The 288,358-nt window shown below is 45.8% G+C and overlaps 2 protein-coding genes across 4 annotated transcripts; one reads left to right on the top strand and one right to left on the bottom strand.

The window, feature by feature from the left end:
- Positions 1-84,542: 84,542 nt before the first annotated feature.
- SEPSECS (Sep (O-phosphoserine) tRNA:Sec (selenocysteine) tRNA synthase) lies at positions 84,543-151,045 on the bottom strand. The gene is made up of 10 exons (XM_069744654.1): positions 150,855-151,045; positions 140,373-140,527; positions 139,376-139,494; positions 139,144-139,302; positions 137,818-137,971; positions 137,606-137,708; positions 135,841-136,062; positions 120,059-120,152; positions 96,604-96,694; positions 84,543-85,167 (listed from the first exon to the last, which is right to left on the bottom strand). The coding sequence occupies exons 1-10, from the start codon at positions 150,966-150,968 to the stop codon at positions 84,879-84,881; spliced, it is 1,500 nt and encodes a 499-aa protein (XP_069600755.1). The 5' UTR covers positions 150,969-151,045; the 3' UTR covers positions 84,543-84,878.
- Positions 151,046-155,969: 4,924 nt separating this feature from the next.
- Positions 155,970-206,350, top strand: ZCCHC4 (zinc finger CCHC-type containing 4). 3 transcript variants are annotated; one of them, XM_069744651.1, is made up of 14 exons: positions 156,011-156,123; positions 156,637-156,719; positions 157,233-157,351; positions 159,555-159,637; positions 159,723-159,998; positions 160,450-160,530; positions 166,018-166,090; positions 168,270-168,420; positions 175,875-175,972; positions 181,689-181,810; positions 188,700-188,775; positions 190,608-190,659; positions 201,836-201,980; positions 206,116-206,350. In XM_069744651.1, the coding sequence occupies exons 4-14, from the start codon at positions 159,612-159,614 to the stop codon at positions 206,225-206,227; spliced, it is 1,212 nt and encodes a 403-aa protein (XP_069600752.1). In that variant the 5' UTR covers positions 156,011-156,123; positions 156,637-156,719; positions 157,233-157,351; positions 159,555-159,611; the 3' UTR covers positions 206,228-206,350. The 3 variants fall into 3 exon arrangements, with proteins under 3 accessions (XP_069600751.1, XP_069600750.1, XP_069600752.1); XM_069744649.1 differs by lacking the exon at positions 156,637-156,719 and having other exon boundaries at positions 155,971-156,123; XM_069744650.1 differs by lacking the exons at positions 156,637-156,719; positions 190,608-190,659 and having other exon boundaries at positions 155,970-156,123.
- Positions 206,351-288,358: the final 82,008 nt, after the last annotated feature.

The following is a 288,358-nucleotide window of genomic DNA, read 5'->3' as shown; positions in this document are numbered from 1 at the left end:
ACTATGAGAATCATTATACTATATTGAAGACTATGGGGGTGAATTATATTATATGGAGGACTATGAGGGGTGCAATGTATGATATGGAGAACAATAAGGGTGCATTATACTATACGAAGGACTATGGGGGTGTATTATACTATATGGAGGGCTATGGGGGTGTATTATACTATATCAAGGACTATGGGGGTGCATTATAGTATAGGGAGGACTCTGGGCTGTGCATTATACTGTATGTAGAACTATGAGGAGTGCGTTATACTTCTGCTGTTGGGCCCCATGACTTCTATGTACCTCCCTGGTGAGCAGTGGCATAGGAAGGGGGGTGCGGGGGGGGCGGGCCGACCCGGGCGGCACAATGCGGGGGGCGGGTATCAGCGCGGCTGCGCGCACTCATTCTCTGCTCCTTCCTCTCTGCATACTGAGGACTGGAGCAGAGTGCTGGCAGTGCGCGCGGCCGTGCAGAGTTGCTGGCTGCAGTGTAGCAGGGGCACACAGTCACACACGCTGTGACTCACCCCCGCACCTGCAGTCAGCAGCAGAAGCTCCGATCCCTCCCCTCCAGCAGCGTCACAGCTCTCACACTGTGAAGAGCCATGGAGGGGCGGGGCTAAATGTCGGGGGCGGAGCCACGGACAAGCAGGAAGAAGAGGCAGAAGGAAATATAAAAATCAGAGCGGGAGACAGAAAAGATGTAAGAAGAGAGACAGAAAACACAACAGAGAGAGAGGCAAGACACAGGTGAGAAGTATATATATATATTTATATATATATATATATATATATATATATATATATATATATTACATCATTGTCTAAGGGTCACACTTCCGTCTTTCTGTCTGTCCTTCTGTCTTTCTTTCTTTCACGGATATTCATTGGTCGCAGCCTCTGTCTGTCGTCGCTGATTGGTCTCGGCAGCTGCCTGTCATGGCTGCCGCGACCAATCAGCGACGGGCACAGTCCGATTAGTCCCTCCGCTGCAGTCAGTGCCCGGCGCCCGCTCCTTCCTCCCCACAATCAGTGCCCGCTCCATAATCCCCTCCAGTCACCACTCACACAGGGTTAATAGCAGCAGTAACGGGCCGCGGTGTAACGCACTCCGTTACCGCTGCTATTAACCTTGTGTGTCCCCAACTATTTACTATTGATGCTGCCTATGCAGCATCAATAGTAAAAATATGTCATGTTAAAAATAATAAAAAAACAAAAAACCTGCTATACTCACCCTCCATCGCCTTTCCCGCTCCTCGCCACGCTCCAGTGCCCGCACAATGCAAGCGGCAGCTTCCGGTGCCAAGGATGGTATGTGAGAAGGACCTGCCATGACGTCACGGTCATGTGACCTCAACATCATCACGGGTCCTGCGCTCATACCAACCCTGGGTCCGGAAGCTGCCTCGTGCGGTACAGGGCCAGAACTTCATCGGAGGGTGAGTATATGTTTATTTTTTATTTTAAGTCTGTATACTACGTGACTCTGTGCTGTATACTCCGTCACTGGGCAATATACTACATCACTGGGCAATATACTACGTGGCTGGGCAATATACTACGTGGCTGGGCAATATACTACGTGGCTGGGCAATATGCTACGTGGGCTGTGCAATATACTACATGGCTGTGTTATATACTACGTGGCTGTGTTATATGCTATGTGGGCTGTGCAATATACTACGTGGCTGTGTTATATACTACGTGGCTGTGCTATACGCTATGTGGGCTGTGTTATATACTGCGTGGGCTGTGTTATACACTACGTGGCTATGCTATATGCTACGTGGGCTGTGTTATGTGCTACGTGGGCTGTGTTATATGCTATGTGGCTATGCTATATTTCTCTGCTGTATCTGCATCGTGAATCGTGCTATGTGTTAAAGGGGGGGCCCACTGAGACTCTTTCACCCGGGGCCCTCTAAAACCGCGGCCGGCGCTGCAGCTGTTTAATGCTATTGATGTGCAGGCCCGCGCCCGCACGTCAATAGTTAACAACAGCCACCAGCCATTTGGAGGCTGGCAGCTGAAGTCGGCCGCAGCGCACACGTCGCCGGCTTCTGACGTCATTGTCAGTCGCCGGCGAGTGTGCGCTGCTGGAGGGAGCTCGCCGCATGGAGCGCTGGTCAGGTGAGGAGACTCTGTTTGTTTGGTTTTTTTTTGATAAGCTAACGGTGGACACACTGGGGCAATGCTGGAGACACTGGGGCAATGCTGGAGACACTGGGGCAGATTGCTGGACACACTGGGGGCAATGCTGGAGGACACACTGGGGCAATACTGGACACACTGGGGCAGATTGCTGGACACTCTGTCTGGGGGCAATGCTGAAGACACTGGGGCAGATTGCTGGAGACACTGGGGCAGATTGCTGGAGACACTGGGGCAATGCTGGAGACACTGGGGCAGATTGCTGGACACACTGGGGGCAATGCTGGAGGACACACTGGGGCAGATGATTGCTGGAGACACTGGGGCAATGCGGACATCATTGTCAGTCGCCGGCGAGTGCACGCTTCAGCTGCGTGGAGAGAGCAGGAGCGCGGTCAGGTCAGCAGAACTTGTTTTTTTTTTGCAGTCCCGATCATGCGTGTTGTCCTATTTTTGGTAACCCTTGTGTGTATTGAGCCGAGGGGGGGGGGCGCCAAACTCGGGAGCAGCCCCGGGCGGCAAAAGCTCTAGCTACGCCCCTGCTGGTGAGTATAATGGTTTATGGTTTTCTATACATTAAAGAACAGCATCAGAACTGGGCATATACCAGGATGGGGCCCAGGATAAGGGACAGATACCAGAATGGGGGATATATATCAGGATGGGGCTCAGAACAAAGAACATATAACAGGATGGGTGATATATTGTATAAATACCAAGATGGAACCAGGATGTTTATTGTTTATTGTCACTGTCTCGTCATTCTCTAAGCTGTTTAATCCGCGTAATTATTAACAGTATTACAAATTTGCAATGGATCCCAAACTTTTACTTATCAGTAGCAAACCAGGTTTCCTGTTATGGAGTAATTGATCCCCCAACCTCTGCATCCCATTATACTGTAGCTAAGCTCACTGCTATTAGTGCCATTAATTTTGCTACTGCACTGCACTTTCCCTTGAATGTGCTGCTGGAACTAATCTAAATGTTGGTGATGACTAGTAGCAATTTATCCTTCATTGGTTCCAGCAGTACAGAACTTTGTCCCTGGTGATCTGAGGAGCAGGAAGATGCGATGGAGCAAGAGGATGCATATGTGACAAACAGTGGCGTAACTAAAGTCTGATGGGCCCCGGTGCAAGATAGCCCCTACATCCTCATATATATGTCCCCCATCCTCGTGTATCTATATATATATAATTGTCTAAGGGTTTTTCCGTCTGTCTGTCTGTCTGTCCTGGAAATCCCGCGTCTCTGATTGGTTGAGGCCGCCAGGCCTCGTCCAATCAGCAACGGGCACAGCGACGATGATGTCATACAGGACGTAGACATCCCGCGTCTCTGATTGGTCGAGGCCACCAGGCCTCGACCAATCAGCGACGGGCACAGTATCGACGTAGGTGTCATAATGGTTGCCATGGCGACGATGATGTCATAAAGGTTGCCTCGACCAATCAGCGACGGGCACAGTCTGCCGCGAATTCTGGAATCATCATTGTCCATATACTACGGGGACATGCATATTCTAGAATACCCGATGCGTTAGAATCGGGCCACAATCTAGTAGTGTATATATATACAGTATATATATATACAGTGGGGCAAAAAAGTATTTAGTCAGTCAGCAATAGTGCAAGTTCCACCACTTAAAAAGATGAGAGGCGTCTGTAATTTACATCATAGGTAGACCTCAACTATGGTAGACAAACTGAGAAAAAAAATCCAGAAAATCACATTGTCTGTTTTTTTAACATTTTATTTGCATATTATGGTGGAAAATAAGTATTTGGTCAGAAACAACATTTCATCTCAATACTTTGTAATATATCCTTTGTTGGCAATGACAGAGGTCAAACGTTTTCTGTAAGTCTTCACAAGGTTGCCACACACTGTTGTTGGTATGTTGGCCCATTCCTCCATGCAGATCTCCTCTAGAGCAGTGATGTTTTTGGCTTTTCGCTTGGCAACACGGACTTTCAACTCCCTCCAAAGGTTTTCTATAGGGTTAAGCTCTGGAGACTGGCTAGGCCACTCCAGGACCTTGAAATGCTTCTTACGAAGCCACTCCTTCGTTGCCCTGGCGGTGTGCTTTGGATCATTGTCATGTTGAAAGACCCAGCCACGTTTCATCTTCAATGCCCTTGCTGATGGAAGGAGGTTTGCACTCAAAATCTCACGATACATGGCCCCATTCATTCTTTCATGTACCCGGATCAGTCGTCCTGGCCCCTTTGCAGAGAAACAGCCCCAAAGCATGATGTTTCCACCACCATGCTTTACAGTAGGTATGGTGTTTGATGGATGCAACTCAGTATTCTTTTTCCTCCAAACACGACAAGTTGTGTTTCTACCAAACAGTTCCAGTTTGGTTTCATCAGACCATAGGACATTCTCCCAAAACTCCTCTGGATCATCCAAATGCTCTCTAGCAAACTTCAGACGGGCCCGGACATGTACTGGCTTAAGCAGTGGGACACGTCTGGCACTGCAGGATCTGAGTCCATGGTGGCGTAGTGTGTTACTTATGGTAGGCCTTGTTACATTGGTCCCAGCTCTCTGCAGTTCATTCACTAGGTCCCCCCGCGTGGTTCTGGGATTTTTGCTCACCGTTCTTGTGATCATTCTGACCCCACGGGGTGGGATTTTGCGTGGAGCCCCAGATCGAGGGAGATTATCAGTGGTCTTGTATGTCTTCCATTTTCTAATTATTGCTCCCACTGTTGATTTCTTTACTCCAAGCTGGTTGGCTATTGCAGATTCAGTCTTCCCAGCCTGGTGCAGGGCTACAATTTTGTTTCTGGTGTCCTTTGACAGCTCTTTGGTCTTCACCATAGTGGAGTTTGGAGTCAGACTGTTTGAGGGTGTGCACAGGTGTCTTTTTATACTGATAACAAGTTTAAACAGGTGCCATTACTACAGGTAATGAGTGGAGGAAAGAGGAGACTCTTAAAGAAGAAGTTACAGGTCTGTGAGAGCCAAAAATCTTGATTGTTTGTTTCTGACCAAATACTTATTTTCCACCATAAAATGCAAAAAAAATGATAAAAAAACAGACAATGTGATTTTCTGGATTTTTTTTTCTCAGTTTGTCTCCCATAGTTGAGGTCTACCTATGATGTAAATTACAGACGCCTCTCATCTTTTTAAGTGGTGGAACTTGCACTATTGCTGACTGACTAAATACTTTTTTGCCCCACTGTATATATATATATATATATATATACACATAGTATGCCTTCCAATATATATACAGTATATGTTCCTCATCCTGGTACATATACCCCCATCCTGATTTATATCCCCCATCCTGGTATGTATGTCCCTTATCCTGGGCCCCATCCTGATATATATCCACCATCCTGCTATGTATGTCCCTTATCCTGGGCCCCATCCTGATATATATCCACCATCCTGCTATGTACAGTTAGGTCCATATATATTTGGACAGAGACAACATTTTTCTAATTTTGGTTATAGACATTACCACAATGAATTTTAAACAAAACAATTCAGATGCAGTTGAAGTTCAGACTTTCAGCTTTCATTTGAGGGTATCCACATTAAAATTGGATGAAGGGTTTAGGAGTTTCAGCTCCTTAACATGTGCCACCCTGTTTTTAAAGGGACCAAAAGTAATTGGACAATTGACTCCAAGGCTATTTCATGGACAGGTGTGGGCAATCCCTTCATTACGTCATTCTCAATTAAGCAGATAAAAGGCCTGGAGTTGATTTGAGGTGTGGTGCTTGCATTTGGAAGGTTTTGCTGTGAAGTAAACATGCGGTCAAAGGAGCTCTCCATGCAGGTGAAACAAGCCATCCTAAAGCTGCGAAAACAGAAAAAACCCATTCGAGAAATTGCTACAATATTAGGAGTGGCAAAATCTACAGTTTGGTACATCCTGAGAAAGAAAGAAAGCCTGGTGAACTCATCAATGCAAAAAGACCTGGGTGCCCACGGAAGACAACAGTGGTGGATAGAGTTGAGCGACCTTGACCTTTTTAGAGTCGAGCCGGGTTTCGCGAAACCCGACTATCTCAAAAGTCGGGTCGAGTGAAATCGGCCGATTATGACGTAAAGTCGGGATCGACCGAAACACGAAACCCAATGCAAGTCAATGGGGCAGCATAGTCGGCAGTGAGTGGGGGCCAGGAAAACACCTAGAGTGCCAATTTTAATGTCAAAACCATCCATTCTTCTTAATGAAGCTTGTCAAGCGTAATTTACCTTATAATAATTGGAAGGCATTTGAAATTGGGGGTCATTTGGCTAAAGTTGTGGTGGGTAGGGCTGGTTCAAGTAATTAGTGGGCCCAGGAAATCTGGACCACGTCACGGCAGTGGAGCAGGGAGAGGTAAGTATTTCAACTTTGCAAGTGCTGTGAACCTGAGCAAGCAGGGGGGGCCCACTCGTTGGCATTGGCACTGGCACAGGGCCCCTCAAAGTACAGCGGTGTGTTTGCACGGCGGGGGCGCCTCCCACCGGCAGCAACACTTTTGCGTACCATGAGAGGCCCTGTGCCAGTGACGTCGCCAACTAGTATTCCTCCCCCCACCTGATGAAGGAACCTGCACTTTCATCTGCACCTTCCTGTTTGTCCCCGTGTAAGGTGGTATGGTATGCGGGAAGGGGGACCTGACTTTCAGCAGGGTCACAATCTTGCAGTGTAGCGTGCACGGGAAATGTTGCGTTATGGGTCAATGTACCAGCAGACTCTTCTATCACTGGCTGGGCAATGGGCAGGATGAGGAGGAAACACAGATATAGGCCCAAAGAATAAAGTGGGCTAAATGCAGTTCAAAATTGGTAACACAGGACTAATCAGGGGGCATTGCAGTGGAGGACAACTGGAATGAGAGGCTGACACAGAGAGTAGGCCCAAATCAGTAAGTAGTCGAAATGCAGTTCAAAATTGGCAACAGTAGTAAACAGGCGGCACAGCTTTGTTCAGTGGAGGGGAACAGCAAGGAGTGGCAGACACCGATAGTAGGCCCCAACCCAACTAGTAGGCCAAATGCAGTCTAACATTAACAACTACTTAACGAGCGCCTGAAAACGGAATTTCAGGACAGGAAACCAGGAGAACAGCAAGGAGCGGCAGACACCGATAGTAGGCCCCAAACCAACTAGTACGCCAAATGCAGTTGTTCCGTTTAACCACAATTTAATGAGAGCCTGAAGATAGAAGTTCAGGAAAGGCAACCTGGAGAACACCTTGGAGTGGAACACACCATCTCTCTACACCCCATACCCAATTTGTAGGTCTAATGCAGCGTAGTTTCCAACAACTACTAAACGAGAGCATGATGATCGAAGCATTGGCGAGGAAACCTGGGGAACACCTTGGAGTGGAACACACCATCTCTCTACACCCCATACCCAATTTGTAGGCCTAATGCAGCGTAGTTTCCAACAACTACTAAACGAGAGCGTGATGATCGAAGCATTGGCGAGGAAACCTGGGGAACACCTTGGAGTGGAACACACCATCTCTCTACAGTGGAACACACCATCTCTCTACACCCCATACCCAATTTGTAGGCCTAATGCAGCGTAGTTTCCAACAACTACTAAACGAGAGCCGGAAGATCGAAGCTCAGGAAAGGCAACCTGGAGAACACCTTGGAGTGGAACACACCATCTCTCTACACCCCATACCCAATTTGTAGGCCCAATGCAGCGTAGTTTCCAACAACTACTAAATGAGAGCCGGAAGATCGAAGCAATGGAGAGGAAACCTGGGGAACACCTTGGAGTGTAACACACCATCTCTCTACACCCCATACCCAATTTGTAGGCCTAATGCAGCGTAGTTTCCAACAACTACTAAACGCGAGCCGGAAGATCGAAGCAATGGAGAGGAAACCTGGGGAACACCTTGGAGTGGAACACACCATCTCTCTACACCCCATACCCAATTTGTAGGCCTAATGCAGCGTAGTTTCCAACAACTACTAAACGAGAGCCGGAAGATCGTAGCAATGGAGAGGAAACCTGGGGAACACCTTGGAGTGTAACACACCATGTCTCTACACCCCATACCCAATTTGTAGGCCTAATGCAGCGTAGTTTCCAACAACTACTAAACGAGAGCATGAAGATCGAAGCAATGGAGAGGAAACCTGGGGAACACCTTGGAGTGGAACACACCATCTCTCTACACCCCATACCCAATTTGTAGGCCTAATGCAGCGTAGTTTCCAACAACTACTAAACGAGAGCCGGAAGATCGAAGCAATGGAGAGGAAACCTGGGGAACACCTTGGAGTGTAACACACCATCTCTCTACACCCCATACCCAATTTGTAGGCCTAATGCAGCGTAGTTTCCAACAACTACTAAACGCGAGCCGGAAGATCGAAGCAATGGAGAGGAAACCTGGGGAACACCTTGGAGTGGAACACACCATCTCTCTACACCCCATACCCAATTTGTAGGCCTAATGCAGCGTAGTTTCCAACAACTACTAAACGAGAGCATGATGATCGAAGCATTGGCGAGGAAACCTGGGGAACACCTTGGAGTGGAACACACCATCTCTCTACAGTGGAACACACCATCTCTCTACACCCCATATCCAATTTGTAGGCCTAATGCAGCGTAGTTTCCAACAACTACTAAACGAGAGCCGGAAGATCGAAGCTCAGGAAAGGCAACCTGGGGAACACCTTGGAGTGGAACACACCATCTCTCTACACCCCATACCCAATTTGTAGGCCTAATGCAGCGTAGTTTCCAACAACTACTAAACGAGAGCCGGAAGATCGAAGCTCAGGAAAGGCAACCTGGGGAACACCTTGGAGTGGAACACACCATCTCTCTACACCCCATACCCAATTTGTAGGCCTAATGCAGCGTAGTTTCCAACAACTACTAAACGAGAGCCGGAAGATCGAAGCAATGGAGAGGAAACCTGGGGAACACCTTGGAGTGTAACACACCATCTCTCTACACCCCATACCCAATTTGTAGGCCTAATGCAGCGTAGTTTCCAACAACTACTAAACGCGAGACGGAAGATCGAAGCAATGGAGAGGAAACCTGGGGAACACCTTGGAGTGGAACACACCATCTCTCTACACCCCATACCCAATTTGTAGGCCCAATGCAGCGTAGTTTCCAACAACTACTAAACGAGAGCCGGAAGATCGAAGCAATGGAGAGGAAACCTGGGGAACACCTTGGAGTGTAACACACCATCTCTCTACACCCCATACCAAATTTGTAGGCCTAATGCAGCGTAGTTTCCAACAACTACTAAACGCGAGCCGGAAGATCGAAGCAATGGAGAGGAAACCTGGGGAACACCTTGGAGTGTAACACACCATCTCTCTACACCCCATACCCAATTTGTAGGCCTAATGCAGCGTAGTTTCCAACAACTACTAAACGAGAGCATGATGATCGAAGCATTGGCGAGGAAACCTGGGGAACACCTTGGAGTGGAACACACCATCTCTCTACAGTGGAACACACCATCTCTCTACACCCCATACCCAATTTGTAGGCCTAATGCAGCGTAGTTTCCAACAACTACTAAACGAGAGCCGGAAGATCGAAGCTCAGGAAAGGCAACCTGGGGAACACCTTGGAGTGGAACACACCATCTCTCAACACCCCATACCCAATTTGTAGGCCCAATGCAGCGTAGTTTCCAACAACTACTAAACGAGAGCCGGAAGATCGAAGCTCAGGAAAGGCAACCTGGGGAACACCTTGGAGTGTAACAAACCCTCTCTCTACACCACGGAAGGGCTGATTCTTAGGAAGGAAGGCTGTCGGAAAAAAGCAGGGCGCGTCCGAGGGTGATTACATTCTTATTAGGTATATACTCACCCTCGGACGCGCCCTGCTTCTTTATTTGTAATGAATGTTTATTTGCAATGTGGTTTTGACTTACTCTATTTTTTTGGTAAATAATGATTTTATTATTTTCATTGTTTAGCATCTTCTTGGCAATAATATAAAGAAGACGCGACAGGACAACACTCGGTGGATGCCATATCTGTGTTTAAAATTGAAAAAACCTTTCAGTTAACTACTTGCAGGAGAAAGTTATTGTAGCTGGTGGCCATTTTTAGTACTGTACCAGATTTTTGTTGTATGTGTTTGTTTTTAATGTTAAAATGTCTGCATTTGATATCTCTCCAGTATTTTCTTTTTTATAAGCAAAATACTTATTTTTATATTTTCTGATGTTGGTTCCAGGGTTACACGGGCAGCAGTGGTGTGGTCAGTGGAGGCCTAGTGGAAGGAGTGACCGCAGACAGGCATCGAAGGCCTAAAATAATAACACATGGCTGTAGGCAATTTTAAATTGGTTCCAGGGGTACACGGGCAGCAGTGGTGTGGTCAGTGGAGGCCTAGTGGAAGGAGTGACCGCAGACAGGCATCGAAGGCCTAAAATAATAACACATGGCTGTAGGCAATTTTAAATTGGTTCCAGGGGTACACGGGCAGCAGTGGTGTGGTCAGTGGAGGCCTAGTGGAAGGAGTGACCGCAGACAGGCATCGAAGGCCTAAAATAATAACACATGGCTGTAGGCAATTTTAAATTGGTTCCAGGGGTACACGGGCAGCAGTGGTGTGGTCAGTGGAGGCCTAGTGGAAGGAGTGACCGCAGACAGGCATCGAAGGCCTAAAATAATAACACATGGCTGTAGGCAATTTTAAATTGGTTCCAGGGGTACACGGGCAGCAGTGGTGTGGTCAGTGGAGGCCTAGTGGAAGGAGTGACCGCAGACAGGCATCGAAGGCCTAAAATAATAACACATGGCTGTAGGCAATTTTAAATTGGTTCCAGGGGTACACGGGCAGCAGTGGTGTGGTCAGTGGAGGCCTAGTGGAAGGAGTGACCGCAGACAGGCATCGAAGGCCTAAAATAATAACACATGGCTGTAGGCAATTTTAAATTGGTTCCAGGGGTACACGGGCAGCAGTGGTGTGGTCTGTGGAGGCCTAGTGGAAGGAGTCACCGCAGACAGGCATCGAAGGCCTAAAATAATAACACATGGCTGTAGGCAATTTTAAATTGGTTCCAGGGGTACACGGGCAGCAGTGGTGTGGTCAGTGGAGGCCTAGTGGAAGGAGTGACCGCAGACAGGCATCGAAGGCCTAAAATAATAACAAATGGCTGTAGGCAATTTTAAATTGGTTCCAGGGGTACACGGGCAGCAGTGGTGTGGTCAGTGGAGGCCTAGTGGAAGGAGTGACCGCAGACAGGCATCGAAGGCCTAAAATAATAACACATGGCTGTAGGCAATTTTAAATTGGTTCCAGGGGTACACGGGCAGCAGTGGTGTGGTCAGTAGAGGCCTAGTGGAAGGAGTGACCGCAGACAGGCATCGAAGGCCTAAAATAATAACACATGGCTGTAGGCAATTTTAAATTGGTTCCAGGGGTACACGGGCAGCAGTGGTGTGGTCAGTGGAGGCCTAGTGGAAGGAGTGACCGCAGACAGGCATCGAAGGCCTAAAATAATAACACATGGCTGTAGGCAATTTTAAATTGGTTCCAGGGGTACACGGGCAGCAGTGGTGTGGTCTGTGGAGGCCTAGTGGAAGGAGTCACCGCAGACAGGCATCGAAGGCCTAAAATAATAACACATTACTGTAGGCAATTTTAAATTGGTTCCAGGGGTACACGGGCAGCAGTGGTGTGGTCAGTGGAGGCCTAGTGGAAGGAGTGACCGCAGACAGGCATCGAAGGCCTAAAATAATAACACATGGCTGTAGGCAATTTTAAATTGGTTACAGGGGTACACGGGCAGCAGTGGTGTGGTCAGTGGAGGCCTAGTGGAAGGAGTGACCGCAGACAGGCATCGAAGGCCTAAAATAATAACACATGGCTGTAGGCAATTTTAAATTGGTTCCAGGGGTACACGGGCAGCAGTGGTGTGGTCAGTGGAGGCCTAGTGGAAGGAGTGACCGCAGACAGGCATCGAAGGCCTAAAATAATTACACATGGCTGTAGGCAATTTTAAATTGGTTCCAAGGGTACACGGTGTTGTGAATTCTGTGGCTGAGTTCACTTCTGTGGTCACAAGTGGTATTGCAGTCTCTGGGCTTCCTCCCTCAGGTGTTTTGGTGAGCTCGTTGGCTGCCTTGCTATTTAGCTCCACCTGAGTCTGTCTTCCTTGCTCCTTGTCAATGTTCCAGTGTTGGATCTGAGCTACTGCATCTTTCCTTGGGCCTGCTGCTCTGCTAGATAAGTGCTTCTAGTTTGTTTTCTGTTTTTTCTGTCCAGCTTGCTATTAACTTTTGCTGGAAGCTCTGAGAAGCAAAGGGGTGCACCGCCGTGCTGTTAGTTCGGCACGGTGGGTCTTTTTGCCCCATTGCGTGGTTTTCGTTTTAGGGTTTTTTGTAGACTGCATAGTTCTCTTTGCTATCCTCGCTCTGTCTAGAATATCGGGCCTCACTTTGCTGAATCTATTTCATTCCTACGTTTGTCTTTTCATCTTGCTAACAGTCATTATATGTGGGGGGCTGCCTATTCCTTTGGGGTATTTCTCTGAGGTAAGTCAGGCTTGTATTTCTATCTTCAGGCTAGTCAGCTCCTCAGGCAGTGCCGAGTTGCATAGGTAGTTGTTAGGCGCAATCCACTGCTGCTTATAGTTGTGTGAGGATAGATCAGGTACTGCAGTCTACAGAGATTCCACGTCTCAGAGCTCGTCCTATTGTTTTTGGTTATTGCCAGATCTCTGTATGTGCGCTGATTACTGCACGCTGTGTTGCCTGATTGCCAGCCATAACAGTACAAGGAGCCCTTCAATGATTTCCAATAGAGGGAAAAAAGAAATCCTGACATCATTTTTTTTTCTTAGCTCTGTCTTCAGTCTTTTTTTTCCCCTAGACATTAGAGTGCTTCAGGACACAGCTGTGGACATGGATATTCAGGCTCTGTGCTCCTCAATGGATAATCTCGTTGTAAATGTACAAAAGATTCAAGATACTATTGATCAGAAATCGATGCTAGAACCAAGAATTCCGATTCCTGATTTGTTTTTTGGTGACAGAACTAAGTTCCTGAGCTTCAGAAATAATTGTAAGCTATTTTTGGCCTTGAAACCTCATTCTTCTGGTAATCCTATTCAACAGGTTTTGATTATTATTTCTTTTTTGCGCGGCGACCCACAGGACTGGGCGTTTTCTCTTGCACCAGGAGATTCTGCATTGAGTAATGTTGATGCATTTTTCCAGGCGCTGGGATTGCTTTACGATGAGCCTAATTCAGTGGATCAAGCTGAGAAAAATCTGCTGGCTTTATGCCAGGGTCAGGATGATGTAGAAGTATATTGTCAGAAATTTAGGAAATGGTCAGTACTCACTCTGTGGAATGAATCTGCACTAGCGGCTTTGTTCAGAAAGGGTCTCTCTGAAGCTCTTAAGGATGTAATGGTGGGATTTCCTATGCCTGCTGGTTTGAATGAGTCTATGTCCTTGGCCATTCAGATCGGTCGTCGCTTGCGCGAGCGTAAATCTGTGCACCATCTGGCGGTACTGCCTGAGAGTAAACCTGAGCCTATGCAGTGCGACAGGACTATGACTAAAGTAGAACGGCACGAACACAGACGTCTGAACAGACTGTGTTTCTATTGTGGTGATTCTACTCATGCTATTTCTTATTGTCCTAAACGCACTAGGCGGTTCGATAGCTCTGCCGTTATTGGTACTGTACAGTCCAAATTCCTTTTGTCCATTACCTTAATGTGCTCTTTGTCATCATATTCTGTCATGGCGTTTGTGGATTCAGGCGCTGCCCTGAATCTGATGGATTTGGATTATGCTAAACGTTGTGGATTTTTCTTGGAGCCTTTGCGGTGTCCTATTCCGTTGAGAGGAATTGATGCTACACCTTTGGCCAAGAATAAGCCTCAGTACTGGGCCCAGCTGACCATGTGCATGGCTCCTGCACATCAGGAAGTTATTCGCTTTTTGGTACTGCATAATTTGCATGATGTGGTCGTGTTGGGGTTGCCATGGCTACAAACCCATAATCCAGTATTGGATTGGAACTCTATGTCGGTAACCAGCTGGGGTTGTCAGGGAGTACATGGTGATGTTCCATTTTTGTCTATTTCGTCATCCATTCCTTCTGACATCCCAGAGTTCTTGTCGGACTTTCAGGATGTATTTGAAGAGTCCAAGTCTGATGCCCTACCTCCGCATAGGAATTGTGATTGTGCTATCGATTTGATTCCTGGTAGTAAATTCCCTAAGGGTCGTTTATTTAATTTGTCCGTACCTGAACACACCGCTATGCGCAGTTATGTGAAGGAGTCCCTGGAGAAGGGACATATTCGCCCATCGTCGTCACCATTGGGAGCAGGGTTCTTTTTTGTAGCCAAGAAGGATGGTTCGCTAAGACCGTGTATTGATTACCGCCTTCTTAATAAGATCACTGTTAAGTTTCAGTATCCCTTGCCATTCATTTCTGACTTGTTTGCTCGGATTAAGGGGGCTAGTTGGTTTACTAAGATTGATCTTCATGGTGCGTATAATCTGGTGAGAATCAGGCAGGGAGATGAATGGAAAACGGCATTTAAAACGCCCGAGGGTCATTTTGAGTATCTGGTGATGCCGTTCGGACTTGCCAATGCTCCATCTGTTTTTCAGTCTTTTATGCATGACATTTTCCGTGAGTATCTGGATAAATTCTTGATTGTTTACTTGGATGACATTTTGATCTTCTCAGATGATTGGGAGTCTCATGTGAAGCAAGTCAGAATGGTTTTCCAGGTACTGCGTGCTAATTCCTTGTTCGTGAAGGGATCAAAGTGTCTCTTCGGTGTGCAGAAAGTTTCATTTTTGGGGTTCATCTTTTCCCCTTCTACTATCGAGATGGATCCGGTTAAGGTTCAGGCCATCCAGGATTGGACTCAGCCGACATCTCTAAAAAGTCTGCAGAAATTCCTGGGCTTTGCTAATTTTTATCGTCGCTTCATCTGTAATTTTTCTAGCATTGCCAGACCATTGACCGATTTGACCAAGAAGGGTGCTGATTTGGTTAATTGGTCTTCTGCTGCCGTGGAAGCTTTTCAGGAGTTGAAGCGTCGTTTTTGCTGTGCCCCTGTGTTGTGTCAACCTGATGTTTCTCTTCCGTTCCAGGTCGAGGTTGATGCTTCTGAGATTGGTGCAGGGGCGGTTTTGTCACAGAGAGGTTCTGGTTGCTCAGTGTTCAAACCATGTGCTTTCTTTTCCAGGAAATTTTCTGCTGCTGAGCGTAATTATGATGTGGGCAACCGAGAGTTGCTGGCCATGAAGTGGGCATTCGAGGAGTGGCGTCATTGGCTTGAGGGTGCTAAGCATCGCGTGGTGGTTTTGACTGATCATAAGAACCTTACTTATCTTGAGTCTGCCAAGCGCTTGAATCCTAGACAGGCCCGTTGGTCGTTATTTTTTGCTCGTTTTGATTTTGTGATTTCATACCTTCCGGGCTCTAAAAATGTGAAGGCGGATGCTCTGTCTAGGAGTTTTGTGCCCGACTTTCCGGGGTTATCTGAGCCGGCGAGTATCCTCAAGGAAGGAGTCATTGTGTCTGCCATCTCCCCTGATTTGCGGAGAGTGTTGCAGAAATTTCAGGCTAATAAACCTGATCGTTGTCCGGCCGAGAAACTGTTCGTCCCTGATAGGTGGACTAGTAAAGTTATCTCTGAACTTCATTGTTCGGTGCTGGCCGGTCATCCAGGAATCTTTGGTACCAGGGAGTTGGTTGCTAGATCCTTCTGGTGGCCATCTCTGTCACGGGATGTGCGTGCTTTTGTGCAGTCCTGTGGAATTTGTGCTAGGGCTAAGCCCTGCTGTTCACGTGCCAGTGGGTTGCTTTTGCCCTTGCCGGTCCCGAAGAGGCCTTGGACACATATTTCGATGGATTTCATTTCTGACCTTCCCGTTTCTCAAAAAATGTCGGTCATTTGGGTGGTCTGTGATCGCTTTTCTAAAATGGTCCATCTGGTGCCCTTGGTTAAATTGCCTTCCTCCTCTGATTTGGTGCCTTTGTTCTTCCAGCATGTGGTTCGTTTACATGGCATTCCTGAGAATATTGTTTCTGACAGAGGTTCCCAGTTTGTCTCGAGGTTCTGGCGAGCCTTTTGTGGTAGGATGGGCATTGACCTATCTTTTTCCTCGGCCTTCCATCCTCAGACTAATGGCCAGACCGAACGAACCAATCAGACCTTGGAAACATATCTGAGATGTTTTGTTTCCGCTGACCAGGATGATTGGGTGTCATTTTTGCCGTTGGCTGAGTTCGCCCTTAATAATCGGGCCAGCTCGGCTACCTTGGTCTCTCCATTTTTCTGCAATTCTGGGTTCCATCCTCGTTTCTCTTCAGGACAGGTTGAGTCTTCGGACTGTCCTGGTGTGGATTATGTGGTGGACAGGTTGCAGCAGATCTGGACTCAGGTAGTGGACAATTTGACCTTGTCCCAGGAGAAGGCTCAGCTTTTCGCTAATCGCAGACGCCGTGTGGGACCCCGACTTCGTGTTGGGGATCTGGTTTGGTTATCTTCTCGTCATATACCTATGAAGGTTTCCTCTCCTAAATTTAAACCTCGTTTTATTGGTCCGTATAGGATTTCTGAGATTCTCAATCCGGTGTCTTTTCGTCTGACCCTCCCAGACTCCTTTTCCATACATAATGTATTCCATAGGTCGTTGTTGAGGAGATACGTGGCACCTATGGTTCCATCTGTGGAGCCTCCTTCCCCTGTTTTGGTGGAGGGGGAATTGGAGTATATTGTGGAGAAGATTTTGGATTCTCGTGTCTCTAGACGGAAACTCCAGTATCTGGTCAAATGGAAGGGTTATGCTCAGGAAGATAATTCCTGGGTTTTTGCCTCTGATGTCCATGCCCCAGATCTTGTTCGTGCCTTTCATGTGGCTCATCCTGGTCGGCCTGGGGGTTCTGGTGAGGGTTCGGTGACCCCTCCTCAAGGGGGGGGTACTGTTGTGAATTCTGTGGCTGAGTTCACTTCTGTGGTCACAAGTGGTATTGCAGTCTCTGGGCTTCCTCCCTCAGGTGTTTTGGTGAGCTCGTTGGCTGCCTTGCTATTTAGCTCCACCTGAGTCTGTCTTCCTTGCTCCTTGTCAATGTTCCAGTGTTGGATCTGAGCTACTGCATCTTTCCTTGGGCCTGCTGCTCTGCTAGATAAGTGCTTCTAGTTTGTTTTCTGTTTTTTCTGTCCAGCTTGCTATTAACTTTTGCTGGAAGCTCTGAGAAGCAAAGGGGTGCACCGCCGTGCTGTTAGTTCGGCACGGTGGGTCTTTTTGCCCCTTTGCGTGGTTTTCGTTTTAGGGTTTTTTGTAGACTGCATAGTTCTCTTTGCTATCCTCGCTCTGTCTAGAATATCGGGCCTCACTTTGCTGAATCTATTTCATTCCTACGTTTGTCTTTTCATCTTGCTAACAGTCATTATATGTGGGGGGCTGCCTATTCCTTTGGGGTATTTCTCTGAGGTAAGTCAGGCTTGTATTTCTATCTTCAGGCTAGTCAGCTCCTCAGGCAGTGCCGAGTTGCATAGGTAGTTGTTAGGCGCAATCCACTGCTGCTTATAGTTGTGTGAGGATAGATCAGGTACTGCAGTCTACAGAGATTCCACGTCTCAGAGCTCGTCCTATTGTTTTTGGTTATTGCCAGATCTCTGTATGTGCGCTGATTACTGCACGCTGTGTTGCCTGATTGCCAGCCATAACAACACGGGCAGCAGTGGTGTGGTCAGTGGAGGCCTAGTGGAAGGAGTGACCGCAGACAGGCATCGAAGGCCTAAAATAATAACACATGGCTGTAGGCAATTTTAAATTGGTTCCAGGGGTACACGGGCAGCAGTGGTGTGGTCTGTGGAGGCCTAGTGGAAGGAGTCACCGCAGACAGGCATCGAAGGCCTAAAATAATAACACATGGCTGTAGGCAATTTTAAATTGGTTCCAGGGGTACACGGGCAGCAGTGGTGTGGTCAGTGGAGGCCTAGTGGAAGGAGTGACCGCAGACAGGCATCGAAGGCCTAAAATAATAACACATGGCTGTAGGCAATTTTAAATTGGTTCCAGGGGTACACGGGCAGCAGTGGTGTGGTCAGTGGAGGCCTAGTGGAAGGAGTGACCGCAGACAGGCATCGAAGGCCTAAAATAATAACACATGGCTGTAGGCAATTTTAAATTGGTTCCAGGGGTACACGGGCAGCAGTGGTGTGGTCAGTGGAGGCCTAGTGGAAGGAGTGACCGCAGACAGGCATCGAAGGCCTAAAATAATAACACATGGCTGTAGGCAATTTTAAATTGGTTCCAGGGGTACACGGGCAGCAGTGGTGTGGTCTGTGGAGGCCTAGTGGAAGGAGTCACCGCAGACAGGCATCGAAGGCCTAAAATAATAACACATGGCTGTAGGCAATTTTAAATTGGTTCCAGGGGTACACGGGCAGCAGTGGTGTGGTCAGTGGAGGCCTAGTGGAAGGAGTGACCGCAGACAGGCATCGAAGGCCTAAAATAATAACACATGGCTGTAGGCAATTTTAAATTGGTTCCAGGGGTACACGGGCAGCAGTGGTGTGGTCAGTGGAGGCCTAGTGGAAGGAGTGACCGCAGACAGGCATCGAAGGCCTAAAATAATAACACATGGCTGTAGGCAATTTTAAATTGGTTACAGGGGTACACGGGCAGCAGTGGTGTGGTCAGTGGAGGCCTAGTGGAAGGAGTGACCGCAGAAAGGCATCGAAGGCCTAAAATAATAACACATGGCTGTAGGCAATTTTAAATTGGTTCCAGGGGTACACGGGCAGCAGTGGTGTAGTCAGTGGAGGCCTAGTGGAAGGAGTGACCGCAGACAGGCATCGAAGGCCTAAAATAATAACACATGGCTGTAGGCAATTTTAAATTGGTTACAGGGGTACATGGGCAGCAGTGGTGTGGTCAGTGGAGGCCTAGTGGAAGGAGTTACCGCAGACAGGCATCGAAGGCCTAAAATAATAACACATGGCTGTAGGCAATTTTAAATTGGTTCCAGGGGTACACGGGCAGCAGTGGTGTGGTCAGTGGAGGCCTAGTGGAAGGAGTGACCGCAGACAGGCATCGAAGGCCTAAAATAATAACACATGGCTGTAGGCAATTTTAAATTGGTTACAGGGGTACACGGGCAGCAGTGGTGTGGTCAGTGGAGGCCTAGTGGAAGGAGTGACCGCAGACAGGCATCGAAGGCCTAAAATAATAACACATGGCTGTAGGCAATTTTAAATTGGTTACAGGGGTACACGGGCAGCAGTGGAGTGGTCAGTGGAGGCCTAGTGGAAGGAGTGACCACAGACAGGCATCGAAGGCCTAACATAACAAAAATGTCAATACAATGGTATTGTCAGTGGCAGGCATTCAAGGATGTCAGCGCATAGACTAAACATTGGTGGAGCTGTGAGATAATTTTGCAAGTGGTAGAGCACTGTTTGAGGTGGGGTGGGGGGAAACTGTCTTGTGGCCGGCGGTACAGGCCCAGGGCCCCTCATATTACAACGGTGTGTCTGACGTTGGGTGCGCACCACCACCGCCAGAGACACTTTATTGTACTAGGAGGGACCCAGTGGCAGTGCCGTCGACCAAAAGCGGGCTCACCCACCTCTTCAGACAAACTGCACTCTCACGGGTGCTGTCGCCAAGTGTCGATACCACTGCCCCGTGTGGGGAGTTTGGCCATTTAGTGAGGTGTAAACATGTCGTATGCTGGACAATCAGGTGCAGAAAATTACAAGATTGGAAAAGGCATAAAGAATAGTCCACAGGCAAGACCTTTTCATAGGAAAGCTAGGTGTCAGCCGGGCAAGGTGGGGCAAAAGATTTCGAAATCCAGTTGTGGTTCATTTTAATGAAGGTTAGATCATCTACATTTTGGGTAGCCAGACGAGTCCTTTTTTCTGTTAGTATTGAACCTGCAGCACTGAATACTCTTTCTGATAGGACACTAGCTGCCGGGCAAGCAAGCTCCTGCAATGCATATTCTGCCAATTCTGGCCAGGTGTCTAATTTTGATGCCCAGTAATCAAATGGGAATGACGGTTGAGGGAGAACATCGATAAGGGATGAAAAATAGTTTGTAACCATACTGGACAAATGTTGTCTCCTGTCACTTTGAATTGATGCTGCAGTACCTGTCCTGTCTGCGGTCATAGCAAAATCACTCCACAACCTGGTCAGAAAACCCCTCTGGCCAACGCCACTTCTGATTTCTGCCCATCTAACTCCTCTGGTCTGCTGGCCCCTGCAGCTCGTGTGAGAACGATCACGGGCGCTGTGTGCAGGGAATGCCAGAAGCAAACGGTCAACAAGAGTTGATTGTTTGGTTGCTAATATTAGTTCAAAGTTCTCATGTGGCATTATATTTTGCAATTTGCCTTCATAGCGAGGATCAAGGAGGCAGGCCAACCAGTAATCATCATCATTCATCATTTTAGTTATGCGTGTGTCCCTTTTGAGGATACGTAAGGCATAATCCGCCATGTGGGCCAAAGTTCCAGTTCTCAAATCTGCGCTTGTGCTTGGTTGAGGGGCAGTTTCAGGCAAATCCACGTCACTTGTGTCCCTCAAAAAACCAGAACCCGGCCTTGCCGCGCCACCAATTTCCAGTGGCCCCGGAAAAGCTTCCTCATTAAAAATATAATCATCCCCATCATCCTCCTCGTCCTCCTCCTCCTCTTCGCCCGCTACCTCGTCCTGTACACTGCCCTGGCCAGACAATGGCTGACTGTCATCAAGGCTTTCCTCTTCCTCAGCTGCAGACGCCTGATCCTTTATGTGCGTCAAACTTTGCATCAGCAGACGCATTAGGGGGATGCTCATGCTTATTATGGCGTTGTCTGCACTAACCAGCCGTGTGCATTCCTCAAAACACTGAAGGACTTGACACATGTCTTGAATCTTCGACCACTGCACACCTGATAACTCCATGTCTGCCATCCTACTGCCTGCCCGTGTATGTGTATCCTCCCACAAAAACATAACAGCCCGCCTCTGTTCACACAGTCTCTGAAGCATGTGCAGTGTTGAGTTCCACCTTGTTGCAACGTCTATGATTAGGCGATGCTGGGGAAGGTTCAAAGAACGCTGATAGGTCTGCATACGGCTGGAGTGTACGGGCGAACGGCGGATATGTGAGCAAAGTCCACGCACTTTGAGGAGCAGGTCGGATAACCCCGGATAACTTTTCAGGAAGCACTGCACCACCAGGTTTAAGGTGTGAGCCAGGCAAGGAATGTGTTTCAGTTGGGAAAGGGAGATGGCAGCCATGAAATTCCTTCCGTTATCACTCACTACCTTGCCTGCCTCAAGATCTACAGTGCCCAGCCACGACTGCGTTTCTTTCTGCAAGAACTCGGACAGAACTTCCGCGGTGTGTCTGTTGTCGCCCAAACACTTCATAGCCAATACAGCCTGCTGACGTTTGCCAGTAGCTGCCCCATAATGGGAGACCTGGTGTGCAACAGTGGCAGCTGCGGATGGAGTGGTTGTGCGACTGCGGTCTGTGGACGAGCTCTCGCTTCTGCAGGAGGACGAAGAGGAGGAGGAGGGGGTGCGAACGGCTACAGCCAATTGTTTCCTAGACCGTGGGCTAGGCAGAACTGTCCCAAACATGCTGTCCCCTGTGGACCCTGCATCCACCACATTTACCCAGTGTGCCGTGATGGACACGTAACGTCCCTGGCCATGCCTACTGGTCCATGCATCTGTTGTCAGGTGCACCTTTGTGCTCACAGATTGCCTGAGTGCATGGACGATGCGCTCTTTAACATGCTGGTGGAGGGCTGGGATGGCTTTTCTGGAAAAAAAGTGTCGACTGGGTAGCTCGTAGCGTGGTACAGCGTAGTCCATCAGGGCTTTGAAAGCTTCGCTTTCAACTAACCGGTAGGGCATCATCTCTAACGAGATTAGTCTAGCTATGTGTGCGTTCAAACCCTGTGTACGCGGATGCGAGGCTAAGTACTTCCTTTTTCTAACCATAGTCTCATGTAGGGTGAGCTGGACTGGAGAGCTGGAGATCGTGGAACTAGCGGGGGTGCCGGTGGACATGGCAGACTGAGAGACGGTGGGAGATGGTATTGTTGCCACCGGTGCCCTAGATGCAGTGTTTCCTACTACGAAACTGGTGATTCCCTGACCCTGACTGCTTTGGCCTGGCAAAGAAACCTGCACAGATACTGCAGGTGGTGCGGAAAATGGTGGCCCTACACTGCCGGAAGGGATGTTGCGTTGCTGACTAGCTTCATTGGCCGAAGGTGCTACAACCTTAAGGGACGTTTGGTAGTTAGTCCAGGCTTGCAAATGCATGGTGGTTAAATGTCTATGCATGCAACTTGTATTGAGACTTTTCAGATTCTGTCCTCTGCTTAAGGTAGTTGAACATTTTTGACAGATGACTTTGCGCTGATCAATTGGATGTTGTTTAAAAAAATGCCAGACTGCACTCTTTCTAGCATCGGATACCTTTTCAGGCATTGCAGACTGAGCTTTAACCGGATGGCCACGCTGTCCTCCAACAGGTTTTGGCTTTGCCACACGTTTTGGGCAAGATACGGGCCCGGCAGATGGAACCTGTTGCGATGTTGATGCCTGCTGCGGCCCCTCCTCCTCCGCTTCAGAACTGCTGCCGCCTGCACCCTGTTCCCCCAATGGCTGCCAATCGGGGTCAAGAACTGGGTCATCTATTACCTCTTCTTGTAGCTCGTGTGCAACTTCGTCTGTGTCACCGTGTCGGTCGGTGGTATAGCGTTCGTGATGGGGCAACATAGTCTCATCAGGGTCTGATTCTTGATCAGCACCCTGCGAGGGCAATGTTGTGGTCTGAGTCAAAGGACCAGCATAGTAGTCTGGCTATGGCTGTGCATCAGTGCACTCCATGTCAGATTCAACTTGTAATGGGCATGGACTGTTAACTGCTTCACTTTCTAAGCCAGGGACGGTATGTGTAAAGAGCTCCATGGAGTAACCCGTTGTGTCGCCTGCTGCATTCTTCTCTGTTGTTGTTTTTGCTGAAGAGGACAAGGAAGCGACTTGTCCCTGACCGTGAACATCCACTAACGACGCGCTGCTTTGACATTTACCAGTTTCACGAGAGGAGGCAAAAGAGCTAGAGGCTGAGTCAGCAAGATAAGCCAAAACTTGCTCTTGCTGCTCCGGCTTTAAAAGCGGTTTTCCTACTCCCAGAAAAGGGAGCGTTCGAGGCCTTGTGTAGCCAGACGACGAACCTGGCTCCACAGCTCCAGACTTAGGTGCAATATTTTTTTTCCCACGACCAGCTGATGCTCCACCACTACCACTACCCTCATTACCAGCTGACAATGAACGCCCCCGGCCACGACCTCTTCCACCATACTTCCTCATTGTTTTAAAAACGTAAACAAACTAACGGTATTTGTTGCTGTCACACAAATTACACGGTGAGCTATAACTTCAGTATGATTTAGCTACCCCTTTACAGGTGAGTGAGACCACAACGAAAATCAGGCACAATGTTACACACTCTGTTGTTGGTGGCAACAAATGAGAGAGATGCCACACACGCAGGACTGTCACTGAAGCACAAATGTAAATATTAATCTCCCACTGATTTGATTTTTTTTTTTTTTTAAGGGAGACTTTAGGAAAAAAAAATAATAGAATAAAATGATTTTTTCAGGAAGAATTTAGAAACCAAATAAAATAAAATGATTTTTTCAGGGAGAATTTAGAAAACAAATAAAACAAAAAAAGGCTTTCTATGGCCCACTGAGTGAGAGATGACGCACACAGGAGTCAGGAGTGGCACACAAGCCCAGAGGCCAATATTTATCTCCCACTGATTGATGTAGTGATTTTTTCAGGTAGATTTTGGAACCCAAATCAAGCTAAAAAAATAATAGGCTTTCTATGGCCCACAATTGGAGAGAGAGAGAGATGGCACACCCAGGAGTCAAGACTGGCACACAAGCAGAAAGGGCAATATTAATCTCCCACTGATTTGTTTTTTTTTTTGTTTTTTTTCAGGGAGACTTTAGGAAAAAAAAATAGAATAAAATGATTTTTTCAGGAAGAATTTAGAAACCAAAGAAAATAAAATGATTTTTTTCAGGGAGAATTTAGAAAACAAATAAAACAAAAAAAGGCTTTCTATGGCCCACTGAGTGAGAGATGACGCACACAGGAGTCAGGAGTGGCACACAAGCCCAGAGGCCAATATTTATCTCCCACTTTTTTTTTTTTGTTCCAGGGAAAATTTATAAACCCAATAAAAAAAATAATAAATAGGCTTTCTATGGCCCACTATCTGAGAGACAGAGAGAGATGGCACGCTTAGGACTGGCACACAAGTCCAAAGGCCAATATTAATCTCCCTTTTTTTTTTTAAGGGAGAATTTATAAAACCAAAAAAAAAAAAAATAAATAGGCTTTCTATGGCCCACTATTTGTGAGAGAGATGGCACGCTCAGGACTGGCACACAAGCCCAGAGGCCAATATTAATCTCCCACTTTTTTTTTTTTTTTCCAGGGAAAATTTATAAACCCAATAAAAAAAAATAAAAATAAATAGGCTTTCTATGGCCCACTATCTGAGAGAGAGAGATGGCACGCTTAGGACTGGCACACAAGCCCAAAGGCCAATATTACTCTCCCACTGATTGATTTATTGATTTTTTCAGGTAGAATTTAGAACCCAAATAAAGCAAAAAAAAAAAAAAATGGGCTTTCTATGGCCCACTGAGTGAGTGATGATGCACACAGGAGTCAGGAGTGGCACACAAGCCCTGAGGCCAATATTTTTCTCCCACTGATTGATGTAGTGATTTTTTCAGGTAGATTTTAGAACCAAAATCAAGCAAAAAAATAAATAGGCTTTCTATGGCCTATTTATCATGGGAACATAAAGGTCCGATATCAGCTGGCAGTGCGAAAAAACATCAAATTTCACATCACCTGGTCATTTGGCAGATCAGACCACATATGCTCTTTATATATGCATCTATTATTAGCAATGACCGCTCAAAATGGTGTGTGAAAGGAAAAAAAAAAGTGAACAGTTTCACCCTATAGCGAATTAATGACCGTTTTTATCTGGTGTAAAGACTGGGGAGATGGCACATCATTATCCATACAAATACCCCATCATAGAATATCACCAGTTTTTATATAGTGACCCCCAATGCAAAGTAACGAAAAGGTATACTTCCCTACGCGTTTTGTTTTTCTCTACTCATCAGGGGAAGATTCCTGTAATTCTCCATTGAGATAGGAGGAGCAAGACGGGGTGCTGTGACCTTTATGTTCCCATGATAGATTTATTCATAGGGATTTTGGGATATTGAGGTCTGAGGCAGTTCGATTTATTTGTGATATTGGCATTTCTTCTTTTGAAATGTGACGTACTGTGAGTCCTTTATGTGTTTTGATTATTTGGGTCTACCATTTTTTAACGAGTTTATTAAAAGTTAATTTTTAATCTAGAATCACACCCTGCTTTTTATACTATATTATTGATTGGTGGTCACAGCTTTTTCAGACAATATCCAAATCTACCATAAAGAGAAGACTGCATGAAAGTAAATACAGAGGGTTCACTGCACGGTGCAAGCCACTCATAAGCATCAAGAATAAAAAGGCTAGACTGGACTTTGCTGAAAAACATCTAAACAAGCCAGCAAAGTTCTGGAAGAACATTTTTTGGACAGATGAAGCCAAGATCAACCTCTACCAGAATGATGGAAAGAAAAAAGTATGGCGAAGGCGTGGTACACCTCATGATCACAAAGCATACCACATCATCTGTAAAACACGGCGGAGGCAGTGTGATGGCTTGGGCATGCATGGCTGCCAGTGGCACTGGGTCACTAGTGTTTATTGATGATGTGACACAGGACAGAAGCAGCCAAATGAATTCTGAGGTATTCAGAGACATACTGTGTGCTCAGATCCAGCCAAATGCAGCCAAACTGATTGGTCGTCGTTTCATACTACAGATGTACCATGACCCAAAACATAAAGTCAAAGCAACCCAGGAGTTTATTAAAGCAAAGAAGTGGAATATTCTTGAATGGCCAAGTCAGTCACTGGATCTTAACCCAATTGAGCATGCATTTCACTTGTTAAAGACTAAACTTCAGACAGAAAGGCCCACAAACAAACAGCAACTGAAAACCACAGCATTGAAGGCCTGGCAGAGCATCAAAAAGGAGGAAACACAGCGTCTGGTGATGTCCATGAGTCCAAGACTTCAGGCAGTCATTGCCCACAAAGGGTTTTCAACGAAGTACTAAAAATGAACATTTTATTTAAAATTATTGAATCTGTCCAATTACTTTTGGTCCCTTTAAAAACAGGGTGGCACATGTTAAGGAGCTGAAACTCCTAAACCCTTCATCCAATTTTAATGTGGATACCCTCAAATGAAAGCTGAAAGTCTGAACTTCAACTACATCTGAATTGTTTTGCTTAAAATTCATTGTGGTAATGTCTATAACCAAAATTAGAAAAATGTTGTCTCTGTCCAAATATATATGGACCTAACTGTATGTCCCTTATCCTGCAGGCTTCTGACGGTACACTGAGCCTGCATCCGAGACTGCAGGTTCAGTGTCTACTATTGCCTTGCGGGCCCTTCCGGGCCTCAAGGCAACAATTAAAGCCGCCAGCCAATTGGAGGCTGGCAGCTGATGTCAGCGCACACGTCACTGGCGTATGACGTCATTGTCATTCACCGGCGAGTCCGCGCTGAAATGCCTGGGATGGACGTCGGAGCTGGACAGCGGCCAGCTAAGAAAGGTGTTTTTTTTTTTTTTTTACAGAATGAGGCAAGCCCGGGGCAGGAATGAAATCACAGGGGGCAGGAATGAAAACACAGGGGCAGGAATGAAAACACAGGGGGCAGGAAAGAAAACACAGGGGCAGGAATGAAAACACAGGGGGCAGGAAAGAAAACACAGGGGCAGGAATGAAAACACAGGGGGCAGGAAAGAAAACACAGGGGCAGGAATGAAAACACAGGGGGCAGGAAAGAAAACACAGGGGCAGGAAAGAGAACACGGTGCAGGAATTTAAACATGGGGCAAAAAAGAACACAAAGGGGCAGGAATGAAACCGGGGCAAGAATGAAAACACAGGGCAGGAATGGAAACAAGGGGGGGAAGGAATGAAAACACGGGGGGCAGGAATGAAAACACGGGGGCAGGAATGAAAACACTGGGGGCAGGAATGGAAACACAGGGGGCAGGAATGAAAGCAACTCGGGGCAGGAATGAAAACTACACGGGCAGGATGTGTGACACGGGGCAGAATGTGAGACAGGGCAGAATGTGAGACATGGGGGCAGAATGTGTGACACGGGGCAGAATGTGTGACACGGGGCAGAATGTGAGACAGGGCAGAATGTGAGACATGGGGGCAGGATGTGAGACACAGGATGGAGACAGATGGGGCAGGATCATAATGCAGGGTGCAGACACATGGTGCAGGATGGATACGATGGAGACAGATGGGTCAGAATCAAGGGACAGATGGGGCAGGATGGGGGAAATCATATGGGGCAGAATGGATACTAGTCATGAGGGCAGGATGTGAGGACATATGGCTGGAGCCAGGAATGAGATACACGGGGCCAGGATGGGGGAGGTTATTGCCATAGGGGCTAATTAAGGGATATTATTACTGCAGTGATGTACAGTACAGACCAAAAGTTTGGACACACCTTCTCATTTAAAGATTTTTCTGTATTTTCATGACTATGAAAATTGTAAATTCACACTGAAGGCATCAAAACTATGAAGTAACACATGTGGAATTATATACTTAACAAAAAAGTGTGAAACAACTGAAATTATGTCTTATATTCTAGGTTCTTCAAAGTAGCCACCTTTTGCTTTGATGACTGCTTTGCACGCTCTTGGCATTCTCTTGATGGTCTGTACTGTATTTATTTTATTTTTTGAGAATACTGTTTTAAATGGGGGCGGTCCTTTTACTATGCAGAGCGACACTAGGTTGCCTTTTTTTCTTCATCTGGTGCAGTGTAGAAGTCGGGAATAAATTAAGCAATGTGTTCTGCAAGAGGAGCTCTAGATACAGTTATATGAAAAAGTTTTGGCACCCCTATTAATCTTAAACTTAATGTTTTATAAAAATTGTTTTTTGCAACAGCTATTTCAGTTTCATATATCTAATAACTGTTGGACACAGTAATGTTTCTGCCTTGAAATGAGGTTTATTGTACTAACAGAAAATGTGCAATCTGTATTCAAACAAAACTTGACAGGTGCATAAGTATGGGCACCCTTATCGTTTTCTTGTTTTAAATACTCCTACCTACTTTTTACTGACTTACTAAAGCACTTTTTTTTGGTTTTCTAACCTCATTGAGCTTTGAACTTCATAGCCAGGTGTATGCAATCATGAGAAAAGCTACTTAAAGTGGCCACTTGCAAGTTGTTCTCCTGTTTGAATCTCCTCTGAAGAGTGGCATCATGGGCTCCCCAAAACAACTGTCTAATGATCTGAAAACAAAGATTATTCAACATAGTTGTTCAGGGCAAGGATTCAAAAAGCTGTCTCAGAGATTTAACCTGTCAATTTCCACTGTGAGGAACATAGTAAGGAAATGGAGGAACACAGGTACAGTTTTTGTTAAGGCCAGAAGTGGCAGGCCAAGAAAAACATCAGAAAGGCAGAGAAGAAGAATGGTGAGATCAGTCAAGGACAATCCTCAGACCACCTCCAGAGAGCTGCAGCATCAACTTGCTGCAGATGGTGTCACTGTGCATCAGTCAACTATACAACGCACTTTGCACAAGGAGAAGCTGTATGGGAGAGTGATGCGAAAGAAGCTGTTTCTGCAGGCATGCCACAAACAGAGACGGCTGAGGTATGCAATAGCACATTTGGAGAAGCAAATTTCTTTTTGGAAGAAGGTCCTGTGGACTGATGAAACCAAGATTGATTTGTTTGGTCATATAAAAAGGCGTTATGCATGGCGGCCAAAAAACACAGCATTCAAAGAAAAAAAACACTTGCTACCCACAGTAAAATTTGGTGGCGGTTCCATCATGCTTTGGGGCTGTGTGGCCAATGCCAGCACCGGGAGTCTTGTTAAAGTTGAGGGACGCATGGATTCCTCTCAGTATCAGCAGATTCTTGACAATAATTTTCATGAATCAGTGAGAAAGTTGAAGTTACGCAGGGGATGGATCTTTCAGCAAGACAATGATCCAAAACACCGCTCCAAATCTACTCAGGCATTCATGCAGAGGAACAATTACACTGTTCTAGAATGGCCATCCCAGTCCCCAGACCTGAATATCATTGAACATCTGTGGGATCATTTGAAGAGGGCTGTCCATGCTCGGCGACCATCAAACTTAACTGAACTGGAATTGTTTTGTAAAGAGGAATGGTCAAAAATACCTTCATCCAGGATCCAGGAACTCATTAATAGCTACAGGAAACGACTAGAGGCTGTTATTTTTGCAAAAGGAGGATCTACTAAATAGTAATGTCACTTTTCTGGTGGGGTGCCCATACTTATGCACCTGTCAAATTTTGTTTGAATGCAGATTGCACATTTTCTGTTAGTATAATAAACCTCATTTCAAGGCAGAAATATTACTGTGTCCAACAGTTACTATATATATATGAAACTGAAATAGCTGTTGCAAAAAAACAATTTTTATAAAACATTAAGCTTAAGATTAACAGGGGTGCCCAAACTTTTTCATATAACTGTAACTATGTTATTTCCTGCAGAAATGAGTCCTGGCTAGAAGACGTGATGGTGGTCTGTGCTGGATGAAGATGGAAAGCAAGGCTGAAGGACTTCACCTAGAGACGTCACTGGTGAGTTAGTATGTTACCTGTACACAGATACTGCATACTAAGTACAGATCTCCTGTGTATAATGGCACTTATGGTGATAGTATTGTGTTTTTTTAATTAATGACCAGTATTGCAGTATTCAGTCACTATGTGGTGGTAATATGTGATCTGGACATGGTATGGTGGAATTTGTTCCTTGTATGTGGTATTATAGGTCACTATGTGGTAGTAATATGGTGTCTGACCATGGTGTGGCGGTATTTTTCCTTGTTTATGATATTATTGGTCATTTTAAAAATTGAAAAATAAATAAAAATATACCTAAATTGTATTGGATATTTTAACAAATTTTTAGTAAGTTACAGTAGGGTAGAGTCCTGCCAGAAGAGTCTACTTTGTCTTGATTGTGGATTAAAAAATCTTTTGGCGAAAACAAAAGCTGCTGGCTATGTATGTGGTGATGGGAACTGTAAGGCTATGTGCACAAGTTTGCGTTTTTGCCCCATTTTTTCACTGCGAAAACGCATACACAAAACAACCCATTGAATTCAATGGATTCCGCAATGCTGTGCTAATGCATACACAGCATGCTCATTCTTTGTGCGATTCCGCACAAATAGGAATGCATTGATCCGCTTACTTCATATGAGGCTATGCCTACCATGCGCAAAGTAAGCGGATCATGTGCGGATGGTACCCAGTGTTTGGAGGAGAGGAGACTCTTCTCCAGGAACAGGGCACTATATCCTGTGTAAAAAAAAAGAATTAAAATAAAAAATAGTGATATACTTACCTTCCGATGGCACTCGGAGTCCTCCCGCCTCTCAGCGGTGCACGCGGTGCCTTCCGTTCCCAGGGATGCATTGCATGAAAGAGCTGGGATGATGTTGCGGTCACATGACCATGACGTCACAAAGGTCCTTCGCACAAAGCATCCATGGGAACGGAAGCCGCCGGCAGCGCTGCTGAGGAGATCGGGGGCCATCGGAAGGTGAGAATAACCATTTTTTCAATTATTTTTAACATAGGCAGCATCAATAGTAAAAAGTTGGTCACACTTGTCAAACGCTATGTTTGACAAGTGTGACCAACCTGTCAATAAGTTTTCCAAGCGATGCTAGAGATCGCTTGGAAAACGCTAGCATTCTGCAAGCTAAATACGCTAGTAAAATGCTAGTGTTTAGCAATAATATGCATGCCAATTCCGCATGCGATATACCCGCGGCAGGGAGTTCCAGAATTGCAGCGGAAATTTCCGCGGCTATTCAACAACGTGTGCACATAGCCTAAATCTGTGATTGGTGAGGATGTGGTGCAGAAGTGGAGTTTTTCCAAGAGAGGGCAGTGGGACTGTGGATGGTACGAGGGGTGGAGCCTGGGCGGAGTCTCAAGGGGGGCCCTGAAAATTTCGCCAGTATGGGGCCCCGAAATTCCTAGTGGCAGCCCTGTATATGTCTCTTATACTGGGCCCCATCCTGGTATATAAATCCCCCCTCCAGTTATATGTACCCCATCATGACGCTGTTCTTTTATGTGTAGAAAAAAATAAACCACTGTACTCACCTTCTCTTTGCTCACTCGCCATGCGATCTTCTTTTTTGAAGCCAGTACCTGACTTCAGTGCGCAAGTGACAGGAGAACATAACATCGCGGCCATACGCCGAAATGAGCTGCTGGCCTCCGATTGGCCGGCTCCGTGTATTGCCGTGCATAAACTGGATGGGTCCATGGGCCGCAATACGCTTCAGTTGAATGTGCGTCCATCACGTTGATGATGGTTTGGTATGCTGGGGGGAATCTGTTCAATTGGGGTAACTTGGCGCTATACACAAGGGAAACATTACCCTCTAGACTACCATTTTACTGTGGATTCACGGTGAAAGTAATCCATAGAAAACTTGAACCCTTGAGTTTATGCATCACACCAGGGTCACATGTCTAATTTCCATAAAGGGAACCTTAAATCATGAAATATAACTCTAATAAAGTGACCATTCCTTGCATATTGCTAGTAAAAATTGTACTTTTAACTCCGCCATGTATAAATCCAGAGAGGATGTAATCAGCTAAAAAATATCAACTTACTACAAGATTGACTCAACCTATACTATTACACCAACACACTCAATTGAGAATTCATCCGTTCAATAGTCATGAATGATATATTGCTACATGACTAAGTGATTTCTTGGTCTTTATCCCTAAGGATACAACAGACACTTCCTTATGTCCCTGCTGAGGACATGGTTTAGGCGTAATTCACAGTTGTACTGTCTCTTTAGTAAGCTCAGCTGTACTGTGATTATATGTATTATTTGTATTGTTTGATTAGCAGTAGCTGAAAATATAAAAATCTGAGGTTTTTGTTCAATTATTTGCTGACATTTTCCAAAAATATACCTTACATTGATTGTTTTTTTTCCAACAGAACATCAATGTTTGATCAGATCTGAATGGGGTGAGCTGCAGAACCAGAGACAGCCGCACATCCAATGTACAGTGGGGAAAATAAGTATTTGCTGCACTGCCAATTTTGCAAGTTTTCCCACCTACAAAAAATGGAGAGGTCTGTAATTATTACAGTAGGTGCACTTCAACTGTGTGAGACACAATTTAAAAAAAAATGCAGAATTTACCAAATTAATTTGCATTTTATTGCATGAATAAGTATTTGATACAATAGAAAAACAGAACTTAATATTTTGTACAGAAACCATTGTTTGCAATTACAGATGGCAGACGTTTCCTGTAGTTCTTGACCAAGTTTGCATACACTGCAGCAGGGATTTTGGCCCATTACTCCATACAGATCTTCTCCAGATCTTTCAGCTTTCGTGGCTGTCGCTGAGCAACATTGGGTTTCAGCTCCCTCCAAAGATTTTTTTATTGGGTTCAGGTCAGGAGACTGGCTAGGCCACTCCAGGACCTTGAAATGCTTCTTAAGGAGCCACTCCTTAGTTTCCTTGGCTGTGTGATTCGGGTCATTGTCATGCTGAAAGACCCAGCCATAACCCATCCTCAATGCTTTTACTGAAGGAAGGAGGTTGTTGTCCAAAATGTTGCAATACATGACCCCATCCATTCTCCTTCCAATATGGTGCAGTCCTCCTATCCCCTTTGCAGAAAAGCACCCCCAAAGCGTGATGTTTCCCCCACCATGCTTCACTTTTGGCACGGTGTTCTTGGGGTTGTACTCATTATTCCTCCAAACATGGCGAGTGGAGTTGATAAGAAAGTTCTATTATGGTCTCATCTGACCACATGACCTTCTCCCATGCATCTCCTGGATAAACCAGATGGTCATTGGCAAACTTGAAATGGACCTGGACATGTGCTGATGTGAGCAGGGGGACCTTGTGTGCTCTCCAGGATTTTAATTCATGACAGCGTAGTGTTTTACTAATGGTAATGTTTGAGACTGTGGTCTCAGCTCTCTTCAGGTCAATGACCAGGTCCTCCTGTGTAGTTCTAGGCTAATTCCTGACCTTTCTCAGAATCCTCATTACCCATCAAAGCAGGATCTTGCATGAAGCCCAAGAATGAGGAAGATTAACAGTCATCTTGTGTTTCTTCCATTTTCTAATAATTGTGCCAACAGTTGTTGCCTTCTCAACAGCTGCTTTGCTCTTTGGTATTGGCCATGGTGGAGAGGTTAGAAGACACAAAAGAGAATGGTAAAACCAAAAACACTCAGTTTGAAAAAATGTTTGCAGTAATCCGCAAGTGCTAGTAAAAGATGTAAATAACAGGGTATTTGGTTGATACGTTTTTTGCAAAAAATGTATACTAAGCTGCTCTACCAATCTTCACGGTATACCCATATCAGAGCAGTCCTAACTAATGTATGCAATCCCTATCTGATGTATTTAAAAACCTGATCATCTGTATATTACCTGTGTGAACAGGGTTCAGAGAGGAAAAATCCATGTGTGCATACAGGACAGAACAGCTTTTGTGCAGCTAGCCCAAGAGGAGTGGTGGAACTCCCCAGTCTTGTAGACACAAGAGAACAATCATGGAAACAGGAACACATGGGCTACTTGCACAGTGAACAAGTCTGTAAGAACATGTTCACACACCACCAAGAAACCTGAAGACACAAAAGAGAATGGTAAAACCAAAAACACTCAGTTTGAAAAAATGTTTGCAGTAATCCGCAAGTGCTAGTAAAAGATGTAAATAACAGGGTATTTGGTTGATACGTTTTTTGCAAAAAATGTATACTAAGCTGCTCTACCAATCTTCACGGTATACCCATATCAGAGCAGTCCTAACTAATGTATGCAATCCCTATCTGATGTATTTAAAAACCTGATCATCTGTATATTACCTGTGTGAACAGGGTTCAGAGAGGAAAAATCCATGTGTGCATACAGGACAGAACAGCTTTTGTGCAGCTAGCCCAAGAGGAGTGGTGGAACTCCCCAGTCTTGTAGACACAAGAGAACAATCATGGAAACAGGAACACATGGGCTACTTGCACAGTGAACAAGTCTGTAAGAACATGTTCACACACCACCAAGAAACCTGAAGACACAAAAGAGAATGGTAAAACCAAAAACACTCAGTTTGAAAAAATGTTTGCAGTAATCCGCAAGTGCTAGTAAAAGATGTAAATAACAGGGTATTTGGTTGATACGTTTTTTGCAAAAAATGTATACTAAGCTGCTCTACCAATCTTCACGGTATACCCATATCAGAGCAGTCCTAACTAATGTATGCAATCCCTATCTGATGTATTTAAAAACCTGATCATCTGTATATTACCTGTGTGAACAGGGTTCAGAGAGGAAAAATCCATGTGTGCATACAGGACAGAACAGCTTTTGTGCAGCTAGCCCAAGAGGAGTGGTGGAACTCCCCAGTCTTGTAGACACAAGAGAACAATCATGGAAACAGGAACACATGGGCTACTTGCACAGTGAACAAGTCTGTAAGAACATGTTCACACACCACCAAGAAACCTGAAGACACAAAAGAGAATGGTAAAACCAAAAACACTCAGTTTGAAAAAATGTTTGCAGTAATCCGCAAGTGCTAGTAAAAGATGTAAATAACAGGGTATTTGGTTGATACGTTTTTTGCAAAAAATGTATACTAAGCTACTCTACCAATCTTCACGGTATACCCATATCAGAGCAGTCCTAACTAATGTATGCAATCCCTATCTGATGTATTTAAAAACCTGATCATCTGTATATTACCTGTGTGAACAGGGTTCAGAGAGGAAAAATCCATGTGTGCATACAGGACAGAACAGCTTTTGTGCAGCTAGCCCAAGAGGAGTGGTGGAACTCCCCAGTCTTGTAGACACAAGAGAACAATCATGGAAACAGGAACACATGGGCTACTTGCACAGTGAACAAGTCTGTAAGAACATGTTCACACACCACCAAGAAACCTGAAGACACAAAAGAGAATGGTAAAACCAAAAACACTCAGTTTGAAAAAATGTTTGCAGTAATCCGCAAGTGCTAGTAAAAGATGTAAATAACAGGGTATTTGGTTGATACGTTTTTTGCAAAAAATGTGAACAGGGTTCAGAGAGGAAAAATCCATGTGTGCATACAGGACAGAACAGCTCTCTGAACCCTGTTCACACAGGTAATATACAGATGATCAGGTTTTTAAATACATCAGATAGGGATTGCATACATTAGTTAGGACTGCTCTGATATGGGTATACCGTGAAGATTGGTAGAGCAGCTTAGTATACATTTTTTGCAAAAAACGTATCAACCAAATACCCTGTTATTTACATCTTTTACTAGCACTTGCGGATTACTGCAAACATTTTTTCAAACTGAGTGTTTTTGGTTTTACCATTCTCTTTTGTGTCTTCAGGTTTCTTGGTGGTGTGTGAACATGTTCTTACAGACTTGTTCACTGTGCAAGTAGCCCATGTGTTCCTGTTTCCATGATTGTTCTCTTGTGTCTACAAGACTGGGGAGTTCCACCACTCCTCTTGGGCTAGCTGCACAAAAGCTGTTCTGTCCTGTATGCACACATGGATTTTTCCTCTCTGAACCCTGTTCACACAGGTTATATACAGATGATCAGGTTTTTAAATACATCAGATAGGGATTGCATACATTAGTTAGGACTGCTCTGATATGGGTATACCGTGAAGATTGGTAGAGCAGCTTAGTATACATTTTTTGCAAAAAACGTATCAACCAAATACCCTGTTATTTACATCTTTTACTAGCACTTGCGGATTACTGCAAACATTTTTTCAAACTGAGTGTTTTTGGTTTTACCATTCTCTTTTGTGTCTTCAGGTTTCTTGGTGGTGTGTGAACATGTTCTTACAGACTTGTTCACTGTGCAAGTAGCCCATGTGTTCCTGTTTCCATGATTGTTCTCTTGTGTCTACAAGACTGGGGAGTTCCACCACTCCTCTTGGGCTAGCTGCACAAAAGCTGTTCTGTCCTGTATGCACACATGGATTTTTCCTCTCTGAACCCTGTTCACACAGGTAATATACAGATGATCAGGTTTTTAAATACATCAGATAGGGATTGCATACATTAGTTAGGACTGCTCTGATATGGGTATACCGTGAAGATTGGTAGAGCAGCTTAGTATACATTTTTTGCAAAAAACGTATCAACCAAATACCCTGTTATTTACATCTTTTACTAGCACTTGCGGATTACTGCAAACATTTTTTCAAACTGAGTGTTTTTGGTTTTACCATTCTCTTTTGTGTCTTCAGGTTTCTTGGTGGTGTGTGAACATGTTCTTACAGACTTGTTCACTGTGCAAGTAGCCCATGTATTCCTGTTTCCATGGTGGAGAGGTTGTAGTGTAATTGAGTGTGTGGACAGGTGTCTTTTATACAGGTCGCAAGGTCAAACAGGTACAATTAATACAGGTAATGAATGCAGAATAGGAGGGCTTCTTAAAGAAAAATCAACAGGTCTGTGAGAGCTCGAATTCTTGCTGGTTGGTAGGTGATCAAAAAACTTATTTCACGCAATAAAATGCAATTTAATTATTTAAAAATCATACAATGTGATTTTCTGGTTTTTATTTTTAGATTCTGTCTCTCACAGTTGAAGTGTACTATGATAAAAATTACAGACCTCTCCATTCTTTGTAGGTGGGAAAACTTGCAAAATTGGCATTGTATCAAATACTTATTTTCCCTACTATAAATATAAAAAGAAAGTCCAGCTCACCCACATAAATAGCTGCACCAAGCAGAGCAAGAAATCGTCTGTGCCAGGACGTAGTCAAACAGGAAAAGGAGAAAATTCTCAGCTCCACGATGGTGCAGAATAGTTTATTCAGTGGAAGAATACAAAAAAATAGCCATGTGCAAAATACAATTAAAATGTGCAGGGTAAAAATAAAATTACCGTAATAACATGTTGGGGGTGTTGGACCATATAAGATCTCATATTTATGACTTATGATACGAATAGTTCAGTGTTAAAGTTTTGTAAAGGACAGAGTAGAAGTATTCGTGGCAAACTATTCTTTTGTCTCTTATCTGCACTTCGGAAGACTCTTCGGTATAATAGATTCCCTCGTTTCAAGATTTGGAAGTAGTAGAAGATAGAAAATGGCCAGTCTCCATGACAAGTTCCTTTTAACAACTCATTTCTGCGTATAGGAACGTCTTTACTCAAACTAAAGAAAGAACAAAAAAATCATATGACACCTAATTGAATTGAACCTTTTTGGACGCCTTGGACGTGTCATTACGATTAGACCCGCCAGTCACACAAGACAGCAGTCGAGCGGCGGTGATTTATTGCCAGTTGCACTTTGTGCCTCATTTCGCAGGGTATGCTGCCCCTTCCGCCCAGTCTTGAGTTCTCACCTGGTATAAGTCATTATGCCCCAAAATAGCCACCTGCTGACTTGTAAGGTCTTGGGTGTTTTGTTCTACTTGTATGACTTGAGCGCTATTGTCTCCGGTGTTCCTTACTCAGACAGTAGACTGAAAGACACAGAGTTCTGCAAAATGTTGTCTGCACTGCACTGATGCTTGAAATCAGGTGCATCCAGGGAAGCCGCCGTGAAAAATTTAATACACCTTCACTAATTATAGTTTGTGCTCCATTGTGTAAAGTTAGATTGCACATTCCTTCCAATAATCGCTCAGGCTCAGAAGAATGGCGAGCAGTCACCAGTGTTCTCGCCCAGGATTCTTGGGTGCAATGCTCAACAGTCTCATTTGTATTCAGCTCTCTGAAAAACAGCGATAAGAAGCCAAAAACTCCCAGGAAACGGCACCAATGAAACCCGGCACTCCAAAGGCAAGCTAAATATAGAAACAAAATATCAGCATTTTCCACATTTACACACAGCAATTTCGCGTCTTTGTACTCTGTGAAAAGAGCAGTGGTGGCATGAATTCATTTACATCAAGCCTTATATTCCAGTCCGGAACACACTGTCTATGGGAAGCTCTGAGTTTAGTCAAAATGACAGATTAACTAACCCCACTCCGAAATCCATACTGAACATGGTGAGCAAAGACAATGAGCGGGGACAGAGAGGTTAATGAAGCGAGGGTTTCTGGCTTCTTTAACAAGGCTCGAGCCAATGACCAAAGGATGTTTGCGGGAGCCGAGGAAGTGTTGGCTATGCTTTATTTTTGGTTATTCTCATTTTAAAAAGAAGAATTTATCAAAGAATGCAGTATATATCTAAAAAAAAAGATTCATAGGAAATAATGTCACCTCTTCTCATGAGGGCCCAGAGTTGAGGTGTAAACATAGAAGCAAACAGAACATTAGCGATGGAAATCAAAAGAATTTGGTTCTTTCCTTATCTACATATCATATACATTTTTATTTTATTTTACGTTATCATCTAGCGCCATTAATTCCACAGAACTTAACAGACATTATCATCACTGTCCCCATTGTGGCTCATAATCTAAATTCCCTATCACTATGTCTTTGGAGTGTGGGGAGAACCCGGAGACAACCCACGCAAACACGGGGAGAACATACAAACTCTTTGCAGATGTTGTTCTTGTTATTTATGAGCTTCGAATGCCACTATCAATGAAATCCACTAAAAAATAATAAGAGATTATCAGGGAAGAAAGAAAAATCGAGTTAGCCCCAGGAAACCTCCTTTGTGCATAAGTGGTGAGACACGAGATGTATCGATTATTATCACTAATGTTTTAGGTTTAAAATCTTGAAAATGATCATTCACTCTCTAGACACAAAAGGTGCAATAACTTGTAAGGAATCGCATACAAATACCTAAATTAGGAGTATGAAGGAGCATATAACCAATAAGGCTATACAATTAGCCTTACAATTGTATCCGAGGAACTGTAGTTCATGACCCTCAAAGAAACATTATCCATAAAGATGGTTTTGTCGCATTCTCTTCAGAACAAATCAAATGTGAGGGAGCTGAGAGTCTAGGTTCCCAGAGAGGATTAGGATATCATCTACATCATTGGTGGGGATGCATTTTTTATTGCCAAGGGCCATTTATACTGTCACGCCCGCACATACTTACCCGGCTTCTCCCATCCCTCGGCGCGCTCACGATCCTGTCCCGCGCCGCTCTGCCTCCTCCTTCGCCGGCTCTCGGCGTCTGGTCTCTTCGCGCATGCGCGGTCGCGTCTCCCCCGTCGCTGAACCTTCTGGGAGGTCGTGACCCGGTGGCTCCGCCCCAACATGGCGGCGCCCATCGGGTATTTCTTCCCGGCGTCTTCCTAGGTAAGACGCCTTTGCTTTGTAGGTGCACTGTCTGCCGTCAGTGTCCCTATGCCCTAGGCTCCCCTGTACCAGTGTCTTTTCTCAGCCCAGTCCTTGCTTTGTCTCTGTATCCTGCCTGTCCGTGTTCCTGCTGTATCCCGCCAGTCCGTGTTCCTGTTGTATCCTGCCGGTCCGTGTTCCTGCTGAGTCCTGCCGTTCCGTGTTCCAGACATTCTTTCAGTTAAGTCTTGTTTTCCTATTATTCCCTGCCATCCTTATAGCCTGTGGTTTCCTTCTTTATTTTGGATCGTCCCTTTGGCTCTAGCTGTTGTGTCTCCATTCCCCCGAGGTCCTGCTCCTAACACTCCCTGTATAGGGGGTGATTCCATCTGGTCCGCTCGACCCCGGGGGCTCTAGAGTCACGACCCAGAGGGTCCACTCTCGGATTTCTGTACGAATACTTACAGGAAGCAAAGGCCATGGACCCCGCTGGGGCCTCTGCTACGCAAAAAGAGCTACTCTTTTTGCGGGAGAATCAGTCCCGTATGATGTCCTTTATGAAGGCTATGGATTCTCGTTTGTCCACGCTCCAGTCCTCCGATCCTGGCAACGCCGCTCTACTCATTGGCTTACAGCAAGAGTTAGCTCAGCAGCGTGACACCCAGGCCCATATACTTAGTTATATGTCTTCTACATCTGCTCCTGCTTCCCACCCTCCACCCCGCTTGGCTAAACCGCCTCGGTACAATGGGGATCCTAAGTCCTGCCGAGGATTTCTAAACCTATGCCGTCTTCACTTTGAGCTTCTGCCCCAGCATTACCCGACGGATCGGTCCAAAGTTGCGTTTTTGATTTCCCATCTAGAGGGTGACGCCTTGGCATGGGTTAATCCACTCTGGGAGCGAGACGATCCCCTAGTCTCCCGGTTGTCTGAATTTTTGGAGACTTTCCGTCTTGTCTTTGACGAACCTGGACGACTGGCCTCTACAACTGAAGCCCTATTCTCTCTCCATCAGGGATCGTTATCCGTAGGCCAGTACGCTATTCAGTTCCGCACCCTCTCCTCTGACTTGGGCTGGAACAATGAGGCGTTGGTGGGTGCTTTCTGGCGGGGTCTCTCTGGGCGCATAAAGGATGAGTTAGCTGGTCGGGACACCCCTACGGTTTTGGAGGAATTAATTTCCTTAGCGACCCGTTTTGACCTTCGGTTCCAAGAACGCGCTCGCGAGCGGAGGTCTCTTCGTCCTTCTTCTGCCACCCGTAAGCCACTCAGTCCACAGCCTAGAACCTCCTCTCAGGCGTCCGCACCGGAACCTATGCAAGTGGACCGACTTAAAATGTCCGAACAACGTCGTAAAGAGAGGCGCACTCAGGGGTTATGTTTTTACTGCGGAAGTGCTGATCATTTATTGCGCTCTTGCCCTGAACGTCCGGAAAACTCCTCCGCCTAGGTCAGGTAAGAGAGGCCTCCCTAGGTGTGTGTGATTCCTCTCAACCCCTTACTTTGTCCGTTCTTTTGCATATTGCGGGCAAAGGCATTTCTCTGGATGCGTATGTGGATTCGGGCGCTGCAGGGAATTTTATTAGGTTGGAAGAGGTTTTGAAATTCTCCGTTCCAGTCAGAACCTTAGGGGCTCCTGTGATTCTAGCATCTGTGGATGGTAAACCTTTACAGGAGACCATTACTCAAGTGACACTTGAGGTGGAACTTCAGGTTGGGGCTCTGCACAAGGAGAGAATTGCATTTTATGTTTTAGCGGGTCTGTCTCATCCTATGCTCTTAGGTCTTCCTTGGTTACGGAGCCACGAGCCCATTTTAGATTGGCGCAATGGTAATATCTTGCGCTGGGGTGAGCTTTGTCGGGAACGTTGTCTGCTGCCGGTGCGTCCTGTGGGATATTCCTCTAATTCTTCTCCTTCTTCTTCCTTTCCCGCCTTACCCTCTGTCTACAGCGCTTTTTCTGATGTCTTCAACAAGAAGGAGGCTGAGGAGCTTCCGCCTCACCGTCTCTATGATTGTCCCATAGATCTCGTGCCTGGAACTAACCCGCCCAGGGGCAGAATCTATCCTCTCTCTCCTGCTGAGACTCAAGCTATGTCTGAGTACATTCAAGAAAATCTTGCTAAAGGTTTCATCCGCAAGTCTTCTTCTCCGGCCGGAGCAGGGTTTTTTTCGTGAAGAAGAAAGACGGTTCCCTCCGTCCCTGCATTGATTATCGAGGCCTAAACAACATCACGGTGAAGAACAAATATCCTCTGCCACTCATTCCGGAACTCTTCGACCGTCTTCGGGGTGCGCAAATCTTTACCAAATTAGATCTATGTGGCGCATACAATCTGGTTCGTATTCGTGCAGGCGATGAGTGGAAGACCGCCTTCAATACTCGTGACGGTCACTACGAATACTTGGTTATGCCGTTTGGTCTCTGCAACGCCCCCGCGGTTTTCCAGGAATTTGTGAACGATGTATTTCGGGATCTTCTCTACTCCTCAGTCGTGGTTTACCTTGACGACATCCTCATCTTCTCTCCGGATCTCTCCACTCACAGGCGAGATGTCCGCCGAGTCCTGCAAAGGCTAAGAGAGAATCATCTGTTCGCTAAGATTGAAAAGTGCGTCTTTGAACAGTCCTCTCTTCCCTTCCTTGGGTATATTGTCTCAAGATCTGGCTTAGAGATGGATCCAGAGAAGGTTTCTGCTGTCCTGAATTGGCCTCGTCCTCTTGGAACAAAAGCAATCCAACGTTTTCTTGGCTTTGCCAACTACTATAGACAATTTATTCCTCATTTTTCTTCCATGACCAAGCCTATCTCTGCCCTAGTTCGCAAGGGAGTCAATTCCAGCCTTTGGACCCCTGAGGCTGAAGAGTCTTTTTTGTCCCTTAAACAAAGTTTCGCTACGGCCCCTGTGCTTCATCGTCCTGATGCTAATAGACCGTTTGTCCTTGAGGTCGACGCATCTTCTATTGGAGCTGGAGCAGTACTTTTGCAAAGATCTTCGTCCGGACGTTTGGTGACCTGTGGTTTCTTTTCTAAAACTTTTTCCGCTCCTGAGCGTAACTACTCTATAGGGGATAAGGAGCTATTGGCTATCAAGCTAGCCTTGGAAGAATGGCGTTATCTTCTTGAAGGGTCTCTTCATCCATTCATCATTTACACTGACCACAAGAATCTGGCCTATATTCAGTCTGCCCAAAGACTAAATCCACGACAAGCCAGATGGTCTTTATTCTTCGGACGATTTGAGTTTGAACTTCATTTCCGACCTGGAAATAAGAATGTCAAAGCAGATGCTCTTTCGAGATCCTTTCAACCTCAGGACATGGAGGATTCTCCGGCTCACATCATTGATCCTGCGAGGATCGTCACTCTTGCTCCTCTAAGAGTGATTCCTACTCCTCCTGGCAAGACTCTTGTGGCTAATCAAGACAAGGAGAGAGTTTTACGTTGGGGTCACTCCTCCAAAATTGCAGGACATGTAGGAGTCAAGAAGACACTGTCTCTTATCTCTCGGCACTACTGGTGGCCATCTCTCCGTCAAGACGTCACCAAATTCATCGCTTCTTGTCCTTCTTGTGCTAAAAATAAAGTCCCTAGGCAGCTTCCCTCCGGTCTCCTGCATCCTCTGCCTGTGCCTTCCGTTCCATGGAGTCATATCGCTATGGACTTCATCACTGATCTACCTTCTTCCTTGAATTGCTCTGTCATCTTGGTTGTTGTAGATCGGTTCTCTAAAATGGCTCACTTCATCGCTTTGCCTGGTCTGCCTTCCGCTCCTGAGTTGGCAAAGATCTTTTTACACCAAGTCTTCCGTCTTCATGGTTTTCCACATCATATTGTCTCAGACCGTGGAGTACAATTTACCTCACGTTTTTGGAGAGCTCTCTGCAGTCTATTAAAGGTTAACTTGGACTTCTCTTCCGCCTATCACCCTCAGTCCAACGGACAAGTGGAGCGAGTTAATCAAGTTCTGACTACATATCTGCGACACTTCACCAATGCACACCAAGATGACTGGGTCTCTCTTCTCCCTTGGGCTGAATTCTCTTACAACAATCTTCCCAGCGAGTCTTCCTCCAAATCTCCCTTTTTCGTAGTCTATGGTCAACATCCGAACATTCCTCTTCCTGTTTCTCTTTCCTCGGGGGTACCGGCAGCGGATTTCTTGTCCCGGGAATTCTCTACGATTTGGAATGAGACCAAAGTGGCTCTTGAGAAAGCTAGCCTTAATATGAAAAGGTTTGCTGACAAGAAGCGTTTGGATACTCCGCCATATTCTCCGGGTGATAAAGTTTGGCTCTCCTCTCGCTATATCAAGCTTAAAATTCCCTCTTACAAACTGGGTCCTCGCTACATTAGTCCTTTTCCTATCTTGAGTCGCATTAATGATGTCTCTTATAAGTTGAAGCTACCTGCCTCTTTGCGCATCCCCAATGCCTTCCATGTGTCTCTTCTTAAACCCGCAGTCTTTAATTGTTTTCACTCCGCTACCTCTTCCTCTCCTCAGCTCTGTACTTCTGATGGAATCTTTAATGTTAAAGATATTCTTGCCAAAAAAGTAGTTAGGGGTAAAACTTATTTTTTGATTGATTGGGAGGGATTTGGCCCTGAGGAGAGGTCCTGGGAGCCCCGAGAGAACATCAACGCTCCCCTTATCATGAAAAGATTCCTTTCTAGCCTTAAAAGGAGGGGGACTAAGGAGGGGGGTACTGTCACGCCCGCACATACTTACCCGGCTTCTCCCATCCCTCGGCGCGCTCACGATCCTGTCCCGCGCCGCTCTGCCTCCTCCTTCGCCGGCTCTCGGCGTCTGGTCTCTTTGCGCATGCGCGGTCGCGTCTCCCCCGTCGCTGAGCCTTCTGGGAGGTCGCGACCCGGTGGCTCCACCCCAACATGGCGGCGCCCATCGGGTATTTCTTCCCGGCGTCTTCCTAGGTAAGACGCCTTTGCTTTGTAGGTGCACTGTCTGCCGTCAGTGTCCCTATGCCCTAGGCTCCCCTGTACCAGTGTCTTTTCTCAGCCCAGTCCTTGCTTTGTCTCTGTATCCTGCCTGTCCGTGTTCCTGCTGTATCCCGCCAGTCCGTGTTCCTGTTGTATCCTGCCAGTCCGTGTTCCTGCTGAGTCCTGCCGTTCCGTGTTCCAGACATTCTTTCAGTTAAGTCTTGTTTTCCTATTATTCCCTGCCATCCTTATAGCCTGTGGTTTCCTTCTTTATTTTGGGTCGTCCCTTTGGCTCTAGCTGTTGTGTCTCCATTCCCCCGAGGTCCTGCTCCTAACACTCCCTGTATAGGGGGTGATTCCATCTGGTCCGCTCGACCCCGGGGGCTCTAGAGTCACGACCCAGAGGGTCCACTCTCGGATTTCTGTCCGAATACTTACATATACCATCCCTTGGGGGCAATTGATAAGATTCTTCTAGGACCCAGTGGCAGCCTTCCTGTTATGATCAGGTGGCCTTGGAGCAGCATGAAAAGACTTTCGCTGGAGCAGTGGTAACTTTACTGACCGCAAACCTTGATCCTTTCACCGCAACTAGAAGTTGCTGTGGGGTGTGCCTAACCAGACCTAGACACCTTGACACAGCCTAAGGACTAAATATCCCTAAAGATGGAAATAGGAAAACTCTCTTGCCTCAGAGTAGATCCCCAAAGGATAGGTAGCCCCCCACAAATAATGACTGTGAGTAGGAGAGGAAAAGACACACGCAGACAGAAAACAGGGACAAGCAAAGGAGGCACTTCTACCTAGATAGGAAAGGATAGTACAGGATACTATGCCGTCAGCATAAAACACTACAAAATATCCACAGCAGAAAAATACAAAAACTCCACCACCTAACTAAAGATGTGGAGAGTATATCTACGACTCCAGCGAGTCCAACTAGACTGAGAAAAACATCAGGCACAGTCTAGCAGGAACAAAATAGAAACAAGATAAGCCCAGAAAATAAACACACAGCAGTGTGTCTAAAAAAAATGAAGCAAACACTTATCTTAGCTGAATTGGCAGCAAGCAGGAGAGGCCAGGCAGAGGACCAACACTTCCAAAGGAACATTGACTACTGGCAAGGACTAATGAGTCCTGCACAGCTAAATACCCCAGTCAGAATTGCAATTAGCAAAAACACCTGTCCAAGACTGCTGCTCAGGAATAACTGCATTACCATCAACAACCACCGGAGGGAGCCCAAGAGCAGAATTCACAACACCTTCCCCAGCTCTAGTTGACACACCTGGACCTGGGTGTTTATAACTCCCTGCTTGCAGCTGGGAGTTGCTAGTAATGTTTCCATTTCCCTGTTGAGGCTTGAAGCTCTAGCAGTCGGCTACCTTACCCTTTGGTGCTGCTGGAGGATGTCTGTGTTTCTCTCTGAATCTAATGAAGCTAAGTGTTCCCCTTTGTCTATCCTCATCTGTCTTTAGTTGTAGTGGGGAATGACTAGCGCTTATCCTGTCCTTCCCTATGCAGGTCTTACTGCTAGCGTCAGTTACTGATTAGGTATCCTGCTCGGTGAGGATGACTCCTGCCTTGTACTGCTGCGACCCTCCTCATCTCGGAGAATCGCACCGCTCCTGCTGCCAACTATCTGAAGCGGCAATCCTGCTTCCTATGATCCCACTCTACCGCCTACCCCCCCAGTAAGCTACATTCGAACTTTAAGATACACCCCCATTTTCCTCCCAAATTTTTTTGGGAAAAAGTGTGTCTGAAAAATACGGTATGTGTATTTTTTATTATTTTTTAAATTGCTTTATTTTTAATAGGTCAAAAGGGGGGTGGTTTGAACTTGTGTTTTTTCATATTTTTAAAAAGATTTTTTTAACTCTTTACTGTAATTCACATTCCCCTTAGTGTACTTGAAGCAACGATTGTCTGATCACCTGTGCTATACAGTGGGTACGGAAAGTATTCAGACCCCTTTACATTTTTCACTCTTTGTTTCATTGCAGCCATTTGGTAAACATAAAAAAAGGTTCATTTTTTCTCATTAATGTACACTCTGCACCCCATCTTGACTGAAAAAAAAACAAAAAAACAGAAATGTAGACATTTTTGCAAATTTATATAAAAAGAAAAACTGAAATATCACAAGGTCATAAGTATTCAGACCCTTTGCTCATACACTCATATTTAAGTCACATGCTGTTTATTTCCTTGTGATCCTCTTTGAGATGGTTCTACTCCATCATTGGAGTCCAGCTGTGTTTAATTAAACTGATAGGACTTGATTTGGAAAGGCACACACCTGTCTATATAAGACCCCACAGCTCACAGTGCATGTCAAAGGTCAAATGAACTGGCCAAGGAGCTCAGAGACAGAATTGTGGCAAAGCACAGATCTGGCCAAGGTTACAAAAGAATTTCTGCAGTACTCAAGGTTCCGAAAAGCACAGTGGTCTCCATAATCCTTAAATGGAAGAAGCTTGGGACCACCAGAAGTCTTCCTAGACCTGGCTGTCCATCCAAACTGAGCAATCATGGGAGAAGAGCCTTGGTAAGAGAGGTAATAAAGAACCCCAAGATCACTGTGGCTGAGCTCCAGAGATGCAGTAGAGAGATGGGAGAAAGTTCCACAAAGTCAACTATCACTGCATCCCTCCACCAGTCAGGCCTTTATGGCAGCGTGGCTCGACGGAAGCCTCTCCTCAGTGTAAGACATATGAAAACCTGCATAGATTTTGCTAAAAAAAAACACATGAAGGAGTCCCATTATGAGAAATAAGATTCCCTGGTCTGATGAGCCAAATACCAATACAATCCCAACAGTGAAACATGGTGGTGCCAGCATCATGCTATGGGGGGTGTTTTTGAGCTGCAGAGACAGGACGACTGGTTGCCATTGAAGGAAACATGAATGCGGCCAAGTACAGAGATATCCTGGATGAAAAACTCTTCCAGAGTGCTCGGGACCTCAGACTTGGCCGAAGATTCACCTCCCAACAAGACAATGACCCTAAGCACACAGATAAAATAACAAAGGAGTGGCTTCAGAACAACTCTGTGACCAACCTTGATTGGCCAAGCCAGAGCCCTGACCTAAACCCAATTTAGCATCTCTGGAGAGACCTCAAAATAGCTGTCCACCAATGTTCACCATCCAACCTGATGGAACTGGAGAGGATCTGCAAGGAAGAATGGCAGAGGATCCAAAAATCCAGGTGTGAAAAACTTGTTGCATCATTCCCAAGAAGACGCATGGCTGTTCTAGCTCAAAAGGCGCTTCTACTCAATACTGAGCAAAGGGTCTGAAAACTTATGACTATGTGATATTTCAATTTTTCTTTTTTAATTAATTTGCAAAAATTGCTACATTTCAGTTTTTTTTCAGTCAAGATGGGGTGCAGAGTGTGCATTGATGAGAAAAAAATCAACTTTTTTTGAATTTACCAAATGGCTGTGAGTCCCCTGCCAGGGCCGTGGGGTACCCGATACCGGGCCCGGTGTTCACAGGGGGATGTCACGGTGGTGACCCGGTCCGTGGCCCTGGGCGCCCATGTAAAAGGGGAGATTTGAATAAAGTTTATGTTGGTGACGCCACCTGTGGTATTCGGTCAGTGGGGACCGACGCTGCTTTAAGGGGTCCTCTGGGGTGATGTTATGACAGCTAGCTGGTATAACTTCCCACAGGTGTAGTATATCCTCAGGGCTCCCTTTCTGTAGATGGAAGATGATGGTGAAAGGTGCAGTAAAGAACGAGTACACAGGTTTGCAGTCTCTTTACCTGGTTTACTGAAGACTTCAGGCAGCCAGGGCACCAGATCACAGGGCAGGCAGGGTCCGGCTGGCTTGGAAGCAAATCGAGAGTCCCGTTTACCAGGTGGAGTTAAAAGCCTTCCTCTAGCGCGGTGGTATTGTAGTCCCTTACTGCCTATGGCTTCAGATAAATTCCTCACAGTTCTTCTCTCTGTCCCCCATATAGGATAGTACAATACCTGTATGGCAGGTAACTCAAGCCTTTTTACAGGTACTCTATCACACCCCGGGCTCTATGTTTTACTGTGTCTTCAGGTGTGTGTGGGGACAGGTAATTTGCAGTTCAGCTGTCCTGCTGGTCTCTACTATGTGTCTTAGAGTCCCACAAATGCCTTGGTGTTCCGGCTACCAGTCATCTGCGCTTCAGAGAGAGGGATCTCCTTCGCAGCTGGTCTCCCCCGATATCACTCTCCTGTGGTTCGCTCTCCTGCATGCTCACTGAACGATGTTGTGTCCTTCTGTATGTCTCTTTCTCCAGGGCTGTAGTTCTTTGGACTACAGGACCCCTTCAGACCTTCTGACACTCTATGTCGGTCTGCTCTCTTCTATGTCTCTCACTTTCTGAAGCCTTTCCCTCCAGATCAGAATGTATTTATAGGGGAGTTCATCCTAAACCAGGCTTAGAGCTCCCCCTTATGGCCTGGAGTGTGAACATGTTGTGTGCATTGTGATTACCTGATAAAGAAGATCTTTCATCGCTTCCAAACGTAACATCACGCTTCCCGTGAGGAAAGCAATGTCACTGTGACGAACAGGACCCTGGGGCGTCACAGCTGCAATAAAGCAAAGAGTGAAATATTTAAAGGGGTCTGAATACTTTCCATACCCACTGTACATAGCAGTGCTCATGAGCACTGCTATATAGAGAAAAAATCACAATCTCCTATAAACATCGGCTAATAGCTGACGTTCACAGGAGAATCATCATGACAGGCATGGGGGTCATCAGTAGATCCCCGGCTTTCATGGCAACCCATCGATGCCTCGTGATCACGTCATGAGTGCCCCAATGGGCGGGTGGAATGACATACCCCTCTCCCGGTGGGTGCCAAATGCCGCTGTCAGAGATTCCATGGGCTGAGCTCGATTCCATCCTCGGCTGTTAGAGGCACATGATGGCTGATTAAATCAGCCGTCATGTGCAAGGAAAAATACGAGCTGAGCATGCGAGCTCACATAAAAGGCAGGGACATAACATATGATGTAAATATACATCAAAGGTCGTGAAGGGGGTAAGTTTAGTAACTGAACAACATCCACAGATATCCATGGGCTGCAGTGAGGACCTACCAGGAGACCATACCTACTAGGCTCAACCACACACACAGTGCGAAACACAGACACGCACACAACACCGACTTAACATCATTCTCTCTTCTCTTCAGTCCCTCATACTACTGTAGAGTAAATGGCTTATGGTGTCATCACGGTCACATGACTCGTCACATGATCGTGATGTCACCAAAGGTCCTGAAGTCTCTCATAATGCAGGACCTGTGGAGACATCATGGTCACATGATCATGATGTCCCAAAGGTCCAGAAACAGTCTCCACATCGGAAGCTTCATTGATAATGCAATCATCAGGGAAGCTCCTGTTGCAGATGCTTAGGGGAGGCCATGGGCAATTTCCTACTTTTATCCCTAACGCTTCCCCTCCATGTATTAGACACTTATGGCACATGCTTCTCTCCCTCCTCTGATTTATCTCTGATAAGTAGGGGTGATTGTTAACTTCACAACTCTTCTTCTTTTTCCTGCAGGTACCATGCCTAGTTGTCATATTGATCATTGGGTGATTGGGATCTAATCAGGTGCTCATGATATCACTAATAGTAAATATTATAAGATCAGGATCTGGGTGTTGGGGGAACACAATCACCAGCAGAATAATGGACACAAACATGTCAGATCGCGAAACATCAAACAACTGCATAACATGCAGGCGGAATTCACATAAAATGCTATAAAATAAAAAGATGGAACCCAAACACTAAAACAAGAACTATATAAAAATCCCAGTATTGTTTTCAGCTTTAAGCATCAATAAATGATATTCACATTTTTTTGTTTGACTTTTTTTTACATAAAGCTTTTTAATTAATTAAGTGAAGAAAGCTTGTCAGTTTCGTCTAATTATAATCCACATGAAATGATTAGTTTTTCATATTGGTACATTTTTATCATCACTGCTGCAGAAATATTCCGAGTTCCTTTGTCTCCATTGACGTAGGAGACTGAAATCTTTAACATGAATGGCGCCAAGTATGACTGAAGTCGCTATCTGGAATAAATCACTATTCCTTATGACGTGGTTGAGTAACCTTCAGGTGCAAGAAACCCAGCTATTTATATTTGTAGTGAAACCTAAAACCTTGTCATGTCTTTTTTTCCCTAACACAGTCTTATGTCAGCAAATGTCCAGGTGGCCGAGATCTATAAAGGAGTGGAGAGTTACCCATGCCAGCTGTTAGGGGACTTTCTCAATTTTTGCTCTTGTTGAAAACTGTTATATCTTTAGAAAAGCAGCAGGAGCAGGTGTCTGGCTGGCTGGCGGAGAGAGCGGACGCTACATTGTGATCGCTGCTGACTCCAAACTGCACCTGGAGAGCAGAAAAGCATGCATGGAATTAAAAACGGGGTCGAGTAGGGTCTGTATTGTAAAATATACCTGCGACTATTGGAAAGAATTAATATTTCAGTAAAGGGAATATAACAAGTTGCACATTTGGTGCGGCTTTTTCCCACGAAGTGCAACGTGTCGACAGAAAAATCCATACCAAAACTTGCATCTGTTACATGCTGATTTTGTTTCCGATTTCTCTCAAATTTGGACCTTTCAATTAGGACTCATTCAGACATCCGTTTTTTTCAGGCGAGCTCAGAATACGAAACTTCATAGACTGGGGTAGCAGCCAATGCCAGTTTTCAAGCTGCGTTCCGCGAGAACGAACGGTGTCGACAGTAAGGTTACTGCAGTTTACAGCTACCAGGTCACAGAGGGCAGCACAGGAGACAGAATGCTGAGCGGTAATGTTAGCACTTATTCCGGCTCTCGTGCTACGCAGCGTGAGACCCGGCAACTGTGAACCTTACTGACCGGTCATCACAGAAGTCGAGTTCTCGCAGAGTGCAGCGTGAAAACCAGAATTGGCTGCTGTTCCAATCTATGGATCTGCGTTCTCTGAATGGGGTTCCATACACTGGATGAAGAAGACGGTTATCAGAGTCAGACCTCCCGTATGATTTTTTTTTTAAATAAATGGGTGCAAGAGTGAAATTCACAGGGAGTGATTTTTACAAATAAAGGACTTTTCTGTGTGTAAATTTATTTCTTTTTACTATGCGGTTAGTAATGGGGGTGTCTGACAGACACCTCTCCATTACTAACCCCAGGGCTTAATGTTAGAGACAGCAGCTGACATCAACCCCACAAACCCATTACCCCGATTGCCAATGCACCAGGGCAATCAAGGAGAGCCGAGGCTAAGAGCAAAAATTGTTGCGTCTAATGGATGCACATTTCTGGGGCAGGAAGGGGCCAATATCCATGGACCTTCTCAACCTATTAATATCAGCCCACAGCTGTCTGCTTAGCCTTTGCTGGTTATTAAAAATAAGAGGGATCCCCTGTCATTTTTGTTTAGGGTCCCCCTTTGTAATAACCAGTAAAAGCAAAGCAAACAGTTGTGAGCTGATATTAGTAGGCTGGGAAGGTCCATGGTTATTGAGTCCTTCCCAGCAAAATAAGATTGGCTTTACCCTTGGCTGGTTATTTAAAAAAAAGGGGGGACCCCATGCCATTTTTTTTCTTTTCTTTAAATAGGTAATTACATATACAGTAAACTACACACACACACTAATATCTCACGGATATCTTTCTATCTATCTATTGTATGTATCTATTCTATCGATATATTTATTGTATTTTTCTGTTCTATATATTGTTTATCTATTCTATTTATTTGTATATAATATTGCTTTATTAGTTTGAAAACTAGTATTAAATTACATAGAGAATTACAGTATGTAAAACATGATGTTAAAACCGCATTGCATACAGATGTCATATGGATGTTAGTTGAGAAAAATTGCATTGTAATCGCATGTCACCGGTCCTACTTTTCTGGACCAACATCGGACCGATTTTTTGGACACTAGTGTGATTCCAGCCTTATAGTTATTATTGATATATTCTCTAATTACTGTTATGCACTTTATAGAGATGATTGGAAAGTTTGAAAGTCAACTTTGCCAAATTTTGCAAAAAAATATAATTTTTCACAAATCTCAGTCCAAAATAGTGTTCAAAATCACAATTTTCTGGAAATTTTACTCAAACTCGATCCTTTGTGGATCGATCAACTCATCTATATATTTATGAGCTCTAGCACCTTTTTTAAATGTAAGGATTCATTAATCAGTGTTGTCAAGGTCTACATTGTAATAGATATGACATACCGTGTTATTGAGTAGATACACATTTTTGGGTCTTTTTTACGTTTTTGTAGTTTTGTAATGGTTTTGTAATTTGTCATTAAATAAACTTTATCTTTTATCCCATCTTCTCCTATTTGCTGAATACACAACATACAGGTCCCATTTTATCAAACAGGCTTCACCATAATTATTGCATAAAATAGTTTGAAATGTTTCAAAATGTCACAACATTTATCATTTTCTTTGTGCCAGTCCAGCTCTGTCATTTTTTGAAAAGTGAGCTTGATGATGTCATCAAAAGGGGCAAAGCTGAGCGTGTGACAAATTCATCATAATTTGAACCTCAAAAGAGGCATAAATTATGACAGAAATATGCTATAAAGAAATCTATGTTCTATAGTCTCTGGATCCAAGATTGGTGTATTTTCAGTTCTGAAGAAGGGCTGCAACAACTTAAAGGGAAGGTGCCACCAGTTTTTTTGTAGTTTGTTTTTTTGTGAAATTAAGCTTAAAATAGTAAATAAAATATATTAATGCAATGTTTGCACTGTTTGCAAACATTTCTATATGAAAAATATTATATATTTTCTTACAAATATATATATTGACCACTAGGAGGAGCATTTTCCGTTTTAGACCTCAAGCAGCTATAGTAGCTTTACTGTTAGCTGGAAAATTGGGGCAGTAACTGCTGACATCACCATTTCCCTCCCCTTTTGGGTGGTTTAATATCCTTGGGGCAGAATGAAGAGCAGCATCACAGGGCAGAGCCATTTTGTGTGTGACTGCCCTGTGATCTGCTATCACCAGCAGTTACTGCATCAGAAACACAGCTACAGAGTTTACAAAAACGCAGAACACAGTGGGCTCAGCAGCATGGTGGACTGGAGGAAAAGTGAAGACATGTGGTGTTTATGTATGGAGCAGCATTATCTGAGCAGAGCTGTCTGTGACTCATCCCTCAGTAAGATAAGAAGGAGGAGATCCAGGTCTGCAGAGAATGGCCAGGCATTGTGGAGGGAGGGGAGAGATACATTGTATGGCAGAGAGAGAGGCAGGCTGTGAATGCAGCTTACCAGAGATCACAGGGTCTGTGTGTGAGGAGGCGGAGACAGAGCAGGAGAAGCACACAGGGAGGGCAGCTGTGAGAGCAGAGGATGTGTGCCCAGGACGTGCAGTGCAGTGCAGTGTCTGGAGTACAGAGGAGCATGGAGATAAATCACCCGCACTCCCCAACCTCCGGTTCCAGTGAGTGCTTCTCTCCTGCGATAGAAAGTAAGTGGAGCTCGGCAGATAGCACTGGGCTATAATAAAATGGCAGCCAGTCACACCTACAGCAGTGAGTTGTGCAGCCCACAGAGGCGTGCCCAGCTCACTGCTAAAGCAGCTACAATGTTACAGATAGGGTCAGCGCCGGTCTATTATCTCCTATGTCCATGGGGTGCCGTAAAATGACACTGATAGTGTCGTGAACTGCTGTGAAACCAAGATGTCAGCCCCCAGTGCCTTCTTTAAACTCATATTACACACGTAATCTTTTTCACATGCATTTAAAACTTGGTTATAGCAGAATGTTATGCTACATTACTCTTGACACATATAAATGTACCCATTGTGACATGGTCACTTGTAAAATGCTGGAGGGTTGATATGTTTCATTACACCTAATGGCGTCAGTGATATAAAACCCAAAGTTTTTTTCTCCAACACAGTAAGTGTTTTGAAGAGTTAAGATAATTTGCATAATAGGCTGGCTTTAATGTGGACATCCATAGAGTGGGTGGGAGGATGTCCACCTTATATCCTACCCAGAGTGTGGTCTGGGGCTTAATTAGCTGGCCTCCAAAGGCAGCACTGCTCAGTGCCTGGAGTGGAACACTTCAGAGAAGTGTTTTTCTTATGCCTGAACCATGGGTCTTGCTGACCGTGAGTGGGCTAATCCCCACTAATACGACTGTACCTAGTGCTACCCTTTTGTTTGCCCAGAAGACCATGTACATTTTGTGCTTCAGCTTGGTTTATGCCTATCTAATGAACCAAGTGCATTCCTAAAGCCTCAGTGCTCCTGTGTCTACCTCCGTGTGCAGCCGAATGAGCCGATCAACCACACCATAGACATGGACCTTGTGGATGTCAAAAGCCAGGTTGTGATGCTCTGGTCAACTGGCCTTGTACCTCATTGGAACAGGAAAAAAAAACCCAGCTTCCAAAAATAGTCCAATTTATTGAGAGTAAAATGCAAAGTCCAAAAACATGGTGAACAAGAGAGTGAGTAGCAGCAGGCCTGCTGCTACTCACTCTCTTGTTCACCATGTTTTTGGACTTTGCATTTTACTCTCAATAAATTGGACTATTTTTGGAAGCTGGATTTTTTTTCCTGTTCTGTTCTACTATTTACGTGATGACTGCACGGTATCCGAGCTTCCCCACAGCACATGCCTAGCAGGTGAGCTGGTTTTACCTTTTTTTTCTCTCTTGTACCTCAATGGACTGTAATCTTCCTACGGTTGTTGTTACCTTCTCTCTGTGCGTGCCACAGGTGGGGTAGTCGGCTCTGGAAGATGAATCCAGGTTGTGAACCTTCTGTCAACTGACTCATGTAGCTGAATAGACTGTCCTCTTCCTACGCTTGTCATTACCTCCTCTTAGTGTGCATGACACAAATGGGGGAGTCGATCCTGGAAGCTCTGAAGTAACAGCTGCTGTTATCCCGGAGGGTCAGCGGAATGGTGAGATTCTGTAATGTGCACCATATTGGGGTATTTGGCTGGGACTGTTCTATGTGCTATCTGCCTGTTTTGTGGTTTAATAAAGCAATGCCACACTGTTTTATCATCACATTTTGTTGTCTGAGTAGTGTTATACCCACGTTAAAAGGAGAGCAGTCTATGCTGTTTCGGCAAGCAGACTGGGGCATCCGCCGACCCCCCGTGTCTCCACAACGCCCCATTCTCATCATAGATAAGTGGGCTCACATTGAATGCACATAACCATCATGTTAGAGCCTGGAGATGTTGTTATGAACATGATACTACCTGCAATATCATCCAGCATGATCGGTCTGTCAGCAGTTTAGTGATGGTCTGGGCAGTCATATCCTTGGATGATCACACAAAGGCCACTTGAACGCCAGCAGTACCCTGACAAATATTGAGTACTGGGATGAAATCATCAGGGCTATTGTAAGATCTTACACTGGTACAGTGGACCCTAGGTTCCTCATGGTGCAGGCTGATACCCACCACACATGGCCAGAGTGTGTATGCAGTCCCTAGATGATAAAGCCATGGATGTATTGACGCAACCTAACTTCTTCTAGACTTGAATCCAGGTGAGAACCTCTGAGACATTACATATTAGTGCATATGACTGGGCCAAATTTGAAACAACGTGTCCTGGAGCTCACTGGTATCTTGATCCAGGTCATAGAGGACACTCTCCAGGACACCATCTGCGTTCTCATCAGGAGCATGGCTAGAAGTTGTCTTGAGGGGCTTGACTGTGGCATCCATACACAGTACTGAGTCACAATATGAGTTGCCTTGATGAAATTAACACAGATTGGGTCCACCTTTGATTTCAATTTTTTACTTTGATTTTCAGGGTGATTTGGAATCCAGCCTTGTGGGTTGATGATTTTGGTTTCCATTGATTGTTGATACACCATTTTGTTCTCAATATTTTATACAGTTGATATCACACAGATCTTTTCTTCATCAAAATCCAATGTGTGGTCTACCTGTTCCCTTAGTTTTGTGAGCAGTGTGGTTGCAGACTGTTTGTCAGAGGCAGGTGTTGTAGGTTTATGTCAGGAGTATTTCTTGGATGTCAAAGGGATGTTTTCTAATGGATTTTGTTCAAGGAATTTTTTACAAATGGATATGTTTAATGTGAATTGATTAATAATTTATTAAGTGGATGAATAAATGGACTAATGTTGCACTAATGGCCTGGGGACCTGCAAATTTACATCACTGATTGTTGGGGTAACAGAAGTATACGCTGCGCCTATAACAATCCTTGTGTATATCAAGGGCGCTATAGCAATATTTAGCATCAGGATCAGTTCGCCAAGACACAGTAGCTTGTTTGTATCACCCTCAAGTACTTAGAACGGGCCTTTTCGGACCCTGCTAGGCACATTGGACTACATATAAAAAAAACACAGAAAGAAGATGACCTATTCCATTATGTTCCAGTCTGATACTGGCGGTTTAGTTCAACCTTGTTGGGTAGCATTTTCAATATTTTGCAATTGAATTTGAGGAGGACAATTTTAGAACAAAGCGTTTGATCTTTTGACCTTTGGGATTTAGGATAGACCTTGCATCTACAGAAATGACAGAGACGTGATAATTTGCTTCTATTCATGGTGGGCTTCATAGGGTCACTTTGATCTAGCTAAAAATAACAAAAAGTAAACTGCTTAATTAATCTCATTAATTAGAATTATATGATGAAAGCACAATTTTAATTTGCACAGCATTTTACCTTTAATGAGAGGATCTATTTTGTTTTATGCCATCAGATGCTGAGAGTCATAGCATTTTTGGGAATTTTTCTGTTTGTGTAACTGGACGAGAGATTGTATTTTGCAGAAACAGTTTTAGCTTTTAGTGGTATTATTTTAAATTGCTTAGGACTTATTGAATATTTATTATTCAATTTTAGGAGCGAAATATGGGGTGGTATGAGGAACAACAACCCTGGCTAACAGACTCAAAGACATGGCAGACTGGAGATTTTTGCAAGTGCAATTGCAATCAATCAGCTGGTGAGGTGATAGAGAAATCCCACTTCCACGGTCAATCTTATTGCCAACGATAGGGAACTGCAATCCCAGTCATTGAAGCAATACTTTGTCTGATTGCTTGGTGCCCTGGCACAATGTGGAAAGGGGTTAATTCCAGGTCATAATTCCAGAATTTTTCCATTGGGTAAGGCTTCTTTCACACTTCCGTCTTCAAAATCTGCACAGGATCCGTCAAGACGTTGAAATGACGGATCCTGTGCAGATTGTGGAAAACGTGTGCACTGGGCCCGTCTTTCTGACGGACCCGTCGAGCCCCTGTGCACCTGTTGTGTATGCGCCTTCGCAGCGGTTTGAGAATATTGCGGGTTTTTTTTGTTTGTTTTTTAATTATTTTTAACATTATATCTTGTTACTATTGATGCTGCATAGGCAGCATCATAGTAAAAAGAGAAAGAGAGTGAGCGAGAGAGAATTTCCCTGTCAGGAAATTCTTCCACGCATGGTCTCTTTGAAAAGGCGGGACCCGTCGCTGGATTCCTGCTTTTCACAGGCAGCGACTATTGTAGCCAGTGACGGGCAGTGCAGGATGCGTCACTGACCGATTTTCCGACGTGCAGAAAAAATGTTCCTCTGAACGTTTTCTCTGCCCGACGGACCGTTTTTTTTATGCAGGATCCAGTGGAAGACGGATGAAACGGATGGCCATCCGTCCTAATCCGTCGCTAATAAAAGTCTATGAGAAAATGCAGGATCCTGCATTCTCAAAAAACGGAGGGTTGTGACGGGAGCTGAAAGACGGAAGTGTGAAAGAGGCCTAAGCATGAGAAAAAGGGCATCCATCATCGTTGGGCTTCACATAGTTTCAGGAGCAATGAATGTGAGTTCAATACCCAAGGCCCGTGAAGTATTTGCTGTTTTGTAGAAACATTATTGTGCTCATATTTCATCTAATTTTCTCCTGTAGGGCTGGGTCAAACTTTAGAAAAATTGTCTCCCAGGAAAATCCTAGATTTGACTTTGCTGACATACTGTAAAATACACCAGATCTCAAGAATGAAGTTGTCGCTTCTGTACCTATTGTTAAGTCCCACAAACACATTAGATGGCTGTCGGCAGAACATAGCTGCCGGCCAAACACACAACAACATCTATCTCAGCCCTCCCTGCCATGCACGGGAAAGCATGCTTGGCCAAGGACTCCTGTATTCTGTATGAGGAAACTGCCGGCATACATCTCTTGTCTCAGGCAGAACAAAAGGATTAAAAGGTAGTCTGAAATCGGATATGCGGGATCCTTATCTCCTTCAACAATCGTTTGGAGACCCATACACGTTAGATTGTCGGACGAGCCCATCACTATTGGCGGGTTCAACCAACATTAATCTAATACACATGGGGGGGCTTTATCCATTGTTATTTTAGAGAAGAATTTTATAAAAAGACGATATTACTTGGTGTCGGGCAGATATACTCTGGTAATGAGAGGGTTACAAATAAGTCACTTAAAATAGCATCTGTAGCACATGAATTGGTGCCGAGACCCACAATATTGTGGACTAATGATATGTGTACAGGCACCTGCTGCCAATAGCATCCCTTCATTTCATGCTCAGGAAGCTCGCAAACAGCAGGAATGAAAACATAAGCATTTCTGGCCAATTGAGCTGGCTGGGAAAAACATTCAGGTAGCAAAAAAGGAAATGGAATACAAACAATGCGCAAATCACTTGGACAGTATTGTAATGTGCGGTGAAGACGTTCAGCTGAGGAAACTTGAAAGATTCTTCTATAATCCTCTCGCTCCGAGAACTGCTGTCTCTTGTTTGGCTGAAAGTTTAATAAACTTGAAGTTAGTTTGGATTCTTTCTAGACACACTACTCCAAATGTTCAAGTGGAATCAAATAATTTTAGGTCATATTTTAACTGCGGCAAATTAATCCTAAATTTTATGAAGATAAATATTGAAAATTATTATTTTTTGCTAAATATGTTTATCAAAGATATCAGAACAACACGAGCTAACACAGGGCAAGCTTTAGGCTTGTGTCAGACTCGATAATCACCCAGAGGGCACGGGAAGGTTCTGGAAATGTCCTGCAACCACTCAGCCAGGATATACAGGGACTTTTCAGTGGTAAATGGGTAATCAAGACCTTTGGGCCTGCCAGCAAAGTTTTTCAGGCACTCAAAAAATAACTATATTTTTATCCTTTTCAGGAAATTCTACTTTTCTGGAGATTTTTTTGTAGAGTTTTCTTTTTTAGATGCTGTTTTGAGAAGTTTTGGAAAAGATTGTATTACAATCTTTTGATTTGTATGGGCACAAGAGTGGCTCAGTGGGTAGCACTGTTACCTTGCCATGTTGTGGTCCTGGGTTCAAATCCAACCAAGGACAACATCTACAAGGAGTATGTATGTTCTCCTGTGTTTGGTGGGTTTCCTCCAGGCTCTTCCCACAATACAAAGACGTACTGATAGGGAATGTAGATTGGATCAATATGATTGAAACCTTAATTGAACCCCACAATAAGTCGATGAGGTTTGGCAGGCATTGTGTAGGCCTTTTGTACAGCAGCAACTGTGCAGGATTTATGTGTGTTAAAATCATGTTTCTATACAATATAAAAGGCATGTATAAGAGGGGTGTTCAATAAGTTATCTATGAAGGGATGATTGTTGTATATGGTGATGATGTATTATCTTCCTACTACCAAGTAAAGTTTTGGGTCAGGCAGTTTTATTTAGGGAATAAATTGAATATGACCTTGAAATCTATGCTGAAGGTTGTGGAGAAGGATGGCCGAGACTGGGATTGCCTGCTACCGTACCAATTGTTCTCCATTAGAGAAATCCTACATGCCTCTATGGGGTCCTGTTCTAGCTGCTATAGAGACGGCAACCTTGGGGACTTCTGGACATTGCAAAGGAGACCTGGGAAGCAGAGGTAACACCCAACCAAAGCATTATCGAACGTGTGGCCCAGAAGCAGGACAGGATCGCGAGGGTGATTCCGACTGTGAGGGAGAGCCTCCTTCAAGCCCAAGAAGCTCAGGCAAGGGTCTACAATCGGTCCCCGAGACAGAAATTTTAGCCTTGGAGACTGGGTGTTGGTGTTTATCCCCACAGTAGACAGTAAGTTCCTGGACAACTGGCAAGAGCCATATAAGGTGGTCAAAAAATTGAGTGACGTCAAATACAAGGTCCACCAGCCAGGAAGAAGATAGCAATATCAGGTGCACCACATTAACCTGCTCAAACCATGGCAAGACAGGGAACCAGTGGAAGCTATGTTCCTAGGGGCCAATCCTGAAAGCAGGGTTGAGGATGTCATGGTGGCAGAGACACTATCACCAGCCCAGAAGCAACAGTGCCGAATGCGGCTTTAGCAGAACCATTACCTGTTTTCAGAAACATATAGTTTAAACCTGGCCTATATAAATGACTCTTCCAAAGATCATAAATAAACCAAAAAAAGTATGTAGCGGAAGCAAATGTCATAGGTACACAAACAACAAAACTTTATTTAAATCATGATTAAGAAACACTTTCACTAAAAAAGTATAGATTTACCGTCCACAATGGAAATACACATGCAAATTAAACTGCAGATGTGCAGATCATGCATCCCAACCATTAAGGTATACACAAAAACCAGTATGCAGAGGGGTTAAATAACCATTAACAGTGGATTGATAGCTAGAGTAGTGCATATTGTCATTGAAGATCAATCCATATTAAATAGTACAGATATCAACTTTAAAAGAGAAAAAATATATATATCTTTCCTTGAAAGGGTTACCGTACCCAGTATCTGGTGAATATGGGCTGATACAAAAAATGAACAATAAATAAAGTGCTTAGTGCTGTATAAACCAATCTCCATAGCTGCCACTGAACGGTTGATAATAGTCAAAATATGCCTGTGCATAGAAGGCTTACCAAAAAGCCATGCCCCACGCTAAATGCATGTTAAATATAGAGAGAATGGAGGTAATAAATAACCTGCACGTGCAGTCCTAAAGGCCCCAACGCGCGTTTCGCGTCTTGCTTCTTCCGGGGGAACTGTATGTGTGTCAGTGTTGGAGCTATTTATAGCCCTGTCTTTCATAGGTGGCAGCGGTGTTGTAATGGCGCTCGCATCGCTGAGCCGGGCCCCAGCGCACGCACAGGTCAGCGTCCCACGTCACTGTTTCGCTTCCCCGTGAAACGCGTCAATGACAATATGCACTACTCTATCTATCCACTGTTAATGGTTATTTAACCCCTCTGCATACTGGTTTTTGTGTATATCTTAATGGTTGGGATGCATGATCTGCACATCTGCAGTTTAATTTGCATGTGTATTTCCATTGTGGACGGTAAATCTATACTTTTTCAGTGAAAGTGTTTTTTAATCATGATTTAAATAAAGTTTTGTTGTTTGTGTACCTATGACATTTGCTTCCGCTACATTACCTGTTTTTGTAGTTGCCAGGTTGTACGCAGGCTGTGAAAACTTTAGGGAACTGCCTGTGAGGGTGAACCAAAAGCCGTATCAGATTCCCGAAGCCTGCCGCGAGGTGACCACCAAGGAGGTGAGGAGAAAGTAGAGCCTGGGTATTATCGAGGAATCAAAGAGCGGCTGATCCAGCCCCATTGTCCTTGTGCCAAAGCCGGATAGAGTGGCGTTTCTGTAATGACTACAGAAAGCTGAACGAGGTGTCCAAGTTCGACGTGTATCCAATGCCCCGGGTCGATGAGCTCATTGAGAGGCTAGGGTCAGCCAGATATATCACCATCCTCTACCTAACCAAAGTGTTCTGGCAAATTCTGTCTCCTAGTGCCAAGGAGAAGACGGCCTTTTCTACACCTGATGGGTGCTTCCAGTATACCAGGATGCGGTTTGGTCTGCAGGGAGCCCCAGCTACCTTCCAGAGGGCCATGGACTGGATCCTAGCCTCTCTCAAAAAGTACACCGCAGCTTACCTGGACAATATTGTGATCTTAAGCCTAGATTGGGGAAGTCATATACAGAAAGTCCAGATGGTACTGGATGCGCTAAGGAAGGCAGTTCTTTACCATAACCCCAAAGATGTGGGCCATGGGGAAAGAAGAAGAGGCAAAATACTTGAACTATAGAGTTGGAAGGGGGAAATCAAGCCCTAAGTAAATAAGCTAGTCAATCCAGAATTGGCCACAACCAGTCTCCAAAAAGCAGCTTAGGGCATTTCTGGGAATAGATGGATACTATCAGCAATTTATTCTGAATTTCTCCATGATGGCCACCCCGCTGACTGATCTTCTTAAAGGCACAAAGACTTCAATAGCAAATGGTTCTCTAAAGTGGAGATGGCGTTTCAGGAGATGAAGCTCGCCTTATGCAAACAGCCGGTCTTGATCGCACCGGACTTCACTAAGAAGTTCATGGTCCAGATGGATGCTTCAGAGGTCGAGTTGGGGGGGGGGGGGGGAGAGGGGCTGGTTTGTCCCAGGAAGTAAATGGAAAAGGACATCCCATCCTATACTTTAGGAGAAAGCCTTCTCCCGGTTCCCGGTGAGAAAAATTACACCATCGTTGAAAAAGAGTGCTTAGCCATCAAATGGGCAATTGACATGCTGAGGTAGTACCTGTTAAGCCAGAAGTTTAGGTTAGTGTCAAACCATACGCCCCTGAGATGGATGAGGGAAAGGAAGGGGAAGAGTACTCAGGTGACTAGGTGGTTTCTGGCTTTCAAGGACTTTAACTTACAGGTGGAGTATATGCCAAGGAAACCACATGGTAACACAGATGCCCTGTCCAAACATCCCTGCTTAGTGAGTATAGGTGTCAAAACCCCAGGGTTTGGGTACAGGGAGGGGGGTGTGACAAAGTCAATGGTAAAGTGATGGAGGGAAGATAAGCCTTACTGAGGCTATTAGCTTCAGTGATTTGAAACACAGAAGTTTGCTCCAGCTCACTATGTGCTGAGAGGGGTTAATCGGCTATATTAGGGGCTAGGTTTTTGAGGACAACCATACAGCAGGTGGAAGGTTACCTTATCTCCACCCCAAAGTATAGTATGAGGTTTAAATAGTCAGCCTCCTAAGGCATTCAGTGTTTAGTGTGTATGGAGAGACAAACTCCAGAGAAGTGTTCGCTCTTGGGCTAACCTAAACCGTGTTTTTGCTAAACCCTGAAAGGGTGGATCCCCGCTACCACAAGGACTGTGCTTTATGTTACCACTTTGTTTTATTTTGCTGTTTTTGCCCAAAAGGGCCATATTTATTTTGACTTTACTATGTTTAATGTTGCATATAAAATAAACCAGTGAAGATCTTAAAGAGGCAGTGGTCCCGTGTCTACCTCCATGTACAGCGGAGTGAGTCGATCTATCTACAAGTGCTTCTCACTAAATTTGAATATCATCAAAAAGTTAATTTATTTCAGTTCTTCAATATAAAAAAAATGAATCTCATATTATATAGAGTCATTACAAACAGAGTGATCTATTTCGAGGGTTTATTTCTGCTAATGTTGATGATTATGGCTTACAGCCAATGAAAACGCAAAAGTCATCTCAGTAAATTAGAATTAACAAAAAAACACCTGCAAAGGCTTCTTAAGCATTTAAAAAGGTCCCTTAGTCTGTTTCAGTAGCTTCACAATCATGGGCAAGACTGCTGACTTGGCAGATGTCCAGAAGGCAGTCATTGACAAAGTCCACAAGGAGGGTAAGCCACAAAAGGTCATTGCTAAAGAAGCTGGCTGTTCACAGAGTGTTGTATCCAAACATATTAATGAAAAGTTGAATGGAAAGAAAAAGTGTGGTAGAAAAAGGTGAACAAGCAACCAGGATAACCGCAGACTTGAAAGGATTGTTAAGAAAAGGTGATTCAAAAATTTGGGGGAGATTCACAAGGAGTGGACTGCTGCTGCAGTCATTGCTTCAAAAGCCACTACACACAGTCGTATCCAGTACATGGGCTACAAGTGTCGCATTTCTTGTGTCAAGCCACTCATGACCAATAGACAATGCCAGAAGAGTCTTACCTGGGCCAAGGAGCAAAAGAACTGGACTGTTGCTCAGTCTTCCAAGGTGTTGTTTTTAGATGAAAGTAAATTTTGCATTTCATTTGGAAATCAAGGTCCCAGAGTCTGGAGGAAGAGTGGAGAGGCCACAATCCAAGCTGCTTGAGGTCTAGTGTGAAGTTTCCACAATCAGTGATGGTTTGGGGAGGCATGTCATCTGCTGGTGTAGTTTCACTGTGTGTTACACCGCTATCTCATACTTACGTGTCCGGCCGGCGTGCTCCCGATGTTCCTTCCTGCTCTCCGTCTTCCAGCTTCTCTGGCGCTCATCCATTCTGCGGTCCGCGCATGCGCAGATGCACTCCTTTCATCGCTGGGTCTTCTGGCAAGCCGTGACCCGGTGGCTCCGCCTCCAATATGGCGGCGCCCATCGGGTACTTCTTCCCAGTGCCTGCCCTGCTCAGACGCCTTTGCGTCTATTGCGTTCGCTGGCTTTTTGCCAGCATCTCTGTAGGTTCTTTGGTCCGGTCTCTGCATCCTTGCTGTGACTCTTCTTTATCTCCGTTTCTCGCTCCTGTCAGTCCTGCCATTCCTGCTGTGTCTTCCAGTCCTGTGTTCCTGCCAGTCCTGTTTCCTGCCATTCCAGCTAGTCCTGTGTTTCCTTTTGTGCCTTCCAGTCCTGTGTTCCTGCCGTGCCTTCCAGTCCTGTGTTCCTGCCGTTCCAGCCAGTCCTGTTTCCTGCCGTCTTCCAGTCCTGTGTGCCTGTTGTTCCTGCCAGTCCTGCGTTTCCAGTCGTACCAACCAGTCCTGTGTTCCTGCCAGTCCTGTTGCCTGCCGTACTTACCAGACCTGTGTTCCTGCCGTACCTACCAAGTCCTGTGTTCCAGTCGTGTCCCGTCAAACATGTCTTTTCATGTTACCGGTCATTACTTTGTCTTTGCTGCCTCGGTCCATCTTGTGCCTCAGCCAGACTGGTCTCCTCTGTAGCTCTGACCTTCCCCATCTTCTGTTCTCCCTTAGTTCTTCTCTCAGTCGTTCCTTTTGGCTCTGGCAGTTGCGGCTTCGCCCTCCTTGGGCCTGTCCCTAACGCTCCCTGTACAGGGGGTGGCACCATCTAGTCCGCTCGCCCTCGGGCGCTCTGAAGCCCTGACCCAGAGGGTCCACTTCTCTAGTCCTCATACTGTGTTTTATCAAAACCAAAGTCAGCGCAGCCATCTACCAGGAAACTTTAGAGCACTTCAAGATTACCTCTGCCAACAAGCTTTTTGGAGATGTAAATTTCATTCTCCAGCAGGACTTGGCACCTGTCCACACTGCCAAAAGTACCAATTCCTGGTTTAAAAACAACAGTATCACTGTGCTTGATTGGCCATCAAATTCGCATGATTTTAATTCCATAGAGAATCTATGTGGTATTGTCAAGAGGAAGATGAGAGACACCAGACCCAACAATGCAGATGAGCTGAAGGCTGCAATCAAAGCAGCCAGGGCTTCCATAACACCTCAGCAGTGCCACAGGCTGATCACCTCCATGCCACGCCGCATTGATGCAGTAATTGATGCAAAAGTTGCCCCAACTAAGTTTTGAGTGCATTTACTGAACATAAAGCTCTGGCAAAAATTAAAAGACCACTGCAAAATTTTCGCTTTTTCTGATTTTTCTCTTTATAGATATATTTTTGAGTAAAATGTAAATCGTTCTTTTATTCTATAAACTTCTGACAACATGTCTCTGAGTTTCCAAGCAATACATTTTGTATTTTCTTTCTGAAAAGAATTGGCCAAAATTTAAAAAAAACAAAACAGTGCTTTCAGACCTCAAATAATGCAAAGGTAACAAGTTCATAATCATATAGAAACAATAATGCTAATGTTTTATCTCAGGAAGAGTTCAGAAATCAATATTTTGTTGAACCACCATGATTTTTAATCACAGCTTGGCATGCTTTCCACCAGTCTTTCACACTGCTTCTGGTGCAAAAATGTAAGCAGTTCTTCTTTGCTTGATGGCTTGTGACTATCCATCATCCTCTTGATTACATTCCAGAGGTTTTCAATGGGGTTCAGGTCTGGAGATTGGGCTGCCCATGACAGGGTTTTGATGTGGTGGTCTCTTAAATTTTGCCAGAGCTGTACATTCAGTAGGCCAATATTTCAGATTTTAAAATAATTTGTCAAGCTGGTGTTATACAGTGTTCTAATCTACTGAGATAATGACTTTGGGGTTTTCATTGACTGTAAGCCATAATCATCAACATTAACAGAAATTAACACTTGAAATAGATCACTCTGTAATGACTCTATATAATATATGAGTTTCACTATTTGTATTGAAGAACTGAAAATGAATTACGGTAACCTTTTGATGATATTCTAATTTAGTGAGAAGCACTTGTATGTATATATACATATACACACACAGAATCTTATATTACAACTCAATTTATTGCATTGTTGCACAATTGTATTTATTACCTTTTGACGTTACTGGGAGGTCTGAGTAGACATTTTTCAGTGTAGTTAAAATTTAATTATTCTTTAACAATCCCGATAATGCACTAAAATGCCCTTATTTGTGATTACTGAAGCAGGAATGTAATTTCAGCCTTGCAAATTATATATAAATTAATGCCTCTGGTAACTTACAGGCGCATTTCCATCTTAGTAAATGATGGCGTATCGCTAACGTACGTTATCCATTAACCCCTTCCCACCGTCATCAATTTCCATTTTGCGCTTTTGCTTTTTCTACTCTTTCCAATAGTCTTAACTTTTTTGTCGGTCAACATAGCTATATAATGGCTTTTTTTCTTGCAGGACAAGAAGTAGTTTTAAATAATACGATTAATTTTAACATGAAATTAATCATAAAATAGAAAGTTCTGCGGTGAAATCGCATCAAAAACAAACTGTGCAATTGTTCTCTTGAGTTTTGTTTTTTATAGCAGCATAATTCTTCACGTGAGTCTGATTATGGAGATTGCAAATGTGTATGCCTATTTATTTTTTTTTTTTTGCGGTGAAATAAATTCAGAATTTTGGAAAAGAAAAAAAAGCTATTTGATTTGTGTCGCCATTTTCTGACACCCATATCTTTATCTTCCCATCGATGCACCTCTGTAAGGGATTGTATTTTGGGAGACGAGTTAATGCTTTAATTGGTAACATACTGGGGTACATATGATGATTTGACAACTGAGAATGAAGGGGACGCAGTACTGCCCTCCATGTTACCCACCACTTTACCACTAAAGAAATGTCTACATGGGACAATTGTTCAACGGGAGGAGAAAACAGAGTTTTTAGGTTAAAAAAAAATATATATTTCTTGACAGCACATAATAGTAACCCATTTCCTATATCATAGAAAAAAGGCAGACAGACTGGTACAAAGGTATCACAGCAATATATTTACATAGTAACATAGTAACATAGTTAGTAAGGCCGAAAAAAGACATTTGTCCATCCAGTTCAGCCTATATTCCATCATAATAAATCCCCAGATCTACGTCCTTCTACAGAACCTAATAATTGTATGATACAATATTGTTCTGCTCCAGGAAGACATCCAGGCCTCTCTTGAACCCCTCGACTGAGTTCGCCATCACCACCTCCTCAGGCAAGCAATTCCAGATTCTCACTGCCCTAACAGTAAAGAATCCTCTTCTATGTTGGTGGAAAAACCTTCTCTCCTCCAGACGCAAAGAATGCCCCCTTGTGCCCGTCACCTTCCTTGGTATAAACAGATCCTCAGCGAGATATTTGTATTGTCCCCTTATATACTTATACATGGTTATTAGATCGCCCCTCAGTCGTCTTTTTTCTAGACTAAATAATCCTAATTTCGCTAATCTATCTGGGTATTGTAGTTCTCCCATCCCCTTTATTAATTTTGTTGCCCTCCTTTGTACTCTCTCTAGTTCCATTATATCCTTCCTGAGCACCGGTGCCCAAAACTGGACACAGTACTCCATGTGCGGTCTAACTAGGGATTTGTACAGAGGCAGTATAATGCTCTCATCATGTGTATCCAGACCTCTTTTAATGCACCCCATGATCCTGTTTGCCTTGGCAGCTGCTGCATGGCACTGGCTGCTCCAGGTAAGTTTATCATTAACTAGGATCCCCAAGTCCTTCTCCCTGTCAGATTTACCCAGTGGTTTCCCATTCAGTGTGTAATGGTGATATTGATTCCTTCTTCCCATGTGTATAACCTTACATTTATCATTGTTAAACCTCATCTGCCACCTTTCAGCCCAAGTTTCCAACTTATCCAGATCCATCTGTAGCAGAATACTATCTTCTCTTGTATTAACTGCTTTACATAGTTTTGTATCATCTGCAAATATCGATATTTTACTGTGTAAACCTTCTACCAGATCATTAATGAATATGTTGAAGAGAACAGGTCCCAATACTGACCCCTGCGGTACCCCACTGGTCACAGCGACCCAGTTAGAGACTAAACCATTTATAACCACCCTCTGCTTTCTATCACTAAGCCAGTTACTAACCCATTTACACACATTTTCCCCCAGACCAAGCATTCTCATTTTGTGTACCAACCTCTTGTGCGGCACAGTATCAAACGCTTTGGAAAAATCGAGATATACCACGTCCAATGACTCACTGTGGTCCAGCCTATAGCTTACCTCTTCATAAAAACTGATTAGATTGGTTTGACAGGAGCGATTTCTCATAAACCCATGCTGATATGGAGTTAAACAGTTATTCTCATTGAGATAATCCAGAATAACATCCCTCAGAAACCCTTCAAATATTTTACCAACAATAGAGGTTAGACTTACTGGCCTATAATTTCCAGGTTCACTTTTAGAGCCCTTTTTGAATATTGGCACCACATTTGCTATGCGCCAATCCTGCGGAACAGACCCTGTCGCCATAGAGTCCCTAAAAATAAGAAATAATGGTTTATCTATTACATTACTTAGTTCTCTTTAGTACTCGTGGGTGTATGCCATCCGGACCCGGAGATTTATCTATTTTAATCTTATTTAGCCGGTTTCGCACCTCTTCTTGGGTTAGATTGGTGACCCTTAATATAGGGTTTTCATTGTTTCTTGGGATTTCACCTAGCATTTCATTTTCCACCGTGAATACCGTGGAGAAGAAGGTGTTTAATATGTTAGCTTTTTCCTCGTCATCTACAACCATTCTTTCCTCACTATTTTTTAAGGGGCCTACATTTTCAGTTTTTATTCTTTTACTATTGATATAGTTGAAGAACAGTTTGGGATTAGTTTTACTCTCCTTAGCAATGTGCTTCTCTGTTTCCTTTTTGGCAGCTTTAATTAGTTTTTTAGATAAAGTATTTTTCTCCCTATAGTTTTTTAGAGCTTCAATGGTGCCATCCTGCTTTAGTAGTGCAAATGCTTTATTTTTACTGTTAATTGCCTGTCTTACTTCTTTGTTTAGCCACATTGGGTTTTTCCTATTTCTAGTCCTTTTATTCCCACAAGATATAAACCGCTTACACTGCCTATTTAGGATGTTCTTAAACATTTCCCAATTATAATCTGTATTCTTATTTCTGAGGAGATTGTCCCAGTCTACCAGATTAAGGGCATATCTAAGCTGGTCAAACTTTGCCTTCCTAAAGTTCAGTGTTTTTGTGACTCCCTGACAAGTCCCCCTAGTGAAAGACAGGTGAAACTGTACAATATTGTGGTCGCTATTTCCTAGATGCCCGACCACCTGCAGATTTGTTATGCTGTCAGGTCTATTAGATAGTATTAGGTCTAAAAGTGCTGCTCCTCTGGTTGGATTCTGCACCAATTGTGAAAGATAATTTTTCTTGGTTATTAGCAGAAACCTGTTGCCTTTATGGGTTTCACAGGTTTCTGTTTCCCAGTTAATATCCGGGTAGTTAAAGTCCCCCATAACCAGGACCTCATTATGGGTTGCAGCTTCATCTATCTGCTTTAGAAGTAGACTTTCCATGGTTTCTTTTATATTTGGGGGTTTGTAACAGACCCCAATGAGAATTTTGTTACCATTTTTCCCTCCATGAATTTCGACCCATATGGACTCGACATCCTCATTTCCTTTGCTAATATCCTCCCTTAAAGTGGACTTTAGACAAGACTTTACATAGAGACAAACCCCTCCTCCTCTCCGATTTTTACGATCCTTTCTAAACAGACTGTAACCCTGTAAGTTAACTGCCCAGTCATAGCTTTCATCTAACCATGTCTCGGTTATTCCCACTATGTCAAAGTTACCTGTAGATATTTCTGCTTCTAGTTCTTCCATCTTGTTTGTCAGGCTTCTGGCGTTTGCGAGCATGCAGTTTAGAGGATTTTGCTTTGTTCCAATCTCCTCGCTGTGGATTGTTTTAGAAATGTTCTTACCTCCCTTCTGAGTATGTTTTCCTGGATCTTCTTTGTTCAAGTCTAATGTTTTTCTTCCCGTCCCCTCTTCTTCTAGTTTAACGCCCTCCTGATGAGTGTAGCGAGTCTTCTGGCGAATGTGTGTTTCCCAGGTTTGTTGAGGTGTAGTCCGTCTCTGGCGAGGAGTCCATCGTACAAGTAATTCACATCGTGGTCCACGAATCCGAATCCTTGTTGTCTGCACCATCGTCTTAGCCAGTTGTTTGCATCAAGGATCCTGTTCCATCTACTGGTGCCATGCCCGTCTACTGGAAGGATAGAAGAAAAAACTACCTGTGCATCCAGTTCCTTTACTTTCTTCCCCAACTCTTCAAAGTCTTTGCAGATTGTCGGTAGGTCCTTCCTTGCCGTGTCATTGGTGCCAACATGTATCAGAAGAAATGGGTGGACGTCCTTGGAGCTGAAGAGCTTTGGTATCCTATCGGTCACATCCTTGATCATCGCACCTGGAAGGCAGCATACTTCTCTTGCAGTTATGTCCGGTCTGCAGATGGCTGCTTCTGTGCCTCTCAGTAGTGAGTCTCCCACCACCACCACTCTTCGTTGCTTCTTGGCTGTACTTTTTGCTGTCACTTGTTGCTGTGTGCCCTTTTCTTTTTTGCTTGCTGGTATTGCTTCATCCTTAGGTGTGCCATCTTCATCCTCTACAAAGATTTGATATCGGTTCTTCAGTTGTGTGGTTGATGATTTCTCCATGGTCTTCTTGCTTCTTTTGGTCACATGCTTCCACTCATCTGCTTTTGGAGGTTCTCTGACACTTTTTTCACCTTCTGTGACCAGTAGAGATGCTTCTGTTCTGTCTAGAAAGTCTTCATTCTCTTTGATGAGTTTCAAAGTTGCTATTCTTTCTTCCAGACCCCGCACCTTTTCTTCTAAAAGGGCCACTAGTCTACACTTCTGACAGGTGAAATTTGATTCTTCTTCTGGTCGATCTGTGAACATGTAGCACATGCTGCAGCTCACCATGTAGGTTGTCACATCTGCCATGTTGCTCCTAGATCCTGCTGACTTGCTGTGTGTTATCCTTCTTGTGTAATCTACTCAGCCAAGCTCTCTTGCAATAATGTCCTTACGGCGCGCGGTTTGGTGATACTTTCCAAGCAGCTGGTCCCGGCTGTACCCAACAATCTTCTAGCTTAGGGAGACTCTTCGCTCTTCCCAGAAGGCACCTGGAATATGCAAATTAGCCTCTTCAAGCTTGAATCCCTGGTTTGGTGATGCTTTCCAAGCAGCTGGTCCCGGCTGTACCCAACGATCTTCTAGCTTAGGGAGACTCTTCGCTCTTCCCAGAAGGCACCTGGAATATGCAAATTAGCCTCTTCAAGCTTGAATCCCTGGTTTGGTGATGCTTTCCAAGCAGCTGGTCCCGGCTGTACCCAACGATCTTCTAGCTTAGGGAGACTCTTCGCTCTTCCCAGAAGGCACCTGGAATATGCAAATTAGCCTCTTCAAGCTTGAATCCCTGGTTTGGTGATGCTTTCCAAGCAGCTGGTCCCGGCTGTACCCAACGATCTTCTAGCTTAGGGAACCTCTACCTCTAGCAGCAATGAATTAAACAGACGTGCAAGGGTGAATACCCAAGTTACATATAACAGACACAGAAGTCATAAACCCAAATGCAAACATCCAATTCACATATAGCATAGATTGACAATGAAGTATTCCTATCCATAGTGCTAGTGGCTACTGCAAGCGTTACCACAGAAAACTGAAGTCCCCAACGCGCGTTTCACATGTTATTGTATAATGCCTCCTCAAGGGGGTCCGTTAATGTTCATTAAATGTCACAGAGGACAAGTGCTGTCTGTTAAATTATATTTCCCATTCTCTCATTTATTTGGTAGTTTATTTTTGTCACATTTGTGCATGTACAGTACATGCTCGACCCACGCAGCACTTTTAAAGGTCTAAAATGGGCATGTATTCATCTTAAAATTGTACTCACAGGGGTTTTCTAGCAATAGAAATAAAAGTAAAGAACATATCATTATGAATATATTCCTAAATAAGTTTAATAAGCAAATCGCATTTGTTTTGTCTAGGGTGGGTAATCACTAGAGATGACAGAAGGCTTATTACACTGACAGAAAGTTAATAGGACCGATGTCTGTGAGCACGAGCAGTAGGAAGCTCTACCACCGCCCTTCAAGTGGGGGAAGATCTGCTGATGTAATACTGGAGATACCAGGGTGCTGAGATAAGGAGAACCTGCTCTCCACAATGTCGGTCTGATCCAATACTGGAATGACCCGGAGTACTGAGGTAAAGAAGAGGCTGCTCTCACTGCTATCCAGCATGTCTTCGATGTAATACTGAAGATACTAAAGGGGCTGAGGTAGGAAGACACTGCTCACACTGCTGTCCATCTGATCTAATACTGTAGATACCAGGGAAGATGAGGTAATAAGGGGCCCCTCAGACTGGCGTCCACCTTGTGTCTGATTTAATCCAGGAGATACCAGGGGTGCTAAGGTAGGAAGAGGCTGCTCACACTGACATCCACATTGTATATCTGATCTAATACAGGAGATATCAAGGGTGCTAAGGTAAGAAAAGACTGCTCACACCACTGTCCACCCTATCTGATCTATTACAGTAGACACCAGGGTTTTGAGAGGAGAGGTTGTTCACACCACAGTCCACCCTATCTAATCTAATACTGGAGGTAGCAGTGTGTGGGGGGTAAGAAGAGACTGTTCACACTGCTGTTCACAGTGTGTCTGATTTAATACTACAGGAGACACCAGGGTGTGGAGGTAAAAAGGCTGCTCACACTGCTTTCTACCCTATCTGATCCAATACTGGAGATACCAAGGCTGCTGAAGTAAGAAGAGACTGCACATTGCAATCCACCCTGTATTTCTAATCTCATGCTGGCGATACCAAGGGGTTGAGGTAAGATGAGGCCGCTCATTCTTCTATCCAGCCTGTCTTTCAAAATGCTAAGTGACTGCTGTGACCTGAAGCAAGCTCGACAGTATATGGGAAAGAATATCTCCTGGTCAAAGAAGCAGAGCTTCCTACTGTACATACTCACAGGCATGCGTCCTACTACAAATCTGGGGAAGGTTTCTGTCAGTGTAACAAGATGTCAGCCATTTAAATTCTAATGTGAGTACTTCACTAAAAAACAAGTGTGATTTGATGATTAAGAGGTATTTAGGAGTTTCTTAATTATGTAACTTTCTTTTTTTTTCCCCCGATTCCCAGAGAAATCTCTTTAAAGTAAACCTGTCACCAGGTTTGGCCTATATGAAGTAAGGCCACCACCTTTCGAGGTTGATATACTGTGGAGACCTGGACTGTGGAGACCTGGGTGTCGTAACCAGTGCCTTCCCCCCTCCCATCAATCCCGTAATGAAACACACACAGTCCTAGGTGGATTGAACAGGTCGGTCACAGTTTATTAATTAATAAGCAGAGAAAGGGCAATTACATATCGTAACGAGCGGCTCGCGCCGAGCTCCTGTCCGTGATCGACAGGGGAATTGGCCCAACGAGCGGTTACGACCTTTGCCCTCCCCCGCTTCTTCCGCTGTGACTTAATAAAGGTTACCAGGGGTTAGTTATATCACATACGTATGCAAAAACACACATTTTTTTTTTCTAATATTACAACATAATTTACACATTTACATTCTCCTGTGGGTTAGTATCATAATTAGCCTTTAAAAGGGAGGGTGGGTGGGACAAAAGCTTCCAGGTGTCCGCCGAGAGTGAAAGAGAAAGTTCTCGGCCGGACACCTGGATTTAACCCCTGTAGGAGTGGCCGTAGGACCCCTCCCCTCTAGTGCCCACTGGCCGGCTGGGGGTCTTCTAATTAGTGCATCACTAAGGGGGGAGTGATGCTAGGGGGGGAACTGGCACAGACCACCTTTACGTGCAGCTCTCTCTGTTTGCTCCCCAGTCAGAGACGCGCACCTTATTCAGTACCGCGTCTGCCAGACTGTGGAGACCTGGGTGTCGTAACCAGTGCCTTCCCCCCTCCCATCAATCCCGTAATGAAACACACACAGTCCTAGGTGGGTTGAACAGGTCGGTCACAGTTTATTAATTAATAAGCAGAGAAAGGGCAATTACATATCGTAACGAGCGGCTCGCGCCGAGCTCCTGTCCGTGATCGACAGGGGAATTGGCCCAACGAGCGGTTACGACCTTTGCCCTCCCCCGCTTCTTCCGCCACGGAGGATCCCGTGTATTACCTACACGGGACTCCGACCCCACCCCTCGATGTTAGGGCCTGTTCAACCCCATCCTGTAAACCAGACAGAAAAATATTGAGGCCAATGTCCGTTAGGTGAACTCCGTCCGGTCTTAGTTGTGGGGTGTTATCCCCTTGTAGCTGGCGATGACGAATCACGATACCGCCTCTTCCTCTCACATATTTTCCAATCCGCGCGTTGAATTTACCCCTTGTCCGCTCTATGGCTTTTTTAACTCTTGCTCCTCGCCAAACGGCCCGTGGTGTTATATCCGACCACACCAGGATCATGTTCCTGAATAGACAGCTGAACCTTTCCATATCAGTTGTCACCCATTTGTACAATTCGGCCACCTTTTGTTTGCCAAGGTCATTGCCACACGCGTCTACCACCATTATTACCGGGTGTTCCGCCATCCTTGCAATGCCAACCATTGAACACCTGTTTCCACTGGAGGCCTCTGATACCTCTCCAGTTCACTTTTATGCCCGGGAAGTAAAGATTTGTTCCTCCTGGCCGCAGTTTGGCCCTCTTTTCAGCCCAGTAAACGTAGGAATCTCCTACCGCCCAAACTTCCACCCCTGTAAGAGACAACACATGTCAATTAAGCAAGTCGGGTCTTATGTATCTGGCGAAGTATGCGGACTTCCAATGACCCATTCTCTGCACCTCGGCCTCTGACACTCCTGCCCTGGCTGCTTCTGTGGCCTCCCCTATCCGGAACGAATGTGTTCCGTACTCCTTTGGATTAGCGCCAGTTTTTTCCAAGCATAGCTTGAACATCGCCTGGAATTGGTACTTGGTCAGAGGGGACCCGTCTGTATGAGTGAAGAAAAATCTACCAGCGTGTCTTATCACGGCGTATCTTCTAACCATTTTTAGCGGGCAAGCTGGGCCCTCTGTGGAGTTAACCAGGACCCATGTACCCCTAATGGTGGGATCGCATTTGGATTTTCTAACCCTGATGCGCAGGGCGTCGCTGCATATTACCATGTCCTCATTAATTAGGCCTCCTTCCGACGCGTTTTTTGACCGCGGTAGCAATTCACTGATACGCAGTGCTCTGAAAAAGATGGTCGCAAAAGCTGCCGATAAGAGGGCTGCCTCATATTGCGATGAGCAGACCGACGGGGATATCGCAATCAGGTCCTGCAATAGTCTCAGAGAAATGGGGCGGCGACATTCTTGGCTTGGCTGAAGCCTTTTCTAACCTTTTATGGCTTGTCTTATGCAGAAGGACTTAGTTACGTCTACCCATCCCAATAATTGAAAGAAAAATGCTAGCCTCGATAATTTCCGTTGTGCTGAGGTGCCCGACGCCCCATCTTCTCTCATCCGCACTAGAAAATCAGTCGTCACCGCGCTTCGTGCTTGATCGCATTTATCGACTGGCCTACCCCGAATTAGTGAGCACCACTCCTCCCAAGCCTTACCATACACCTGCCAGGTAGCTGGCGAAACGGAGGCCCGGATTAAGGGCATCAATGATTGGCCACTGTATCCCACAGGGACAGTGGACACAGGATACCCAGGGGTTGCGCGTTGGGCTGCTGGATTCTGAAAGCCTGCCAATTGGAAAATAACAATGGGTTAATGATATTCTCGTCAACCTCCGCCACCACGGTGGCTCAACACCAAATATTGTTTTCTAGGCATAACAGCGCAAGCCGTCGCAAAAGAGCAAGTATGGGCAAGGATGAAGAAGACATGTGATTTAAACTCTTCGCTGTTTTTGTATTTTTAGTTTGGAAACGAATGTTCATGTTCCTCAACTGATCGGCCCATATCTCCAACGCTGCTACTACCGCAAACAATTCCCATAGGGCTGGGTCTTGCCCCCACTTTGTTGTCGTCCATCTCTCTGGCCAACCAGATTTGCACCATTGGTTTTTATAGATTGCTGCGAAACCCTCTTTTTTGTTCCACCCTAATGTCAGCCCTAATTCCTTGCTTGTGGTCTCTCTAGCCATGACGCACGTGTGACCGTTGTACGATTGTAGGAACGTCTGCCATACCAGCAGATCTGCTTTTAGCGAACGAGTGAGCCTAATTCTATGGCCGGGCTGAGAAGTGCCTTTTGTTGCCAGAGATAGTCTGCGCGAGAATGCTCTGCCAGCCGGCATTACGCGGCAGGCGAAGGTCAGTAGACCCAATAACGCCTGCATTTGCTGTAGGGTTACCTTTTTAACTTCGCGGCAGCCTTTCAACATTTGCAGGGTTTTTTGTATTTTATCCTCTGGTAAGCGGAACACCATCATGTTGGTATCTATTTCAATGCCCAGAACGGGCTATACATTAGATTAGAATTTTTCTAGTAGATCGAAGCAGAGTTTAGAATTTCTGGGGCCGACGAACAGGAAATCGTCGAGGTAGTGAATTAGGGATTTACTGCCCGTCTCGTACCAAACTACCCAATCTAGGAAGGTGCTGAACAGCTCGAAATAGTGACATGAGATGGAACATCCCATCGGGAGGCACGTCGAAGTAATAGTATTGGTCCACTTTGCAGCCCAGAAGGTGGAAACATTCGGGGTGCACGGGTAGTAAACGGAATGCCGATTCAATGTCGGATTTGGCTAGCAGGGCACCGGTCCCGGCTGCCCGCACTAATTCAACCGCCTTATCAAAAGACGCGTATGAGACAGAAGCTTCTTCTGGGGTAATTGCGTCGTTAACCGAATCGCCCTTTGGGTGGGATAAATGATGGATTAGGCGGTATTTACCGGGTTCCTTTTTTGGTATAATGCCGAACGTTGATATTTTAATGTTTTTGAAGGGGAGCGACGTAAAGGGGCCTGCTACCCTACCCAATTCTACCTCCTTTCCAATTTTTTGCCTAAGAATTTTGGGGAATTCGCGAGCTGATTTAAGGTTATCGGATAGGGTTGGCGTTCTTGTTAGCCTAAAGGGTATAAAGAACCCGTCGGTGAATCCCGCCTGCAGCTGCTGAGCCGCTTTCTTATTGGGGTAGAGCTTTAGCCAGGGGGCCATCGCGGTTACGCTCACTGGGGTTCTGCCTTGTAGGCCCTTTGTATGCCTGACGAGTGCACCTTGATGCTTGGTGTCCCCCACCGCAAGCGGAGCATTCGTGTCTGAATTTGCATAGCGCGTGGAAACGGCAGTTTCCCTCGTTATATAGCCAGCAGGCCCCGGGTTTTCGCACGACCACTGAGTTCTGACCTGCGGCTCCGGAGTAATTAGTGGTCGTGGCTGAAAAGGGGGGCTGCTTTTGAGACATCATACGCAACCACACGTCTGTCGCTTTTACCCCCCAGCCTAGATCGGGCTGTAGGGCCAGACGCCTGCGGAACTCCTCGTCGTACCGTCGCCAGGCTGAACCGCCGTGCGACTTGTACGAACTATATATCATGTCCTGATATATAAACAATTCCGAGCAGCGTTCCGGATGTTTCTGGCCCATAATACAGCCCAATACTGCGAAGGCCTGGATCCAATTATTCATGGTTAGAGCAATTTTCGATCTCCCCCTATCAAAACCCCTATCGTTAGCTCTATCCACCGTTTGCTGGTCTGCTGATAACAGCGACCATATATCTATGTAATCATTGCTCCATATCTTCAGTCTAGTTTCCTGATCTATATGAGCGCCTAGCGGACTGATCCCGCAGAAGGCGTCTTTGTGTAGGTTAGCGGATTGTGGTGTTGTGTTGTTCACATTTCCCCTTGCCTGAGATAATTGTAGGATTATCTCCTTTAACGCTGAAGTTAGCTCCATTTCCTTTACATTAAACCCATAGCGTAACGTTTCCTCGCTATCCTTGGTACACTCACCGCTGTGTGACTCTGGACGAGTGTACATCGATCCTGGAGGAACCCCCGCAGATGTTGACGGGGGGATGTCGCAGGACGGGGAAACTCTGGCTCCCGCTACAGCGTGGGACTGGCCGATGTGCTGGCCGATGTCCTGAATATCGTGCGTTGGAGCCCGATTACTACCACATAGTGGCGGATTGATGGCTCCGTCTTCAGCGACTGCGTGGTGGTTGTTGTGGCTGGAAGCCGCGGGGGATTGTTCTCCCCGGCTGAAAGCCCTAGAGGGTGCCTCCAGGTGTCCGCCGAGAGTGAAAGAGAAAGTTCTCGGCCGGACACCTGGATTTAACCCCTGTAGGAGTGGCCGTAGGACCCCTCCCCTCTAGTGCCCACTGGCCGGCTGGGGGTCTTCTAATTAGTGCATCACTAAGGGGGGAGTGATGCTAGGGGGGGGGGAACTGGCACAGACCACCTTTACGTGCAGCTCTCTCTGTTTGCTCCCCAGTCAGAGACGCGCACCTTATTCAGTACCGCGTCTGCCATTCTATAATGCTGTATATTTTCCACCAACCCCACCCGTCCTGTAAGAGAAGAAAAATAACTTATTATACTTACCTGTGGTACCGTCCGGTCTGATGGGTGTCGCAGGTCTTGGTCTGGTCCCATTTTCTTATGATCACCGTCCTCCTGCTTGCTTTGTGTGTAGGACACGTCCTTGCATCATCTACACAATCTTCTCAGCGTCATGCTCCTGCACAGGCGTACTTCTCTGTCCTGTTGAGGGCAGAGCAAAGTACTGCAGTGCGCAGGCGCTGGGAAAGGTCAAAGAACCCCAGCGCCTGCGCACTGCAGTACCTTGTACTTATCTGACCTGCTGAGGGCAGAACATCTGTGCAGGAGCATGATGCTGAGCAGACTGTGTGGATGATGCAGGGATGTGTCATCTACATTGAGCAAGGTAGAGAACGGCGATCGTAAGATGGGAGGCGCCAGACCAAGAAGAACGACACCCCTCAGACCGGACCGCGCCGCTGGTGAGAATAATAAGTTATTTTTCTTCTCTTACAGATCGGGTTGGGGGCTGATATACAGCATTCTAGAATGCTGTATGTCAGCCCTGAAAGGTGGGCGCCTTACTTCATGTAGGCCAAAACTGGTAACAGGTTCCCTTTAAAGAAGTCCTCCTCCTCCCATCTAAGTTTTTATCTTAATATATTGCAGTCATCATATTATATAGCACTGTGTACTTACAATTCCTCATTTCGCCTTTCTACTCAGTTAATTCTCCGCTTTTCTATTAGGTTTATGACCTCATGTGATTAATAACTGACTAGCTGAATCCTTCTAAGTGCTGTGTAGAAACAGGAGAACAATTTTCTTTGCACAAGTCATGTACCACTGCAAAAGTCTATTGGAGAGAGGAGGAGAAAGCAGCTGGATCAGGAGATAAAGAAGAGAATGTGTTATAGAGGGACAAGAGACTTCCTGTTTCTACATAGAGCAGAGAAAAGAGAAGTAGTATCTGGGTAGAAAGGCAAAATGAGCAATTGTAAGTACATGGCGCTATATAATATGATGACTGCAATATATTAACAGGATAAAAACTTTGAAGGGAGGAGGGCTTCAATAAGTATATGACATTTTAAAACATCCTTGTTCAGCCTGGAAAGGCCAAAAAAAAAAAAAAATCTTAGGAACAGCCCTCTTGGAGAAAGAAAAATATGCATAAACTCTTTTTCCAGGCTAATAACGGTTGGCCATTATTCTTTCAGCTTTCCCAATAATGGATACAGCTAATAAAGGGCAACGCAGAATCATTATTCACCTGACAGAAGCCGACAAGTGAGAGATATTAACCAGTGACTTATTTTTACATTGAAGCAAAGTGATTTTAAGGTAATTTCCCTGGTAAAGAAGCGAATAATCTTGTTATAAACCTACAAGTTTAAAATGTGTCATTTTACATCCAAACGATCAGGAAAAACAACTATCGCGCCCGCTTCATCACCACGACAGTCTTCAAGTACCCGTCTGAATAAACTCTCTATTTAAGTCACGCAGTCAGCCAATCTTAAGACTTTCCAAAGCGGTGCCCAATGCACTTTGCCATTTTTTCCTTAGTTCTACCATGTGCAATGATCCGTTTCATTGGATGGTATCTGGAGGGAGAAGACCCTTAAGCGTGTTAACTTTAATCTGGGTAAAGAGCATTCTGAAGATCATCATGGTCCCGTCCCCATCTGTTTAGAAAGTGTTATGTTCGCGGCGGCGGCCATTAGTCATAAAAGTTGGCCATGCAATTAATCTTTCAATTAATCTTCAATTAGGTCTATCATTCCTTTTGCGATGAAAAATAGAAAAATTGCTGATGTACGGCGGAGTGGAGGAGTATGTAGGTCTCTGGACTCCAGCTGTCCTGAAAATGATGATTATACACTACAAATGACTTTTCAATAATGCGCTTTCAGTTTGTATGAGCTAAATTGCAATGCCAGCATTAACATTTGCAACATAATCTCTTTCCCCCACCTACCGGGCTCTGGAGATTCGATGCATCTGGTTGCCCTGTTCCGTTCTCAGCAGCTACAAATTATAAAGTGCTCATTTCGACAAAAGCAAAACACAATTACACAGCAGATCATACTGCCCTTTCCTTTCTACCTCCGACTGGGGTCTCTTAATTTTAAATCCAACTTTAATGTACCTTGACGGGATGTGAAGTGCTACAGATTGTGCCGCCGCAGAACACAGACGTACCTGGATTTTTTATACAACGTGGGCACCAGACAGGTCATCTCCGTCACGGATGCAATGTATCCAGAGACCATTTCCCCCATTTTTTTTGCTGATGTTAATTTGTTAATCACTTTGAATTCCTTTGATATTCAAGGTCCATAAGATTAGCAAATTTTCAATTAACATACAAGATACAATTATGTAAAATATTGTGTAGTTTCTTCTATTCCTATATACCGCCATGTATAGTGTGTGCGCACAGATAGGGAGGAGAGCCCCTCGTGTCGGAGTGTGATGAGGGACCTGACTGAGGTTGGTTGTTCGATTCCGTGTAACAATCAAGACAGACCCTGTTCTTTTCCGGCATCTTCCTTTCTCAGAACAAACCTGGAAGTGGATCGATCCAATTCCAATATTGGAACAGCAAGACTGCTAGGACAATGAAAGTGTAGAAGTTGGGTCAATTTAATTCTAAATTCCAACCCATTTAACCAATTTTTATCTTTTTGAACAAACCCTTGAAATGATTCGTCCATCTTTGATCTCAATATCACAGTTTATAACTAAAGCTCCATTTATCAGGTTGCGTAACGTTCTATACATTGCATTACTTATCCTGGTGCACAGGAGTATTTTTTTAATCTAAGAAACACAACACTAAAGTTATAGTCCAGGAGTAAAATTCAGAAGGACATCCAATGGATTAATTAGACCAAGGCAGGTCAGGAACAGAGGTCACTCCAATAACTGGCAAGGAACCAGTAGTGGACTTAAATCGAGCCCTATGCGACCCTACACTGATTATAGTAATGTATGACTGTTAAACAGTGAATCCGCTCCAAAAGCCATCGGCTTGTGAAAAACATTTAGATTTGATACAATCTAGTTGAGATTTTTCTCTGATGGCTTTCCAGTCCTGGCTGTTTTCTCCTAGGTGACCATCCATCTAGAAGACCAGTTTTTCATGAAATTTTGAGTAGTTTCCTCAGGATGCAAGAACACAAAATCAATGTGCTCGAGGAAGAAAATCTCCAGACTGCTGAGTAGTGATGAGCAAGTGTACTCGTTGCTTGGGTGCTCCCCGAGTATTTGTTAGTGTTCGGAGAATTTCCTCGTCGCAGCTGAATGATTTACAGCTACTAGCCAGGCTGAGTACATGTGGGGATTGCCAGGGAATCCCCACATGTAATCAGGCTGGCTAGTAGCTGTAAATCATTCAGCTGCGGTGATGAAAAGTAAATCTCCGATCAGTCATAAATAGTCGGAGACCACCGGAGCAACGAGTACACTCGCTCATCACTACTACTGAGGTTGATGAACCCTTCATTCTAGACAGTTTGTTTCACCAGCAAAACCGCATGGCTGACCACAAGGCAGCAATGGCTCTGACCCATTGCAACTTTTGGTCGTCAACACCTGTAGATGAGTAACAGCTGTAAAAGAGATTTTAAAGGGAAACTATCAAAATGTACATGCAACCTGAGCTGTGGGCAGCATGGTATAGAGAAGGAAAAGCTTGGCAGAAAAATATATAGAAAAGATTCATTATAACTTGTGTTTTATTCATGGAAATCCTGGGTGTCCAGTGGGCGGTCCTACTCTGTGATTGACAGCTGTCTCTACATGTATACAGCAAAAACTATCAATCACTGAATAGGACCACCAACTGGACTGATGCATAGGAACATCACGGATTACAGGTAATAAAATGCAACATTTACTGAAACTTCCCACAAAAATGTACATCAATCCGATCTAGGGGTGGGCAATTAATTTTCCTGAGGAGCCAGATGAGAGACTACTGTTGTGGAGGGCCGAACCAATAGGCTGAAATTATTTCTGCTTAATAGATTATAGTTACTTATATTAATTGTATCACTTAATATTGAGCAGAATTAAGTATGCCGACATCCCCTATATACCATAAGAGCCTCACATAGCCTACTATATACATACCAATATCACTTACACATGAAAAAGAACACATACTCACCTCACTTCTGTTCCCCCGCCTCTCTCCTACTGTCTCCTGTGCACAGAAGATGGAGCTGGCGGCCCTGTCCTCCACCAATGTAGTCACCACAGATGCAGATAGTGGTGTCAGAAGGCGATGGTGGATGAACGGCGGGCGGGGGAGGGCATGGTGCAGCCAGTGGGTCACTATCTTGGCCCTTCGACTGTCTCGGTCAGAGATTAGGGTTGGATGTGGGACCCTGGCTCCATTCATTGTCCATTGGAATGAAGGCAATAGATGACAGCTTCACTTTGTTTCACTGGTAGTCCCATGGACAATGAATAGACTTGTTAGTTGAGCATGCTCACTTCTGCTCTAATCAAGACGGGCTTTGCAAAGCTCAGTTCTTGGGATCATCTGGGAAGCCCCATTGCCAGGACTCCCAGTAACATCCATAACCTTTTAAGAGTTTAATGCAATCTCACTTTTAACTAGATCTCTCCATTACTGAGCATATGGACATTTTATAGAAGGTTTCTGCAGCACGTGAATGAGTTTCTGAAATTTCTGCAACCAATCTGCCATGTCTGAATATACCCCTAATGTGCGCATATGCCCATCTTCTGCCGATTGTTCACCAGATTTAGTATTTCTGCCGCACCATATATGTGGTTCACCGGCCTCTCCCCGACTGCAGCACGAACCTCATTCACCATTTGACACCAGCTAAAAAAGCATAACATATAGGACCCAATATTGTTTCGTGAGCGTTGCTACCATAAAGCTGCACCTACTTTCTGATTTGTTTGATCTATTTTTTTTCTTTCTTTTTAAAATAGCTTTGTCTTCTTCTACTTTTTCTTTGTTGTACCTGTGTAGAATGTTAGTACTAAAGAATTTAAAAAAATTTACATAAAATGATTTATTTATAAAATAAACCAAAACATGTAATGCATCATTGGGCAATGAGAATACGTGGGTAAAAGGCACTTCATTACGACTTTTTATATAAAGCCGGCTCTACCAGGATTTATTTCCTACTGAAAATAAAGAATAATTTAGACAGATTAACGTACACATGACTCATCAGAAGAAAGGGTCTAATTTTCTTCCAAATTGTGCAGGTTTTGAAATAAAGCCGGAATTAGCATTCTTAACAGCCAACGACACATAATTCATGGGGAGCGCGGATGCGGCTAACTGCATTGCAGTTTCAGTCTAGATCTTCAGCTTTTATATAGTGTCAGGCCTCGGCTTCCACCCGCAGAGACGCTGTCAAATCCTTGGTTAATTCCGTAACATCTTTCTCCGTTATCAGAGAAGCACCTGAAGCCACGTCCTCCACATTTGTCTCCCTCTTGCATTGCCGGAGGCATTTGTCCAATCTTTTGATGAACAGGTCAATATCTTGCTTTTTAATGCCGATGGCTGACGCAGCATTCAGGTAGGCGCATGGATAGTCATCGCTGTGAGACATAAAGCCCTGGAACGTATATCCACTGATGGTTTGTGAGGTTCCTAATGGCACCACCCTGGAAAAGATGGAAGGGAAGAAAAGGAAAGAAAAAATAAATGCAGAGATGGGAGTTAAAAAGGGACGTAAACCTATGTGAAACAAAAAAGGTATTTGGTATAAGTGCCCCATATGGAGCGCAAAGTCTAAAAATAAAAAGTCAAAAGTGTGTGCGCAAGAGTTTTTTTTTTTTTTTTTTTTTAAGAGTTGGGCAAAATGATTCTCAGGACCCTGGTCAGCGGCCACGTAGGCCATTTGTGGCTGCCAGATGAGAGCCCTCGGTACCACCTCCTACCTGATGGCAGTCCCGGCTTCATTACTGATTGGTAGGCTCTGTGCAATGTCATGCATGCATCACGCCAGACTAATGAGCCTACAAATCTGAAGACAAAAAGACTGACTGGAACTTCCAAGCCAATGTGAACAGGTGCATACTAGGAGCAGCTACCTCCATATACAATAAACAAAAAAAAGTTGCACTTTGTAGTGCTAAACCAGGTCAACGTGAAATATGGATAGCAATACTGCTTCTGGATACTAGGGAAAAAATTAGATGCTTAGCACATAATTTGGCCAATTCATGCATGCCCATCAACCAACAACAAGGTGGTCTCAAAACTGATGGGTCCTAATGTGAATACCTCTCTAAGACTGAAGAGAGGGTTTCACATCTACCCAGTCTTAGTGAGGTATTCACATTAGATACACTAGGACCCATCAGCTTTGAGACCACTTTGTCATTGGTTGATGGGCATGCATGAATTGGTCAAATTATGTGCTAATTGTCTCATTTTTCCTAGTATTCAAAAGGAGTATTGCTATTCATATTTCATATATTTCACACTGACATGCTTTAGCACTACAGAGTGCAACTTTTTGGTTATTGTATATGGAGGTAGTTGCTCTTAGTTGGCACCTGTTCACAAGTCAGTCTTTTTGTTATCTGTATATTACCTTAATGACCGAGCTCTCCGCCGTTCAGCTTTTAAATTACGGCAATATCCTACCTACCCATAAAATCAGACTTGGAACAGAGGTATTCACATTTATCCAGGAATTCAGACTTGAGTCTTAGAGAGGTATTCACATTAGACACGTTAGGACCCATCAGTTTTGAGACCACCTTGTCGTTGGTTGATGGGCATGCATGAATTAACCAGATTATGTGCTAAGAGTCTAATTTTTTTCCTAGTATGCAGGAGCAGTATTGCTATTCATATTTCATATATTTCATATTGACATGCTTTAGCACTACAGAATGCAACTTTTGTTTATTTTATTACAGATCAGAAGAGGCGCCAGCAATTTGGAGGCGATTCACAGGGCTCCTGTCCAGTGGCCACTAAGTACTGACATCGCTTTTGGATCAGGGTCCTACAAACTGACTCAGTCATTTCTATGTTTTTTCTCTAATCTTCTCTGAAAAACCTCGCTCTACTGTCCGTCAGTGGTAATCACATCCCATTCCTATGATAAATGCTTCACTCATTCCATAAAACCGTCCACAAAAATCGGCAAAGCTTTAAAAGGGACATGGACCCTTCTGACATAGAAACGGTTTTACATATAATTGGTTAAATTTAGATAAAAAAAAAAAAAATGCTTGACGTTTCAAACTCCGATTTTCATTCATTTTTAGACTGATCCAAGTCTTGGATTTTTATCTTGTGCGAGTGTCTCTCCCGGTAATATAGGCTGGAAATGAGGTCTGTGAATCCAGGGCGCTATGGTTTTCAATCGCTTTCATGTATCAGACAAGCTTCAATCCTGCACGGATTTCCACTTTATGTGCTTTCCTCCTCATCTATAACCGGTTTAGCTTTCCCTTCCATCCCAGTGTCTGTAAATACTTTATTCCATCTTCATTGTTGACATCTGTGTACAACCCATTCCCTCCCACTATATCTCTAAGGCCGGGATCACACACAGCGAGATACGGCCGAGTCTCGCAGGTTAAACACAAGCTCTGGCACCTGCACTCCAAAGCAGAGCGTGCGGCCGCATAGCAATACATGGAGCCGTACACTCCGCTACGGAGAGCCGGTGCCAGAGCTTGTGTTTAACCTGCGAGACTCGGACGTATCTCGCTGTAGTGTGACTCCAGCCTGACAGAGACAATGGAAGGTAGTGCAGAGAGAGGAATCGCAAAAGATCAGGTGTTCTGACAAATTTGTAAAATTTTTGCAAAAACATTCAGCTAGATAAATGACTTGCAGATATTCTGCAGAAGCATAATGGAACACTTAAACTTTCAAACTTGTCTTTATTAACTTTCATTTAGAAAGCAAAAAAAAAAAAAGAAGGTTCTGTGTATAGGATAAGTGATAACTTACTGATCAGTGGGGACCCACCACAATGAAGTACAAAACTGGTCCCCTTATCCTATGGCGATCTAGCATAATTTAGCTGCTGCAGCCCGTATCACCAAGTCCTTTGAACATACCACAATCACCATTGACCACAGCGAAGACCACTTTGATAGGGTCACTTACGAAGAATAACACCACACAACTTGTTAGCAGGCTTCTGTCCCAAGTCAAAAATAAAGTTATACCGACTAGGAAGCAGGACAACCCCCTTATAATTTCTCCCAGACATTCCCAATATATGAAATCCCCAGGTCTCTGTAGCAGCCATGATGTGAAGATGATCAGAACTGCCCCAGATTAATCACTGCAATAATCCAGATTGTTTGGACTATAAATGCATAAAAAATTGTTGTTTAGACTGAACCCCATGTTCATAAAGCACTGTGATGAAACAGCATTTAATCGTAATTATCCAGATGTCTATTTTCAGTAAGCCAGGAGGCAGAGACTTATCTCTATGTTGACTCTTCTTATAGGTTGAATTGATATTTGTAAATTGATGAATGGTTGCTATTTACCTCGTATATCAGCTCCTACAGTTTATTGTACTGTTATCTTTGCAAAACAGGGATGCAGAGTCACTGAACAATGATATTTGCTTATATGTTGATTAAATATTATACCAGGACATGCAGTTTGTTGACTTACAAACATTCAAAGATAAATTTAAAAAAAAAAAAAAATCAAACAATGCGAGTTAATGTCATCACCAATTCCCCTTGACCTGTAAATAACTTAAAGAACAGTTGTGAACTATAAAAAGGGGATATGCCCAAGTAACACTATACATCTAGACATTCTAGAGATCCAGATATCCAAAGAACCAGAAACTCTTTACAAAACCACAGCCAGGAACACTCTACAGGATAGCTGACAGATCATGGCTCCATCAAGAGGGACACAAATTTGACATTCTAGAGGATGCCAGATTAAGGGGACCATGGCCCCGGCTGAAAGAATACAGATAATCTCCTTTGACCATCGCTGAACCCTCAGAGATGTCTGGAAGAATCCAGGTTGGGACAATGTGGCCACCAGGCCACTATACCTCACTGCTCTCGATCTGCTTCCTACTCTTGCCTTTACCTGCTCTGTGGGTGCCAGCCCAAAGCAAGATGCCACTGGTGGGGGTAGTCGGCCTTTGAAGCAGCTCTAATCCAGGCAAGTCAGCGGAAGGGTGGGACTCTGTAATTTGCATCATCTTTGGTATTTTGCTGGGACTGTTCTATGCGTTGCTTGTTTTCTGGTGCAATAAAGTATTGCCACACTGTTTTAAACTCACCCTGTGCTATCTGAGTAATATTATGCACATGGTAAAAGAAGAGGGGGCGTTCGGTGGGATGATCCCTGGTTCATGCGGTCTCGAGCCAGTGGATTAGAGCACCCACTGACCCGCGTGTCTCCATAAGCACCCTTGCCAGTTTTTCTGCACAATCGAATGTTTTAGTTGTGGAATTCGACTTCATTTACACAGCTGCGTTTACGCACACGTAGAAAAACGGTACAGTGTCCGTGTTTTGGATCAATGTATGGTCCGTGTGTGTTTCTACCATCAGTGTGTCATCCGTGTGTCCGTTATTACCATCAGTGCATGGGCTGCGTGTCCATTTTCACCATCAGTGTCAGTAGTGTTTTTCACGGATGGATAAATAAATGATCAAGCTTCTCCTATCATTTATACTGTTAAATACAGACATTAGGCTACGTTCACACTAGCGTTATGCTAGTTTGCGTCGGGTTTGCGCCGGGCGACGCAGCGGCGACGCATGCGTCATGCGCCCCTATATTTAACATGGGGGACGCATGCGTTTTTGTTTGTTGCGTTGTGCGACGCATGCGTCTTTTTTGCCGCAAGCGTCGGACCAAGAAAACGCAACAAGTTGCATTTTTCTTGCGTCCAAATTTCGGCAAAAAACGACGCATGCGTCGCAAAACGCAGCGTTTTTGCGTGCGTTGCGTCGCCGACGCAGCGGCGCACAACGCTAATGTGAACGCAGCCTAACACAGACTGCATACTGATACCACCCGTGTGCTGTACGTGGTGCTCACAGACCCATAGACTTGTATTGGACCTTGTCATTCATGTGGTCAGGGAAAAAAATAAAAATGTGCATCTCCATGAGTTTTGCACGGACTCACAGTTCCTGGCAAAACACAGACATGTGAATAGCACCATGAATTATAACGGGAAAAAAAACAGATACCACACGTATGGGGAAAAACGGATGTCCCAATGAGGCCTCAGCGAGCTTTGTATCTACAAAAGGGCTGGCAATGGCGACTCCAGGGAGCCCGTCTAAATGGGGATCTAAAAGTACCCAATTCCACAATATGCTTTTACTTGCATTATAACATTACTTATGTTACAACCTCATTCAGGCATTAAATAGCCACAGAATAATCAACCCCAAATTGTTTCTTTTTTATCAGTTTACAGATAGCAATGATCCGAACAATGAGATGTGATCAGTCGGCTGGTACCGACACTCTACAGAGAGTAACATGGTCACAGAGGGACGCGGCACAGCCTTACGGATGTGCGGAGCTCCTGCGGATATCAGATACATCTGGTGGTCTGATCCTATAGAAGTGGAGGTAAAATAATAAACAGCCCTCCTGTCCTGTATCTGCTTACTGGCTCGGCGGCTTCCCAGCAGTACGGAGACATCACCATCTCAGCTGAATACGATCCACGAGGCTGCCGGGCGCCGGACATGTGGATACAGCAGTTTTTCCAACAGATGTTAAAGAAAACTCAATAATTCGTGGTAATACAGCATTTTTGTCTTAAAGAGGACTTTGGTCTCGGGCAGGTGTAGTTCGGTAAATACTTGTATTCTGCAGCAGCTTTTCTCAGAATGGTTTGTGGTGCCGTTCCCCTCTTATGCCTCCTAGAGAATACAGGAGTAATTTGACATCTGGGTGTTGCCAGTTGGGGGTGTGTCCCTGCACAACTGGCACTGTCCAATCAATGCCAGACTGTAGGGACACGCCCCTCTGATAAAAAAAAAAATGGAAACACCCAGATGCCACTTTTCATTATAAATATCATCAGGAGGAAGAACAGAGGAATGGCAGAGAGCAGAGATCAAAGAGAATAAGCTTCAGCATTGTTATTTCATGGGAAATACAAGTAATTACTAATAAAGACATGTCAGGAACGTGGAGCGTTAGACGAACTGGTTAGTGTAATGGACTACGGACATGGACCCATTGAAGTGTATACCACGCGAAACGGCCGTAGTCCATTAACCTAACCAGTTCGTCTTGCAATTATCCTGCCCTCTGTAACCATGTCCACAGCACGTTGTTAAAAAAAAGGACAAAGGTTTTTTTTTTTTTTTAACTGGAAGACTTGTGTCTCCTATTTTCTGTGCTGCTATTTTCTTCCTGTTTGGATTTCCAATATATAGAGATACAGTGGTATTGATCTACATAGACATTTACAGTAAGGATCCTAAATAGAGTCTGACAGCAGATACAAGCTGCCCGTACGTCAGGAAGCATGTACCGGGCACCGGCTGATTTCAGACAGGTATGTTTCACTCTGAAACACTGCCGTGTTAAAGAGAAAAACAAAGTTTAATAGCAGTGATGGACTGAGACGCAAGGGAGACTAGTTGGACTGGTCGGTCCCTTGGCTTCAGGCGCGGGCTGGCCCAGGTGGCAGAAATGCATATGCCCCCCGGGCCGGTGTCTAAGCAGCTGCACAGGGCCGCTGGAGGACTGGCAGTGACTAATACATAGCGCACCTGTAGTGCGCGGTGGTGTCATCCCGCCAGCAGCCCTGACATGCAGGCTGCAGGGGTATGTGATGAGCAAGCTTCTATGCACCACTGCCACTCTGAGGGAGAGAGCCAGCAGCCAAGATGAAAGGTCAGAATACCGGCATACCGGCCTGTGTGTGCACGGAGCTCCGGCTTCTCCTGCTCTTATCTGCTATCCCGGCAGAGAAGAAGAGATGGGGGAGGTGCCGGGACAGTGCAGAGCTGTGAGCAGGAGAAACTGAAGAGCTGCACATGGACATCAGCCGCCCCTGCACCACAGAGGAGAGTGTCTGTGTGTGTATGAGGAGAGAGTGTGTGTGTGTATGAGGAGAGTGTGTGTGTGTGTGTGTGTGAGCTGCGTGCGTGCGTGCGTGTGTGAGCTGCGTGTGTGTGTGAGCTGCGTGCGTGTGTGTGGGCTGCGTGCATGCGTGTGTGTGTGTGTGAGCTGCGTGCGTGTGTGCGTGTGAGCTGCGTGCATGTGTGTGTGTGAGCTGCGTGCGTGTGTGTGAGCTGCGTGCGTGTGTGTGCTGCGTGCATCTGTGAGCTGCATGTGTGTCATTATACAGTGGGGCCGTGCGTGTGCGTGTCATTATACAGTGGGGCCGTGCGTGTGCCTGTCATTATATAGTGGGGCCGTGCGTGTGCCTGTCATTATACAATGGGTGTGTGTGTGTGTGTCATTATACAGTGGGGCCGTGCATGTGCCTGTCATTATACAGTGGGGCCATGCGTGTGCGTGTCATTATACAGTGGGGCCGTGCGTGTGCCTGTCATTATACAGTGGGGCCGTGCATGTGCCTGTCATTATACAGTGGGGCCATGCGTGTGCGTGTCATTATACAGTGGGGCCGTGCGTGTGCCTGTCATTATACAGTGGGGCCGTGCGTGTGCCTGTCATTATACAGTGGGGCCGTGCATGTGCCTGTCATTATACAGTGGGGCCATGCGTGTGCCTGTCATTATACAGTGGGGCCGTGCATGTGCCTGTCATTATACAGTGGGGCCATGCGTGTGCGTGTCATTATACAGTGGGGCCGTGCGTGTGCCTGTCATTATATAGTGGGGCTGTGCGTGTGCCTGTCATTATATAGTGGGGCTGTGCGTGTGCCTGTCATTATATAGTGGGGCCGTGCGTGTGCCTGTCATTATATAGTGGGGCTGTGCGTGTGCCTGTCATTATACAGAGGGGGGCTGTGTGTGTGTGTGTCATTATACAGTGGGGCCGTGCGTGTGCCTGTCATTATACATTGGGGCCGTGCGTGTGCCTGTCATTATACAGTGGGGCTGTGTGTGTTTGTCATTATACAGTGGGGCTGTGCATGTGTGTCATTATACAGTGGGGCCGTGCGTGTGCCTGTCATTATACAGTGGGGCCGTGCGTTTGCCTGTCATTATACAGTGGGGCCGTGCGTGTGCCTGTCATACAGTGGGGCCGTGCGTGTGCCTGTCATTATAGAGTGGTGCTGTTGCGCGTGTGTGTGTGTGTGTGTCATTATACAGTCGGGCTGTGCGTGTGTGTGTCATTATACAGTGGGGCTGTACATGTGTGTGTGTGTATGTCATTATATAGTGGGGCTGTGTGTGTGTCATTATACAGTGGGGCTGTGCGTGTGTGTGTCATTATAGAGTGGGGCTGTGCGTGTCATACAGTAGGGCTGTGCGTGTGCCTGTCATTATATAGTGGGGTTGTGCGTGTGTGTCATTATACAGTGGGGCTGTGGGTGTGTGTTTGTCATTATACAGTGGGGCTGTGCGTGTGCCTGTCATACAGTGGGGCTGTGCATGTGTCATTATACAGTGGGGCTGTGCGTGTGTGTGTCATTATACAGTGGGGTTGTGCGTGTGTGTCATTATACAGTGGGGCTGTGCGTGTGTGTATGCCATTATACAGTGGGGCTGTGTGTGTATGCCATTATACAGTGTGGTTGTGCGTGTGTGTGTGTCATTATACAGTGGGGCTGTGCGTGTGTGTGTCATTATACAGTGGGGCTGTGCGTGTGTGTGTCATACAGTGGGGCTGTGCGTGTGTGTGTCATACAGTGGGGCTGTGTGTGTGTCATTATACAGTGGGGCTGTCTGTGTGTCATTATACAGTGGGGCTGTGCGTGTGCCTGTCATTATACAGTGGGGCTGTGCGTGTGCCTGTCATTATACAGTGAGGCTGTGCATGTGCCTGTCATACAGTGGGGCTGTGTGTGTGACATTATACAGTGGGGCTGTGCGTGTGTGGGTGTCATTATACAGTGGGGCTGTGTGTGTCATACAGTGGGGCTGTGTGGGTGTCATTATACAGTGGGGCTGTGGGTGTCATTATACAGTGGGGCTGTGTGTCATACAGTGGGGCTATGTGTGTGTCATTATACAGTGTGGCTGTGTGTGTGTGTCATTATACAGTGGGGCTGTGTGTGTCATTATACAGTGGGGCTGTGTGTCATTATACAGTGTAGCTGTGTGTGTGTGTCATTATACAGTGGGGCTGTGTGTCATTATACAGTGTGGCTGTGTGTGTGTGTCATTATACAGTGTGGCTGTGTGTGTGTGTCATTATACAGTGGGGCTGTGTGTCATTATACAGTGTGGCTGTGTGTGTGTGTCATTATACAGTGTGGCTGTGTGTGTGTGTCATTATACAGTGGGGCTGTGTGTCATTATACAGTGTGGCTGTGTGTGTGTGTCATTATACAGTGTGGCTGTGTGTGTGTGTCATTATACAGTGGGGCTGTGTGTCATTATACAGTGTGGCTGTGTGTGTGTGTGTCATTATACAGTGTGGCTGTGTGTGTGTGTCATTATACAGTGTGGCTGTGTGTGTGTGTCATTATACAGTGGGGCTGTGTGTCATTATACAGTGTAGCTGTGTGTGTGTGTCATTATACAGTGGGGCTGTGCATGTGTCTGTCATTATACAGTGGGGCTGTGCGTGTGCCTGTCATTATACAGTGGGGCTGTGCGTGTGCCTGTCATTATACAGTGAGGCTGTGCATGTGCCTGTCATACAGTGGGGCTGTGTGTGTGACATTATACAGTGGGGCTGTGCGTGTGTGGGTGTCATTATACAGTGGGGCTGTGTGTGTCATACAGTGGGGCTGTGTGGGTGTCATTATACAGTGGGGCTGTGGGTGTCATTATACAGTGGGGCTGTGTGTCATACAGTGGGGCTATGTGTGTGTCATTATACAGTGTGGCTGTGTGTGTGTGTCATTATACAGTGGGGCTGTGTGTGTCATTATACAGTGGGGCTGTGTGTCATTATACAGTGTAGCTGTGTGTGTGTGTCATTATACAGTGGGGCTGTGTGTCATTATACAGTGTGGCTGTGTGTGTGTGTGTCATTATACAGTGTGGCTGTGTGTGTGTGTCATTATACAGTGGGGCTGTGTGTCATTATACAGTGTGGCTGTGTGTGTGTGTCATTATACAGTGTGGCTGTGTGTGTGTGTCATTATACAGTGGGGCTGTGTGTCATTATACAGTGTGGCTGTGTGTGTGTGTCATTATACAGTGTGGCTGTGTGTGTGTGTCATTATACAGTGGGGCTGTGTGTCATTATACAGTGTGGCTGTGTGTGTGTGTGTCATTATACAGTGTGGCTGTGTGTGTGTGTCATTATACAGTGTGGCTGTGTGTGTGTGTCATTATACAGTGGGGCTGTGTGTCATTATACAGTGTGGCTGTGTGTGTGTGTCATTATACAGTGTGGCTGTGTGTGTGTGTCATTATACAGTGGGGCTGTCTGTCATTATACAGTGTGGCTGTGTGTGTGTGTCATTATACAGTGTGGCTGTGTGTGTGTCATTATACAGTGGGGCTGTGTGTCATTATACAGTGTGGCTGTGTGTGTGTGTGTCATTATACAGTGTGGCTGTGTGTGTGTGTCATTATACAGTGTGGCTGTGTGTGTGTGTCATTATACAGTGGGGCTGTGTGTCATTATACAGTGTGGCTGTGTGTGTGTGTCATTATACAGTGTGGCTGTGTGTCATTATACAGTGTGGCTGTGTGTGTGTGTCATTATACAGTGGGGCTGTCTGTCATTATACAGTGTGGCTGTGTGTGTGTGTCATTATACAGTGTGGCTGTGTGTGTGTGTCATTATACAGTGTGGCTGTGTGTGTGTGTCATTATACAGTGTGGCTGTGTGTGTGTGTCATTATACAGTGTGGCTGTGTGTCATTATACAGTGTGGCTGTGTGTGTGTGTCATTATACAGTGGGGCTGTGTGTCATTATACAGTGTGGCTGTGTGTGTGTGTCATTATACAGTGGGGCTGTGTGTCATTATACAGTGTGGCTGTGTGTGTGTGTCATTATACAGTGTGGCTGTGTGTGTGTGTCATTATACAGTGGGGCTGTGTGTCATTATACAGTGTGGCTGTGTGTGTGTGTCATTATACAGTGTGGCTGTGTGTGTGTGTGTCATTATACAGTGGGGCTGTGTGTCATTATACAGTGTAGCTGTGTGTGTGTGTCATTATACAGTGGGGCTGTGTGTCATTATACAGTGGGGCTGTGCGTGTGTGTGTGTGTCATTATACAGTGGGGCTGTGCATGTGTCTGTCATTATACAGTGGGGCTGTGTGTGTGTGTGTGTGTGCCATTGGTGCATTCACTCTGTCATTCTTTGGACTGCAGACTTGTGCTTCTCACATTGCTGGCAGTGCTGTGGTCATTTGGCGGGTGTGTGGCTGTAATGCGGTCACATGCCGACCAGACTTGCATGGCCTAATGCAACTGTATTGAACAAGGCCCAAAACAGTCTAGTCGAAATGTGGCTGGGAATATATATATATCGCATGCTTGCAGTCACAAGACCACCTGTTGCCGGCACCAGAGAATCTTCATAGCGCATGATATGAGGATTCACACATAGTGTCTGTAGACATGTAGCATAAGATCCGACAACCCCTTTAAGGATGAGCCGCTACTCATGGGCCACTGCTATGTGCTTGCCCCCCAGGCTAAAATTTGCCAGTCAGCCCCTGCTTGGCTTCTCAGGGAACAGGTGCCGTTGAGACAGTCTTGGCTAATAAAGGCGTGGAGAGTAAGAGATTTTCAGGCCTTGTTTGTAGCATCCAGGTAGCACGGATGTGGCCGCTGGACCAGGATCCCACGAAGTGATCCGCTCATCTCTAATAGTGAGAGAATCCTGCTCCCCGAAACCCAACAAAAGTGTAACTGCAAAATCTCTGATGGCGCCCCCATCTCATACCATTTACAGCAGTTGGCGATGCATGGGAAAAGTAGGAGCCTTACCTCAGCAATTAGTCAGCATTCATTTCCTAGTAAGCTTGTTTGCCCCTAATTTAAAGAAACCACTCACCGAGCACCAGACACTTGTCTTGTGAAGAGCATAGAGCCAAGCTGTGTGATGGCCGAGCCGCCCTCCTCGCCCAGATTCTTCAGAGACATTGCTACATGGTTATAAGGGAGAAAGAAGACGTAAAACGTTACATACAAGGCCACGTCTGACACATAGCAAGGCATACCACTATCAACAGGGCCGATCCCTCCATTATAGAGACATCCTATCTACAGGGCCGATCCCTCCATTATAGAGATATACTACTATCTACAGAGCCGATCCCTCCATCTAAAGAGACATCCTACTGTCTACAGGGCCGATCCCTCCATCTATAGTGACATCCTACTATCTACATGGCCGATCCCTCCATCTAGAGACATCCCACTATCTACAGGACCGATCCCGCCATCTATAGAGACATACTACTATCTACAGGGCCGATCCCTCCATCTATAGAGATATACTACTATCTACAGGGCCGATCTCTCCATCTATAGAGAATATACTACTATCTACAGGGCCGATCCCTCCATCTATAGTAACATCCTACTATCTACAGGGCCGATCCCACCATCTATAGTGACATCCTACTATCTACATGGCCGATCCCTCCATCTAGAGACATCCCACTATCTACAGGACCGATCCCGCCATCTATAGAGACATACTACTATCTACAGGGCCGATCCCTCCAGCTATAGAGAATATACTACTATCTACAGGGCCGATCTCTCCATCTATAGAGATATACTACTATCTACAGGGCCGATCCCTCTATCTATAGTAACATCCCACTATCTACAGGACCGATCCCTCCATCTATAGAGACATACTACTATCTACAGGGCCGATCCCTCCAGCTATAGAGAATATACTACTATCTACAGGGCCGATCCCTCCATCTATAGAGAATATACTACTACAGTTGTGGCCAAAAGTATTGACACCCCTGCAATTCTGTCAGATAATACTCAGTTTCTTCCTGAAAATGATTGCAATCGCAAATTCTTTGGTATTATTATCTTCATTTAATTTGTCTTAAATGAAAAAACACAAAAGAGAATGGAGCAAAAAAACATTGATCATTTCACACAAAACTCCAAAAATGGGCCAGACAAAAGTATTGGCACCCTCAGCCTAATACTTGGTTGCACAACCTTTAGCCAAAATAACTGCGACCAACCGCTTCCGGTAACAGTCAATGAGTTTCTTACAATGCTCTGCTGGAATTTTAGACCATTCTTCTTTGGCAAACTGCTCCAGGTCCCTGATATTTGAAGGGTGCCTTCTCCAAACTGCCATTTTTAGATCTCTCCACAGGTGTTCTATGGGATTCAGGTCTGGACTCATTGCTGGCCACCTTAGAAGTCTCCAGTGCTTTCTCTCAAACCATTTTCTAGTGCTTTTTGAAGTGTGTTTTGGGTCATTGTCCTGCTGGAAGACCCATGACCTCTGAGGGAGACCCTCACACTGGGCCCTACATTATGCTGCAAAATTTGTTGGTAGTCTTCAGACTTCAGAACGCCATGCACACAGTCAAGCAGTCCAGTGCCAGAGGCAGCAAAGCAACCCCAAAACATCAGGGAACCTCCGCCATGTTTGATTGTAGGGACTGTGTTCTTTTCTTAGAATGCCACTTTTTTTCTCCTGTAAACTGCATGTTGATGCCTTTGCCCAAAAAGCTCTACTTTTGTCTCATCTGACCAGAGAACATTCTTCCAAAACGCTTTAGGCTTTTTCAGGTAAGTTTTGGCAAACTCTAGCATGGCTTTTTTATGTCTCAGGGTAAGAAGTGGGGTCTTCCTGGGTCTCCTACCATACAGTCCCTTTTCACCCTCGGACTGCAGGGCAGCTTGAACTTGTTTGGATGTTAGTTGAGGTTCTTTATCCAACGTCCGCACAATCTTGCGTTGAAATCTCTTGTAAATTTTTTTTTCCGTCCACATCTAGGGAGGTTAGCCACAGTGCCATGGGCTTTAAACTTCTTGATGACACTGCGCACGGTAGACACAGCAACATTCAGGTCTTTGGAGATGGACTTGTAGCCTTGAGATTGCTCATGCTTCCTCACAATTTGGTTTCTCAAGTCCTCAGACAGTTCTTTGGTCTTCTTTCTTTTCTCCATGCTCAATGTGGTGCACACAAGGACACAGGACAGAGGTTGAGTCAACTTTAATCCATGTCAACTGGCTGCAAGTGTGATTTAGTTATTGCCAACACCTGTTAGGTGCCACAGGTAAGTTACAGGTGCTGATAATTACACAAATTAGAGAAGCATCACATGATTTTTCGAACAGTGCCAATACTTTTGTCCATCCCCTTTTTTATGTTTGGTGTGGAAATATATCCAATTTGGCTTTAGGACAATTCTTATTGCGTTTTTCCATTTAAGACAAATTAAATGAAGATAATAATACCAAAGAATTTGTGATTGCAATCATTTTCAAAAAGAAACTGAGTATTATCTGACAGAATTGCAGGGGTGTCAATACTTTTGGCCACAACTGTATCTACAGGGCCGATCCCTCCATCTATAGAGAATATACTACTATCTACAGGGCCAATCCTTCCATCTATATTGACATCCTACTATCTACAGGGCAGATCCCTCCATCTATAGAAAATATACTACTATCTACAGGGCCGATCCCTCCATCTATAGTGACATCCTACTATCTACAGGGCCGATCCCTCCATCTATAAAGATATACTACTATCTACAGGGCCGATCCCTCCAACTATAGAGATATACTACTATTTACAGGGCCGATCCCTCCATCTATAGAGACATCCCACTATTTACAGGGCCGATCCCTCCATCTATAGTGACATCCTACTATCTACAGGGCCGATCCCTCCATCTATAGAGATATACTACTATCTACAGGGCCGATCCCTCCATCTATAGAGATATACTACTAATTACAGGGCCGATCCCTCCATCTATACAGACATCCCACTATTTACAGGGCCGATCCCTCCATCTATAGTGACATCCTACTGTCTACAAGGATGATCTCTCCATCTATATAGACATATTAATATGTACAAGGAAAATCACTCCATCTATAGAGACATCCTAATATCTACAGGGCCAATCCCTCCATCTATAGAGACATACTACTATCTATAAAGTACGATCCCTCCATCTACAGAGACATACAGTGGGTATGGAAAGTATTCAGACCCCTTTAAAACTTTTCACTCTTTGTTTCATTGCAGCCATTTGGTAAATTCAAAAAAAGTTCATTTTTTTCTCATTAATGTACACTCTGCTCCCCATTTTGACAGAACCCCCCCCCCAGAAATGTAGTAATTTTTGCCAATTTATTAAAAAAGAAAAACTGAAATATCACATGATCATAAGTATTCAGACTCTTTGCTCAGTATTGCATAGAAGCGCCTTTTGAGCTAGTACAGCCATGAGTCTTCTTGGGAATGATGCAAAAAGTTTTTCACACCTGGATTTGGGGATTCTTTACCATTCTACCTTGCAGATCCTCTCCAGTTCTGTCAGATTGGATGGTGAACGTTGGTGGACAGCAATTTTCAAGTCTCTCCAGAGATGCTCAATCGGGTTAGGTCAGAGCTCTGGCTGGGCCAGTGGAGAATGGTCAAAGAGTTGTTCTGAAGCCACTCCTTTGCTCCTTTGTTATTTTAGCTGTGTGCTTAGGGTCATTGTCTTGTTGGAAAGTAAACCTTCAGCCAAGTCTGAGGTCCAGAGCACTCTGGAAGAGGTTTTCATCCAGGATCTCTCTGTACTTGGCCGTATTCATGTTTCCCTCAATGACAACCAGTCGTCCTGTTCCTGCAGCTGAAAAACACCCCCATAGCATGATGCTGCCACCACCACGTTTCACTGTTGGGATTGTATTGGGCAGGTGATGAGCAGTGCCTGGTTTTCTCCACACATACCGCTTAGCATTATCACCAAAAAGGTCCATCTTCGCCTCATCAGACCAGAGAATCTTATTTGTCATAGTCTGGGAGTCCTTCGTGTGTTTTTTTAGCAAACTCTATGCGGGCTTTCATATGTCTTGCACTGAGCAGAGGCTTCCATAGAGCCACTCTGCCATAAAGGCCCGACTGGGGGGATGCAGTGATAGTTGACTTTGTGGAACTTTCTCCCATCTCCTTACTGCATCTCTGGAACTCAGCCACAGTGATCTTGGGGTTCTTCTTTACGTCTCTCATCAAGGCTCTTCTCCCATGATTGCTCAGTTTGGATGGACGGCCAGGTCTAGGAAGATTTCTTCAATTTAAGGATTATGGAGGCCACTGTGCTCTTAGGAACCTTGAGTACTGCAGAAATTCTGTTGTAGCCTAAGGCTACTTTCACACTAGCGTTGTGCACTGCACGTCGCAATGTGTCGTCTAGGAGAAAAACGCATCCTGCAAAATTGCTTGCAGGATGTGTTTTTTCTCCATTGACCAACATTAGCGACGCATTGCGACACTTTGCCACACTTCGTAACCGTCGTGCGACGGTTGCGTCGTGTTGTGGCGGACCGTCAGCAGCAAAAAACGTTATTTCCGACAGCGCATGCGCGGCTGAAACTCCGCTCCCACCTCCCCGCACCTCACCATGGGGCAGCGGATGCGCTGGAAAAATGCATCCGCTGCCCCCGTTGTGCGGCGCTTGCACAGTATGTGTCGGTACGTCGGGCCGACGCAGCGGGACGGCCCCGTACCGACGCTAGTGTGAAAGTAGCCTTAGCCAGATCTGTGCTTTCCACAATTATATCTCTGAGCTCCTTGGCCAGTTCCTTTGACCTCATGATTCTCATTTGTTCTGACCTGCACTGTGAGCTGTGAGGTCTTACATAGACATGTGTGTGCCTTTCCAAATCAAGTCCTATCAGTTTAATTAAACTCAATTGGACTCCAATGAAGGAGTAGAACCATCTCAAGAAGGATCACAAGGAAATAGACAGCAAGTGACTTAAATATGAGTGTCTGAGCAAAGTGTGTGAATACTTATGACCATATGATATGATATTTCAGTTTTTCTTTTTTAAATATGCAAAAAAATCTACATTTCTGTTTTTCTTCAGTCAAGATGGGGTGCAGAGTGTACATTAATGTGAAAAAAATGAACTTTTTTGAATTTACCAAATGGCTGCAATGAAACAGAGTGAGAAATTTACAGGGGTCTGAGTACTTTCCGTACCCACTGTGCTACTATCTACAAGGACGATCCCTCCATCTATAGAGACATATGAATATGTACAGGGACAATCCCTCCATCTATAAAGGGGTTTCATGTAAATACAGTGTGACCAGAAGTTTTGGGACCTTCTAATTTACTAAAAAAGAAAGTAAAAAGCACTGGCGCTCCTGATAGTCCCTAGTGGGGAAACAAAATTGCTGAATGTAGCGTGCTGCTGGTGATTGTGACAGGTTCTGTGTAGACCTGTAAAGTATATAAAATGAAAAAGAGTGGTATTCACCTGCGCTGTCTACAAAAACGAACAATAAAATGAAAAGTAGATGAATAAATGAATAAGTGTGAAGGATTACCCCTTCCCCCCACGCCACCAATCCGTGACGTCACTACACAGGTCCAGCTCTCCGGCGCCCCCTTTGTCTCTCAGGTCAGTAAAGGGACTGCACCTAGAGCAAATGGCCGCCGGGGAGACTGCCCTGTTACCCACCCTGGGTATTCTAAGATTCGCAATCAGAGTAAAAGGATCAGCCCAAAATTAATTTATGATTTAATTGCCTTAAGGGCGCACTAGATAATTACAAGAAATATACAATCACAATATATCAAGAGTTACAGTCAGAGTACAATATAACAACAATAATACAAGGCTTAAAGGTATAAAGCTGGAGGTCAATTTACCAGGTCGAAGGTCGCTTGTGGAAGCCGGGGGGCATAGCATTCCGCAGGTCCAAAAACTTAGTTGCCGGGCAGCCCCCAGAAAGCATGTGCTTGCTCCCCTCTGGCTGGCATACCCTGTTCCTTAAGATGTCATCATCATCATCTTCTTCTGTGGAGTGAGACCCTCCCAGTGACCTCAGCTTCTTCTTGTACCTGGCTGAGCCCCCCTGCCTGCAGCTGGGTGGGCTTAGCAATCTCCACCCCCTCTGTCTCCCTGCAAGATTTATTCCAATATCTAATAAATGGGATAACTTCTCTCAGGATGATCGGATCAGCACACGGGCAGTACCAGCGCCTGTGGTTTGTTCTGCCGGTCGTACTGGGATCAAACCTGGACCCATTCGGTCCCTGTGGGAGGCTGATCCCTATATCTCGGGTTTCAGACCTTCCACCATCACGGGAGTCACACTGTTGGATGCACAATTTCTTTAGGGTAAGGAGAATATTTTTTATGAGCCTGTACCTCGGACGATGCGTCCATAATTCACAATTCCATGTTGGAGACGGTTTGGCTGGGCTGCCATAATAGATGTGTATCCAGTGGCCACTTGGCATGCGTGTTTTAATTAAGCCCCCAAGCATTTCCAAGCCCCCTGGTGGCATGGTTTCCTCATGGGGCTTTGAACTACCGTCTACAGTTTACACTGAGCTCAGCTCGTTAGCATACTAATAGGAACTCTATTCATTAGCAAAGGTGGGGGCCAGGAGCACTCCTGTGTCCAGGAGACAAAATGGAGTCACGCCAATCTGATAGCATGCCTGTTCCAAGATGGCGGCTGTTCCCTCATCACACCTCCCTGCTGTAGAGGGCGCTAGGGGGCATCACATTCCTGTGTTCCCCCATGCGCCCTTCCACACCTTCTCCTTGCCGGGACAACCCATCAGCACTACCATGGTCTCTGCCACTTTCTCCCTGAGCCTGTCCCTGCCTCCTCCTTTCTCTCTCTGAGGCTGTCTCCTCCCCTGTCTCTCTCTGAGGCTGGCTCTGCCTCCTCCCCTCTCTTCCTGAGGCTGTCTCCGCCTCCTCCTCTGTCTCTCTCTGAGGCTGTCTCTGCCTCATCCTTTCTCTCTCTGAGGCTGTCTCTGCCTCCTCCTCCTTCTCTCTCTGAGGCTGTCCCTGCCTCCTCCTTTCTCTCTCTGAGGTTGTCTCCTCCCCTGTCTCTCTCTGAGGCTGTCTCTGCCTCATCCTTTCTCTCTCTGAGGCTGTCTCTGCCCCCTCCTCCTCTCTCTGAGGCTGTCTCTGCCTCCTCCTCTCTCTCTCTGAGGCTGTCTCTGCCCCCTCCTCCTCTTCCTGAGGCTGTCTCTGCCTCCTCCCCTCTCTTCCTGAGGCTGTCTCCGCCTCCTCCTCTGTCTCTCTCTGAGGCTGTCTCCGCCCCCTCCTCTATCTCTCTGAGGCTGTCTCTGCCCCCTCCTCCTTCTTTCTCTGAGGCTGTTTCTGCCCCCTCCTCTCTCTCTCTGAGGCTGTCTCTGCCTCCTCCTCCCTCTCTCTCTGAGGCTGTCTCTGCCCCCTCCCCTCTCTCTCTGAGGCTGCCTCTGCCCCCTCCTCCTTCTCCCTCTCTCTCAGAGGCTGCCTCTAACTGTCGGTCCCTGGGCCACGCCTCCGGTGAACCCTGCTGGACCGTTACCCGGTACAGCCGTCCCTGGTCCCAGACCACCTGCTCGCGGTCTGACTCCCCGGGAGGCTGTGCCGCCTGCTCCTTAAGAGCTTTCAGGCTAGCGTCAGCTTCCAGCGCTTCCTGACATCCCTGACTCGATGTGGCGAGAATGGACAACACCGCCACATCCACCGTCAGCTCCCCGGGATCTGTCTCCTGGCCGCTGTCTGACTCGGCAGCCACTTGGTCAGAGAGGGGGAAGCCGTCGGACCTCTGCAAGGCTCCTTGGGCTCCGGCGCTCCCATTCCTGGTGACAGCGGCCACGACCACTGTGTCCATGGGTAGCGCCTGCTTTCCCCCGGCTCCTGACCAAGTCGCCGGGTCAGGCAGACTTCCCGGCCCTCCTGACATCCCGGGTGTGGGGAACTCCCGCCCTGGGGTCTTACCTGGTGGCTCCTCTCCCGGGACGCCTCCTCCCCCCATGGCCTGTTCCTCTTCCTGCAGGGGCCCTAGACTCAGCAGGCTGGATTCACCTAGGGGCCCTACACTGCCCATAGCAGCCCCTCCCTCCACCTCTGAGCTCTCCCCTACAGTCTCCTCACCTGTCCTCCCCGTGAGCCCCGTGGGTGTGGTGTCAGTGCATGGAGTACCCTCAGGTTTCACTCCCTCCCCCACTGTTGGAGGCACATTCAACACATCAACATTCACAGTAGAGACATGACATTCTTGGGGAGCCGAACTTGGGGGTTCAGTGGCCACATACTGAGACACTAGCCGCCCCAAATCGGTCCCAAGTAATACATTAGCAGGAATATTCGACGTTACTCCCACCTCCCGCATTCCCCTCCCGACACCCCAGTCCAAAAACACCTTTGCGACAGGCAGCGCCGGTTCCACGCCTCCAATTCCGGAGACGGACAGGGATCTCCCTGGCACCAAGTCTTGAGGGGACACCACCTCAGGACGTACCAGGGTTCGTTCAGCGCCTGTGTCCCGCAGTCCCATGACCGCTGAGCGGCCGATAGTGACGGGTTGGTAATTGTCCAGGGACCTCCCACCACCCCCTCCCACACATAAAACAGTGGACGGTTTCGGAGACATGGATGGGGCCTTAAGACGCTGGGGACATGCTGTCTTGAAGTGCCCCAGCTGGTTGCAGTGATGACAACGTCTGGGTTCTGCGCCTGGCCTGGAGAGGGCAGCAGGGGGGTACACCCCTTGCACTCTGGGGGCTGGGGAAACAGGGGCAGGATTGGGCTTACCCCCTCTCCAGGTGCTGCTGGCAGGCTTCTTCGGCTCAGGCGCCCTGTTATTGGCATACTCATCTGCCAGGGCGGCTGTAGCAGAAGCCCCCTTTGGTTTCCGGTCACGGAGGAACTGCTGGAGGTCCTCTGGGCAGTTCCACAAGAACTGCTCCGCGACGAACAGTTCCTGGACCTCCTGGTGGGTGGTGAGCGCTAGACCCGAGGTCCAGTGCTCTGCAGCTCTCAGCAACGCCCGCATGTGGTCGGTCCAGGTGTCCTTTGGGCCCCGCTGCAGGCTCCGGAACTTCTTGCGGTAAGACTCTGGGGTGAGGTTGTAGTGCTGGATCAGGGCCCGCTTGATGCTGCTGTAGTCCTGCTCCACCCCGGCAGGTAAGTCCCCCAAAACTTCCAGGGACTTACCCCTCAAACGGGGGGTCAGGTATCTTGCCCACTGATCCGGGGCCAGATGGTGTTGAAGGCAGGTCCTTTCAAAGGCCAGCAAGAAGGAATCCAGGTCTCCATCCTTCTCAAGCAGAGGGAAGTCCTCGGCCCGGACTTTGGAAACCCTGGACTCTGGCGGTGCTGGGGCGTCCAGCGGGAGCCCGCGTTGAGCCATCTCCAGTCGGTGCTGGCGCTCCGCTGCTCTCTCTGCCGCTGCTTGCTCCGCTGCCCGCTCAGCAGCTCTCTCTGCCCGCTCCGCTGCTTCACGGCGTTCTGCACGCTCAGCCTCCGCTGCTTTCTCTGCAGCTGCCATGAGTCTCATATAGGCGTCTTCATTACCCGCCTCGAGACGTGCTACTGCCGCTGCAACAAGGGCCGCTGATGTGGACAGGCTGGGGCGGGTAGGTGGTGGGTAGTCCCTTGCCGGACTAAGCACGGGTGGCTGGCTCCTTGGGGAGTCTGGGCTGAGCTCCCCCTCGCCTGGAACAGTACCGTCCACCACCACCTCCTCATAGGCCATAGCACTGGCCTGCGCCCTCACTGCACTCCTGGTGCCCTCCGCCATCTTTGGAACCTCTGGTTACTGACACAGCTGTACCCCTGACCTTGCACACAACTTATTATATCTACACTCTGACCGTCTAGTGCTGGGCTGACCTTAAGACCCCAGCAGTGAAAGTTACCACTGGTAGTCTTTAGTGTCTGGGAGTAGGGGTCCCACGCACACTATTACTCTGATCCCACGTACGCTGCCACCACTGTGAAGGATTACCCCTTCCCCCCACGCCACCAATCCGTGACGTCACTACACAGGTCCAGCTCTCCGGCGCCCCCTTTGTCTCTCAGGTCAGTAAAGGGACTGCACCTAGAGCAAATGGCCGCCGGGGAGACTGCCCTGTTACCCACCCTGGGTATTCTAAGATTCGCAATCAGAGTAAAAGGATCAGCCCAAAATTAATTTATGATTTAATTGCCTTAAGGGCGCACTAGATAATTACAAGAAATATACAATCACAATATATCAAGAGTTACAGTCAGAGTACAATATAACAACAATAATACAAGGCTTAAAGGTATAAAGCTGGAGGTCAATTTACCAGGTCGAAGGTCGCTTGTGGAAGCCGGGGGGCATAGCATTCCGCAGGTCCAAAAACTTAGTTGCCGGGCAGCCCCCAGAAAGCATGTGCTTGCTCCCCTCTGGCTGGCATACCCTGTTCCTTAAGATGTCATCATCATCATCTTCTTCTGTGGAGTGAGACCCTCCCAGTGACCTCAGCTTCTTCTTGTACCTGGCTGAGCCCCCCTGCCTGCAGCTGGGTGGGCTTAGCAATCTCCACCCCCTCTGTCTCCCTGCAAGATTTATTCCAATATCTAATAAATGGGATAACTTCTCTCAGGATGATCGGATCAGCACACGGGCAGTACCAGCGCCTGTGGTTTGTTCTGCCGGTCGTACTGGGATCAAACCTGGACCCATTCGGTCCCTGTGGGAGGCTGATCCCTATATCTCGGGTTTCAGACCTTCCACCATCACGGGAGTCACACTGTTGGATGCACAATTTCTTTAGGGTAAGGAGAATATTTTTTATGAGCCTGTACCTCGGACGATGCGTCCATAATTCACAATTCCATGTTGGAGACGGTTTGGCTGGGCTGCCATAATAGATGTGTATCCAGTGGCCACTTGGCATGCGTGTTTTAATTAAGCCCCCAAGCATTTCCAAGCCCCCTGGTGGCATGGTTTCCTCATGGGGCTTTGAACTACCGTCTACAGTTTACACTGAGCTCAGCTCGTTAGCATACTAATAGGAACTCTATTCATTAGCAAAGGTGGGGGCCAGGAGCACTCCTGTGTCCAGGAGACAAAATGGAGTCACGCCAATCTGATAGCATGCCTGTTCCAAGATGGCGGCTGTTCCCTCATCACAGAGTGGTATTCACCTGCGCTGTCTACAAAAACGAACAATAAAATGAAAAGTAGATGAATAAATGAATAAGAGAGCACTTACTTAATGAGTAATCATTGGTTATGCAGTGGATGTTGCAATGGGTCCTTAAAGTACTACCAGAATCTTAGGGGAATGAGAAAAAAAAAAAAAGGGGTAAATGTTTGTATTGGTGAATATAGTGAGACTAAATAGATTTATAATATATACTCACTCAGATATTAAATGGAAATGTGCAATGAAGAGACGTGATCCCTGTGTATCTGCAATTGATGCGGGTATTGTGATGACCACGGTTGCTTAATCTTCAGAGGTTTATAGTAGATGCCCCTGCTTAGATAAATGTACAACCTTTATAGGTAATGGTGGTTTTAAATAAATGTGGTCTAGTTTTCCCAGTACACAATAAACTTACTGCTGGTGGGAGTAGTGCAGGATTCCGTTAGGTTAAGGTAGTAAGATGACCATCAGATACTGGCTGACAAGGATTACTGTGATTAGAATTGATTGCCCATATGTTGAGATGAGGAGAAATGCTCCCCTAGTATGTTGGAGCACTAATATGCCACAATTGCTATGTGCACATAAAATATGCTATACTCACTGTGGTGCTGAGTGCGGAGGGAAGCGGTTCCGGAAAGTCTGAGCCACCGCTAGGTGTACCACTATGACAGAGCGGTGGGTTAAGGAGACAGTGGCGGCAGAAGCCGTGCGACCGCGAAACCTTGCGTGCCCCGGCCGGATGCAGCGCTGAGGTAGCGGTCGGAGAGGGTGGGCAGAGCTGCTGGTGACGTCACCACGCTACAGGGCTAAAGAGGACAGGTGTGCTAGTATAGCTAGTCAGCAAACCAATGCATTTCAAGGGCTCAGGCCCTCTTCATCAGGGTTAATTTCTCCTCATCTCAACATATGGGCAATCCATTCTAATCACAGTAATCCTTGTCAGCCAGTATCTGATGGTCATCTTACTACCTTAACCTAACGGAATCCTGCGCTACTCCCACCAGCAGTAAGTTTATTGTGTACTGGGAAAACTAGACCACATTTATTTAAAACCACCATTACCTATAAAGGTTGTACATTTATCCAAGCAGGGGCATCTACTATAAACCTCTGAAGATTAAGCAACCGTGGTCATCACAATACCCGCATCAATTGCAGATACACAGGGATCACGTCTCTTCATTGCACATTTCCATTTAATATCTGAGTGAGTATATATTATAAATCTATTTAGTCTCACTATATTCACCAATACAAACATTTACCCCCTTTTTTTTTTTTTTCTCTCTCCTCTCCTCATTCCCCTAAGATTCTGGTAGTACTTTAAGGACCCATTGCAACATCCACTGCATAACCAATGATTACTCATTAAGTAAGTGCTCTCTTATTCATTTATTCATCTATTTTTCATTTTATTGTTCGTTTTTGTAGACAGTGCAGGTGAATACCACTCTTTTTGATCTTCTAATTTACTTATCACCTGATCATTTTTCAAGATCTCTGCTTGTTGTTCATTCAAGGACACAGTGTTGTTTCGGCATGGAGATTGTGGTGCAGCATTGTGATATCACAACCAATGATTTGTAATCATCGAACTTTAGGACTTGTGACCTATCAGAAGGAGCACAAAGGTTTCCAAATGTCCTTGAACTTCTGTCACTGGTCACCAGCAACTCCCTTGCCATAGACATCAATATAAGTAGCATGTGATTTGCAGAAATCCTTTTGGTCGCATGATAGGTCTGAGAATTGCCTATTGCCCTTTGGTCACAGAGGATGGCTTACACTGGACTCGTAGCAATCGGAGAATGAAGGCTATGTTGTCGCCTGCAGTGGAGTCTCCATCCGGCACACACTGCGCACAATGGACAATTATCAGACCTCATAATAAGTCTATGGGTTGGTCTGGTGCTGATGGGAATTGGAGACTGTTTAGTTGGGTTTTCTAGGACCAGAAGCACAGCTGGTCGGTCCCAAAGGTCGTCACAGAGGCTCGGCTGCAGTGGTCACATGTCTGTCTAGACGGATCAGGGAGTACAAAGACTGGGAAAGCCGAATGGGATTATTGAAGGGGAGAGGATCGGTAAAGAGAGTGGCGTTAGGATCAGTTCATGAAAAACGGACTCCTATCAGAAACTTTCATGGGCAAAACACGCACCCATTATACTAAATGGGCCTGATGTCCTCCTCCTCACCTACCTCCTCCTGCCTTACAAATACTGAGGTAAAATACTGACAAAATACTGAATGTGTGAACGTGGCCTTAACATATGATTTAAAAAAAACACCTGATGAAACACCGATGTTAGGAACGGACACAAGGATGTGTGTGTGTGTGTGCGTGCGTGCGTGCCAGATCACTGACAAGAGGTCACTGTAGGATTTTATTCTGGGCCTGTGCAGAAGAGAACCAGAAGCCACAGGATGAAGTCAGTGTCCGGATGTTGCAGGCACATTTTCATGGACTGGTCATACAGGTCTGGCTTGCAGAGATGTAGTATAATGTGTATCCCAAAGTCTACAATTTTTGGTCGCCTTATTTTTTTTTTTGTGTGTAAATATGTCCCAGTATGTGGTAAGGAAACAAACAGCATAAATGGAATCGGAGTGCATGAATTTCCGTCCAAAAAGAAAAAAAAAAAAAAATTGAGGTGCAATCAAGACATCTTAAAATAACAATGTGTGCTGTTAACGGCAGATTCCCCGGAGGCGCTGACAGCCACTTCCTTCAGCTGAATGCTACATAGCATTAATAGGCTTCATGTCACACAGCACAAAGTATCAGAAGCCATTTATGTCCGGCGTACACACAGCGCCATAAAGAAATGGATCCATCGATTGTAGTAAACCATTACGTCCGGTCTAAGTGCTTACTGCACATCCCCTTGTGCTGATAATACAGATTCACTGTAGGCAAAGTCAGCGAGCGCAGAACAAAATGATCCAGGACCACATTTCTAGCATTTTATCCGAATATGAAGACTTGTATATCAAGAATTAGATTTAAAGAGCACCAGACACTAAGACAGACGTTCCATGCAGATACTCCTAGCACTAACTGCGCCCTCTGCAGGGTCAGTGCAGCACTTCAAGGTGCCTATGCATTATATATTGAGTCTCCCGGAGAGGGAACAGTTCTTTGCAATGTCCCTCTGCTCTGGATCACCTTATCCTATGTAAAGGACCGACCTTATTGGCACGTATAAGCTCCAAAAGGGACAACCCCATCAATGGCAGCTATAAACTCCAAAAGGGACAACCCCCATCAATGGCACCTATAAGCTCCAGAAAGGGAACAAGTCCCATCAATGGCAGCTATAAACTCCAAAAGGGACAACCCCTATCAATGGCACCTATGAGCTCCAAAAAGGGACAACACCCATCAATGGGACCTGTAAGGTCCAAAAAGGGACAACCCAAAAAAGGACAACCCCTATCAATGGGACCTATAAGCTCCAGAAAGGGACAATCTCTACCAATGGCACGTATGAGCTCCAAAAGGGACAACCCCTATCAATGAGACCTATAAGCTCTAAAAAAGGGAACAAGTCCAATCAATGGCACTTAAAAGCTCCAAAAACGGACAATCCCTATCAAAGGCACCTATAAGTCTGAAAGAGGGACAACCCCTATCAATGGCACCTATAAGCTCCAAAAAGGGACAACCCCCAATCAAAATTTATTGTATGCTCCAATAGAAGGACAACCCCCATCAATGGCAAACAGCGACCACATGTTACTGTAATTAGAGTGCAAGTGTCATTTGAAGTGAACTGAAGATGTGTCTGCCTCTCTCCTCTTCCTCCATAGAATCTTCTCAGCACCATCTGCCCTCTCAGCAATGGTAAGGCCTGTATTCACTGATGACTAATTTTACTCAGGAACGGAGAGTGAAACATCAGACGAGGAGAAGAAAAGAAGCAGCTTCCTCCGATATGACAAAGTTTATTTTCTTCTCTTGTACTATCAACTTATAAAAAAAAAAAAAAAACTAAAAAAACCCAGTAGATTAAAAACGATGCTTACTCTTTAAAGGGAATCTGTCACCAGGTTTGGCCAATACGAGTTATGGCCACCATCTTTCAGGGCTGATATACAGTATTCTATAATGATATATACCTACCCCTAACCCGACATGTAAGAGAAGAAAAATTAACTACTTATACTCACCTGCGGGGCGGTCCGGTCCGATGGGTGTTGGTCTTGCTCCGGCGCCTCCCTTCTTCTTGCGATGCCGCCCTCCTGCTTGCCTTGTGTGGATGACGCGGCTCCTCAGCACAGCGCTCCTGCGCAGGCGTACTTATCTGTCCTGTTGAGGGCTGAGCAAAGTACTGCAGTGCGCAGGGATAGGTCAATTAGCATTGGCGCATGCGCACTGCAGTACTTTGCTCTGCCCTCAACAGGACAGATAAGTACGCCTGTGCAGGAGCACTGTGCTGAGGAGACTGTGGGCATGACAAAGGGACACGTCATCCATACGAAGCAAGCAGGAGGGCGGGGATCGTAAGAAGATGGGAGGCGCCGGACCAAGACCAGCAACGCTCATCGGACCGGATCGCCCGGATGAAGAGTATAATAAAAGTCATTTTTCTTCAGTTACAGGTCGGGTTGGGGGCAGATATACAGAATTATAGAATGATCTATTTCAGCCTGAGAGGTGATGGCCGTAACGCTTATCGGCCAGACCTGGTGTCAGGTTCACTTTAAAAGGTAACCGGTCAGCAGGATTGTGCACAGTAAAGTACAGTGTCAGGTCGGCACAGTTATTCAGATTACAATGATACCTGGGTGATGAATTCTGTCTTGTGGTGGTTGTTTAATATTTATTTGCAGTTTTGAGTTAATGATATGTTTATGCTCCGTGGCGCCCTGTATGGCTTATGACAGGTCACTGATCCCTCCGTAACCTGCCCCTTATTTTACAAAATGCACATAGTATTGTGGGTTACAAAAAAGAAATTTACAAAATTTACATCCAGAAATTTACATGGCGCCAGTGCAGCAGGAGATGGATCCTACTGCGCAGTCGCTATTTGCAGGATGTAAATTTCTTTTTTGTAACCCCACAATAGTATATATAGCAATAGTATATATAGCAATATGTAAAAAAGGGGGCAGGTCAGTGAGGGATCAGTGACCTGTCAGAAGATGCATACAGATGAATATGTAAGCAGAGCACCACATGAAGACCCTCTACAGGCCGCCCTGGAGCACGAGCATATCATTAACTCACAACAACCACAAGACGGATTTCATCAACCAAAGTATCATTGTAATCAGTATAACGGCGCAGACATGACACTGTCTGTAGCTTACTGTGCACAATCCTGCTGTCAGGTTTGCTGTAAAGCTTGAATTGGCAGTTCGCTGTGAGGAACATGGTCGCCTGATAAGGCTCATCGAGGGGAATCGTAATATCTGCGTTTGGCTTTTCCTTGCACACCCATAGCCTGATGCCGTCCTCTCTACCAATGCATTAATGGATTTACATTGTGGCACAGGCTCACTAATTATTAACACACATTTGCACAATCATCCTCAGTGATTTGAGGAGCACATACATAATATTACATATACTGAACTGGAAAGAACACATGGCCCGCACACCCAAAAATCACACATTCATCTAATGCCGCCAGGCAAAAATGTACAAAACTGAACCCGAGGCTGTAGTTTAACCCCTTTACCGCCAAGGGTGGTTTGCACTTTATTGACCAGGCCAATTTTTACAATTCTGACCACTGTCCCTTTATGAGGTTATAACTCTGGAACACTTCAACGGATCCTGGTGATTCTGACAATGTTTTCTCATGACATATTGTACTTCATGACAGTGGTAAAATTTCTTTGATATTACCTGCGTTTATTTGTGAAAAAACGGAAATTTGGCAAAAATTTTGAAAATTTCGCAATTTTCCAACTTTGAATTTTTGTGCAATTAAATCACAGAGATATGTCACACAAAATACTTAATAAGTAACATTTCCCACATGTCTACTTTACATCAGCACAATTTTGGAACCAAAATTTTTTTTGTTAGGGAGTTATAAGGGTTAAAAGTTGACCAGCAATTTCTCATTTTTACAACAATATTTTTTTTTTTTTAGGGACCACATCTCATTTGAAGTCATTTTGAGGGGTCTATATGATAAAAAATAACCAAGTGTGACAACATTCTAAAAACTGCACCCCTCAAGGTGCTCAAAACCACACTCAAGAAGTTTATTAACCCTTCAGGTGTTTCGCAGGAATTTTTGGAACGTTTAAATAAAAATGAACATTTAACTTTTTTTTCACAAAAAAATTACTTCAGCTCCAATTTGTTTTATTTTACCAAGGGTAAGAGGAGAAAATGGAACCCAAAAGTTGTTGTACAATTTGTCCTGAGTACGCTGATACCCCATACGTGGGGGTAAACCACTGTTTGGGCGCATGGGAGAGCTCGGAAGGGAAGGAGCGGCGATTGACTTTCAATGCAAAATTGACTGGAATTGAGATGGGACGCCATGTTGCGTTTGGAGAGCCACTGATGTGCCTAAACATTGAAACCCCCCACAAGTGACACCATTTTGGAAAGTAGACCCCCTAAGGAACTTATCTAGATGTGTGGTGAGCGGCGCGCTTTGACCACCAAGGGCTTCACAGAAGTTTATAATGCAGAGCCGTAAAAATAAAACAAACATTTTTTCCCCACATAAATTATTTTTTAGCCCCCAGTTTTGTATTTTCCCGAGGGTAAGAGGAGAAATTTGACCGCAAAAGTTGTTGTCCAATTTGTCCTGAGTACGCCGATACCCCATATGTGGGGGGAACCACCGTTTGGGCGCATGGGAGGGTTCGGAAGGGAAGGAGCGCCATTTGGAATGCAGACTTAGATGGAATGGTCTGCAAGTGTCACATTGCGTTTGCAGAGCCCCTAATGTACCTAAACAGTAGAAACCCCCACAAGTGACCCCATATTAAAAACTAGACCCCCCAAGGAACTTATCTAGATGTGTTGTGAGAACTTTGAACCCCCAAGTGTTTCACTACAGTTTATAACGCAGAGCCGTGAAAATAGAAAATCTTTTTTTTCCCACAAAAATTATTTTTTAGCCCCCAGTTTTGTATTTTCCCAAGGGTAACAGGAGAAATTGGACAGACCTCGGATGGGAAGGAGCACTGTTTTACTTTTTCAACGCAGAATTGGCTGGAATTGAGATCGGACGCCATGTCGCATTTGGAGAGCCCCTGATGTGCCTAAACAGTGGAAACACCCCAAATTATAACCGAAACCCTAATCCAAACACACCCCTAACCCCAACCCTATTCCCAACCGTAAATGTAATCACACCCTAACCGTAACTTTAGCCCCAACCCTAACCCTAACTTTAGCCCCAACCCTAACTGTAGCCTCAACCCTAGCCCCAACCCTAACCCTAGCCCTAACGGGAAAAAGGGAAAAATTAAAAAAAAAGTATTTATTTCCAAACTAAGGGGGCGATGAAGGGGGGGGTTTGATTTACTTTTATAGCGGGTTTTTATTGGATTTTTATGATTGGCAGCCGTCACACACTGAAAGACGCTTTTTATTGCAAAAAATATTTTTTGCGTTACCACATTATGAGAGCTATAATTTTTCCATATTTTGGTCCACAGAATCATGTGAGGTCTTGTTTTTTGCGGGACGAGTTGACGTTTTTATTGGTAACATTTTTGGGCACATGACAATTTTTGTATTCCGATTTATGTGAGGCAGAATGACCAAAAACCAGCTATTCATGAATTTCTTTTGGGGGAGGCGTTTATACTGTTCCGCGTTTGGTAAAATTAATAAAGCAGTTTTATTCTTCGGGGTAGTACGATTACAGAGATACCTCATTTACGGTATATATCTTTTTTTATGTTTTGGCGCTTTTATACGATAAAAACTATTTTATAGAAAAAATAATTATTTTGGCATCGCTTTATTCTCAGGACTATAACTTTTTAAATTTTTTGCTGATGATGCTGTATGACAGCTCGTTTTTTGCGGGACAAGATGACGTTTTCAGCGGTACCATGGTTATTTATATCCGTCTTTTTGATCGCGTGTTATTCCACTTTTTGTTCGGCGGTATGATAAAGCGTTTTTTGCCTCTTTTTTTTCTTACGGTATTTACTGAAGGGGTTAACTAGTGGGCCAGTTATATAGGTTGGGTCGTTACGGATGCGGCGATACTAAATATGTGTACTTTTATTGATTTTTTTTATTCAGATAAAGAAATGTATTTATGGGAATAATATATATATATTTTTTTCATTATTTATGAAATTTTTTTTTTTTTTTTATTTTTTTTTTTTACACATTTGGAATTTTTTTTCTTTTAAACTTTTTTACTTTGTCCCAGGGGGGGGACATCACAGATCGTTGATCTGACAGTTTGCACAGCACTCTGTCACATCACCGATCTGTCTGAGAGCTATGCAGGCTTACCAAGCGTCTGCTCTGAGCAGGCACTTGGTAAGCCACCTCCCTCCCTGCAGGACCCGGATGCCGCGGCCATTTTGGATCGGGCCTGCTACAGGGAGGGATGTAAGGAGACCCTCGCAGCAACGCGATCACATCGCGTTGCTGCGGGGGTCTCAGAGAAGCCCGCAGGGAGCCCCCTCCCTGCGCGATGCTTCCCTATACCGCCGGCACACTGCGATCATGTTTTATCGCGGTGTGCCGGGGGTTAATGTGCCGGGGGCGGTCTGTGACCGCTCCTGGCACATAGTGCCGGATGTCAGCTGCGATAGGCGTATGACGTACTATCCCGTCGGTGGTCATACGGGCCCACCTCGACGGGATAGTACGTCATATGGCAGAAAGGGGTTAACATTCTGATCAGACTACTCTGTATGCACACATGGATTTTTCCTCTCTGAACCCTGTTCACACAGGTAATATACAGATGATCAGGTTTTTAAATACATCAGATAGGGATTGCATACATTAGTTAGGACTGCTCTGATATGTGTATACCGTGAAGATTGGTAGAGCAGCTTAGTATACATTTTTTGCAAAAAACGTATCAACCAAATACCCTGTTTTTTACATCTTTTACTAGCACTTGCGGATTACTGCGTTTTTTTTCAAACTGAGTGTTTTTGGTTTTACTATTCTCTTTTGTGTCTTCAGGTTTCATGGTGGTGTGTGAACATGTTCCTACAGACTTGTTCACTGTGCAAGTAGCCCATGTGTTCCTGTTTCCATTCTGATCAGACTGTATGAAGTCACTGCCACGTCACGGTGAACCTCTGTATGGCGGCCTTTGTTGCTGTGGTTTTGGGCCTGTGGAGCGGTGTGGCCTGGAGTAATGGAGACTCAGCCTTGCAGCATTGGTGCGGTGAGGCACATCGCCTGCCCTGCGGGTGCACTGTCGCCGCAGCCGTGATTAGCGCACACCTTTAAGGCTACAAAAAGTTAGAGATTCTCCGTGACTTGGCAGTGGTTTATTACAGTCTGAGAAGTGTGCGGTTACTCTGTGTGACTACAGACTTATGAATTCCTCCAGTACACGCCCTGTGCGCCGTGGGGAGCTTCTGAGCCGGGCCTGGAGGGTATGCATGTTATACACACTCCCGGGCACAGCCCGTCCAGTGGGCGCATCCTCGCACCATACACTTGTATTCCGTGAGTTCGCGCCCCCTAGTCAGCCACAACTAATGGATGTCCGCGTCACTACTCGGGGCGCTGCCTCGCTCCATACAAGTGAATGGGCTGTGGCCGGGAGTATGTATAACTCATACATACCCTCCGGTACAGTGCGTGCTCTGGGCAGATTTATAAATCTGGAGTCACATAAAGTGACTGCAGACTTGTCGATTTTGACCAGATAACCCCTTTAAAATCAAGAAGCTAATGATCAGTTTTGTTCACTTTTGCCTAGCGGCTATAGATCAATGTGTGTTATTTTTTGGATGTGTGGTCCATGTCTTTTTTTCTACAGTTATATGTATACACACATATTGATACATTCACAATCACAAATAGGATGTACAAAGTCTACACACACCTGATAAAGATTATCGGTAATTTCAAAACTTTTTCCAGTGCTCTGCAGCTCTCAGCAGCGGCCACTACACACTGAATGGAGCAGAACAGGTCATCAACATTAGATGTTCGGATAACGCCCTTAACAGGTAGGTTTACTACTGAACTTCCATATACTGTAATAAAGTACAAAAGACACCGGGCACTGACATTTCCTGACTTTGGCTCTTGTAAAACAGACTCCGACTTTTTGAGTCCGGCATACTGCGCCAGAGAAAGGAACCAAAATGTCATTTTTGTTAATGATCACATCGCATGTTAACCCCTTATTGACAGAGCCAAATTTTTAAAATCTGACCAGTGTCACTTTATGTGGTAACTCTGGAATGCTTTAAATTCCAGTGATTTTCAGATTCAATGGTAAATTTAGGTTGATATGTTTTGAGTTTATTTATAAAATATCAGAAATTTGACAAAAACGTAAAAAAAATCTGCAATTTTCAAATTTTGAATGTTATCCCTTTGAACAAGAGAGTCATATCATAGAAATATCTTAATAAATAACACTTCCCACATGCCTGCTCTACATCAGCACCATTTGTAAAATGTTATTTTATTTTGTTAGCATTTTAGGAGGTTTAAAAATGGAGCAACTATTTTTCATTTTTTGATGGAAATTTACAAAATGTAGGGACCTATCCATATTTGAAGTGACTTTGGGGGTCCTACATATTGGAAACACCCCAAAAATTATACCATTTTAAAAACAGAACCCCCCCGACATACTGAAAACTGCTGTCAGGTAGATTATTAACCCTTCGGGTGATTTTCAGGAATTAATGCAAAGTGGCATAACAGAAACGGAAAAGTGTATCCTTACCACCTAAATGTCACTAACTTCTGAATATGCTGCTATAACCCGGAGACTCTAAGGCCGTTATTTGGCAGTGAATTGCGATAGCAAATATCAGGACCACACAATCATGATCTCAGGGTGCCTATGGGCATAAAGAGAAAGCTCCCATACTCTTAACTATTTATATGATATAGTCATTATTGACAGCAGCATATGAGGGGTTAAACAGATATGGACGGTGCAAACACTGATTGTGGCTGACGCAGCAAGTTGTCAGCTATAGTGTACAGCCGACAGCTGCTGGATTGTCACCTGTATGGGGAGGCTATTCTCTTATATCTCAGGTCAGTTAAAAGACATATCGGTGGTCATTAAGGGGTTAAGGGGGAAGACCCTTCAGCATCTGGCATCAAACTATTCTTGTCCTATGAAAACTTACCATATATACTCGAGTATAATAAGCCGACCCGAGTATAAGCCGAGACCCCTAATTTTGGCTCAAAAAAACTGGGAAAACTTAATGACTCGAGTATAAGCCTAGGGTGGAAAATGCAGCAGCTACCGGTAAATGTCAAAAGTAAAAATAGATACCAATAAAAGTAAAATTAATTGAGACATCAGTAGGTTAAGTGTTTCTGAATATCCATATTGAATCAGGAGCCCCATACAATGCTCCATACAGTTCATGATGGGCCCCATAAGATGCTCCATACAAAATATGCCCCATATAATTCTGCATTAAGGTTGATTATGGCCCCATAAGATGCTCCATACAGACATTTGCCCCATATGCTGCTGCTGTGATTAAAAAAAAAAATAAAAAAAAATGACACCTCTTTTCCTGAGCAGGCGGGGACACCAGCACTTGCGATATTCACCTGTCCCACCGCCGTGTGCCGCTCCATCTTCCGTATCTCTGCAGTGACTGTTCAGGCAGGGGGCGCGCACTAAACATGTCATCGTGCCCTCTGACCTGAACGTCACAGCCAGAGGACGCGGAAGACAGAGCGGCGCGCGGCGGTGGAACGGGGACAGGTGAATATCGCATGGCTCACCTTCCCCGTTATACTCACCCTCCCGGCGCAGTACCTGCTTCTCCAATGTGATGGCGCTGGCAGCTTGTTCCTGTGTTCAGCGGTCACATGGTACCGCTCATTACAGTAATTAATATGTGCTCCACGCCTATGGGAGTGGAGTCGCGTCCATATTCATTACTGTAATGAGCGGTACCACGTGACCGCTGAACACAGGAAGAGCTGCCGGCGCCCGGAGAAGCAGGGACTTGCAGAGACGCGCCGGGAGAAGGCGAGTATGATGGACAGCTGCCGCTCCCCCTCCGATCCCCTGTGACAATGACTCGAGTATAAGCCGAGAGGGGCACTTTCAGCCTAAAAAAGTTGGCTGAAAATCTCTACTTCTACTCGAGTATATACGGTATTAGAATTTTTGTAACCACCAAGTTGTGTAACAATTATACTGGACATGCTATGTAACTGCATACACTTACCCAGCGAAATGGGATTATGTGGAGTATCTAGCAACCTCTCGTTATGTTTTGCTGCCAATGCCTTCAGTTCATTGGCAAGATATGTATATAATTCCTAGAAAAGAGGGGAGGAAATTGATTATGATTGTGGATAATGGGATAATGAAACCATTATGAACAAAAAAAAAAAAAGAAGGAGGCCGCAATATAATACACACCTCGCCAACACCTACAAAATACACAGTGGGTAAAAAAAAATGAATAAAAAAAAAGTGTAATATAATATATATATATATATATATATATATATATATATATATATATATATATATATATATATATATATATATATATATATATATATATATATATACACTAGCTATTGAACCCGTTCTACGCCCGGGTGGCGAGCATTTATATTGGTATATTGTCTCCATCCTGGTATGTGCTGCTCCATCCTGCGTTCCCCTTCCTGTCATGTGCTGCACCCATCCTGCGTCCCCATCCTGTCATGCGCTGCTCCCATCCTGCGTCCCCATCCTGTCATGCGCTGCTCCATCCTGCGTCCCCATCCTGTCATGTGCTGCTCCCATCCTGCGTCCCCATCCTGTCATGCGCTGCTCCCATCCTGTCATGCGCTGCTCCATCCTGCGTCCCCATCCTGTCATGCGCTGCTCCCATCCTGCGTCCCCATCCTTATGTGCTGCTGCATCCTGCGTCCCCATCCTTATGTGCTGCTCCATCCTGCGTCCCCATCCTTATGTGCTGCTCCATCCTGCGTCCCCATCCTGTCATGCGCTGCTCCATCCTGCGTCCCCATCCTTATGTGCTGCTCCATCCTGCGTCCCCATCCTTATGTGCTGCTCCATCCTGCGTCCCCATCCTTATGTGCTGCTCCATCCCGCGTCCCCATCCTTATGTGCTGCTCCATCCCGCGTCCCCATCCTTATGTGCTGCTCCATCCCGCGTCCCCATCCTTATGTGCTGCTCCATCCCGCGTCCCCATCCTTATGTGCTGCTCCATCCCGCGTCCCCATCCTGCTGCTCCATCCCGCGTCCCCATCCTGCTGCTCCATCCCGCGTCCCCATCCTGCTGCTCCATCCCGCGTCCCCATCCTGCTGCTCCATCCCGCGTCCCCATCCTGCTGCTCCATCCCGCGTCCCCATCCTGCTGCTCCATCCCGCGTCCCCATCCTGCTGCTCCATCCCGCGTCCCCATCCTGCTGCTCCATCCCGCGTCCCCATCCTGCTGCTCCATCCCGCGTCCCCATCCTGCTGCTCCATCCCGCGTCCCCATCCTGCTGCTCCATCCCGCGTCCCCATCCTGCCTCTGACCCGCTCGGCGCCGAGTGCTGGGGGGCCTGAGCAGGCGGGGACACCGGCGCGCTGTGGGGGTCAGGTGCCGGTATCGCCGCCAGCTCAGGCCCCCCAGCACTTACTATATTCACCTGTCCCCGTTCCATCGCTGAGCGGCGCCATCTTCCCGGCTCCTCTGGCTGTGACTTTTCAGTCAGAGGGCGGCGCCGGCGCGCATGCGCGTCATCGCGCCCTCTGAACTGAAGGCCACAGGCCGAGGAGACCGGGAAGATGGCGCCGCTCAGCGATGGAACGGGGACAGGTGAATATGTCCGATACTCACCCTCCTGGCGGTCCCTGCTTCTGCGGGGGAGATCGCGGTGTGCGTTCAGTGTGAACGCACACCGCGATCTCCCGGGAGCGTCGCTCTGTGAGGCCCAGACTGCGCCGGCGCTTGCGCAGTCTATAGAGGCTTCGGACAGAGTGACGCTCCCAGCGTTATATTATATATATATATATACACATACACACATACACACACACACAAAAGTAGGTGGACAGTATGTGTAATCGGTTATGAAGGGGGAGTTTATCAAACGTGGTGTAAAGTAAAACTGACTCAGTTGCCCTTAGCAACCAATCAGATTCCACCTTTTATTTTCCAAAGAGTCTGTGAAGAATGAAAAAAGTCTGATTGGTTGCTAAGGGCAACTGAGTCAGTTTCACTTTACACCACGTTTGATAAATCTCCCCCTTCATAACCCTATTACATATACTGTCCACCTACTTTTGGACCACCCTGTATATATATAGTAATCTGTATTACACAAAGAACACCGGTAAACCAGGTAAACAGACTACAATATGGAAAACTATTAGAAAATGCCCACACAAAAATAATACTCTATATACAAATATAATAAAGCTCACACAAATACCTGGAATATTCAGTATTAGAGACCAGTGGTTGGAGGTGCCCCATGAGAACCGACACTCACCTGGGCATCCTCAGTCTCAGCACTGGACAGCCACATAGACAATGAATGGAGCCGTGGTCTATTTGATCCTTTTTTGTGGACTCCTTCTCATTATACATACACCCCCCTTTTTATTCCATTTGAGCAATACAAAACTAAATTGTGGCAATAGTCATATGACAACACTACACTTAAAGCATGCTGGTATGTCGTCGAGTGACTAGATGAAGAGTAGCAAAATGTCTAGCCATGACTTGAAACCTGCATAAACCAGGTCTCTGAGCTGGAGCATAGAGACTAGCTGCTATGATGTCTGACATATGATGATGTCTGACATACACAGTACAACATACAGACATGAGGAATTTCTGGCACACACTCAGAAGCAGCTGCATGGAGGGCACAACTGAGCAGTCCAGCTGTGCATCCAGAACCAGAAAGCAGCAGCCTCGATTGTGCCCTATGCTCCTCAACAGACTTCACTAGGCATCTGCTGTCTGATACCTCACTGTGGCGGCACTCCATCTGGTTTTGAGCAAAACTAATTTCAAGCAGGGACAGAGGAGGAGATGCTCATAAGTGGAGGAAGGAAAACATATTACAAGGGTTCTTGTATTCTTGATTACTGCAAAACTGGTTGAAATGACAGCAACTTAAGCGCACATTTCCAAGCTACAACAATCACATATGGCTCATTATTAGCAAACTTGTGCCAGCACTGGCCACTGCACATGCTGCGATTGTCCTCATCTCTCAGATGAGACTCGCCAATGCAAGTTTTTGGGTCCATGCAAGTGCCGTCCGATTTTATTTATTTATTTTACATACACCCATGTCCTTGAAAACCTGACATTTCATTTGCTAAAATATATAGAACATATTACATCAGACAGTCAGAATCAACGGGGCCAAAAGATGGTATCCAGATAATACTCACGTACAAAAAAGCCCAAGGTAGGGTATGTCCCTGGTACAAGTCATGTATAGATATAGGTAAAACCAACAATACACTCAGATGTGGAACACGGGGATGTCTATACAATACAAATATCACAGCACAGTAGCTTATAAATCGCATCCCCTATTCCTATAATGATTTTAGATCACAGAATATCTCTCCATAGTACCTTGTCAATGAAGACGCTGACACCCTTTCACCCCGACGCGCGTTTCGGTAGTGTTACCTTCCTCGGGGGGGGGGGTCCTTCCTCTGGACCAATATCGGACTTTCTTTTTTTTTTTTTTTTACGGTGATGGGTATGAGCCCTTACAGTCCAATGGGACAATGGGACTCCCCGGCACTCATGCATCGGCCAACTGGTGCCTGTTTATGACTGCAAGAACTCAGCTTTATTTTGTCAACTTTGTGTGCCCACTGGCCACTGCATGCTTTGTGGGCACTTGGCTCGTGCATATAAATATATATTTCTGTTTAGCAAGATCAGTGCGCGTCGGAGCATCATGGTACATATAGGACAACCACCGCACCACTAAAAACAAGACTGGGAGACCTATCCATAGTGGAAAAAAAACACATCATTCATAGCTTAGTGCGAATCTTCAAGTCTGGGTTGTACATACAAGGTCCGCATGGATATAACTAAGAATAGGAAAAAAATTAATACTATAGTACCCATTATATAGAAAGAAAAAGGAGGATGTAGCTGCCTTAATAGAAGAGACCTATAGGTTCAGTACATATTACTCAAAGATAATTGTATTGGAAGGACACTAATCACTCTGTTACGTGAAATAGTTAATTATATATTACACTTCTATGTCTTTATCCCAGATTTATGGATGGCTGGAGTATTACTCCTCAGGGTGCCATCATCTTGTGGTCTATAGCGACACCAAGAGGAACCTGCGATACTGCAGGCTGTGGTTTGGACACTACACGTTTCGTGGATACACAATGTTTGCCCGTGTTTGTAGTCTCTCTATACACCGTACACATAGGCTCTTTTTCTGGGGCACAAGTGGAGGGCTGAGTATAACCCATAGGATTACTATGATGTAGGAAAAAGCCTCATGGCAAGATGTCAGTGGTCAAAAATACGCTCTTGTTCTCAACGCTTAAAGCGTAAAGTCGGGCAAAAATCTGACTCTGCATTGCAAATTTAGAAAGAAGTTGCCTGGTTTCCATTTTTTTTTTTTTTTATAAATTGTGATTTAATAGGTGCCCTCCGACATCCTCCCAGACCATCACCTCTTGGACAGGAGATGTGGGCACTAGTGATGAGAGAACGTGCTCTGATAAGGTCAAGATCAAGCACTTGTGGAATGGTTCCCTGGTGGCATCTGAGATGATCCACCCCAGCGCATTGGGTAACCCAAGCAGTGGGTAACCAAGCTCATGGGCTAGTCCCATCTCAAAGTGATGGCACACTGCGAGGAAAAGGAGCCACGTTCTGATAATTGGGGAATGGAGGGCAGCCTCTGGGACTTCCGTTGAGCAGAAGAATGAAGGGGCCACAGATTGAGCACTGAGGACTCTTCACTAGGGTGGTCAGCACACAGCTGTTTTGGGAAGAACAGTGAAAGGGCACAATCATGAATCAGCTCATCACCCTCCTTTGCTTTCAGAATCGGTGAAGATCCCACAGGTCGGACCCCCATAAATTTTGAAGAGACTACATATTCTAGCGGCGTATAGGTCATCACTTCAATGGGAATATTTCTGTAATAGAGTATATTTATACTGACAGGGCCCATCAGCAGCAAATGACTGGTTAAAAAAAAAATCATTTTTTTTTTTTTTTTTTAAATACGTGTAAAACAAAAAAAGTGGATGACCTGCCAAAAATATATGCAAAAACCATTTATTCAATAAGTGATTTTCTGAAGACAGATTCCGGTTACATGGGCCCTTCCTAAAATAGTAAGTTGTCCCATATCCACGGGAGAGAGAATATACTGCGGATCGCTGGGGGTCCGACCACTGGGGCTCTGCAGATCCCAAGCACTCAGCTATTTCCAGCAGTCCCACAATGACTGGACGGCAATTTTACGATCCTCCAGTCCATTGGAGACCGGTTCTACAGAGCCCTATTTTCGGGAATCGCTGGGAGTGGTCCTTAGTGCTCGGATCCTCAGACATGAGCAACTTGGGATAACTTGCTATTTGAGGAATAACCCTTTAACCCCTTTACCCACAAGGGTGGTTTGCATGTTAATGACCGGGCCAAGTTTTACAATTCTGACCACTGTCACTTTATGAGGTTATAACTCTGGAACGCTTTAACGGATCCCACTGATTCTGACATTGTTTTCTCGTAACATATTGTACTTCATGATAGTGGGAAAATTTCTTTGCTATGACTTGCGTTTATTTGTGAAAAAAACTGAAATTTGGCAAAAATTTAGCAATTTTCCACGTTTAAATTTTCATGCCCTTAAGGCTTCTTTTACACTTGCTGTGATTTTTGCGGCCCGTTGTTGCAGGCCTTTTTTGCGGGCCATATTGCCGTAATTTTCATGGTCTGCAGCAAAAACGGTCGGCAAAAATCTTGCAGACCGTTATCCCAACGCGATGCATCTCTATGCCACCAGAACGCTGCTATCTTGTTTGACCGCAGTGTTACGGGGGTTAAAGTGCAGGGAGCGGTCCATGACCGGGTGTCAGCTGCGAGAATCAGCTGACACCCGTCCCAGATAGGCCGCACACCACCCATGTGCACGGTTGATCGGCTTTGTCGTACTATCCCATCTATGGTTATACAGGCCCAGCCCATATGGACGGGATAGTACGTCGGATGTCAGAAAGGGGTTAAAAAAAAAAGGGAATCCGTCAGCAGGTTTTAGGCTGTGTTTTCAATAAAATGTGCTTTATCAGCAGATTATCATTCCAGGACAACGTATTTCGTGTCTTTTTGTTCCACCCCTTCCCCCCACCACTGATTGGCAGATTTCTGTGTATATATTGACAGAAAGATGATAATCAGATGTGGGCGGCGTTATACAGGGCTCAGTATTCAGAGCTCTGCTGCAGAGAAGACAGTGATTCTATAACAACTGCCGCACCCAGTAAACTAAGTGACAAACTATGGAAATCTGCATATCTCTGTTCCTATATCATGCTGTTGTCGGATTACATAGAAAACAATAGAATTAGACTTACCGTTAATTCGGTTTCTAATAACCTACCATGACAGCACACAGGAGGATGTCATCTCATCCAAATAGGGACAGGAGACACGGAAGAGGTCAAATAGCTCTTCCCACCTCCATTCCTCAGTGTTGTTATAAGGACCACAATAGAATGAATGCTTAACAATATTTATTACTACTAGATTCAATAACGGAGTACGGGGAGAGGGAATTACCCATGCTGTCGTGGTAGGTTATTAGAAACCGAATTACCGGTAAGTCTAATTCTATTTTCCAATAACCCTCCCACGACAGCACACAGGAGGAATAGCAAAAACTAATGCTCTGGGGGGGGGGGGACAACCGCCTGGATAATCTTTCTCCCAAATGATAGATCTTTGACGGATGTTAAATCAAGTCTGTAATGTCTGACAAAGGTGTGGACAGATGACCAGGTAGCGGCTTTGCTCGATGGAGGTGCTGGCATTTTTTGCCCATGAAACTGCTACTGCTCTGGTGGAGTGAGCTGTGAACCTCTCTGGAGGTGTGAGATTCTGGATCTGATAGGCTTCAATAATTGCTCTCTTTTTCCAATTTGCTACCATAGCCTTGGATATTTTCTTTCCCCTATTCTGGTCATAGGGTTGAAAAAATAGATTCTTATCCTTTCTATACCCCTTGGTTATGGAGAGATAATGTAAGACCATTCTCCTTACACCAACAGAGTGGAATTCTTCCTTCTTGTTTTTTTGGGTTCTGGAAAAAAATAAGGTATTATTATATCCTGATTTTTGTGGAAATCTGAAACCACCTTTGGTAGAAAAGAGGGATCCAGACGGAACACCAGCCGGTCTTGTCTGTTCCCTTTATGTGAAGGGCTGACACAGAAGGAAGATATTTTTCGGCCCTAGAGAATATTCTTGCGGAGATGGCTTTCAGCTGTAGGTGCTTCAAACTTCCTTGGTGTCGGAGGGGTGACATTGTGGTCACATTGTCAGAGTACACTCACATGGGTACCCTGGATTACCGAAATGGCTGCCCAGAGGTCTCTTCCACCACCTTCAATTCTCTGAAGTTCGAGGACTGCCTGCTGAATTCGACTGATCAGAGACCCTGGAAGGATGTCTGGGAGACTATTGCCCCCTCCCTCCCCTCTTGCTGGCATCCACCTATATGGTTACTAGTTGGGTCTGGAACCAAGGCACTCCGTTGTTCAGTTTTTTTTTGGATTGTCCCACCAAAATAATGAAGCTCGTATCTGGGCTGGTATTGACACCTTTTTGTCCAGTGACCTGGCAGAACTGTCCCATTCTGCTAGTATATAACTCTGCAGGTCTCTGGTGTGCGCCTGGGCCCAGGGTACCGACTGGATACAAGATGTCATGGAGCCGAGGACTGACATGGCAGATCTCATGTACACCACCCTTCTGCTTTGCAGGATGTTTATTCTTGCTTTCAGCTGAATCTGTTTTTCCCTGGGCAAGAAGGATGTTTGTGCATGAGAATCCAGAAGAATGCCAAAGAAGGTCTCCTTTGTGGAAGGAGCGAGATCTGATTTTTGTTGATTTATCAACCACCCCAGTGACATCAGTATCTGGGAAGTCGTCTGTATGTGTTCCTGCAACACCCGTACTGATGGCGCTACCAGCAGAAAGTAGGAGATATGGGATGATACAAATCTGCTGACCTCTGATAAGGGCCATGGCTTTAGACAATCTTTGTGAAAATTTGGGGCGTTGACGATAGTCCGAATGGGAGTACATTGAACTGGTAAAGAACTTCCCGCTCCCTGTGGGCCACGGCAAACCTCAGGAATTTCCGATGGTTGGGATAAATCGGGACAAGATAATATGCGTCCTGGAGATTGATTGTTGCCATGGTGAAGCCCTTCCCTATCGAGAACTGCCGATTTTACTGACTCCTTATTGAATCTTCTGACACAGATGTACTGGTTTAGAAGCTTCAGATTCATTATAATCCTGTGGGATCCGTTTTTGTTTTTTTTAAATCAAGAAGAGTCTGGAGTGACCTCTGTTCTTCTCCCTCTCCGGTACTAGAGAAATTGCCCCTGAGGCTAGCAGTTTCCTGAGGCCTAATTACAGGGCGGACTGGAATGACTGTGTATAGAGCTAATTACAGGGCGGACTGGAATGACTGTGTATAGAGCTAATTACAGGGCGGACTGGAATGACTGTGTATAGAGCTAATTACAGGGCGGACTGGAATGACTGTGTATAGAGCTGCATACTCTCTGTGGAGGGTAGGAGGTAAATTCTATTCTTACTCCCTCGTGGATGGATCCTAGGACCCTTGAGTTGGTGGATATGTCCCGCCATCTTGGGAGGAAGTGAGAAATACGACCTCCCACCTTTCTGAGCGTCATGGTTTACTTCAACTGGGAGAGAAAAAGATTTCTGCCCCGGTCTCCTTTGGGGTAGCTCCATCTTCCTGTCTTCCCATTGCCTCTGTATTGGGAAGATTGCTCCTGTGGAGGCTGAAAGGACCTCTTTTTGGCACTCATTTTAGCACTCTTTGGCTCTGGTAGCGACTTTTTTGTGTCCAAGAACTTCTCCAATAACTCATGTAATGCAGGCCCGAACATATATTTCCCTATAAAAGGGTTGGAACATAGCTTGATTTTGGATGCTATGTCCCCACTCCATGATCTCAGCCACAGGACTCGTCTCATTGAGTTATATAGGGCCGCAGATCTAGCTGCTACTCTGAGGGATTCCACCGATGCGTCTGCCAGGAAGGCTGTAGCATTTTGGAGAAGGTGAAGTGAGGCGAGGATCTCCTCTCTGGGGGTCCCTGCTGCCAGGTGTTCTTCCAGCTGACCCAACCAGAGAGACATTGATCTAGCGACCGAAGTGGAGACCGCATTTATGTTTAGTAAGGCCACTGATGTTTCCCAGGATTTTCTGAGGAGACCTTCCATTTTGCGCTCCAGAGGATCTTTTAACTGAGAGGAATCTTCAAATGGCAAAGTAGTATTTTTCGCTATACGGGCAACTTGAACATCTACCTTGGGTACCTCGGACCAGCATCTTGCAGTCTCCTCATCAACTGGGTAGGTTTCTTTTAACTCTGAAGGAGTACTCAGTCTCTTCCCTGGAGTCTCCCACTCTTCCAGCACCAGCTCCCTGATGTTTTTGTGTATTGGGAAGAATAACTTCTTTTTGGATCGGGGGCCTCTGAACATCTCTTCTTGCACCATACGCGCTGGTCTTTCTTCCTCCACTTCCATGGTTCTTCTCACCGCCGTGATTAGCTCATCCATGTTCACTGCAGAAAAGCAATACCTCGTCTCCTGTGAATCGGGTCAGAACTCAGTTCACCTTCTTCCTGGAACTCTTCCTGCATAGACTCCTGGAAGTCCGAATCCTCTTCCTGCGGCATTTTCCTCTTCTTTGCTGCTGGAGGAGTACTAGGGGCTGGTATTAGCTGGGAGAAGGATGCCAGGGAAGCTTTTATCTCCTGACATACAATGCCTCTCTTAAGGAGGGCTGTTCCACCTTCAGAACTTTCTCTATACACTCCTGACATTGGGGTTTGCCATGTGATGAGGAGAGTCTTTTGGCACATAATGCACATTTTTGGCTAGTGACTTTGGATTTGCTCCTGGGTGCAGGATCCTGGTCCTCCTAAAAGAGAGGAGAAGGTAGATATGATTCTCAGTATCCATACCTGCACCCTGGAGGAGACCCAATGTCTGAGTACTCACAGAGATCGGAATAGCGCTGGGCTCCACAGATGCAGAGTGGGAAAGATCAGACTCCATGATAGCACAGTTTGTCCCATCTCACTTGACCTTCTGTCCGGGGTTCCTTTAATAGGGCGACCGGACCAGCTCCTCCTTCTAACCTCAAGCTCTTCCCGAATGGTGGAATCCTCTGGTGGAGTCAACCTAGGTTCTCCATTCAAATTTCCCGCTGCGTTCCACCCTGGAACGCAAAACCGGAAGTGATGATCTCCCATGCCAGCCGACTGGTGTCTGACGTAACTTCCGGCCGCCGGGACCACATAGCTTGTAGCGAGGAAAGCCGGAAGAACACCTCATGTCACAGCGATCCACCCCCAGGAGCAGTGGGAGGACATGAGGCCTCCGGCCCAAAAACTCCCCCAGACCTTACCCGAAGGCGCGGACTGGGGAAGGTGGGGGGGCAACACGTCCCGAGTCCTGACGAGACAGGAGCAGCGTTAAAGAGAGGGAGTGTAACCTGACGGAACTCCTGCTGCCTGGGATAAATTTTGCAGTGTCTGCCGCCGGCACAGAGCACTGAGGATAACCTCTTCATCCCTATTGGAACAGGAAAAACACTGGGGTATGGAGGCAGGAGGAGCCATTTGACCTCTTTCGTGTTTCCTGTCCCTATTAGGAAGAGATGACATCCTCCTGTGTGCTGTCGTGGGGGGTTATTAGAGAAAAAAAACCTGCTGACGGATTCCCTTTAAACTTGCACATTGTAACACTCCATTTAAAAAGCGAAACCCCTTTAAGAACATTCTCCTTGCGTTGCGTCATTGCCATATACACTGCTCCAGTGTTTGCAGGCGTTATTATGGAGTGGTTTAATAAGCGTGGTGTGATTGGCACATGGAAGGGCGGCCTGCTGGCCATCAGTGATGTAAATCTCGGGAGGAGAAATTAATAATCTGCTCGGTTTAATCAGATAGTGCGCGGATAACGCTGTGATTGTGCTTCTCCTTCAGCTGACCGCAGACTCGCGCTGCCCTTGCTCTTACCCATCAATAAAATGCATTAAGTATCGGCGGCTTTATCACAGGAAGGGAATACCGCGAAAGTCATCTCCATCAATCACACAGACTTTTTATAAATTCTAGCTTAAATATAAGTTTCTCCCTCCCTGACTCCCGCCACACACCCAGGGGGCCGCCACATATGCCGTTCAGTCACATACAATCAGATGAGGATGTTATTTAATGTAGATTAATAGATCATTCGGGCTTAGAGGAATCTCTTTCAGGGGTCAAATCAATAACAACTTGGAAGGGGAACTTAATAGCCCCCCAAGCAAACGGAGTGCAAGGTTTCAGAAAATGAGATGGCGACGGCATTGATTTCTATGTACTATATTTAACCTAATTTCAGCTTTTCTGATGAACAAATGGAAAATTCTTGAGAGCTGAAGCGCACGCAAAGAATGCAGAGCGAGCGCCGGACATTTTTTTTTTCTCATCCCTGTAATTCTGGTGGAGGAGAGTCTGGAAAATAAATCAATGTCACGCGGTAGAAGCCACCATGGTGGTAAATTAGATTGGAGAACTATAAAAACAAATTATCCTTTGTGTTTTATAGCGATTGATTCTCAATACTATATCATATAGGTTTCAAGGATAAGCAAGCGGTAAGGTCACTCCTATGTCAGGCACCTTGGCCGAGGCATTACCAGTTCAGACAGGTAAAAAAAAAAACACACAACCCAAAAAGTAGCCACACATCTTCCTCGGATATTTTGAGAACTACAATAGAAGCGAACGGGAAGAGCCACACATCTGTGTCTACGTCTCCATCCAAAGTGGAGAGAAGAGGGGCCATTTGGGCAGGGTACCACTTCTTCAACAGGTATGTCTTTAAGAGGTTCCCCGTCAAGGACAGGAAACCAACTGTTGCGTGGGAGAGGTGCCAACTTTTTATGTCTTGTAGGTTTCCTGTCCTTGAAGGGTGGATCCCCTCTCTCGTGGTGCTGTCATGGGGGATCGAATAAAGAAGAAATTCTTTTGCCCACCCATCTGTCTTTTTGTGAAAAAGTAGGAACCATGTCTAAAAGGGGTATTCCTTGATACACCGTACAAGACTCAAATAGAAATCTGCAGAATTGGGATAGAGGCTCATATCAAACCTCGGGAGGATGCCTTAGGGCAGTGTTCCCCAACTCCGGTCCTCGAGAGCCACCAACAGGTCATGTTTTCAGGATTCCTTAGTATTGCACAGGTGATTGAATGCTTGCCTGGCCAGGTGATGCAATTTTCACCTGTGCAATACAAAAGAGATCCTGAAACCATGGCCTGTTGGTGGCTCTTGAGGACCGGAGTTGGGGAACACTGCCTTAGGGTATTGCATTCAGACGGCGGACTCCTTAACCGGTAGCTTGTGTGAAGCGCTTTCTATTCACTGCGATGGGACGTAAAGGGGTACTCCAGTGAGAACGTATTCATCGGTGGGTGTCCGAGTGTTGGAACTCCAGAAACGGAAACTTTTTCTCCCCAGTTAAAATGGAGCGGCAGGTCAGATGTTCATTAGGTAATTTCTCAACATATTAAAGGGGTTCTCCGAGAAGTGTGGTATAATACACATTTACATATTAAAGGGAACCTGTCACCCCGTTTTTTCAAGAAGAGCTAAAAATAGCGTTAAATAGGGGCAGAGCTGTGCTTTACATTAGTGTATTTTGGAGCCTTTATTCCCCACCTATGCTGCCGAAATACCTTTGTAAAGTCGCCGTTTTGGGCTGTCACTCACGCTGGTCAGGTCATATGGGCGTGGTGGCAGCGCTGTTTCTCCTCCAGATCTCCGTTGGTGGCGTAGTGGTGTGCGCATGTCCAAGTGGCGAATCCACTGTGCAGCTTCAAGGAAAATAGCGCGATCTGCGCTATTCAGCTGTTTATCGGTGGGCGCGGCCATCTTTGTGAGGCCGCGCGTGCGCAGATGGTTGTTCTCGGCTTCCCGGGGCTTCAGGAAAATAGCCATGGAATGCCGCGCATGCGCAGATGGCGATCTCGACGGCCATTTTCCTGAAGCAGAGTTCGCATCTCGGCTGCAGGAAAATGGCCGCCGCGATTTCCATGTGCGCACGCGCGGCATCCCGCGGCCATTTTCCTGAAGCCCCGGGAAGCCGAGAAGAACCATCTGCGCACGCGCGGCCACAAAGATGGCCGCGCCCACGATAAACGGCTGAATAGCGCAGATCGCGCTATTTTCCTTGAAGCTGCGCAGTAGATTCAACACTTGGACATGCGCACACCACTACGCCACCAACGGAGATCTGGAGGAGAAACAGCGCTGTCACCACGCCCATATGACCTGACCAGCGTGAGTGACAGCCCAAAACGGCGACTTTACAAAGGTATTTCGGCAGCATAGGTGGGGAATAAAGGCTCCAAAATACACTAATGTAAAGCACAGCTCTGCCCCTATTTAACGCTATTTTTAGCTCTTCTTGAAAAAACGGGGTGACAGGTTCCCTTTAAACATTTTTGTAAATCCCTTTATTCAGCATGCAGGTATGCTTTATGTAGTAAAACCTGCTAGAGAAAAAATGAGCAAAAACCCTGCTGTGACCAAGTACATAAAAAGCAAAAAGTGCATTTAAAAAACAGTTTTTAGTTATACCGTTTTTGATCAAAAATAGCATAAAAGCCATCCTACCTCAACAAGGTGACCCTGATCGGGACGGTCCTACACTGTCTAATATTAACCTTACCATGACCTCAGTGTATGACTAAGGGCTGCATGTGTACCAACTCAAGCCAAGCGCAATTTTTCTGTTTTATGCTTTATGTAGTGCACGCTGTCAGGACGTTAAGCATGGCAGCTGTCAGAACACGCAGCAGGACGGGCTGTGTGACGCACGAGAACAGTCAGGCTGACATGATGTCCGTTCTCAGTCAGCTAAAGAAACGCTTCATCTTCTCCTTCCCCCTCAGTGTCCTGTCAGGTCGTCTGAACAGAGCAATGTGCGTCCACGATGCCGACCGAACGCTGCGGTGACGTAAAACCTCTGAGTCGAGCTTCATGCGGCCCGTCCTACTGCGTGTCCTCTGAAATCTAGGACGGGCTGTGATTGATGGTGGCTGCCATCTTGGAATCATACAGAGTGCACTAGATAAAGCATAACTATTTGCTACATAAAAGGCATTTAGAAAAATGTGTCATCTAAACGTGTATTTAAATTTTATTCATTTTAGTACTTTTTAAAAGGGGTTCTCTGAGAAATGAAGTCTGTAATGACCAAAAAAGCATTTGAAATTGGCTAAACAGAGCTGTAGTGGACTTCGCCCCCGTAACAGCTCTGTACGCATTACTGCTCCAGCGCCTGAGAACATTTTATGCACATGAGGGAGCTGTGGTGCACCCTCGGTGTGACCAAGAGTTCGGCGCATGGTTACACCTCCTCGTCTGCATATTGGGGGGCTTCCACCACTTCTGATCCACAGTGCCCCCTGCATTTCTGCACCAAGTAGGTAAATTGGGTTACTTGTGTTTTTGAGTGCATCTTTGTAGCAGTTTTAGCGCTGTGGTTTTGTCTCTTTTTTGGTAATGTTATGCTTTGTTTTTGATATTCCCCGATATGTGGCTTTGACAAAACTTTTTCATACAGTTATATGCGGATCTTGTGCATTTCCGATGCAAAAACACACTAAAAAGAATATGTTTTTTACCTGCATACAGCCCACACCTATGTATTATAGCACAATCATATTCCGCAGCTCTTTACAGACATAATCACGGTCCCCATTGGGGCTCACATTCTAGATTCCCTATCGGTATGTCTTTGGAGAACCCGGAGGAAACCCACACAAACGGGGAGAACATACAAACTCCTTGCAAATGTTGTCCTTGGTAGGAGATACAAACCCAGTACCCCAGAGCAGCATGACTGCAGTGCCAACCACTGAGCCACTGTGCCAACCACTGAGCCACTGTGCCAACCACTGAGCCTCTGTGCCAACCACTGAGCCACTGTGCCAACCACTGAGCCACTGTGCCAACCACTGAGCCACTGTGCCAACCACTGAGCCACTGTGCCAACCACTGAGCCACTGTGCCAACCACTGAGCCACTGTGCCAACCACTGAGCCACTGTGCCAACCACTGAGCCACTGTGCCAACCACTGAGCCACTGTGCCAACCACTGAGCCTCTGTGCCAACCACTGAGCCTCTGTGCCAACCACTGAGCCTCTGTGCCAACCACTGAGCCTCTGTGCCAACCACTGAGCCTCTGTGCCAACCACTGAGCCACTGTGCCAACCACTGAGCCACTGTGCCAACCACTGAGCCACTGTGCCAACCACTGAGCCACTGTGCCAACCACTGAGCCACTGTGCCAACCACTGAGCCACTGTGCCAACCACTGAGCCACTGTGCCAACCACTGAGCCACTGTGCCAACCACTGAGCCTCTGTGCCAACCACTGAGCCACTGTGCCAACCACTGAGCCACTGTGCCAACCACTGAGCCACTGTGCTGCCATCTAATTTAAAGTCTATAGAGAAAATCTGCACCTAAAACTCAGCGTACCCACGAGAGAAACTGACATGTCGCATGTTGCAAACATGCAGCGCAGATTAGTTTACAAACAAAAAAGCATGCAGGGAGTTCAAGTTCCTTGATAGTATCAGATCAGCGGAGTAATAATGCTGCAGTATTTTGCTACAGATTGAAGAGAAAATAAAAACCTGCATTAAAGCCATCATACCTTCCTTTCTGTCAGTAGACGCTTATATCCGCTTGCACCGAGCGACAGCAGCGTTATCAGGACATCCAGCGATGGGGAGGCCGACGCTCTCCCCGGATACATTTTACTAATTTCTTCCAGGAAAGATTCGTTAAAGCCTGCTACAATAGCGCCACCTACAGGAACCATGAAGTTCTTGTCCAAGCTCTGCACAAAAGCATCAATCCTGCCCCTACGGGCTCCCTGGAGGGGAAAGTAAAACAATCACTTTGTTGTGGCAGTTGTTATTGTCACCTTATTCATTTCCTAGAATAGTCCACTATTGTCTCACAGCCATGTTTTAAGGACACAGAATAAGGGACTTTTTAAAGGGATGGTGAGCGCAACCTTTTCTTTTTTTTACCCAGACATTCATTTTTTAAATATAATAGAAGGCTTTTTTCCCCCAATCACTAAATCATGAGTTTACAGCTAGAGGGAGTACTGGCAGGTAATCTGGGGAATGTGTGCCCACCCTGCGTCATACATCGCATAGACCACAGGCTTGGACAGCTGCCACCGCCCCCAATTGTCTAATAACACAAGGTAACTGTACAGCCCAACAGAGGGGCACTCATGTACCCGGAAAATTTAGGCCACTGGGTCACAATCTTTTAAAGGGAATCTGTCAGTAGGTTTTTGCTATGTAACCTGAAGACAGCAGGAGATTGAGGCTAAGCCCAGAGTTCAGAAGATGTCACTTGCCAAAGTGCTTAAGGATTTATCAGTAAGAAGTTACCATAACATTCTAGTCTACAATCTCTGATGTGGCGGCACACAGTAATCTAAGTGACACATTGCTGGAATCAGGGTCTCTGTCTACATTATTCTGCTCAGACCCAGTAGCAAAAACCTGCTGACAAATTCCATTTAAGCTGGTGGGAAAAAAAACCCTCAGGGGACCCCCTACCAAATATATTCTTTATTTTACAAAATGAACAAAAAGTACATATTCTCCATGAATATAATAATACACTGTGCTGCCAGAATCTGAATAATGGCGCAGTTAGATGGCCGTATATACAGAGATTGGAGCACAGTGCACGGACTGGCCGGCGGCTCTTGCCCCGAATATGACAGCTTCATATATTTCTATCAGGTCGGGGGGCCTGCTGGCCAGTCCGTGCATTGAGGTCCGATTTATACACTCGTCTGACTGCACCCTAAGGCCTCCTTCCCACGGCCGTGCTTCCAGGACATGTGGTATCGGTATTTCTTCACAGATTACCATTGTGATCTATGGGGCAGAAGGGCATGATGGCTTCCTGCAGTGCTGACACTTTATGAAATTAGAATGGTGTTGCAAAGGCAATAGGGTACATCAGCGGTGCTTCCTCCCTCGTGTTGTGCAAACCAGCGCCATTTTTAACCTGAGAGGCAGCACCCAAGGAAAGGAAGGGAGAAGGAGGAGAAGGATCAGTGGCGCCCTATGGTGCTGGGGCACTCCAGCTGGGAAACACTGTATTGGGTTCATCACCTATATGTGTAATGAATGAATTCTAAGTATGGCTGCGCTCACACATTATGGAAGACTGGTATAAAGAAAGATTCTCATAGCAGCTGATATCTGCAAACCCACTTAAAGCAGAAAGAAAAAGAAAAGTGAAAACAAATTGTGTTACCTGGTTGATGACAGACTAGGAATAGGAATCTAAAGGTTTGAAATCATTGAGCAGCTTTGGTTAGTTTAAAAATTAAAAAATATCGTAGTACATCTCTGGGGTGGATGTGGCGCCCATGACAGTACCTGTTGGATGAGGTGCATACATTTCGATGACTGGACACCATAGGCATTATTAACTATGTGAGGAATATCATACTTGGCACAGATCTCAGCCAGTTCCTCCAGTCTAGACAAGAACAAACACGGAGAATGTAAAAGGCTCCTCTGGATTTAGTTATAGTAATGGAAACAATTAAGAGAAAAAAAAAAACAAAACAGTTCAGAAATCTTTTTACCTGTCGGGCACACGAGGGGCAAAGCATGATGTGGTGGAGTGAACACACAGGATATTTTCGGCCCCCAGCTCACAGATCCGGGATTGCACCGCGCTCAGGTCTGTGCGAAGCTCATCTCCTTCCAGGACATTCTCGATCACCACCGGCTCAAATCCTTCATTACAAACAGTGGGGGAGTAAAGAGGGTTAACCCTGCGACGTCATCATAGGTCCTGCGCGAGAAGGACCTTCCATAACGTCACGGTCATGTGACTGCGACGTCATCACAAGTCCTGCGTGCCTACGCGAGAAGGACCTGCCATGACGTCACAGTCATGTGACTGCGACGTCATCACACCCTGGGACCGGAAGCTGGCGACAGAACTATAAGGGGCCCTCTGATCGGAAGGTGAGTATATGTTTTTGTTTTTTACTTTTTAACCTGTGACATACGTGGATGGGCAATATACTACGTGGGCTGTGCTATATACTACGTGGACATGCATATTCTAGAATACCCGATGCGTTAGAATCAGTGTGTGTGTGTGTGTGTGTGTGTGTGTGTGTGTGTGTGTGTGTGTGTGTGTGTGTGTGTGTGTGTGTGTGTGTGTGTGTGTGTGTGCGCGCTAGAGACTGAGATATAGAGATATATATATAGATAGAGATATATATATACACACACACACACACACACACACACACATATACATACACACACACACATACACGATTTTTTATTTTAATTAAATAAATATAAAGAAATACACTTTTACTAAACACACACATTTTCAGTCCAGTATAAGGTAAATTAAATGATGGCATAAGAAGCTATAGATCATCCTCAATAAACAAGACCTAATATAGGAATTTCAATGGGGGAAAAAAAGTTTTACCTTTTGAAAGCATAAGTATGAAAACAAAAAAGCAGAAAAACTACAAAAGAAGATAGCCACGGACAAAGGGGTTAAAATTGTCTGTTGATCCAACGCTGACAACAGTTTGCACACAATTGTCTCAGCAGATGCAAACTGTTGTCAGTATTGGGTCAATTCTCAGAGGCACAATCATCAAGTAGACCAGGGGGTCCCGAGTATGGGGGTCCGACCAACACCACGAATACAGGCGCTGATTCCTGGCCCTACAACTCCAATAGACTACAATGGAGAGTCATGTAGAGGGCGAGAGCGGAGGACAGGGGGTCCACGGTCGCCCCACAACTGCTGCCCCCCTCTGATCTATCACATCTTAGGTGGGTGACAGATTATAATATCTTTCCCCCATTGTGATAACCATATAAAACAATTAAATGCGTGCTGCCCACAAAGAAAACAACATCCTGAGCGTTACCGGCAGTGATCATGGACTTGAAGCACGACTTCTGGTCTATCCGCGGCCAAATTATGTACTTTGCCTTCGGCCTCTTATGTCGGAGCGTTAGGAAGCAAAGCGTTAAACTCATTCCCGTTGCCATGGGAACCACAAAGCAGCTTGTTGCCGCACGCACACCTGTAATAAGAAGCGCAGTGGTCATTTGTCATCGCATTGTTGGGTGGGAGGTGTAATTGATGAGTGCACTCGCCTGCGCCCCGGAGAACGTCCAGCACCATCGCGTTCGTCAATTTATTCAGGAGACTGGAGCCAGCAGCTTTGGGCTGAACGGCAGATATGTCCCCCGACCTTCCGATGCCATGGATCAGTCTGTGGAAAAAAAAAAAACCGATAAAGCCAGAGTGACAAAATATATCGCACCAATCACATATGGCCACAACTGAGGCACACAGGGGAACTCTACGGATTCTTATTAGGACCCCCGAGAAACCATTTCTCCTAGGCTCCGATCATTATGATGGACCCTGATTGGTTTTCATCTCTGAGACCAATGGTCACGTTCCCGGCAGGAGCCATAATGATGGAAACTTTGGAATTAGTCGGCACTTTGACGCCGGCTCTGACCGTCTACACAGGTGTCCGTCACCCCGGAGCCCACACTGCACAATGAACATATTGGAGGACTGATAGGCAAAATCAGACCCTCCTCTTGGAATTGGCAGAACGGATAAGTTGTGCCGGAGGCGCCCGGCAGCCGCCATTCTCCTGATTTGTGTCAGCGTGAGGTGGTGAATGGGAACGATCACAGTACCAAGGAGCTGTTACTATTAGATATTCTCGCTGCTTGGGTTTTCCTGAGCATGCTCGGTTGTATTTTTTGTGCCCGGAGATTTCGTTTTTTCTTGCCACAGCTGAATGATTTACATCTGTTAGCCAGCTTGATTACATGTGGGGGTTCCCTAGCAACCAGGCAACCCCCACATGTACTTATGCTGGCTAATAGCCGTAAATCATTCAGCTGCGGCAAGAAAAACCATCTCCGACAACTAAAAAAATACTCGGAGGACATCCGAGCGTGCTCGGGAAATCTCGAGTAACGAGTATATTCGCTCACCACTAGTTACTATTTAATATGAACTGATTCCATTTTTGGATTTTACTATAAGGCGCTGAAAACTTTCCTCCTTCATCAGCTCTACAGTAATGGCCGAGAATCTTCATGTCATCTTATCACAAAAGAGAAATACCGATAATGGCGGCGAGAAACCAAGCCACACGCCACTCTTCCCTCGCGCTCTCCCACTCCACAATTCCCAAGGAAATTATTACTGTCCATCACAGCCAACTCATGGAGAAAGAGCTCGATGGTGCTCTCGTCCCAAGCGTCCGGGGGGCATTTACCCTAAAAGACAGGAAAAAAGATGAAGTTTATTAGAGACTAGATGGTGGCCCGATTCTAACGCATCGGGTATTCTAGAATACGTACTGTATGTAGTTCATTTATGAAGTTTTCAGAATAATGCAATTTACACACAGGATTCAGCCGGCAGCGACCAATTAGTGAAGTGTGGTTCAAATTCTGTGCCAATTCACGGCCACTGCGCCAATTCACCTGTCGCTGATTGGTCACGCCCGGCCGCGAACAATCAGTGAAGCCAGGGCCTGCTCCAGATTTTTGAGGGCCCCGGGCGAAAGAGTCTCAGTGGGACCCCTCTTTAACACATATCACGATTCATGATGCACAGATACAGCAGAGAAATATACCACAGCCCACGTAGCATATAACACAGCCCACGGAACATATTGCACAGCCCACGTAGCATATTGCACAGCCCACGTAGCATATTGCACAGCCCACGTAGCATATTGCACAGCCCACGTAGCATATTGCACAGCCCACGTAGCATATTGCACAGCCCACGTAGCATATTGCACAGCCCACGTAGCATATTGCACAGCCCACGTAGCATATTGCACAGCCCACGTAGCATATTGCACAGCCCATGCAGTATATAACACAGGCCACATAGTACAGAGCACAGTGATGTAGTATAATGCCCAGCCACGTAATATATACCACAGCCACGTAGTATATAGCAGAGACGTAGTATATAACACAGCCCATGCAGTATCTAACACAGCACATGTAGTATATAGCAATGTGGGCACCATATCCCTGTTAAAAAAAAGAATTAAAATAAAAAATAGTTATATACTCACCTTCCGTCAGCCCCCGGATCCAGCCTAGGCGTTTACCGAAGCTCCTCGCGACGCTCCGATCCCAAGAATCCATTGCGGTCTCGCGAGACCACTACGTCATCATCTCGCAAGACCGCAATGCATGGACCGGGGTGTCGCGAGCAGCAGCGGGAAAGGCGACGGACGGAAGGTGAGAATATAATGATTTTTTATTTTGATTATTATTTTTAACAAAAGTTGGTCACACAGGGTTAATAGCAGCGTTAACGGACTGCGTTACACCGTGGCATAACGCTGTGTAACGCTGCCATTAACCCTGTGTGAGCGCTGACTGGAGGGGGCACTGACAGAGTAGGAAGGGGAGAAATCGCAGCCGGACAGTGCCTGCCGACCGCGACTAATCAGCGACGCGGGATTTCAGTGACAGACAGACAACCAGACGAGACAACCAGACGAAAATACCCCTTAGACGATATATATACAAGGCAAGAATTAGAGAATTAGGAGACCCGGGTATGGGTGGGGAAATGCAACTCATAAGACCCCATACACAAGAGACAGCTGAACCTGCTACACTGCACAGGATGGCTGGTAACTTGCTGATCAGAGGTGGTCCAACCACTGGGACATCAACAATCCCAAGAACATAGGAGAGGTGGTCCCAGGAGTTGAGCCCCTGCTAAACTATAGATGAGAGTACGGTCATTCGCCCCAGTCATGGGCTTGGTGGTTTCAGCACTATGATGGGGCCATGTGGGGCTTCACAAAAATTGTGCCGAGCTCCATCCTGTGCCACGTGTACAGAAGTAACAGCTCAGCACACAGCGCCCCCGGAGGAGCCTCCACAGCACAGCGCACACGTACAGCTCAGCACACAGCGCCCCCAGAGGAGCCTCCACAGCACAGCACAGAGCATACGTACAGCTCAGCCCACAGCGCCCCCGGAGGAGCCTCCACAGCACAGAGGAGGTACAGCTCAGCACACAGCGCCCCCAGAGGAGCCTCCACAGCACAGCACAGAGCATACGTACAGCTCAGCCCACAGCGCCCCCAGAGGAGCCTCCACAGCACAGAGGATGTACAGCTCCGCACACAGCGCCCCAGAGAAGCATCCACAGCACAGCACATAGGACGTACAGCTCCGCACACAGTGCCCCCGGTGGAGCCTCCACAGCACACTCCTCGCTCTGGCGTTAGAGTGGGTTTCCTTTTTTCTAAAACCTGCTACTTCAACCCTAGCCAACCCCCACCCTCCCTTCTTTCGAGGTTCACTCTGTCCATATCTACTCTCCCTCTAATCTCCAAATGGCCGTCATATACCGACCACTGGGCTCAGCCAATGCCTTCATTGACCAATTCTCCACCTGGCTTCTTCACTTTCTCTCTGCTGACATCCCCACCATCATAATAGGTGACTTTAATATCCCTTGTGACACCCGCCAACCAGCAGCCTCCAAGCTCCTGGCCCTTACCTCATCCTTTGGACTTACTCAGTAGTCCTCCACAGCCACTAACACAGACGGACATACGCTGGACCTCATCTTCACCCGTTTCTGTTCCTTATCTAATCTCACAACCTCTCCCTTCCCCTTATCTGACCACCATCTACTCACCTTCTCTTCCTTGTCCTCCTCACCCGCCCCCCATGTCCAGCCAGTACCACATCCTCGCAGAAACGTTGCACACCTAGACATTCAGACTCTTCTACCCCTGTCCTCCATATCTTCACTCCAGGATACGGATAGTGCCACGGCTTTCTATAACTCCATCCTCACATCAGCCATAGACTCAGTCACCCCTCTCATGCATGGCAAAGTGCGACAAATCAATAGGCAACCCTGGCATAACAACCTCACCAAAAAACTCCGACAAGCATCCAGGGTCGAGGAGCGGCCTTGGAAAAAAACACGCCTGCCAGACGACTTCTCCTCTTTCAAACAAGCTACACTAGCCCTCACTTCTGCTAAACAGACCTATTTCACTAACCTTGTAGCTTCACTATCCTAAAACCCAAAACAACTGTTCAGCATATTTAACTCTCTCCTCCGCCCCCACTGCCACCTCCACTTATCTCTTCTGAGGACTTTGCCACCTACTTCAAAAACAAGATTGACCAAACAAGGCAAACCTTTACTGTTCCACCACCCCAACCACTCCATATACCAGACCTCTGCCCTTCCCAAATAACTTCCCTCTCCAACATCACTGAAGGAGAATTTACTCGCCTCCTTTTCAAATCACACCTCGCCACCTGTGCACTTGACCCCATCCCTTCCCACCTGCTCCCCAACCTCACTAACACGCTCATTCCAGCCCTAACTCATCTCTTCAACCTATCGCTATCTTCTCGTACTTTCCCCCTCAGCCTTCAAACATGCCACCATCACACCCATCCTCAAAAAAACTAACCTTCACCCTACTGCTATGCCCAGCTATCGCCCCATATCAGTGCTCCCGTTTGTATCCAAACTCCTTGAGCAGTATGTCCATGGTCAACTTTCCTCCCACCTCTCATCTAACTCTCTCCTTGACAAACTCCAATCTGGCTTCCGCCCCCACCACTCCACCGAAACTGCTCTGACCAAAGTTACTAATGACTTACTCACAGCCTAAGCTAACAGACAGTTCTCCATCCTCCTCCTTCTCGACCTGTCCTCTGCTTTCGACACAGTCGACCACTGCCTACTGCTACAGATTCTTTCTTCCCTCAGCATCAAAGGCATTGCCCTGTCCTGGATTGCCTCATACCTTTCCGACCGCACATTTATCCTTTCCCACTCACACACTACCTCCTCACCTCGCCCCCTCTCTGTTGGAGTCCCTCAAGGTTCTGTCCTAGGGCCTCTACTTTTTTCCATCTATACCCTTGGCCTAGGACAACTCAAAGTCCCATGGCTTACAGTACCACCTATATGCGGACGACACACAGATCTACCTCTCTGCCTCAGATGTCGCCTCTTTTCTGTACAGAATCGCGGAGTGTCTGTCAGACATATCCTCCTCCTTCACCTCTCGCTTCCTAAAACTCAATGTAGACAAAACCGAACTCATCATCTTTCCCCCATCTCACGTATACCCCCTACCTGATCTATCTATTATCGTAAACATCACTGTCTCTCCCCCACACGAAATCCACTGCCTCGGGGTAACTCTTGATGGCCGCGGGATGCCGCGCGTGCGCAGATGGACATCGCGGCGGCCATTTTCGAATCTCGGCTTCAGGAAAATGGCCGCCGCGATGTCCATCTACGCACGCGCGGCATCCCGCGGCGATTTTCCTGAAGCCCCGGGAAGCAGGAGACTCCATCTGCGCACGCGCGGCCTCAGGAAGATGGCCGCGCCCACTGAGAAACCACTGAATAGCGGCGAGCACGCTCTTTTTCTACAGCTGCGCAGTGCATTCGGCACTTGCGCATGCGAGAAGCACTACGCCACCAACGGGAACTTAAGCAAGATGTGGGGGAGAAACAGCGCTGTGACCACGCCCATCTGACCTGACCAGCCTGATTGACAGGCGAAAAAGGACACTTTTGTAAGGTATTTCGGCAGCATAGGTAGGGAATCAGGGGACAAAAAATACCCTATTGTAACGCACAGCTCAGGCCCTATTTAACGGTATTTTTATCTCCTACTGAAAAAACGGGGTGACAGGTTCCCTTTAATGTGAATTAATGGTGCTATATAAATAATAATAATAATAATAATAATAATAATTATTATTATTATTATTCAGCTCCGCACACAGCGCTCCCCAGAGGAGCCTGCACAGCACAGAGGACGTACAGCTACGCACACAGCGCCCCCGGAGGAGCCTCCACAGCACAGAGGACATACAGCTTTGTATATAGCGCCCCCCGGAGGAGCCTCCACATAGCACAGATGATGTACAGCCCTGTATATAGCGCCCCCGGAGGAGCCTCCACACAGCACAGAGGATGTACAGCTCTGTATATAGCGCCCCCCGGAGGAGCCTCCACACAGCACAGAGGATGTACAGCTCTGTATATAGCGCCCCCCGGAGGAGCCTCCACAGCACAGAGGATGTACAGCTCCGCGCACAGCACCCGGAGGAGCCTCCACAGCACAGAGGATGTACAGCTCCGCACACAGCACCCGGAGGAGCCTCCACAGCACAGAGGATGTACAGCTCTGTATATAGCGCCCCCGGAGGAGCATTCACAGCACAGAGGATGTACAGCTCTGTATATAGCACCCCCCCAGAGGAGCCTCCACAGCACAGAGGATGTACAGCTCTGTATATAGCGCCCCCCGGAGGAGCCTCCACACAGCACAGAGGATGTACAGCTCTGTATATAGCGCCCCAGGAGGAGCCTCCACAGCACAGGATGTACAGCTCTGTATATAGTGCCCCCGGAGGAGCCTCCACAGCACAGAGGATGTACAGCTCTGTATATAGCGCCCCCGAGAGGAGCCTCCACACAGCACAGAGGATGTACAGCTCTGTATATAGCGCCCCCCGGAGGAGCCTCCACACAGCACAGAGGATGTACAGCTCTGTATATAGCGCCCCCCGGAGGAGCCTCCACACAGCACAGAGGATGTACAGCTCTGTATATAGCGCCCCCGGAGGAGCCTCCACACAGCACAGAGGATGTACAGCTCTGTATATAGCGCCCCCCGGAGGAGCCTCCACAGCACAGAGGATGTACAGCCCTGTATATAGCGCCCCCCGGAGGAGCCTCCACAGCACAGAGGATGTACAGCTCTGTATATAGCGCCCCCCGGAGGAGCCTCCACACAGCACAGAGGATGTACAGCTCTGTATATAGCGCCCCCGGAGGAGCCTCCACACAGCACAGAGGATGTACAGCTCTGTATATAGCGCCCCCCGGAGGAGCCTCCACAGCACAGAGGATGTACAGCTCTGTATATAGCGCCCCCGGAGGAGCCTCCACAGCACAGAGGACGTACAGCTCTGTATATAGCGCCCCCCGGAGGAGCCTCCACACACAGCACAGAGGATGTACAGCTCTGTATATAGCGCCCCCGGAGGAGCCTCCACACACAGCACAGAGGATGTACAGCCCTGTATATAGCGCCCCCCGGAGGAGCCTCCACAGCACAGAGGATGTACAGCTCTGTATATAGCGCCCCCGGAGGAGCCTCCACAGCACAGAGGACGTACAGCTCTGTATATAGCGCCCCCCGGAGGAGCCTCCACACAGCACAGAGATGTACAGCTCTGTATATAGCGCCCCCCGGAGGAGCCTCCACAGCACAGAGGATGTACAGCTCTGTATATAGCGCCCCCCGGAGGAGCCTCCACACACAGCACAGAGATGTACAGCCCTGTATATAGCGCCCCCGGAGGAGCCTCCACAGCACAGAGATGTACAGCTCTGTAAATAGCGCCCCCCGGAGGAGCCTCCACACAGCACAGAGGATGTACAGCTCTGTATATAGCGCCCCCCGGAGGAGCCTCCACACACAGCACAGAGGATGTACAGCTCTGTATATAGCGCCCCCGGAGGAGCCTCCACAGCACAGAGGACGTACAGCTCTGTATATAGCGCCCCCCGGAGGAGCCTCCACACACAGCACAGAGGATGTACAGCTCTGTATATAGCGCCCCCCGGAGGAGCCTCCACAGCACAGAGGATGTACAGCTCTGTATATAGCGCCCCCCGGAGGAGCCTCCACAGCACAGATGACGTACAGCTCTGTATATAGCGCCCCCGGAGGAGCCTCCACAGCACAGAGGACGTACAGCTCTGTATATAGCGCCCCCCGGAGGAGCCTCCACACAGCACAGAGGATGTACAGCTCTGTATATAGCGCCCCCCGGAGGAGCCTCCACACAGCACAGAGGACGTACAGCTCTGTATATAGCGCCCCCCGGAGGAGCCTCCACAGCACAGATGACGTACAGCTCTGTATATAGCGCCCCCCGGAGGAGCCTCCACACACAGCACAGAGATGTACAGCTCTGTATATAGCACCCCCCGGAGGAGCCTCCACAGCACAGAGGATGTACAGCTCTGTATATAGCGCCCCCCGGAGGAGCCTCCACAGCACAGAGGATGTACAGCTCTGTATATAGCGCCCCCGGAGGAGCCTCCACAGCACAGAGGACGTACAGCTCTGTATATAGTGCCCCCGGAGGAGCCTCCACAGCACAGAGGACGTACAGCTCTGTATATAGCGCCCCCCGGAGGAGCCTCCACAGCACAGAGATGTACAGCTCTGTATATAGCGCCCCCCGGAGGAGCCTCCACACACAGCACAGAGGATGTACAGCTCTGTATATAGCGCCCCCCGGAGGAGCCTCCACAGCACAGAGGATGTACAGCTCTGTATATAGCGCCCCCGGAGGAGCCTCCACAGCACAGAGGACGTACAGCTCTGTATATAGCGCCCCCCGGAGGAGCCTCCACACACAGCACAGAGGATGTACAGCTCTGTATATAGCGCCCCCGGAGGAGCCTCCACACACAGCACAGAGGATGTACAGCCCTGTATATAGCGCCCCCCGGAGGAGCCTCCACAGCACAGAGGATGTACAGCTCTGTATATAGCGCCCCCGGAGGAGCCTCCACAGCACAGAGGACGTACAGCTCTGTATATAGCGCCCCCCGGAGGAGCCTCCACACAGCACAGAGATGTACAGCTCTGTATATAGCGCCCCCCGGAGGAGCCTCCACACACAGCACAGAGATGTACAGCTCTGTATATAGCGCCCCCCGGAGGAGCCTCCACAGCACAGAGATGTACAGCTCTGTAAATAGCGCCCCCCGGAGGAGCCTCCACACAGCACAGAGGATGTACAGCTCTGTATATAGCGCCCCCCGGAGGAGCCTCCACACACAGCACAGAGGATGTACAGCTCTGTATATAGCGCCCCCGGAGGAGCCTCCACACAGCACAGAGGATGTACAGCTCTGTATATAGCGCCCCCCGGAGGAGCCTCCACACACAGCACAGAGGATGTACAGCTCTGTATATAGCGCCCCCGGAGGAGCCTCCACACACAGCACAGAGGATGTACAGCTCTGTATATAGCGCCCCCGGAGGAGCCTCCACAGCACAGAGGACGTACAGCTCTGTATATAGCGCCCCCCGGAGGAGCCTCCACACACAGCACAGAGGATGTACAGCTCTGTATATAGCGCCCCCCGGAGGAGCCTCCACAGCACAGAGGACGTACAGCTCTGTATATAGCGCCCCCCGGAGGAGCCTCCACACACAGCACAGAGGATGTACAGCTCTGTATATAGCGCCCCCCGGAGGAGCATTCACAGCACAGAGGATGTACAGCTCTGTATATAGCGCCCCCCGGAGGAGCCTCCACAGCACAGAGGATGTACAGCTCTGTATATAGCGCCCCCCGGAGGAGCCTCCACAGCACAGAGGATGTACAGCTCTGTATATAGCGCCCCCGGAGGAGCCTCCACAGCACAGAGGATGTACAGCTCTGTATATAGCGCCCCCCGGAGGAGCCTCCACAGCACAGAGATGTACAGCTCTGTATATAGCGCCCCCGGAGGAGCCTCCACAGCACAGAGGATGTACAGCTCTGTATATAGCGCCCCCGGAGGAGCCTCCACAGCACAGAGGATGTACAGCTCTGTATATAGCGCCCCCCGGAGGAGCCTCCACAGCACAGAGGACGTACAGCCCTGTATATAGCGCCCCCCGGAGGAGCCTCCACAGCACAGAGGATGTACAGCTCTGTATATAGCGCCCCCCGGAGGAGCCTCCACAGCACAGATGACGTACAGCTCTGTATATAGCGCCCCCCGGAGGAGCCTCCACACAGCACAGAGGATGTACAGCTCTGTATATAGCGCCCCCCGGAGGAGCCTCCACACAGCACAGAGGATGTACAGCTCTGTATATAGCGCCCCCCGGAGGAGCCTCCACACAGCACAGAGGATGTACAGCCCTGTATATAGCACCCCCCCGGAGGAGCCTCCACACAGCACAGAGGATGTACAGCTCTGTATATAGCGCCCCCCGGAGGAGCCTCCACACAGCACAGAGGATGTACAGCTCTGTATATAGCGCCCCCGGAGGAGCCTCCACAGCACAGAGGATGTACAGCTCTGTATATAGCGCCCCCCGGAGGAGCCTCCACAGCACAGAGGACGTACAGCCCTGTATATAGCGCCCCCCGGAGGAGCCTCCACAGCACAGAGGATGTACAGCTCTGTATATAGCGCCCCCCGGAGGAGCCTCCACAGCACAGATGACGTACAGCTCTGTATATAGCGCCCCCCGGAGGAGCCTCCACACAGCACAGAGGATGTACAGCCCTGTATATAGCGCCCCCGGAGGAGCCTCCACACAGCACAGAGGATGTACAGCCCTGTATATGGCGCCCCCCGGAGGAGCCTCCACACAGCACAGAGGATGTACAGCTCTGTATATAGCGCCCCCCGGAGGAGCCTCCACACAGCACAGAGGATGTACAGCTCTGTATATAGCGCCCCCCGGAGGAGCCTCCACACAGCACAGAGGATGTACAGCCCTGTATATAGCACCCCCCCGGAGGAGCCTCCACACAGCACAGAGGATGTACAGCTCTGTAAATAGCGCCCCCCCGGAGGAGCCTCCACAGCACAGAGGATGTACAGCCCTGTATATAGCACCCCCCCGGAGGAGCCTCCACACAGCACAGAGGATGTACAGCCCTGTATATAGCACCCCCCCGGAGGAGCCTCCACACAGCACAGAGGATGTACAGCTCTGTATATAGCGCCCCCCGGAGGAGCCTCCACAGCACAGAGGATGTACAGCTCTGTATATAGCGCCCCCCGGAGGAGCCTCCACAGCACAGAGGATGTACAGCTCTGTATATAGCACCCCCCGGAGGAGCCTCCACACAGCACAGAGGATGTACAGCCCTGTATATAGCGCCCCCCGGAGGAGCCTCCACACAGCACAGAGGATGTACAGCCCTGTATATAGCACCCCCCCGGAGGAGCCTCCACACAGCACAGAGGATGTACAGCTCTGTATATAGCGCCCCCCGGAGGAGCCTCCACAGCACAGAGGATGTACAGCTCTGTATATAGCGCCCCCCGGAGGAGCCTCCACAGCACAGAGGATGTACAGCTCTGTATATAGCACCCCCCCGGAGGAGCCTCCACAGCACAGAGGATGTACAGCTCTGTATATAGCGCCCCCCGGAGGAGCCTCCACAGCACAGAGGATGTACAGCTCTGTATATAGCACCCCCCGGAGGAGCCTCCACAGCACAGAGGATGTACAGCTCTGTATATAGCACCCCCCCGGAGGAGCCTCCACACAGCACAGAGGATGTACAGCTCTGTATATAGCGCCCCCGGAGGAGCCTCCACAGCACAGAGCCATCAATAGCCGTTGATTTACAGGCACGCTTTCCATTATGACCCTCCGGCTCTCGCTGCACACAGGACACGTTTTTGTGCGGAGATTTTACATCTGTATCGTGCAGCACAAACACTATGTTTTAATGAAAACTACAAATCCCAGGATGCTTTGCGGCCAGCTGTCACATGACTTGTCCAGGCCCGCAGACCGCTTCTTACCTTCTCCAGCAGCACGCGTATCAGCTGCTCGTGGCTGCGCCGCGCTTCCCGGCCCTGCCGGATATACGCCGGGGACACGATGCGCTCTCCTGCGCTGAAACTGTCTCCGTTCATGGCCGGAGTCCGCGTAAACAGATGGCAACTCAGCCTCCTTGAAACGCAACGTGACTGTGCCAAGATTAAGTCCCACCCATCACGGGTAAATCTGACCAATGAAAAACGAACCTGAGAGGGCAAATGTCTCCTCAGCCAATCAGGTTGCGCTATAGCAAAAAAGAAAAATCAAAACCAATGGTCAAAAGTCGTTTTTTAGATTACTCAGCATTTAATTTAGCCCACGCCCACGGTGGGCGGGAGTATTACGTCATACAGTCGCTGTCATCAGCCCATGTGGGAGCCGGGAGCTCAGCGTGGCCGGTTAGCTCAGTTGGTTAGAGCGTGGTGCTAATAACGCCAAGGTCGCGGGTTCGATCCCCGTACGGGCCAATGGGTTTTTTTAAGATAATTTTTTTTTTTTTTTTTAAACTTGACTATTAAATAATTTACTGTCCGTTTATTATAAGTGAATACAGGCTGTGGTATTTCAGAGAACATCCCCGATGTGCAGTCTGCTTCTGTGCTATTACCATGGGGGGCACAGGCCAGGGGGCTTCTCTGGGAATGAAAGTGGTCACTTCCCATAATAACAAGTGATCAGTGGCAGAAAGAGGAGGTAAAAAAAAAGTCTCATTAACCCCATAATGGCACCACTTTATTTTTGCACTTTAGTTTTTTCCCATGGACACAGGCTGGTTTCTGCAGGACTTGGAGTTATGAAAACACCATTCCTTGTACTTAAAAATATTGGGGAAAAAAAACACATTTGAAATAATGGTGAGAAATAAGCACAATTTTGCCATTGTTTTTTTTATTTAGTTTTTTTACGTCATTCAGTAATCTGGTGAGGAGCACGGCGATGCCAAACATGTCTATTTTTAATGTAGTTTTTTTTTATTTACCGGTTTAACCCCTTAATGACCAGGTGATTATTATTATTATTATTTTACGCTTTTGGGTTTTTTTTTTACTCCTTTTTTTCCATGAGCCATAATTTTTGTTTTAATTTTTCTGTTATTACAGACATACTTGGTGTTTTTTGTTTTTTTTCAGGATAAGTTGTCATGTGGAATGACGCCAATCATTGTACCATGTAATGTATTAAAAATGGGAAACACATTCCAAGTGGGAAGAAATGGAGGAGAAAAAATGCAGCTTCGACAGTTTTTTTTAGGGGGTTTTGTTTTAACAACGTTCATGGTTTGTCAAAAGTGACCCAGAAACACGACTCTCCAGCCCAGGGGGATTACAATGATAACAAATGTGCAGGAACGTAATGAGTTACCTATCACCAGGATGAAAGTGGCCACAGATTATTTTTTTCTCAGTGCCCCCCCCAGTGTGTTTTTTTTTTTTTTTTTTAAATAAGCACTTTATAGTAACCCACCGGGAAACCTATGGGAGCGGGTATGTGTGAGCGCTGGTGAGTGTGAGCCCTGGTGAGTGTCAGCGCTGGTGAGTGTGAACGCTGTTGAGTGTGAACGCTGTTGAGTGTGAACGCTGTTGAGTGTGAACGCTGTTGAGCGTGAGCGCTGGTGAGCGTAAGCCCTGGTGAGTGTGAGCGCTGGTGAGTGTGAGCGCTGTTGAGTGTGAGCGCTGGTGAGTGTGAGCCCTGGTGAGTGTCAGCGCTGGTGAGTGTGAACGCTGTTGAGCGTGAACGCTGTTGAGTGTGAACGCTGTTGAGCGTGAGCGCTGGTGAGCGTAAGCCCTGGTGAGTGTGAGCGCTGGTGAGTGTGAGCGCTGTTGAGTGTGAGCGCTGTTGAGTGTGAACGCTGTTGAGTGTGAGCGCTGGTGAGCGTGAGCCCTGGTGAGTGTGAACGCTGTTGAGTGTGAGCCCTGGTGAGTGTGAGCGCTGGTAAGTGTGAACGCTGGTGAGTGTGGTTGTGTGAAAGCTGGTGAGTGAGAGTGCTGGTGAGTGCGAGCGCTGGAGAGTGAGTGCAGGTGTGTGAAAGCTGGTGAGTGTGAGAGCTGGTGAGTGTGAGCACTGTTGAGTGCAAACGCTGGTGAGTGTGAGCGTGGGTGTGTGAAAGCTGGTGTGAGCGCTGGTGATTGTGAAAGCTGGTGTGAGTGCTGGTGAGTTTGGGAGCTCGTGAGTGTGAGCGCTGGTAAATGTGAGCTCTGGTGAGTGTGAGCGCTGGTGAGTGTGGTTGTGTGAAAGCTGGTGTGAGTGCTGTCGCTAAGGTGTGTGAGCGCTGGTGAGAATGAGCGTGGGTGAGTGTGAGTGCTGGGGAGTGTGAAGGCGGGTGTGTGAAAGCTGGTGAGTGCGAGTGCTTGTGAGTGCGAGTGTGGGTGAGTGTGAGCACGGATAAGTGTGAGCGCTGGTGAGTGTGAACTCTGGTGAGTGCGAGAGCTAGGGAGTTTGAGCCCGGGTGGGTGAAAGCTGGTGAGAGCGAGTGCTGGTGACAGCAAGTGCTGGTGAGTATGAGTGCTGGTGAGTGTGAGCGCTGGGGAGTTTGAGAATGGATAAGTGGGTGGTGAGTATGAGCGCTGATGAGTGAGCGCGGGGTCAGTGTGAGCACGGGTATTTGAAAGCTGGTGAGTGTGAAGCGCTGGTGAGTGTGAGCACTGGTGAGTGTGAGCACGAGTGTGAGAAAGCCGGTGTGAGCGCTGGTGAGGGCAAGCGTTGGGGAGTGTGAGCACAGGTGTATGAAAGCTGGTGAGTGTGAGTGGTGGTGAGTGTGAGTGGTGGTGAGTGTGAGCGCGGGTGAGTGTGAGCACCGGTAAGTATGAGCACTGGTGAGTATGAGCGGGGGTGAGTGACCGTGGGTGAGTATAAGTGCTGGTGAGTGTGAGCACTGGTGAGTATGAGCACTGGTGTGAGCGTTGGTGAGTATGAGCACTGATGAGTGTGAGTGCGGGTGAGTATGAGCACAGGTGAGTGTGAGCGCTGGTGTGAGCACGGGTGAGTGTGAATGTTGATGAGTATGAGCTCTGGTGAGTGTGAGTGCTGCTGAGTTTGAGAGCTGGTGATTGCGAGCGCTGGTGAGTGTGCATGCGGGTGTGTGAAAGCTGGTGTGTGTGAGCACTGGTGAGTGTGAGTGCGGGTGTGTGAAAGCCGATGTGAGTGCTGGGCAGTGCAAGTGCTGGGCAGTGTGAAAGCTGGTGTGAGCACTGGTGAGTTTGAGAGCTGATGAGTGTGAGCTCTGGTGAGTGTGGTTTTGTGAAAGCTGGTGTGAGTGCTATCGCTAAAATGTGAGCGCGGGTGTGTAAGTGCTGGGGAGTGTGAACGCAGGTGTGTGAAAGCTGGTGAGTACGAGTGCTTGTGAGTGCGGGTGAGTATGAGCACGGGTAAGTGTAAGCGCTGGGGAGTTTGAGCGCAGGTGAGTGTGAGCGTGGGTGTCTGAAAGCTGTGTGATCACTGGTTAATATGAGCATTGGGGAGTGTAAGCACGGGTGTGTGAGTGGTGGTGAGTGTGAGCACTGGTGAGTGTGAGCGCTGGTGAGTGTGAGTGCGGGTGAGTGTGAAAGCTAGTGAGGTTGAGCGCTGGTGAGTGTGAAAGTTGGTGAGTGTGAGCGCGAAAGCTGGTGTGTGAGCACAGGTGAGTGTGAAAGCTGGTGTGTGAGCGCTGTTTAGTGTGAGTGTGGGTGAGTGTGAAAGCTGGTGAGTGTGAGCGCTGGTGAGTGTAAAAGCTGGTGTGTGTGAGCGCTGGTGTGATCGCTGGTGTGAGCTGGTGTGATCGCTGGTTAGTATGAGCGTTGGGGAGTGTGATCACGGGTGTGTGAGTGGTGGTGAGTGTGAGCAAACCCCACCAAGGACAACATCTGCAAGGAGTTTGAATGTTCTCGCCGTGTTTGCGTCGGTTTCCGCCGGGTACTCCAGTTTCCTCCCACATTCCAAATACATACTGATAGGGAATTTAGATTGTGAGCCCCAACGGGGACAGTGAATGATAATGTGTGAAAACTGTAAAACGCTGCAGAATATGTTAGCGCTATATAAAAAAAAATAAAAAAAGAAAGAAAGCTGGTGAGCGTGGTTGTGAAAGCTGGTGTGAGCTTGCATGAGTGTGAAAGCTGGTGAGAGAGCGCGGGTGAGTGTGAAAGCTGGTGTGTGTGAGTGTGAAAGCTGGTGTGTGTGAGTGTGAAAGCTGGTGTGTGTGAGTGTGAAAGCTGGTGTGTGTGAGCGGGTGAGGGTGAAAGTTGGTGTGTGGGGAGCACGGGTGAGTGTGAAAGCTGGTGTGATCGTTGGTTAGTATGAGCGTTGGGGTGTGTGAGCACTGGTGAGTGTGAGCACGGGTGAGTGTGAGAGCTGGTGTGTGTTAGTCTGAAAGCTGGTGTGATCGTTGGTTAGTATGAGTGTTGGGGAGTGTGAGTGTGGAAGCTGGTGTGTGAGTGCTGGTGAGTGTGAGCTTGCATGGGTGTGAAAGCTGGTGTGTGAGCTTGCGTGAGTGTGGAAGCTGGTGTGTGTGAGTGCTGGCGAAGGTAAAACCTTAGTGCATGTGAGTGCTGATGTGTGTGAAAGCTAGTGTGAGTGCGCGCTGGTGTGTGAGCGCTTGTGAGTGTGAAATATGGTGTGTGAGCGTGGGTGAGTGTAAAAGCAGGTGAGTGTGAGCACTGGTGAGTGTGTGTGAGAGCTGGTGAGTGTGTAAACTGGTTTGATCGCTGGTTAGTATGAGCGTTAGTGAGTGTGAGCGCTGGTGAATGTGAGCATGGGTGAGTGTGGAAGCTGGTGTGTGTGAGTGCTGGAGTGTGTGAGCGCTGGTGACTGGTTAGTGTGAAATCTGGTGTGTGAGCGCGGGTAAGTGTGAAAGCTGGTGGCTGTGAGCGTTGGTGTGTGAGTGCTGGTGAGTGTGAGCGCGGGTGAGTGTGAGTCTTGGAATTGCTCATACTTCGCACTGCGATCCGTTAGTGTGAGATCACAAAGACAATCGATTCACCATCTCCTATGAGGAGCAGCATGTGGGAACGAAAACACACACACAGGCACGTGGGACCCTGCACACACCTCTCCACGCATGCGCGGCATGTGGGACCCTGCACACCTATGGTTCTGCACCTCTCCACGCTCTGCGCGCAGTCTCTCGCCCACTGCCGGCCTGATCACATGACGCAGAAGCAGTCATGTGACAGTGACGTCATCCCTATTGCAGCATGGACGAGGCCGGGGAAGCCGTGCAGGCTGAGGGCATCCAGGTGCTGCTAAGCGCCGAGAGCGCCCCCCACTGCCCACATGGTAAGAGCAGGAATCACAGCCCCGTGTCTGTGTGTGACCCCGCCAGGAGGTGACGCAGAGGAGCCCGGAGCTCTTCACAGGCTGATAATAACACAGAGCACACTGTGCAGTAGCTGGGGTCACGGGGTGAGGTCAGTGACCCCCTCCCCTTATATATAGTGCACAGTGGCCTCACGAGTGCCCCCTGGTGGGAGGGCAGCCAGCAGATTAGGGTGTAATGTTACTGCTGTGTGTGGGAACGCCTTAAAGGGGTCCTGCCATGGTCTGCTATGCTTAAAGGGGCGATCGGACACCTCTGCCTCAGAGGCGAGCAGTGTCTGTGACCGTATGACCTCATACAGCTGCATGTGACGGGTAGCGGCTGCTTAATTTTCTTGGGATTTATGGCCGTACATACGCCCCGTACATGGGGGCGCCCACTCATGTCTATTTAGGGTCTTTACACTGACGATGTTACAATTATTTTTGCAATTTGGTTTCATTTTACAATGTTCCCTGTTTTGTCTTCTGCAGCCTCTGTTCTACACCGTCTATCGCTGGCTGCAGAATGAGTTGACTGAGGATCCATCAGTGAGCTCGTTCTGAAGGTGTTGATGGTGAGGGGTTTTCTTTCAGTCTTATTCTGTGCACCCTCTAAGCTGATTTAGGTAACGTAAACACTAGCGTTATGCTAGTGTGCGTCGGGTTAGCGTCGGGCGACGCAGCGGCGACGCACGCATCATGCGCCCCTATACTTAACATGGGGGACGCATGCGTTTTTGTTAGTTGCGTTGTGCGACGCATGCGTCTTTTTTGCCGCAAGCGTCGGACCAAGAAAACGCAACAAGTTGCATTTTTCTTGCGTCCGATTTTCGGCAAAAACCAACTCATGCGTCGCAAAACGCAGCGTTTTGCCGCGTTTTTGCGTGCGTTGCGTCGCCGACGCAGCGGCGCCCAACGCTAGTGTGAACGTAGCCTTATAGCTGCAGAACACATGGATGTTCAGGGTGAGACCGAGCCTGCAGAGGCCACACATTGCAACCTTGGAATGAAACCCAAGCCCCCAAAGGTGGGCGCCCCCTTTATTAACGAAGGTAGCATGATGCCATTGTCTCGCTGTGTGCCCGCAGGTCCCACGCTATTATTTGTCAGAACCTCTGAAGGGAAGGAGCAGGGGAGGAGATTCTATGCCTGCTCCGCCTGCCGGGACCGGAAGGATTGCCGCTTCTTCCAGTGGGCGGATGAAAAGGTAAATGTCGAGCCATAAAACCATTAGGAAAAAAGGGCAATTTGATCAAATTATTTAGTGGAAAAAGATGTTTATTTCTGAAAAAATAGTATTCTGAAAAAAAAGTTCACAAGAGTTGATGAAAATAACTACACAATTACAAATGTAACAGTGGGGGGGAGGTGAATTGGTCGGGGATAGTTGACCTAGGACATGGACAGAGCATTGAGATTGTAGGACACTGTTTACTTTCGCACTTTGGTTGGCCTTGAGTTGGTCAGGCATTGTTGATCTCACACCTTGGTCAGCCAATGTTTACCTTCCACACAGCATTAATTTAATTAAACTCTACTAACCCTAACCACCATCTCCGGTGAGGAGACCGAGACATTATTGTTTAAACTCGGGAAAATCATAAATAAATGGGTTTCACGTACTGCTGTACTTTTTTTTTTTTTCACTAAAAACGCAGCAAAAACTGATGGCTGCATTTTTTGCACTTGTTTCTATGGGTGAAATAAGCGCTGAAAGAAGAGACATGCTGCAATTCTCAAAAACGTACCCGTGTTCCAATTCAGTCAGGAAAAAAGACAAGTGTGTGCATGAGAGTCCTGAGATCTCGTAGCTCTTGCTGGTCCTGTAAAACTCAGCTTACAAATTGCGTGAAAAGACGGAGCAAAAATGAAACGTGTGAACATAGCCGTAATCTGCCATCGTTGGAGAGTTGTGTGGCCTCCATGCGCATAGTGTTTTCCCATGGCTCCGATGAAGTCAGCATCTCTGGCCAATAAATATCTATTATGTTTAACTATCTTAAAGGGGGTGTCTGGGACTTAACAATGTGTAGCATGAGATGGATAGGGGTCTGACACCCAGCACTCCCCCAGATCAGCTGAACTCCTTCAGTGGCTGGATATAAGAGGTGTACAGGGCAGAACACTGCGGTACTGGGCATTGCTGATTATTGCTGTTCATCTCCCATGTAGGTGAATAGGAGCTGGTCTGCAGGACCAGAAAGCAATGCCCTGTCCCTCTGCAGTGTCCTGAGCTGCCCCCCCCCCCTGCAGTGTCCTGCCGTGCCCCCCCCCCCCTGCAGTGTCCTGCCCCCCCCTCCCCCTGCAGTGTCCTGCCCTGCCCCCCCCTCCAGTGTCCTGCCCTGCCCCCCCCTCCAGTGTCCTGCCCTGCCCCCCCTGCAGTGTCCTGCCCTGCCCCCCCTGCAGTGTCCTGCCCTGCCCCCCTCCAGTGTCCTGCCCTGCCCCCCCTCCAGTGTCCTGCAGTGTCCTGCCCTGCCCCCCCTGCAGTGTCCTGCCCTGCCCCCCCCCTCCAGTGTCCTGCAGTGTCCTGCCCTGCCCCCCCTGCAGTGTCCTGCCCCCCCCCCGCAGTGTCCTGCCCCGCCCCCCCCTGCAGTGTCCTGCCCTGCCCCCCCTGCAGTGTCCTGCCTGCCCCCCCTGCAGTGTCCTGCCCTGCCCCCCCGCAGTGTCCTGCCCTGCCCCCCCTGCAGTGTCCTGCCCTGCCCCCCCGCAGTGTCCTGCCCTGCCCATTCCTCCCCCCCCCCTGCAGTGTCCTGCCCTGCCCCCCCTGCAGTGTCCTGCCCTGCCCCCCCCTCCAGTGTCCTGCAGTGTCCTGCCCTGCCCCCCCTGCAGTGTCCTGCCCCCCCCCGCAGTGTCCTGCCCCGCCCCCCCCTGCAGTGTCCTGCCCTGCCCCCCCTGCAGTGTCCTGCCCTGCCCCCCCTGCAGTGTCCTGCCCTGCCCCCCCTGCAGTGTCCTGCCCTGCCCCCCCTGCAGTGTCCTGCCTGCCCCCCCTGCAGTGTCCTGCCCTGCCCCCCCGCAGTGTCCTGCCCTGCCCATTCCTCCCCCCCCTCCCCCGCAGTGTCCTGCCCACCCCACAGTGTCCCCCCCCCCAGTCAGTGGCTGTTAACCAGTGACACTCGCCACAAGGCAGAAATATGGCGGCACTCGCCTGTCGGTAAAATATAAACCATTATTCCATATGGTTTATAACACAGCGTGGAGCACATGGAGACATGTGGACAACAGCTGTTTCGCACCAGCTGAGCGCTTCTTCTTGGGCTCAGTGATGAAAGAGGAGCTAGATGGTGGTGCTGTCAGTGGTGCCCACACTGATCTCACAACTGTCACCTCTGTATTGGATAGGTGACCATTTCCGTAGAGATGCAGCATTAGCACGGCTTTAGTAACACGGTATGTGATGACAATGTTGGCAGGTCTCAGAAGCCAGACTACAAGCAAGAGCGGAGTATAACCGCGGCTGTCAGCCCCCTATGACCCATCCACAGTACATGGCCAGGTACCTAATCATGCTGAGTGCCGCCTGGAGATATGGATCCCTCATCTGGTGTCTTATTTGATACATTTCATCACATCCACTGCAGGTTTCAAGAGTTCATTGCTCTCCCATTAGCCAAAAGGAAGTTTTGCAGGGACTGCCAGCAGCTGTTGCTGGAGAGTGACTGGCAGCAGCACCGTGGCCATCATCTTCTTGGCGATGTCTCGGTTTCACAAATGAAGAGGCCCAGTCAGCTGCTGCATCCGCTGGAGAACAAGAAGAGCAATGCCCAGTACCTGTTCACAGACAGAAGCTGCGCATTTATCCTGGACGCCGTCACCGGCCTGGGCTGTAACCGGGTGCTGTGCGTGGGAACGCCCAGGTATGTCAGACAATTCAAGGGGTCGCCCACCTTTTGGGGTACTTTTCCCCCCTTAAATGCGTACATTTTGGGCTAAACCTCATTCTATAGCCTCCTCTGCACAGCTGGCTGTAGAATGAGTTAACGGAGAGTCCATCATGGAGCTCATTCAGTGATAGTTTGGAATTATGTCTTTTCTGAGCGCCTCTCAGCTGATTTAGGGACACAGACCACATCAAAGTTGAATGTGCAAAGTCTGCATAAGCCAAATGGTGCAAAACTTTTAGTGAAACTCCATTGCAAAAATGATCTTTAGCCCCAAATACATTCAATTAAGTAAATTGGTTCCCACTGGTGGACAACCCCTTTAACCGTAATGATTGTGTACGCAGTTACATATACGGCCAGATCCCATATCCAGTGACCAGCCATAACCCGTCTTTTGTGTTGAGCACGATATGTTCTCTTTCAGATTACACGAGTGGATAAGATTGAAGTCCTCGGAAGACTCCAAACCAAAGGTGAAGAGTGTCCTGTTAGATATTGACTACAGGTAAGGAGAATTCTTAGGCCCTTTTCGATGTAGCCATAGATTAACCCCTTAATGACCGCCAATACGACTTTTAATGGCGGCCGTTAAGGAGCCTTATTACTCAGTGCCGGTTTTTAACAGCACTGAGGAATAAGTGAATAGCGCCGCCCTGTGGCAGAAATTCCAGCTGGTGACAGCTGACACCCTGCTGTGTCGGTCCCAGACAGTTTTGAAACAGTTTAGGGCTGATTCATCTCTTAAATACCGCTGTCAATCGCGATAGCAGAATCTAAGTGGTTATATGGGGGGGTTAAAAGACCCCCTATGGCAGGATTCAACCACCCTTCATGATCGTAATGGCAAGGGGCGATCATTGCCATTGTACCCTGAGGTCATCTGACTACCCCAGGGTACGGTGGTCCTTGAGATCCAGCTATAAGCCGGGTCTCCCTGTCTCTGTCAGTGAGTTACTGACAAGTCTCCGGTACTGCAGAGCACGAGTATTGCAGTGTACAAGACTAGAGATTAAAGTGAAGATTATATAAGTCCCACAGTGGGATTAAGAGAAACACTAAAAAAAAATCACGAACATCTGTTTCGCCACTATAAATGCAGCATTTGTGATGAAATGCAAAATAAACAGAAAAAAAATACATATAATTGGTATCACTGTGTCCGGAACGACCCCCTATAAAGCTGTCATGTTATTTATTCAGTGCAGTAAACACACTAAAAAAAAAACCACAACCAAATTCACTTTTTCATCATAATGACATGCAAAAGAATTAATAAAAAGCGATCAAAAAGTCATAGGTAGAAAAAAATAGTATAAATGAAAATGACAAACTGTCCTGCAAAAATATGAAGCCCTAATTTGTCTCATTCAGCAAAAGAATTAAAAAGTTACAGCTCCCCAAAATATGACGATGCAAAAACAAATTCATTTTTTAGAAATTATTGTTTATAATCTGTAAAAAGAACAAAGCATAACAAATATAAATCTGGTACAGCTGCTTCTCAGAAAGTTAGAATATCATCAAAAAGTTAATTTATTTCAGTTCTTCAATACTAAAAGTGAAAGTCATATATAAAGTCATTACACACAGAGTGATCTGCATTGCTCAAAAAAATAAAGGGAACGCTTAAACAGCAGAATATAACTCCCAAGTAAATAAAACTCCTGTGAAATCAAACTGTCCAATTAGGAAGCAACACGGATTGACAATCAATTTCACATGCTGTTGTGCAAATGGAATAGACAACAGATGGAAATTATTGGCAATTATCAAGACACACTCAATAAAGGGGTGGTTCTGCAGGTGGGGACCACAGACCACATCTCAGTACAATGCTTTCTGTCTGATGTTTTGTTCACTTTTGAATGTTGGTTGTGCTTTCACACTCGTGGTAGCATGAGACGAATTCTACAACCCACACAAGTGGCTCAGGTAGTGCAGCTCATCCAGGATGGCACATCAATGCGAGCTGTGGCAAGAAGGTTTGCTGTGTCTGTCAGCGTAGTGTCCAGAGGCTTGAGCAGACTGGCCAGTACACCAGGAGACGTGAAAGGGGCCGTAGGAGGGCAATAACCCAGCAGCTGGACCGCTACCCCAGCCTTTGTGCAAGGAGGAACAGGAGGAGCACTGCCAGATCCCTGCAAAATGACCTCCAGCAGGCCACAAATGTGCATGTGTCTGCACAAACGGTTACAAACCTACTCCATGAGGATGGTCTGAGTGCCCGACGTCCACAGATGGGGGTTGTGCTCACAGCCCAACACCATGCAGGACGCTTGGCATTTTCCACAGAACACCAGGATTGGCAAATTCGCTACTGGCGCCCTGTGCTCTTCACAGATGTAAGCAGGTTCACACTGAGCATATGTGACAGAGTCTGGAGACGCCGTGGAGAGCAATCTGCTGCCTGCAACATCATTCAGCATGACCGGTTTGGCAGTGGGTCAGTAATGGTGTGGCGTGGAATTTCTTTGGAGGGCCGCACAGTCCTCCATGTGCTCACCAGAGGTAGCCTGACTGCCATTAGGTACCGAGATGAGATCCTCAGACCCCTTGTGAGACCATATGCTGGTGCGGTTGGCCCTGGGTTCCTCCTATTGCAGGACAATGCCAGACCTCGTGGCTGGAGTGTGTCAACAGTTCCTGCAAGATGAAGGCCTTGAAGCTATGGACTGGCCTGCACGTTCCCCAGACCTGAATCCGATTGAACACATCTGGGACATCATGTCTCGCACCATCCACCAACATCACGTTGAACCACAGACTGTCCAGGAGTTGGCGGATGTTTTAGTCCAGGTCTGGAAGGAGATCCTTCAGGAGACCATCCGCCGCCTCATCAGGAGCATTCCCAGGCATTGTACAGTAGGGAGGTCATACAGGCACGTGGAGGCCACACACACGACTGAGCATAATTTCTTTGTTTTGAGGCATTTCCACTGAAGATGGATCAGCCTGTAACTTCATTTTCCACTTTGATTTTGAGCATCATTCCAACTCCAGACCTCCGTGGGATATTAGTTGTGATTTACATTGATCATTTTCAGGTTTTATTCTCAACACATTCCACTATGTAATGAATAAAGATTTACAACTGGAATATTTAATTCAGTGATATCTAGGATGTGGGATTTTAGTGTTCCCTTTATTTTTTGAGCATTGTATTTCAAGTGTATATTTCTGTTAATATTGATGATTATGGCTTACAGGCAATGAAAACCCAAAAGTCAAATTATCCTAGTAAATTAGAATACTTTATAACACCAGCTTGAAAAATTATTTTAGCATCCAAAATGTTGGCCTACTGAAATGTATGTTCAGTAAATGCACTCAATATTTGGTCGGGGCTCCTTTTGCATCAATGCGTTGTGACATGGAGGCGATCAGCCTGTGGCACTGCTGAGGTGTTATGGAAGCCCAGGTTGCTTTGATAGCAGTCTTCAGCTCATCTGCATTGTTGGGTCTGGTGTCTCATCTTCCTCTTGACAATACCCCATGGATTCTCTATGGAGTTATGGTCAGGCGAGTTTGCTGCCAATCAAGCACAGTGATACTGTTGTTTATAAACCAGGTATTGGTACTTTTGGCAGTGTGGACAGGTGCCAAGTCCTGCTGGAGAACGAAATTTCCATCTCCAGAGAGCTTGTCGGCAGAGGGAAGCATGAAGTGCTCTAAAATTTCCTGGTAGCCATCTGCGCAGACTATGGTCTTGATAAAACACAGTGGACCTACACCAGTAGATGACATGGCTCCCCAAACCATCACTGATTGTGGAAACTTCACACTAGACCTCTGGGACTTTGATTTCCTAATGAAATGCAAAATTTACTTTCATCTGATAACACCTTGGACCACTGAGCAACAGTCCAGTTCTTTCTCCTTGGCCCAAGTAAGACGCTTCTGGCGTTGTCTATTGGTCATGAGTGGCTTGACACAAGGAATGTGACACTTGTAGTCCATGTCCTGGATACGTCTGGGTGTGGTGGCTCTTGAAGCAATGACTCCAGCAGCAGTCCACTCCTTGTGAATCTCCCCCATATTTTTGAATGGCCTTTGTTTAACAATCCTTTCAAGGCTGCGGTTATCCCGGTTGCTTGTACACCTTTTTCTACCACACTTTTTCCTTCTACTCAACTCTTCATTAATATGCTTGCATACAGCACTCTGTGAACAGCCGGATTCTTTACAAATGAACTTTTGTGGCTTACCCGCCTTGTGGAGTGTGTAAATGACTGACTTCTGGACATATGTCAAATCGGCTGTCTTCCCCATGATTGTGGAGCTACTGAAACAGACTAAGGGACCTTTTTAAACACTCAGGAAGCCTTTGGCGTTTTTTGTTAATTACCGTATATACTCGAGTATAAGCTGAGATTTTCAGCCCATGTTTGGGGGCTGAAAGTCCCCCTCTCAGCTTATACTCAAGTCATACCCGGGGGTCGGCAGGGGAGGGGGAGCGGGGGATGTCTAGTTATACTTACCTGCTCCGGCGCGGTCCCTGCAGTCCCGGCTTCTCCCGGTGCTGCATCTTTTTCCTGTATTGAGTGGTCACATGGTACCGCTCATTACAGAAATAAATATGCGGCTCCACCTCCCATAGAGGTGGAGCCTCATATTCATGACTGAAAATGAGTGGTACCATGTGACCGCTCAATACAGGAAGAAGATGCAGCGTCGGGAGAAGCCGGGACCGCGCCAAGAGCAGGTAAGTATACGGGGAGTGCAGCGCTGCGCGATATTTACCTGCTCCTCGCTCCGGTGCGGCTCCGTCTGCAGCGTCCTCTGGCTGTGACGCTCAGGTCAGAGGGCTCGGTGACGTAGTCAGTGCGCGCCCTCTGCTGAGCGTCTGTGCTGGAGACGGAGCCGCACGAGGAGCAGGTAAATATTGAAAGCGCCGGCGTCCTGAGCAAGAGAGGTGAGTATGTGATTTTTATTTTTTATTGCAGCAGCAGCATTCTATATGGCACAGCTTTCTATGGAGCATCTATGGGGCCATAATGAACGGTGCAGAGCATTCTATATGGGGCACAGCTTTATATGGGGCCATAATGAACAGTGCAGAGCATTATATGTGGGGCACAGCTTTATATGGAGCATCTATGGGGCCATGAACGGTGCAGAGCATTCTATATGGCACAGCTTTATATGGAGCATCTATGGGGCCATGAACGGTGCAGAGCATTATATATGACACAGCTTTATATGGAGCATCTATGGGGCAATAATGAACGGTGCAGAGCATTATATATGGCACTGATTTATATGGAGCATCTATGGGGCAATAATGAACGGTGCAGAGCATTATATATGGCACTGATTTATATGGAGCATCTATGGGGCAATAATGAACGGTGCAGAGCATTATATATGGCACTGATTTATATAGAGCATCTTATGGGGCAATAATGAACGGTGCAGAGCATTATATATGGCACTGATTTATATAGAGCATCTATGGGGCAACAATGAACGATATGGAGAATTATATGTGGCACAGCTTTATATGGAGCATCTTATGGGGCAATAATGAACGGTATGGAGCATCTATTTTTATTTTTGAAATTTACCGGTAGCTGCTGCATTTCCTACCCTAGGCTTATACTCGAGTCAATACGTTTTCCCAGTTTTTTGTAGCAAAATTAGGGGGGTCAGCTTATACTCGAGTATATACGGGTATTCTAATTTACTGATAAAATGACTTTTGGGTTTTTAATGGCTGTAAGCCATAATCATCAACATAAACAGAAATAAACACTTGAAATAGATCACTGTTTGTAATGAATCTGTATAATGAGTCTCACTTATGTTTTGAAGAACTGAAATAAATTAACTTTTTGATGATATTCTAATTTTGCGAGAAGCATCTGTAGTAGCAATCTGTTTAGGAGAATTTACTTGAAAAATAAGAGAGGTCCACTTTAAACCCAGACATAGAAGTGATTGGCACTCACCCTATGTTAACGTTAATATTTCCCTTTTTTTTTTCTTATTCCAGGTATTCTCAGTTTTATGGGAAGGATGAATTTTGTCATTACAACATGTTTAATCATCATTTTTTTGGCGGAGAGGTAATGCTTTGTATTATGTATATCTACAATCTAAGGCCTCATTCACACATCTGTCTTTTCACATATAGGTTTAATTTCTGATTTTCACCGGTAGAAGCTGTATCCATTGTTACAGAGCTGTTCTCACGTCCATATTTTTTACGGGCAGGGTCTGGATGGTATTCTGCACTGCAATGGTGTTATAAATCACCACTACATAGTAGTGCAGCAGTAAGCAATCCTGCCGTTGAGGGAGCTGGATGTCAGACACAGCCAGACTTTCCATAGAGAAGGCAGAGATGGTTTCTTATCGTGTCTGTCTTCCGTCTATTGTCCCTGTACTCATTAATAAAGCACTGTGTATGCAGTAATAGGAAGCGCTAATGGCACTTTCTCCTCCGGATTCAGCAGTCATGTCATCGCTGAGTATAGAGGAAGCAGGGCTGATGGGTCCCGGTTATCCAGTCAGCTTTCCAAATTTCCACTATAACTAGGCCTAATATGCCAGCTCCAGTTACAGAAGAAATATATATATATATATATATATATATATATATATATATATATATATATATATATATACACTTGATGGTGGCCCGATTCTAACGCATCAGGTATTCTAGAATATGTATAAAAGTTTGGACACACCTTCTAATTTAAAGATTTTTCTGTATTTTTATGACTATGAAAATTGTACATTCACACTGAAGACATCAAAACTATGAATTAACACATATGAATGCCAAGAGTGTGCAAAGCAGTCATCAAAGCAAAAGGTGGCTACTTTGAAGAACCTAGAATATAAGGCATATTTTCAGTTGTTTCACACTTTTTTGTTAAGTATATAATTCCACATATGTTACTTCATAGTTTTGATGCCTTCAGTGTGAATGTAAAATTTTCATAGTCATAAAAATACAGAAAAATCTTTAAGAAGGTCTGTCCAAACTTTTGGTCTGTACTGTAAATAGCAGCCACATAGCATATAGCAGAGGCCACGTAACACAGACAGCCACGTAGTATATAACACAGCCCACGTAGTATATAACACAGCCCACGTAGTATATAACACAGCCCACGCAGTATATAACACTACCCACGTAGTATATAACACAGCCCACGTAGTATATAACACTGCCCACGTAGTATATAGCACTGCCCACGTAGTATATAACACAGGCCACGCAGTATATAGCACTGCCCACGTAGTATATAACACTGCCCACGTAGTATATAACACTGCCCACGTAGTATATAGCACTGCCCACGTAGTATATAACACTGCTCACGTAGTATATAGCACTGCCCACGTAGTATATAACACTGCCCACGTAGTATGTAGCACTGCCCACGTAGTATATAACACTGCCCACGTAGTATATAACACTGCCACGTAGTATATAGTAGCACAGCCACGTAGTATATAACACTGCCCACGTAGTATATAGCACTGCCACGTAGTATATAGCACTGCCACATAGTATATAGCACTGTGGGCATCATATCCCTGTTAAAAAAAGAATGAAAATAAAAAATAGTTATATACTCACCCTCCGGCGTCCAGCGAAGCTGTCCCTATGCGCTCAATGCGGCCGCCAGCTTCCGTTCTCAGCGATGCATTGCAAAATTACCCAGATGACTTAGCGGTCTCGCGAGACCGCTACGTCATCATCTCGCGAGACCGCAAGGCATGGCCCGGAGCGTCGTGATAAGCGGGAAAGGCGCCGGAAGGTGAGTATATAATGATTTTTTATTTTTTTTCTTATTTTATTTTTAACATTAGATCTTTTTACTATTGATGCTGCATAGGCAGCATCAATAGTAAAAAGTTGGTCACACAGGGTTAATAGCAGCGCTAACGGAGTGCGTTACCTGCGGTGTAACGCGGCCATTAACCCTGTGAGCGCTGACTGGAGGGAGCACTGACAGAGTAGGAAGGGGCGAATTCGCGGCCGGACTGTGGTTGGAACATTTTCCCCTCATGGGCACTGAGCCCCTGGACATCTGTGTACAGCGGTGTATGGGCCTGAATTGGCGCCAGATAGAAATGTCCCCGTTGGAGTAGCGGGAGCTGGACGAGATTTCTTATGTGTGTGACTGGTGCTCGGTATTGGGGATCGCAGCACAAGTGTATTAGGAAAATGCTGCAAACGGCAGATCTGTAAGAAGGATGCTAATGGTCGCTGCTCATATATTTCAGGCCGCAGAGAACATCTGTCAGACGTTTCTACAAGAAGATGACGGACGAGGGGTCATCATGGTGACGGATCCTCCGTTTGGTGGTCTCGTAGAACCTTTAGCTTTCAGCTTTAAAAGAATCGGTAATATGTGGAGGTCGGCGGCAGACAAAGGTGAGGTTCAGACAATGCATGAACTATGTCTTCTGTGCCTATTACCCCGGGATCTTCACATTCCCAGTGAGCAGGTGTGACCATGGCCTGTTATAAAGAGGTTTCCTTATACCCCTCGTACTTCAACAAAGACCAGGACCTGGCGTGTCTGTGCATTTCGGCGACCACCTGCCCATTTTTTACATCATGTAATGTTTAATTTCCACTGCACCTACTAATGCCAAAAGTGAGCCCTTTCCCGCACCCACTGGAGTTCAATCCGATGCAGGAAGTTTAACCCTTTAATTGCTGCAGTTAACAGCCACCCTTAAAATGATAACTTTATTAATTTTATTAAAACCACTTCCACTGCACACGTTGCAAAAAAATGAAAAAAAAAAAAAAAAAGTTAACCGCGGAGGTTGGCACACTAATAAATGCAAAGTGGAGCCCCCGCTCACCAATGACTGACCCTTCATTCCCCTATAAGACCCTATAGTTCATGCATTTCCATGGAGCGCTATCCCCAATCAAATAGGCAAACTTAGATAGTGATTAGGTCTTATAGGGAAAAGAAGGGTCAGGCATTAGTGAGCGGGGGCGCCATTTCACATTTATTAAGGAGCCAACCTCCGCGGTTAGGTAGGAGGCAAGTTTTAGGGGTTCAATAGGGATATTATTCCCTTATTTGTAGCTGATAGGTATATTATAGAATTCACCTTTTTCTTTTTCATTTTTTGCCCCGTGTGCAGTGAAAATGTTTTTTAATGAAATTTAATATTCTAATTGTAAGAGTAACAATTTTTTGTGAAACGTAAATATATGTATTATATATAATGTTAATTCAAGTGTTTGGCAGAGGGAGGAGGGTCCCTCTGTCCGGCCATCATCCCCCTGTAACACAATCACAGGTGTAATGGGTTACAGAGGGAGTCTTCTCCCGCTACTAGACCCCTGCAATACAGTCACAGGACCCTCATGGGTTACAGAGGGAGTCTTCTCCCGCTACCAGACCCTGCAATACAGTCACAGGACCCTCATGGGTTACAGAGGGAGTCTTCTCCCGCTACCAGACCCTGCAATACAGTCACAGGACCCTCATGGGTTACAGAGGGAGTCTTGTTATGACCTGGTGGTCAGGACAATAATGGACCTGGTGGTTAAGAGCACACGGAATGACCTGATAGTTACTGATAATAAGGACGAGCTCTGGGACGTGGGAACTCTGCTGACCGCAATCCCTAATCCTATCACACACACTAGAAATAGCCGTGGATTGCTCCTAACGCTCCCTATGCAACTCGGCACAGCCTAAGGAACTAGCTAGCCCTGAAGATAGAAAAATAAAGCCTACCTTGCCTCAGAGAAATTCCCCAAAGGAAAAGGCAGCCCCCCACATATAATGACTGTGAGTAAAGATGAAAATACAAACACAGAGATGAAATAGATTTAGCAAAGCGAGGCCCGACTTACTGAACAGACTGAAGATAGGAAAGGTTGCTTTGCGGTCAGCAAAAAATCTACAAAAAGACCACGCAGAGGGCGCAAAAAGACCCTCCGCACCGACTCACGGTGCGGAGGCGCTCCCTCTGCGTCCCAGAGCTTCCAGCAAGCAAGACAACAATAAAAATAGCAAGCTGGACAAAAAAATAGCAAACCAAAGAAAAACAAGCAGAAACTTAGCTTCTGCTGGGAAGACAGGTCACAAGAACGATCCAGGAGTGAACTAGACCAATACTGGAACATTGACAGGTGGCATAGAGCAAAGATCTAAGTGGAGTTAAATAGAGCAGCCAGCTAACGAATTAACCTCGTCACCTGTGGAAGGAAACTCAAACACCCACAGCCACCAGAGGAAGTCCATAGAGAGAACCAGCCGAAGTACCATTCATGACCACAGGAGGGAGCCCGACAACAGAATTCACAACAGAGTCTTCTCCCGCTACCATACCCTGCAATACAGTCACAGGACCCTCATGGGTTACAGAGGGAGTCTTCTCCCGCTACCAGACCCTGCAATACAGTCACAGGACCCTCATGGGTTACAGAGGGAGTCTTCTCCCGCTACCAGACCCTGCAATACAGTCACAGGACCCTCATGGGTTACAGAGGGAGTCTTCTCCCGCTACCAGACCCTGCAATACAGTCACAGGACCCTCATGGGTTACAGAGGGAGTCTTCTCCCGCTACCAGACCCTGCAATACAGTCACAGGACCCTCATGGGTTACAGAGGGAGTCTTCTCCCGCTACCAGACCCTGCAATACAGTCACAGGACCCTCATGGGTTACAGAGGGAGTCTTCTCCCGCTACCAGACCCCCTGCAATACAGTTACAGGACCCTCATGGGTTACAGAGGGGGTCTTCTCCCGCTACCAGACCCTGCAATACAGTCACCGGACCCTCATGGGTTACAGAGGGGGTCTTCTCCCGCTACCAGACCCTGCAATAGTCACAGGACCCTCATGGGTTACAGAGGGAGTCTTCTCCCGCTACCAGACCCCCTGCAATACAGTTACAGGACCCTCATGGGTTACAGAGGGGGTCTTCTCCCGCTACCAGACCCTGCAATACAGTCACAGGACCCTCATGGGTTACAGAGGGAGTCTTCTCCTGCTACCAGACCCTGCAATACAGTCACAGGACGCTCATGGGTTACAGAGGGAGTCTTCTCCCTCTACCAGACCCCCTGCAATACAGTCACAGGACCCTCATGGGTTACAGAGGGAGTCTTCTCCCGCTACCAGACCCCTGCAATACAGTCACAGGACCCTCATGGGTTACAGAGGGAGTCTTCTCCCGCTACCAGACCCTGCAATACAGTCACAGGACCCTCATGGGTTACAGAGGGAGTCTTCTCCCGCTACCAGACCCCTGCAATACAGTCACAGGACCCTCATGGGTTACAGAGGGAGTCTTCTCCTGCTACCAGACCCTGCAATACAGTGACAGGACCCTCATGGGTTACAGAGGAAGCCTTCTCCTGCCTCCAGACCCTGCAATACAGTCACAGGACCCTCATGGGTTACAGAGGGAGTCTTCTCCTGCTACCAGACCCTGCAATACAGTCACCTGACCCTCATGGGTTACAGAGGGAGTCTTCTCCCGCTACCAGACCCTGCAATACAGTCACAGGACCCTCATGGGTTACAGAGGAAGCCTTCTCCTGCCTCCAGACCCCTGCAATACAGTCACAGGACCCTCATGGGTTACAGAGGGAGTCTTCTCCCGGTACCAGACCCTGCAATACAGTCACAGGACCCTCATTTGGTTACAGAGGGAGTCTTCTCCCGCTACCAGACCCTGCAATACAGTCACAGGACCCTCATGGGTTACAGAGGGAGTCTTCTCCCGCTACCAGACCCTGCAATACAGTCACAGGACCCTCATGGGTTACAGAGGGAGTCTTCTCCCGCTACCAGACCCTGCAATACAGTCACAGGACCCTCATGGGTTACAGAGGGAGTCTTCTCCCGCTACCAGACCCTGCAATACAGTCACCTGACCCTCATGGGTTACAGAGGGAGTCTTCTCCCGCTACCAGACCCTGCAATACAGTCACAGGACCCTCATGGGTTACAGAGGAAGCCTTCTCCTGCCTCCAGACCCCTGCAATACAGTCACAGGACCCTCATGGGTTACAGAGGGAGTCTTCTCCCGGTACCAGACCCTGCAATACAGTCACAGGACCCTCATTTGGTTACAGAGGGAGTCTTCTCCCGCTACCAGACCCTGCAATACAGTCACAGGACCCTCATGGGTTACAGAGGGAGTCTTCTCCCGCTACCAGACCCTGCAATACAGTCACAGGACCCTCATGGGTTACAGAGGGAGTCTTCTCCCGCTACCAGACCCTGCAATACAGTCACAGGACCCTCATGGGTTACAGAGGGAGTCTTGTTATGACCTGGTGGTCAGGACAATAATGGACCTGGTGGTTAAGAGCACACGGAATGACCTGATAGTTACTGATAATAAGGACGAGCTCTGGGACGTGGGAACTCTGCTGACCGCAATCCCTAATCCTATCACACACACTAGAAATAGCCGTGGATTGCTCCTAACGCTCCCTATGCAACTCGGCACAGCCTAAGGAACTAGCTAGCCCTGAAGATAGAAAAATAAAGCCTACCTTGCCTCAGAGAAATTCCCCAAAGGAAAAGGCAGCCCCCCACATATAATGACTGTGAGTAAAGATGAAAATACAAACACAGAGATGAAATAGATTTAGCAAAGCGAGGCCCGACTTACTGAACAGACTGAAGATAGGAAAGGTTGCTTTGCGGTCAGCACAAAAACCTACAAAAAGACCACGCAGAGGGCGCAAAAAGACCCTCCGCACCGACTCACGGTGCGGAGGCGCTCCCTCTGCGTCCCAGAGCTTCCAGCAAGCAAGACAACAATAAAAATAGCAAGCTGGACAAAAAAATAGCAAACCAAAGAAAAACAAGCAGAAACTTAGCTTCTGCTGGGAAGACAGGTCACAAGAACGATCCAGGAGTGAACTAGACCAATACTGGAACATTGACAGGTGGCATAGAGCAAAGATCTAAGTGGAGTTAAATAGAGCAGCCAGCTAACGAATTAACCTCGTCACCTGTGGAAGGAAACTCAAACACCCACAGCCACCAGAGGAAGTCCATAGAGAGAACCAGCCGAAGTACCATTCATGACCACAGGAGGGAGCCCGACAACAGAATTCACAACAGAGTCTTCTCCCGCTACCATACCCTGCAATACAGTCACAGGACCCTCATGGGTTACAGAGGGAGTCTTCTCCCGCTACCAGACCCTGCAATACAGTCACAGGACCCTCATGGGTTACAGAGGGAGTCTTCTCCCGCTACCAGACCCTGCAATACAGTCACAGGACCCTCATGGGTTACAGAGGGAGTCTTCTCCCGCTACCAGACCCCCTGCAATACAGTTACAGGACCCTCATGGGTTACAGAGGGGGTCTTCTCCCGCTACCAGACCCTGCAATACAGTCACCGGACCCTCATGGGTTACAGAGGGGGTCTTCTCCCGCTACCAGACCCTGCAATAGTCACAGGACCCTCATGGGTTACAGAGGGAGTCTTCTCCCGCTACCAGACCCCCTGCAATACAGTTACAGGACCCTCATGGGTTACAGAGGGAGTCTTCTCCCGCTACCAGACCCTGCAATACAGTCACAGGACCCTCATGGGTTACAGAGGGAGTCTTCTCCTGCTACCAGACCCTGCAATACAGTGACAGGACCCTCATGGGTTACAGAGGGAGTCTTCTCCCGCTACCAGACCCTGCAATACAGTCACAGGACCCTCATGGGTTACAGAGGGAGTCTTCTCCCGCTACCAGAGCCTGCAATACAGTCACAGGACCCTCATGGGTTACAGAGGGAGTCTTCTCCCGCTACCAGACCCCTGCAATACAGTCACAGGACCCTCATGGGTTACAGAGGGAGTCTTCTCCCGCTACCAGACCCCTGCAATACAGTCACAGGACCCTCATGGGTTACAGAGGGAGTCTTCTCCCGCTACCAGACCCTGCAATACAGTCACAGGACCCTCATGGGTTACAGAGGGAGTCTTCTCCCGCTACCAGACCCTGCAATACAGTCACCGGACCCTCATGGGTTACAGAGGGAGCCTTCTCCTGCTACCAGACCCCTGCGATACAATAACAGGGCATTCATGGGTTACAGAGGGAGTCTTCTCCCGCTACCAGAGCCTGCAATACAGTCACAGGACTTTCATGGGTTACAGAGGGAGTCTTCTCCCGCTACCAGACCCCTGCGATACAGTCACAGGACCCTCATGGGTTACAGAGGGGGTCTTCTCCCGCTACCAGACCCTGCAATACAGTCACAGGACCCTCATGGGTTACAGAGGGAGTCTTCTCCTGCTACCAGACCCTGCAATACAGTCACAGGACCCTCATGGGTTACAGAGGGAGTCTTCTCCTGCTACCAGACCCCTGCGATACAGTCACAGGACCCTCATGGGTTACAGAGGGAGTCTTCTCCCGCTACGAGACCCTGCAATACAGTCACAGGACCCTAATGGATTACAGAGGGAGTCTTCTCCCGCTACCAGACCCTGCAATACAGTCACAGGACCCTCATGGGTTACAGAGGGAGTCTTCTCCCGCTACCAGACCCTGCAATACAGTCACAGGACCCTCATGGGTTACAGAGGGAGTCTTCTCCCGCTACCAGACCCTGCAATACAGTCACAGGACCCTCATGGGTTACAGAGGGAGCCTTCTCCTGCTACCAGACCCTGCAATACAGTCACAGGACCCTCATGGGTTACAGAGGGAGTCTTCTCCTGCTACCAGACCCCTGCGATACAATAACAGGGCATTCATGGGTTACAGAGGAAGCCTTCTCCCACTACCAGCGATGCATTCCTTTTTTTATTACATTTTTTTTTTTGTGCAGCCAAGCGCTCATGTGTTTCTATGTGAAGGATGCTGACTGGTGCATTGGTCGTCAGTTTTCTCTGGGAGAACAATGCAATCAGCTCTCCAACATCGGACATGACTGATGACATCTCTCCTGATGATCAGTCGGCCGGTGCCCCCATACACACAAGATAGTTGTCCGAACCCATCGACATCGGCGGGCTCAGCCAAAATGAGTCTGTATGGCCAGCTTTACTCTTGATAGATATTCATGCAGTGCACACACTTGTCCACTAGAGGGCACACTGAGTCTGTCTTTAGCGCTCAGTTACTGCTATCATTCAGCTTGTTCCTTTATGGGGTCTTATATTATGTGAGAACCACTAACCCCCCCACGCAGAAGGAGACATAGCTAGACTCTCTTTAATGCCTTGAGGTTGTGAGATCATAAATTTGAAAAAGTTTTTTTTTTTTCTTTTCCTCTTACTATGCGAGCCGCTTTTTGCTGTTTTTGCACATAAAAAAATACTTGGCTTCAAAATATTAGTAATTAAAATTTTTACTTCAATAAAGGATTTACTGACTAAACGCGATCAGTGCCACCGCCAGATAGTGACCCTGCCAATCCCTGCTGCACGCTGCCACTGTTCCTCCAATCAACAGTGCTGGATATTCGCTGGCGTTTTTAGCACCAATCAATAATGCTCTTTTATTGTTGTTTTTTAACGGTTTATGTGACCTTCTAGCTCATAAAGTTGCCTGGTCTGCTAAAATGAGCGCAAAAATTCCAGTTGTGAACTGGGGGGGGCAATGGAGGACATATGCACAAAAATGAATCGGGCGCAGTCATCTGGAAACCCCAAACTGCGCTCATGATGGTGAACATCATAAAAGCCAAACTAATCGGGTAAATGCTTATTAAATTGACTTTTAATTTGTGCCGTTTTTTTAAAGCCTATGCCCCAAATTGAAGTCAGGCGACAGACCCCAAAACCTATAAAAACAAAAAAGTAAAAAAGGTGGAAACCTGGTAATAAATCGGGGCCATGGTCTTTAGGGCTGCTGAGTAGTAATGTGTCTTTATTTCAGCGGTTTGTAAGGAGCTGCCCATGTTTTGGATCTTCCCCTACTTCTTTGAGGCGCGGATTGTTCAGTGTTTCCCGGATTTCAGCATGTTGGACTATCAGGTACGTGACTTGGGAGGGGTCATGGCAGCCGCTCTCTTTACGGTACATTTTACACTTGTGACTATCCTAATTCTGTCGGGGTCCTGAGTGTCCGTCTACACAGACCGACCATCTTTACTGGTCGGCAGTCGTTTACTAGCCTGTGTAAGTATACAGATCGCTCAGTGCTTCTCGGCAGCACAAGTCCTCTTTACACAGGATGATGTGCTGCTGAGAATCATCATCATTTTTTTTTTTTGCGCTGCACAAAAGACCATTTCACCCCGTGAACACGCATTTTGCTGGTTCATCAGTTGATCAGCAGCCCGTTTACACGGCAAAATAATTGCGGAACGTCCGTTATTAATACCCCTCATTCCCCATTATCTGTCAGTGCAGAATTACAGTGCAGAGCTGCATTCACAATTCTGCTCACTGCACAGCTGAAGTTGCTCCACATTCTGCACATCAAATGCTCCGGTGATTTGCATTTTGGAAACTTTCTACCATTACTGTACAGCTATGTGATGGAAGGAACAGTCATTGTCACACTACATTATGGCGGCTCCGCTAAGGCTACGGATTTGAGGCTTTGACGGAGGATCTGCTGCCAACGCCGTCGTCTTTAGGCCTAGTTCATGGAAAATCATCCATTATACGTCCAGAAAAATGATGTATTTTTCCCTTTTGTTGTGATCTGTATGCCATCCCTCTGTCCGTTTCTTACATCCGTATGGCGTCCATTTTTTGCAATGTAATAAATGATAAAGGTCAGATACAATTTCCTATCCTAGGATGGTGACCTGTATGTGGTCCATCTTTTATGCACCCACTGCCTTATAATGTCCGTATGCTGTCGGCTTGGCATATAGATGGCGAAAGGACGTTGAATGCGATCATCTGAGCAATCCCTTTTACATCTGATATTTTCATGCTGTCCATATCATAGATACGCCTTAATTAATCCTTGAAATGACAGTCGCAGTGTTTCTGCTCCACCCGCAGCTTTTTTACAGCAGTAATTTGGTTTTGCGTGGAAATGGCCAAGTGCAGACATGATATCAAAACTGGTAATTAATAAAAACATCAAGTGCAGCGATCTCCCCCCAACATGATTCATAACATTTATACAGCACAGTAACAAGAGCTTTATAATACTTATGTATGACTATATGTCAGTACAGTATTAACCAGTTCAGGGCTGAGACATTTTAAGCCTTTTTTCACCAGGCACGAACGACGACTCTCTTCCCAATATTCAAATCATTTTAGTTTTTTTTCACTTTTTTGTCACTTTTATTCTTTTTTTTCTTATATATTAGGGGAAAATGTAATGCTTGTTTATTTTTCTATTTCTTTTTTTTTTTTTTTTTTACCACAAATGATTTCCAAGGAAAAAGAAATCTACGGTAATTGTTTTCTCCTTTCCATAGAAATAATTTTTTTTTTTTATATTAGACACATACTTTTGACAGGGACGGGGCTAGTAATAGCAATTTTGGCTGGTCGTGTTTCATTTTTGTCATTTATTTCACACACTGCCCCTATGTGAATACACCGGGGGCCAGTATATTCACCCCATTTATAAAGGAATTTCAGACTCCTGCCTGCATAGCAGAGCTGACTGGGTTTCCTGGGACCCAGCAGCTCCTGCACCCTCCTTATACCCAGAGATCACATGACTACTGGGTGCAGAGAAGAAAGTGCTTTCCTAATCTGTTCACACAGTGATCAGGAAGGCAAAAGTGATAATAAATCATTTTTTCCTTCTGTCTGGTGAGTCTGGCTGTGTATTTAGGTCAATTGGGATTACCATATTTTTTATTATTTGCCAAATGCCAGAATGAGAGAGAGAGAATGTTTTAGGGCATTTTTATTACTTACTGCAAAGTCAAAAGTTTACATACACTAAGATTACTATGCCTTCAAACAATTCTGGACTGCCCATATGATAATGTCATGTGTTTGGAAGCTTCTGATAGGTTGTTTGGCAACGTCTGAGTTAATTAGAGACACACCTGTGGATGTATTTTAATACACACCTGAAACACACAGCTTCCTTGTGTAGCATCATGGGAAAGTCTCAAGAAATCAGCCAAGATATCAGGAATAGAATTGTATACTTGCACAAGTCTGGTACAATTTCAAGATACCTGAAAGTGCCTCGTTCATCTGTACAAACAATTATACGCAAGTACAAACAAAATGGAAATGTCCAGCCATCATACCGCTCAGGAAGGAGATGGATTCTGTGTCCCAGAGATGAACATGCTTTGGTCCGACATGTGCATGTCAACCCAAGGACAAAAGCAAAAGACCTTGTGAAGATGATGGCGGAAGCTGGTAAGAATGTGTCAATATCCTCAGTGAAACAAGAACTGTATCAACATGGGCTGAAAGTCACTCTGCCAGGAAGAAGCCATTACTCCAAAAGTAACACAAAAAAGCCAGATTACTGTTTGCAAATGCAGACAGGAACACAGACCTTAATTTTTGTAGATGTGTTGTGGTCTGATGAAACTAAAATTGAACTTCTTGGGCAGAATGACCATCATTACATTTGGGGGAAAAAGGGAGAAGCTTGGAAGCCTGTGAACACCATCCCAACTGTGAAACATGGGGGAGGCAGCATCATGTTGTGGGGTTGTTTTGCTGCAGGAGGGACTGGTGCACTTCACAAAATAGATGGCATCATGAGAAAAGAAGATTACGTGGCAATACTGAAGCAATATCTCAAGACATCAGACAGGAAGTTAAATCTTGGGTGGAAATGGGTCTTCCAAATGGACAATGACCCGAAGCATACTGCCAAAATGGTAATGAAGTGGCTTAAGGATAACAAAGTTAATGTTTTGGAGTGGTCATCACAAAGCCCGGAAATCCTATTGAAAGCTTATGGGCAAAGTTGAAAAGGCAGGTGTGAACTAGGCTGCCACGAGAGGTGGTGAGTTATCCTTCCATGGAAGTCTTCAAACAGAGGCTGGACAGAAGTCTGTCTGGGATGATTTAGTGAATACTGCTTTGAGCAAGGGGTTGGACCAAATGACCCAGGAAGTCCCTTCCAATTCTACCATTCTATGATTCTAAGGTGACCTACAAACCTGGATCCGTTACATCAGTTTTGTCAGGAGGAAGGGGCCCAAATTCCGACCAACTATTGTGAGAAGCTTGTGGGAGGATATCCCAAACGTTTGACCCAAGTCATTCAGTTTAAGGGAAACGGTGCCAAATACTAATCAAATGTATGTAAACCTTTGACTCTGCAGTAAGAAATAAAAATGCCTTAAAACATTCTCTCTCTCTCTCTCTCTCTTAAAACGGGAAAGGTTTATTCTGATTTCATGTCAGATATTGAGAAAAACATGTATATGTGTCTTTTTATATAGTGTATGTAAACTTCTGGTTTCATCTGTATATAGATAGCCAACAGTACACTCCTATATAAGAGACTGAATACTGAGAAACGGAGTCAAATAGTCTGTCAGTAGAAAGTACAAGAATTTTTATTGCATCATAAAACATATTTTTTTTTAACATATGCCATAATAATTATCAGTATAAAGACAATCAACCCAGAGGGCCCCGAGGAAGCCAGGGATCTACATACAGTCACACAGGGATCTACATGGGTAAGAATAACTCCTGATGTCATGACACAGCTGTTGGGTGACCTGGGACCAGGGGCTCTTCCCTGTCTCCCTAACACTAGGGGGCGCCCTAGCTCACCCTATTCCCTGGGTTACTTCTGAAAGTGAAGATGCTGGGGCCTTATCTCCTGAGTCAGCCCTCCGTCTGTGTTCTTCCCCACTGAGGGATGAGGGGCGATACTGTTCACCGTAGTGCACCAACCTGACAAGCAAGGCAACACAAACAAGGGTAAACAGAAAACTCCAGGCACACAAAATAGTCACTCCCATAGAACAGAGGTATGCAGCGGGGCGTGGAGGTAGGGAATAAACCAAAATAGAGAAGGTTAGGGAATTACCACACATACAAACCAAGCAACAGTCACAGATAACTTCTCCAACACTCCTTCTCATATGTACTCCTCTCCCACCATTAACCATGCAGCAAATGCTAGCTCTGACAAGGATTTGCAACAGAGCCCAGATTATAAAGAGGAAAGGAGTGGCTAACTAAGCTCAGCTACGAGCACAGAGATTTCCAACATGGCCGATTAACCCCTGTTCTGCCAAAAAGAAGAGAGAGAGTAGGCGCAATCAGACGCTGCGGTCTTCTGGCTCCACACTATTGCGTTAACCCCGTGACAGTTGATTAGTAGTTAAATGTGTCTTTAAGGGAATGTCTAAACACACAAATACGCAGGAATGAGAATCTCACATAATAATCATTATGCCTATTAACCTTTTGTACTTACCTTTTTCTGCAGGTTACTTGTCCCCTTAATAGTACTTGTATATTCACTATTTTGATCAGTCTTTTATTAAATGTACCCAGGAATATTATTCCCCCAACTGTGACACTATTTTGTGTTGACCCTAGACTCTTATTACCCGAGTCCTTTGTCATTAATCAATTTTGTCTTTATACTAATATTTATTGTGGCCTAAGTTTAAAATATATGTTTTATGATGCAATAAAAATTTTTTTAAGGTACCGTCACACTCCGCAACTTTGCAACGAGAACGACAACGATCCGTGACGTTGCAGCGTCCTGGATAGCGATCTTGTTGTGTTTGACACGCAGCAGTGATCTGGATCCCGCTGTGCCATCGCTGGTCGGAGCTAGAAGTCCAGAACTTTAAGGTACCGTCACACTCAGCGACGCTGCAGCGATATAGACAACGAGCCGATCGCTGCAGCGTCGCTGTTTAGGTCGCTAGGAGACGTCAAACACAGCAACTCCAGAACGATGCAGGAGCGATCCAGTGACGTACTTATCGTTCTCGCTGGTTGTTCGCTCCATGAAAAAACATTGCAGGCATCGTTGCTTTTGCTGTCAAACATGACGAATCACGCCGACCTGACGACCAAATACAGTTCCGGACTTTCAGCGACGACCAGCGATGTCACAGCGGGATCCAGATCACTGCTGCCTGTCAAACACAACGAGATCGCTATCCAGGACACTGCAACGTCACAGATCGCTGTCGTTCTCGTTGCAAAGTTGCGGAGTGTGACGGTACCTTTATTTCCTCGTCAGGTCGGCGTGTATCGTCACGTTTGACATCAAAAGCAACTATGCCAGCAATGTTTTACATGGAGCTAACAACCAGCGAGAACGATAAGTGAGTCGCCGTTACCTCACAGGATCGCTCCTGCATCGTTTTGGTGTTGCTGTGTTTGATGTCTCTACAGCGACCTAAACAGCGACGCTGCAGTGTTCGGCTCGTTATCTGTATCACTGCAGCGTCGCTGAGTGTGACGGTACCTTTACTTACTACAGACAGACTATTTGACTCCGTCTCTCAGTATTCAAACAGTAGAAAGCCAAGTCCGGACAGCCCCATTAAGCCACATAGCACACAGACATGTGAACAGCCCCATTGTCCATAGTGGGTTTGTGTTCTCTGTAGGAGAAATGCAGATACAACGTGAAGCACAAACCTCTGAATGGGGCGTAGGATGAATTCTCACGCTGCAGATTTTGCTGCAGAAATTTCTGTGAAGCAGAATGGTTTTATGGGACAATTACAGAACGTTCTGCAGCCGCAGGGTGTAAATTCACCAAAATGCTGCTGATTACGGTAAATGAATCTTCTCTGTGTCACTTCAGGTGGATTATGACAACCACACCCTGTACAAATACGGGAAGACTGGGAGGAAGCAATCGCCTGTCCGCATTTTTACCAATATTTCCCCGGAAAGTATTGTCCTCCCAGCCAGTGAGGGCTACAGGTAAAGATCGATGTATAGTATGTATGATGTCAATCTGGTCTTGGAGGACTCGCCCACACACACAGAAGACTAGAGCGCAGTCTCAGGAGATCGTATTCGCTTTTTGCTAATACTTGCTCACTTGCTTTACATGTCTAGAACTATTTGGGGGCTTAAAGGGGTTGTTCACTACTTTAAAACACAAATAATACTCACCTACCGATCCAACACTGCTCCTACATACTCCAGCATGTGTACCCCGGCTGGTTTACTGGCCTCTTTTTATAGCTGGGGGTATCACATAACCACTGCAGCCAATCAGTAGCCACTGATTGGCTGCAGTCATCACATTCTGTATGACCTGGAGGAGAAACTGTTTCTTTATTCGGACTCCCATGACAGCACACGAGAGAGGGGATCCGCCCTTAAGGAACAGGAAACCTACAGATACAAAAGGGCGGCACCTCTCCCCATGCATCAGTTGGTTTCCTGTTCCTGAAGGGACTGGATGCCTATAGAATCTACAGGAGTCCAGGCCGGCCTGACCGATTCTGGTGGCGAGGGGGTCTCCCACTTCGGCCGGTGCGGGTACCTGATGTAGTCACGGTGGCCCTGGCAGGGCGGCACGGCGGTGACTAGGCAGCGAGGAGCGGTCGCCAGGGGGTGTCCGGTCTCCGGGGCCAGCGTCTGGTAAGTCGCCCTTCCCGTGGGCTGTGGGTCTCTCTGGACAGGGGGGGGCGCGGCGGCATCTAGGGGGCGCCGATCGGATCGTAGCTGGCCGGCCTCGGCGTTCCACAAGGGCTGCAGCGCTGACAGGAAGCGCTGAAAGCTGTGGTGACGTCGGGGGGCGGAGCCGGCGACGTCTTCCGGATCGGTGAGCTCCTGCGCATGCGCGGGGGCTCCAAGATGGCGGCGCCCACCGGAGATCATGCCGCAATCCCTCCGGAGTAACGATTGATTCCCCACAGCTGCGGGAGGGCGGGAAAATTAAACAAGCAAGCTGGGCAGGATGCGCTGACCGAAGGAGGGGCTTTATAAGGCGGCTCCAGCAGCATGTTCCCGGGTTCTGGCTCCAATTTACTGAAAATGGATTCAGATCAGGATCAGCAGGTTGTGCTGCTGGAACAAGCATCCCAGAAACCCAAGGAGAAGGAACATGAAAAGAGGAGCGATGGTTCGGGCCGCAGAAGCTCCTCCAGACAGGGGTCTGGAGGGTCAGCCAAAAAGGATCCCCCTCGTGCTTCGGTATTTCTGGGTGTGAGCAGCCACTGGTAAGTGATCTTCGAGAAAGTTCACTTAGTGACTAGTCTCCCCTCATGTGTTTTTATGTAGGGAAGGAAAAACGTCAGTAAGGCGAAGCATAGGGAATGTGCCATCTGCGGGGTTCCCTTGCCTGACTCACACCCTAAAAAACTATGTGACCCCTGTATCCAGCAGACGGTGAGGTTCTGGAAGGAGGGGAGGGGGTATAGCATGTAGATCTTACACTCTAGTCTACCTTACTTATCCCCGTAGGTAGCCGAAGAATCCTCCTCTATTACGGCCAGTCTCAAGGAGATGATTAGAATGGAGGTTAAAGAGTCCTTTAAAAACCTTTCACAGTCAGGAGGTTCTAGGCAGAGAACTGAATCTGATTCGTCTATGGAAAAGGACAAGTCCGAAGAATCAGACAATTCAGCAGCATCATCCTCCTCTTCGGAAGAAGACGCTGCTCGGTTTTGCCTACCCCTAGAAAGGATAGACAAATTGGTAAAGGCGGTCAGAGGCACAATGGGAATATCGGAACCCAAGCCTCAACTATCCAAAGAACAAATGATGTTCAGTGGATTGGAGCAAAAGAGGCGCAGAGTGTTTCCTTTAAATGAGAAAATACAAGATCTTATTAATAGGGAGTGGAGAAAACCGGAGAGAAAAGGCTCCTTACCACCTGCGCAAAAACGTCGATACCCTTTTGATGACCCAGCAGTAGGTAACTGGGAGAAAGCACCAAAGCTGGATGCAGCAATTGCCAAGGTAGCTAAACGATCTTCTCTCCCATTTGAAGATATGGGAACACTTAAAGACCCCCTGGATAGGAAATTGGATACCTTCCTGAAGGGAACCTGGGAGATGGCAGCTGGCTCCTTAAGACCTGCGGTAGCTTCAACCTGCACGGCAAGGTCAATGATGGTCTGGCTGGACCAGTTGGAGACCCAATTAAAACAAGGGGCCTCTAGAGATTCCATTCTCTCAGCATTACCTGTAATCCAGGAGGGGGCGGCTTTTTTATCAGACGCCTCAATTGACTCCGTAAAGTTGGCAGCTAGAGCAGCAGGACTTTCTAATGCTGCAAGGAGAGCCCTATGGCTGAAATGCTGGCCGGGGGATATGCAGGCAAAAGCGAAGCTCTGCGCTATCCCTTGTAAAGGCGAGTATTTATTTGGGCCTACCCTGGATGAACTCCTGGAGAAAGCAGGAGATAAGAAAAAGTTTCCCAACCTGTTCAATCCATACCGTCGTCCCTTCAACAAAAGAAGGTTCAACCGGGGAGGAAAGCGAGCCTTTTCACCAGGGAGAGATCGTCCCAGATGGGAGGATAGGCGAAAGCGAGGTACAGGTCTCATGTTTCGCCGTAACCAGACGGAAAATAAAAAACAAGACCAATGACTGGCAATTCCAGTGGGAGGGAGACTATTGCGTTTCTCGGCAGAGTGGTCGAAAATCACAAACAGCGTTTGGATAAAAGACACTGTTTCCCATGGTCTCAAGCTGGAATTTGTTCATATTCCACAGGACAAATTTAGTTTAACACCCTGGCGCTCATCTCCCACTGAACAATTCGCCCTAGAAGAGGAAGTGAGGACTCTTTGTTCCAAAAATGTTTTGGTAGAAGTGCCGTATTCTCAGGCAGGGAAAGGGTTTTACTCTCCCCTGTTCCTAATCCAGAAGCCTGATAAATCTTACAGGACCATTATAAATCTTAAGGGTCTCAATAAGTTTTTGGTGAAACACACTTTCAAAATGGAGTCCATCAATTCGGCAATAAAGATGCTTTTCAACAACTATTTCATGGTAGTAGTGGATTTGAAAGATGCCTACTATCATGTACCCATTCATGCTGATTTCCAACGGTACCTGAGGGTAGCGATACTAATGGGGGGTAGGATTCAACATTTTCAATTCAGAGCACTCCCCTTTGGGATCACCTCGGCACCTAGGGTGTTTACTAAAATAATTGCGGAAGTCATGGCGCATTTAAGAGAGTCAAATATCCTTATAGTCCCCTACTTAGACGATTTCCTCATTGTAGGTAACTCGGTAGATCATTGTCTGTCACAATGGGAGATTGCTAAAACCAAACTAGAACGGTTGGGTTGGATCATAAACTTTGAAAAATCAAAATTACAGCCCCTAAATGTTCAAAAATTCCTGGGGTTAATGTTGAATTCAGTGACACAGCAGTGTCTCCTCCCTATGGAGAAAATGGACCAAATTCAGAGTTTTGTATTAAGAGCAATCAATACACCTTCCATGACACTTAGACAAGCAATGTCTCTACTTGGGTCACTCACATCTTGCATCCCAGCAGTTAAGTGGGCTCAGTTCCACACCAGGTCCCTACAAAAAGAAGTCCTGTTCCATGACAGAGCCTTAGGAGGCGCATTGAATGGGAAATTGACATTGAGGCCGATAACATTGAATTCCCTTAGATGGTGGCTAGATAAACAAAATTTATCAGCAGGGGTTCCCTGGATGGTAGATGTCACCCACGTGATAACCACGGATGCCAGCTCTTCAGGGTGGGGAGCCTATATGGGGGACATGGTGGTCCAGGGACAGTGGGAACCCTTCACAACATTTTCATCAAATCAAAGAGAGTTGTTGGCGGTTGAACTGGCTGTTACAAAATTCCTCGTATATCTGCAGGGCCAGCACGTCAGAATTCTGTCGGACAACAGAGTGGCGGTCGCTTACATAAACCGGCAAGGGGGAACTCGTTCCGAAACTTTAATGCAGATCACGGATCGGTTGTTCCAGGTGGCAGAGCTCAATTTTCTATCTTTGACAGCTCTTCACATCAAGGGAAAAGAAAATGTGGCAGCAGATTTCCTCAGCCGAAATGTGTTAAAACAGGGAGAGTGGTCTCTCAACGAGGACATTTTCAATCTCGTCGTCCGCAGATGGGGTCAACCAGTGGTGGATCTATTCGCCACCAGAAACAACAGAAAAGTAAAACTTTTTTGCTCCCTAAATCCCAGGGAGAATCCCCTGGCGGTAGACGCGTTTCTCATAAAATGGGATTTTCCACTGGCCTATGCTTTCCCACCACTGAACCTGATACCTCTAGTGGTGAGGAAAATCAGGGAGGATCGAGCGAAAGTCATCCTTATCACCCCCTTTTGGCCCAGAAGAACCTGGTTTGCCTGGCTCAAGAGAATGTCTGTAGCGGTCCCCTGGGTACTGCCAGAGATCCCGGACTTGCTTTCTCAGGGACCGATCTCCCATCCACAAGTGGCGGGGCTCCATTTGACGGCATGGAGTTTGAACGGTCACTATTAGTGGGGAAAGGCTTCTCTCCAAACTTGGTGGAGACGCTCCTAAAGAGTAGAAAGCAAATAACTACGAGAATCTACTCTAGGACTTGGAGAAAGTTCTTGTCTTGTTCAAAGTTTAATGTCCAAGACGGGGTGCCAGTACAACAAATCCTAGAGTTCCTACAGAAGGGGTTCGAGTTAAAACTCTCTCCTAGTACCCTTAGGGTACAGGTCTCAGCTTTAGGTGCCCTATTTTCCTGTAATATAGCGAATAACTACTGGATAGCGAGGTTTATGAAGGCAGTTAGTAGATCTACACCACTGCATAAAGACAGAACAGTTCCATGGGATTTAAATTTAGTTCTGTCCTCTCTAACTAAACCCCCCTTTGAACCTCTGCAGGAGGCCTCGATCAAAATGTTGACACTTAAGACAGCCTTCCTGATCGCCATAACCTCAGCTCGCAGGATAGGGGATATACAGGCACTTTCCAGAGCTCCTCCATACACTGAAATCTTGTCAGACAGAGTAGTCCTTAGACCAGACCCAGCATATCTGCCAAAGGTGGCGACACGGTTCCATAGATCACAGGAGATAGTTTTGCCGTCCTTTATTCCTAATCCCTCTAATCCTAAAGAGCAGGAGCTTCATACGTTAGACGTCAGGAGATCTCTTCTTCAGTATATTTCAGCTACTGATAATTGGAAGAAAGATGGAGCACTGCTTCTTTCCTTCCAAGGTCCAAGGAAAGGGTTTAGAGTATCGAAATATTTACTGGCTAAATGGATTAGGGAAACTATCTCTCTAGCTTATACAGCAGGTGGGGGGCCAGCTCCGCAGAACCTAAAGGCACATTCCACCCGGGCCATGGCGTCATCCTGGGCAGAAAGATCTGGAGTGTCAGTGGAGCAGATATGTAAGGCGGCCACATGGTCATCCCCTTCCACTTTCTTTAAACACTATCGGTTGGATTTGGGGTCCTCCTCTGATCTTTCCTTTGGGTTAAGGGTGCTACAATCTATAGTCCCTCCCTAAGGTAGCTTACATCTCTGTAAATCTCTCGTGTGCTGTCATGGGAGTCCGAATAAAGCATTAAGCTACTTACTGGTAGCGGCATTTTTCGGAGGCCCATGACAGCACCCTTAGTTCCCTCCCTATTCACGTGGGGGTAGCACTTCCTGATATGTATATAGCGTAATATGTAAATCTCACGTATGGTGTCTTATTACAATAATGGGTTATTTTGTTTCAAATGTATATAATGTATATAATGTATATTTGTGTACCACTAACCGCGGCAGTCCTCTCAGGCTCTGAAATACAACTGATGCATGGGGAGAGGTGCCGCCCTTTTGTATCTGTAGGTTTCCTGTTCCTTAAGGGCGGATCCCCTCTCTCGTGTGCTGTCATGGGCCTCCGAAAAATGCCGCTACCAGTAAGTAGCTTAATGCTTTCAGCTCAGATGGAACGTAAAGGCTGCAGCTAATCAGGCTGTTGATTGCTGCAGCCAATCAAGTAGTGTCTGCTACTGGAGGAAGAAGCCAGGAGACTGCTGGGGGACACAGTGTGGACTGTGGAGGAACAGTGCGGTCCACAATATGAATATCATGTTTTGTTTGCTTTTTTATTTATCCGGCCCACTTAAAATGTTGTTGTTTTGTTTTTTTAAGTAGTTGTCAACCTCTTCAAATCACTCCTAGCCCGTGACGTGCAGCTCTTATTTATTTGTGCTGCCTGCCTCATTGTCATATTGCTTTATATCCAAGTTTATAGTTAAGGCACATTGCATAATTTTTTTGTGCATTTTCTGTGTTTTTTCAGTTTTTGTTTTTTTTTTCAAAGTGTATTATGCTTTGGATGTGGCTTTTTTTATGTTTCTTGACAGCATTTGAAAAATGCATGCAAAAATGTGATGTTTTGGAAAAAAATATGTGAAACAACATTTAGAAGCTCTGTTCAGAAAATGCGGAAAAAAAAATAACGTGTGTGATGCAGCTCTGAAGGATATGTAGATTTTTGCAACCATTTATGTGGGACCAATTCATTCGAATTATAACAAATGAAACCGTCTTCACTTTAATATTTTACAACAAAATTATTTTTAACTGAAAAAAAGGCTGTATGTTTCCTGTTTGGTGTCTGCAGCTCCTGTTAAGAACTTGCGTTTCTTCTTGTCTCCATAATTGCAGACTGTGACCCCTGAGTGTAGTCGGTTTTTGCAGTCAGGACTTCTTCCACTCTTTCTTCTCTTTATCATATATTATCACTTGATACTATATAATAAATTATATATATATATATACAATATATATATAATTTTTTTTTTTTTCATAAATATATTCACAAAATCAACATAATTGTAAATATTTTTTTTCTCGCGTTGTTTGACAATTTAGGTTCTGCGCAGTCTGCAGGAGATACGTGTCTTCTGATAATAAACATTGTGAAATCTGCAATTCGTGCCCCTCAAAGGTAATGGTCTTTATTTTCGGATCTAGAGGTTCTCCCTTGTTTGAAGGTTGTTACCTCGTGTCATGTCTGAACGTGGTGTAGATCTAGTGATGAAAGCCTTTGCAGATCTAAACCTATTTGTAACCGTTTTCAAGATCTCTGCTTGCAGTTCTGGAATAGAAGGTTCAGCGCTTGCTTGTGAAAATCTCTCCTGGTTTTGTGGTGATCACACAGGGGTAAAGCTCTTCTAACCTTACCGGAACTTGCATTTTTCTACATACACATTAGACTAACGTCAGCCAAACCGCCAATGTTTTAACGGGTAGGGGCCACATTCTAGTGTGTATGGGGCCCCACAACTCTTCACCGACAGGTGATTTCAGGGCGCTCAGGATCCGTCATATCCTATTCCGGACTGCTGAACCTTTGTGCTCTAAGAGGTAAGATGTCTGGCAGCGTCTGTCTCGTAGAGAACCCAGGAGCGCTCGGCAGAGTGAGCAATCCTCTGTAAATCCGTTCCATTCCTCTGAACAGGATTGTTTTGGTGCAAGCACGTGGATTTCTGCAAGTCCTCATATAGATGAATGAGTAAATGGAGCGACAGTCGAGCATGCACACTTCTGGTTTATTCAAGATGGAGCTGTGCAGAGCCCCGATCTCCTGGATTGGTGGTGCTATCATCAGTTGGACCCTCAGCGTTCTGTAACCCGTTGATATCAGCAGGTGCAGCCAACATTAGTCTTAAATTTATTGGGGGCCTTAACCCCTTACTGCCATCGGATGTACTATTACGCCGATGTCAGTATTACCCGCTTTGATGTGGGCTCCGGCCGTGAGTCCATCTCAAAGCCGGAACATGTCAGCTGTTTTGAACAGCTGACATGTGCCCGCAATAGGCGGGGGTGGAATCGTGATCCACCCGCACCTATTAACTGGTTAAATGCCGCTGTCAAACTCTGACATCGGCATTTAACAAGTCCTTCCGTCCATCAGGCTGGAAATACGTGCATCGGTGACCCCCGTCACATGATCGGGTGTCATCGGTGCGTCGGGTTGACAACCAGAGGTCTCCTTGAGACCTCTATGGTTGGTGATGCCAGATTGCTGTGAGCGCACCCTGTGGTCTGCCCTCATAGCAATGCTGTAATTCAGCTACATAGAGGCGATCTGAGCATCATCTCTATGTAGCAGAGCCAATCAAGTTGTGGCAGCCTCTAGTCTCCCTTGGAGGCTATTGAAGCATGCCAAAAGTAAAAAAAAAAAAAAAAAAAAAGCTCGGCACGCAAAAAAATAAGCCCTCACCTGACCCAAGATCACGAAAAATAGAGACGCTACGGGGTATCGGAAAATGGCTCCTCTTTTTTTTTTAAAGCAAACTTTGGAATTTTTTTTCACCACTGAGATAAAAAAGAACCCAGACATGTTTGGTGTCTATGAACTCGTAATGACCTGGAGAATCATAATGGCAGGTCAGTTTTAGCATTTGGTGAACCTAGCAAAAAAGGCAAACAAAGCCAGTGTGGGATTGCACTTTATTTTTGCAGTTTCACCGCACTTGAAATTTTTGTTCCCGTTTTCTGTTACATGACACGGTAAAACCAATGGTGTCGTTCAAAAGTACAACTCGTCCCGCAAAAAGTAAGCCCTCACACGGCCAAATTGACGGAAAAATAAAAAAGTTATGGCTCTGGGAAAGAGGGGAGCGAAAAACTAAAACGCAAAACCGAAAAAGCTCCGGGGGTTAAGAGGTTAATCCCTATCTACATAAAAAAAAAATGAATTCAATTCTTCCCTCCAGTTTATAGCAAGAAAATTATATGCGTCCCCATGTAAATGTAAGTATTTCCTTATAGGATGGCCGAGCGTGGAAACACTGCCTCCTGTGTAGTAAATGCGTGAAGCCATGTAAGTACCAAGTAGCATTTCCTTCTGTTCATTTGCAAAAAGAAAAGTAAGAAGTAATTGAACTTATGTTCTGGTTTACACTATTTTTTATTTATTAATTGCTTCCTTATAATCCTTCATACATGTTGTCATCTAGATATTGGGATTGGGTGCAACCTCGAATTAGGCCCAAGGAACCATATGCAAATATATCCCGTCAGATACAAAACCTATAAATAGAGTAGGGCGCCCCCGGAGTAGGGCGCCCCAGGAGTAGGGCGCCCCGGGAGTAGGGCGCCCCGGGAGTAGGGCGCCCCAGGAGTAGGGCGCCCCGGGAGTAGGGCGCCCCGGGAGTAGGGCGTCCCCAGGAGTAGGACGTCCCCGGGGGTAGGACGTCCCCAGGAGTAGGACGTCCCCAGGAGTAGGGCGTCCCCAGGAGTAGGGCGTCCCCAGGAGTAGGGCGTCCCCGGAGTAGGGCGCCCCAGGAGTAGGACGTCCCCAGGAGTAGGACGTCCCCAGGAGTAGGACGTCCCCAGGAGTAGGACGTCCCCAGGAGTAGGGCATCCCCAGGAGTAGGGCGTCCCCAGGAGTAGGGCGTCCCCAGGAGTAGGGCGTCCCCAGGAGTAGGGCGCCCCAGGAGTAGGGCGCCCCATGAAGAAGATCCCTGTAGCTAAAAATGAAAGTCACAAAGTTTTTTATTTGTGCTCTCTTCCCCCTCCATTTGCTTCCAAGCTGTAATCCCTGAGCTAAAAGAAAGCAGTCGGGTGCTAGGAAGACAAAGTGTGTATCTTCCCTGCATTTTGTTACACCGGATACTGTATGCTATCACTCCCGCTACTAAATGATTTTCTTGTATGCTGTAAATTGTTGGCAATAAGGATCCAGTAAGATAGTAATGTGCGTTATACCTGCATTTCACTGCATAAGATACTGTACGCTATCACCGCCACTAAGGATTGGCCTCCATGCCGTGAATCCTGGGTAAAAAGAAAGCAGTTGGATGTTAGGAACACAGTGTGTGTCTTCCCTGCATTTTCATATCTTTAGAATAGTGTATACTATTCATCCGTTACTGAAGAAAAATTGGCCTCCATGCTATAAATCAGTAGCTAAATGAAGCAGTCAAAGGATAGGAAGACTGTGTGTCTTCAATGCATTTGTCTGCATAGCAAGGGTTCACAAACTTTCTTACCTTGTGCTCCCCATTCAGCTCTCACAGGTGGCTATGAGCCATTTGTTGTGCCCCTCTGAAGGTTATAAAGTCCCATGTGCCCTCTTATAAATTAATGATAGCTCGATTTGCCTCCTTAAAAAGTAGTAGCGCCCTCTTGTAAGGTAATAGTAACTAAAGCCCCCCTCATGAAGTAATAATGCCCTGAGTGCTCCCTTATATAGTAAAAATGTCCCCTATGTATGCTGGTATCATGGAGAGTGACATTCCCCAGAGCAGGCAGCCACAATCCTCTGGTTGGGGCCCCGGCTCTATAGCATAATGCACTGTACATTGTCCGCTTTTGTCTCCAGACCTGTCCTATCTCCATTCATTGGTTCACAAGGAATTTCCATACAAATATGCATTACATCAGAATGCAGATGGCTTGTATGTGTTTGAGAGCATTTCAATGTGATTGTCATTTATTCAAGTGTGCAAATATTTGAGAACTTTTCACCAAAACTGTACAAGGGTTTAATTTGGAGCATGAAAACTGTTCTTTTGAAACAATGTCTGTGTATGTAAGTTTGAGCACTCCTGGTCAAAATTCCTGTTGTTGTGAACCGTTAAGCAAGATGAAGATTAAATGATCTCCAAAAGACCCAAAGTTAAAGATGACACATTTCCTTCATATTTTAGGCAAAAAATATATATACTGTATGTGTGTGTGTGTGTGTGTGTGTGTATATGTATATATGTATATATATATATATATATATATATATATATCACAGCACAGACCAAAAGTTTGGACACACCTTCTCATTTAAAGATTTTTCTGTATTTTCATGACTATGAAAATTGTACATTCACACTTTTGCTTTTGCTTTGATTGCTTTTCACACTCTTGGCATTCTCTTGATGAGCTTCAAGAGGTAGTCACCAAGAATGGTCTTCCAACAATCCTGAAGGAGTTCCCAGAGATGCTTAGCACTTGTTGACCCTTTTGCCTTTACTCTGCGGTCCAGCTCAACCCAAACCATCTCGATTGGGTTCAGGTCTGGTGACTGTGGAGGCCAGGTCATCTGGCGTAGCACCCCATCACTCTCCTTCTTGATCAAATAGCCCTTACACAGCCTGGAGGTGAGTTTGGGGTCATTGTCCTGTTGAAAAATAAATGATGGTCCAACTAAACACAAACCGGATGGAATAGCATGCCGCTGCAAGATGCTGTGGTAGCCATGCTGGTTCAGTATGCCTTCAATTTTGAATAAATCCCCAACAGTGTCACAAGCAAAGCACCCCCACACCATCACACCTCCTCCTCCATGCTTCACGGTGGGAACCACGCATGTAGAGTCCATCCGTTCACCTTTTCTGCATCACACAAAGACACAGTGGGTGGAACCAAAGATCTCAAATTTGGACTCATCAGACCAAAGCACAGATTTCCACTGGTCTAATGTCCATTCCTTGTGTTCTTTAGCCCAAACAAGTCTCTTCTGCTTGTTGCCTGTCCTTAGCAGTGGTTTCCTAGCAGCTATTTTACCATGAAGGCCGGCTGCACAAAGTCTCCTCTTAACAGTTGTTGTAGAGATGTGTCTGCTGCTAGAACTGTGTGTGACATTGACCTGGTCTCTAATCTGAGCTGCTGTTAACCTGTGATTTCTGAGACTGGTGACTCGGATAAACTTATCCTCAGAAGCAGAGGTGACTCTTGGTCTTTCTTTCCTGTGGCGATCCTCATGTGACCCAGTTTCTTTTTAGTGCTTGATGGTTTTTGCCACTGCACTTGAAGACACATTCAAAGTTTGCCCAATTTTTCGGACTGACTGACCTTCATTTCTTAAAGTAATGATGGCCACTCATTTTTCTTTACTTAGCTGCTTTTTTCTTGCCATAATACAAATTCTAACAGGCTATTCAGTAGGACTATCAGCTGTGTATCCACCAGACTTCTGCACAACACAACTGATGGTCCCAACCCCATTTATAAGGCAAGAAATCCCACTAATTAAACCTGACAGGGCACACCTGTGAAGTGAAAACCATTCCCGGTGACTACCTCTTGAAGCTCATCAAGAGAATGCCAAGAGTGTGCAAAGCAGTCATCAAAGCAAAAGGTGGCTACTTTGAAGAACCTAGAATATAAGACATAATTTCAGTTGTTTCACACTTTTTTGTTAAGTATATAATTCCACATGTGTTAATTCATAGTTTTGATGCCTTCAGTGTGAATGTACAATTTTCATAGTCATGAAAATACAGAAAAATCTATATATCTATTTTTTTTTTCCCCATCTTTTACATTTTAAAAAGGAAAATGGGCCGATGCAAAAGTTTGGGCACCTTTGTTGATTTGTGTGCTCAGATAAGTTTGCACAAGGTATCGGACCTTCATTAGCCTTTTTAGGGTTATGGCTTGTTCACTATCCTCATTAGGAAAGGCCAGGTGATGCAAATTTTCCTGCTTTATAAAACCCAGCCTCCTCTAACCTTGTGCCAAAAAAACAGCAAAGAGCTGCTCATAGGATTACTAGAGAGGCAAATCAGAATCCCTGCTTGACTGTAAAAGACCTTCAGAAAGATTTGGCATACTGGAATTGGGTACATAGTTCTACTGTTTAGAGACATCTGTACAAATATGGCCTTCATGGAAGAGTTATCAAAAGAACACCTCTTCTGCGTCCTCACCATAAAATTCAACATCAGATGTATACAAAAGAACATCTAAACAAGCCGGATGCATTTTGGAAACCAGTCATGTGGGTATGAACAGGTATGTTTGGAGAAAAAAGAGAATTTCAAAAAAAGAACATTCTGCCAACCATTAAAGGGAACCTGTCACCCCGAAAATCGCGGGTGAGGTAAGCCCACCGGCATCAGGGGCTTATCTACAGCATTCTGTAATGCTGTAGATAAGCCCCCGATGTTACCTGAAAGAGGAGAAAAAGACGTTAGATTATACTCACCCAGGAGCGGTCCCGCTGCTGGTCAGGTCGGATGGGCGTCTCTGGTCCGCTGCGGCGCCTCCCATCTTCATTACAAGACGTCCTCTTCTGATCTTCAGCCACGGCTCCGGCGCAGGCGTACTTTGCTCTGCCCTGTTGAGGGCAGACAAAGTACTGCAGTGCGCAGGCGCCGGGCCTCTGACCTTTCCGGCGCCTGCGCACTGCAGTACTATCCTCTGCCCTCAAGAGGGCAGAGCATAGTACGCCTGCGCCGGAGCCGTGGCTGAAGATCAGAAGAGGACGTCTTGTCATGAAGATGGGAGGCGCCGCAGCGGACCGGAGACACCCATCTGACCTGACCAGCAGCGGGACCGCCCCTGGGTGAGTATAATATAATGTCTTTTTCTCCTCTTTCAGGTAACATCGGGGGCTTATCTACAGCATTACAGAATGCTGCAGATAAGCCCCTGATGCCGGTGGGCTTACCTCACCTGCGATTTTCGGGGTGACAGATTCCCTTTAAGCATGGGGGTGGATCAATCATGCTTTGGGGTTGTGTTGCAGCCAATGGCACGGGGAACATTTCACAGGTAGAGGGAAGAATGGATTCAATGACATTTCAACAAATTCTTGATGCAAACATAACTCCATCTGTAAAAAAGCTGAAGTTGAAAAGAGGATGGCGTCTACAAAATAGATGACCTCCAAAAGGTGCAATCTGAAGGTTTTACAATGGCCCTCACAGTCTCCTGATCTGAACATCATTGAAAATCTGTTGCTAGACCTCAAAATAGCAGTTAATGCAAGACGACCCAGGAATCTCACATGACTGTAAGGATTTTCCCCCCAAAAAAATTTGGATTAAAATCCCTCAAACAAGAATTGAAGGACTTTTGTCTGGCTGCAAAATTGTTTACAAGCTGTGCTATTTTCTAAAGTGATGCAACTAGGTACTAACCATGCAGGGTGCCCAAACTTTTACATCCGCTCATTTTCCTTTTATGACATTTTTAAAAATGTAAAATTTGATATATCCTGTATATACTCGAGTATAAGCCGAGAATTTCAGCCCATTTTTTTAGGCTGAAATTGCCCCTCTCAGCTTATACTCGAGTCATTCCCAGAGTCGGCAGGGGAGGGGGAGCGGCAGCTGTCTATTAATACTCACCTTCTCCTGGCACGGTCCCTGCACGTCCCTGGTTCTCCGGGCGCTGACAGCTTCTTCCTGTAGTGAGCGGTCACATGGTACCGCTCATTACAGTAATGAATATGGACCAGACTCCCATAGGGATGGAGCCACATATTCATTACTGTAATGAGCGGTACCATGTGTTCGCTCACTACAGGAAGAAGCTGCCGACACCGGGGAACAGACATGCAGGGACCGCGCCAGGAGCAGGTGAGTATGACGGGGGCAGTGCGCGATATTCACCTGCTCCCCATTCCACCATCGGCGCCGCTGTGTCTTCTACGTCCTCTGCAGTGACACTCAGGTCAGAGGGCTCAATGATGCGATTAGTGTGCGCCACCCTGTGCCTGAACAGTCAGTGCAGAGGATGGGGAAGACACAGCGGCGGTCGGTGGTGGAACAGGAAATGTGAGCAAAGCAAGTGCTGGGGGCCTGAGACGTGAGTGATTTTTTTTTTTTAATTGTTTTTTTTAATCGCAGCAACAGCATATGGGGCAAGTATTTGTACGGAGCATCTTATGGGGCCATGTGCAGCATTATATGGGGCAAATATCTCTATGGAGCATCTTTTGGGGCCATGTGCAGCATTATATGGGGCAAATATCTGTATGGGGCCATGTGCAGCATTATATGGGGCAAATATCTCTGGAGCATCTTATGGGGCCATAATCTACATTTGTGGAGCATTATATGGGGCAAATGTCTGTGTGGAGCATCTGTTGGGGTCATAATCAACATTTGTGCAGCATTATATGGGGCATATTTTGATATGGAGCATCGGCTTATACTCGGGTCGGCTTATACTCGAGTACATATGGTATATGTGTGTGTATATGTATATATATATATATATATATATATATGTACTAGCTATTGAACCTGTTCTACGCCCGGGTGGCGAGCATTTATATTGGTATATGGTCTCCATCCTGGTATGTGCTGCTCCATCCTGCGCCCCCATCCTGTCATGTGCTGCTCCCATCCTGCGCCCCCGTTCTGTCATGTGCTGCTCCCATCCTGCGCCTCCATTCTGTCATTTGCTGCTCCCATCCTGTCATTTGCTGCTCCCATCCTGCGCCCGTTCTGTCATTTGCTGCTCCCATCCTGCGTCCCCGTTCTGTCATTTGCTGCTGCCATCCTGCGCCCGTTCTGTCATGTGCTGCTGCCATCCTGCGCCCGTTCTGTCATGTGCTGCTGCCATCCTGCGCCCGTTCTGTCATGTGCTGCTGCCATCCTGCGCCCGTTCTGTCATGTGCTGCTGCCATCCTGCGCCCGTTCTGTCATGTGCTGCTGCCATCCTGCGCCCGTTCTGTCATGTGCTGCTGCCATCCTGCGCCCGTTCTGTCATGTGCTGCTGCCATCCTGCGCCCGTTCTGTCATGTGCTGCTCCCATCCTGCGCCACCATTGTATTATATGCCCCCCGCTCCAGTGTGTATGCCCCCGAATGCTGCTGCCATATAAAAAAAAAAAAAATACCATACTCACCTATCGTCCGGCTCCACTGCAGGTATGTCTTCAAGAAAATGGCGCCGGAAAGCGGGGACTGCGCAGGCGCCGATTCCGGCAGCAGGAATCGGCGCCTGCGCAGTCCGCGCTTTCCGGCGCCATTTTCTTGAAGACACACCTGCAGTGGAGCCGGAGTGTGTCTTCAAGAAAATGGCGCCGGAAAGCGCGGACTGCGCAGGCGCCGATTCCGGCAGCAGGAATCGGCGCCTGCGCAGTCCGCGCCCTCCGGAGCCGGGAGCAGAGGAGCCGGGAGACGGAGCCGCAAGCAGCGCTGGAACCGGGAAAGGTGAGTATACTTACCCTCCCTCCTGGCGGTCCCTGACTCTCCGGTGGAGATCGCGGTATGCGTTCAGTGCTTACGCATACCGCGATCTCCAGGGAGCGTCGCTCTGTGAGGCCCAGACTGCGCTTGCGCTTGCGCAGTCTATAGAGACTTCGGACAGAGTGACGCTCCCAGCGTTATATTATAGATATGTATGTATGTGTGTGTGTGTGTATGTGTATATATACATACATACATACATACATACATACATACATACATACATACATACATACATACATACATACATAAAGAAAAGAAGGCAGCACTCCAATTCCTTTCAGAGGTGAAAAACTTGTGAAGTTTATTCAAACCCACATCTCTGTGCGACGTTTCGGCTCACACTGAGCCTTCCTCAAGCAGTGGGTGGTAACAAATTGTGTGTTTTTATAGATATAATCCACAGTCATTTACATATTGTAATAGCCATACATGTGTTTACATTAAAAGTGTTTAAAATACATCATATATCAAATAAAGCTCGCTCCATGTGATCCCTTTTATGTATCAAAGTGCATTGTGCTAAGGTGCTCTAATAAATGTATTGATCGCCACATTTCCTTCATTCATGCTGCTTTAGTATATTTTCCTTTTATCCTTTATGATCTCATATATATAATGATTCATATCTCTTACCCCGTCGGACAGGTGAAGCCACATGGAGGACGGCATATCCGCTGATTCCAGCGTTCTATTACTCTTACTGCGCATGTCGTGATGTCATACCGAACCGTGTTAGACCGCTGGCCAGTAAAAATCCAAATACAACTCCCTCCTGCTTGCGCCTGCGCACTAGCCCTTTGTCCACTTCAAACCACCATCTTAGTTGTGGCAGCTCCGTTCCGTTGTATAGAGACACTCTCCATTGATTTTTTCTTTGAAACTTCCCCAGTTATTTAACATATCTCTGCATTTCTATTCTACTATGGGTGAATTTTATTCTTTTGACACTCTAGATACTTATTAGGCTAATGTACGTTATACCCACTTTTGGCAAGCCGGACGGCACCCTATCCAGGCTGTCTCCAGTTGCCGATGGACCTCCTCATTGATGTATAACCTTCTCAGGTCACAACATCCCTGTTGAAGGACCCATATAAGTGCACTTGTCTTTATGCCTAGTATCTAGATATATAAGTATAACCGGCTTTTTTTAAAAAAATAATAGAGGGGTTCATTAGAAAAAAGAAATCTTTCATAAGCAGTTATTTAATGCTATGCTCATATTAATTTATGATTATATGAATGATTTCAACTGGCCAACAATCCAACACTGGGGATATTTAATGATAAGTGTGCTCCTTCCATGGAGAAATTATTTAAGGTGAAAATACACATATCTTTTTGCCATATGATTCCTCCTCAGTGTGCTTCAATTCATCATCCGACTGTTCAAGGGACATATACAACTTGCTAGGAGTGGAGATATCGCTAAAAAAATACAAACATAACACATATTAAAATTGGAGCATTCTAACAAACTTTTCTCATTCTTCATGTTCCAAACTAACATCTGGAGTGAATATACATCTAATTCCCAAGTACATATCCCTTGGGGTTAATACATATTGGAATGAATTTTAAAATCCACATTCAGGCCTTTCGGCTTTAACGTTTTCAGCTCATAGATCCATCGGAGTTCCAATTTTTTTAGTAGGCATATTCTATCCCCCCCTCTCCTTTGTACAGGGATCCTATCTATTATTCTGAATTTAAGGTCTTTTTCTGTATGTTTTAATTCCGCAAAGTGTTTTGAGACCGGAAGGTCTAATCGTTTTTTCCTTATTGAATGGCGATGGTTATTCATGCGAGTATGTATTTGGATTTTTACTGGCCAGCGGTCTAACACGGTTCGGTATGACATCACGACATGCGCAGTAAGAGTAATAGAACGCTGGAATCAGCGGATATGCCGTCCTCCATGTGGCTTCACCTGTCCGACGGGGTAAGAGATATGAATCATTATATATATGAGATCATAAAGGATAAAAGGAAAATATACTAAAGCAGCATGAATGAAGGAAATGTGGCGATCAATACATTTATTAGAGCACCTTAGCACAATGCACTTTGATACATAAAAGGGATCACATGGAGCGAGCTTTATTTGATATATGATGTATTTTAAACACTTTTAATGTAAACACATGTATGGCTATTACAATATGTAAATGACTGTGGATTATATCTATAAAAACACACAATTTGTTACCACCCACTGCTTGAGGAAGGCTCAGTGTGAGCCGAAACGTCGCACAGAGATGTGGGTTTGAATAAACTTCACAAGTTTTTCACCTCTGAAAGGAATTGGAGTGCTGCCTTCTTTTCTTCTTTTTGGTATGTAACTTGGGTGGATGAATGGACCGTCTTACCTAGGAGGCCTGGCACCCATCGGTGAGCATTGTGCTGTTCCAATTTTATATATATATATATATATCCGATTCTAACGTATATATAGTATATAGCACAGCGGCGTAGTATATAACAGCCCATGCAGTATATAACACAGCCCACGCAGTATATTTCACAGCGACATAGTATATAACACGGCCCACGCAGTATATAACACAGCCCACGTAGTATATTGCCCAGCCATGTAGTATATAACACAGCCCACGTAGTATACTGCACAGACACGCAGCTACATAAAGGTTTATGGCCCCCATGAGATGCTCCATACTATATGCCCCGTTTGCTGCTCCATAAAGGTTTATGGCCCCCATAAGATACTCCATACTATATTCCCCGTATGCTGCTCCATAAAGGTTTATGGCCCCCATGAGATGCTCCATACTATATACCCGTATGCTGCTCCATAAAGGTTTATGGCCCCCATGAGATGCTCCATACTATATGCCCCGTTTGCTGCTCCATAAAGGTTTATGGCCCCCATAAGATACTCCATACTATATTCCCCGTATGCTGCTCCATAAAGGTTTATGGCCCCCATGAGATGCTCCATACTATATTCCCCGTATGCTGCTCCATAAAGGTTTATGGCCCCCATGAGATGCTCCATACTATATGCCCCGTTTGCTGCTCCATAAAGGTTTATGGCCCCCATAAGATACTCCATACTATATTCCCCGTATGCTGCTCCATAAAGGTTTATGGCCCCCATGAGATGCTCCATACTATATTCCCCGTATGCTGCTCCATAAAGGTTTATGGCCCCCATGAGATGCTCCATACTATATTCCCCGTATGCTGCTCCATAAAGGTTTATGGCCCCCATAAGATGCTCCATACTATATGCCCCGTATGCTGCTCCATAAATGTTTATGGCCCCCATAAGACGTTCCAGTGTATATGCCCCCGTACACTGCTCCATTATGGTTGATGGCCCCATAAGATGCTCCATAGTATTATATGCCCCGTACGCTGCTGCGATATATATATAAAAAAAAATAACATACTCACCTATCGTCGCTGGGCGCCAAGTGCTGGGGGGCTGAGCAGGCGGGGACACCGGTGCGCTGTGGGGGTCAGGTGCCGGTATCGCCGCTAGCTCAGGCCCCCGACACTTGCTATATTCACCTGTCTGTCCCGTTCCAGCGCTGTGTGCCGCTCTGTGTTCCAGGTCCTCTGGCTGTGACTGTTCAGTCAGAGGGCGGCGCGCATTAAGCGCGTCATCGCGCCCTCTGAACTGTGAATGTCACAGGCAGAGGACCCGGAAGATGGAGCGTCACTCAGCGCTGGAACGGGACAGACAGGTGAATATGGCCGATACTCACCCTCCTGCCACGTCCCTGTCTCTCCATTGGAGATCGCAGTGTGCGTTCAGTGCTTACGCATACCGCGATCTCCTGGGAGCGTCACTCTGTGGGGTCCAGACTGCGCTGGCGCAGTCTATAAAGGCTTCGGACAGAGTGACGCTCCCAGCCTCATATTATATATATATATAATACTAAAATACAAAAGAAATGTCATCTTTAACTTTAGACCTTTTGGAGATCATTTCATCTTCAGTTTGTTTAATTGTTCACGACAAAAGTAATTTTAACCAGGGGTGCCAAAAATTTTACATGCCACTGTATGTAAATAAATCTAAGCATCTACTAATTTGCTTTCACAGCGTGGATTCATTGTTCTTCTTGTGACCGGTGTGCTCTTGAAAACCATTCCTGCGGCCGTGCTGTGGAAGGTTGCTTTCAGTGTGGAGACAAAGGCCACAAACGCAACAGCTGTCCTCGCCGTCACGTCACTGGGGTCCACAAAAAGTGAGTTATAATACCAATAAATTAAAGGGGTTGTGCAGGTTTGACACAAGACTCTGCCATCACTCTGTGAGTGCAGACTTATGAACCCCTCACAGCGCACGCTGTCAGGATTCTCCGGGCGGTCGCCTGACTGCAAGTATACGCTGTGCATACTCCTGGCCACATTTCGACTAGACGTGTCCAGCCGCTCTCAGTTCACTTGTATTGAGTGAGACCGCGCATGTCTATCCAGAACGTGCCTGGGAGTATGCATCGGAGAATCCTGACAACGCGCGCTGTGCATGCTGTGAAGATTCACAAGTCTGCCATCACATAGAGTTGTGGCAGACTTTTGTGCCAAACTTTGGGGGCACAATAGGTAAAAAGTGCTTGTCATGTACGGTCCAACCTTCATTATAATAAATAGGGGCTATGCTATAAAGCTTCACAATCCGGTCACCAGCCAGTATCTAAGCAGTTAATCTGTGTTATTGGGGCATGGAGAGTGTGGAGGCAGATGAATAAAACAGACCAGATTCTGAGGAAATAGTAGAAGTGGGAAGCTTCTGGGGGTAGTGCATTCCAGAAAACTGGCGCAGCACAAGAAAAGTCTTGGAGGCAGAAGTGGGAGTTTTCAATTATTGAGGATATTGGTTTTAAAATAAAATGAAAATAAGAATCTTTGTAATATATCTTATCAGAGAAATCTGCTTCTTTCTCCTCCTGGACTAAGCATTCTTAATTCATGGGTAAAATATTGAATTCAGCAGATTTTTCTCATTACTGAGATAGGGGAGGACAATTGGTGCTTTTTAAAATTCTCGAAGGAGGAGCTGGAGGCCGACACAGACATTCTGCTGCAGGTTCTGAGACCATTACAGTTCTCCATAGAAGTTTATGAGCACCAACTGCCATCTCCTATCTTTGTATTGAAAAAAATCTGTCTTCACTGAATATTTTACCCTTTAATTGAGAATTTTGAGAATAAAAGAAAGTTCAGTCTAGGAGGAGAAAGAAGCAGAAAACTCTAAGATATATTACAAAGCTTCTCATTTTCTGATGTACTAGTGAAATATGTAAAAAAAATATATATATCTTACCGATGGTTACTCTTTAAAAATGTTGTCTATATTTTACTGTATATTGCGTAAATAGAAAAAACACTTGTCGGGGGCTGTGATATGTTAGCCGGCACTTCTTTAGGCTGATGTGTTCTAAGCAGGATAAATGGGCAAGATTAAACATGGGAGGGATTTTGTCAAGGGCCAAGTAATGGTTCAAGGACTTGCTCAAACCGTCTCCAAAAGCAGGCACTGCACTGTTTAGTACGTACCACACGTGGTCTAAAGAAGGACAGCCGGTGAGGAAGGACAACCGGTGACCCTGTGACCGTTATAGATGCCAAATCCAAACTTTACAGGGCTTAGAGAATCTTCCATCTTCATGCCAGATATCAGAGGAGGCAAGAGGGACCTACCCAGTATTAGGCAGATAGTTGTAGGGCGCAGTCAGACGGCCGGATAATGGACGACAATCAAATCACAGCATAGAGACTGGTCGGCGGCTCACCTGACCTGAGCGTGACAGCTGCATAGAAATACAGGTGCTTCTCACAAAATTAAAATATCATCAAAAAGTTCATTTATTTCAGTTCTTCAATACAAAAAGTGAAACTCATATATTATACGAGAGAGTCATTACAAGCAGTGATCTATTTCAAGTGTTTAATGACCTCAAAAGAACAAGAAAACCACCATAGGGAATGCACACCACTGCTGAGTACTTATAAAAGGTAAACTTTGATTAACACACCGTTTAAAAACAATTAAAAAGCAAAAAACCAAACAACACCTCCCACACACCCCTGATAATGGCGAAAAAATACCATAAATCCAAGATAATGAGGAAAAAAAAACCTCTTTGGACAATAATCTGCAAAAATGACCAAAGGAAGCAAGAGAGATACGCCAAGAGGACACAATATGTCAATTACCCATGATCAGAGCTGGGGTGCCCGTGGGCCGGCTGAAATAAGCGATCTACCCGAGTCCACGTAAGGAAAATAACCCCCAAAGTGACCACCGCACTGATGCTGCTGCCTCCCACGCCTTGGTTTTACCTGCACATGTTAGCAGTCTATTGCATCGCTCAAATCCCTTCAGCATCAGTGCGGTGGTCACTTTGGGGGTTATTTTCCTTACGTGGACTCGGGTAGATCGCTTATTTCAGCCGGCCCATGGGCACCCCAGCTCTGATCATGGGTAATTGACGTATTGTGTCCTCTTGGCGTATCTTTCTTGCTTCCTTTAGACAATAATCTGCAAAAATGACCAGAGAAGTTTTTTTTTTCCTCATTATCTTGGATTTATGGTATTTTTTTGCCATTATCAGGGGTGTGCAGGGACTATTATGGTTGAGGTATTTTGTATTATTATGGACATATAATGTTTTGACGTACAGTGTCTCAATTACGTTTATACATTTACATGCAATATTGTGCCATATTCCTGTATTATTGCGGGGTTATCCACATGCGTGGGAGGTGTTGTTTGGTTTTTTGCTTTTTAATTGTTTTTAAACGGTGTGTTAATCAAAGTTTACCTTTTATAAGTACTCAGCAGTGGTGTGCATTCCCTATGGTGGTTTTCTTGTTCTTTTGAGGTCATTTCAGCTTTATTACCACTAGTTTGCACCCCTGTTATATGTAATACTGGTAGTGCACCATTTCTCTCCTTCTTATAAACTTTTTCAAGTGTTTATCTCTGTTAATGTTGATGATTATGGCTTACAGCCAATGAAAACCCAAAAGTCATTATCTCAGTAAATTAGAATACTTTATAACACCAGCATGAAAAATAATTTTAAAATCTGAAATGTTGGCCTACTGAAATGTATGTTCAGTAAATGCAGTCAATGCTTGGTCGGGGCTCCTTTTGCATCAATTACTGCATCAATGCGGCGTGGCATGGAGGCGATCAGCCTGTGGCACTCCTGAGGTGTTGTGGAAGCCCAGGTTGCTTTGATAGCAGCCTTCAGCTGCATTGTTGGGTCTGGTGTCTCTCATTTTCCTCTTGACAATACCCCATAGATTCTCTATGGAGCTAAGGTCAGGTGAGTTTGCTGCCAATCAAGCACAGTGATACTGTTGTTTATAAACCAGGTATTGGTACTTTTGGCAGTGTGGACAGGTGCCAAGTCCTGCTGGAGAATGAAATTTCCATCTCCAAAAAGCTTGTTGACAGAGGGAACCATGAAGTGCTCTAACATTTCCTGGTAGATGGCTGTGCTGATTTTGGTCTTTATAAAACACAGTAGACCAACACCAGCAGATGACATGGCTCCCTAAACCATCACTTGTTGTGGAAACTTCACACTAGACCTTCACGCTAGACCTTGGATTGTGGCCTCTCCACTCTTCCTCCAGACTCTGGGTCCTTGATTTCCAAATAAAACGCAAAATTTACCGTCATCTGATAACACCTTGGACCACTGAGCAACAGTCCAGTACTTTTTCTCCTTGGCCCAAGTAAGACGCTTCTGGCGTTGTCTATTGGTCATGCGTGGCTTGACACAAGGAATGCGACACTTGTAGCCCATGTCCTGGAGACGTCTGTGTGTGGTGGCTCTTGAAGCAATAACTCCAGCAGCAGTCCACTCCTTGTGAATCTCCCCCAAATTTGTGAATGGTCAGCAGTCTTCCCTATTATTGTGGACCCTACTGAAACAGAATAAGGGACCATTTTAAACATTTAGGAAGCCTTTGCAGGTGTTTTTTGTTAATCTAGTTTACGGAGATAATGACTTTTGGGTTTTCATTGGCTGTAAGCCATAATCATCAACATTAACAGAAATAAACACTTGAAATAGATCACTCTGTAATGACTCTCTATAATGAGTTTTCACTTTTTGTATTGAAGAACTGAAATAAATTAACTTTTTGACGATATTCTAATTTAGTGAGAAGCACTTGTACATGCTCTCACTCTCGTGTCAGGAGAGCCGCTGGCCAGTCTGAGCACTGCGGGGTGATCGTCTGTGTTATACGGCCGTCTGACTGTGCCCTTAATGTTATGGCTGCTCAGTAGAGAGCATTGTGTGTGTCCTCACAGTGTTGGATGTACAAAAATTCTAATAAAATTCTGTCATTTTCTATCAGACAGCAAAATCAGAGCAAAAGAAATCTAAAAATAAAAGGAAAGAAAGCATCAAAAATTCCTGCAAGCTGGAAGAATAAAAAGAGACAAAAGAAGAAGAAACCTGCGTCCTGAGTGCAATATGTTCTCTTAACATCAGTCACAGTCTGTCCTTATTTAGGACTTTGTTATTTTTGTTCCTTTTTGTGTTTGAACATTTTTACTTGTGATTTTGTAACTAATAAACCCTCTTCCCGCTCTGCTGTCCTGTGACTCAGAACATGAAACGTGTATGACTTTATGCACATGGGTTTAGCTCAGCTCTGACAGGGTGCTCCTTAATGACAAGTAGTGAAGTCACATATTCGGCTGAGTGTGGTCCCATTCTGCCAACATGTGAGAAGAAGCTCTACGGACCATGAGTGGTTCATGTGAAGAAATGCCAGATGGTACTCTGCGAGGGAACAGTCATTAGAAGCAGGAAAAATCTGTGTCTTAGGATATTAGCAACTTTGACAAAGACTAAATTGTGACGACTAAGGCTACTTTTACACTTGCCGTGTTTTTTTGCGGGCCGTATCACTGCAATTTTCATAGTCTGCCGCAATACCGGACCGCAAAAAACTTGCGGATCGCTGTTTTTTAGGTTTCCAATACTATGGAAACTTCCGTTGTTTTTGCGGCCCCATTGATTTTCAGTGGGGGCCGTGTCCATAAGCCGTGAAAAAGATCGATCTTTTTTCACGGCCATACGGCGCACTGTGAAATTGAAGCCTGTTTTTGCGGCCTCATAGAAATCTATTGGGAGCTGTCAAACGGGCCGCAAAACAACGGTATGTGCAAAAGAAGCCTAAATGACTGGGTCAGAAATCCTCCAAAGCATCAGGTCTTGTGTGATGTTCCTGTTTTGTATTGGTTGTACCTGCCAACGAGGGACAACTGATGAACGGGTAACCGGGTCATGTACAGTACAGACCTAAAGTTTGGAAACACCTTCTCATTTAAAGATTTTTCTGTATTTTCATGACTATGAAAATTGTACATTCACACTGAAGGCATCAAAACTATGAATTAACACGTGGAATTATATACTTAACAAAAAAGTGTGAAACAACTGAAAATATGTCTTATATTCTAGGTTCTTAAAAGTAGCCACCTTTTTGCTTTGATGACTGCTTTGCACACTCTTGGCATTCTCTTGATGATCTTCAAGAGGTAGTCACCGGGAATGGTTTTCACTTCACAGGTGTGCCCTGTCAGGTTTAATTAGTGGGATTTCTTGCCTTATAAATGGGGTTGGGACCATCAGTTGTGTTGTGCAGAAGTCTGGTGGATACACAGCTGGTAGTCCTACTGAATAGACTGTTAGCTGCTTTTTTCTTGCCATAATACAAATTCTAAGTAAAGAAAAACGAGTGGCCATCATTACTTTAAGAAATGAAGGTCAGTCAGTCTGAAAAATTGGGAAAACTTTGAAAGTGTCTGAGTCACCAGCCTCAGAAATCACAGGTAAACAGCAGCTCAGATTAGAGACCAGGTCAATGCCACACAGAGTTCTAGCAGTAGACACATCTCTACAACAACTGTTAAAGGGAACCTGTCACCCACAAAATCGAAGGTGAGCTAAGCCCACCAGCATCAGGGGCTTATCTAAAGCATTCTGTAATGCTGTAGATAAGCCCCCTATGTATCCTGAAAGATGAGAAAAAGAGGTTAGATTATACTTACCCAGGGGCGGGTCCGCATGATGGGCGTCGCGGTCCGGTCTGGGGCCTCCCATCTTAAGATGACGTCTGTAACGGGGTCTACTGTGCTGTAGTACCTCTTTCAGCACCCCCCGTGTTTCAGGAGGTCCATTCTGCTTTTGCTAGATTCTGAATGAAGGACGCTGGCAGGAATTTCTTGATTACATGAGAGCATATAAAAGCTGACTGCTTCTCCATGTATTTCCAGTCTAAAAGAACACACTTTATTTACAACACACAGAATATATAACACAGATACACAGGGCAGGCCAATAGAAAAAACAGGCCAGACATACATTACAATAGCCGCAGGGGGCCGGAGCCTGCTGGTATTTACTGTGGGAATTACAAAGGTGGGGGAGGTCAGAAAGAGAATATCTTGTCCAGGGGCGCAGCCTGTGGACTGATGCATTTCACATGGAAACTATTATACATACATATACTGCATAACATTCTTGGTGCTGGGGGGTTCTGTAACAACGTCCTCTTCTTGCATTCACGCTGCGGCTCCAGCCTACTTTGTCTGCCCTGTTGAGAGTAGAGCAAAGTACTGCAGTGCGCAGGCGCCGGGCCTCTCTGACCTTTCCTGGCGCCTGCGCACTGCAGTACTTTGCCCTCAACAGGGGAGATAAAGTAGGCCGGAGCCGCAGCGTGACTACAAGAACAGGACGTCATCGTAAGAAGATGGGAGGCCCCGGACCGCAGCGGGACCGCCCGTGGGTGAATATAATCTAACCTCTTTTTCCTCTTCTTATTTACAGCATTACAGAATGTTGTAGATAAGCCCCTGATGCTGGTGGGCTTAGCTCACCTTTGATTTTGGGGGTGACAGGATCCCTTTAAGAGGAGACTTTGTGCAGCAGGCCTTCATGGTAAAATAGCTGCTAGGAAACCACTGCTAAGGACTGGCAACAAGCAGAAGAGACTTGTTTGGGCTAAAGAACGCAAGGAATGGATATTAGACCAGTGGAATTCTGTGCTTTGGTCTGATGAGTCCAAATTTGACATCTTTGGTTATTATTTATTGTTATAGCGCCATTTATTCCATGGCGCTTTACATGTAAGGACCACTGTGTCTTTGTGCGATGCAGAAAGGTGAACGGATGGACTCTACATGCCTGGTTCCCACCGTGAAGCATGGAGGAGGAGGTGTGATGGTGTGCGGGTGCTTTGCTTGTGACACTTTTGGGGATTTATTCAAACTTGAAGGCATACTGAACCAGCATGGCTACCACAGCATCTTGCAGCGGCATGCTATTCCATCCGGTTTGCGTTTAGTTGGACCATTTATTTTTCAACAGGACAATGACCCAAAACACACCTCCAGGCTGTGTAAGGGCTATTTGACCAAGAAGGAGAGTGATGGAGTGCTACGCCAGATGATCTGGCCTCCACAGTCACCAGACCTGAACCCAATCGAGATGGTTTGGGGTGAGCTGGACCGCAGAGTGAAGACAAAAGGGCCAACAAGTGCTAAGCATCTCTGGGAACTCCTTCAAGATTGTTGGAAGACCATTTCCGGTGACTACCTCTTGAAGCTCATCAAGAGAATGCCAAGAGTGTGCAAAGCAGTCATCAAAGCAAAAGGTGGCTACTTTGAAGAACCTAGAATATGACATTTTCAGTTGTTTCACACTTTTTTGTTAAGTATATAATTCCACATGTGTTAATTCATAGTTTTGATTCCTTCAGTGTGAATGTTCAATTTTCATAGTCATGAAAATACAGAAAAATCTTTAAATGAGAAGGTGTGTCCAAACTTTAGGTCTGTACTGAATGTCTAATGCTCACTGATGCACAAAAGTATTGTGACACCTACACTTCACATCTGTAGGAGCTTTTTGACATTGTAGATTATTAATAAGGAGTCTGTTCCACATTCTTAGCCTCCCCTCTTCTAACGAGGCTTTCTGTTAAATTTGAAGCTGTCTGGTAATTTTTGCCCATTCATCTGAAAGAGTATTTGTGAGGTTAGACACTGATGTTGGAGGTGATGACCAGGCTCACAATCTTTGTTCTTGTTCATCCCAAAGGTGTTGGATGTGGTTGATGTTGCGCCTCTGTGTGGCCGGTCATGTTCTTCCACAACAAACACCACCAACCATGACTATGAACGTTGCTTTGTGCAATGGGACAGTATAATGGAGAACAACAAAGGACCTTGCTCTAACTGTTCCCACAAAGATGGAAGTATAAAATTATTCAATAGGTCTCAGATCTAGGCCAAAAAAATAAACAATTGTATTGCATTATTCCTCCTCCACCAAACTATACAGCTAGCACATTGCATTTAGGCAGACCTCAAGTGTGATCCATCTGACACTTGGCATTGTGTTTGGTTATGTAAGACTTACATGCAGCTGCTCGGCCATGTAAACTCTTTCGATCAAGTTCCCAGCGCACAATTTTTGTGCTGATGTTGATCCCAGGAGGTTTCAAACCCTGAAGTTACTGAGTCATTAGAGCATTGGCAACTTTTATGCACCATGTGTCCCAGTAATTGGTGAACCGAAAACTACCCTGAGTCCTTAAAGAGGAAAACATTGGTTGGGGTCTGTCCTCTTGCATAATAGTAAGGTTAATAGTCTAGTTAACACTGTATGGAGACTTGCTTGACATCTATGTTTAAGATTTGTGGTTTTCTATTCTGTTACAATGGTCTTTACCAGATTTTTGTCATGCTGTCCCTCACGGCACACGCTGCGCTATTTCTTACGGTAAAGACAATAACTTCTACCACTGAGGCTCCAATGCAGATATAAATGGAGCCAGTAACATCGTCATTTAGAAGTTATCTGTGGTCAGGTTTGGTAATAAAGTGATAAATGCCCTTTATCTAATCTGTATTCACCATCTTATTTGATGTAACTTCAATGACTGCAATAAAAAGACCAAAAGTTGGCATACACATCTTGAAAATGTTCCTAAAGAAAACATTGCATGATCTTAACCTTTAACCTGGAGAATTAAACAGCACAAAGATGGCAAAGATGATGGGGATACAACTTCAGGAAGATTACGCAGTGATGGGGATTAAACTTTGTGAAGATTACACTAAATGCTTAAGGGCTTGGTCCACCTTGGTTCATACGCCCCTCAACATTGAACTTGCAGCACCATATTATGAAAATCACAGCATGGATAGACATGTTAAACATATGGAAATGATGAAAGAATGAAAACAAAATATTCAAGACATCTTGATTTATTCAGTAACAAGTGAGTGCCACATGCAGAGAACTTACCATGTCTACTATCAATGACATCATTAATGGTTTTCTGAGGAATGTTCTGCCCCGCAGAATGCACTTGGGCACTCAATTTATTCAAAACCACTTCTGGCAGCCCCCTTGTGCAATTGTCGACCAATAAAATCAGAGATTTGCTCAAAGGGAGGCAAGTCTGGAGACTGCAGTCCATGGTAGCAGGTTTCACTCATGCAGGCTTCTCTCAGAAGAACAAGCGATATGCAGCATCACTAGTGTTGAGCGATACCTTCCGATATTTGAAAGTATCGGTATCGGATGGTATCGGCCGATACCGGCAAAATATCGGATCTCACCGATACCCGATACCAATATAAGTCAATGGGACACAAATATCGGAATGTATCCTGTATGGTTCCCAGGGTCTGGAGGAGGGGAAACTCTCCTTCAGGCCCTGGGATCCATATTAATGTAAAAAATAAAGATTAAAAATAAAAAATATGGCTATACTCACCCCTCCGAAGAACCCTGGCTGTCACCGCTGCAAGCGTCTGCCTCCGTTCCTGAGAATTGCAGAGAGTGAAGGACCTTCGATGACGTCGCGGTCAGGTGACCGCTCACCTGACCGCGACGTCATCGAAGGTCCTTCACTCACTACATTCTCAGGAACGGAGGCGGACGCTTGCAGCGGTGACAGCCAGGGTTCTTCGGAGGGGTGAGTATAGCCATATTTTTTATTTTTAATCTTTATTTTTTACATTAATATGGATCCCAGGGCCTGAAGGAGACCTTCCTCTCCTCCAGACCCTGGGAACCACACGCACCGCACACTCCGATTCCGATATCACAAAAATATCGGAACTCAGTATCGGAATTCCGATACAGCAAATATCGGCCGATACCCGATACTTGCAGTATCGGAATGCTCAACACTAAGCATGACGTCATGCTCCTGGGGCATTTTAGAAAAATGGCGATACATGGTTATAAAAGTATTACACAGTTATTCCGTATTAGTTATCCCGATGTAGCAAACACTGAAACATTATAATAACATACCAGAACTGATCATAAAGGACCATGTTAAACCGGAACACTCCTAAACAGCAATAAAGAACATACAAAAAAAAACCATGGAGTTTTTAAATTCCCCAATAATAGCTAGTAAGGCTAAAGTAATGAATGCCTAAGCAAATAACTAAAAATAACACTATTAATTATATAGCAAAGACAAGGCACACAAATGTATGAAAAAAAATCACATAACGTATACAAAATTGATACCACAACTATTGGACAGGTCTAATAGCGGATGATGCAAAAAATCTGGCATGGCAGGCTATCCATAACATTAGAGCATTCCCAGTACCCACACATATACGTGCATAAAAGGGGGGAACCTCAATAAATGAACCTGTGAAGTTGGGTAGAGGCCATGCAGAGGCTACAAGTAAGGTGCAGATAGTGCATGTAAAAAAACCACCGGCCCATCTTACCCATCGGATGCCAGATGCCACAGCTCAGGTACCCCAACGCGCGTTTCGCCGCTGCTTCCTCAGGGGGCAGTGTCCAATAAAGTCATAGATTTGCTCAAAGGGAGGCAAGTCCGGGGACTCTGCAGTCCATGGTAGCATGTTTCACCCATGCAGGCTGCTATCAGAAGAACAAGCGATATGCAGCATGACGTCATGCTCCTGGGGCATTTTAGAAAAATGGCCATACATAGTTATAAAAGTATTACACAGTGTTATTCCGTATTAGTTATCCCGATGTAGCAAACACTGAAACATTTCCAAATATATTAAATATCTTTGCATGGTGAAAAAGTGGGGTGCTAAATCTTACGTATACAATAAAAATGAGAATCACAGTGGCCATGTTATAGAATGGGGAAATAAGGACAAGTGAGAAAGCTGCATAAAATCATTGGCCAACAGTATACTCATACAGGGTCTCCCACGTTGGTGTGAAGGTAATGTCCGTAGTGCTGTCCTGGGCTGGAAACTAAATGGCTTCTAAAAGATTTGCATCCCAGTCATCAGATAGTGCACTTGGCTTCATATGACTCAAGATCGGGTCAATATTTTGTCTTACAGAAGTTGAGCCATTTGGACAAGCCCTTTCCATATCTGCTGTAAGGCCTTATGAATGTCCTAGAGACTGGAACCATGAATGGTTCTCGTGTCTATGTGCCAAAGCAGTGAGAACACAGTCATTTCACAGCAAAGAATTACATCAGATATTACTGTCCCAATGTATACTGTCTTCAGTGGATTTGGTACAAAGCCATGTTCAACAAGCTTTTCTGCCTTATGAACTTCATGCAGTGGCATTGTGAGTCCTTGAATCTTTGTAGTATGGAGCTGCAGGGGATGTTCCGTGCAGCTATACATCTTCTTGCACATGTATTGACCATGTACATGAAGACTATAAATAAAAAAATTGTATCTTTACATAAAATACCATTTATAATACTGGTACCCTCTTTTGTGGTGTTGTGGTAGATGGCCTTTGGGTCTCCTCACACATCAGGGTTCAGATGACAGTGCCTCATCTTTATACCTTGTAGCAATGTGGTTAGAATTCCCTAAAGACTCAATAAATGGTCAATGTTGTTTCAACCAATCTACCATAAAGCAATAGAACAAGCAAATATAAGAAACTTTGTAATATACACTGCTAAAAAAAAAGGGAACACTGAAGTACCACATCTTAGATATCTCGGAATGAAATATTTCAGTTGCAAATTTTTATTCATTGCATTGTGGAATGTGTTCAGAACAATAAAACATAACAATTATCAATGTAAATCAAAATGAATATCCCATGGAGGTCTGGATTTGGAATGATACTCAAAATCAAAGTGGAAAATCAAATTACAGACTGATCCAACTTCATTGGAAATGCCTCATGATAAGGAAAAGATTCTCAGTATTGTGTGTGGCATCCACGTGCCTGTATGATCTCCCTGTACTGTACAATGCCTGGGCATGCTCCTGATGAGGCAGCTGATGGTCTCCTTAGGGATCTCCTCCCAGACCTGGACTAAAGCATCCGCCAACTCCTGGACAGTCTGTGGTGCAACGTGACATTGGTGGATGGAGCAAGACATGATGTCCCAGATGTGCTCAATCGGATTCAGGTGTCTGGGGAACGGGCGGGCCAGTCCATAGCTTCAATGCCTTCATCTTGCAGCCACATGAGGTCTGGCATTGTCCTGCATTAGGAGGAACCCAGGGCCAACCGCTCCAGCATATGGTCTCACAAGGGGTCTGAGGATTTCATCTCGGTACCTAATTGCAGTCAGGCAACCTCTGGCGAGCACATGGAGGGCTGTGCGGCCCTCCAAAGAAATGCCACCCCACACCATTACTGACCTACTGCCAAACCAGTCATGCTGAAGGATGTTGCAGGCAGCAGATCGCTCTACACGGCGTCTCCAGACTCTGTCACGTCTGTCACATGTGCTCAGTGTGAACCTGCTTTCATCTGTGAAGAGCACAGGGCGCCAGTGGCGAATTTGCCAATCCTGGTGTTCTGTGGCAAATGCCAAGCGTCCTGCACGATGTTGGGCTGCGAGCACAACCCCCATCTGTGGATGTCGGGTACTCAGACCTGTTGTGAATTCTGTTATCGAACTCCCTCCTGTGGTCATGAATGGTACTTCGGCGAGTTCTGTCCATGGACTCCCTCTGGTGGCTGTGAGTGGAGTTGCTGGTTCTGAGGTTCCTTCCACAGGTGACCTAGGTTATTCTTAGGCTGGCTTCTCTATTTAACTCCACTCAGATCGTTACTCCATGCCAGCTGTCAATGTTCCTGTACTGGTTCAGTTCGCTCTTGGATCTTTCTGGTGACCTGTCTCTTCCTGCAAGAAGCTAAGTCCCCGATTGTTATTTTCTGTTCACTGTTCTCTTGTTCAACTTGCTTTCATGATTTTGCTTTGCTAGCTGGAAGCTCTGGGATGCAGAGTGGCACCTCCGCACCGTGAGTCGGTGCGGGGGTCTTTTTGCACACTCTGCGTGGTCTTTTGTAGTTTTTTGTGCTGACCGCAAAGATACCTTTCCTATCCTCTGTCTGTTTGGTTAGTCTGGCCTCCCTTTGCTAAAACCTGTTTCATTTCTGTGTTTGTGACTTTCATCTTAACTCACAGTTAATATTTGTGGGGGGCTGCCTTTTCCTTTGGGGTAATTTCTCTGAGGCAAGGTAGGCTTTATTTTCTATCTCTAGGGCTAGCTAGTTCTTAGGCTGTGTCGAGGCGTCTAGGTCATGTCAGGTACGCTCCACGGCTATTTCTAGTTGTGTGATAGGATTAGGGATTGCGGTCAGCAGAGTTCCCACTTCCCAGAGCTTGTCCTGTATCGGTTTAACCATCAGGTCATTTCGGGTGCTCCTAACCACCAGGTCCATAACACAGACCACCCTCATGGAGTAGGTTTCTAACTGTTTGTACAGACACATGCACATTTGTGGTCTGCTGGAGGTCATTTTGCAGGGCTCTGGCAGTGCTCCTCCTGTTCCTCCTTGCACAAAGGCGGAGGTAGCGGTCCTGCTGCTGGATTGTTGCCCTCCTACGGCCCCCCACATCTCCTGGCGTACTGGCCTATCTCCTGGTAGCGCCTCCAGCCTCTGGACACTACGCTGACAGACACAGCAAACATTCTTGCCACAGCTCGCATTGATGTGCCATCCTGGATGAGCTGCAGTACCTGAGCCACTTGTGTGGGTTGTAGAGTCCGTCTCATGCTACCACGAGTGTGAAAGCACAACCAACATTCAAAAGTGACCAAAACATCAGCCAGAAAGCATTGGTTCTGAGCATCGGTCCCCACCTGCAGAACCACTTCTTTATTGAGGGTGTCTTGTCAATAATTTCCATCTGTTGTCTTTTCCATTTGCACAACAGCATGTGAAATTGATTGCCAATCATTGTTGCTTCCTAAGTGGACAGTTTGATTTCACAGAAGTTTGATTTACTTGGAGTTATATTCTGTTCCTTTTATTTTTTTTGAGCAGTGTATATTCATCAACAAATTCTTTTTTTTTCTCCACTAATTAGCCACTTTCTCTCTCCTTGCTTCCTGAACTCACAATTCACTCTGAAAACTTGCTTAAAGGCCCCTTCACATTAAGCGACGCTGCAGCGATACCGACAACGATTCGGATCGCTGCAGCGTCGCTGTTTGGTCGCTGGAGAGCTGTCACACAGACCGCTCTCCAGCGACCAACGATGCCGGTAACCAGGGTAAACATCGGGTTACTAAGCGCAGGGCCGCGCTTAGTAACCCGATGTTTACCCTGGTTACCATGCTAAAAGTAAAAAAAAACAAACACTACATACTTACCTACCGCTGTCTGTCCTCCAGCGCTGCGCTCTGCTTCTCTGCTCTCCTCCTGTACTGTCTGTGAGCCGGAAAGCAGAGCGGTGACGTCACCGCTCTGCTTTCCGGCTCACAGCCAGTACAGGAGGAGAGCAGAGCACAGCGCTGGAGGACAGACAGCGGTAGGTAAGTATGTAGTGTTTGTTTTTTTTTACTTTTAGCATGGTAACCAGGGTAAACATCGGGTTACTAAGCGCGGCCCTGCGCTTAGTTACCCGATGTTTACCCTGGTTACCAGTGAAGACATCGCTGGATCGGTGTCACACACGCCGATCCAGCGATGTCAGCAGGAGATCCAGCGACAAAATAAAGTTCTGGACTTTCTTCAGCGACCAACGATCTCCCAGCAGGGGCCTGATCGTTGGTCGCTGTCACACAGAACGATTTCATTAACGATATCGTTGCTACGTCACAAATAGCAACGATATCGTTAACAATATCGTTATGTGTGAAGGTACCTTAAGTCTGTCTTGTTCAAGACAATAATTATTCCAAGGCCATTGAGGTATCAGATTTCAGATGCCTATTGAAGTTTTTGGAGAGAAGAAGTGAAGCACTTCCTGCCAACTTCAACTCAAAAATATTTCACGAATCCGTTCATTCCTCAACCACGAATCTGCAAAAACCCTAGTCCATGCCCTCATCATCTCTCGCCTTGACTACTGCAACCTCCTGCTCTGTGGCCTCCCCTCTAACACTCTCGCACCCCTCCAATCTATTCTAAACTCCGCTGCCCGACTAATCCACCTGTCCCCCCGCTATTCCCCGGCCTCTCCCCTCTGTCAATCCCTTCACTGGCTCCCCATTGCCCAGAGACTCCACTACAAAACCCTAACCATGACGTACAAAGCCATCCACAACCTGTCTCCTCCATACATCTGTGACCTCGTCTCCCGGTACTTACCTACCCGCAACCTCCGATCCTCACAAGATCTCCTATTCTACTCCCCTCTTATCTCCTCTTCCCACAATCGTATGCAAGATTTCTCTCGCGTATCACCCCTACTCTGGAACCCTCTACCACAACACATCAGACTCTCGCCTACCATCGAAACCTTCAAAAAGAGCCTGAAGACCCACCTCTTCAGACAAGCCTACAACCTGCAGCTACCACCGATCGACCAAACCGCTGCATGACCATCTCTACCCTCACCTACTGTATTCTCACCCATCCCTTGTAGATTGTGAGCCTTCGCGGGCAGGGTCCTCATTCCTCCTGTACCAGTTATGACTTGTATTGTTTAAGATTATTGTACTTGTTTTCATTATGTATACCCCTCCTCACATGTAAAGCGCCATGGAATAAATGGCGCTATAACAATAAATAATAATAATAATAAGCATCAGAGTGAAAGAGACAGCAAGACTGATATCTATTCTGAGCTGGATTCACAGCCACAGCACTGCTCAGTACTGCTGTATAATGTCCCCCATTTTGTTGTGCTTCTGAATACAGTGGCATATAAAAGTTTGGGCACCCTTGGTCAATAATTACTGTTATTGTGAACAGTTAAGCAAGTTGAAGATAAAAAAATCTCTAAAAGTCCTAAACTTAACGATGACACATTTCCTTTGTATTTTAGAGAAAAAAAATACATATTGTCATTTTTTACATTTTAAAAAATCCAAAAAGGAAAATGAGCTGATGCAAAAGTTTTGGAACCCTTGGAAATTTCTCCGCTTAGATAACTTTGACCAAGGTTCCAGACCTTAGACTATTAGGCTGCCATCACACTATCAGTATTTGGTCAGTATTTTACATCAGTAAGCCAAAACCAGGAGTGGGTGATAAATGCAGAAGTGGTGCGTATGTTTCTATTATACTTTTCCTCTAATTGTTCCACTCCTGGTTTTGGCTTACAAATACTGATGTAAAATACTGACCAAATACTGCTAGTGTGACGGCAGCCTTAAGGTACCTTCACACTGAACAACTTTACAATGAGAACGACAACGATCCGTGACATTGCAGCGTCCTGGATAGCGATCTCGTTGTGTTTGACATGCAGCAGCGATCAGGATCCTGCTGTTACATCGCTGGTCGTCGCTGAAAGTCCAGAACTTTATTTGGTCATTAGGTCGGCGTGATTCCTCCTGTTTGACAGCAAAACGACGCCGATCCAGCGATGTGTTCACTGGTAACCAGGGTAAATATCGGGTTACTAAGCGCAGGGCTGCGCTTAGTAACCCGATGTATACCCTGCTTACCATTGTAAAAGTAAAAAAAAAACAAATAGTACATACTTACATTCCGGTGTCTGTCACGTCCCCCGGCGTCAGCTTCCCGCACTGACTGTCAGCGCCGGCCGGCCGTAAAGCAGAGCACAGCGGTGACGTCACCGCTGTGCTCTGCTTTACAGCCGGCCGGCGCTGACACAGTGCAGGGAAGCTGACGCCGGGGGACGTGACAGACACCGGAATGTAAGTATGTACTGTTTGTTTTTTTTACTTTTACAATGGTAACCAGGGTAAACATCGGGTTACTAAGCACGGCCCTGCGCTTAGTAACCCGATGTTTACCCTGGTTACCCGGGGACCTCGGCATCGTTGGTCACTGGAGAGCTGTCTGTGTGACAGCTCTCCAGCGACCAAACAGCGACGCTGCAGCGATCGGCATCGTTGTCTATGTCGCTGCAGCGTCGATAAATGTGACGGTACCTTTAGGGTTTTGGCTTGTTCACTATCATCGTTGGAAAAGACCAGGTGATACAAATCTTCCAGCTTTATAAAAACCCAGCCTCTATCCTTGTGCCATAGAAACAGCAGCCATGGGTTCTTCTAGGGAGCTGCCTAGCAATCTGAAAACGAAAACGGTGGAGGCCCACAAAGCAGAAGACCATAAAAAGATAGCAAAGCGTTTTCAGGTTGCAGTTTCCTCAGTTCAAAATGTAATTAAGAAATGGCAGTTAACAGGAACAGTGGAGGTCAAGATAAGGTCTTGAAGACCAAGCAAAATTTCAGTAAGCGCTCCTCATAGAGACCAATCAGAACCACCGCTTGACTTCAAAAGACCTTCAGAAAGATTTAGCACACTTTGGAGTTCTGGCACGTTGTTCTACTGTTCAGAAATACCTGCACAAATATGGCCTTCATTTGACTTTTTAATGTACGTCCGGTTTCCTGTTTGGGTTCACCAGTCAAAGCTTGTTGAAAAGCTGCAGCACAGCTAACCAACAAGCTTTTAGACTATGGGCACTTCTGGAGCCATCACAGCCATACCAAGTATTGACATGGCTGTTTTCGGCCAGCACACCACATGACCCGGCCTGCATAAAGGCCGGATCACGAGTGCCACCGCCATTTTGCTCTTATTAGGGTAGGGGTAGAATGCAGCTGGAGTGAAGGACAGATTCTGACTGCAAAAAAGCAGCTGTATGTACTCTAACCTGGGGTAGCTGAGACCCCAGAGATCATGATTCATGTCGGTTTCTACCAACTCCAGTGTTGCGATCACCGTTATTCACGGAATAACGGCTACCGTAAAAAAAAGTCAGATTTCCCATTTAATTTCTCTCTCCTCTTATATGATCCAGCACATCAGAGGAAAGGGAAATGGGGTCCCCCGAGCCCCCCGAACCCCCCGATACCTCCGGTGTTCCTGGACCCTACTGCATCCCCCGGTCCTGTCCCCCGGTCGCTGGCATCTTCCGGAAAGAGAATGGTGGGTGCATGCGCAGTGCTCCCGCTGTGATCTGCCAGCCGACACACGGCAACAATAGGACATTTTTATTATTGGTTCATTTTAATCACTGTGATAGACCTTATGACAAAATAAAAAACATAAACCCCCCTTTATCACCCCCTTAGTTAGGTAAAAATAATAAAATAAAAAAATGTATTTATTTTCATTAGGGTTAGGGTTGGGCTAGGGCTGCAATTAGTATTGGGGCTAGGGTTAGGGTTGGGGCTAGGTTTGTTTTGGAGGTTAGGGTTGGTTAGGGTTGTGGTTATGGTTGGGATTATGGTTAGGGTTGGAATCAGGTTTAGGGGTGGGTTAGGGTTAGGGTTGGAGTTAGAATTGGGGGGTTCCACTGTTTAGGTACATCAGGGGCTCTCCAAACGCGACATGGCACCCACCATTAATTCCAGCCAATTTTGTGTTCAAAAAGTCAAACTGTGTTCCCTCCTTTTCTTAGCCCTGCCATGCACCCAAACAGTGGCATTCCCCCACATACGGGGTATCGGCATACTGAGAAGAAATTGCACAACAAATTTTGTTGTCCCTTTTCTCCTGATACACTTATCAAAATAAAAAAAAAATTGGTTCCAAAGTAAATTTTTGTGAAAAAAGTAAAATGTTCATTTTTTCCTACCACATTGCTTTAGTTCTCGTGAAGCACTTGAAGGGTTAATAAACTTCTTGGATGTGGTTTTGCGCACCTTGAGGGGTGCAGTTTTTAGAATGGTGTCACTTTTGGGTATTTTCTGTTGTATTTACCCCCCAAACTAACTTCAAATGTGAGGTGGTCCCTAAAAAAATGGTTTTGTAAATTTTGTTGGAAAAATTAGAAATCACTGGTCAACTTTTAACCCTTATAACGTCCTAACAAAAAAAATGTTTCCAAAACTGTGCTGATGTAAAGTTGACATGTAAGGAATGTTATTTATTAACTATTTGTGTGACACCGCTCTCTGATTTAAGAGCACAAAAATTAAAAGTTTGAAAATTGCTAATTTTTGCCAAATTTCCATTTTTTTTTTTAAATAAACGCAAGTTATATTGAAGAAATTTTACCACTAACATGAAGTACAATATGTCACGAAAAAGCAGTCTCTGAATCAGTGGGATACATTGAAGCATTCCAGAGTGAATGACTTTAGTGAAACGTTTGGAATATCCTTCCTCAAACTTCTTCCAATAGTAGGTCTGAATTTGGGCCCATTTCTCCTGACAAAACTGGTGTAATTGATGCAGGTTTGTAGGTCGCCTTGCTCACACCTGATTTCAGCTTTGCCCATAAATTTTCAATAGAATTGAGATCAGGGCTTTGTGATGGCGACTCCAAAACATTGACTCTATTATCCATAAGCCCCTTTGTTACCGTTTTGGCAGTATGCTTCGGGTCATTGTCCATTTGGAAGACTCATTTCCACCCAAGCTTTAACTTCCTGGCTGATATCTTGAGATGTTGCTTCAGTATTGCCACATAATCTTCTTTCCTCATGATGCCATCTATTTTGTGAAGTGCACCAGTCCCTCCTGCGGCAAAACAGCCTCACAGCATGATGCTGCCACCACTGTGTTTTACAGTTGGGATGGTGCTCTTAGGCTTCCAAGATTCTCCCTTTTTCCTCAAAACGTAACGATGGTCATTATGCTCAAAAAGTTCCATTTTAGTTTCATCAGACCACAGCACGTCTACAAAAATTAAGGTATTTGTTCCTGTGTGCATTTGCAAACATTGATCTGGCTTTTTTATGTTTCTTTTGGAGTAATGGCTCTTCCTGGCAGAGTGGCCTTTCAGCCCTTATTGATAAAGTCCTCGTTTCACTGTGGATATTGACACAATCTTACTAGCTCCCGCCATCATCTCCACATTCCCAACATACTGTAGACGTCTCAGCACACTATACAGCTCTCCTCACCTTATCTAAGGTCACTGCTTTGAACACCACTCTCCATAAACATGAATAATGACATTGATGTGTTTAGGGCTTTACTGCCTTAGACACATTAACATACGGTTAGTAAAAGAAGTAAGGTGATAAAGTTACTGCACCGTGCAAAGTGCAGCAGATTAAAAAAAATTCTGAAAATTTCCACTTTTCAAAGAGTATGCCAGTATTTTCTCTGGACTGCAGTTGTAGAGATCTCAGCCGGGGAGCGGACAGGGGGTCAGGTTCATTGTGTGCCATCAGTAGCACAGATAATAGGTTACTCAGTTACTCACGGCTGCCGTTCTTCATTTCATATTACAAAATGTTCCATGTCCTGGAGCACCTCTGCCTTTAGGATGCAGTGATTTTTTTTTCTTTTTCTTTAGCCGCACTTATTGAGAACTATGACTTTTTTATTTGTTGTTCATCAACAGTGCAATATGGGGACTTGACTTGTGCAGCAAGACTGGCTTTTTCAATGCTTCTATTTTTGGGTACATACAGTGCGTTCAAGAAGTATTCATACCACATACAAAGCATTCATTTCCACATTTTTTCACATTACACCCATAAAGTTACATTTATTTTATTGGGATTTTACGTGATATACCAACACAAAGTACCAAGTATTTGTGAAGTATATGGGAAACTAGATTGTGGCCCGATTCAAATGCATCGGGTATTCTAGAATATGCATGTCCCCGTAGTATATGGACAGTGATGATTCCAGAATTCGCGGCAGATTGCTGATTGGTCGAGGCAACCTTTATGACATCATTGTCGTCATGGCAACCATTATGACATCTACGTCGATACTGTGCCCATCGCTCATTGGTCGAGGCGAATTCGCGGCAGACTGTGCCCGTCGCTGATTGGTCGAGGCAACCTTTATGACATCATCGTCGCCATGCTGTGCCCGTCGCTGATTGGTCGAGGCCTGGCGGCCTTGACCAAACAAACATACGGGATTTCCAGGACAGACAGACAGACAGACGGAAAAACCCTTAGACAATTATATATATAGATGATATATGGTGTGATATAATTTTATTCCTATAGCGCCAACATATTCCGCAGCACTTTACATTTTAGAGGGACTTGTACATACAATAGACATTACAGCATAACAATAAACACATAGATCAAAACAGATACCAAGAGGAGTGAGGGCCATGCTCGCAAGCTTACAATCTATGAGGAATAGAGGGGAGAGATGTATTTTATGTGATATAAAATCCAGAGTTTTATTTCTTCCAGCACAGTAAGTGTTGCGAGGTTAACGTATGCTATGGGCTGGTTTGTAGGGGGACACTCATAGAGCGGGTGGGAGAGTGTCCCCCCATATCTCCACCTACAGAGTCGGCACCGCTGTGTGCTGACCGGACTTTGGTGATGTCACAGTCATGTGATCAGTCAGTGATCAGTGACTTGTTTATATTGGCCTGGAGCACAGTGGTGGCATTATACTTTGGAGAGTTAATTTTACTTTTGAGAACACAGGGCATGCTATTCAGTTGTTCACTCATCATTTATCTGCTCACCCCGTGAACGATGGTGCAAGTGTGGAAATTCAACAATGCGGCACTGACTAAAAATAATGTTGCAATATGGCTGCTCTCTGTGTGCTTTGAAAAGCAAACAATTTGCTTCCGCTTTTTTTTTGCAATTTTGTGCATTTTATTGGTTTCCTGATTAAGTTTGGAATGTAGTAAATGTGCAGGGGAGGGGATGTTTTTATTGTGATATCTCAAGTTATTGAGGTGATAAGTTATAGACAACAGTATGTTCCCGAAAGAGAAACTCTAAAAATAACCCTTAATCACAAAAATGTGCTAAACGCAAAAGCAGAATGGAATTAGTAACAAAATCTTACAAAAATAGAAATTGTCATGTAATTTTATTTAGTTTTTTTTGTGTTTTTTTTTTACTTTTTAAATAATACATTTGTTAAGAAGCAGTAAATACAAAGCCATGTAGCTAATAAATTTCCCACATGTACACAGTGGCCAGGGAATTACTTATCCCAGAGCACCTACAGTATTTATTAAAGGGAACCTGTCAGTTGATTTATGATGCCTAAACCTCGGGTGGCTTGAATCGGAGTCTGGGTGCACGATTTCAGCCACATCTGTTCTTCTCTCATATGATCTGACAATTCAGAAAAAACATGGTTTACAGATCTGTAGGCAAGGACCGTAGGTAGAGACAAGTGACTAGTCTGGACGGCTTTTCCCGGCATCACTCCAAGTGATTGACACACATAGGAGAAACCTGTGGTGAGAAGCACTAGACTAGTCACGTTTCTGCCTATAGGCCCTTATCCGAATCTTCAAAGTTTATTTTCTCTGAAATGTCAGAGTGTTTCCGAGGATACAATACCTGGCTTACAATGATGCTGCCTGGCTGTGACTCATGCTGCCCATGGCTTAAGGCTACTTCACACTAAGCGAGGTCGCTAGCGAGATCGCTGCTGAGTCACAAGTTTTGTGACACAACAGCGACCTCAGTAGCGCTCTCGCTATGTTTGACACGTAGCAGCGACCAGGCCCCTGCTGTGAGATCGCTGGTCGTGTCGGAATGGCCTGGACCTTTTTTTGATCGTTGAGGTCCCGCTGGGTAGCACACATCGCTGTGTTTGACACCTTACCAACGACCTTGTTGACGACTCAGACACCGACACATAGGCGTGCATTTGCGTTGCCTTTTCCCCACCCCTCCGCTCCGATTGGTGGTCGCTACTGCGTTCTGATTGGCGGTCATGCCTTCAACAGAAGGCGACATAGTAGCGCTTCCATCCTTTGTTCCTGACTGCGTGGTGGTTTGCAGATCGTTGTAGAGTTCTCCAGCCTGCGACTCCTCTTCGATTTATCTATTCTTCAATGGTTCTTCTGACACCTATATTTTGTGCACGGTAGGTATCGTTTGGGGTCTCAAATGCGTTTTCATTTTTCCTTAATCTGCAAACCACCACGCGGTCAGGAACAAAGGACGGAAGGGCTATTGTGTCGCCTCATAAGGCAAGGCCGCCAATCAGAACGCAGTAGCGACCACCAATCGGAACTGAATGGGCGCGGAAAAGGCAACGCAAATGCACGCCTGTGTGACTACAACGTCACACAGGACGTCCCTCATCGAGGTCTGAATCGTCATAATAGCTGCCATGCGACAGGGTCACAACGACCAACGACATCGTTGTACAGGTCGCTACAGGTCGCCGCATCGCTGCTGCGTCGTTGGGAAGATCTCACTGTTTGACATCTCACCAGTGACCACATAGCGACGCAGCAACGATCCCTGACAGGTCGTATCATTGTCGGGATCGCTTTAGCATCGCTAAGTGTGACGGGGCCCTTAGGCAGCATAAATCGCCTGTCAGGTTCTGTTTAAAGGATTCTCTGGGAATAGAAAATAATAAATAATTGAAGGCAATGTAATTATAAATACATTTCTAAATACTTTTAATTAGCAAATAACAATAACTTTGTATAGGGAGGTAATCACTATAGAATTAAAATGGCTGTCGCCTTGTTAAACTAAAGGAACCTGCCTGAGAATGTTGAGCTTCTTCCTGCACATGATTTCCATCAGTTTCCATTTTAGTTCACGTTCAGTATTTGGTCAGTATTTTACATCAGTATTTGTAAGCCAAAATCAGGAGTGGAACAGAGGAAAAAGTATAATAGAAACATATGCACCACTTCTGTATTTATCACCCTCCTGGTTTTGGCTTACAAATACTTAGGTAAAATACTGACCAAATACTGCTAGTGTGAATGTGGCCTTATAGTGATTCTTTCCTTAGATAAAAAAAGAATATGATTTTTCTAATTCAAAGTATTTAGGACTTTATTTATAATGATATTTTCTTTTGTCCTTATCTTTCTGTTCCCTGAGAAGCCCTTTAAGCAAACAACCCTTGGGAAGCATTGCTGAGCAAATAATTAGAAGGGGTCCCAACCTTTGGGCATGAAAAGAAAAGCTAGCAGCCTTGATACAACAAACTCATAACAAGTTTCAGAAAATCTGGTGCTTTTGGACATATTAGGCCTCATTTATCAAAACTGTTTAGGAAAAACCTGTCTTTGCTGTCCATAGCAACCAACTGCAGCTCATCTTTCATTTCCTAAACTACAGGGATAAAATGAAAGCTGTATTGTGATCGGAACACGGCGACACTGTGTCACATTATGACCGTCTTTAGTAAAGAACAGGGGCCTCGAACTTTCCCTGGAACTGGTACTCTGACTATCCCGGTCCTGGCGGTACTCTTGAAGGTAGAAAGGCCAGAGTGTCCGACCTCACTATGCTCCTGTTAAACGCTGATCTATTGCCACCTCCTCCCCATGAGGCATGGCATGGGAAAGAAATGGGATTCCCACTCAAAAAAAGGAAGTCAAGAATAATGAATATTGTCAGGTACGACCGGGACACATTTGAGATGGATGGCGACGAACTGGAAGTTCTATAAGATTTCAACCTACTCGGATCAAAGATCACTCAAGATGCAGCAACGACACCGGAAGTCAATAGAAGAACTGCTATGGGCAAATCAACAATGAATGTTAAAATAGATTTGGCACTCCAAGGTAGACGCAAAGAACGTGAGAATATTTTATTAGTACTGGTTCATCCATTGTATAGACAATATGATGTTTCAGACAGTTACATGGCCTTCATCAGAACAGGTGAACCTTCTTACAAAAGCCTGATATGGCGCTGGAGATATGTACCATGGATGGCACGAGAAGCAAACAATCAATTTTGGAACAAATCAAGCCAGACATGTCAATAGAAGCAGGGATCACCAAGATCCAAGAGCAATCACTGGAGAAGGGCTTCATAGTTGGAAGAATAGAAGGAACAAAGCAAAGAGGGAGACCTGCAACCTAAAACAACACTCGAGTGGTTTAAGGGGAAACGTGCAAATGTTTTGGAGTGGAATAGACAAAGCCCAGACCTTAATCCAATTGAGAATTTGTGGTCAGAGTTGAAGATTGCTGTTCACCAGAGGAAGCCATTGAAGTAGCTGGAGCAGTTTTGTCTCAAGGAATGGGCAAAAATCCCAGTTGCAAGATGTGGCAATCTCATGGAGACTTCTCCAAAGCAACTTGCAGCTGTAATTGCTGCAAAAGGAGGTTCAACAAAGTGGGTGAATAATTATGCACACTGAAGTTTTCAGTTATTTTGTCCTATGTGTTGTTTGCGTCACAATAAAAAGAAAACCAAATGTTCTTTACATGAACTGATACAAATCCTGAAAAAACAGTGAAGTTCTATTCTGTGAGGTAACAAAACACAAAAAATGCCAATGGGGTGAATACTTTTGCAAGCCAATGTATGCTTGCACAAGAACGATCTTCCACCAGTGTGTTCATCCATTAAGTCGCCATGGTGTTGCCTGGGAGGAGTCTGCATCGCAACTACAGACACGGCCGGCAGCGTAACTCAACTGTGCCAGGTACTCATCAATGGGTACCAAACAGAGGCTTTCTTAGACTCAGAGAGCTTAGTAACTCTGGTCCATGGGTCACTTGTTGCCGGGGACAACCCAAATGACAGGAAAGTGGGGGTGGTGTTTATACATGGAGAACTCCAAGAGTAACCGACCGCAGAGGTTACTTTTCCACACCATGTGGTAAAATAAAATGTGGGAGTGGTGAAGACCCTTCCATATGGGACTGTGTTGGGAAGACATTGCCCCTATTTGGTCCCTGTGGGAGTCCAGGGTTAACCCTCCCTGGGAAAATGTTATTCCGGGCTCAGAACCCAAAGATTCTGAGTCAGGGATACCTGCTGTAGGGGGTTGCCAACCTAAAGACAGAGTGTAACCCCGATCGGTTTCCCTTAGAGGTATTGGCAGGAGAGGTCGAGGAGACCCCACTGATCCCAAAGCTGGAAGTGTCCCCTGGTACTTCGGAACAGCTCAGCTCCAGGATCCCACTTTGTCCCGGGCCTGAGAAGGGGTGATAGAGATAAATGGAGTAGCTCAGGAACCGGGTGCCAAGGCAGTTTTACCCTGCATGGCTATCCACCAGGATTTATTATACAGGGTGGATAAAATCTTGGATGAGGAGGTGGTGGAACAACTGGTATTGCCCCAATCTTACTGTCAGGCGGTACTCGAAAGGGCTCTACGCAGAGGTCCAGAGGTACTGTGATACATGTCTGGAATGCCAACTAACCTCACCCACTGCGAACTACCGGTGTCCATTGGAGCCTCTGCCCATTATAGAGGTACCTTTTGAGCGTATTGTGATGGATATAGTAGGGCCAATAGTAAAATCCACCCGGGGCCAACAACACATATTAGTGGTTGTAGACTATGCCACCCGGTACCCGGAGGTCATTCTGCTTCGGCACACCTCGGCTAAGCTTATCGCCCGGGAGTTGTTTGCCATGGTCTGTTGCCTTGGGCTACTGATGGAAATCCTTACTGATCAGGGGACTCCTTTTATGTCCAAGGTGACGAAGGAACTTTGCAAGCGCCTCAAGATAAAGCAGTTGCGCACGTCGGTGTATCACCCCCAGACCGATAGGTTAGTTGAGCACTTCAACAAACCCCTCAAGTCCATGCTCAAAATGGTGGTCTCCTTGGGTGGGAGGGATTGGGACATGTTATTGCCCTATCTAATGTTTGCTATCCGCGAGGTACCCCAGACTTCCACGGGTTCTTCTCTTTTTGAGCTATTGTATAACAGGCATCCAAGGGGGTTGCTAGATGTAGCTAAGGAGATGTGGGAACAGGAGCCAACACTACATAGGAGTGTAATCGAGCATGTGGCAAGTATGCAGGACTAGATTGCAGCAGTCAGGCCCATAGTAAAGGAGCATCTGATGGATGCCCAGGCCACACATATAATAAAAGAGCCACGGTCAGATCCTTTAAAGAAGGGGATTAGGTGTTAGTGCTGGTGCCAATCACGAAGAGTAAATTTATGGCCAAGTGGAAAAGTCCATATGAAGTCCGGGAAAAAGTATGGGAAGTGAACTACCAAGTTTACCAGCCCGGGCAGAGAAAACCCGAACAGTTATATCATGTGAACCTACTAAAAGCCTGGAAGGACTGGGAATGTTTGGTTGTGGAGGCAACCCCGGTCATACCAATGGGGAACCCTCTGTCACCAGCCAAGGATGAGGCCAAGAGAGAGGTATAAATAGGTGACACTCTCTCGAAACAGCAGCGTTGAGAGGTCCAGAAATTAGTGCAAGAGATTGCAGATGTATTCTCCAAATTACCCGGTCGTACCTCTGTCATCCAGCATGACATTGTAACCGAGCATCACGTAAGGGTGCGAATGAAACCATACCGTGTGTCCGAGGCCCTTAGACAAGCTATCGCGAGTGAGGTAAGACAAATGCTCCAGCTGGGAGTCATTGAGGAATCACGGAGTGACTGGGCTAGACTGATTGTGCTAATCCCGAAGCCAGATGGATCATTATGGCTCTGTAATGACTTCTGTAAATTAAATGAGGTGCCAAAGTTCTACCTTTACCAAATGCCCCTCGTGGACGAGCTGGTCGAGCAACTGAGTCAGGCCCAGTACTTTACCACGCTCGATCTGACCAAGGGTTATTGGCAGGTGCCTCTTACGGAGTTGGCAAAGGAAAAGTCTGTCTTCAGAACACCAGAGGATCTGTACCACTATGTTGTCCTGCCCTTTCAACTATATGGGGCCCCAGTCACATTTCAAAGGCTATAAACATAAGGATGAATGACCTCGGGGAGATCAAAACATCCAACACCGCGGAGACACCATCACGTCTTTCTCAACGCAGTGTTCCAGAACACTCTTCCCATCCCTTGTGGGAAACATCCAACACCGCGGAGACACCGCCGCGGAGACACCGAGGTCATTCATCCTTATTTTTATAGTCCTTTTACTAGGCACTGCTCCTAATAGCCAGTTTCCTACTCCACACTGATGAGGGGCAAATACCCTGAAACAGCTGTCTGTGGATGGATACCATGTTTTGGAATAGGTGGTTTTCCTTTTTGGATGCTGCCCTTCCCGTGGTTGTTCCTTCCCGGTGAAAGACCTGGCTATTTATTGCTTACGTTAAGAAACATGTGATGGTGTCTCCGCGGCTTTTCTACATGCATTTGCATATTTCCCATAAGGGATGGGAGCAGTGTTCTGGATCACTGCGTTGAGAAACACGTGATGGTGTCTCTGCTGTGTTGGATGTTTTGATCTCCCCGAGGTCATTCATCCTTATGTTTTTAGTCCTTTTACTAGGCACTGCTCCTAATAGCCAGTTTCCTACTCCACACTGATGAGGGGCAAATACCCCGAAACAGCTGTCTGTGGATGGATACCATGTTTTGGCAGAGGTGGTTTAACTTTTTGGATGCTGCCCGTCCCGTGGTTGTTCCTTCCCGGTGAAAGACCTGGCTATTTATTGCTTACGTTGAGAAACACGTGTTGGTGTCTCCGCGGCTTTTCTACATGCATTTGCATATTTCCCATAAGGGATGGGAGCAGTGTTCTGGATCACTGCGTTGAGAAACACGTGATGGTGTCTCTGCGGTGTTGGATGTTTTGATCTCCCCGAGGTCATTCATCCTTATGTTTTTAGTCCTTTTACTAGGCACTGCTCCTAATAGCCAGTTTCCTACTCCACACTGATGAGGGGCAAATACCCTGAAACAGCTGTCTGTGGATGGATACCATGTTTTGGCAGAGGTGGTTTAACTTTTTGGATGCTGCCCTTCCTGTGGTTGTTCCTTCCCGGTGAAAGACCTGGCTATTTATTGCTTGCGTTGAGAAACACGTGATGGTGTCTCCGCGGCTTTTCTACATACCTTTCAAAGGCTGATGTACATAGTGTTGGAACCCCATCGGAAGCATGCATCAGCGTACTTGAATTACATCATCTTTATTACTGACTGGCATACCCACTTGTCTCGGGTACAAGCAGTAGTAGAAGATGAAAACCTCAGAGACATTATAAATGTCATGAAAATGGGGGTAGAAACAAAGCCTCCCCACCCACAAAAAAGCAATTACCCACTCCAAGAAATCATGAAAAAAGGAGGAAATGGAGCAACCAGGTATCAATAGTAAAAGCAGGTATATTTTATTATTAGTCGTAGTAACAAATATATAATCAAAAGTAACACCAAGATATTACATAGGATAAAAATACAGGGTAGAAACAGAAACAAACATTCCCAGAGGTTCCCTCATTGCACATGCCCGTCAGAATGAAGACAAAAAGTCACCAAGTAAAGTATCAGTGCATATAACCTTATTGCAATGGTAATGTTGCCATTCTCCACAAGTTTCTATGTAATAGTAGCAAGAAAAAAGCATGTAAGAGGCAGAGCTTACCAAGGGCAGAGCAAGAGGACCCTGGGCCAGGTGTAGGTAGACCCCGACGCACGTTTTGCGTGGCAGAAGCACCGCTTTATCAAGGGAAGTAACAATACTGAGGAGAGCAGGACCTTTTATGGCCATGTGACCGGACATGTGATGTCCGTATAGCCAATAGTGATGGTTATAGCGGCGCATTCGCACCGCATCGCTCGGGTCCCGAACAATGCATCAGGGCGTCTGACATTCCTACGCACACCTGGGGGCAGAGAGACTGGAGCCCAGGCGTGCGAGGAAGGCACACTATTTGCACCAATGCTTGCCGGAAACACAGAGCGTCGGGGCGCATGCGCACTCTCACCACACCAGTGATGTGAAGAGTAAGAGAAAGAAGTACTATATGATGCAGCCCAGCAATGAATATCACAAATGATGAACCCACAATCCTCTTTAAAAGCCACCATTAATATAAGTAAAGCTGTTTAAGGAAATACACATACATGCAGTCATATTAGTAAGTACATAAAATCAAGGGTGTATAATAATACAATAATGATAACAAAAAATACAAAGGAACCATATATGTGTATATGTAAATCAGGAGGCTGGTATGGTAAGTAGGTACATCCAGTAGTAGATTGAAGATTGCGGCAATCAAACAAAGAGGTACACTGGGGACAGGGGAGTCAGAAGGTCCCGCTGAGAGACCAATATACAAAGAAAAGAAGAAAATTAGACATCAATAAAAACATAAAAACGAAAATTAGAAAAACCCTACACCAAAAATGCAGGGGTAGACACAGGGCAAAAGCAGAGTAATTGTACATATATGCAAATCTAATATCCGGAAACAGCAGCCTAAAGGAATCGGAAGTAAAAAAAAATCTTAAAGACCTCCTGGTTAGTAGCCATTACGTCCCCCCCCCCCCCCCCCATAGCATAGTGGAGAAAGAGTGTCTCGCCATTAAGTGGACCTTGGAGTCCCTATGCTATTATGTACTTGGTCAACCGTTTCACTTGGTGATGGATCATTCACCCTTGGTATGGATGAGAAATGTCAAGGAGAGGAATGCTCAGGTCACCAGATGGTTTCTCTCTCTGCAGAACTTTAATTTTTAGAATATTGGGTGGTGGAAGTTGCAGGGAAATGCGGATGCCCTGTCTCGGGCCCCCTTGTGTGGTGACAAATGTTCAACACCACAAGTTTGAAAAGAAGGGGGGTATGTGAGGCAGTGTCAGGTATTATATGCGAGGGTCGCTATGTGTCCCCCAGGATGCACATAAAAGCGTACTGAGGCCACTGGAGTGCATTGCAGTCACAGGCATAGCTGTGATTGCAGTTCAAAATAAAAGTAAGTTTGGTCTTGGGCAATCTATTTGCACAGGCAGATTTAAGAAAACCTGGCATGGGCTTTTATTTTTGGAGCGAACTACAGGATGAGGATGGTAGTGGGGCAGTTCGCTCCCTCCAGGCCGGGTCTTACAACTACAGTAAAGGGTTTGGGGGTGTTAGTCTGGCCATTCCAAACTTGCAGAGCAGGTGACTCTGCAAAACTCACCCTGTGTCAGGTAACAAGGAGCCAAGCAAAGCCAAAAGGCCTGGAACCCCTCAGCGTGATACGGTGGTGCAATTGTCCACGGCAACAGGCCTCAGATATAGGATTGTTTTGATGCCCAGCTGCGATCCGGAGGATTTCCGTGTGCTGTTTCTTTTGTGAGTTTTTTGGACACTAAAATACATTTGTTTTCAACTTTCCTGTGGTTCCTGCCTATCTGTCACACTGCACCAACCCCACTGCACTACAATACACAAAGGAAAGGTAGATATATAGATGTCAGTGTGTTAGCACCATGCCGAATCCCTGCTTTGATAGGCAGGATCTCCGTCGTGTCACTTCACTCATCCGTGCTGCGGTCAGTTCTTCCTTTCCCCATGCTCTGCATGCTTCCAGCGGGCTTCCAGCCATGTCCTTAAGACATGCGTGCGCTCCCGCCTTCTTAAAGGGCTTGCTATTTCTTCCCCAGTCAATGGCTGTGGGACATTATGTATATTGCTTCCTCCCCACTGGGAAGGTGCCTGAGCAACCTTCCTGTTCTGCAGTTTATGTTGTGTAAAGTTGCTTTCCAGTCCTGCTTGCTGCACTCTGGTGCAGATCCTGCCTGCTGAACTCTGGTGCAGATCCTGCTTGCTGCACTCTGATACCAACTCTGCCTGCTGCACCATCCAGTCCAGTCTGTCCTACTGGGGCCAGCTGCTGCCCATCCATTGGTCTGTCCTGGAGTTGTACCTGGCGTTCATCGGGAGCCAAGCCTAACCTCACCATCAGAAGCTATAGTGAACAGTTCGGTGATCACTTAGTCATGCCCCTCCAGGCTCTCCACGGTCCGTGGCACAGTGGTTCCACATACCACGTCCGTGACACAGTGACACAAACATATATATATATATATATATATATATATATATATGTATTTATATTAAATAGATAGATAGGTAGGAAGGGAGATAGAAGAAAAGCCGGCAATTCAGCAGCTACGTGGTGTAAAATCACAGCAGGAGCCGACAGCATAGAATAGATGGATTACATACGGTAAATACACATAGAATAGGTAGATATACAGATGTCAGTGACAAATACAATTAGTATAGTGTGTGTGCAGCTTTCTGTACATGTATTTAATTAATAAAAGATAATTTTTCTGAAAACAATTGTGTGGGCTCCAGCATAATTTTCTAAACCAGCAGAGGGAAAGCTGACAGCTGGGGGCTGACATTTATAGCCTGGGAAGGGGGTAATACCCATGGAGCTTCCCAGGCTATTAATACCAGCTCACAGCTGTATACTTAGCCTTTACTGGTTATTAAAATGGAGGACCCTAACAATAAATGATGTAGGTTCCCCATATAATTACTAACCAGCAAAGGCTATGCAGACATCTGTGGGCTGATATCAATAGCCTAGGAAGGGGCCATGGATACTGGCCACCCAGGCTCAAAACATCAGCTCTCAGTCGCTCCAGAAAAAGCGCATCTATAAGATGTGCCAATTATGGAACTTAGTCTCACTCTTCCTATTTGCCCTGTAGCGGTGGCAAGTGGGGTGATAGTTGGGGGCGGTTGATGTCACATTTGTATTGTCAGGTGACATAAAGTCCCGAAGTTAGTAGTGGACAGGTGTCAATAAGACACCCCCATTTCTAACCCCATAGTCATATCATATAAAAACATAGACACCCAGAAAAAGTCCTTTAGTTGAAAGAATGATACAGGCTCCTTTAATAAATTTTAATTAAACCATACTTACAATCTTGCCCATTCCACCAACGCCATCGTCTTCTGCAAAAGAGTTAAAAAAAGCAGACAACCATATTCCTCACCTTTCCGCAGAGATGATAATCCATTTGTCCTACGACAGGTCTAGCTCTGCTACATCTAGAAGGCAGGCAGCATGGTTGCATGATGCAACCAAACAGCCGGTCATCCAGCAGAGACACTGAGCAGCGTGTGCCCAGTGTCTCCCTGTGAACTCCTATTCCCTGTCTGAGGGCAGCGCGAGTGTGAGAAAGTCCTCCTGCACGCGGTGCCATCAGACAGGTCCTGGGAGTTCACAGCCAATTAACTCACTTCACCTTTCTGACGTCAGCACGAGTGCTGTGGGAAATTTATTCTCATAGCACTCGGCTGTATTCTACGGTAGTGTGACTCCGGCCTTAGAGGGAATCTTTGGGCATCAGGATTGATCATCAATATCATATCGGTGGGGGGCCAACACCTGCCAAACTGACCAGTCAGATAATTTTAGCTCTGGAGGTATAAAAAACGTACATAACAGAACAGTACAGCTCCATTCATTGTGCAGCATGCATTGCCAGATACTGTAGATCAGCGGCCACTAGACACAGCTATGCAGTGCAGTTCTGTTCAATCTTTGCATCCAGCCAAAGCAAGCTAATGTTGGACCCCCCACCAATCTCATATTGCTGACCTATCTTTGGGAACCTTTTGAAGGGATTGTCTCACTAGTTATATTGGTAAAATTGCAAGCTTCTTGTAAAAATTGGCAATTTTGCATGTTACTACTTATTAAAAATACAGTCCGGTCCCAAGAACAGAGATATTTTTAATTTATGGTAATAGTTTATTTATTATACATTGCTAATCTAGTGCTATCATATTCCCCAGTGCTTTACATACATCATCATCACTGTCCCCAGTGGGGCTCACATTCTACATTCCCTATCAGTATGTCTTTGGAATGTGGGAGGAAACCGGAGTACCTGGAGGAAACCCTCTCAAACATGGGGAGAACATACAAACTTCTTACAGATGTTGTCCTTGGTGGGATTTGAACCCAAGACCAGCGCTGCAAAGTAACAGTGCTAACCACCTCCTTTGGCATCAAAGACCTCGCCCTATCCTGGATCGCCTCGTACCTTTCCAACCGCACATTCAGCGTCTCCCACTCCCATACTACCTCCTCATCCCACCCTCTCTCTGTTGGAGTCCCCCAAGGCTCTGTTCTAGGACCCCTACTCTTCTCAATCTATACACTTGGCTTGGAACAACTCCCATGGATTCCAGTACCACCTCTATGCTGATGACACTCAGATCTACCTCTCTGGCCCAGACGTCACCGCTCTGCTGTCCAGAATCCCAGAGTGCCTATCAGCCATATCCTCCTTCTTCTCCTCTCGCTTCCTCAAACTCAATGTGGACAAATCTGAACTCATCATCTTTCCTCCATCCCACAAATCTTCCTTACCTGACCTATCTATCGCAGTCAATGACATCATGCTTTCCCCTGTACCCGAAATCCGCTGCCTCGGAGTAACCTTCGACTCTGCCCTGTCCTTCAAACCACACATCCAAGCTCTTTCCACCTCCTGTCGCCTCCAGCTCAAAAATATCTCCAGGATCCGTCCTTTCCTCAACCCCCAATCTACTAAAATGCTTGTGCACGCCCTCATCATTTCCCGCCTTGACTACTGCAACATCCTTTTCTGTGGCCTCCCTGCCAACACTCTTGCACCTCTCCAGTCCATCCTTAACTCTGCTGCCCGACTAATCCATCTCTCTCCTCACTACTCCTCCGCTTCCCCCCTCTGCAAATCTCTTCACTGGCTCCCATTCCCTCAGCGTATCCAGTTCAAATTGCTAATACTGACCTACAAAGCCATCCACAACTTGTCTCCTCCATATATCTCTGAACTAATCTCTCGATATCTTCCCTCACGTAATCTCCGGTCCTCCCAAGACCTCCTTCTCTCCTCCACACTTATTCGCTCCTCATCCAATCGCCTCCAAGACTTCTCCCGAATATCCCCCATCCTCTGGAACTCTCTGCCCCAACACGTCCGACTATCAACCACAGTCGGATCCTTCAGACGGAACCTGAAAACTCATCTCTTCAGGAAAGCCTACAGCCTGCACTGACACCGCTGCTGCCTCATCACTATCGAAGCTACCGCCTCACCAACACCGGAGCTACCGCCTCACCAACACCGGAGCTACCGCCTCACCAACACCAGAGCTCCTGCAACCCTCAACCTACTGTCTCCTTCCCCATAATCCTGTAGAATGTAAGCCCGCAAGGGCAGGGTCCTCGCCCCTCTGTATCAGTCCGTCATTGTTAGTTTGTTTACTGTATGTGATATTTGTAACTTGTATGTAACCCCTTCTCATGTACAGCACCATGGAATCAATGGTGCTATATAAATAAATAATAATAATAATAATAACCACTGAGCCACCATTGCCTTGTTATTTCTGCAATCTATCAGCAGTGGCCATTCTCGTAGGCAATAAGTGCAGCGCATCAAGGTCGCTGCTACAGACATCACAAGGGCTGCTTTGATGCTGGCCGTATCTGGTGCCTCTCTGTCTCTAATGCTGCAGATTGGTAGTGAGCGCACAGATCGGGACAGTGACACAACCATGCCGCTTGGCCAAACTGTCAATCAAAAGGAGCGCTCCACCCTCGACAAGAGAAGCTGGAAGCTGTTAGCAGAGGAGTGGTGCACTCCTGAAGATAGAACATGTGACATCCCCTGAAATTCACAAAATGTATCACAACCCCTAACAGGTGATGTGTAATTTATAAAACTTGGGTCTTCTTATATGATAAAGATGATTTTGGGCCCCCTCCTGCACCAGGACCTGGGAGCACCTAATATAGTTTTATCTTCATTTTTATAAATAGCATACAATTAATTTTGTTTTTTATTAAATTCCTTTAATCCAGCAATGATTTCATGTGATGCCTTGGGGCTGTGGATTGGGAGTGCAGACAGAAACCTTTTCAACAGGGTGTAGTTGGGAAAGCCTAACAGGACGTGAATGTGTGACTAAGCTGTGGCACCTTACTGAATATACAGGTGCCTCCTGTTCTTAATTGTTCTCCGCTTGTTTCTTATTTACTTTTTTATAGTGATGTTGATGCTGGGTATAATAGGATGCAAGAGTTTAACAAGAGACCAACTACAAATGTAACAATGCTCACTGATCACAATCCCATATGGAATGTAAAGTAAATGCTTCTAATTGGTTAAAAGCAAAGTATCTGATTCTCATTGAGGACTTTTAAATACATAAAATGAAGAGACTCCAGATCCACAAACTGTCAGCGATACAATTCACATGACCCGTGACATCAACGCGTTTCAGGTGTCTGCGTACCCTTAATATAATGCCACTCCACCTATCTACCTCTACTTGACATCCTGTGTTTCCACCTTGCCCCCTAGGTTGCATTTTCCATATCATGCAACCTACAGCCTTAAAGGGACACTGTCACCTGAATTTGGAGGGAACAATCTTCAGCCATGGAGGCGGGGTTTTGGGGTTTTTGATTCACCCTTTCCTTACCCGCTGGCTGCATGCTGGCTGCAATATTGGATTGAAGTTCATTCTCTGTCCTCCGTAGTACATGCCTGCACAAGGTGCAATCTTGCCTTGCGCAGGCGCGTACTATGGAGGACAGAGAATGAACTTCAATCCAATATTGTAACCAGCATGCAGCCAGCGGGTAAGGAAAGGGTGAATCAAAAACCCCAAAACCCCGCCTCCATGGCTGAAGATTGTTCCCTCCAAATTCAGGTGACAGTGTCCCTTTAATGACCTTCTACATGGCTGGTGCCCTCTTCCCTTTCAAACCATCACAGCTATGCAAATGTACTAAAGACACACTCAGAGTAAAGTACTTTGATTGAAATAAACACGCAGACTCCTTTATTTAAAATACAAATTCCCTGACCCTTTTTTACCCATTTATTCCAGAAAAAAATATAAAAGGAAAGTTATACTCACAGTTCCGCCAATAACCCATTAATAGCCATGTCCCATGGCAATCCGGATGGTTTGGTGAGCGGTCACATCAGCGTCAGCTCAGTGTGTTCCGGCTGACGTGGAGAGCGGTCCCATCACTGATGTTACCGCTCACCAAACCATCCAGATCATCGTGGGACATGGCCATTATGGATTATTGAACGAAAGGTGGGTAAAACTTTGTGGGATAAATGGATAAAAGAGGGTCAGGGAGTTTGTATGTCAAATAAAATAATCTGTGTGTTTATTTCAACTAAAGTACAACTAATTTAATTGAAAGTACAGCTAACCACTCTATCACCTTTATCATCAGACGCACCTAGTCTCGTCGATAGCAGGGAAACCAGGCGACAATGATGACAGTTGTAGCCAGCGCTAGACACAGACGGCGACCGCTGACTATAACTGTCATCAGACAGGATGATGAGAGTTGGATTCAGCACCCATCATCAGCGCCCGTCATGTGCAACATGCATTTTGTCTGCGATATGTTAAAAAAAAGGGATGGCTGGTATGAAAAACCAGATATGTACGCACCACCGTAGAATACAATGAGTGTGCGTATCTTCGTATTCGTGGTCCTTAAAAAAATAGACCGCATATGGACATAAAAAACGGACATGTGAAGGGGGCCAGGTTTTTGTAACTTTAAGTACTTCTGGCTTTGAAAGCCATGAGTCAGCTAAAAGAAGTGACTGGTCCATCCTTCTTGCAGTTTCTACTTGAGAGCCGCCGCAAACCTGTCAACAAAGCAGCTTCAAAACCACCAGCGTTTTCCTTCCGTCTTCTTATAGCAAAAAAGAGGCAGTTACACCAGCATCTAAAAGACACCATGTGCTTATACACTGAGTCTAAGAGTTTTTTTGATATAAAGGCAAAGATGATTGGCCTCGGGGAGACCAAAACATCCAACACCGCGGAGACACCATCACGTGTTTCTCAACGCAGTGATATCAGAACACTGCCCCCATCCCTTATGGGAAATATGCAGATGCATGTAAAGAAGCTGCGGAGACACCATCACGTGTTTCTCGACGCAAGCAATGAATAGCCAGGCCTTTCCCCGGGAAGGAACAACCACGGGAAGGGCAGCATCCTATGAAGGAAAGCCACCTATGCCAAGCATGGTATCCATCCACAGACAGCTGTTTCGGGGTTTTTGCCCCTCATCAGTGTGGAGTAGGAATCTGGCTATTAGGAGCAGTGCCTAGTAAAAAGGCTATAAAGGCACAGATGATTGGCCTCGGGGAGACCAAAACATCCAACACTGCGGAGACACCATCACGTGTTTCTCAACGCAGTGATTCCAGAACACTGCCCCCATCCCTTATGGGAAATATGCAGATGCATGTAAAGAAGCTGCGGAGACACCATCACGTGTTTCTCGATGCAAGCAATGAATAGCCAGGCCTTTCCCCTGGAAGGAACAACCACGGGAAGGGCAGCATCCTATGAAGGAAAGCCACCTATGCCAAGCATGGTATCCATCCACAGACAGCTGTTTCGGGGTTTTTGCCCCTCATCAGTGTGGAGTAGGAATCTGGCTATTAGGAGCAGTGCCTAGTAAAAAGGCTATAAAGGCACAGATGATTGGCCTCGGGGAGACCAAAACATCCAACACCGCGGAGACACCATCACGTGTTTCTCAACGCAGTGATTCCAGAACACTGCCCCCATCCCTTATGGGAAATATGCAGATGCATGTAAAGAAGCTTGCGTCGAGAAACACGTGATGGTGTCTCCGCAGCTTCTTTACATGCGTAAGAGTTTTTTTGAGACACTGAAAAACAACGATTCTCTTTTTCAAGTGGTAACTATTGCAGGAAAGGCCCCTTTTGGGGGAGTTTTTTAAGGAAATTTTTGTTTCCTGAAGCGTTTTTGAAGAGTTTTTGCAGCAGTTTAGAAGAATTTTTCTGAAGCTTTTTGATTAGATAATACAACTTTTTTTCTTGATTTCGTAAAGAGAGCAGCTTCAAAGAAGAGACATGCACTTTCTTTTTTTTTTCTCTTAGTTCAAAACCAAAATCGAAAAATAAAAATCTCAAAGCACTGAATATACAAAAGTGGTTTTACAATGGAAATTAACTGAGAGAGTTTGAAGTATTTTTAAGCAAGTTTTCAGACATTTTTTTTAAGCAAATAAGTCACATATTCAATTGTGGGATACCACAAAAGAAACAGAAGTGAGGAAAGGAAGAGGATATCTTTTATAAAAAAATAATAAGTTTATTGAAACAATATGTTTAAAATAACACAAAACATTTAATGTGGGGAGAAAAAAAGGAAGGGGAGGGGGTTAAACCACCAGACTAGGAGAAACAAATCTACACTATACCATAACGGGTTAAAGAAAAAATAAGTAAACCCAATGAAAATATGGTGGTAATACTGATTTAAGAAAAGGCGATCTAGGTACGCAGAGCAAGGTAAATATCAACACAAGACGTGGTGCAATCTCCAGCAACCTAAAAAATATCCTATTCAAGGGTTAATAATCAGGCACAGGCTGAGTACATGTCTAATCAGGAATACAGAGCAAGAAACAACCTGCTAATGTCCTGCTGAGTACATCTAAGTTAAAGTGCCAATGTAAACAGGGGGGCTGCAAAGAGAAGAATATATTGCCAGGGAATAAGTTACCTGTAATGCCGAGCAAATGGTACCTAGCGCTGGTGGTAAAGTGCAGATGTGGTTCCCATGCGCCCGACAAGCGCTGTTTCGCCATAGCTTCTTCAATGGGGCGAGGACAAGGTTAGGCTACGTTCACACTAGCGTTCGGCTAGTGTGCGTCGCGCTAGCGTCGGGCGACGCAGCGGCGACGCACGCGTCATGCGCCCCTATGTTTAACATGGGGGACGCATGCGTTTTTGCTTGTTGCGTTTTCCGACACGTGCGTCTTTTTTTACGCTAGCGTCGGACCAAGAAAACGCAACAAGTTGCATTTTTCTTGCGTCCGATTTTCGTCAAAAAACGACACACGCGTCAAAAAACGCAGCGTTTTTCGGTGCGTTGTGCGTCGCGTCGCCGACGCAGCGGCGCACAACGCTAGTGTGAACGTAGCCTTAGGGAGGTGTAAAAGGCTTTTTATAGTATGTGGGGGTGGCATAGAATCCGCCGGAAAACACCTCGGCAGCTTCAATTGCGCGCGCTTCCAAGGGCGTCCCACCAGACCAAAGGGACTTCCGAGCCTGCGCACCGTGACACGCAGTGGAACGCACTGCGGTCACGTGATAGCGCCTCCCGGAAGTCAGGGGAGTATCCAGCAAGACGGAGGAGGAGATATCCGAATGTGTCAGAGGGGTAATCGCTGCGCGCGCAAGCAAGGGCCGTCCCACCATACCAAAGGGACTCCCGAGCATGCGCACCGTGACACGCAGTGGAACACACTGCGGTCACGTAGCTGGCGCATCCCGGGAGTCAGTGGGGGAGCGCGGACCCCGCGCGTGCGCAGTACCACCTCCAGGCACATGAAAGAGAAAGATTCACTCTAAACAGGGCATGCATAATATAAAGAAAGAATAAGTATATTCATTAGCGCTGAGCAGAACTAAAAGTGAAGTATAAAGGGGGGGAGGGGAAAGTGAGTGAACAAGTGCAACGCCGTACTAAGGGCCAGGATAAAATAATATATAAATTGGAAGGAAGGGAGAGGGAGGGGAGGAATAAAAGGGGAGTGGACCTGCTAAAGTGAGTAATAATCATAAGTAGAACGGCACTGTGTAATGATGGAATATTGAAGAACAAAATAGGTGAATATACATATGTATATATATATATGGCCAAAATATAAAGAGGCTGATGGTGACGAGAGTGGCAAAGGTAAGGAATGTGGGTGACAGCGTATGCGTAGGGATATATAACACCATATAAGGGAAGTATAACGCCATATCTAGGAAATAATGAATATATATATAGCCGTCCTGCAAAAGACAGCAATTTAACGTGCAGATATATACGTATATATAAAAAATAATAATAAATACATAAAAAGGAAGGGGGGGGGGGGGGGGGAAACCATCCCAACCCCAGGTAGAAGACTAGATAAAAAATCCAATTTAAAAAAAATAATAATAAATAATTTAGTCAAAACGATGTCTGCCCAGAAACCGAGATGTCAATTTATATACTTAGGGTTAATGCCTAAAAAAATAAAAATATAGGTCATGCTGAAAAGAGGTAAATAGACAAATTACATACATAATGAATATATATATAGCTGAATAGTATTTAAGTCCATATGTTAGAGTGTAAACCACCCTTTCTCTTTCCGGAAATGCAGGAACGCAGGAAAACATCAGATGTCCAGACGCCGTCTCAACACCCGTAAAGGAGCCAAACCATTGGAACAGGACGTTGGCCGTGATCCAAGATAGGACGCAAGGAGGGCCAGAACAGAGGGGCACAACATTCAGGAGCAACGCCACACATATATAGAAAAGCCTAGGGTAAGAACGACATAATTAATACGACATACCAACACTTACACTAATAGGTTAAAATACCCCACCGAAGGGGTAGAAGAGAAAAATTAAAAAGTACGTCAACAAGAAAAAATATTAAAAACACCTAAAAACCGGTCCCTTAATATCTAGATAAGGTGCAGTTACAGGAAAGAATTAAATCCAAAACTCTCATTGAGGCCACGTGGGGTGATTGTACCAAGTCGATAAATCCACTTGCTTTCCAGTTGTGCTAAGGACTTGGCCAAATCACCACCACGTGTCCCCAAGTCGACCTGATCGATAGCCTTAAAGAGTAGTCCTTTGGGGTTACAGTCGTGTCTGGTTTTGAAATGGCGTGGTAGGGTTTTGAGAAGGGAAAGATCCTGAATGGTTTTGGCTTTTTCTATATCCCTGACATGTTCACGTACCCGGAGTTTGACTTCCCGAGTAGTCATACCAATATATATTAAGCCGCAGGGGCATGTAGCATGGTATATGACGCCTTGGGAGGAACATGTAAGGTGTTTGCGGATCTCCAGAGTCCTAGATCCCTCGGCATTAGTGAAGGAAAATGTTCTTTTCATGTTGAGGCAAGCCTTGCAAATCCCACATGGGAAGAATCCCAGCTGTAGTGGCTTCTGCCTAAGTTCGGGAATAGGGTCATAGTGACTGTGTACTAACAAATCGCGCAAATTCCTGCTTCTTCTTGCTACCATCGATGGACCAGAAGGGAGGATTTTTTGAAGAATAGGGTCAGTCAAAAGAATATTCCAATGTTTCTTAAATATTAGTTTAAGATCATTCCAACGATTATTGTATGTTGTGATGTATCTTACCTGATTTCCGGTTTCTTTTGGCTTTTTTTGGGAAGAATATAGCAGACAGTCTCTGGGAGTATTTTGAGCCCTTCTGTAGCCATTCCGAATATTTCTTTTGCTATACCCACGTTGTAGGAACCTATCTGTAAGATCTACTGCTTGCTTTTCAAAGTCAGAGTTTTCGGAACAGATTCGTCTAGCCCTTAAGAACTGTCCTATCGGGATTCCTTTGATGATTGTGGGTAGATGCGATGAGCTGGCATGTAATAAAGAGTTGGTTGCCGTGGGTTTTCTGTATAGGTCAGTACATACCATGCCATCGGACACTTTGATCTTTATATCCAAAAATTCTAAATCACTACCAGATTTATAGGTCAAGAATATGTTACAGTTGTTGCTATTGAGTTTGGACATCAGATTTTGAAGGTCCAGGGGTGTCCCCTCCCAAATGAACCACACATCATCAATGTATCTCATCCACCCCTGGACCCACTGTATCTCAGGGATGGTGTCCCCTTGAAAAATTTCCCTTTCCCAAGCCCCCAGAAAAAGGTTGGCATTTAAGGGGGCACATGAGGCCCCCATAGCAGTACCTTGAGTCTGCAAGTAGGTGTGTCTATTAAAGGTAAAGATGTTGTATGTTAAGACAAATTCCAGAAGGGTGAGAATAAGAGGAATAATAGATCTATCCAAGTCACTGGTTTGTAAAAACCATTCAACCGCCTTGAGGCCATCAGTATGCCTAATGGAGGTGTATAGGGCCTCCACGTCAGCAGTTACCATAGTCATGTGGTCATCCAGAGACAGATTGTTTAGTCTCTGGAGAGCCGACGTGGTGTCCTGAATATAGGACGGTAGGGTAAATACCAGTGGTTTGAGGAAGAAATCTATGAAATCCGAGATGATTTCACATAGGCCACCATTTCCCGAGATGATAGGCCTACCCGGGGGATCCAAAGGATCTTTGTGGAACTTAGGCATTAAGTACAGAGTGGGTAGCCTGGGATGTAATTTTTGGACAGTCTCGACCATTTTTTTAGTGATGATCCCCTGTTCGAAAGCTTTTTCTATTATGAAAAGAAGGTCTGCATGATATTTAGAGAGGGGGTTATGTGTTAATTTTTTATAGTATCCCGGTGCGTTAAGTAGTTTATAGGCTTGTTTTTCGTACATACCTATTGGCCATATTACTAGGTTGCCACCTTTGTCTGCTGGTTTGAACACCACGTCATTTAATGACTGTAAGTGGACCAGGGCTTGTTTTTCTTCCTTGTTCAGATTTGAATGCCAGACCGGTTTTGCAGATAAGGATTCAATTTCAGCAGTAATAACCCTCGTGAACACATCAAGCGTTTGGAGCTCCAGGAAACTCATTCTTAAAAAATTCCACTTTAAAAGTGACATCAATGATACGTTTTCTACAGTGGTAGAAAGGGAAACACTGAGAAACCTTGAGATGCTTTTACAGGAGAATGCTACACCTCAGGTAAGCAATTTCCCCCACAACCTATTTAATAAGTCTCGAAAATTTCCCCCTATTAATACATGCTCTGCCACTGATGTGTTCATGAGGGTTATTACTGCTGAAATTGAATCCTTATCTGCAAAACCGGCCTGGCATTCAAATCTGAACAAGGAAGAAAAACAAGCCCTGGTCTACTTACAGTCATTAAATGACGTGGTGTTCAAACCAGCAGACAAAGGTGGCAAGCTAGTAATATGGCCAATAGGCATGTACGAAAAACAAGCCTATAAACTACTTAACGCACCGGGATGCTATAAAAAATGAACACATAACCCCCTCTCTAAATATCATGCAGACCTTCCTTTCATAACAGAAAAAGCTTTCGAACAGGGGATCATCACTAAAAAAATGGTCGAGACTGTCCAAAAATTACATCCCAGGCTACCCACTCTGTACTTAATGCCTAAGCTCCACAAAGATCCTTTGGATCCCCCGGGTAGGCTTATCATCTCGGGAAATGGTGGCCTATGTGAAATCATCTCGAATTTCATAGATTTCTTCCTCAAACAACTGGTATTTTCCTGTTGTGAATTCTGTTGTCGAACTCCCTCCTGTGGTCGTGAATGGTACTTCGGCGAGTTCTGTCTATGGGCTCCCTCTGGTGGCTATGAGTGAAGCTGCTGCTTCTGAGGTTCCTTACACAGGTGACGTGGTTTATCCTTTGGTTGGCTGCTCTATTTAACTCCTCTCAGATCGTTACTCCATGCCAGCTGTCAATGTTTTTGCATTAGTTCAGTTCGCTCCTGGATCTCTCTGGTGACCTGCCTTCTCCTGCAGAAGCTAAGTTCCTGATAGTCATTATTTGTTCACTGTTTTCTTGTCCAGCTGGTTATCATGATTTTGTCTTGCTAGCTGGAAGCTCTGGGATGCAGAGTGGCCCCTCCGCACCGTGAGTCGGTGTGGAGGTCTTTTTTGCACACTCTGCGTGGTCTTTTGTAGGTTTTTGTGCTGATCGCAAAGTTACCTTTCCTATCCTCTGTCTATTTAGTAAGTCTGGCCTCCCTTTGCTGAAACCTGTTTCATTTCTGCGTTTGTGACTTTCATCTTTACTCACAGTCAATATATGTGGGGGGCTTCCTTTACCTTTGGGGAATTTCTCTGAGGCAAGGTAGGCTTTATTTTCTATCTCTAGGGCTAGATAGCTCTTAGGCTGTGACGAGGCGCCTAGGTCTGGTCAGGAGCGCTCCACGGCTATTTCTAGTGTGTGTGATAGGATTAGGGCTTGCGGTCAGCAGAGCTCCCACATCCCAGAGCTCGTCCTGTATGAGGTTTAACTATCAGGTCATTCCGGGTGCTCCTAACCACCAGGTCATAACAGTACAGCTGGCCTAAAGTATTAATGCATCTCAATAAAGGGATAAGAGAACTTCTGAGACCATTTTTTTTCTTTGCACTGTGTTTTGTCTTTCTTTTCCCCTAGACCTTTGGGTGGTTCAGGACACAGGTGTAGATATGGACATTCAGGGTCTGTCCTCTTGTGTGGATCATCTCACTGCAAGGGTACAAAACATTCAAGATTTTGTGGTTCAGAATCCTATGTTAGAGCCTAGAATTCCTATTCCTGACTTATTTTCTGGGGATAGATCTAGGTTCTTGAATTTCAAAAATAATTGTAAACTGTTTCTAGCTTTGAAACCCCGCTCCTCTGGTGACCCCGCTCAACAATTAAAAATCATTATTTCTTTGTTGCGTGGTGACCCTCAAGACAGGGCATTTTCCCTTGCGCCAGGAGATCCTGCATTGCGTGATGTTGATGCGTTTTTTCTGGCGCTCGGATTGCTTTATGATGAACCAAATTCAGTGGATCAGGCAGAGAAAATCTTGCTGGCTTTGTGTCAGGGTCAGGATGAAGCGGAGGTGTACTGTCAGAAGTTTAGAAAGTGGTCTGTGCTTACTCAGTGGAATGAATGTGCCCTGGCGGCAATTTTCAGAAAGGGTCTTTCTGAAGCCCTTAAGGATGTCATGGTGGGATTTCCCACACCTGCTGGTCTGAATGAGTCTATGTCTTTGGCCATTCAGATCGATCGGCGCATGCGTGAGCGCAAAGCTGTGCACCATCTGGCGGTATTCTCTGAGCATAGGCCTGAGCCTATGCAGTGTGATAGGACTTTGACCAGAGCTGAACGGCAAGAACACAGACGTCGGAATGGGCTGTGTTTTTACTGTGGTGAATCCACTCATGCTATCTCCGATTGTCCTAAGTGCACTAAGCGGTTCGCTAGGTCTGCCATTATTGGTACGGTACAGTCTAAATTTCTTTTGTCCGTTACTCTGATTTGCTCTCTGTCGTCCTATTCTGTACTGGCATTTGTGGATTCAGGCGCTGCCCTGAATTTGATGGACTTGGAGTTTGCCAGGCGCTGTGGTTTTTTCTTGGAGCCCTTGCAGTATCCTATTCCATTGAGAGGAATTGATGCTACGCCTTTGGCCAAGAATAAGCCTCAGTACTGGACTCAATTGACCATGTGCATGGCTCCTGCACATCAGGAGGATATTCACTTTTTGGTGTTGCATAATCTGCATGATGTGGTCGTTTTGGGGTTGCCATGGCTACAGGTCCATAATCCAGTGTTGGATTGGAAATCTATGTCTGTGTCCAGCTGGGGTTGTCAGGGGGTACATGGTGATGTTCCATTGCTGTCAATTTCGCCTTCCACTCCTTCTGAAGTCCCTGAGTTTTTATCAGATTACCGGGATGTATTTGAAGAGCCCAAATCCGGTGCCCTACCTCCTCATAGGGATTGCGACTGTGCTATTAATTTGATTCCTGGTAGTAAGTTTCCTAAGGGCCGTCTGTTTAATTTATCTGTGCCAGAGCACGCCGCTATGCGGAGTTATATAAAGGAATCCTTGGAGAAGGGTCATATTCGTCCGTCGTCGTCACCATTTGGAGCAGGGTTCTTTTTTGTGGCCAAGAAGGATGGTTCTTTGAGACCTTGTATTGATTACCGCCTTCTTAATAAGATCACAGTCAAATTTCAGTATCCTTTGCCGCTGTTGTCTGATTTATTTGCTCGGATTAAGGGGGCTAGTTGGTTCACCAAGATAGATCTGCGTAGTGCGTATAATCTTGTGCGAATTAAACAGGGCGATGAATGGAAAACGGCATTTAATACGCCCGAGGGCCATTTTAAGTACCTGGTTATGCCATTCGGGCTTCCTAATGCTCCATCTGTGTTTCAGTCCTTTATGCATGACATCTTTATGCATGCAGATCTTTATGAATCTGGATAGATTCATGATTGTATATTTGGATGACATTTTGGTCTTTTCGGATGATTGGGAGTCTCATGTGAAGCAGGTCAGAATGGTGTTCCAGGTCCTTCGTGCGAATTCCTTGTTTGTGAAGGGGTCAAAGTGTCTCTTTGGAGTTCAGAAGGTTTCATTTTTGGGTTTCATTTTTTCCCCTTCTACTATCGAGATGGACCCTGTTAAAGTTCAAGCCATTTACGATTGGACTCAGCCGACATCTGTGAAGAGCTTGCAGAAGTTCCTAGGGTTTGCTAATTTTTATCGTCGCTTCATCGCTAATTTTTCCAGTATTGCTAAACCGTTGACTGATTTGACCAAGAAAGGTGCTGATGTGGTCAATTGGTCCTCTGCGGCTGTAGAGGCTTTTCAGGAGTTGAAGCGTCGTTTTGCTTCTGCCCCTGTGTTGTGCCAGCCAGATGTTTCGCTCCCTTTTCAGATTGAGGTTGATGCTTCTGAAATTGGAGCAGGGGCTGTTTTGTCGCAAAGAAGTTCTGATGGCTCGGTGATGAAACCCTGTGCCTTCTTTTCTAGAAAATTCTCGCCTGCTGAGCGCAATTATGATGTGGGCAATCGGGAGTTGTTGGCCATGAAGTGGGCATTCGAGGAGTGGCGACATTGGCTTGAGAGAGCTAAACATCGCGTGGTGGTCTTGACGGATCACAAGAATTTGACTTATCTCGAGTCTGCCAAACGGTTGAATCCTAGACAGGCTCGATGGTCGCTCTTTTTCTCCCGTTTTGATTTTGTGGTTTCATACCTTCCGGGATCTAAGAATGTGAAGGCTGACGCCCTGTCAAGGAGTTTTGTGCCTGACTCTCCGGGTGTTCCGGAGCCGGCGGGTATTCTTAAAGAAGGGGTAATTTTGTCTGCCATTTCCCCTGATTTGCGGCATGTGCTGCAAAAGTTTCAGGCTGATAGATCTGACCGTTGTCCTACGGAGAAACTGTTTGTCCCTGATAGATGGACTAGTAGAGTTATCTCTGAGATTCATTGTTCAGTGTTGGCTGGTCATCCTGGAATCTTTGGTACCAGAGATTTGGTGGCTAGATCCTTTTGGTGGCCCTCTTTGTCACGGGATGTGCGTTCTTTTGTGCAGTCCTGTGGGACTTGTGCTCGGGCTAAGTCCTGCTGTTCTCGTGCCAGTGGGTTGCTTTTGCCCTTGCCGATCCCGAATAGGCCCTGGACGCATATTTCCATGGATTTTATTTCTGATCTCCCTGTTTCTCAAAGGATGTCGGTCATTTGGGTGGTTTGTGATCGCTTCTCTAAGATGGTCCATTTGGTACCCTTATCTAAATTGCCTTCCTCCTCTGATTTGGTGCCATTGTTTTTCCAGCATGTGGTTCGTTTGCATGGCATTCCAGAGAACATCGTCTCGGACAGAGGTTCCCAGTTTGTTTCGAGGTTTTGGCGGTCCTTTTACGCTAAGATGGGCATTGATTTGTCTTTTTCTTCGGCTTTCCATCCTCAGACTAATGGCCAAACTGAACGAACTAATCAGACTTTGGAGACATATCTGAGATGCTTTGTTTCTGCTGATCAGGATGATTGGGTGTCCTTCTTGCCTTTGGCTGAGTTCGCTCTTAATAATCGGGCCAGCTCGGCTACTTTAGTTTCTCCTTTTTTCTGTAATTCTGGTTTCCATCCTCGTTTCTCTTCAGGGCAGGTTGAGCCTTCGGACTGTCCTGGTGTGGATACTGTGGTGGATAGGTTGCAGCAGATTTGGACTCATGTGGTGGACAATTTGACATTGTCCCAGGAGAAGGCTCAACGTTTCGCTTATCGCCGGCGTTGTGTTGGTCCCCGACTTCGTGTTGGGGATTTGGTTTGGTTGTCATCTCGTCACGTTCCTATGAAGGTTTCCTCTCCTAAGTTTAAGCCTCGTTTCATTGGGCCTTATAAGATTTCTGAAGTTCTTAATCCTGTGTCATTTCGTTTGGACCTTCCAGCTTCTTTTGCCATCCATAATGTGTTCCATAGGTCGTTGTTGCGGAGATACGTGGCGCCTATGGTTCCCTCCGTTGATCCCCCTGCCCCGGTGTTGGTTGAGGGGGAGTTGGAGTATGTGGTGGAGAAGATTTTGGATTCTCGTGTTTCGAGACGGAAACTTTAGTACCTGGTCAAGTGGAAGGGTTATGGTCAGGAAGATAATTCCTGGGTTTTTGCCTCTGATGTTCATGCTGCCGATCTTGTTCGTGCCTTTCATCTGGCTCATCCTGATCGGCCTGGGGGCTCTGGTGAGGGTTCGGTGACCCCTCCTCAAGGGGGGGGGGTACTGTTGTGAATTCTGTTTTCGAACTCCCTCCTGTGGTCGTGAATGGTACTTCGGCGAGTTCTGTCTATGGGCTCCCTCTGGTGGCTATGAGTGAAGCTGCTGCTTCTGAGGTTCCTTACACAGGTGACGTGGTTTATCCTTTGGTTGGCTGCTCTATTTAACTCCTCTCAGATCGTTACTCCATGCCAGCTGTCAATGTTTTTGCATTAGTTCAGTTCGCTCCTGGATCTCTCTGGTGACCTGCCTTCTCCTGCAGAAGCTAAGTTCCTGATAGTCATTATTTGTTCACTGTTTTCTTGTCCAGCTGGTTATCATGATTTTGTCTTGCTAGCTGGAAGCTCTGGGATGCAGAGTGGCCCCTCCGCACCGTGAGTCGGTGTGGAGGTCTTTTTTGCACACTCTGCGTGGTCTTTTGTAGGTTTTTGTGCTGATCGCAAAGTTACCTTTCCTATCCTCTGTCTATTTAGTAAGTCTGGCCTCCCTTTGCTGAAACCTGTTTCATTTCTGCGTTTGTGACTTTCATCTTTACTCACAGTCAATATATGTGGGGGGCTTCCTTTACCTTTGGGGAATTTCTCTGAGGAAAGGTAGGCTTTGTTTTCTATCTCTAGGGCTAGATAGCTCTTAGGCTGTGACGAGGCGCCTAGGTCTGGTCAGGAGCGCTCCACGGCTATTTCTAGTGTGTGTGATAGGATTAGGGCTTGCGGTCAGCAGAGCTCCCACATCCCAGATCTCGTCCTATATGAGGTTTAACTTTCAGGTCATTCCGGGTGCTCCTAACCACCAGGTCATAACATTTACCCTACCGTCCTATATTCAGGACACCACGTCGGCTCTCCAGAGACTTAACAATCTGTCTCTGGATGACCACATGACTATGGTAACTGCCGACGTGGAGGCCCTATACACCTCCATTAGGCATACTGATGGCCTCAAGGCGGTTGAATGGTTTTTACAAACCAGTGACTTGGATATATCTATTATTCCTCTTATTCTCACCCTTCTGGAATTTGTCTTAACACACAACATCTTTACCTTTAATAGACACACCTACTTGCAGACTCAAGGTACTGCTATGGGGGCCTCATGTGCCCCCTCATATGCCAACCTTTTTCTGGGGGCTTGGGAAAGGGAAATTTTCCAAGGGGACACCATCCCTGAGATACAGTGGTTCCAGGGGTGGATGAGATACATCGATGATGTGTGGTTCATTTGGGAGGGGACACACCCGGACTTTCAAAATCTGATGTCCAAACTCAATAGCAACAACCATAACATATTCTTGACCTATAAATCTGGTCGTGATTTAGAATTTTTGGATATAAAGATCAAAGTGTCCGATGGCATGGTATGTACTGACCTATACAGAAAACCCACGGCAACCAACTCTTCGAAAAGCATCACTTTTCTTCGAAAGCATCAAAAGCATCGAAAGCATCGAAAGCTGCTTCGAAAGCATCACCAAACAAAAAGCATCGAAAGCATCGAAAGCTGCTTCGAAAGCATCACCAAACAAAAAGCATCGAAAGCATCGAAAGCTGCTTCGAAAGCATCACCAAACAAAAAGCATCGAAAGCATCGAAAGCTGCTTCGAAAGCATCACCAAACCGCGCGCCTTACGGCGCGCGAATTTTTGCCTGTAGGACATTATTGCAAGAGAGCTTGGCTGAGTAGATTACACAAGAAGGAAAACACACAGCAAGTCAGCAGGATCTAGGAGCAACATGGCAGATGTGACAACCTACATGGTGAGCTGCAGCATGTGCTACATGTTCACAGATCGACCAGAAGAAGAATCCAATTTCACCTGTCAGAAGTGTAGACTAGTGGCCCTTTTAGAAGAAAAGGTGCGGGGTCTGGAAGAAAGAATAGCAACTTTGAAACTCATCAAAGAGAATGAAGACTTTCTAGACAGAACAGAAGCATCTCTACTGGTCACAGAAGGTGAAAAAAGTGTCAGAGAACCTCCAAAAGCAGATGAGTGGAAGCATGTGACCAAAAGAAGCAAGAAGACCATGGAGAAATCACCAACCACACAACTGAAGAACCGATATCAAATCTTTGTAGAGGATGAAGATGGCACACCTAAGAATGAAGCAATACCAGCAAGCAAAAAAGAAAAGGGCACACAGCAACAAGTGACAGCAAAAAGTACAGCCAAGAAGCAACGAAGAGTGGTGGTGGTGGGAGACTCACTACTGAGAGGCACAGAAGCAGCCATCTGCAGACCGGACATAACTGCAAGAGAAGTATGCTGCCTTCCAGGTGCGATGATCAAGGATGTGACCGATAGGATACCAAAGCTCTTCAGCTCCAAGGACGTCCACCCATTTCTTCTGATACATGTTGGCACCAATGACACGGCAAGGAAGGACCTACCGACAATCTGCAAGGACTTTGAAGAGTTGGGGAAGAAAGTAAAGGAACTGGATGCACAGGTAGTTTTTTCTTCTATCCTTCCAGTAGACGGGCATGGCACCAGGAGATGGAACAGGATCCTTGATGCAAACAACTGGCTAAGACGATGGTGCAGACAACAAGGATTCGGATTCCTGGACCACGGTGTGAATTACTGGTATGATGGACTCCTCGCCAGAGACGGACTACACCTCAACAAACCTGGGAAACACACATTCGCCAGAAGACTCGCTACACTCATCAGGAGGGCGTTAAACTAGAAGAAGAGGGGACGGGAAGAAAAACATTAGACTCGAACAAAGACGACCCAGGAAAACATACTCTGAAGGGAGGTAAGAACATTTCTAAAACAATCCACAGTGAGGAGATTGGAACAAAACAAAATCCTCTAAACTGCATGCTCGCAAACGCCAGAAGCCTGACAAACAAGATGGAAGAACTAGAAGCAGAAATATCTACAGGTAACTTTGACATAGTGGGAATAACCGAGACATGGTTAGATGAAAGCTATGACTGGGCAGTCAACTTACAGGGTTACAGTCTGTTTAGAAAGGATCGTAAAAATCGGAGAGGAGGAGGGGTTTGTCTCTATGTAAAGTCTTGTCTAAAGTCCACTTTAAGGGAGGATATTAGCCAAGGGAATGAGGATGTCGAGTCCATATGGGTTGAAATTCATGGAGGGAAAAATGGTAACAAAATTCTCATTGGGGTCTGTTACAAACCCCCAAATATAACAGAAAGCATGGAAAGTCTACTTCTAAAGCAGATAGATGAAGCTGCAACCCATAATGAGGTCCTGGTTATGGGGGACTTTAACTACCCGGATATTAACTGGGAAACAGAAACCTGTGAAACCCATAAAGGCAACAGGTTTCTGCTAATAACCAAGAAAAATTATCTTTCACAATTGGTGCAGAATCCAACCAGAGGAGCAGCACTTTTAGACCTAATACTATCTAATAGACCTGACAGAATAACAAATCTGCAGGTGGTCGGGCATTTAGGAAATAGCGACCACAATATTGTGCAGTTTCACCTGTCTTTCACTAGGGGGACTTGTCAGGGAGTCACAAAAACATTGAACTTTAGGAAGGCAAAGTTTGAACAGCTTAGAGATGCCCTTAATCTGGTAGACTGGGACAATATCCTCAGAAATAAGAATACAGATAATAAATGGGAAATGTTTAAGAACATCCTAAATAGGCAATGTAAGCAGTTTATACCTTGTGGGAATAAAAGGACTAGAAATAGGAAAAACCCAATGTGGCTAAACAAAGAAGTAAGACAGGCAATTAACAGTAAAAAGAAAGCATTTGCACTACTAAAGCAGGATGGCACCATTGAAGCTCTAAAAAACTATAGGGAGAAAAATACTTTATCTAAAAAACTAATTAAAGCTGCCAAAAAGGAAACAGAGAAGCACATTGCTAAGGAGAGTAAAACTAATCCCAAACTGTTCTTCAACTATATCAATAGTAAAAGAATAAAAACTGAAAATGTAGGCCCCTTAAAAAATAGTGAGGAAAGAATGGTTGTAGATGACGAGGAAAAAGCTAACATATTAAACACCTTCTTCTCCACGGTATTCACGGTGGAAAATGAAATGCTAGGTGAAATCCCAAGAAACAATGAAAACCCTATATTAAGGGTCACCAATCTAACCCAAGAAGAGGTGCGAAACCGGCTAAATAAGATTAAAATAGATAAATCTCCGGGTCCGGATGGCATACACCCACGAGTACTAAGAGAACTAAGTAATGTAATAGATAAACCATTATTTCTTATTTTTAGGGACTCTATAGCGACAGGGTCTGTTCCGCAGGACTGGCGCATAGCAAATGTGGTGCCAATATTCAAAAAGGGCTCTAAAAGTGAACCTGGAAATTATAGGCCAGTAAGTCTAACCTCTATTGTTGGTAAAATATTTGAAGGGTTTCTGAGGGATGTTATTCTGGATTATCTCAATGAGAATAACTGTTTAACTCCATATCAGCATGGGTTTATGAGAAATCGCTACTGTCAAACCAATCTAATCAGTTTTTATGAAGAGGTAAGCTATAGGCTGGACCACGGTGAGTCATTGGACGTGGTATATCTCGATTTTTCCAAAGCGTTTGATACCGTGCCGCACAAGAGGTTGGTACACAAAATGAGAATGCTTGGTCTGGGGGAACATGTGTGTAAATGGGTTAGTAACTGGCTTAGTGATAGAAAGCAGAGGGTGGTTATAAATGGTATAGTCTCTAACTGGGTCGCTGTGACCAGTGGGGTACCGCAGGGGTCAGTATTGGGACCTGTTCTCTTCAACATATTCATTAATGATCTGGTAAAAGGTTTACACAGTAAAATATCGATATTTGCAGATGATACAAAACTATGTAAAGCAGTTAATACAAGAGAAGATAGTTTTCTGCTACAGATGGATCTGGATAAGTTGGAAACTTGGGCTGAAAGGTGGCAGATGAGGTTTAACAATGATAAATGTAAGGTTATACACATGGGAAGAGGGAATCAATATCACCATTACACACTGAACGGGAAACCACTGGGTAAATCTGACAGGGAGAAGGACTTGGGGATCCTAGTTAATGATAAACTTACCTGGAGCAGCCAGTGCCAGGCAGCAGCTGCCAAGGCAAACAGGATCATGGGGTGCATTAAAAGAGGTCTGGATACACATGATGAGAGCATTATACTGCCTCTGTACAAATCCCTAGTTAGACCGCACATGGAGTACTGTGTCCAGTTTTGGGCACCGGTGCTCAGGAAGGATATAATGGAACTAGAGAGAGTACAAAGGAGGGCAACAAAATTAATAAAGGGGATGGGAGAACTACAATACCCAGATAGATTAGCGAAATTAGGATTATTTAGTCTAGAAAAAAGACGACTGAGGGGCGATCTAATAACCATGTATAAGTATATAAGGGGACAATACAAATATCTCGCTGAGGATCTGTTTATACCAAGGAAGGTGACGGGCACAAGGGGGCATTCTTTGCGTCTGGAGGAGAGAAGGTTTTTCCACCAACATAGAAGAGGATTCTTTACTGTTAGGGCAGTGAGAATCTGGAATTGCTTGCCTGAGGAGGTGGTGATGGCGAACTCAGTCGAGGGGTTCAAGAGAGGCCTGGATGTCTTCCTGGAGCAGAACAATATTGTATCATACAATTATTAGGTTCTGTAGAAGGACGTAGATCTGGGTATTTATTATGATGGAATATAGGCTGAACTGGATGGACAAATGTCTTTTTTCGGCCTTACTAACTATGTTACTATGTTACTATGTTTATTACATGCCAGCTCATCGCATCTACCCACAATCATCAAAGGAATCCCGATAGGACAGTTCTTAAGGGCTAGACGAATCTGTTCCAAAAACTCTGACTTTGAAAAGCAAGCAGTAGATCTTACAGATAGGTTCCTACAACGGGGGTATAGCAAAAAAAATATTCGGAATGGCTACAGAAGGGCTCAAAATACTCCCAGAGACTGTCTGCTATATTCTTCCCAAAAAAAGCCAAAAGAAACCGGAAATCAGGTAAGATACATCACAACATACAATAATCGTTGGAATGATCTTAAACTAATATTTAAGAAACATTGGAATATTCTTTTGACTGACCCTATTCTTCAAAAAATCCTCCCTTCTGGTCCATCGATGGTAGCAAGAAGAAGCAGGAATTTGCGCGATTTGTTAGTACACAGTCACTATGACCCTATTCCCGAACTTAGGCAGAAGCCACTACAGCAGGGATTCTTCCCATGTGGGATTTGCAAGGCTTGCCTCAACATGAAAAGAACATTTCCCTTCACTAATGCCGAGGGATCTAGGACTCTGGAGATCCGCAAACACCTTACATGTTCCTCCCAAGGCGTCATATACCATGCTACATGCCCCTGCGGCTTAATATATATTGGTATGACTACTCGGGAAGTCAAACTCCGGGTACGTGAACATGTCAGGGATATAGAAAAAGCCAAAACCATTCAGGATCTTTCCCTTCTCAAAACCCTACCTGTTGTGAATTCTGTGGCCAAGCTCCCTCCTGTGGTCGTGAGTGGTACTTCGGCTGGTTCTGTCTATGAGCTTCCTTTGGTGGATGAGAGTGGTACTGCGGCTTCTGAGTTTCCTTCCTCAGGTGATGAGGTTAAGTCGTTAGGTGCTGCTCTATTTAACTCCACCTAGTGCTTTGATCCTGGCCTCCAGTCAATGTTCTAGTATTGGTCTTGCTTTCTCCTGGATCGTTCCTGTGGCCTGTCTATCCTGCATAAGCTAAGTTCTGCTTGTGTTATTTTTGTTTGCATTTTGAGTAACTGGTTATGCCATTCGGGCTTTCTAATGCTCCATCAGTGTTTCAGTCCTTTATGCATGACATCTTCCGAGAGTACCTGGATAAATTCCTGATTGTATACTTGGATGATATTTTGGTCTTCTCGGATGATTGGGAGTCTCATGTGAAGCAGGTCAGAATGGTGTTCCAGGTCCTGCGTGCTAATTCTTTGTTTGTGAAAGGGTCAAAGTGTCTCTTTGGTGTTCAGAAGGTTTCATTTTTGGGGTTCAATTTTTCTCCTTCTACTATCGAGATGGACCCTGTTAAAGTTCAGGCCATTTATGATTGGACTCAGCCTACATCTCTGAAGAGTCTGCAGAAGTTCCTGGGCTTTGCTAATTTTTATCGTCGCTTCATCAATAATTTTTCTAGTATTGCTAAACCGTTGACTGATTTAACCAAGAAGGGTGCTGATGTGGTCAATTGGTCTTCTGCTGCTGTGGAAGCTTTTCAGGAGTTGAAGCGTCGTTTTTCTTCTGCCCCTGTGTTGTGCCAACCAGATGTTTCGCTTCCGTTCCAGGTCGAGGTTGATGCTTCTGAAATTGGAGCAGGGGCTGTTTTGTCGCAGAGAAGTTCTGATTGCTCGGTGATGAAACCATGCGCCTTCTTTTCCAGGAAATTTTCGCCTGCTGAGCGAAATTATGATGTTGGCAATCGAGAGTTGCTAGCCATGAAGTGGGCATTTGAGGAGTGGCGTCATTGGCTTGAAGGAGCTAAGCCTCGCGTGGTGGTCTTGACTGATCACAAGAACTTGACTTATCTCGAGTCTGCCAAACGGTTGAATCCTAGACAGGCTCGTTGGTCGCTGTTTTTCTCCCGTTTTGACTTTGTGGTTTCGTACCTTTCGGGCTCTAAAAATGTGAAGGCGGATGCCCTGTCTAGGAGTTTTGTGCCCGATTCTCCGGGTTTGTCTGAGCCGGCGGGTATTCTCAAAGAGGGGGTAATTTTGTCTGCCATCTCCCCTGATTTGCGGCGGGTGCTGCAAAAATGTCAGGCTAATAGACCTGACCGTTGCCCAGCAGAGAGACTGTTTGTCCCTGATAGGTGGACGAATAAAGTTATCTCTGAGGTTCATTGTTCGGTGTTGGCCGGTCATCCTGGAATCTTTGGTACCAGAGATTTGGTGACTAGATCCTTTTGGTGGCCGTCTCTGTCGCGGGATGTGCGTTCTTTTGTGCAGTCCTGTGGGATTTGTGCTCGGGCTAAGCCCTGCTGTTCTCGTGCCAGTGGGTTGCTTTTGCCCTTGCCGGTCCCGAAGAGGCCTTGGACACATATCTCTATGGATTTTATTTCGGATCTCCCCGTCTCTCAAAGAATGTCGGTCATTTGGGTGGTTTGTGATCGCTTCTCTAAGATGGTCCATTTGGTGCCCTTGTCTAAATTGCCTTCCTCCTCTGATTTGGTGCCATTGTTTTTCCAGCATGTGGTTCGTTTACATGGCATTCCAGAGAACATCGTTTCTGACAGAGGTTCCCAGTTTGTTTCGAGGTTTTGGCGAGCCTTTTGTGCTAGGATGGGCATTGATTTGTCTTTTTCCTCGGCTTTCCATCCTCAGACTAATGGCCAGACTGAACGAACCAATCAGACCTTGGAAACATATCTGAGATGTTTTGTTTCTGCTGATCAGGATGATTGGGTGTCCTTTTTGCCTTTGGCTGAGTTCGCCCTTAATAATCGGGCCAGCTCGGCTACTTTGGTTTTGCCGTTTTTCTGCAATTCTGGGTTCCACCCTCGTTTCTCTTCAGGGCAGGTTGAGTCTTCGGACTGTCCTGGTGTGGATACTGTGGTGGATAGGTTGCAGCAGATTTGGACTCATGTAGTGGACAATTTGACCTTGTCCCAGGAGAAGGCTCAACGTTTCGCTAACTGCAGGCGCTGTGTGGGTCCCCGACTTCGTGTTGGGGATTTGGTTTGGTTGTCATCTCGTTATATTCCTATGAAGGTTTCCTCTCCTAAGTTTAAGCCTCGTTTCATTGGTCCGTATAAGATTTCTGAGGTTCTTAATCCTGTGTCTTTTCGTTTGACTCTTCCGGCTTCTTTTTCCATTCATAACGTGTTCCATAGGTCATTGTTGCGGAGATACGTGGCGCCTGTGGTTCCATCCGTTGATCCTCCTGCCCCGGTTTTGGTTGAAGGGGAGTTGGAGTATATAGTGGAGAAGATTTTGGATTCTCGTGTTTTGAGACGGAAACTCCAGTATCTGGTTAAGTGGAAAGGTTATGGTCAGGAAGATAATTCCTGGGTCTTTGCCTCTGATGTCCATGCTGCCGATCTGGTTCGTGCCTTTCATGTGGCTCATCCTGGTTGGCCTGGGGGCTCTGGTGAGGGTTCGGTGACCCCTCCTCAAGGGGGGGGTACTGTTGTGAATTCTGTGGCCAAGCTCCCTCCTGTGGTCGTGAGTGGTACTTCGGCTGGTTCTGTCTATGAGCTTCCTTTGGTGGATGAGAGTGGTACTGCGGCTTCTGAGTTTCCTTCCTCAGGTGATGAGGTTAAGTCGTTAGGTGCTGCTCTATTTAACTCCACCTAGTGCTTTGATCCTGGCCTCCAGTCAATGTTCTAGTATTGGTCTTGCTTTCTCCTGGATCGTTCCTGTGGCCTGTCTATCCTGCATAAGCTAAGTTCTGCTTGTGTTATTTTTGTTTGCTATTTTTTCTGTCCAGCTTGCTATATTGGTTTTTCTTGCTTGCTGGAAGCTCTGGGACGCAGAGGGAGCACCTCCGTACCGTTAGTCGGTGCGGAGGGTGTTTTTGCCCCTCTGCGTGGTTGTTTGTAGGGTTTTGTGTTGACCACAAAGCAATCTTTCCTATCTTCGGTCTGTTCAGTAAGTTGGGCCTCACTTTGCTAAATCTATTTCATCTCTGCGTTTGTATTTTCATCTCAACTCACAGTCATTATATGTGGGGGGCTGCCTTTTCCTTTGGAGTATTTCTCTGAGGCAAGCTAGGCTTATTTTTCTTTCTTAGGGCTAGCTAGTTTCTCAGGCTGTGCTCGAGGCGCATAGGACTGGTCAGGAGCGCTCCACGGCTACCTCTAGTGTGGTTGGATAGGATTAGGGATTGCGGTCAGCAGAGTTCCCACGTCTCAGAGCTCGTCCTATGTTTTTGGTAATTGTCAGGTCACTTTGTGTGCTCTGAACTTCAAGGTCCATTGTGGTTCTGAATTACCTGTTCACAACACCTACCACGCCATTTCAAAACCAGACACGACTGTAACCCCAAAGGACTACTCTTTAAGGCTATCGATCAGGTCGACTTGGGGACACGTGGCGGTGATTTGGCCAAGTCCTTAGCACAACTGGAAAGCAAGTGGATTTATCGACTTGGTACAATCACCCCACGTGGCCTCAACGAGAGTTTTGGATTTAATTCTTTCCTGTAACTGCACCCTTATCTAGATATTAAGGGACCGGTTTTTAGGTGTTTTTAATATTTTTTCTTGTTGACGTACTTTTTAATTTTTCTCTTCTACCCCTTTGGTGGGGTATTTTTAACCTATTAGTGTAAGTGTTGGTATGTCGTATTAATTATGTCGTTCTTACCCTAGGCTTTTCTATATATGTATGGCGTTGCTCCTGAATGTTGTGCCCCTCTGTTCTGGCCCTCCTTGCGTCCTATCTTGGATCACGGCCGACGTCCTGTTCCAATGGTTTGGCTCCTTTACGGGTGTTGAGACGGCGTCTGGACATCTGATGTTTTCCTGCGTTCCTGCATTTCCGGAAAGAGAAAGGGTGGTTTACACTCTAACATATGGACTTAAATACTATTCAGCTATATACAGGTCCTTCTCAAAAAATTAGCATATAGTGTTAAATTTCATTATTTACCATAATGTAATGATTACAATTAAACTTTCATATATTATAGATTCATTATCCACCAACTGAAATTTGTCAGGTCTTTTATTGTTTTAATACTGATGATTTTGGCATACAACTCCTGATAACCCAAAAAACCTGTCTCAATAAATTAGCATATTTCACCCATCCAATCAAATAAAAGTGTTTTTTAATAACAAACAAAAAAACCATCAAATAATAATGTTCAGTTATGCACTCAATACTTGGTCGGGAATCCTTTGGCAGAAATGACTGCTTCAATGCGGCGTGGCATGGAGGCAATCAGCCTGTGACACTGCTGAGATGTTATGGAGGCCTAGGATGCTTCAATAGCGGCCTTAAGCTCATCCAGAGTGTTGGGTCTTGCGTCTCTCAACTTTCTCTTCACAATATCCCACAGATTCTCTATGGGGTTCAGGTCAGGAGAGTTGGCAGGCCAATTGAGCACAGTAATACCATGGTCAGTAAACCATTTACCAGTGGTTTTGGCACTGTGAGCAGGTGCCAGGTCGTGCTGAAAAATGAAATCTTCATCTCCATAAAGCATTTCAGCCGATGGAAGCATGAAGTGCTCCAAAATCTCCTGATAGCTAGCTGCATTGACCCTGCCCTTGATGAAACACAGTGGACCAACACCAGCAGCTGACATGGCACCCCACACCATCACTGACTGTGGGTACTTGACACTGGACTTCAGGCATTTTGGCATTTCCTTCTCCCCAGTCTTCCTCCAGACTCTGGCACCTTGATTTCCGAATGACATGCAAAATTTGCTTTCATCAGAAAAAAGTACTTGGGACCACTTAGCAACAGTCCAGTGCTGCTTCTCTGTAGCCCAGGTCAGGCGCCTCTGCCGCTGTTTATGGTTCAAAAGTGGCTTTACCTGGGGAATGTGGCACCTGTAGCCCATTTCCTGCACACGCCTGTGCACGGTGGCTCTGGATGTTTCCACACCAGACTCAGTCCACTGCTTCCTGAGGTTCCCCAAGGTCTGGAATCGGTCCTTCTCCACAATCTTCCTCAGGGTCCGGTCTCCTCTTCTCGTTGTACAGCGTTTTCTGCCACATTGTTTCCTTCCAACAGACTTACCATTGAGGTGCCTTGATACAGCACTCTGGGAACAGCCTATTTGTTGAGAAATTTCTTTCTGGGTCTTACCCTCTTGCTTGAGGGTGTCAATGATGGCCTTCTTGACATCTGTCAGGTCGCTAGTCTTACCCATGATGGGGGTTTTGAGTAATGAACCAGGCAGGGAGTTTATAAAAGCCTCAGGTATCTTTTGCATGTGTTTAGAGTTAATTAGTTGATTCAGAAGATTAGGGTAATAGGTCGTTTAGAGAACCTTTTCTTGATATGCTAATTTATTGAGACAGGTTTTTTGGGTTATCAGGAGTTGTATGCCAAAATCATCAGTATTAAAACAATAAAAGACCTGACAAATTTCAGTTGGTGGATAATGAATCTATAATATATGAAAGTTTAATTGTAATCATTACATTATGGGAAATAATGAAATTTAACACTATATGCTAATTTTTTGAGAAGGACCTGTATATATATATTCATTATGTATGTAATTTGTCTATTTACCTCTTTTCAGCATGACCTATATTTTTATTTTTTTAGGCATTAACCCTAAGTATATAAATTGACATCTCGGTTTCTGGGCAGACATCGTTTTGACTAAACTATTTATTATTATTTTTTTAAAATTGGATTTTTTATCTAGTCTTCCACCTGGGGTTGGGATGGTTTTTTTTTTCCCCCTTTTTATGTATTTATTATTATTTTTTATATATACGTATATATCTGCACGTTAAATTGCTGTCTTTTTCAGGACGGCTATATATTCATTATTTCCTAGATATGGCGTTATACTTCCCTTATATGGTGTTATATATCCCTACGCATACGCTGTCACCCACATTCCTTACCTTTGCCACTCTCGTCACCATCAGCCTCTTTATATTTTGGCCATATATATATATATATATATACATATCTATATTCACCTATTTTGTTCTTCAATATTCCATCATTACACAGTGCCGTTCTACTTATGATTATTACTCACTTTAGCAGGTCCACTCCCCTTTTATTCCTCCCCTCCCTCTCCCTTCCTTCCAATTTATATATTATTTTGTCCTGGCCCTTAGTACGGCGTTGCACTTGTTCACTCACTTTCCCCTCCCCCCCCTTTATACTTCACTTTTAGTTCTGCTCAGCGCTAATGAATATACTTATTCTTTCTTTATATTACACATGCCCTGTTTAGAGTGAATCTTTCTCTTTCATGTGCCTGGAGGTGGTACTGCGCACACGCGGGGTCCGCGCTCCCCCACTGACTCCCGGGATGCGCCAGCTACGTGACCGCAGTGTGTTCCACTGCGTGTCACGGTGCGCATGCTCGGGAGTCCCTTTGGTATGGTGGGACGGCCCTTGCTTGCGCGCGCAGCGATTACCCCTCTGACACATTCGGATATCTCCTCCTCCGTCTTGCTGGATATTCCTCGGCGGCACTGCGCACGCGCAGGGTCTGTACCCTGCCCCTGACTTCCGGGAGGCGCTATCACGTGACCGCAGTGCGTTCCACTGCGTGTCACGGTGCGCAGGCTCGGAAGTCCCTTTGGTCTGGTAGGACGGCCCTTGGAAGCGCGCGCAATTGAAGCTGCCGAGGTGTTTTCCGGCGGATTCTATGCCACCCCCACATACTATAAAAAGCCTTTTACACCTCCCTAACCTTGTCCTCGCCCCATTGAAGAGGCTACGGCGAAACAGCGCTTGTCGGGCGCATGGGAACCACATCTGCACTTTACCACCAGCGCTAGGTACCATTTGTTCGGCATTACAGGTAACTTATTCCCTGGCAATATATTCTTCTCTTTGCAGCCCCCCTGTTTACATTGGCACTTTAACTTAGATGTACTCAGCAGGACATTAGCAGGTTGTTTCTTGCTCTGTATTCCTGATTAGACATGTACTCAGCCTGTGCCTGATTATTAACCCTTGAATAGGATATTTTTTAGGTTGCTGGAGATTACACCACGTCTTGTGTTGATATTTACCTTGCTCTGCGTACCTAGATCGCCTTTTCTTATATCAGTATTACCACCATATTTTCATTGGGTTTATTTATTTTTTCTTTAACCCGTTATGGTATAGTGTAGATTTGTTTCTCCTAGTCTGGTGGTTTAACTCCCTCCCCTTCCTTTTTTTTCTCCCCACATTAAATGTTTTGTGTTATTTTAAACATATTGTTTCAATAAACTTATTATTTTTTATAAAAGATATCCTCTTCCTTTCCTCACTTCTGTTTCTTTTGTGGTATCCCACAATTGAATATGTGACTTATCTGATTTTTGAAGTGACTTACAGCCTTGTGTTTCAATAAGGACTATGGGAATATTGTTTTTAAGCAGACTTGCTTCAGAAAACTCTGTGAACACATAGCCTAGCCCGCACAGATTTTGTTGCAGATCCTTCTGCTGGAAATCTGCAAAAAAGTTGCATTTTTTGTGGGGTGCAAAAGCAAAGCAAAATTAGATTTTGTTAAATTTGTTTAAATCAATGACATACCAATTCTTGTGCGGAAGCCATCTTTTCACTGCAGAATTTGCCCATTGTACAGTATAGGATCTAACGTGGGCCATTACACAGTATAAGTGTTAATTTAGGGCCATTATACAATTTGAGGTTTAAAGAGAACCTGTCATCAGGATTATACAGTATATATTAAACTAAAGGCACTGCCATAATGGCGCTGGTATACTGATTTAACCCCTTAATCCCATATGACGTACTATCCCGTCCAGGTGACCTGGGACTTAATTCCCAGTGACTGGATAGTACGTCATATGCGATCGGCCACGCTCACGGGGGGAGCGCGGCCGATCGCGGCCGGGTGTCAGCTGACTATCACAGCTGACATCCGGCACTATGTGCCAGGAGCGGTCACGGACCGCTCCCGGCACATTAACCCCCGGCACACCGCGATCAAACATGATCGCGATGTGTCGGCGGTAGAGTTGAGCGACCTTGACCTTTTTAGAGTCGAGCCGGGTTTTGCGAAACCCGACTATGTCCAAAGTCGGGTCGAGTGAAATCGGCCGATTATGACGTAAAGTCGGGATCGACCGAAACACGAAACCCAATGCAAGTCAATGGGGCAGCATAGTCGGCAGTGAGTGGGGGCCAGGAAAACACCTAGAGTGGCCATTTTAATGTCAAAACCATCCATTCTTCTTAATGAAGCTTGTCAAGCGTAATTTACCTTATAATAATTGGAAGGCATTTGAAATTGGGGGTCATTTGGCTAAAGTTGTGGGGGGTAGGGCTGGTTCAAGTAATTAGTGGGCCCAGGAAATCTGGACCACGTCACGGCAGTGGAGCAGGGAGAGGTAAGTATTTCAACTTTGCAAGTGCTGTGAACCTGAGCAAGCAGGGGGGGCCCACTCGTTGGCATTGGCACTGGCACAGGGCCCCTCAAAGTACAGCGGTGTGTTTGCACGGCGGGGGCGCCTCCCACCGGCAGCAACACTTTTGCGTACTATGAGAGGCCCTGTGCCAGTGACGTCGCCAACTAGTATTCCTCCCCCCACCTGATGAAGGAACCTGCACTTTCATCTGCACCTTCCTCTTTGTCCCCGTGTAAGGTGGTATGGTATGCGGGAAGAGCAACCTGACTTTCAGCAGGGTCACAATGTTGTTGTGTAGCGTGCACGGGGAATGTTGCGTTATGGGTCAATGTACCAGCAGACTCATCTATCACTGGCTGGGCAATGGGCACGATGAAGTGGAAACACAGATATAGGCCCAAAGAAGAAAGTGGGCTAAATGCAGTTCAAAATTGGTAACACAGGAATAACCAGGGGGCATTGCAGTGGAGGACAACTGGAATGAGAGGCTGACACAGAGAGTAGGGCCAAATCAGTAAGTAGTCGAAATGCAGTTCAAAATTGGCAACCGTAGTAAACAGGCGGCACAGCTTTGTTCAGTGGAGGAGAACAGCAAGGAGTGGCAGACACCGATAGTAGGCCCCAAACCAACTAGTACGCCAAATGCAGTTGTTCCATTTAACCACAATTTAATGAGAGCCTGAAGATAGAAGCTCAGGAAAGGCAACCTGGGGAACACCTTGGAGTGTAACACACCATCTCTCTCCACCCCATACCCATTTTGTATGGCCTAATGCAGTGTACTTTTCTACAACTACTAAACGAGAGTCGGAAGACCGAAGCAATGGCAAGGAAACCTGGGGAACACCTTAGAGTGTAACACACCCTCTCTCTACACCCCATACCCAATTTGAAGGCCTAATGCAGTGTAGTTTCCAAGAACTACTAAACGAGAGCCGGAAGATCGAAGCTCAGGAAAGGCAACCTGGGGAACACCTTGGAGTGTAACACACCCTCTCGCTACACCCCATACCCAATTTGAAGGCCTAATGCAGCGTAGTTTCCAAGAACTACTAAACGAGAGCCGGAAGATCGAAGCTCAGGAAAGGCAACCTGGGGAACACCTTGGAGTGTAACACACCCTCTCGCTACACCCCATACCCAATTTGAAGGCCTAATGCAGCGTAGTTTCCAACAACTACTAAACGAGAGCCGGAAGATCGAAGCTCAGGAAAGGCAACCTGGGGAACACCTTGGAGTGTAACACACCCTCTCGCTACACCCCATACCCAATTTGAAGGCCTAATGCAGCGTAGTTTCCAACAACTACTAAACGAGAGCCGGAAGATCGAAGCTCAGGAAAGGCAACCTGGGGAACACCTTGGAGTGTAACACACCCTCTCGCTACACCCCATACCCAATTTGAAGGCCTAATGCAGCGTAGTTTCCAACAACTACTAAACGAGAGCCGGAAGATCGAAGCTCAGGAAAGGCAACCTGGGGAACACCTTGGAGTGTAACAAACCCTCTCTCTACACCCCATACCCAATTTGTAGGCCTAATGCAGCGTAGTTTCCGACAACTACTAAACGAGAGCATGAAGATCGAAGCTCAGGAAAGGCAACCTGGGGAACACCTTGGAGTGTAACACACCCTCTCTCTACACCCCATACCCAATTTGTAGGCCTAATGCAGCGTAGTTTCCGACAACTACTAAACGAGAGCCGGAATATCGAAGCTCAGGAAAGGCAACCTGGGGAACACCTTGGAGTGTAACACACCCTCTCTCTACACCCCATACCCAATTTGAAGGCCTAATGCAGTGTAGTTTCCAAGAACTACTAAACGAGAGCCGGAAGATCGAAGCTCAGGAAAGGCAACCTGGGGAACACCTTGGAGTGTAACACACCCTCTCGCTACACCCCATACCCAATTTGAAGGCCTAATGCAGCGTAGTTTCCAACAACTACTAAACGAGAGCCGGAAGATCGAAGCTCAGGAAAGGCAACCTGGGGAACACCTTGGAGTGGAACACACCATCTCTCTACACCCCATACCCAATTTGAAGGCCTAATGCAGAGTAGTTTCCAAGAACTACTAAACGAGAGCCGGAAGATCGAAGCTCAGGAAAGGCAACCTGGGGAACACCTTGGAGTGTAACACAACGTCTCTCTACACGACGGAAGGGCTGATTCTTAGGAAGGAAGGCTGTTGGAAATAAGCATTGCGCGTCCGAGGGTGATTATATTCTTATTAGGTATATACTCACCCTCGGACGCGCCCTGCTTCTTTATTTGGAATGAATGTTTATTTGCAATGTGGTGTTGACTTTCTCTATTATTTTGGTAATTAATGATTTTATTATTTTCATTATTTTGCATCTTCTCGGCAATAATATAAAGAAGACGCGACAGGACAACACTCGGTGGATGCCATATGTGTGTTTTCAATTTAAAAAAACTTTCAGTTAACTACTTGCAGGAGAAAGTAATTGTAGCTGGTGGCCATTTTTAGTACTGTACCAGATTAGAGTTGTGTGTTTGTTTTTAATGTTAAAATGTCTGCATTTGATATCTCACCAGTATTTTCTTTTTTATAAGCAAAATACTTATTTTTATATTTTCTGATGTTGGTTCCAGGGGTACACGGCCAGCAGTGCCCTGGTCAGTGTAGTAGTAGTTGAAAGAATGGACCGCAGACAGGCATCGAAGGCCTAAAATAATAACACATGGCTGTAGGCAATTTTAAATTGGTTCCAGGGGTACACGGGCAGCAGTGGTGTGGTCAGTGGAGGCCTAGTGGAAGGAGTGACCGCAGACAGGCATCGAAGGCCTAAAATAATAACACATGGCTGTAGGCAATTTTAAATTGGTTCCAGGGGTACACGGACAGCAGTGACCTGGTCAGTGTAGTAGTAGTTGAAAGAATGGACCGCAGACAGGCATCGAAGGCCTAAAATAATAACACATGGCTGTAGGCAATTTTAAATTGGTTCCAGGGGTACACGGACAGCAGTGACCTGGTCAGTGTAGTAGTAGTTGAAAGAATGGACCGCAGACAGGCATCGAAGGCCTAAAATAAAAAAATTGGGCTGGCTGTAGGCAATTTTAAATTGGTTCCAGGGGTACACGGGCAGCAGTGACCTGGTCAGTGTAGTAGTAGTTGAAAGAATGGACCGCAGACAGGCATCGAAGGCCTAAAATAAAAAAATTGGGCTGGCTGTAGGCAATTTTAAATTGGTTCCAGGGGTACACGGGCAGCAGTGACCTGGTCAGTGTAGTAGTAGTTGAAAGAATGGACCGCAGACAGGCTTAGAAGGCCTAACATAACAAACTTGGGCTGGCTGTAGGCACTTTTAAATTGGTTCCAGGGGTACACGGGCAGCAGTGGTCTGGTCAGTGGAAGTCTAGTGGAAGGAGTGACCGCAGACAGGCTTCCAAGGCCTAACATAACAAACTTGGGCTGGCTGTAGGCACTTTTAAATTGGTTCCAGGGGTACACGGGCAGCAGTGGTCTGGTCAGTGGAAGTCTAGTGGAAGGAGTGACCGCAGACAGGCTTCCAAGGCCTAACATAACAAACTTGGGCTGGCTGTAGGCACTTTTAAATTGGTTCCAGGGGTACACGGGCAGCAGTGGTCTGGTCAGTGGAAGTCTAGTGGAAGGAGTGACCGCAGACAGGCTTCCAAGGCCTAACATAACAAACTTGGGCTGGCTGTAGGCACTTTTAAATTGGTTCCAGGGGTACACGGGCAGCAGTGGTCTGGTCAGTGGAAGTCTAGTGGAAGGAGTGACCGCAGACAGGCTTCCAAGGCCTAACATAACAAACTTGGGCTGGCTGTAGGCACTTTTAAATTGGTTCCAGGGGTACACGGGCAGCAGTGGTCTGGTCAGTGGAAGTCTAGTGGAAGGAGTGACCGCAGACAGGCTTCCAAGGCCTAACATAACAAACTTGGGCTGGCTGTAGGCACTTTTAAATTGGTTCCAGGGGTACACGGGCAGCAGTGGTCTGGTCAGTGGAAGTCTAGTGGAAGGAGTGACCGCAGACAGGCTTCCAAGGCCTAACATAACAAAATTGGGCTGGCTGTAGGCACTTTAAATTGGTTCCAGGGGTACATGGGCAGCAGTGTATGGTCAGTGGAAGTCTAGTGGAAGGAGTGACGGCAGACAGTCTTCGAAGGCCTAACATAACAAAATTGGGCTGACTGTAGGCACTTTTAAATTGGTTCCAGGGTAACACGGCCAGCAGTGGCCTGGTCAGTGTAGTAGTTGTAGAAAGAAGGGACCGCAGACAGGCTTCGAAGGCCTAACATAACAAAAATGTCAAAACAATGGTATTGTCAGTGCCAGGCATTGAAGGATGTCAGCGGCTAGACTACACATTGGTGAAGCTGTGAGAGATAATTTTGCTAGTGGTAGAGCACTGTTTGAGCTGGGGGGGGGAACTGTCTTGTGGCCGGCGGTACAGGCACAGGGCCCCTCATATTACAACGGTGTGTCTGACGTTGGGTGCGCACCACCACCGCCAGAGACACTTTATTGTACTATGAGGGACCCAGTGGCAGTGCCGTCGACCAAAAGCGGCCACACCCACCTCTTCAGACAAACAGCACTCTCAAGGGTCCAAGCGCAAAGTGGCGATAGCACGGCCCCGTGTGGGGAGTTTGGCCATTTCGTGAGGTGGAAACATGTCGTATGCTGGACAATCAGGTGAAGAAAATTACGAGATTGGAAAAGTCATTCAGAATAGTCCACAGGCAAGACCTTTTCATAGGAAAGCTAGGTGTCAGCCGGGCAGGGTGGGGCAAAAGATTTTGAAATCCAGTTGTGGTTCATTTTAATGAAGGTTAGATCATCTACATTTTGGGTAGCCAGACGAGTCCTTTTTTCTGTTAGTATTGAACCTGCAGCACTGAATACTCTTTCTGATAGGACACTAGCTGCCGGGCAAGCAAGCTCCTGCAATGCATATTCTGCCAATTCTGGCCAGGTGTCTAATTTGGATGCCCAGTAATCAAATGGGAATGACGGTTGAGGGAGAACGTCGATAAGGGATGAAAAATAGTTTGTAACCATACTGGACAAATGTTGTCTCCTGTCACTTTGAATTGATGCTGCAGTACCTGTCCTGTCTGCGGTCATAGAAAAATCACTCCACAACCTGGTCAGAAAACCCCTCTGTCCAACGCCACTTCTGATTTCTGCCCCTCTAACACCTCTGGTCTGCTGGCCCCTGGAGCTCGTGTGAGAACGATCACGGGCGCTGTGTGCAGGGAATGCCAGAAGCAAACGGTCAACAAGAGTTGATTGTTTTGTTGCTAATATTAGTTCCAAGTTCTCATGTGGCATAATATTTTGCAATTTGCCTTTATAGCGAGGATCAAGGAGGCAGGCCAACCAGTAATCGTCATCGTTCATCATTTTTGTAATGCGTGTGTCCCTTTTGAGGATACGCAAGGCATAATCCGCCATGTGGGCCAAAGTTCCCGTTGTCAAATCTGCGGTTGTGCTTGGTTGAGGGGCAGTTGCAGGCAAATCTACGTCACTTGTGTCCCTCAAAAAACCAGAACCCGGCCTTGCCACGCCACCAATTTCCCGTGCCCCCGGGAAAGCTTCCTCATTAAAAATATACTCATCCCCATCATCCTCCTCATCCTCCACCTCCTCTTCGCCCGGTACCTCGTCATGTACACTGCCCTGACCAGACAATCGCTGACTGTCATCAAGGCTTTCCTCTTCCTCTGGTGCAGACGCCTGATCCTTTATGTGCGTCAAACTTTGCATCAGCAGACGCATTAGGGGGATGCTCATGCTTATTATGGCGTTGTCTGCACTAACCAGCCGTGTGCATTCCTCAAAACACTGAAGGACTTGACACATGTCTTGAATCTTCGACCACTGCACACCTGACAACTCCATGTCTGCCATCCTACTGCCTGCCCGTGTATGTGTATCCTCCCACAAAAACATAACAGCCCGCCTCTGTTCGCACAGTCTCTGAAGCATGTGCAGTGTTGAGTTCCACCTTGTTGCAACGTCTATGATTAGGCGATGCTGGGGAAGGTTCAAAGAACGCTGATAGGTCTGCATACGGCTGGAGTGTACAGGCGAACGGCGGATATGTGCGCAAAGTCCACGCACTTTGAGGAGCAGGTCGGATAACCCCGGATAACTTTTCAGGAAGCACTGCACCACCAGGTTTAAGGTGTGAGCCAGGCAAGGAATGTGTTTCAGTTGGGAAAGGGAGATGGCAGCCATGAAATTCCTTCCGTTATCACTCACTACCTTGCCTGCCTCAAGATCTACAGTGCCCAGCCACGACTGCGTTTCTTGCTGCAAGAACTCGGACAGAACTTCCGCGGTGTGTCTATTGTCGCCCAAACACTTCATAGCCAATACAGCCTGCTGACGTATGCCAGTAGCTGCCCCATAATGGGAGACCTGGTGTGCAACAGTGGCAGGTGCGGATGGAGTGTTTGTGCGACTGCGGTCTGTGGACGAGCTCTTGCTTCTGCAGGAGGACGAGGAGGAGGAGGAGGAGGGGGTGCGAACGGCTACAGACAACTGTTTACTAGACCGTGGGCTAGGCAGAACTGTCCCAAACTTGCTGTCCCCTGTGGACCCTGAATCCACCACATTTACCCAGTGTGCCGTGATGGACACGTAACGTCCCTGGCCATGCCTACTGGTCCATGCATCTGTTGTCAGGTGCACCTTTGTGCTCACAGATTGCCTGAGTGCATGGACGATGCGCTCTTTAACATGCTGGTGGAGGGCTGGGATGGCTTTTCTGGAAAAAAAGTGTCGACTGGGTAGCTCGTAGCGTGGTACAGCGTAGTCCATCAGGTCTTTGAAAGCTTCGCTTTCAACTAACCGGTAGGGCATCATCTCTAACGAGATTAGTCTAGCTATGTGGGCGTTCAAACCCTGTGTACGCGGATGCGAGGCTAAGTATTTCCTTTTTCTAACCATAGTCTCATGTAGGGTGAGCTGGACTGGAGAGCTGGAGATCGTGGAACTAGCGGGGGTGCCGGTGGACATGGCAGACTGAGAGACGGTGGGAGATGGTATTGTTGCCGCCGGTGCCCTAGATGCAGTGTTTCCTACTACGAAACTGGTGATTCCCTGACCCTGACTGCTTTGGCCTGGCAAAGATACCTGCACAGATACAGCAGGTGGTGCGCTAAATGGTGGTCCTACACTGCCGGAAGGGATGTTGCGTTGATGACTAGCTTCATTGGCCGAGGGTGCAACAACCTTAAGGGACGTTTGGTAGTTAGTCCAAGCTTTCAAATGCATGGTGGTTAAATGTCTATGCATGCAACTAGTATTGAGACTTTTCAGATTCTGACCTCTGCTTAAGGAAGTAGAACATTTTTGACAGATGACTTTGCGCTGATCAATTGGATGTTGTTTAAAAAAATGCCAGACTGCACTCTTTCTAGCATCGGATACCTTTTCAGGCATTGCAGACTGAGCTTTAACCGGATGGCCACGCTGTCCTCCACCAGGTTTTGGCTTTGCCACGCGTTTTGGGCAAGATACGGGCCCGGCAGATGGAACCTGTGGCGATGTTGATGCCTGCTGCGGCCCCTCCTCCTCCTCTGCTTCAGAACTGCTGCCGCCTGCACCCTGTTCCCCCAATGGCTGCCAATCGGGGTCAAGAACTGGGTCATCTAATAACTCTTCTTGTACCTCCTGCGCAACTTCGTCTGTGTCACCGTGTCGTTCGGTGGTATAGCGTTCGTGATGGGGCAACATAGTCTCATCAGGGTCTGATTCTTGATCAGCACCCTGCGAGGGCAATGTTGTGGTCTGAGTCAAAGGACCAGCATAGTAGTCTGGCTGTGGCTGTGCGTCAGTGCACTCCATGTCAGATTCAATTTGTAATGGGCATGGACTGTTAACTGCTTCACTTTCTAAGCCAGGGACGGTATGTGTAAAGAGCTCCATGGAGTAACCCGTTGTGTCGCCTGCTGCATTCTTCTCTGTTGTTGTTTTTGCTGAAGAGGACAAGGAAGTGACTTGTCCCTGACCGTGAACATCCACTAACGACGCGCTGCTTTTACTTTTACCAGTTTCACGAGATGAGGCAAAAGAGCTAGAGGCTGAGTCAGCAAGATAAGCCAAAACTTGCTCTTGCTGCTCCGGCTTTAAAAGCGGTTTTCCTAATCCCAGAAAAGGGAGCGTTCGAGGCCTTGTGTAGCCGGACGACGAACCTGGCTCCACAGCTCCAGACTTAGGTGCAATATTTTTTCCCCCACGACCACCTGATGCTCCACCACTACCACTACCCTCATTACCAGCTGACAATGAACGCCCCCGGCCACGACCTCTTCCACTAGACTTCCTCATTGTTTTAAAAACGTAACCAAACTAACGTTATTTGTTGCAGTCACACAACTTACACGGTGAGCTATAACTTCAGTATGATTTAGCTACCCCTTTACAGGTTGGTGAGACCACAGCGAAAATCAGGCCCAATGTTACACACTCTTTTTTTGGTGGCTGCAAATTAGAGAGATGCCCCACACGCAGGACTGTCACTGAAGCACAAATGTTAATATTAATGTCACACTATTATTTTTTTTTTATTTTTATTTTTTTCAGGAACACTTTAGAAACCCCCCAAAAAAAAAAAAATAGATTTTTGCAGGGAGAATTTAGAAAACAAATGTAACAAACTATATGCTTTCTATGGGCCACTGAGTGAGAGATGACGCACACAGGAATCAGGAGTGGCACACAAGCCCAGAGGCCAATATTTTTCTACCAATGATTGATGGAGTTATTTTCTCTGGTAGATTTTGGAACCCAAATCAAGGAAAAAAAATGTAGGCTTTCTATGGACCACAATTGGAGAGAGAGAGAGAGAGAGATGGCACACCCAGGAGTCAAGACTGGCACACAAGCAGAAAGGCCAATATTAATCTCCCATTTTTTTTTTTTGGTTGTTTTTTTTTTTTTTTTTTTCAGGGAGACTTTAGAAAAAAAAATAATAAAAAAAATATGATTTTATCAGGAAGAATTTAGAAACCAAATAAAATAAAATGATTTTTTCAGGGAGAATTTATAAAACAAATAAAACCAAAAATAGGCGTTCTATGGCCCACTGACTGAGAGATGACGCACCCAGGAGTCAAGACTGGCACACAAGCAGAAAGGCCAATATTAATCTCCCACTGTTTTTTTTGGTTGTTTTTTTTTTTTTTTTTTCAGGGAGACTTTAGAAAAAAAAATAATAAAAAAAATATGATTTTATCAGGAAGAATTTAGAAACCAAATAAAATAAAATGATTTTTTCAGGGAGAATTTATAAAACAAATAAAACCAAAAATAGGCGTTCTATGGCCCACTGACTGAGAGATGACGCACCCAGGAGTCAAGACTGGCACACAAGCAGAAAGGCCAATATTAATCTCCCACTGTTTTTTTTTTTTTTTTTCAGGGAGACTTTAGAAAAAAAAATAATAAAAAAAATATGATTTTATCAGGAAGAATTTAGAAACCAAATAAAATAAAATAATTTTTTCAGGGAGAATTTAGAAAACAAATAAAACCAAAAATAGGCGTTCTATGGCCCACTGACTGAGAGATGACGCACACAGGAGTCAGGAGTGGCACACAAACCCAGAGGCCAATATTTTTCTACCAATGATTGATGTAGTTATTTTCTCTGGTAGATTTTAGAACCCAAATCAAGGAAAAAAAAATATAGGCTTTCTATGGACCACAATTGGAGAGAGAGAGAGAGAGAGAGAGAGAGAGAGAGAGAGAGAGAGAGATGGCACACCCAGGAGTCAAGACTGGCACACAAGCAGAAAGGCCAATATTAATCTCCCACTGTTTTTTTGGTTGTTTTTTTTTTTTTTTTTTCAGGGAGACTTTAGAAAAAAAAATAATAAAAAAAATATGATTTTATCAGGAAGAATTTAGAAACCAAATAAAATAAAATGATTTTTTCAGGGAGAATTTAGAAAACAAATAAAACCAAAAATATGCGTTCTATGGCCCACTGACTGAGAGAGAGAGAGAGATGGAACGCTTAGTACTGGCACACAAGCCCAAAGGGCAATATTAATCTCCCTTTTTTTTTCCAGGGAGAATTTCTGAAACCCAAAAAAAAAATAAAATAGGCTTTCTATGGCCCACTATTTGTGAGAGAGATGGGACGCTCAGGACTGGCACAGATGGCACGCTCAGGACTGGCACAGAAGCCCAGAGGCCAATATTAATCTCCCTTTTTTTCTGGGAGAATTTATAAAACCAAAAAAATATTTAAATAGGCTTTCTATGGCCCACTATTTGTGAGAGAGATGGCACGCTCAGGACTGGCACAGATGGCACGCTCACAACTGGCACACAAGCCCAGAGGCCAATATTAATCTCCCTTTTTTCAGGGAGAATTTCTAAAACCCAAAAAAAAAATAAAATAGGCTTTCTATGGCCCACTATTTGTGAGAGAGATGGGACGCTCAGGACTGGCACAGATGGCACGCTCAGGACTGGCACAGAAGCCCAGAGGCCAATATTAATCTCCCTTTTTTTCTGGGAGAATTTATAAAACCAAAAAAATATTTAAATAGGCTTTCTATGGCCCACTATTTGTGAGAGAGATGGCACGCTCAGGACTGGCACAGATGGCACGCTCACAACTGGCACACAAGCCCAGAGGCCAATATTAATCTCCCTTTTTTCAGGGAGAATTTCTAAAACCCAAAAAAAAAATAAAATAGGCTTTCTATGGCCCACTATTTGTGAGAGAGATGGGACGCTCAGGACTGGCACAGATGGCACGCTCAGGACTGGCACAGAAGCCCAGAGGCCAATATTAATCTCCCTTTTTTTCTGGGAGAATTTATAAAACCAAAAAAATATTTAAATAGGCTTTCTATGGCCCACTATTTGTGAGAGAGATGGCACGCTCAGGACTGGCACAGATGGCACGCTCACAACTGGCACACAAGCCCAGAGGCCAATATTAATCTCCCTTTTTTCAGGGAGAATTTCTAAAACCCAAAAAAAAAATAAAATAGGCTTTCTATGGCCCACTATTTGTGAGAGAGATGGGACGCTCAGGACTGGCACAGATGGCACGCTCAGGACTGGCACAGAAGCCCAGAGGCCAATATTAATCTCCCTTTTTTTCTGGGAGAATTTATAAAACCAAAAAAATATTTAAATAGGCTTTCTATGGCCCACTATTTGTGAGAGAGATGGCACGCTCAGGACTGGCACAGATGGCACGCTCACAACTGGCACACAAGCCCAGAGGCCAATATTAATCTCCCTTTTTTCAGGGAAAATTTATAAAACAAAAAAAAAAATTAAATAGGCTTTCTATGGCCCACTATTTGTGAGAGAGATGGCACGCTCAGGGCTGGCTGGCACAGATGGCACGCTCAGGACTGGCACACAAGCCCAGAGGCCAATATTAATCTCCCTTTTTTTCTGGGAGAATTTATAAAACCAAAAAAATATTTAAATAGGCTTTCTATGGCCCACTATTTGTGAGAGAGATGGCACGCTCAGGACTGGCACAGATGGCACGCTCACAACTGGCACACAAGCCCAGAGGCCAATATTAATCTCCCTTTTTTCAGGGAAAATTTATAAAACAAAAAAAAAAATTAAATAGGCTTTCTATGGCCCACTATTTGTGAGAGAGATGGCACGCTCAGGGCTGGCACAGATGGCACGCTCAGGACTGGCACACAAGCCCAGAGGCCAATATTAATCTCCCTTTTTTTCAGGGAGAATTTATAAAACCAAAAAAAAAAATAAATAGGCTTTCTATGGCCCACTATTTGTGAGAGAGATGGCACACTCAGGACTGGCACACAAGCCCAAAGGCCAATATTAATCTCCCACTGTATTTTTATCAGGGAGAATTTATACACCCCACAAAAAAAAATACAGAAAAATGAAAAGGCTTTCTATGGCCCACTATGTGAGAGAGATGGCACACACAGGGATGGCACTCTAGCAGAAATGCCAAATTGCCAATCTTAATCTCCCACCAAAAAAAAAAAAAAAAAAAAAACAGGGAATGTCCTACAATTACTATCTCCCTGCCTGCAGTAATCTCAGCCAGGTATGGCAGGCAGCTACTATCTCCCTGCCTGCAGTAATCTCAGCCAGGTATGGCAGGCAGCAATAAGGAGTGGACTGATGCACAAATGAAATAAAAAGTGTGGACAAACAAAAAAGATAGCTGTGCAGAAAGGAAGGAACAAGAGGATTTGTGCTTTGAAAAAAGCAGTTGGTTTGCACAGCGGCGTACACACAGCAATGCAGCTATCAGGGAGCCTTCTAGGGCAGCCCAATGAGCTACAGCGCTGAGGGGAAAAAAAAAAAAAAAAAAAATTCCACTGTCCCTGCACACCGAGGGTGGTGTTGGACAGTGCAAATCGCTGCAGCACAAGCGGTTTTGTGGTTAATGGACCCTGCCTAACGCTATCCCTGCTTCTGACAAAGCGGCAGCAACCTCTCCCTAAGCTCAGATCAGCAGCAGTAAGATGGCGGTCGGCGGGAACGCCTCTTTATAGCCCCTGTGACGTCGCAGACAGCAAGCCAATCACTGCAATGCCCTTCTCTAAGATGGTGGGGACCAGGACCTATGTCATCACGCTGCCCACACTCTGCGTTTACCTTCATTGGCTGAGAAATGGCGCTTTTCGCGTCATTGAAACGCGACTTTGGCGCGAAAGTCGCGTACCGCATGGCCGACCCCGCACAGGGGTCGGATCGGGTTTCATGAAACCCCGACTTAGCCAAAAGTCGGCGACTTTTGAAAATGTTCGACCCGTTTCGCTCAACCCTAGTCGGCGGTACAGGGAAGCATCGCGCAGGGAGGGGGCTCCCTGTGGGCTTCCCTGAGACGATCGGTACACGGTGATGTACTCACCGTGTACCGAGCGTCTTCTCCCTGCAGTCCCCGGATCCAAAATGGCCGCGGGGCTGCATCCGGGTCCTGCAGGGAGTACTTCCGGGTCGCCTGCAGGTGGTGGTAAGCCTGCAGAGATGTCAGTGAGATCGCCGATCTTACAGAGTGCTGTGCAAACTGTAAGATCGGCGATCTGTGATGTCCCCCCCTGGGACAAAGTAAAAAAGTTTAAAAAAAAATTTCCACATGTGTAAAAAAAAAAAAAAAAAAAAATTACTAAATAAATAAAAAAAAAAATATATTATTCCCATAAATACATTTCTTTATCTAAAAAAACAAAAAAAAAACAATAAATGTACACATATTTAGTATCGCCGCGTCCGTAACCACCCGACCTATAAAACTGTCCCACTAGTTAACCCCTTCAGTGAACACCGTAAGAAAAGAAAAAAAAAACGATCCAAAAAACGCTTTATTATCATACCGCCGAACAAAAAGTGGAATCACACGCGATCAAAAAGACGGATATAAATAACCATGATACCGCTGAAAACGTCATCTTGTCCCACAAAAAACGAGCCACCACAAAGCATAATAAGCAAAAAAATAAAAAAGTTATAGTCCTGAGAATAAAGCGATGCCAAAATAATTATTTTTTCTATAAAATAGCTTTTATCGTATAAAAGCGCCAAAACATAAAAAAAGATATAAATGAGGTGTTGCTGTAATCGTACTGACCCGACGAATAAAACTGCTTCATCCACTATACCAAACGCGGAACGGTATAAACGCCTCCCCCAAAAGAAATTCATGAATAGCTGGTTTTTGGTCATTCTGCCTCACAAAAATCGGAATAAAAAGTGATCAAAAACTGTCACGTGTCCAAAAATGTTACCAATAAAAACGTCAACTCGTCCCGCAAAAAACAAGACCTCACATGACTCTGTGGACCAAAATATGGAAAAATTATAGGTCTCAAAATGTGGAGACGCAAAAACTTTTTTGCTATAAAAAAGCGTATTTTAGTGTGTGACGGCTGCCAATCATAAATATCCGATATAAAAAACACTATAAAAGTAAATCAAACCCCCCTTCATCACCCCCTTAGTTAGGGAAAAATAATAAAATTAAAAAAAATGTATTTATTTCCATTTTCAGGGCTAGGGTTAGGGCTAGGGTTAGGGCTAGAGTTAGGGTTGGGGCTAGGGTTAGGGCTAGGGTTAGGGCTAGGGTTGGGGCTAGGGTTGGGGCTAGGGTTAGGGCTAGGGTTAGGGCTAGGGTTAGGGTTGGGGCTAGGGTTAGGGTTAAAGTTAGGGTTAGGGTTGGGGCTAAAGTTAGGGTTAGGGTTGGGGCTAAAGTTAGGGTTAGGGTTTGGATTATATTTACGGTTGGGATTAGGGTTGGGATTAGAATTAGGGGTGTGTCAGGGTTAGGGGTGTGGTTAGGGTTAGGGTTTCAGGTAGAATTGGGGAGTTTCCACTGTTCAGGCACATCAGGGGCTCTCCAAACGCGACATGGCGTCCGATCTCAATTCCAGCCAATTCTGCGTTGAAAAAGTAAAACAGTGCTCCTTCCCTTCCGAGCTCTCCGGTGCACCCAAACAGGGTTTTTACCCCAACATATGGGGTATCAGCGTACTCAGGACAAATTGGACAACAACTTTTGGGGTCCAAGTTCTCTTGTTATCCTTGGGAAAATAAAAATGTGGGGGGCTAAAAATCATTTTTGTGGGAAAAATAAGATTTTTTTTATTTTCGCGGCTCTGCGTTGCAAACTGCAGTGAAACACTTGGGGGTTCAAAGTTCTCACAACACATCTAGATAGGTTCCTTGGGAGGTCTAGTTTCCAATATGGGGTCACTTGTGGGTTTTTTTTACTGTTTGGGTACATCAGGGGCTCTGCAAATGTAACGTGACGCCTGCAGACCAATCCATCTAAGTCTGTATTCCAAATGGCGCTCCTCCCCTTCCGAGCTCTGCCATGCGCCCAAACAGTGCTTCCCCCCCACATATGGGGTATCAGCGTACTCAGGACAAATTGGACAACAACTTTTGGGGTCCAATTTATCCTGTTACCCTTGTGAAAATACATAACTGGGGGCTAAAAAATCATTTTTGTGAAAAAAAGAATTTTTATTTTCACGGCTCTGCGTTATAAACTGTAGTGAAACACTTGGGGGTTCAAAGTTCTCACAACACATCTAGATAAGTTCCTTGGGGGGTCTAGTTTCCAATATGGGGTCACTTGTGGGGGGTTTCTACTGTTTGGGTTCATCAGGGGCTCTGCAAATGCAACGTGACGCCTGCAGATCAATCCATCTAAGTCTGTATTCCAAATGGCGCTCCTTCCCTTCCGAGCTCTGCCATGGGCCCAAACAGTGCTTCCCCCCCACATAAGGGGTATCAGCGTACTCAAGACAAATTGGACAACAACTTTTGGGGTCCAATTTATCCTGTTACCTTTGTGAAAATACAAAACTGGGGACTAAAAAATCATTTTTGTGAAAAAAAAAAGAATTTTTATTTTCACGGCTCTGCGTTATAAACTGTAGTGAAACACTTAGGGGCTCAAAGCTCTCAAAACACATTTAGATAAGTTCCTTAGGGGGTCTACTTTCCAAAATGGTGTCACTTTTGGGTGGTTTCAATGTTTAGGCACATCAGTGGCTCTCCAAACGCAACATGGCGTCCCATCTCAATTCCAGTCAATTTTGCATTGAAAAGTCAAATGGCGCTCCTTTCCTTCCGAGCTCTGCCATGCGCCCAAACAGTGGTTTATCCCCACATATTGGGTATCAGCGTACTCAGGACAAATTGTGCAACAACTTTTGTGGTCTAATTTCTTCTCTTACCCTTGGGAAAATAAAAAATTGGGGGCAAAAAGATAATTTTTGGGAAAAAATATGATTTTTTATTTTTACGGCTCTGCATTATAAACTTCTATGAAGCACTTGGTGGGTCAAAGTGCTCACCACACATCTAGATAAGTTCCTTAAGGGGTCTACTTTCCAAAATGGTGTCACTTGTGGGGGGTTTCAATGTTTAGGCACATCAGGGGCTCTCCAAACGCAACATGGCGTCCCATCTCAATTCCAGTCAATTTTGCATTGAAAAGTCAAATGGCGCTCCTTTCCTCCCGAGCTCTGCCATGCGCCCAAACAGTGGTTTATCCCCACATATGGGGTATCAACGTACTCAGGACAAATTGTGCAACAACTTTTGGGGTCCATTTTCTCCTGTTACCCTTGGTAAAATAAAACAAATTGGAGCTGAAATAAATTTTGTGTGAAAAAAAGTTAAATGTTCATTTTTATTTAAACATTCCAAAAATTCCTGTAAAACACCTGAAGGGTTAATAAACTTCTTGAATGTGGTTTTGAGCATCTTGAGGGGTGCAGTTTTTAGAATGGTGTCACACTTGGGTATTTTCTATCATATAGACCCCTCAAAATGACTTCAAATGAGATGTGGTCCCTAAAAAAAAATGGTGTTGCAAAAATGAGAAATTGCTGGTCAACTTTTAACCCTTATAACTCCCTAACAAATAAAATTTTGGTTCCAAAATTGTGCTGAGGTAAAGTAGACGTGGGAAATGTTACTTATTAAGTATTTTGCATGGCATATCTCTGTGATTTAAGGATATAAAAATTCAAAGTTGGAAAATTGCGAAATTTTCAAAATTTTCACCAAATTTCCGTTTTTTTTACAAATAAACGCAAGTTATATCGAATAAATTTTACCACTATCATGAAGTACAATACGTCACGAGAAAACAATGTCAGAATCGCCAAGATCCGTTGAAGCGTTCCAGAGTTATAACCTCATAAAGGGACAGTGGTCAGAATTGTAAGAATTGGCCCGGTCATTAAAGTGCAAACCACCCTCGGGGCTTAAGGGGTTAATATATACTTTCAGTGAAAAAATCCATAGCCTTGTTTTTATAAAATTACACTATGTAACAATATTTTATTTATTTTTTGTTCTTGGGTCCAAAGTGTTTTTTCCTAACCCGTTATGCCTAAAACAAATAGAAAATAGTTGTTGTTCCACAAAAACTTTGCTTCTGTGATCAGGACAATGAAAACTACTCAGTATTAAATACGAATGGAGAATTTTCCCGAAAACAGACAAATTTCAAAATTTCATTGTCCTGATCCCCGAAGCAAAATTTTTGTGGAACAACAGCTATTTTCTATTTGTTTTATGCATAACGGGTTAGGAAAACACAATTTGGACCCAGGAACAAAAAAATAAAAAATTCTTATAGTGTAATTTCCTTTTTTTGACACAATAAATACAAAATTTTTCTGGCCTGTGGTCATAAAATCAAAGTTTGTGCTGAATGTCGTTTTTCCATAGTCTTTAAACATAAGCAGTTGAAATAAAGTGGGGCAAAAAAGTATTTAGTCAGCAATAGTGCAAGTTCCACCACTTAAAAAGATGAGAGGCGTCTGTAATTTACATCATAGGTAGACCTCAACTATGGGAGACAAACTGAGAAAAAAAAATCCAGAAAATCACATTGTCTGTTTTTTTAACATTTTATTTGCATATTATGGTGGAAAATAAGTATTTGGTCAGAAACAAACAATCAAGATTTCTGGCTCTCAGACCTGTAACTTCTTCTTTAAGAGTCTCCTCTTTTCTCCACTCATTACCTGTAGTAATGGCACCTGTTTAAACTTGTTATCAGTATAAAAAGACACCTGTGCACACCCTCAAACAGTCTGACTCCAAACTCCACTATGGTGAAGACCAAAGAGCTGTCAAAGGACACCAGAAACAAAATTGTAGCCCTGCACCAGGCTGGGAAGACTGAATCTGCAATAGCCAACCAGCTTGGAGTGAAAAAATCAACAGTGGGAGCAATAATTAGAAAATGGAAGACATACAAGACCACTGATAATCTCCCTCGATCTGGGGCTCCACGCAAAATCCCACCCCGTGGGGTCAGAATGATCACAAGAATGGTGAGCAAAAATCCCAGAACCATGCGGGGGGACCTAGTGAATGAACTGCAGAGAGCTGGGACCAATGTAACAAGGCCTACCATAAGTAACACACTACGCAACCATGGACTCAGATCCTGCAGTGCCAGACGTGTCCCACTGCTTAAGCCAATACATGTCCGGGAAGTTTGCTAGAGAGCATTTGGATGATCCAGAGGAGTTTTGGGAGAATGTCCTATGGTCTGATGAAACCAAAGTGGAACTGTTTGGTAGAAACACAACTTGTCGTGTTTGGAGTAAAAAGAATACTGAGTTGCATCCATCAAACACCATATCTACTGTAAAGCATGGTGGTGGAAACATCATGCTTTGGGGCTGTTTCTCTGCAAAGGGGCCAGGACGACTGATCCGGGTACATGAAAGAATGAATGGGGCCATGTACCGTGAGATTTTGAGTGCAAACCTCCTTCCATCAGCAAGGGCATTGAAGATGAAACGTGGCTGGGTCTTTCAACATGACAATGATCCAAAGCACACCGCCAGGGCAACGAAGGAGTGGCTTCGTAAGGAGCATTTCAAGGTCCTGGAGTGGCCTAGCCAGTCTCTAGATCTCAACCCTATAGAAAACCTTTGGAGGGAGTTGAAAGTCCGTGTTGCCAATCGAAAAGCCAAAAACATCACTGCTCTAGAGGAGATCTGCATGGAGGAATGGGCCAACATACCAACAACAGTGTGTGGCAACCTTGTGAAGACTTACAGAAAACGTTTGACCTCTGTCATTGCCAACAAAGGATATATTACAAAGTATTGAGATGAAATTTTGTTTCTGACCAAATACTTATTTTCCACCATAATATGCAAATAAAATGTTAAAAAAACAGACAATGTGATTTTCTGGATTTTTTTTTCTCAGTTCGTCTCCCATAGTTGAGGTCTACCTATGATGTAAATTACAGACGCCTCTCATCTTTTTAAGTGGTGGAACTTGCACTATTGCTGACTGACTAAATACTTTTTTGCCCCACTGAATTACACTTGGAAGCCAGGAACAAAAATTGTGTTATATAGTGTTATCATTAACCGTTTTGGTCTTCATGCATTGAGGCTGGCCTGTGGGGTGGGACTTTGGGTAGCGTCTTTGCTCTGCCATGTCGTCATTGACATTATGATCTGGGCAACATGAAAAAGACAAGAAAAGTGAACGTATTATATCCCCGGGGCCTGTGGCTGCAAATATGGCTCTGTGAGATGCTGAATCTCTTCACCCTACTTACAATTGGCGACGTTCGCAGATAGCTTAACCCAGCTGCAGGCACACATGTTATGAAGAATCTAGAAGAGACTTTGATTTCTTTAAGAATTCTTGTTGAATGCATACAAACAGCAGCAGGTAAAAAAGACTTTCTTAAGACAAGCTGAAAGCACATGTGCCTCTAATGAAGCCAAGATGGAGACTGAGACACAGGGAGAAGAACAAGGAAGTGACATGACACCCAGCAGAGGGAGACAGGGAGACAGAATGGACAAACTTCATGGAAAGGAAGGATTTCAGCTATGCAAAACACAGGAACACATAGCAACAATAAACAATATGAGAAACTGCAATACAGCATGTAAAATGTACAGGACAGTCTGTAAAATGTCTCATTCATGGGATATAACAGAACGACTCCATCAGGAAGAAAGTCATCTGCAAATTACTATATATAACTGTACTGAAATCACTTATTTGTTCTGCAGGACTAGTATCTACCACTATATGTCACCATATAGTGGTAATATGAATTAGTTGAAATAATGCTTATTATTGTATCTATTGCATCAACTATTTACTACTGTTTAATACTGCATGAGTGTCACAAGGGTGTCACATCCCCCTGGAAGACCTAGAGTTAGAAGGTCACATCGGGTAATGAATTGCAGGTCTTCTTTAGAGATGGTGTGATTTGTGCCCTATATTAAATGGATTTAGTTTCCTCTGGTGATGAAGAAGTTAACAACCCTTTCTCTGCTGGTTAGAAACATACAGCTCCATTTCAGTTGCTTTTGATCTGGCCATTAACTCTTCCTATAAAAACTGGTCATTGCTTGTAGTTTATTCCTCCGTGTCCCTATTCTCCTTCCTATTGTTGGTTATTAGTGCTTTTGTATGACAGAGATTTTCTGTTATCCTTGTTTTGTTTTTGTGTCTTGTTTACCTTATATTTCTGTCCCATGTCTCATGGGTGGGGGAGGGGACAGATCAGAGTTTAACAGAAGCATAGTAAGGTCGGACACTCTGGCCTCTCTAACTTCAAGAGTACCCTGGGACAGGGATAGTTAAGGTCCTAGTTCCAGGGACAGTTTGAGGTCCCCCTTCCTTACCGAAGACCGTCACAATGTGACATTCTGCTGTTCTGGCAAATCAGGGGCTCTCCCAGTGGGTCATGGCACCCAAAAACCAGAACAGTAAAATCTGCACAATAATATGGTGCTCCTTCCTTTCTGAGCTTTCCACTATGCCTCAAAAGTAGTCCGTGATTACATGCAGGGTATTGGCACAATGAGGAAAAATTGTACAACAAACTGATAGGTCAATTTTTTCCTATTAGCCCTTATAAAATGTAAAAATTTGGGGCTAAAACAATATTTTAGTGAAAAAAATGTAATTATTTTTTCTTCACCGCCCCAATGGTATAATTTTTGTGCAGCACATATGTTGTCAACATGATTACTGCACCCCTAGATGAATTTATTGAGAGTAGTAGTTTCTAAAATGATATCACCTATGGGGTTTCTGCTGTTCTGGCACCTCAGGTGCTCTTCCAATGTGGCATGACACCCTCAAACCATTCCAGTAAAATCTGAATTCCAATATGGCGCTCCTTCCCTCCTGAGCTTTGCATGTGCTGCAAAAGTAGTTTTCCCCCACACATGGGGTACTGGTGCACTCAGGAGAGAGAAATTGCACAACAAATTTTTGGGGTAAATTTTTTCCTTGTAAAAATAAAAATTTAGGGCTATAAAAAAAAATTTGTAGGAAAGATGTGATTTTTTTTATTTTCTTGGCTCTACGTTATAAACTTCTATGAAGCACCTGGGAGTTTAAGGTGGTCAGAACACATCTAGATACATTCCTTGAGAGGTCTAGTTTCCAAAATGCAGACACTTATGGGGGGTTTCCACTATTTAGGCACATCAGGGGCTCTCCAAACGCGACATGGCATCTGCTGAAGATTCCAGCCAATTTTGCGTCAAAAAGTCAAATGGTGCTCTTTCCGAGCCCTGCCATGCACCCAAACAGTAGTTTTCCCCACATATGGGGTATCTGTGTACTCGAGAGAAATTGCACAACAATTCTTGTAGTCTGTTTTCTCCTGTTTCCTTTGTGAAAAAAAAAACTGAGGCTAAAAGATAATTTTTGTGAAAATTTTTTTTTTATTTTCACAGCACTACGTTATAAACTACTGTTTAGGTACATCAATGGCTCTTCAAACACGACATGGCGTCCGCTCTCAATTGTAGAATTTTTTTTGCGTTTAAAAAGTCAAATAATGCTCCTTCCCTTCTGAGCCCTGCTGTGCACCCAATCAGTGGTTTTCCTAACTCCACAAATTTGGTAGAAATTGCACAACAATTCTTGAGGTCCATTTTCTCCTGTTACTCTTAAAAAAATGGGGCTAAAAGATAATTATTGAATAAAAAATGTGATCTTTATTTTCATGTCTCAACGTTTTAAACTTCTGTGAAGCATCTGGAGGTTCAAGATGCTCACCAAACATCTAGATATGTTCCTTGAGGGGTCTAGTTTCCAAAATGGGGTCACTCATGGAGGATTTCCACTGTTTAGGTACATCAGTGGCTCTCAAAATGCAACATAGCGTCTGCTAATGACTCCAGCCAATTTTAATAAACTTATTAAATGTGGTTTTGAGCATCTTGAATGGTGCAGTTTTTAGAATGTGTCTCTTTTGGGTATTGTTAGTCAAATATGCCCCTTAAAGTCACTTCAAATGTGATGTGGTCCCTAAAAACAAAGGTTTTGTAAATTTTGATGGAAAAATTAGAAATCACTAGTCAACTTTTAAACCTTATAACTTCTTAGCATAAAAAAGTTTTTATAAATAATGCAGATGTAAAATATACATGTGGGAAATGTTATCTATTAACTGTTTTGTGTGACATAGCTCGGGTTTATAAGGAATAAAAATTCAATGTTTGAAAATTGTGAAATTTTCTAAATTTTTGCCAAATTTTTGATTTTTTTCACAAATAAACGGAAGTCATACTGAAGAAATTTTACCACTACCATGAAAGTACAGAATGTCACAAAAAAAATGTCTCAGAATCAGCGGGATCCACTGAAGCATTCCAGAGTTATTACCTTACAAAGTGACAGTGGTCAGTTTAAAAAAATGAGGCCCAGTCATTAATGTACAATGTGATTCGGTCCTTAAGAGGTTAAATCTTCTGAGATTCTATTTGGCTTCTGTGTCTCAGTTGCTGTTCATTGGGACTATCCCCCCTTCATTATTTAAACCCACTCCTGACCTTCCATGCCAGCAATAGAGTTTCTATCCTGAGCCTATCCTGAGAAG

Source organism: Ranitomeya imitator, chromosome 1 (assembly GCF_032444005.1).
Source record: "Ranitomeya imitator isolate aRanImi1 chromosome 1, aRanImi1.pri, whole genome shotgun sequence".
NCBI lineage: Eukaryota > Metazoa > Chordata > Amphibia > Anura > Dendrobatidae > Ranitomeya > Ranitomeya imitator.
Note: the sequence above shows the minus strand (reverse complement) of the source record. Positions and strands in the feature narration are given on the sequence as shown.

Coding starts and splice junctions, on each gene's coding strand:
- SEPSECS (XM_069744654.1), bottom strand. CDS start 150,968: ATGAACGGAGACAGTTTCAGCGCAGGAGAGCGCATCGTGTCCCCGGCG. Junction 136,063..137,605: donor GTATGCACCTCATCCAACAG/GTACTGTCATGG, acceptor TTTCCCCTCCAG/GGAGCCCGTAGGGGCAGGAT. Junction 120,153..135,840: donor GTCTACTGACAGAAAGGAAG/GTATGATGGCTT, acceptor CCTCTTTTCTAG/GAATTATATACATATCTTGC.
- ZCCHC4 (XM_069744649.1), top strand. CDS start 156,042: ATGGACGAGGCCGGGGAAGCCGTGCAGGCTGAGGGCATCCAGGTGCTG. Junction 159,999..160,449: donor CTGTGCGTGGGAACGCCCAG/GTATGTCAGACA, acceptor GTTCTCTTTCAG/ATTACACGAGTGGATAAGAT. Junction 181,811..188,699: donor CCAGCCAGTGAGGGCTACAG/GTAAAGATCGAT, acceptor TTGACAATTTAG/GTTCTGCGCAGTCTGCAGGA.